The 288358-nt window shown below is 35.1% G+C and overlaps 1 protein-coding gene and 1 pseudogene across 2 annotated transcripts; both read right to left on the bottom strand.

The window, feature by feature from the left end:
• Nucleotides 1–88882: 88882 nt before the first annotated feature.
• ANTXR2 (ANTXR cell adhesion molecule 2) lies at nucleotides 88883–221148 on the bottom strand. Its single transcript, XM_081304724.1, has 17 exons — nucleotides 220274–221148; nucleotides 219522–219593; nucleotides 217383–217454; nucleotides 204765–204846; nucleotides 204205–204312; nucleotides 203979–204047; nucleotides 203115–203195; nucleotides 188207–188267; nucleotides 185683–185781; nucleotides 184032–184101; nucleotides 174788–174866; nucleotides 164252–164347; nucleotides 149444–149488; nucleotides 148494–148586; nucleotides 143685–143849; nucleotides 143310–143390; nucleotides 88883–90790 (listed from the first exon to the last, which is right to left on the bottom strand). The coding sequence occupies exons 1-17, from the start codon at nucleotides 220423–220425 to the stop codon at nucleotides 90752–90754; spliced, it is 1464 nt and encodes a 487-aa protein (XP_081160850.1). The 5' UTR covers nucleotides 220426–221148; the 3' UTR covers nucleotides 88883–90751.
• Nucleotides 221149–232391: 11243 nt separating this feature from the next.
• On the bottom strand, nucleotides 232392–233292 carry LOC308654774 (phosphatidylinositol N-acetylglucosaminyltransferase subunit C-like; annotated as a pseudogene). Its single transcript has one exon. The product of its transcript is annotated as a phosphatidylinositol N-acetylglucosaminyltransferase subunit C-like (transcript).
• Between the last annotated feature and the right edge of the window lie 55066 nt (nucleotides 233293–288358).

Here is a 288358-nt window from a genome sequence, read left to right on the forward strand (position 1 = left end):
TATTTTCATAGGAAAATAGCAATCAGTTATAAATTTTAAAAGTCAGTATAGTGTATATTTTATGTTCCAACTTTAAAAGTCTATACAATTTACATCTATATTAGTAAGCATATTTATTTTAGGTGATAATTTTCTCAAAGAATTTCCATGAAACTTTTGAAAGTGTGAGTATGGCTAAGGTCATAGAAAAGGGAAGGGAGAATATTTTTATGTTATAACCTCTTATATAATTTGAAATTTTTATCATGAGCCCGTGTTGTTTTCATAATAGAAATATTTAAAGCAAAATTATTTTGTTTATTTAAAATAAATTTTTTGGTAAAATATAAACAGAACTACACCTCAAAAAATATTTAACTGTTTAATGTAAGAGGTTACTTTATTTTGCAATCAAAATTGCCTGAAGATAGAACTGACCACCTCTTATCATTGTGTGAACTATGCTAACGGAGGCATTTGGTTTAGATTCACAGCACATAATAATCACAGGAAGAAACATTGCACATAGAAACTAATTGCTGGAAAAATTTAACTGGGTGATTTTGAGATCCCTTACCTCCTCAGTTTTCAGCAGTTGGTGTCTTTTCTTGAAGCACCCAAAGTAGAGTCATGCTTTATATGTCATGTATATTTGTATGGCACCATAATTTAAGGTGACACTTTCAATGTCTAAGGATTTTTGTAAATATATGAATAACAGAAAATTATTGTTATTAATACTTAAACTGGCATAGTCAGATGCCACAGATGTTTAATATTACAGAAGAGGAAGCAAATTAGAAAAATTTGGAAGTGAACAGCAACCAGTGATGCCAACATTCTTTTTCATTCAAATAAGAAAAGTTTAGGTGCATTCTTCAAATTCATATGCAGGACTTATTGTAAGTATAATGAGTACATTCAGTCTTTTGAAAGAAAAGAAAGCAACCTCTTCTACCTAGAAAGCAGAGCACAGATAAGTTTGGTCACCATAATTTTTTTTTAATTTTTTTTTAAATTTTTTTATTGTTGGTTGTTCAAAACATTACATAGTTCTTGACATATCATATTTCACACTTTGATTCAAGTGGGTTATGAACTCCTATTTTTACCCTGTATACAGATTGCAGAATCACATCAGTTACACTTCCATTGATTTACATATTGCCACCATAATTTAAGGCCGTGAACTTCAGATCCAATCTTAAAACAAAAGGTATTGAAATCAAGTTTCAATAACATTTAAAGGAAAGTCAAAATCAGTTTTCCATTGCTGTGACAAAATATTTGAGAACATTAACTTAAAGGAGCAATGATTCATTTTGATTCATGATTTCAAAGATTTCAGTTCATGGTTGCTTGGCTTCATTGTGTCTTGACCAGTGGTGAGGCAGAGCACCATGGCAGAAAAGCTATGTAGAACCAAGCTGTCTGCCTCATAACCAGGAGTCAAAGAGAGAGAACAGGAGTGAAAGGAGGTGGCCAAGGACAAAGCATACCCTTCAAACGCATGCCTTCTGTGACTTACTTTCTCCAACTAACACTACCTCCCATAAAGGTTGCACCACCTCCTAATAATGCCACAGGTTGGCAACACAGCCTTTAGCACATGGCCTTTAGGGGACACTTAAGATCTAAACCATAACATTATGTCCCTGGTCTGCAAAAGCTTACATCCATATAAAATGTATTTAGTCCATCTCCAAGAGTCCCTAGGTTGCAGTATTGCTCGAAAGTCCAAGTCCAAAGTCTCCTTTAAGAAGAATCTTAACTGAGAACCATCATAAAAACCAAAAAGAAGTTACACATTTCTAACATACAATGGCACAGAGTCAACATTTCCATTCCATAAGAAAGGAATAGAATACGCAAGAAGGATCAGACCAAAATATGACTAAAATCCAGAAGGGCAAACATTAAATCCTCTCTCTCCATGTCCAGTATCTGGGACATGTTGTCACAGGATGTGGGTCTGAAAGGGTTTGGGAAGCCCCGTCCCTATGGCCTTACCCAGCTGCAGTCCACATGGCTATTCCCTTGGGCTGTGCCTGCTGTCTGTGTACAGCTTTCCTCAGCAGATGTTCCACATTCCTGGAATTTCCAACTTCCTGGTTTCTCAACTGCAGCTTCATTTTCACATCTGCACACATCACCCTCTCAGGGACTGTATGCAGGAACCCCCTGACATGCCACATGCTGGCTGGCCTCAAGGACTCACTTTGAATCCTGAGTGGAAGCCTCCATGAGCCCTCAACTCTTGCATTCTGCATGTCTGCAAAACCAGCATCATACAGATGATACCAAGGTCTGCCTCCAGCTTAAGCCGTATCTCTTGTTTCTTTGGACCACAGCCATTGAGGCCTCCAAGTGCCTGGATGTCTGGGAATGGTGAAATGAACCCTGGGGAAACAACTTTCTAGGCAGCCCTATAAAAGGAGGGTACCCAGGCACTGATTTCTCAAAGCAAAGTCTTTCAAAAACTTTGCAATGAATAAGCTCTTCCCAATTTTGAGATGTCCTCAAGGTGTCTTTCCTACTATCATAGTGTGAAGTGTTTGTTTTTTGTTTCTTTTCCCCCAAAGGTGCTAATCTCTTCAGCAACCACACCTTCCTCAGCCCCAAACTTTGCAAGTGCTTCTTTTCTAGCCAAACTGAAACTTTAAAAAAATTTTGGTCTGTTCTTTACTCTTGATTCTTATAGTAAATCTGGATAACAGCAGCCAGCAATATCCATGCTGCCACCCAAATGCTGTGTTGCCTTAAAGTTTCCTCCACCAGATTAATTAGTCCATCACCTTTGTACTCAGCCTCACACAAATTCTCAGAGCATGGGTAAAATGAAGATAAGTTCTTTGTCAGAACATAATGCAAATAGCCTTTACTTTAATTCCCGATAGGGTCTTTATTCTCATCTAAAAACTTCATGAACACAGTCTTTACTGTCCACTTTCCTATTAGCCTTCTGGTCTTCCAAGCGTGCACCAGAATCATGAATTAAGCTCCAACCACAACATTCTAGGGCTTCTCTAGTCATAACCTCTAAACCTTTCCAAACTTCTGCCAACCACTTCCAAAGGCTTTTGAACCATATGGTCGGATACAGTAACTTCTGATGCCCATTTTATTTGTTAGTCAGCTTTCATTTGCTGTGACAAAATGCCTAAAATGTCAGCTTAAAGGAGAAAAGTTTTACTTTTGCTCATGGTATCAGAGACTTCAGTCCACAGTCACTAGGTTCATTGTCTCTGGGACTATGATGAGGCAGAGCATCATGGCAGAGAAGGTGTGGCAGAGGAAAGTTGTTCACCTCCCAGTAGCCTACTTATTCCAACGAGGCCACTCCTCCTACAGTTCCCACTACCTCCCAATCGTCCATTCAATTATAAACCTATCAGTGTTTAATCCACTGATGAGATTCAAACACTCAAGATCCAATCACTTCTCCAAAGCCCACCTCTGAACATTGCTGCATTTGAGGACCAACATTTCTAAACATTGGAGACACTGCAGATCCAAACTATCACAGCAAATATGAGTCATTCATTCCTTTGTCTACTAAAGTATTTCTTGAGCTCCTACTATATTTCAGATAATTTTCTATGCAGGGTAATAATAATAATAATAATAATAATAATAATAATAAATAAACCACAAATCCCTATCAAGTAAATTACATTCTAGTGGAAGAAATGTTTTAAAACACAAATAAAATAGTTCCATATAGTGTTACATGCTCTGTTGAAAATGAAACAGGGTACTAAGTTGAAGAGTAAAAGTAAAGAAAGGAAGAAAGGAAAAAAGAGGCCTCTTAAGGAGCAAATTTTGAATTGAGAAATTAGTCATACAAAAACTAGGGAATGAGCATTAAGAGAGGGATCAGTTAGTGAAAAGGATCCTAAAAATTAATAAAAGTGACCTAACTTGGCATGTTTGACACACAAGAAGGCCACTTTGACCTGAAGGAGGTGGAGGAAAATGGAATAAGGAAAAAGAAAAATTCAAATCCTATGTCCAGGTCACTTGTGTGTCTTAATTTTAATCATATTTGAATACAAATATTTTGTTGCTCTTTGAAAAATATAGAGCTTAAGTATCATGAATTTTCTGTTACATCTTTGGGATTTTATTCCCCCACATGTCACTTTGAATGGTGAATTTGAGTAATTACAATTCACCTCTATTCAGTCAGCAAGGAAAGTAGTTATAAAAATGTGTTATAGGATGGATGCAGTGGTACATGCCTGGAATCCCAGCATTTGGGGAGGCTGAGGCATGAGAATTGTAACTTCAAGGCCAGCCTCAATAACTTACAGAGGGCCTAAGCAATTTAGCAAGACTCTGTTTCAAAATTAAAAATTAAACATTCTGGGGATGTAGGTCAGTGGTAAAGTGTCCCTGGATTTAATCCCCAATATGAAGAGAAAAGAAATAAAAGAAAAATGTGTTCTAGGATTTGGGAAACTTTGATAGAACTGGTGGATTTCTTAGGAAGATGAACTGTTGGAGTCGGGAGGGTTCTGCTTTGATTATAGTTCTCTTCTTAAAGGGATGTTTTCTTATAAACTGTATTATCATGTGTCAACAAGGCTTTGGAGGCATCCATCTAAAAATTACATGTTTGAAAGAGGGCCTAGGAGTAATATCAACGTATGTGTAGCATTTGCCAACTTAAATCTCACCATTGAACAAACAGATGGAGAGAAAAATTATTGAATGGTATAAATGTCACCTTCCCTTTTTCAATACAAGCACAGAAATGTGTGTCTGCTTGCTTAGAAGGTTTTTGCTGGACAGATGTATGCTCAGATCCAGCCTATTTATTAGAGAACAGTCTCAGCTCTCATTTTCAATTTTAATTACTGTGTCAATTTTAAAAGGGCAGTTCTCATTACATAAACATTTGGAAGTTATAAAGCTGAAAGGTCAGAGTGTAGACAAGACAAAGATAACATGTCACCAGCTGGCATAAACTTCCACTGGCAAAACTCTCTATCCAAGAAGCCCGATCTTCAGACATCAACGTCCTAGCACATAGGAACTAGGGTTACCATTTTTCTGTTTCTCAAGCTAAATAATTTTATTTGTAAGGAGAGAGTTACACTTATCTTTCCACTCAAGGATGTCGAAAGGTAGAATTCTGCAATAAAACTTTATGACTCAAACTCAAATAAAACTTTTTGACTCAAACAAATATCTCTACCTAGATTAATAATCATTGTTGTTACTAGTTAAAAAACAATAACTAGATCCCAATTATTCTCCTTATGTTATCTCATTTAATTCTTACCAGATAGGTATTTTTATAACCAACACAGAGAAATGAAGATTAGGATTTAGGGAATTTAAAAATACTAAGACACCTGAAGAGCAGAGGAAGTATCATAAGGCTTTTAAATCATTTTATATCTATCACCATTATCTAGAAGGTAATGGAACTGGAAGCTTTATAAAGTACTTGCTATGCTCTCCCAGTTACTTATAAGGGGGACAAAGTCATTATTTTCATTCTTTTTCTTTGAAACTCATGGAGAGTTACATCTATAATTAAAGAGGTAGAAATCCTGAAACTCAAAAGCATACTTGCCCAATACTGTAAAATCTACACCAAAATTCAGAACAGTTGAGATCTGACCTACTTTTTCCTAATACTTTTCTGAAATTTAAGAGGCACTGTCTTAAATGACCTATACAGATATCCCTTGCTAAGCTATTTGAGGACTAAGGGTACATCCCTGTCACACAGGAGAATGAATAGGACTCTGATGGAGACCTCACTTGAGAACGTAGAATACAAAGAAGCTGAATGTGCAACTCTGCTGCTCAGGTTCTTGTATGAACATAATGCAAGCCTGGAAAGCCACCAGAGGATAAGACAGGATGGGGGAGGCTAATAAAGTGATTGATAATGACATAGAGAGCAATGGCTAAAAGTTGTCCTCCAAAAGCTATTTGAACACTACCAACAACAATAAAAATAACAAGAACAGAAAAGTTGTCTCCAGGGCAAAGAAAATAAATTTGTTTCAGCAATTACTCTAGACTTGTTTCTTTCACTATTCTTGTTTTTCCCTATGTAGTCCTTCAATAAATATCTTCACTAAAAGTAATAACAACAATGTAGTTAAGGATGAAATTCTTAAGTGGTACACAGGATAATTAAAGAATGATTAGGACACAGGAATAATGCAGGAGAAAGATAACACTAAAACAATAAATACAGAATAAAATGAGAAAGTCATAAAAAGAGATGTTGCATTTTGTAAAAACAAAACAGAAACTTCAATGCTTTCAAAGATGGAATTACACAAAATTAAGATATGAGGTCAAGTCAGCAAATAGCAAATTCATTTTTCTTTGTCTTCCTTTCTTTCCTCCCTGTTTCCTCCTCTTCCTCCTCCTCCTCCTCCTCCTCCTCCTCCTCCTCCTCCTCCTCCTCCTCCTCCTCCTCCTCCTCCTCCTCCTCCTCCTTCTTCTCTCTCTCTCTCTCTCTCTCTCTCTCTCTCTCTCTCTCTCTCTCTCTCTCTTCCAATGAGGTTTTTCTTTATTGTACAGGCTGGCCTCAAACTCCTGGGCTCAAGCCAACCTCTTGCCTCAGCCTCTCAAGTAGCTGGGACTACAGATGCATAGCACATCTGGCTAGTATGAGCAAACTTTTAAATTTTTAAAACAATGGCAAGAAAAAAAACCGTATGAAGAGAAGACAACTACATTAAAAGCAGCAGCACCAACTAAACATATGTGCTTTCAAAATATAGGAAATGATAGGTAAGTAGAGAAAATAACATAAAATGACATTCAAAGGGAGCTCATACAGGTGCCACTTAGAGATGACAAAACAACTGTATTGAATAAACTCTTCTCATATAACAGCTATAACAAAATATTTTAAAAAGAGCAAACAACCTCTTGGACTACTGGAAAGTGACTGGAAGCATGCAAAAATTAGAAGAAAATGGACCCTTAATGAAAAGGAGAGGTGGACTGCATGTATTTCTTTTTCAGGCTTTTTAACTGAGGTCACATTCCAGTTTTTAACAATATAAAGAATCTAAAACTCAAACTAAAAACTCAACCAAAACTCAACAAAAAGCTATATTCTTGGAAAATTAGAAGACAGTTCAGGGCAGAATAGGAAATCTAAAATTAGTGTATGAACTACAATCAAATCTTTGGCAAACCCCAAGTTGTAAATAAATAGACTGACTCTAAAGAGAGCATTAGGAAACAACTGTTAGAAAGTAGAGTGAACTATGTAGAATTTTGGTTGCTTCCCTGAAGGAAAGACAAAACTGAAAAATTTGAGTCAAGTTCATGGCCTACTAGAACACTCTTTAGAAGAATATAGCAGAATCTAGCATTTTTAATAATGTATTACCTAAAATTTCCAGTATAGAATAAGATATTATGAGACATTAAAAAAAGAAAATGTTTCTATGAGAAAGCAAAAAAAAAAAACCCCAACCAATCTAAAATAGATTCTTAGAGATAAATCAGTATACATGAGCTCATAATCATTATTATAAATACCCTATAAATTAGAGTAAAACAAATCATGATAAATTAGTAAAGATACCTCAACAGAAAAATTGATGCAATTTTTAAAAAGCAAATTAAAATTTAAAAATATAAACAAAGTATCTACAATGCTAAATTCACTGGATAGGTTTAACATCTGCTTAGAGACAACATTATAATATTTATGACAGATCAATAGAAATTAAAAGAAAGATTGAAAGAACAAAGAAGTAACCATAAATGACCCATGAGACAATATAAATAAAACTATTATAAACATAATGTAGTCTCAGAATATAAGAAAAAAATAATTATGAAAAAAATTACTGCTTAGAGATAACATTATTAATAATTAAATATTACTGGTAATATCTTTTTTTTCAAAATCTGGTGAAAAACTAATTTTAAGATATAAGAAGCTCAATGAAACCAAACAGATTGGTAAAAACTAAAGATGGTAAAAAACCAAAGGCCAAATGTTTTCTCTGATATGTGGATGCTGATCCATAATGAGGAAGATGGGGATAATGGAAGGAATGGAGGAACTTTGGATGGGGCAAAAGGCAGGAAAGGGAGCATGGGGGTAGGAAAGATGGTGGAATGAGATGAATATTATTACCCTAGGTACATGTTTGAAGACACAAATGGTGTGACTCCACTTCCTGTACAACTAGAGAATTGAAAAATCGTGCTCCATTTGTATACTATGAGTTGAAATGTGCTCTGCTGTCATGTGTAACAAATTAGAAAAAATAAATAATTTTTTTAAAAAATCAGGAATAAAAAATAAAAGTAAGCATATTAAAAGTAATCAGAAAAAAACAAAACACAGCATATATGGTTGTAATGATAACAGTCTTTCACCAGAAATAATGGAGCCAAGAGCGATGGCACATGCCTGTAATCCCAGTGGCTCTGGAGGCTAACACAGGAGGATAGTGAGCTCAAAGCCAGCCCCAGCAACTGATGTAGGACAGAGGTTAGACAAGGAGGAATTAGCAGGAAGCAGTTTTATTGGCTGCAGCCAGTCCAGAGTGAGGCTTTGCCTAAATCAATTCATCCCTCTGAACCCCCAGTCCAGAAATTTTTAAAACTTTATACCCAGTGTGTAGGAGGGGGTACTTAGAGCCTCACAATTTGCAGAAGTCTACATAAACTTTTTTTTTTTTTTTTTTTTTTTTACTGTAGTGGGTAACTAACCCAGGCCTGAATACAAAAATAAACTAAGGACAAACCAAGGACACTCTCTGGAAATTAGTGCTTGGGAAAGGAGGGTCCATGTCCATGTCTCCCCCTAAACCTCAACACCCTCCCCCCCAACCCACCCTGTGCCAGCTGGTTTTCAAAGGACCTAATTAACACCATTCACTCTTACATTTTTTATTGTAAGGGACATTCCCCAGAATCTAAATACTTTCCTTTGAAGTATAAAAGCCCCTATGAAAATTCCAGGCTCAAGCCTAAGATGGATCAGTCTTCCTACCTCACTCTGTTTTTATAAACACATTTCCCACCTAAAAACTCTCACAATTATATATAGGTGTTTTTTGAGACCTTGTGCACAACTAGTATCATTTTAGACTAGAAATTTATGACACTAGGTAGCCTATAAATGTTGTGAAAAAGTAGTAAGGGGTACTCAGAATCTAGAGTGTTGATCTTCTCCGGGTCTGTGGCCCAATTTAGTTACTGTAAAGATAGAGCAACAGGAAATAGGAAGCCTAACTCATTTGAACTCTTTTGCAGAAATTCCAGCTTATTGTCTGAGAACAATTATGATGAGGGTCTCTGAAGAAGCTTAATTAAGATTTTCTGTGGAGGAGGGGGTACTACCATACAACAGCGAGGCACTAGGCCACTCGGTGAGACCCTGTCTCTAAATAAAATGCAAAATAGGCTGTGGATGTGGCTCAGTCTTTGAGTACTTCTAAGTTAAAAAAAAGAAAAAAAGAGAGAGAGAGAGAAATAATGGACACCAGAAAACAATGAATCAGTGTTTTCCTTATAATTCTGTATCTAGTAAAGATGTTTGTTTTTTCTCATAAATGAATGCATTGATATTCTTAGAAAAATGAAAACTCTGAGCATTTTAGCAAGACATGCTAAAAAAAAGTTCTGTTGGCTAAAGGTACATGACACTAAATAAATCAGATTTAGGGAAGGGAATGAGGAACGCTGGGAATGATGAATATATGTATTTTTCTTCAATTTATCTAAAAGATATAGATGATTTAAAGTAAAAATTAAAACATCACACTTTGGGATTTATAACTATATAGATGTAAGATATTTCACAAGTGACACAAAGGATAGGGTAGTAAGTGAAATTCCACTAATGCAGAATTTGCATTTTATGCCACATGGTAAAATATTAACTGTGTTACTTATTCATAGTGAGTCCCTAGTTCAACTACTAAAAATATACTGCAAAATGGAAATTGAAAAGCCAATAGAGAAATAATTAAAATTCAATGCTACCAATGTCTGCTTGTCTCAACAACAACAAAAACAACAAAAGCAAAGGAGAAAAGGAACAAAATGTAAAGAAGTAATTAAATAGAAAAATGGCAGACTTAAATCTAACTATAGGAATTAATTGAATCATATGTAAAAAGATTAAATAGTCCATTAAAAAAATCAGAGACTATCAAGCTGGATTGTAAAAAGATTCAACTATAAGTTTACTATAGTGATGCATTTAAAGAGATACTCAGATATAAGTAAATACAAAAACATATACTATACCTCAAAGATAGTGAGCATGAAAAAAATATCAACTATCTCAATGCCAAAAAGCAGACTTTAAAGAATATCATCAGAGATGAAAAGAACATTTTATGGTGGAAGAATCAACTCATCAAGAGGATGTAAAATCACAAATGAATGTGCACCTAATAACAGAATTTTAAGTTACATAGAGGAAAAACAGAACTAAAGGCAGATTTAAAAGCAATTTCATAGCTGGAAGTTCTAACACCATTCCATCAGCAATCAATAAAACAAGAAGCCAAAAATTCAAGCAGCATAGGAAATATTTGAATACTACTACCAAACACCCTACTCTACTTGACATTAATTAGTATTTAATCCAATAGGGGAAGTATATTTGTATTTTCTCAGAGCATAATGTATCTTCACCAAGATACAACATATGCTGGGCCAAGAAAAAAGATTCAATAAATATTTTTAAAAAGTGAAATAGGGACTGTGGATATAGCTCAGTAATACAGTGGGTGCTGGACATACTCAAGGCCCTAGGTTCAATCCCCAGCACCAAAACTAAAACTAAAATAAAATAAATATAAACCCAAAATCTTTCAGATTTCATAATGAAATTAAATAAGAAAATACTTAGAAAAATATTCCAAGAAAAGCTGTAAATGCTTATAAACATGTACCTTAATAAACAAACGGTCAAAAAAGAAATTAGAGAGCTAGAAAATATTTGAATTAGAAAATAGTAGAAATCGTAGCTGTACCTAAAATCATGAAATGCTATTTTTAGAAGAGAAGAAAGCTCTAAGTCATTGACCTCATATTTCACCTTCTTAGAAAAGAACAAGTCAAATTTTTAAAGTAGAAGGGTGGAAAAATAAAATTAGAAATGCAGAAATCCATGAAAGAGAAAAAAATCAATACTTATGGTCCAGTTCTTAGAAAGGATTAAATGACAAAATGCTGGCAAGAATTCACAAAAAGAAAGGGGAAATTATAAACTGTATAGCTGGACAGGGTGGTGCATGCCTATAATCCCTGCAGCACTTGAGGCTAAGCCAGGAGGATCACAAGTTCTAGGCCAGCCTAGGCAACGTAACACGTCTCAAACTAAAAAAGAGAAAGGGCTGGGGATGGAGTTCAGTGGTTGGACACCTCTGAAGTTGAACACCTTAGTATTACAAAACACACACACACACACACACACACACACACACACTACTAACAACAGTGATGAAAGAATCTAAAACAAATGCTAGATATGATAAAAAACTGAGGGGCTATCATGCACCAACTGTACATCAACAAGTTTGATAGTCCTACAAAGAAATCACCAGATCCAGGTGGCTTATCTGGTAAATTTTCTCAATTTTTGTAAAAAAAAAAAAATGAATGTTCTAAATTTATTTTTATATGGTACTTAAAAATGATACATCTTTATAGGGTACTACAAGATATTCAAATACAATGTGCACGTTTGATAATGTTCAAATCAGGGTAAACATACCTATCTCTTCAAATATAGTGAAAACATCCAAAATCCTTTCTTCTGTTTTTAAAAAACATTCAGTGCACTGTTATTATCCATAGCCACCCTACTGGGCCACAGAACATCAGAACTCCTTTCTCTTGCCTTATTCTAACTTAGTATTCTTTTATCGACCTTCCATCCTGTAACCCTACCCCTCCTCTCTCTAGCACCTGGTAACCACCATCTTACCTCCTCCTGCTGTGACATCAACCTTTTCATTTCCCACATGTAAGTGAGATCATGTGGTTCCCCCAAATTTTAAGGAAAAAAATTACCAAAATTATTTCAAAAATTAGAAAAAAATAAGTTATTTTATGAATTCAAGATAACTATATGACAAAACTGACAAGGATACTAAAAGAAAAAAAAACACATTTTCATCATCATAGATGTAAAAATTCTAAGCAAATGTTCCTACAAATAACTTTTTAAAAAATCTTGTAACCTTTCTTAATTATATGACTTATATGAAATATAAACTATAATGTGCCAAAAATATAAATCTATGTTAAAAAACAAAATTTTAAGCAAATTGTATAGCTTTTTAATTCAGAATAAGTTACAGGCACACACACAGATACACATACACACAGAATTTAATGTGATACTCAGTTATTTTGCTGTTTGCTGCTTTTCTTAGTCTTGAAGATCCATAGAAACATACAAATATATCATGAAATATCATGGTGTGATTTATATGAAAAATGGTTCATCAAATGTTGGGTTTGGTGTGTGCCGCTTTCTCAGAAAAGAATAAGTAAAGAAAGAATCACAAAAATTCTGGAAGTTATTATAAATTTCAAATGCATATCTCACTTCAGAAAAAAATCTTTGTCATTGAAAGTCAGACATGACACTATATGATTCTTTCTTGCTAAAGAATCTTGAACCCTTTGAGTTCACAGAGGATCTTTGTGTTCCTGCTTAAAACAGCCACAAATATAAAAACTTTAATAAAGCCACAAGGAAAGGAACTTCTTTGTGACCTTTATGTGACCTTCACTTACATGCAAATTTATACATGATTTGAGGGAAATCTAATCCCTCAGTTCTCACTTCTCTTCCAGATCTCTTTTCTGTACAAAGAAAAGGACACATTGGAAAAAAAAAAAAAAAATCCATACACAGTCAAGATTTCATTGAAATCTTTTCTGCTTGTCCTTGAGAACAATAGTCATTAATACTTAGCCTCAACTTCTCTTTGGTGAAATAAAAAGTTTTAAGAGGTTTGTATTTGGTTTCTCTACCTATGTGACCAATACCACAAAATTATGAGCTTAAGAAAAGCATAAATTTAACACCTCCCTGTTTCTGTAAATCACAGATGGGGGACTGCATGATTGGATTCTCCACTACGGAGTCTCACAGACTGAAATCCAGGTGTCAGCTGGGTCTGTGGTTCTCATCTGTGGCTCCTGGGCCTCTTCAAAGTACACTGCTGGGAGAACAGCCTTATCTCTGTTTTCCGGTTGGCTGTTGGCTTAGAACCTCTCTTACCACCCACAATTTCCCTTTCTCCCTGGCCACCCGCCCCTCCTGTGGTGGTGCTGGGGATTGAACACATGGCCTTGTGCATGTGAGGCAAGCACTCTACAAACTGAGCTATATCCCCAGCCTGACAACTTCCCTTTCTTAAAGTTAATTGTGGCAAATAATATGATCTACTTACATAAGTAGTCTAGAGATTTACTGTCCCAGGAATAATGTACCAAAAGAATGTACCAGAGGGTGGACATCTGGGAGGCTATTTTAGAATTCTTTCTATGATGGGGTGGTTTTAAGAATTTGATAAAATGGCATGGGAAAAACTTAATTGAATACTTGTCCTTTAATAAGGGCCTTCAAAATTTTGATTTATTCTGAATATACTTGAAGGTAAGAAAGACAAATTACCAGATTGTCATATATTTAGTTGGACCATAAGATGATGGCATTTCTGCAGATCTACAATGGTTAAAATATTGACAGTTTCATACATTTGCTCAATATCATATTTTATTAAACACTGAAGAAACTTCTTTATGTTGATTTTTAGTAAGTAATTTATTTATTTTCTTCATTCATTCGTTCATTCACTGGTTCACAAGTCTGGATTGTGTGTAACACCTGGTATGTGCTCATCCCTGGGTGGAGCCATCGAGAGCATGCAGAAAGGAACAAGACATCATTAAGACTTTAGGATCTAATGGAATCTGAATCTAGATTTTTAACAGTGCGGTTGATATTAAACAAAGCTGCTTCTAACAAAGCTAAAAGATGCAACACATATAGCAATTTCATGTGTCTAACCTCACATTGTTTATAATTCTATGACAAAAACAAATGGAGAAGATAAATTTAGAAGAAACTGTACTACACAGGCTCTGTGACAAATGGAGTTTACAGTCTTGGCAAGCAACCGCCAAGGTTTTTCAGCGTTAGCTGGCATCCTACTTTGGAAATACCTTTCTTAGTTTCTCAGCAACAGTTCATGAAAAACAATTCTAGTGTCTCCTTTTTTGGTTTCAAAAAAAAAATAGCATAAGTATACTTGAACATCTATCTTCTTCTGGTGTTGAAAAATCTTCCTTCTCATGAGCACCTAATTCACAATTCTGTGAAACTTACTACTCTCCCAGGGAGAGTTTTCCAAGCTTTCCTGGATATTTAAAAGCTCCCTTTGTAACATGACTCAGAATTGCATCCTTTCCCAATTTGATATTTAATACTTCAAGGGTCAGAATGTGAACAATTTTTGTTGCAGATACAGCCTTGTGAACTCGGCAACTTTAATGGCAACTTGGTTAAATGATACTGTGATACAAAGACAACTTCCAAATCAGTGTTATCTTCATTGTGTTGACATAATCATAATAATAAAACAAACCATGGAAGATATCTTAGAAACTATCTGGTCTAAAATCTTTATGCTTTGAATTTTCATTGCAATACATTCATAAGCAATTGACCGTCTCTTCTTAAAAACTGGAATTGAAAGGAAACTCAACAGCAAAAAAAGCATTGGTCATACTTCTTGTTCTTAATTTTAAAGTTGTAAAATATGACACTGTGACATCAGAAACTACTTTTGTGTTAGTTGTGGATTGGCAAGAAGAGATTCCCCTACCTTCCCAAGATATACACAGAGTAGACTGGATTCCTGAATTAATTAGCCAAAGACATAAGTAATCAACAGAAGCAAGTTGGACCACGCAAGATAGAAACAGATGCAATTTCCCCTGATGAAACTGTTTCTAGGCCTCTAGTTCCCTAAAAAAAGGCAGAAAGTAACAGTTTGCACAAAGTAGGATAGTGCCTGATGTGAGAAAACAGTCTAATTTTTGTTACCACAATCTTTTATATTCAGGGTTCACCATCTGTTATAGGCAGAATTATGACCCCCCCCTTCCATGTCCATCTCCTAATCCCTAGAACCTGTGACTATGTTAGTTTCTAAGCAAAAGGGAGTTAAAGTTGCAGATAGAATTAATGTTGCTAATCGGCTGAATTTAAGATGAGGAGAGTGTCCTGTGTTATCCAGGTAGGCTCAATGTGGTCACAAGAGTCCGTCAAAGTAGACAGAGGGAGGTAGAAGAGGAGATGAGTGATGTCTTCTGAAAAGAAATCTACCAGCCTTTGCTGGCTTTACAGATAGAGAAAGAACACAGGGAGCCTGTAGAGGCTGGAAAAGGAAAAGAAGCAAATTTTTCCTGGGAACGCAGCCTGTGACACCTTGGTTTTAGTCTGGTGATTTGTTTTAAAAAATGACTTGCTTTTAACTCATGATGGGCCTCTGACAACTGTAAGATAATGAATCTGTGTTCTGTTAGGCCACTAAGTTTGAGGTTATTTATAAGCATCTACTAAGCAGGAGGCTAATGCATCATAGTTTGGTTTTGGTCTCTGAAGTGAGGATTCATGCAAAAGTGTCTTAATAGGAAGTGTTCCCACTTCTTAATACGTCTGTTATGACTTCAACTGAAAAATATATAGATATACAAAAAAACATCAGAACTAGATGGAACTTCTTTTTGATACCAATACATGAACACTCACAAATCCTCTGGGAAAAGGAGTGTAGAGGTAAAAATAATAGGAAATTCCAAGAACATGCTCATAATTTTGGAACCAGTACTTTCCTAGAAAATGAACATTGCATAAATTGAGAAAAAAACTATATTTTACACAGCAAGATGTACACAAATGTATAACATTCAAGATTGAAAAAAATGTATGTTTAATAAATGGTATTATATGATTTTACAATTAGAAGAGACACTGGAACACTTCGTCCTGAGGGTTTTTTTTTTCTTTTGAAAAAAATCATTCCCTTAGAATAAAGGGAAGGGGGAGAGTGAGAATAGGAAATATAGTAGAATGAACTGATCATAACTTTCCTGTGTTCATAGAAGAGTATGTGACCAGTGAAACTCCACATCATGTACAACCACAAAAATGGGATCCTAATTAGAATAAATTATACTCCATGTATGCACAATATGTCAAAATTCACTCTACTGTCATCTATACCTAAAAAGAACAAATTTTTAAAATTTCACACACGAGATGAAAAAAAAACTGCCTATATAAAGGTATGTCTTGAAAAAGCTTGGATATAGAAAAACTAATTGGCAATACATTAGAATGTCTAATGTGAACAATTTTTTAATTTATTTTATCTATCATAAATATTGTTCACAGATATTTAAAACCTTGTACTATTGTTAAAAGACATAGGCACAAGCAAAGAACAGTTCCTGGAAACAACTTATAATGCTGTTGATGATTCTGAACACTGTTTACCCATTTCCAGAATTCTTCATTTATTTTCATAGGTCGAAATTTCCATCTGGTAACACATTCATATTCTTTCTACTTAAAGAAGTTCCTTTAAGATTACCTACAGTACAGATCTGCTAGCAATGAAATCTAAAAAAAATCTAGAAATATCTTTTTAACTTTCCTTTTTTTAGAGTTTCAAGGGATATGGGAACTCTGGGTTAATAATTGTTTTTATCTTTCAGTACTTTAAAGATGTTACTCCACTGACTTATGGCTCTTGTAGTTTCTATAAAGAAAAGAATGGAAGTAGAAAGACCATGCTCACAATTGATGTGAATATACTTTGTATACAACCAGAGATATGAAAAATTTGTGTAATATGAATTGGAATGCATTCCACTGTCATATGTAAATTTTAAAAATTAATTAAAAAACAAACTAAAAGGATGCAAAGGCTATGTTGTCATGTTAATATACAGAAGAGACTTCAGAATAAGAATTAACAGAGATTTAGATTACTGTCCTATGAAAGGTTTCAATCATAAAAACAACATAATCCTAGAGATGTAGGCAACAAATAATAAAGTTTCAAATGAATGAATAAAAAATTGATAGAAAAGCAAAGAAAAAGAAACAAATTCACAGTTACACATATTTCAGTATTCCTGTCTCAATACTTGACAGAAAATATAGAAAAATTTTAAAGTTATGAAATACATACCTGTTATAAATACAGTAAATTGACTTGACCTAATTAAATTTATTAAAATACCACAAAAGAGCAGCAGAATACAACTTTTTTACAAGTACACATGGAACATTTACCAAGACAGACCACATTCCAGGCCACAAAGCCATTCTCCATGAATTTTAAATGATTCAAAGCACACAAAATGTATTCCCTGACCACATAAGAATTAGAAAATTCCAGAAAGGTTCCTGGAAATTTTCCAAAGTTGGAAATTAAATAGCATAATGTTTAATAATCCATGGTCAAAGAATAAATCAATGAGGAAGTTAGGAAATGTTTCAATTGAATGGAAATGAAAATACAACATTTAAATTTTGTAAGAAGCCACTTAAAGCATTACATATGAAGAAATTTATATAGAAGTAAACAAATATATAATAAAAAAGAATGATTTTTGATGGCATATTTCTACCTTAAAATATTTTTAAAGTGCAGAAAAAAAACACAAAGTAAACAAAATAATATTAAGAAAGGAACTGAAATTAACTAAATGGAAAACAAGAGCAATAGAGAAAATTAACAAAAAATGAAAAATATTTCTTTAAGAAGATCAATCAAATTGACAAACCTCTAACAATATGAACAAAAAACAAAGAGTTTACATATTAACAATATCAGGAATGTCTTTAGCTGATATGGCTAAAGATACTACATAAAGTAAAGAAATATAAATAACATTTGAAATAAATTTTATAATTTATATTAAAATAGACAATGTTTTGAAGAAATTACCAAAACTCATTCAAGAAAAGATAACCTAAATAGCCTTATATTTATTAAAGAAAATGAATTTATAATTTAAAACCTGCCCAGAAACAAAACTCAAAATCCAATCAAAATACAGTTATCCCATACTAGACAAAGGTACCATAAGCATACATTAAAGAAAAGAGCCTCTTCAACAAATGGTTTTGGTAAAGTGGAAAACCATATGTAGCAAAATGAAATTAGACCCCTATCTCTCACCTTGCACAAAACTCAACTCCAGGCATTAGACGGGAGACCCTGAGCCTAATAGAAGAAAAAGTAGGCCCAAATCTCCATCAGATCAGCTTAGAAAATGAATTTCTCAATGAGACTCCTAAAACACAAGAAGTAAAATCAAGAATCAATAAATGGAATCAAACTAAACATTGAAGATGGTATCTTCACAGTAAAGGAAAAAATCAAGAACATGAATAGAGAGCCTACAGAATGGGAGAAAATCTTTGCCAACTGCACCTCAGATAGAGCATTAATCTCCAGCATATATAAAGGACTCAAAAAACTTAACACCAGAGAAAAAAACAAATAACCCAATCAATAAGTGAATAGCCACTTCACAGAAGAAGAAATAGGATCAGCTAATAAACATATGAAAAAAGTGTTCAACATCTCTAGCAAATTGGAGAAATGCAAATTAAAACCACACTGTGATTTTCTTTCACTATAGTCAGAATGGCATTTATCAAGAATACAAGTAACAATAAATGTTGGTGAGGATGTAAGGAAAAAGGTACACTCATTCATTGCCAATGGTACTGCAAATGGGTACAACCACTTTGGAAATTATGGAGATTCATTAGAAAACTTGGAATAGAACCACCATTTGTCCCAGTTATCCCACTCCTCCCTATACTCAAATGACTTAAAATCAGCATACAATAGTGATGTAGCCACATCAATGTTTATAGCAACTCATTTCACAATAATTAAGCTATGGAACCAACCTAGTTGCTCTTCAACAGATTAATGGATAAAGAAAATGTGGTAATATACACAATGGAATATTAGTCAGCCATAAAGAAGAATGAAATAACGACCTTTGCCAGTAAATGGATGGAAGTATAGACTATCATGGTAAGTGAAATAAGCCAATCCTAAAACACCAAAGGTGGAATGTTCTCTCTGATATGTGGATGCTAACTCACAATAAGTAGGGGGAGGAGGATGGCAATTCACTGGATTAGACAAAGGGAAATGAATAGATGGGAGAGGGGATGGGACTAGGAAAGATAGTAGAATGAACAGGATGTTAATTTCCTATGTTCATATATGAGTACATGATCAGTGTAATTCCACATCATGTACTACCACAAAAATGGGAAGTTATATTCCATGTATATATGATATGTCAAAATATATTCTACTGCCATGTATAACTAAAAAGAACAAGCTAAATTTTTTTTTTAAAAACCAGTCAATATTATTGGTGGATGAATGAATGCCAATTCTACAAAAAACTTCCACAAAATATTGGAATATTCCAGAATTATTTTTTTAAAGGCTAGTATTACCCTGATATGAAAAGTGTTAGACTGTTAAGAGAAAGTGAAAGTTATACATCTCCTAAAGATCTTGACTTAAGAATATAGGAGAACTCTCAAAACTGTAATAAGAAAATAAGGAACAGATTAAAAATTGGTGAATTTAAACAGATACTAGTATAAATTCTCCTTCAAATATTTTATCAAATCCAAATGGTGGAGAAATTTGGGCCTAGACTTTTCTTTGTATGTAGTTTTGTTTTGTTTGGTTGGTTTTTGTTTTGGTTTGGCTTGTTTGTTTGTTTTTGTTGCTGTTTTGCTAATTCCATCTCTCGTAAATCCATTCAGATTGTCTGTATATTTTTTAGACAGTTTTAGTAGTTTTTGTCTTTCTGACATTTTATCCATTTCTTCTGTGGTGTTTATGACAAAATACCTGAGTCTGGGTACTTTATAAAATAGATGTTCGTCTCATGATTCTGGTAGCTGGAAAATCCAAATGGCACAGCACTAGCATCCTGGCAAAAGCTCTCTGACTGTTCCACAAAATAGTGAAGAAGCAAAAACAAAATTGATCAGGAGCACATTTATGAGCTAGGAAGCAAGAGACTAGAGAGAGACCAAGTTTGCTATTTTATAATAACTCACTCTTGTAGCAATCAATCAATTCCTACAAGACCTGACCCATTCCCATAAAACAGCATTAATCCATCCATGAGAACTGAGTTAACATAGGCTAACTACCTTCCAATAGGCCTGGCCTCTTTAAGGGTTCCTCCACTTCCACACCACCATGCTGAATACCAGGCTTCTACTACATGAACCTTTGTGGGATAAACTTTATCTAGACCATAGCATAGCTAAGTTGTCTAATTTATTGGCATGCCATTTCTCCATAATACTTTTTTCTTTTCATAGAGTTGATAGTAATGCCCCCTTTCTAAAATCTGATTCTAGTATTTGAGCCTTCTCTGTCTCTCTCTTTTTCCCTTTGTCAATTAAGATACATATTTTTTTGATACTTCCAAAGAATCAGCTTTTGGTTTTATTTATTTTCTATTACCTTTTTATTCTGTTTCATTAATTTCTGCTCTAATTATTATTATTTTCTTCCTTTTACTTTATTTAGGTTTAATTTGCTCTTCTTTTTCCATTGTCTGAAGTTTAAACTTTAAGTTATTGATTTGGTGTCTTTCTTCTCTTCTAACACAGACAGTTATAGCTGTAACTTTTCATTCAAGCACTGCCTCAGTGCATCCCACAGGTTTTGGTAGGTTGTAACTTTACTTATAGTCATTTCAAAGTATCATCTAATTTCCCTTATGATTTCTATTTTGACACATTAGCTATTAAGGGATGTATTCTTTAATATCCATATATATAAGAGTTTGCCTAATTTTTCTGTGGTTAGAGAAATACATTGAATTATTTCAACCTTTTTAAATTTCTTGAGTTTTGTGCTTTAGCATATGATCTACCTTTGAAAATGTTCTACATGTATTTATAAAGAATTTGTTTTCTGTTGTTGAAAGGAGTGCTCTAAGTCTCCTTAGCTTATATTACCATCTCACTATTTTATTTCCTTTTTGATTTTCTGCCTTACTTTTCTAACCACCACTGAAAGTAGTGCAATGAAATCTCCCTTCTTATTCAATACCTCTATTTTTGTCAGTTTTTGCTTTATATATTTTGATGCTTTATTATCTTGTGCATATGAGCTTATAATTACTATACTCTCTTGATGTACTGACACTTTTATTATAATGAAATCTTCCTCTTTATACCTAATAAGATTTTTTTCATTTAAAAATCTATTTTGTCTGATAATACTACAGTTACCATAGCTTTATTGGAGTTGCTCTCGGTATGATATGCTTTTCCATTCTTTCACTTTCAATGTATCTATCTCTTTGAATCTAAAGTGTACCTCAGTAGACAGACACAGTCGATTTTAATTTTTAATCCATCCCAGCAATGTCTGCTTTTTAATAAAAATATCTAACCCATTTATACTTAGTGTTATTATTGTTATTGTTGGAATTCTATTTTCCATTAAGTTTCTTATTGTCTATGTTTCATGTCTTTTCTGATCCTCTGTACCTGTTCACTGTGTTCTTTACATTAAGTGAATGTTTTAAAGCAGACTATTTTTAGTATTTGCTCTAAAGTTTACTACAAATATCTTAATTTATTAGAATCACCTTTAGATTTATATGAACTTGATTTTAATGAGAAGTTAAGCTCTATTCCCTTTTCCTACTTATGTGTAACATTGCTATACATATTTCATTCTATTAATGCTAACATCCAACATTTTGTCATTATAATTTTTACTAAAGTGGACTGAAGTTGTGGCCCAGTGGTAGAGTGCTTACTTAGGATATGTGAAACCCTGGGTTTGATACTCAGCACCACATATGAATAAACAAAGTAAAAAAAAATCCATTAAAAAATAATTGTTACTTTAGTAATTTTATACATTTTAAAGACATCAAAAAATAAAGACAAGCATATGTATACTTACAGCTCTTATTATATTAAACTTCTTTGCATTTCTAAATCTATTCAACTCTTTTTGTGGATTTGACTTACCATCTGGAATCATTTCCTTAACCCAGTTGAACTAGATTCCCTCCCTACCTGCTTTACTGTTATTGGTAAATATATTACATTCATTATCTATGTATTGTTTTGCCTTATGCAATTGCATTTTAAATTACTTAAGAGAAGCATACATTTATACTCCTATAGTTACATAATATCTTTATAGGTGGTATATGTGTATTCAACAAAATAGAGGGATATGCATTTAGCCTAAAAAAGCTTATTTTAGTATTTCTTGAAAAGTAAGTCTGTTAACATCAAATTATCCTACTTTTTACATTTTAATCTTGTTTTTTTTTCTATTTTCAACTTTGAAAGACAGATTTCCTAGAATCTCTTTGCATTTACAAACTACTTGGAGTTTGTTGAACTTCCAAAATATATAGGTTAATGCTTTCCAGTAAATTTGGAAACTTTTCAACTATTATTTTTTCACTTTTCAGCTCTTCAGATTGTATAATCTCATATGATTTATCTTCAAGTTAAATCCGACATGGTCATTCAAACAAGCAGTTTCTAGTGTCTGTTTTCTTGGGATCATATTCTCCTGTTATTTCCATGTCTCCTAAATTTTTGTTAGAAGTCACATTGTAGATAGGATAGTATAGCATATCTGGATATTGACCTCCCCCCAGGGCTTGTTATTGTTATTCCTTTTTACTTTTTTAGTAACTAACTGGCTTGTTTTAGTTTAAGTATAGCACCTACCACACCCCTGTCCATTCCTTTAGGAAGACTTTGATGCTGTTCTTGAGGGGACAAAGCCTTGGATAGCCCACAATCATACTGAGATGAGGGTGATCTTGGAAAATTTCTCTTAGCCTCTTTCCCACACCACACCCAGTTGTTAAACTAATAATTGCCAGATGATTGTTGCATTGTCTTCAACAGTGTCTTAGGGTCTGAACTACTTAGTAGACTGATCCAATCAAATTTGGGCATCTTTGATGAGAGAGCTCTTGAAGTCAAATTCTGTTTGAAATTTGTTCTTGCTCAAAGAGGAATCCATCTGGCTGTTTCTTTTCCTGGTTCTGTCTTATAAATTAGCCAATCAATAGTTTATCCTATATTCACAATGCATATAGCAATCCACCAATCTGTAGGGTAAAAAGCGCCCAATTGCCTCCTTGATACAATACTTTAGGCTTAAAATTCTACATATTCTGCTGCAAATAAAGTCAGTTCCTTGGGGGAGAGGTTCAGAGCTTTCTATTTTATAGCCTGACTCTCCCATTGGATAAAAATCTATGTGCCATGGCTCTGGAGCTGGAATAGGACAATGGTGTATTTCTTTCTCATGAACAAATAATCTGTTTGGGGAGCGTCTTCTCAGTTTGCCTGTCTCCACCTGGAACCTCCACTTTACAAGCCCAGTACTCTCAGCGATGCGACACCCAAAATGGTAGAGGGGAGGCTAGAGAGAAGGAAGGCGCTCCGACTTCTGAGTTATACTTACCTTCAACTTAAAACTTCAGAAAAGGTAACTGAGAGCAAGATGAGAAATGCTAATGTTCTGCCCATCCTTGGGAAATCACTCTCTGACTTGGAGCTAAGATGGGATGGAGCCCTTTTGTTTTTGGCTGCACAAGGTTGGAGCGGAGTTTTCATCTTGCTAAAATGTGAGGGCCAAGGAGGGGTGGATCTTGATTCACATACCACAAACTTTCACTGGTATTATTAAGTTTTAGTAGATTTTCTTGAATAAATATTACTTTATTTGATATATGCCATTAAGTTCATTTCCAAAGACTAAATACCTGTTATAAAGTATTTTTTACTTGTTTTGCTGGAAAGGAGGTCCAATGCTTACATTGTCATATTAGATATAGAACCTTCATATTATTTTATCTTTGAACAATTTTAAATGTTTTGACAAACTCTGTATTATGTATTATTATATTTTATAGATAAGTGATTTGTTGTTATTACATACCACAAATCATTGATGAAAATGTTTGAATAGAGTTCTTAAAAAGATTTCAGAGATCCTTCTTTTAGTATATTGTACTGATTTAGTACCAAAAATTGGATATAAGAGAGAAATGATTATTTCAGAAAAATACTGAAATAATTTACTTGTGATTCTGAAGTACAGAGGCCTATTTTAGAAAGTATCATAGAGAGCAGATGTTCTGTGGTATTTTGTACTTCGAGTACTGAGGGTGTGTCTGGTAATGGGGATTAGTTGATAGATTAGTTACTAAATCAATACAAATATGAATTCCATTGGGAGTGAATTGAATGTCTTTGTCCTTTCTAGTTTTAATTTCAGATAATACTTATTTTGAGAAAATACACAACTATTTTGTAGATTGTAATAGGAAAGTCTATGAACAAATTTTTCTGAAACATAAGAATATATAGGTAAAGATAAATCAAGTCCATGAGCAATTAAGTCAATGGGAGCCTCATTGGTTTTGTTTTGATCCTTGGTGTTTCAAGACAGTGGTGAACACAGAAATGATGAAACAACTGTATAACTGCTTACACCTTGGCTAATTTTAATATTTGCAAATTTTCATGCAAATTTTAATTATCTGTTTTGAGAAATTAAATTAAACATTTTTTTATTTAATATATACTTATAAAGTTGCTTTATTTTCTGTGTAATTATAACATCACATATAACATTTTGTATAACAAATATGTAATCATATGTAAGCATGGTCAGTATTATAAAATCAATACCTTGTGCTAAGGTTGTTATATATACATACACCTTTAAATCCTGCTAACATAGCACTCTAACCAATAATTCAAATACTTCTAATAATCATTTTGGTATGTATTTTAAGGGTTTCGTTTATTTTGAATAATGTTTTTTAAAGTGTAGATTGTTTTAACTTTTAAGAAATTATACAAATTTCTTAAATTATACAGAAGTGTATATAGTTAGTAATTTAAGGTAAATGATATACTATAATCTAGGAGTGACTCATAAAATTACTGGAAAAATACCGAGGACAGTGTTTGCCCACATGATGCTCAGCCCATATGCAAGAGAAGCTTGGAGAGTCCTCCTTACAAGTGGGCTCTGGTCTGCTCCAAAGTGCTCTTTGCAGTGTAGCCCAGGGATCAGTGTCTGTTATGTGTTCTCCACAAGATTCTTATACACACTAACATTTGAGAACCAGGGATCAGAAACTTCAAGTCCTAATACATGAACCCCATGTATTCAATCCATTTCCTGGATACCAGATATCACAGAGGAATGAAGCAAAGTACCTCTGGAGAAGATTCGAGAGGAATCAAGAAGTAACAGGGTAATCAGTGCTGAAGTTTCTTTGCCAGTATGTAGAGTTTATATGTAAAAAAACTGTATAAGTCAAGCTGAATAAAAGTGGGAAATGTTTTTTAATTGGTATAAATAAATTATAAACCACATACACAATCAGAACAAATAAAAAGTATTTCAGTCATGGGTGAACAGACATAATCACAATCCTCAATCAGTCTTGGAATATAATGCAGTAGTTTAAACTTGGCATTTCTGTTTTGACAGTAGACCTTTAAAGGGTATGAAAATCCAAGAAATTGATTTCTCTCTCTTTTTTTTTAATGTTAGGTTAAGTGGGTAATAGCATATTAAAGAACTAGAATTTCATCAAAGGTCATTTAAAGGAAAGCGCTATAATTACTCACTTTTTACAGATACTTATTATGTTTTCACTCAGGCTTTTCACTGTTTCGAAATGAAACTGCTCTTCGTTTTCATGCCAAAACATCTTTACAAAAGTTGCTACAGATTATTTCCAATACCTTTTGCTCAACAATTTGGCATCTGCACTGTTCAGGCAACAACATTCATATGGTAATAGTTAAATTTGTTTTTCACTAGGGCCCTCTTAGCCAAATTTTTCATCTCCAGGCTGCACATGCTGAACTCTAGGAAGTGCTTTAACTATTTTATTTAATATGGGTATTTCCAAATGAATTAATATTATATAAGTTGACAACATTTTTTTTCTACTTGAAAAGTGGGTATTACTCTACAAATTATTTCTTTTAATCTCATCTCTTAGGTTCCAATTAGGTAGACTTGGGTTTAAATTTCAACTCGCATCACAATTGGGAGAGAGTTAACCTTTTTAAAGCTCACCAAAATAAGCCAATCCCACAAAACCAAAGACCGAATGTTTTCTCTAATATGTGGATGCTAATTCACAATAAGGCGGAGGACGGGAGAGGGGCTGGGGTGGGGCACTAGGGAAGAATAGCATTACCTTAGATTAGGTAGAGAGAAGTGATGGGAGGGAAGAGGAGGGGATGTGGGGATAGGAAAGACAGTGAAATGAAACAGATATTATTACTTTATGTATATATGTGACCACATGACAAATATGATTCTGCAACATGTACACTCAGAAAAGTGAGAAATTATATCCAACCTATGTATGATATATCAAAGTGCATAAATGCATTCTACTGTCATGTCTAACTAATTAAACAAAATAAACTTTTTTTAAAATTGGTTGTTCACAACTTTACAAAGCTCTTGACATATCATACTTCATACATTAGATTGAAGTGGGTTATGAACCCCCAATTTTACCCCAAATGAAGATTGCAGAATCACGTCGGTTACACATCCATAATTTTACATACTGCCCTTTTAGTAATTGTTGTATTCTGCTACCTTTCCTATCCCCTACTATCCCCCCTCCCCTCCCCTCCCTTCTTCTCTCTCTACCCCATCTACTGAAATTCATTTCTCTCCTTGTTTATTTTCCCATTCCCTTCCCAACCTCTTATATGTAATTTTGTATAGCAATGAGGGTCTCCCTTCATTTCCATGCAATTTTCCTCATCTCTCCCTTTCCCTCCCATCTCATGTCACTGATTAATGTTACTCTTTTCTTCCTACTCTTCCTCCCTTCTCTGTTCATATTTGCTCTCATTATATCAAAGAAGACATTTGGCATTTGTTTTTTAGGGATTGGCTAGCTTCACTGAGCATAATCTGCTCTAGTGCTGTCCATTTCCCTGCAAATTCTATGATTTTGTCATTTTTTATTGCTGCATAGTACTCCATTGTGTATAGATGCCACATTTTTTTTATCCATTCATCTACTGAGGGGCATCTGGGTTGGTTCCACAGTCTAGCAATTGTGAATTGTGCTGCTATGAACATCGATGTGGCAGTATCCCTGTAGCATGCTCTTTTAAGGTCTTCAGGGAATAGTCCGAGAAGGGCAATAGCAGGGTCAAATGGTGGTTCCATTTCCATCTTTCCTAGGAATCTCCAAACTGCTTTCCAAATTGGCCGCACCAATTTGCAGTCCCACCAGCAATGTACAAGTGTACCCTTTTCTCCACATCCTTGCCAGCACTTGTTGTTGTTTGACTTCATAGTGGCTGCCAATCTTACTGGAGTGAGATGGTATCTTAGGGTGGTTTTGATTTGCATTTATCTGACTGCTAGAGATGGTGAGCATTTTTTCATGTACTTGTTGATTGATTGTATATCCTCCTCTGAGAAGTGTCTGTTCAGGTCCTTGGCCCATTTGTTGATTGGGTTATTTGTTATCTTATTGTCTATTTTTTTGAGTTCTTTGTATACTCTGGATATTAGGGCTCTATCTGAAGTGTGAGGAGTAAAAATTTGTTCCCAGGATGTAGGCTCCCTATTTACCTCTCTTATTGTTTCTCTTGCTGAGAAAAAACTTTTAAGTTTAATTAAGTCCCATTTGTTGATTCTTGTTAACTCTTGTGCTATGGGTGTCCTATTAAGGAAGTTGGAGCCCGACCCCACAATCTGTAGATCGGAGCCAACTTTTTCTTCTATCAGACGCAGTCTCTGGTTTGATATCAAGCTCCTTGATCCATTTTGAGTTAACTTTTGTGCATGGCGAGAGAAAGGGATTCAGTTTGATTTTGTTGCATATGGATTTCCAGTTTTCCCAACACCATTTATTGAAGATGCTATCCTTCCTCCATTGCATGCTTTTAGCCCCTTTATCAAATATAAGATAGTTGTAACTTTGTGGATTAGTCTCTGTGTCCTCTATTCTATACCATTGGTCCACCCGCCTGTTTTGGTACCAGTACCATGCTGTTTTTGTCACTATTGCTCTGTAATATAGTTTGAAATCTGGTATCGCTATACCGCCTGATTCACACTTCCTGTTTAGAATTGCTTTTGCTATTCTGGGTCTTTTATTTTTCCATATGAATTTCATGATTGCTTTGTCAATTTCTACAAGATATGTCGTTGGGATTTTGATTGGCATTGCATTAAACCTATAGAGAACTTTTGGTAATATCGCCATTTTGATGATGTTAGTTCTGCCTATCCATGAACAGGGTATGTTTTTCCATCTTCTAAGATCTTCATCAACTTCTCTCTTTAGGGTTCTGTAGTTTTCATTATATAAATCTTTCACCTCTTTTGTTAGGTTAATTCCCAAGTATTTTATTTTTTTTGAGGATATTGTGAATGGAGTATTTTTCCTCATTTCCGTTTCAGAAGTTTTGTCGCTGATATACAGAAATGCCTTTGATTTATGCGTGTTGATTTTATATCCTGCCACTTTGCTGAATTCATTTATTAGTTCTAGTAGTTTCTTTGTAGACCCTTTTGGGTCTTCTAGGTATAGAATCATGTCATCTGCAAATAGTGATAATTTAAGTTCTTCTTTTCCAATTTTTATGCCTTTAATTTCTTTCGTCTAATTGCTTTGGCCAGTGTTTCGAGAACTATATTGAATAGAAGTGAAGATAGAGGGCATCCCTGTCTTGTTCCGGATTTTAGAGGGAATGCCTTCAACTTTTGTCCATTCAGAATGATGCTAGCCTGAGGCTTAGCATAGATAGCTTTTACAATGTCAAGGTAAGTTCCTGTTATCCCTAATTTTTCTAATGTTTTGAACATAAAGGGATGCTGTACTTTGTCAAATGCTTTCTCTGCATCTATCGAGATGATCATATGGTTCTTATCTTTAAGTCTATTGATGTGGTGAATAACATTTATTGATTTCCGTATGTTGAACCATCCTTGCATCCCAGGGATGAATCCTACTTCATCATGGTGCACAATTTTTTTGATGTGTTTTTGTATTCGATTCGCCAGAATTTTATTGAGGATTTTTGCATCTAGGTTCATTAGAAATATTGGTCTGTAGTTTTCTTTCTTTGAGGTGTCTTTGTCTGGTTTCGGAATCAGGGTGATGTTGGCCTCATAGAATGAATTTGGAAGAGCTCCCTCTTTTTCTATTTCCTGAAATAACTTGAAAAGTATTGGTATTAATTCTTCTTTAAAGGTTTTGTAAAACTCCGCTGTATACCCATCCGGTCCTGGGCTTTTCTTGGTTGGTAGTCTTTTGATGGCTTCTTCAATTTCATCCATTGATATGGGTCTGTTCAAATTGTGTGTATCCTCCTGACTCAGTCTGGGTAAATCATATGACTTAAGAAATTTATCGATGTCTTCACTATCTTCTATTTTGTTGGAATATAGGTTTTCAAAATAATTTCTAATTGTCTTCTGTATTTCTGGAGCATCTGTTGTGATATTGCCTTTTTCATCCCGTATGTTAGTAATTTGAGTTCTCTCTCTTCTTCTCTTCGTTAGCATGGCTAAAGGTCTGTCGATCTTATTTATTTTTTGAAAGAACCAACTTTTAGTTTTGTTAATTTTTTCAATAGTTTCTTTTGTTTCAATTTCATTGATTTCCGCTCTGATTTAAATTGTTTCTAGCCTTCTGCTACATTTGCTGTTGTTTTGCTCTTCCTTTTCCAGGGCTTTGAGATGAAGTGTGAGCTCATTTATTTGTTGGTTTTTTCTTTTTTTGAGGAATGACCACCAGGCGATGAATTTTCCTCTTAAAACTGCTTTCATTGTGTCCCATAGATTCCGATATGTTGTGTCTGTATTTTCATTTATCTCTAAGAATTTTTTGATTTCCTCCTTTATGTCTTCTGTAACCCATTGATCATTCAGTAACATATTGTTCATTTTCCATGTGATGTAGGATTTTTCCTTCCTTCTTTTATCATTGATTTCCAGTTTCATTCCATTATGATCAGATAAAATGCATGGTATTATCTCCACCCCTTTATATTTACTGAGGGTTGCCCTATGGCATAATATATGGTCTATTTTTGAGAAGGATCCATGTGCTGCTGAGAAAAAAGTATATCCATTTGATGATGGTTGATATACTCTATATATGTCAGTTAAGTCTAGGTTATCGATTGTGATATTGAGTTCTATAGTTTCTTTATTCAACTTTTGTTTGGAGGATCCCATCTTTATCAGGAGATAGAGATTATAAAAAATAATCAAACAATAATTCTAGAAATGAAGGAAACGATAAACCAAATTAAAAACTCAATTGAGAGTATCACTAACAGAGTGGAGCAAGTAGAAACCAGAACGTCAGATAATGAAGACAAAATATACCATCTTGAAAAGAGTCTAGCCAACTCAGATAGGCTGGTAAAAAATCACGAGAAAAACATCCAAGAGTTATGGGATAACATAAAAAAACCAAACTTACGAGTCATGGGGATAGAAGAAGGTACAGAGATTCAAACCAAGGGAATGAGAAACCTGCTGAATGAAATAATTACAGAAAACTTTCCAGAAATAAAAAAGGAAACAGATATACAAATTGAAGATGCATACAGGACACCAAGCACACAAAATCATAGTAGACCAACGCCAAGACACATTGTTATGAAGATATCCAATATACAGAACAAAGAGAAAATATTAAAAGCTACAAGAGAAAGGAGACAGATTACATTTAGGGGTAAACCAATATGGTTAACAACGGATTTTTCATCACAGACACTGAAAGCAAGAAGGTCATGGAACAATGTATTTCAAACACTGAAAGACAATGGTTGCCAACCAAGAATTCTGTATCCAGCAAAATTAAGCTTCAGGTATGACAACGAAATAAAGATCTTTCATGATAAACAAAAGTTAAAAGAATTTTCAGCCAGAAAACCTGCACTGCAAAGCATTTTGAGCAAAACACTACATGAGGAAGAAATGAAAAACAATAACCAAAACCATCAGTGGGAAGTGCCTCAATAAAGACAGTGGGCGAGGGGAAAGATAATCACAGAGAAACAAACTAAATTTTTTTTTTTAAAAAAAGGATAAACAATCAAACATGGATGGAAGTTCAAACCATATATCAATAGTAACTCTGAATGTTAATGGCCTAAACTCTCCAATAAAGCGACATAGGCTGGTATCATGGATTAAAAAAACAAATCCAACAATATGCTGCCTCCAGGAGACACATCTGATTGGAAAAGACATACACAGGCTGAAGGTGAAAGGATGGGAAAAAATATACCACGCACACAGTTCTCGTAAGCAAGCAGGAGTGGCCATCCTCATATCGAATAAAATCGACTTCAAGACTAAGTTAATCAAAAGGGATAAAGAAGGTCATTATATACTGTTAAAAGGAACCATTCACCAACAAGACATAACAATTATCAATATTTATGCACCAAACAATGGTGCTGTGACATTCATAAAACAAATTCTCCTCAAGTTCAAGAATCAAATAGACCACAACACAATAATTATGGGTGACTTCAACACACCTCTCTCACCATTGGAAAAATAAACTTTTTTTAAAAAGCTCAGTTTCTTCATCTCTAAAGTGACTGTGCTGTCAGAGGTAAAGGTGTTGGCTGAGATAATGTGTGGAGGAAAGTACTTGGCACATAGTAATTAGTTCCAGTTGTTATTCCCACCTAAAAAATTAACCCCAAATTATCTGAGTAAACATTCTACTTTGATCTTCATTTAGGTTAGCAATTTGGGAGGGGAGTGGCTGTACCATCCACTCCAAGGGCCTCTGATCTGATTGTACTCATATGTGAAGCTGTAGTCACTTGAAAACACAAATCGTCAAAGATGACTCACTCAAATGCTGGCACTTGGAGGCGTATAAAGGCTCAGACTTCTTTTCTCAGTGCAGACATTGACCCCCTCTACCTGAAGGAACAATTTAAAAAAACGATCAGAGGTGTAACAAGTAGATGGAATAATGGAAATGAATAACAGAGTATGCTAATATTAATGTCTGATATTAGTAGCCATGGAAGGGCATCCACCACAGAAGAGGCATTTGACCAGTTGCTGTTATGCTATGGATGTTAGTCATCTTATTTACTTAACACAATGAATTATGAACAAAGTAGCCATTGTATCAAGGATAGAAACCATAAATGAACCAAAGAGCATGGGCTTTCTCTCACTAAGAATGAACTAAGCTACTGCCACTGCTAAATGTCATAAACTGGTGACAATGTGGCATTATCCTGGAGACTATCCAATCATCAATTTCAATTTCATTACATTGAATATCTTCCACTCAGTATCAACCTTACCAGAATTGAAACCTTGGTTTTCCATTCATATCTAATCTTTTCCAGAACTACACATACTTACCTAATGCCGGAATCATAGAGGTGGCACTACACACAATGCCTCATTGGATTGCTGCAGTGATTAGTTTTTTAGAAAATCTTGAATAATTTTCCAAAATTGCAACCTGACAGCACTTGACTCAGGCCTGGGCTAAGTATTTCTCAATTCCTACTTCCTTGTTTTTTTTTTTTTTTTTTTTTGTTATTTTGTTTTGTTTGTTGCACATGCATGAGAGTCTACAAGAACCTATGTGACATACAGAAGTGTGATGAAATAAATATTAGTGAGATTTTCTTTGACCAATGGGGGAAAAAAAGCTAAAGGATAGATGCTCACTCCTTTTACCATGCAGTTGGCCAATTCTCAAACACATACTGTAAGTCTCTTCAGAGGAAACCACAGAATTAGGGATTACTCGTATGGTCAATCCAGCAGTACTCCTCATCAAACCTTCACCACTTCTTGCTTTCTAGCATCACTTCATGAATAAACTATCTATACAGAAGACTTTATCTTAGAATCTGCCTTCGGATGTTTAAAATGAATCACGAGGAGGGAATATAAGGTCACAGCCAGAGTAGAAGAATTTCCAGAACAAGAAAGTGTTGACCACTTCAAAGCATTTTATTTCTACCTCGAGACCCAGAAAACTTCCCTTGTTTGCTAGATTAGAACTTGACCCAATTAAATGATACTTGAAACTTTTAGAAAAGTATTGGGGGCATTTAATTTTCATTCCTGCTGGTTCTAAGCCTGGAAACTATCATATTAGGTCAAAAGAATCTAGAACACGATGTATCCAAGTCTGGAAAGCTTTCAATCCGACACTCCCATTTATGTCACTGGGATGTGCACATGAAGATCCAAAGACAATGGCTGGCTGGCCTTTAAACAAAGGGGAGTCTCCATGCTGTGGCAGATGGGCCCTGACACAGTCTTCTTTTCTGATTTCAACACACTTTCCACTCATCTCTGAGTGTTTTTTCAATAATGCTCGAGAATCTGGTGCACTAAAACAGCAAACAAGATGAGTTTTAGGCTCACTGATATTGTTTCCGGCTTCCTCTGTTTTGCATAGGTGTTCTTTGAATAAACAAATTATAAAACTCCACAGGTTTTATGTTGGCATATAAGATTTAGAGAGTAGATAAATATATGCTGAATTTATGATTAACAACAAATTTAAATCATTGAAATTTTCTGATTTGTCACAATTCAAACATTGACATGATTGAGAATTAAACCCAGACGGTGTTTGAGATAATGTTTTAAAACTTCCTATGTATATAAGAACCTCTTATCAAGCAAATTTAGAGATGAAATTTTCTGTGCATTTTCTAATGTCACACTAGTGATAACTGCATAACTAATTAGAATTTATATGCTATCACTAATCATAAAACTTATTTTAAAATTGATAGATTCTTGAGCCACTACAAGACACCCGAATTTAAATGAACAATGGTAAGTAGAACAAAGATTATCATAGTTAGCACTGCTTCCTGTGTTACAGCATTTTGCTAAACACTTTATACATATTATTCTATTTAATTGTCAAACAACCATATCAGGTACATTCTGATATTATTTTCACTTTATAGCTGTAATTACTCAGGAACACAGAGATTCAAAACTTCCATTGTGATACCCAGCTTGTAAATCTTAGATCAGTAATGAAATTTATTCAAAGAACCAAAATAGAGAGAAGAACTTCATCACAGTTCTCTGAGAAATGTAGTATTACTTGAGTCTTTTCAATTTAAAGGAATAAGACTAAAGGCTAACAACTGATATTCTCTTAAAATGATTTCATTTCATAGTATGTATCTGTTAACAATTCTAAAGAGTCATTTTGGAAACTGAGATGTTTCTAATAAAAAAAAATGAACTAGAATGTGAGAAGTGACTCTGGACAATTGAAAGGACTCTTAAACTGTGTATATTCATTATTAAAATGCAGCAGGACGACATTTGTCTTCTCTGGACTATATGTCCTATTATGGTATCAAGAGAACTTGTTCTGGGCTTGAATAAACATGCCTATCATCATATTACTCAATACTAAAAAACACACAGAACCTTTAGTCTTGTTACAGATGTCTTTTGGCTTGTAATGTGGTCATGCCTCTCAAACTTGCATTCTTTCTCCTTTCTCCCCACACTTCCATTGTGTTTGGTAAAAGTGCCTTCAGGTTCCGAAAGCTGAAAAGAGGGATTTCTAGAAGCTTTGTAGTTCTCGGGGATTTTTACCAATGTCCCTTCCCAGCTGTTCTCTTTCCACCTGGCTGTGTTCCAAGGAGATGATGCAAGGCTGTGCAAGGGGACCCTGCTTAAGATCCAGCTGAGGGGAAAGCAGGCCTGAGAGGTCACAGCAACCTCCCTGTAAACAGAGCTGTGACTTGCTTGGCTCTGGGCTGGCAGGGTGAGAGGTTGTCCTCCACAGAGGAGGGCACACAGCAAACAGCTCTCAACATGCTCTATTCCAGATGTCCTTCCCATCATTTGTGGAACATTGGGAGGTGCCTTTGGCATTTTTCTCCCCTTTCTTGTTAATATGATTCCATAAACTTCACTGTAAATTATTTCACCCAGGGATGGATCTTGCATTATGATCAGAGCAGGCCCAGAGCATAGTGATGAACCAAGGCAGATTGAGCAATGGAAGCTTCCTCCCTTTTGACATCTTCAATCAGCACTGCCTTTTCTTTTTCCACTGGATATTGAATATCCTTAAATGGCACCCATTTGATGCTAAAATGTCACATTGTGTACAGTGTCTTGGCTGCTCTCCTTCATGACAGTGTTCTCAATCTTTCCCCAACAAAGTTTATGCAAGCACTGCTTTTTCTTGCTCTGTGGCCCCCAAATCAGTAGTTTTTAATTGGCATATAGTTCTCAATAGAAAAGGAATGGATGTGTTAATTAGGTTTGAATTTTGGAAAGAGCTTTTAGATGCAATATATTATGCCAAAAAGCAAAACTAAGAGAGAAAGTCAAGCCATGTGTGACACTGGAGAGGACTGAATTTGCAAATATTTCTAGTTTCTCATACTTCTAAGCCACCATGGCCTTCATTTTAGCTGTATAATAATATATATTTGTCACCCCTAGGGAAGTCTGAAAATAATTTTTTAAATTCTTTTTTTTTTCTTTTGATACCAGGAATTAAACTCAGCGGCATTCTACCACTGAGCCACATCTCCAGCCCTATTTTGTATTTTATTTAGAGAGAGGGTCTCATTGAGTGGCTTAGCACCTTGCTTTTGCTGAAGCTGGCTTTGAACTCACAATCCTCCTGCTTCAGCCTCCTGAGCCACTAGGATTATAGGCATAAGCCACCACACCTGGCTAATTTTTAAAATTCTTTAGTGTATTGTACACCTTATGATACAGTCATTTTGTTTATGGCTTGGAATTATACTGTGGAGAAATTCCTAGCACTTGGTAATACAAGTCTTAGCCTTTCAAATTTTTCCCAGTCTGTCCAGTTAGCTCAGGTCAACCCAGCTATAAGTCTTCCTCCAGCTTTCCCTTTTCCAAAATAAAATCCAAAGTAAGGAAAAGTAAGCATGAGGAAGCACACACAAACACACACAGAGATGAACACACACACACAAAAAAAAACCATACAAAATAAGCCTAACTTCCTCCAAAATTAACTCCCTTTTAAAAAGTATAATTTTTCAGGGCATGGTGAAGCATGCCTGTAATTCCAGAGGTTCAGGAGGCTGAGGCAGGAGTTCAAAGACAGCCTCACAACTTAGCAAGCTCCTATGCTACTTAGCAAGACCCTGTCTCAAATTAAAAAACAAAAAAATGGGCTGGAGATATGGCTCAGTTGTAAAGCACTTCTGAGTTCAATCTCCAGTACCAATAAATAAATAGTATAATTTTAATTAATCATTGGACTTACTCTAAGGAAATATCCAACATTAACAAGAAATAATCAGTTATTCTGAGAAAGGAAATGTTTGGCTCAGTATCTTATGCCCAGGGGAAAATGTATAGGACCTGGAGACAGAAAAAAGAATATTCAGGGGCTAGGATTGTAGCTCAGTGGTACAGCACTTGCCTAGCACATGTGAGGCACTGGGTTCGATCCTCAGCACCACATAAAAATAAATAAAATAAAAGTATTGTGTCCATCTACAACTAATGTGTGTGTGTGTGAGTGTGTGTGAGAGAGAGAGAGAGTGTGTGTGTGTGTGTGTGTGTGTAGAGAGAGGGGATGTTCAGCGCTCAGCTCTGCTACTTTCAGCTATGTGGGGCTTGATCAAATTACTTCCTAGGTTTCAGTTTTCTGAATAACCAAAAAGGATTGCTACAAGATTAATTAAATTCCATGATATAAAAGGATCTTTATCTTTATGTATAAATATCTTTGTTTAGTAGTATATACTTAATCTTAAAAAAAGCAATCAAGGAAAGACAAAATAAGCAATAATCACGCAGAAGTGAAAACATGTCTTAAAAGTTCTGTGGTGACTGCTTGCCCTGCAGTGTGTCCCCTGTAGGGCTGTATGATCGATTATGAAAAATGCACAGTCCAATCTGTCTTAATTCACCGAAACTTCTGCCATCAGTTTCATATCTGTTTCCAGCCTAGGCTTTTTCTTCCACTCTAATGTTGTACCTTTCATATCAAACTGCCTTGCCTTCCTCAATTCCCCCGACAAATCACTTCTCATTACTTCTGAATAAGCTATTGTTCTCACCTAGAAAATATTTTTTCAACTTAATCTCCTAAAAAAAAAAAGCTGATACAACTTCTTTGTGAAGCCTTACCTTTCTCCCTCCACACACGTACAGGCGTGCACACACATACACACTCAAGTACACACACGCCAGCTCACTCTTTCACTTGTGCTCAGGATATTCCACAAAGATTCTAAAACTAGGGTTAAGCCCTGTATAATTTTCTATGAGTGACCTACTAGAAATCAAAAGACTTTTGAAATTATATGTAATATTACCTTTGTCTTTGAACAAATTTTTTTCTAAAAATAATATTTTCAGTTTTGATCATATTCTCAGTTTTCTAAAATTAATATTTTCAGTTTTGATCATATTTGGGTCTGTGATCCAAAAAAGATTCTATTACAATTATTCTACACTGCCATGCACGATTGCACCTCCAGGGCAGAAATTATTATTGTATGGCAATTTTGTTTGCAGGGATCAGATGTTCTACATTTACTGAATACTCAAAAGGATATTTGATGAATGATCAATTGCATTTGCAAGAGAGCATTGTCAAGGTATTAGAAATTATGGTCACAATGCATGACATTGTGACATCCATGAAATGGAAAAGTCCATCCTTGTCCAGCTGCCACTTGTTAAAGCTTAGTTGGGGCCATTCACAACTTGCTAATAATTAGTGCTTTTTCTACATACAAAATTAATTATAGCATAATAAAATTTCAATAGCACTTGTTCTTAATTCTCTTCTGATCTGCATTCTGCTGTTTATTCTCATTTGTTCTGATAAGGTCCATCGTCTCTAATGTTGCTTCGTAAAGGGTAAGAAATAAATCAATGGCATTTAGCTTTGGTAACCATCTGGTCTGGCAAACATCCCAAAATTAATGTTTAAATCTGGATGCAGTTCATGTATTTTGTCTTGTCTTAGGAAACATCTCTGGAGGTAGGAAAAAGGGATAGGAATTGCCCTCTAATGTCACTGAAAATTTGATCTTTTTATAGATAGCATTCTATTTATGTTGAAGGTTTTCATTACACGTTATGTGGTTCGGCTATACAACAGGCCATAACATATCCCACTTAGGACATTTTTAAAAGAATGTTTTAGAGCAGGAGTTACCAAATTTTCCCATAAAGGGCCAGAGAATAAATTTTTAGACTTTGTATGACATACAGATTCTATTACAATTATTCCACAAACCATGAAAAAGCAGTCATAAATAATATGTAAATAAATGAGTATGGTGGTATTATCACAGATTTATTTACAAAAATGGGCAGGAGGCTGGAGTTTACTGACCTTCAGAGGAAGGACTGTTCCAAAAACATTAATGGAGTCCTTGATAATTTCCATGTCCCCCCTGTGTGATGTAAAGGGACCTGTGTAATGTTTTTGAGGCTCAGTTTCCTCATTTGTAACTCAATCATACAAACACCTCCCTGAAGGATTATGTTGAATATTGGGAATGTGCTTCAGCAAGTATAGAATCCTTACTCAGACTTAATTAATTATGGTGATAATAGTCCATCAGAGTCCCTCTGATTGAACCTATTTGACCATGCTCATCAAAAAATATAATAGCTCATGTATACTAAATGCTTACTACAAGAAGATATATACACTTACTGAAGACTGTCTTCACAACCACCATATGGGGTAGGCATTACAGTATACCCATTTTCTAGAGGAAAAAAAATGAAGCATAGATAACATTCTGTAACTTTTCAAAAGCCACACAGGTAGTAATTTGCTGAGCCAGGTTTTAAAGATTTTAACCTATAAGTATTTATTAGGCACAATTATTTAACTAAAAGTCACTTAGGGAAAAAGATAGCAAGATATACAGGTATAATAAGATATTCCTGTTTTAATTTTGAAGGGACATTTCTTTAAAATGGATGAAAATTCTCTGAAAAATCCAAGGGGAGAATCATCTATCCCCACCCCTTGAATCTGGAGGGCTTGCAACTGGTTTCACCAATAGAATGATGGAAGTGAGAATGTGTGACTTCTGGGGCCAGGAAACTATAACACTAGGAAGCTTCTCCCTGGTCACCTCAGGAGGTTTTCTCTGGGGAAGTCTTCTGCAATGGAGGAATCCCAACTACCTGAGAGTCATATGTAGGTACTATCGTTCATATTCCAGCCACCAGCCAGCATATGAGGGAACTGTTTATTACATCCAGCCCAATACAATCTTCAGGGGATTGCAGCCCTAGCCCTCACCTGACTGTAGCTTCATGAGAGACCCTACATCACTGCCCAACTAAGCCCTTCCAAAATCCCTGACCATGGATTCATGAGCAAAGTGTCGTGATGATGGTGAATATTTTTAACTTCTCCCCTCTCTGATACCCACATTCAATAGCTTGTCAAGTCTTTTATGTCTACAGTATCTAATCATCAGAGACCTTTTCTCCATCGCCAATGCTACTACTCTATTTACATCTAGTACTATCTTATTTTGGACAGATGCAAAGGCCTTCTACTTTATTTGTAGTTCTGCTCTCCCCCAATACAATTTAGTTTAGATATTAATTCTTCTAAAGTATATGTGTGATGCTAAGATTCACTTTATTGAAGAGCATCAATAGTTTCATGTATTATCAAGAACATTATCCTTTAGTACCTTATACTCTGGGTCACCTGATCACTTACCTACTCAAGGCTGGTGGTCCAGCAATTCTTCCTCTTCTCTTACATCATCAATTTCCCTTTTCTATTGAATGGTTTCTAATAGCTTGCTTGCACACTATTATCTCTGCCATATTAACAGAAGAATCCTTCCTTTGACCTCACAGACCCTTTCCGGCTCCTTCTCCACTCTGATCTTCCTTTTACATGTTATTTCCCTTGCTTTTGAACTCCTTCTGACTTCTTCCTCTACTATCTTCCTGAGTCTTGTCTTCTGAATTACCAATGACCTCCACATTGAGAAATCCAATGCCTAATTCTCAAAGCTCACCTCATTTTCTTCTGATCAGTGTTTGACACTGTTGAAGCTCTTTTACTTCTGGCTGCCAAGATTTTACATCCTCCCAGTTATCCTCTCTTTCAGTGTTCCCTTCTACTCTGGCTCTTTTTCAAGTTTCTCCTTTGCTCCTCAACCCCCACACAATAGGATGACCCAAAGTACAGACCTCAGACACTTATCTCCTTAGACTCTACTTCTTTGAGTATCAATTTTGTAACTTTGAATATTATTTATACAGTGATGACTCCCAAAATTACAATTCATCCCAAGAACTTTCCTAACTACCAGGCATGTATACTTAGGCTACTGCCCAATGTATATTTCTATATTGATGTCTCAGGTATCTCAAACTCAGTATATCTCCAAACCCATCAACTGTCAAAGTGTCCCCAGTCTTAGTTAATAGCAGCAACTTCTTTCCTGATCAACTAAAACTTTGAGGTTGTCCTTCACTCCTCTCTCAGTTATTTCACATCTCACCTATTAGCAGATCTACTGGTTCTGCCTTCCAAGTACATCAGAGTCTTAGTTCATCTTCCTGCATCTATTGCTTCCACCTTTTCAAAGTCCCTTAGCTCTTGACTGAATTATTTCAGTAGCTTTCCAACTGGTATCTGTTTCCACACTAGTTCACACACCCTCCAGTCTCATCTCACTACATCATGTCACTCTTCACAAGACTTTCCATAGAGTTCCTTTCTCATTAGAATCCAAGCCATGATCCTTAGAGAAGCCTGCATCCTGGCACCATCATCTCTCTCATCTCACTCCCCATTTCTGTCTCTGGCTAGCTCTCCTCCAGCAACACTGGCTCCCCTGGGGGCCATGAACATTCCAGCCATATTTATGCCTCAGAGCTTCTGCACTAGAAGACTGTCCCCCCAGAGAAGCTCCGTCTCTCACTCTCTTTGTGCAGCACTACATAGACATCCCCCAATTTACCATGTTCAACTTATAATTTTTCAACTTTACAATGTTGCAAAGTGATAGACACTCTGTAGAAACCATACTTTGGTTTTGCTCTCTCTCTGGGTTTATGTTATGTGGTTAAGTACTCTGTCCTGATGCTGGGTGGTGGCAGCAAGAAGCAGCTTTAAGCCCCATAATCACCCATGATAAACACCCATATTCTACAGAGTACTGAGTTTCCACACTACCCTGTGTAGCTTAGGTATACCAAATGCATTTTCAACTTAGAATAGGATTATCTGGATAAAACCCCATTGTAAATTGAAGAGCTTCTGTTTTCCCCGTGAGGTCTGCGTTGACAACTTCTTGAAAGATTGCAATTCCCACCTCTCCCCATTCTGGTGCTTTCCCCCACCACACACTTTTTTTGTTTGTTTGTTTTGCTTTCCCAAAGCACTTAGCATCAGCAGATATTTCATCATCTCCACCACTGCATGCAGGCAGGGGTATTACCATGCTTTGGTCTATAGTCTTCTCAGTGGTGTGCAACTGCATGCTGTTGGTTCCCAAAACAATTGCTAGAGTGAGAAGGTGACCCAAGAAGACGTGACATAGGACATACCCAGCACAGATGCCAATCAACTAGATCATACCAAAAAGCCAGCTTGGTTTTCACAACCTATCTTTTAATGTACTGCCTCTTATGTACCTCTTAGAAGCGATTGTGTGGAAACAGATTTGAAACAGATTTTCTTTTTTCTGTCTGCTTAACCCTTTTACTCAGCCCATTGATCTTTTATTCATCATTTCTTTTTAAAAAAATTTTATTATGCTTACTCTGCTGTACTTTCAGTACACAAGTAAAAAAAAAAAAGTATTTGACATTATTGATGTTTCTGCATACCCCAATCTGCCAGTTTGTTATGCCTCTGGAAAGGTGACTTTTCCTGTGAAGGAACAAGGTCATAAATAATTTTAGTAGTATGTTTAATTATTCTTTTGTTGGGATATCTTAACAAATGATTTTTTAAACTCCTATTTTAACAACTTAGTACTAAAAACTAAATACCAAAAATTATTTCTCAATATGTGCATTTGCATATGTACATGTTTTCAAAAATAAAGAGAAAATACATAATATTTGGGAATAAGATATGAAAATCATTTTCACAAGTTACAGATGTCCTGATAACTCATAAGTAGTGAAACTATATAAGGTCATCTCTAATGAGTGAAAACATTCTTCATTTCACACTTCTCACATTTTTTATTCTGTTTATAAAAATTGCTTAAGATGTTTTAACATTTTAAAAATTTTAAGTGGTGGTTTATTTAATTATCAAAACTGCATAAATATCTCTTTACACATTTTGGCATTGCTAAGCTTAGACTTAACAAAAAGGGCCTTTGGATTCTTTAAGTTCGTAGCTAAAACTCATTTCTAATAACTCAAAGCACGCATCACAAATTCTGATGTTCTGATTTTTAATTACTGTAAATAAGTCTACCTTATATTCTTCCATATAATGGAGATCTTTTGTGATTTTAATGATGTGATAAATCTCTGAATAAAAAATTATTTTCATGAAAGTACTCACTTTTTAAGGAAGAATTTCAGAGACAGAGTTCAGCAGTAGAAACATTATTTCAAAAATATGTTTATCCAACTTGCAAAATTCCAAAAATCAGTGGGAAAATATAAATCCAAAGTTCATAGCATTCACATTAATTATGTACACATTTAACAATGCCACCATGACCTCTGTGTCAATGTGCTTACCTTCTTCAAAGTCCTTCTGTAATACAAACATAACAAAAGAACAGAACCCAGATTTGTTAAGCAATCTACTATTTAACAGTACTCATTTAATCCTCACAACAGCTTCATGGTATGGGTATTATTAGTCCACTTTGTAGTTACTGAATTAAGTTTCAATAAACTTAAGACATGTTACTCGTTTTAAGGAAGAATCATAATAGAAAGAAAAGACATGGAAAAGCTAGATCCCCATTTCTTAAGAACTTCAGAAATAGGCGGGAATCCAAGATATCCTCCAAGGCATCTAGATAGGGACAGAAAAGGAAAAAAGAAATGAAGAAACTGGATAAGAATCCAGTTTTTGGAACATGGGTATGTTTCTATTCAATGGTCATCCTATGTATACACGGTCCCTACACCTCTCAAAATTTTCATGCAGATGTTTACAGGAATTATTTCATTTCTGTAGGGTCACTGAATTGGGATGATATGAACTGAAAGTGGTTAAGAACTGTATCACTTGCCATATTGAGAAGGCCTATCTGGAGCAGCAGAGCATGAAACCAACAGAGACAAGGACCAAGACAAGGAAATTTGGGTTACATTGCTTAAATCTTGTTGATTTTATCCTGGAGTCCTACTTGTGCAAAAAGTAACAATAATCCCTTTGTTTCTATGACAGCTAGAATCATGTTTGTGTCACTTTCAACTAAAAGAAGCTTGACTAAGAGACAATATAAGAAGTGAAGTGTGATTAGGAAAGACCTCTCCCCCACTAGGCATGTGAAAGGAATATGAGTCCCTTTTCACAATGCCAGGTCTTCCCAATGAGCCACACTTTATGTTCAACAACAAAGAGGATAAGGAGGATTCACAGGATTTAATAATCTCTTTTTGCCTACTGGGAAGATGCACTCTGTCATTAGTGACTGACATAACAACTGTCCTCTCTGTGTGATTAATTCTGGACACATATGGGTATTAACTGGTTATAACATAGTAATAATGCAATTGGGCCTTTAAGTGACAACTTCATTCCCGATGTTTCAGGAGTAGGGTCCCTCATGAAAGGCAAATGTACTTATAAGGTCATCCATAGTGGCTGTCAAATTCCTGAGGTTAGGGGACTGCTTCTTAAATATGTCATGGGGGAAAATTAAAATTATTCTGCATAGTCGTGAATGAAATTTACAGGAAATTCAATACAAGAATGCCTCTTTAATATTTATCACCACTACCAGTTTTAAAGTTAGGAAAATTTAGAAATAATTCCTCATTTGGACAGAAGCACAACACAAAGATGATTTAGGTGCAGTTTCATGAACTTCTTCAGTGGTTCCAATTCTGGATCTACACACAACTGTGCAATATGTTAATCATTGAATAGTAATATAAAACTCTGGATAATAATCATTGAATAGTAATATAAAACTCTGGATAATTAGCATTTTCTCCATTGTTTCATATTTGTATAAAGCATTCAGGTAGTATGAATAACTAGAATGTGTTAAAGAAATATGTTTTATTGCTTTATCTTCAAAGAAACCATGCTAAACATTTAAAATAAGTGGATGCTATCAAGAAGTGGATCTGAAGACAAAAGAAATAAATCTCAATGATGAATTCAGGTGGGAAAATTTTCACGTACATTAGAAAAGTAGGACCATGGAAAAGTATCTTGCAGAAATTTATATTTTCCCAAAGTTTATTTTAAATTTAAATAAATCAAACTATCTGACTCTGATTTCATGTGAAGAATCACAGAAGGCTCATTTTATCATAAATAAAACTTGTAGTCATTCAAACACTGATGACAAAGAATAAAACCACAAACCATGCTGAGCGAAAAACAGGAGCCAAATAGGGAGGAAGATTCCTTGTGTCACTCACAACTTAAAAATGTCCCCTCTTCTACCACATCACCCTGAAGCCGGGGGCGGGGGGGGGGGGCATTCCTACTTTTATGCACAAACTCTCTATTCTATCCCTTGCATGAATTGTGTGTCTTTGAAGCTTCGTTTCTTGTCTAAGTATCTAAAGAAACTTTATTTAAAGAGAAATATATTAAATATATTTTTTGAGCATTCAGGTGATGCTCAGGTTTGGGGTTCTCTCTGACCTCAATTAAGAGAACAGAGATGCTATGTGGACAAGGAGAGAGAGGGGAGCACATAACTGCCCTGCTGCCGTTGCTCTGTTCACAGTGAGGATTGAGCCATTTTAATCCCCTTGGATTTTTTATCTACCAAAACAGCTTGGGCCCATCAGCAAATTGCAGTGGCATATGGTCCAGGTTTACGAGTAATCTGGCACATGATTAAGGCAGGGGGGATGTCATCCTTCAGCAAATACTGAAAATATTGTAAAAGAATTTGGTGGGTTTTAGAAAGTCAATCTGATAAAAAAATTATAATTAAATACTTCCTAAAATCAACAATTTGCAATTTTTTCAAATTATAATTTTCTTTAGATATAGAAAGTTACCATGGAAAGATTTAAAAAAAAAAAAATCAATACCCAAGGTGTTAACAACTAGTTCTGCTTCTCAGCTTTAGAATCAGCAGCTGGCATGCCCAACATCCAGATCCCATGTGGCTGCACAGTAGGCCTGTATTTCAGGAAGGATCAAGTTTTTACTTTCTTCCAGTCAGGTTACTATTGTATACACAGATGTTTGCAGGTCCCATGGAAACAATTTAGACCTTTCAAAGAAAGATATGATGTGAATTCAAGAACGCTGGATAGTGTCTGAAATGACCTCAGCCCTGTTTCTCAAACTGGAGTGAGCATAAGGCACAGCAGTGGGGTTCATCCCTGCAGGAGCACTAAGTTATCTGGGGAGAGTAAAAGAAGTACTGCGGGGCTGGGGCTATGGCTAAGTGGTAGAGAACTTGCCTCGCATGTGGGAGGCACTGGGTTTGATTCTCAGCACCACATGCAAATGAATGAATAAAATAAAGGTCCATCAATAACTAAAAATACATGTCAAAATAACTTTAAAAAAAAGAAATAAAAGAAGTACTGCGGCTAAGAATCTACCTCTAGAGACTTGGATATAATTGTTCTTCAGTGAGACCCAGGCCTTAAAAAGTTTAAAAGTTGCCTAGCATAACCAATGGTAAGCCAGTCTCAACCCACTGAATTAGGGCAACACACTGGTGTGCCAGGTGGTACCCAAAATTATACAATTAAAAACAAACATCTTCTGAAAAATCCATCTTACTCAAAACTTGGGGAAGAAAACCTTTCATTATTTTCTATTCCGCTAAGACTAATATAAATATGAAGTAAAATGCAAAACTCACAAGAGATTTTCAGGTAATATTGCATCTCAGATGCTTATTGGAATATGTTTATTCATTCATCTTTTCCTTAATTTGTCAGCTATCTTCAAACAGCTAATATACATAAGATACTGTGCTTTGAGACTACTTTAATGCTCCAAACTGTTCCCATTTGTTTTTTCATATACAGGAATCTAAGAGCTACTTCCCTAAATATTCGTCTACTCATCAATTTAAGAATATGTATATGTATATGTTTGTGTGTGAGTTTATCCTATAACCAGTGAGAAAAAGAAATTAAAGATCTTTAATGCCAGCCAGCATCTATGCCCAAACAACCATGAAAGTTAGAGATATAGTCACATAAGCCTGATTTAAACTCTAATTTTCTTACCCACAATTTAACTTTTATGACTGTGAGGCCCCTGAGTAACAAGTCAAGTAGCAGAAATCAAAAAGGTAAATTGTTATCTTACTCTGCTTAATATCATAGTGGTATTCAGCCCCACAACATAGCACCAATAATTTTTCAGGTTTTCTGGACATTGTATTCCTCCTCTCTCAAGATGTTTCTCGTGGAATTAAAGCTGGTTAGTACTTTAAGTTTTCTTTAGTGCCAAAGAAATTTGTGACTAAATAATCTAATGTATGTGTAAAGGGGTTAAATTTTCCTAAACTCTTAGTACCTTCCATTTAAGAGACAGGCCAAGTTTAACTTCATTGTTCTCTAGTCTTTGACCCTGCAACAACACCAGTTAGATTCCAGAAGATATCAGCAACTTCCCCTACCAGACACTTTTCTCCCATTTTCTCTTCAGAGTTAATCCCAAAGTACATATTAATACACGTTTACTGTAGCTTTCAGGGGAGGAAAAATGGGTAGGGAAGGGGTCTTATTTTATTTTACTCTCAACAAAGTAATTTTTACAAATCTCCTGCCAGGTAAGTCAACCATTGACTAGTTGACCATCTGCAGAATCACCATAGCAACATAGTCACCTCAACATGTCTAGACCCTTGCACCACCTGGGCTTTTAGGAGGCCTACTGTACCCAGTGGTACAAACTGACACAGAGAAGCAGATATGATAGATTCATGGTCATGGCTGTTAGAAAAAAAAATGTCTCAAACCTCAATTTAAAATATTAATGTTGAATATTATTTGGAAAATCCCACAACTGTGACTCAATTGTAAGTTCTTTGCATTGGAGCAACTCTGAAGAATGGTCAAAAGTTCACTGATAGTTGGGTAGGGAGTGGGGGTAGGTGGGGGGATAAGAGAACTGGCAATATCAAGATGGTTTCCACATCCACAAGTGAATGGATTCAAGTTACCTCCTCGGTTTGGCAGGATCAGAGCAGATTCTGATGACTTGCATGGAAAATTGTTTAGGTGGGCAAGAGCTTCTTTGCAGTCTGGATATTTGAAGCAAGAAAGCAAAAATACCTTAGCATGAAGAAACTGTGGGCTAGGCCAGAATCAGTGTGAAAAGTCTGGGGAGTGATTTCTGGGCTTCCCCATGAGTCATGGACATGCTAAGGATATTAGAGCGAATTTTGGAGAAGGAGTGAACTACTTATTTCCAACAAAGATATTTTCAGGGCTGAAACACTGGGGCCAAAATTTCAAAGGAACTTAAACTTTTAGTTCAAGCGTAGAGCTAAGAAAGCCAAAAGGCCACGAAGACACAAGATCTCACAGCAAACCCAGAGAAGAAATAAAATATCTGATTTAGGTAAGCTAAATGGGTTTGCTAATAGAGATCAATTGTTCATAATACTCTGAGATCTTAAAATCCTATATCCACTCTCTGAACACAGTTTGCTTTATTTCTAGCTTTCTCTTCTGTACCATTAATAACTTTGTTTCCTAACTGCAGTGTGACTTGAAATTTATCGACTCGTCCTTTCTTAACTCACCCTTCAGCCTTCTCCTGACCCTGTTTCTCATGTGGACAATAATTGAGCACTGACTCACTCCTTTAACTCTTCCTCAATTCTTTAGCCTCCTGGCCTTGCATCTGCCTACCAGAACCTCAATCTGGCCAGTACCACTATCCCGGCCACCTTAAATGGACAGGTTGGGAATAAAACATAAAACTGTGTAGAGGTGTGTCACACCACCAGTTAATGGTGTCCAGTTGGCCCTTAACATTTCCTGAAAATTCTGTTGTGTGTTCCTAATCAGCTTTTCTCCCTCTCGCCAGATTAACCATTCTTATCTTAACTGCTTTTCACAAGCTCCCCTTCCTATAATCACATCCCAGCAAAATGCCTCCTCTCATTTTTTTCAGGGAAAATAGATAAAATCAGGTGAAAATGTGTCCAAGGTCACATTAACCCACCCACACACTTGCTATATTTCATTTGTTCTTATTTTCCTCCTGTCTTTCAAGAAAAACTATTTTGTTCTTTCTGAAGTGAATCCTGCCACCCCTTCCCACTCCCATCCAGAAGTCGTTCAGTCATGGATTCTCTTATGGTGAATTCTCTGACCTCTTCCTCTCCGCTGACATTTTCTCTTTAACGTACATTTTGACATACATGATTACTTAAGTCTCTGTCAAAGTGCTCTCCCTTAACTCTATCCATCTCTAACTACCACTCTTTAACAATATGGGAATTCCAAAAATTGTTCATGTGCAAGGACTTTAATTTCTTATCCCTAACTCTTGCTATCTATAGCTACCAGGTCACTGAAATGATTCTTTCAAATGTCAAATGACCATACTCCTCCTGGTTTGCCCGAAACACTTTGTACTTGTTGTTCTATCTTAATTATTAAAAAAACAACCTTCTTCATTCTCAAATCTATTCTATTTTAAATGATAATCAACTTTTCTGCTTCGAAATCCTTAATTTGCTTTACTGTGCTACATCAATTGCCTCTGTAACTTTTGAATTCTCTTTGACTCCAGAAGACCACTCTCTGCCTTCAACAGTAATTCCTTTTAGCTTCTTTTTAATCTCTGGTTTCTCTGAATTACCCTAAGGAATAGTCCAGCATTGCTATAGTCTTATACTCTGGCTAGTCCTCCTGAATAATATCCATACAAATGATGTCTACCTACTATTATTAGGCAGTAACTCTGAACTATACATCTCTGGCCCACATCTCCCTCCTGTTCTCTAGGTCTCTATATGAAGCTACCTGTAGTAACTTCTACTTGAATGCCTAAAAGGACACTGTAAATGAATTCTATCTCAAACTGGAAACGTTTGTTTCTCTTCCCAGACTACCCTATCCAGAGGAATGGTAGCATCCATACACATTGTTGAAATTAGAGAAATGAACGTCATCTTTGATCCTTAATTTTCCCCTTTTCCCCATCCTATGTCAAATCTGTCATCAATTTCAATTGATTCTCCTTTTTAAATATTTCTTAAATATTTGACACTTGCCTATGTCAAGTCTGATTACCTTGTTTTAGGACTTCATTAGTTTTTTTTTTTATTTTCTGTAACAGCCTTTTAATTAGTCTTTCCACATCCCCTTCCAGTCCCTTAAGCTATCTGCCACAATGCCACACATTTTTTTTTTTAGAGAGAGTGAGAGAGGAGAGAGAGAGAGAGAGAGAGAGAGAGAGAGAGAGAGAGAATTTTTTTTTAATATTTATTTTTTAGTTCTCGGCGGACACATCTTTGTTGGTATGTGGTGCTGAGGATCGAACCCGGGCCGCATGCATGCCAGGCGAGCGCGCTACCACTTGAGCCACATCCCCAGCCCACACATTTGATTTTTTAATACCCTACCATGGCTTCCTGGTGACTCAGGCACAGCTCTTCACAGTGCTGTTACCAAATCAGCCTGTCTGGTCCTTGAATCCATATGAAAAGCACTGGTTTGAGTCAAGTCTCTCATTGTCTTTTTTTGTGCTTCTTCCCCTCCCTAGAAGGACTCCCTTACCACATCCCCTTCTAAATTGGTCTCACTTGGCCTCAATCAGCTCACTCTGGAAGTCCTCCAGGATAGATTAGAAGGTTCTTCTTTCACAGCATCTTTTACTTCTTTTCATCATAGAACTCATATCATGCTGTCATGTGATTATAAAATTGCTCCCCATCTCCACTGCTAGGCTGTGAACTAGGGGCACAGCCTCACTTGGGGACTGGCACAGAATAGGCACTCAGTTAAAGTTAGTTAAGTAAAATAACTTAGGGGATCATCAACAGCCAATTAGAAATAATTTTTAACATAACAAGCAAATTCTATCTGAATAAAATATTTTTTTAAAAAGGAATAATGTTTCTTTTTGTTTCTTTTTTTTATTGGTTGTTCAAAACATTACATAGTTCTTGATATATCATATTTCACACTTTGATTCAAGTGGGTTATAACTCCCATTTTTACCCCGTATACAGATTGCAGAGTCACATCAGTTACACTTCCACTGATTTACTTATTGACATACTCATGTCTGTTGTATTCTGCTGGCTTTCCTATCCTCTACTATCCCCCCTCCCCTCCCCTCCCCTCCCCTCTTCTCTCTCTACCCCCTCTACTGTAATTCATTTCTCCCCCTTGTATTCTTTTTCTTAGAAAGATTTGAGTTCAGTTCAGAGATTTAAAAATCCTACAGAAATACTAGAGTTATTTGGCTAAGTTTGGGTCCATGGTTCCATTTTATGCTTTATCATTTAATACCTGTAACTTTGTTTTTTCTTTGTTATTTTATCATTTGATTGTTAAGTCCCATCACGCTGTCTGCAATGGACGTATTAGGGGCGTGTTTGTGCATACCAGCCACAAGTTTTCTTTTCTTGTACAACTGCCTTCCTGCTTAGAAGAAATATGTTTCTCTCTCTCTCCTAACATTTGTGTTTTTGAAATACTTTTAAGTTAGATGCTATAGACTCTCATCGTTATGACTGTTCCTTTACGCTCAAAGAATGAGCAATAATTTCTTTTTTTTAATTTCATTTCTGAAAAAAATACTTTAAATTTTGTTTACAAAAAAACATTAAAAGAGAAATTTAATAAGAATATATAATTAAGGTGGGGAAAAGAAATATTCCTGCTTTAGGCATGTCACCCCAATTTTAAGTAAACAAAGGCCAATTACTTAGAAAAGTCTAATTAAGCATCAACAAGATGATTTAATACAACACTGAATAAATGAGTGCCCTGTGATTATTACCTTATAATATTAACAACAAAAGAACACATTGAAACATGATATATTCAAGTTGAAAAGTGAGAGAAGCTCTCACTTATTGTTATGAACTGAATTTCTGTGGACCCCCAATTTCAAATGTTGAAACTCTAATCCTCAAAGTAAGGGTATTTGTAGGTGGGGTCTTCAGGAAGCAATTAGATGTAGGTAAGATTATCAAGGTGGGTTTCCCACAGTCAGATTAGTGTTCTAAAGAAGAGCTAGACTAGAACATTTGTGTGCTTGCTCACTCTCTTTCTCTTTCTCTTTCCCTCCTCCCACCCCTCTTTTCCCCCTCACAGTAAAAAGACTACCATCTTTAAGTCAGAAAGAGAAGCCTCACCAGAACAAACTAGCTGATGCCCTAATCTCAGATCTCCAGCCCGGAACTATAAGAAACACATTTCTATTTAAGGCTCCCAGTCTGTAGTGCTTTGTTACAGTAGCCTGAACTAACAAAACTTTATTCAGTTACCCTTAGTAAATTTTGGAGGGAAGGGAAGTAATAGAACCAATTTTCATTGTTATATTGTATGCATATATAAATATATAACAACAAACCTCATCATTATGTACAACTATAAAGCACCAATAAAGTATGTGGGGAAAAAAAGAAATATTTCTTGCTTTATTCAATTTTGTTGACAGGTAACAGAAAGTTTTCTCTTGCCATCACATAATAAGGATTTCCCAAGTCTGTTTACCAAGAGTTCTGATGATATCTGCCCTCTTCCACAACTTCTACTTTAACCATCTGCTTCTCATAGCTTTATAAACTCAATAATAATTTGAAGACAATATATTATGAACTATCAAATCCAATTTAAAACTGCGTGAGATGAGGTAAACCATTTTTTAAAGTATATCCAAATGCCTGGAAATAACCATTTGTTTGCAGGCTATCTGAATATTTCAAAATGAATTATGATTATATATGCAGGTATTAAGAAACTCAGTAAAAGCAGAACAAAACCTTTCCCCAAATGTGACCCCTAATGTAATTTCAACATAGGGTCTGATGCTTCAGATCCACTGTTACCACTCTAGCCTTTGCAGAGTAAAAGCCTAAGCCATATAGCACATTCATCTCTAATTACAAACATCAGCTGTTGGATTATGAAGGTGTGGTTTATGTCAGTCAACACAGCTGCCACAACAAGGTCATGGTCACCATTTGTTTTCTGAAGTCTGGTACCATCTGGTGAATTCCCAGGAATTCAGGAGCATTCCATTTCCACTCCAGGAGACTAGACACAGCAAACTATTCTTTTGTCTGAGGAGAGGATTCAGACTCCTCTGTCCCAAAGATTCAAACAATATTAAGTTATGTAAGAGTGAATCATTACCCAATTAACTGTCCTAAGGGTTGCTTTGCTTGTCAAATAAGTCCTCAGTGTGCTGATATGAATGATATTGCTACTACACCATGGATATAAAAACACATACACATGCACAGAGATTCCCAGTCAGAAAGTGGGACAAGGGAGAGAGAAAGAAGAAAAGAAGAGGAGAATCTCCCAACTTGATCTACAGATCCTAGCAAGTATTTTGTGAATATCAACAAACTGATTTATACAAAAAGGCAAAAGATCCATGCAGCCAGTATAATATTGAAGAAGAACAAAGTTGGAGCACTAGCACTACCCTATCTCAAGATTTACTATAAAGGTACAGTAATCAAGACTGTGATACTGGTGAAAGAATAGACAAACAGAACAATGCAACACAATAGAGAGCACAGAAATATACTCACATAAATATTGTCAACTGATCTTTGACAAAGAGTAAAGGCAATACAATGGAGTAAAAAGTGTTTTCAACAAATGGTGCTGGAACAACTCTACATCCTTATGCACAAAGGTGAGTTTAAATAAATACCTTTTGCTCTTCACAAAGATTAACTTAAACTAAATAATAGTCCTAAATGTAAAATACAAAACTATAAAACTCCTAGGAAAAAAAAACAAAGGAGAAAACTTATATGACCTTAGGTATGGTGATAACTATTTAAACAAAACACCAGAGGCAAGAGCCAGGAAAGAAATAATTGATAATCTGGACTTCATTAAGCTTAAAATTGCTCTGAGAATGACAATGTCAAGAGAATGAGAAGACAAACCACAGACTGGGAGAAAATATTTGTGAAAGACACCTCTGATAAAACTCAACAATGAGAAAACACATAACCTTATTTAAAAAATGTGCCAAAGATTTTAATAGATACCTCACCAAACATTAGGGTAAATAAACATATGTGAATTAAAAATATGCAATTAAAAATTAAAAGAAATGCAAATTTTAAAACAATAAGATACCACTATACAACTAGTAGAATGGGTAAAATCCAGAACCTTGGCAACAAATGCTAGTGAGGATGTGGAAAAACAGAGCTCTCTTTCATTGCTGGTGGGAATGCAAGCGGATATATCCTTTTGGAAGACAGTTTGACGTTTTTTACAAAATTAAATATATCCTTAACATATGATCCAGCAACCGTGCTCTCTGATATTTCCCCAAAGGAATTAAAAATCTATGTGTATGCAAAAACCTGGATACAGATGTCTATAGCAACTTTATTCACAATTGCCAAAGCTTGGAAACAACCAAGATATTCTTCAGCTGGTAAATGGATAAATAAAACTGTGGTATAGTCAAACAATGAAATTCTGTTCAGTGCTTTAAAAAAAAAAGCCACCATGCCACGAAAAAGAAAGAAAGAAAAGAAAGAAAGAAAGAAAGAAAGAAAGAAAGAAAGAAAGAAAGAAAGAAAACTTTAGTGCATGTTACTAAGTGAAATAAAACAATCTGAACATTACATGTTGTATAATTCCAACTGTATAACAATGAGGAAAAGACAAAACTATGGGAAAATGTGAAAAAATAAAATAAAGAAGGAGTTGCCAGGGGTCAGAGGTGGGGAGTGGGGATAATGAAAAGGCAGAGCACTGAAGACTTCTAGGGCCATGAAAAATACTCTAGACAATATTATAATGATGACACATATCATTGCATGTTTATGGAAACCCATAGGGTGTATAACACCTTGAGTGAGCTCTTGGACTTTGGGGGATTATGATGTGTCAAAAAAGTTTCCTCAGTTGTAACAATTGTACCACCCTTGCATGGGATGTTGACAGTGTGTGGGGGGGTGGCTATTCCTATATTTGTACAGGGGCATCTGGAAAATCTCTGTACTTTCTTTTTAATTTTGCTGTGAACCTAAAATGCTGTAAAAAATAAAATCTTAAATTTTTTTTTTATAAGAAAGTCCAAATTGATGATGTTTTACAAAAGGATTTTCATATGAATCAGTGACCAGCAGAGAATTCTCAAATTGACTATTAACTTTCCATGATTCATGGTGAAAAAAACACATAGGAACACTGTTAGCTTGGAAGCTACAATTTTTCTCATATGATATCATGAAAAACATGACTGATCATTTGACTTTTAAACATATTTTTGTATTGATTTATACTTTTTGAGTTAAGAAATGGCAAGGTAAATTGCTTGAAAGAAATGGATTACTTTCAGAAAATATTCCAAAGACAATGCCACAGCAAGCCACATTTTAATGTTTGATGCCCCAACCAAGCAAAATTCTCAAACTGACTATGAAAGTTAATAGTCACTTCTAGAAAAGACTGGACCAGAGATCAAAGGAAACTGAGAGAAGACTAGCATTCTAAAATCCTTATAACATTTAAAATCTATAAGAGATTTCTCATTGTCATTTATAAATTCACTGGCACCTGTGACTAACAGTTTGCTATAAAGCAAAATTCAGCATAAGGCAAGTCCATCTTGAACCCTATCCAAAGGGGTTTAATTACTGAATCACCAAAAAAAAATCTTTTTATAAAATGGATTTGCCCAAAAGGCAGCCAGATGGCCTAGTTCCAATGTATTAGAGAGGAGAAAAGGAACAAGAAACATGTTGCTCCCCTCCCAAGATGTCTGATGTATTGCTTAGAGGAGTCCAAACCCAGGTACTAAGAAGTTGGTTCCTGAGAAGGGAGATGGAATTTACTCCATGACACCTCTTAGCAACTGAGCAGAATACCTGAGGTATACTCAGGTACAAAGGGAAGCAACTTACTCTAGACCAAGTTCATTGTTTCCAAAAAACTGTGGGTGCTACTTGCCTCCATAAGCAACTGTATCTTAGGAACAGAAATTTTAATTGACTGAAACCCACTGTGTGAAACTTAGAATGGAAATTGGGTTCTCCACCTCCGCAGCACCTTTATTTTGGGCTATAAATCTTTGGAAGGACAGCAGGGAATATAAACTGGCTACTGGTTGTCTCCTGTATTATTCATTTATGTACCAAGACAATAAAAGTAAATCATCCTGGTTCTGAGGAAATCATACAAAATGTAAGGGGACTGCTGGAAAGGGGATGTGGACCTGGAGACTCAAGAGGCAAACGGTCCTGTAGTGTCTGCTGCAATGTAGGGAATATGACCTGTCACCTCTGGGAGGTTTGTCACCTGTGAGAATCTTATATGCCTTTTTTATAGCTTTATTCAATTCCACATATTCATCCCACTGAGAGTAGAGACCATGTCTTATTTATCCCCCAAACCTACGCAGTACCTGGAGTTTAACAGGTTCTTAATGATTATTTGTGGCATGAAAAAAAAAAAGAAACAGAAGAATAAATGAAATAGTGAGTATGTCCTGGTTATAGATCAATACATTTGAAAAACTCAAAATATGTAGCTACAGCATATTATAGCATAGAAAAGATGATTTTCAGGAAAAGATTTTAGAAGCCAAGAGTTTTAAAATCTTGATTTTTAAAGACAAGGAAAATAAGGCCAAGAGAATTTTAAAAATATTATATTGATTAGGAGTAAGGAAGGTCTCAAGATTTTGAATATCATATATATATATATGTGTGTGTGTGTGTATATATATATATATATATATATATATATATAATTGTGAATTTCATACTATTTCAATTATATCCTGTCTGTTCCTCTTAACCTCTAACTTTCTTCTAAATTTCCTTTATGTGTATTTGCCCAAAGAAATCAAATTATTCTAAAATTAACTTAAGTAAAATCTAATTAGGTAAATTATATACTAGAATGAATTCCAAAGACATATTAAAAATACCTTCCCCAAAGCAATTTCTGAAGACTATTCTTATTGTGGTAAATACATTTCTTCCTCCTCCTCCTCCTCCTCTTTCTCCTCCTTCTCTTCCTCCTCCTCCAATTATCCAAATCTAATTGAAGTAAGGACTTAATATAAAGGATTTCCAAATGGATTGAGTAGTAATGCTACAAGTTAGCCAGGGAATCAAATGTAAAATGCTAAGTTTAGACAGCAACCACTGTATGTCATCTAGAGAGTGGTTCCTGGGCATTATGCATAGGAGAATGCCAAGGTGGCAGTAGCTGCACCTCTGCATTGCTTAGACCCCAAGAGCACAGTACAAGCCTTACAAGAAGGTACAGATGGCCTCTGATGTGTCACTGGAGTAGCCTTCACCCTGAACTGTTGTCTTCCCGAATAACATCCTCAGATGGCTGACATTTCACAATTTGGGAACTACCAATTTATCTCAACACTAATTGGCCTGAAAGAAATTTTGCATGAAATGAAAGACTCACAGCTGGGGAGATAGATAGATCAGGTTGAGATTCAGGCATTATTACCAATTTCCAGCTGCACAATCCCAGGAAAATCAGCATTTTTGAATCTGAGAGTGTTTTAATATTTAAAATAAACATTTTAAGTCTTACTGTTCAAAGTCACTGCAAAGATTAAATTAGAGACTACACATAAAGGCTTAGTTGATGCTTGAGGAAAAGAAAGGCACAAAGAACAGGAAGAAATGACCATTAGTTTAGCTTGATAATTAAGCATCCTATCTCCATTAGAACTATTTTAGCTCAAATTTTGATAGTTGAGTTAATCAACTTTCTTTCCCTATAACAAATACCCAAGATAATCAACTTATAAAGACAAAAGGTTTATTTTGGCTCCTAGTTGGGGAAGTTAATTCATGATCAGCTGGCTTTGATGCTTTGGGGCCCTTGGAGAGGCAGCTTATCAAGCCAGAGCCTATGGCAGAACACACACACTCACTTCATAGCCAGATAGCACAAGAGAAGAGGAAGAAAAAGGGGTCCCATGATCCCCTTCAAGGGCATTTCTTGAATAACTCAAAGGTCTCCTAGTAGGTTCTACTTCTTAAAGATCCCACCAATCCTGATAGTGACCAGCTGCAAACCAAGACTTTAATACATGGAACTGTAGGGGGCATTCCAGATCAAACTATAGCAATACTCTTAACAGGTTTTATACTTTAAAGCCAACCATCTACTTCCTCTGTGCCTTTGTTTCCTCATTTGTAAATTAGAAACAAATAATAATAGTATATACCTCATAATTTATTGTATGGATGCAGCAGTTTCATAGAAGTTATATGCTAGTATTTGGACTCAGTAAATTAAGCCTTGCCTATAGAAAAGCAGCAGGCCTGAGTCCTTCAAGAAATGGCAGAATGAGAGAAAGATGTTGGGGAATCAGGGAGAGGTGAAAGGGCCTTAAAGGGGAATGTGAAGGGATATCAAGAAGAAAATACCTACTCTAGTGTTTATCCAGGTCTGTACAGCATTGATCTTTATTTTCCTACATCTCTCTAAAAAGTATTGAAAGCCTTCACATTCACTCTCTTGGACTTACTAATTTTTTAAAATTGATTTTGAAATTGAAGCTAGTGTGTAACCACTGGACTTCTGCATGCACTTAAAACTAAGAAGTAAAAGCAAAAAAAAAAACCAATAACAACAATAATTGCCTCCCCACCCTTCCCAGAGAGACTATAGCTGAGCCACCCTTCCTTTCGTAACAAGGCTGAACAGATGAGGCCTGCCCTGTGGCCTGAAGGTTAGCACTTCCAGGCTGCAACAGAAAAACAGCAGAAATGAGCTCCAAATGGAAGACTCTCCACCCCTCTAGCAGACGTCAAACTTTAGCGGAGGGATCTGAGGAAGAGAAGGCCTGAGGCCTCATCATAGAATTTAAGCTACATGCCTCTTAATGTCAGAATTTCCTGGTACTTGTTGGGTATATGTTTGGGCTTAAAAGGTAGGCAGTAAAGGGGCTGGGATTGTAGCTCAGTTGGTAGAGCATTCACCTAGTATGTGTGAGGCACTGGATTCGACCCTCAGCACTACATAAAAACATATAAAAATATTGTGTCTGTCTACAACTAAAAGAATTTTTTTAAAAGTGGATGTTTAAAAAAAAAAAAAAAAGTAAGCAGTAAAGGAAGAAAAGGAAAAGTATGCAGCCATTGACCTGGCTGTATGCTTCGTTTAGAGTGAAATACTGTTGCCAAGGGAGTCCCACCCTCTGTATCTTGCTCAACTGGGATTCCCACATGAGTCAGATTAAATCCCAGCCCTCACTCTTGACCTCCTTATATCCAGCCAGACTCTGAGGCATCATTATAATCCTTTTTGCATTTCCCTCTCTGTACTCATCACATTTTACTGTAAATTTACTTTTTCATTGTTCATATTTTACACATAGTAAATGTTCAGAGCTTCCATGTAGAATTGGAAGAAATGACACACTTACATAACAATTCAGTCTCAACCAAGATGCAGATTTCCTTTCCCCCTGGAAGTTCCCTTTCCAATCAGTGCCTACCTCCCAATGTTCTTCACTCCCTGGAACTTTATTGTTTTCTATTTATATTTTTTTCTTTTGGTTTGGTTTGGTTTGGTTTGGTTTGGTGTTGGGTATCAAATCCAAGATATTGCTCATGCTAAGTACCCACTGAGCTACAACTCCATCCCCTTGTCTAGATTTTTTTTTTTGGTTTCGCTCATAGGTGAACTTCTACAAATCTTAACACACTCAATATCTTTTTCTATCTGTTTTCTTCCTCTCAGAATAATATTTTTATAATATCATCCATAATATTGAATGTATCATTAGTTTTATTACTGAGTATTTTTTCTATCACATAAGCACAACCCAACTTTATAGCTCTTCTTCTGCATTAATGGACACTTAGCTGCTTCCAGTTATCTAGACTATTAGAAATAAAGTTATTATCATACAGAACAAGCTTTTAGTGGACACGTGTTTACATGTCTTGGGTAAATATTAAGAGTGAAATTGCTAGGTTTTGGTATATTTTATTTTTACTAGAAGATAATAAACTGTTTTTCAAAGCTTCTATGCCATTTACAATTTCACTAGAAATGTAAGAGTTACTGCCTTCCAAACCATTACAAACATTTGATTATTGACAGATCTTTTGTTTATATTGTATTTAGAAGAGTTATCTTGAGAGCTACCCTATTAACAATTTCTAAGTGGACAATATAGTATCACTGACTAAAGGAACAATGTTGTATAACAGATAGGTACAACATTTATTTTGCTTAACTGAAACTTTATACCCATTCATTAACACCTCCCCATTTCTCACCCCCCCAACCCCTGATAACTGCCAGGCCACTCTATGAATTTAACTATTTTGTATAAACCATTTTTAAACAAATTTTACTGCCGCAGTCTGGCTGGGCACAAATCACGAGCCACTGAAGCAGGAACAAACTTTATTTCTGAACTCCACCAGCACACTCCACACACGCTCCCGGACGCCATGCGGCTCCTCCAGGAACCAGCAACCGCAAATCCCTCCTCCGGCACTTCCCCAACCAATGAGAACTCTTCAGGCATCCCGGTGAGAGCTCAGCCTGAACTCAATGGGAACTCCACAAGAACTCCAAAGTAGCGTGAGAACTCCAAAGTAGCGGGGCCAAGGCTGACAGTAATGGCTTGCCTCTCAACCAATACTGTTGGCAAAATGCCAGGGGCCATTCTGACTCGGCTCTCAGCATTTTACAATTCTAGTTAGAGCCTTGTGGTATATCTAATGGTTTTAAGATTACCTTTCCCTGCCAAACACAGTGGTACATGCCTGTAATACCAGTTTCATAGGAGGCTGAAGCAGGAGGATTTCGAGTTCAAAGCCAGCCTCAGCAATTTAGCAAGGTACCAAGCAACTTAGCAAAACCCTGTCTCAAAATTTTAAAAAATAAATAAGAAAAAGTGGGGATGTAGATCAGTGGTTAATCACCCCTGGGCTTAATTCCTGGTACCCAAAAGATAAAAATTATAAATAAATAAATAACAAATAAATAAAATTGCATTTCCCTGTTGATTAATGATATTGAGCAACTTTTCATGTGTTTATTTACCAATCATATATCTTTTTTGTGAAGTGTCTATGTGCCCTTTTTATGGTTTGATTATCTTGTTATTTTTCAGCAATATTTTTCATATATGCAGGATACAAATCCTTTGTCAGATGGTGCATTGGGAATATCTTCTCCAAGTTTATAGCTTTATTTTTCATTTTCTGATTCTGCTTTTTCATTTTTTAACTATTATTGATTGATTGATTGATTGATTGATTGATTTATACATACATACGTACATACATACCGGGGATTGAACCCAAGGGCACTCAAACACTGAGCCAGATCCTCTGTCCTTTTTATATTTTGTTTAGAGACAGGGTCTTGATGAGTTTCTGAGGCTAGTTTAGAACTCAAGATCCTTCTACATCAGCCTCCTAAATCGCTGGGATTACAGGTTTGTGCCACCACACCGGGCTTAACTGTTTTTTAAAAAGCAAAAGTTTTCATTACTTTTTAATGATGACTAAATTTCAATTATTGTACTACATTGTATATATTATAATTGTGCTAAGTTATAGCATAATTATAAGGCACATTGTATTATATTTACATTGTGGTGTATTACACTTAATTAACAATTAATGCATTGAAATTCACATGCTTGAGTGGTCTACAAAGTTTTTATTTACCCTCAGCTCATAAAGATATTCTCCTATATTTACTTCTATAACTTTCATAATTTTACATTGAGGCCTATGATTAATTTCCAGTTCACTTTTCATAGCTCTGAGGTAAGAGTCAAAGTTATTTCCAAGTTTTTTGTTGAAATTATCAGCCTTTATTAAAAGTTTATTTTGTATCAGTGTACTTCCTAAATTGAAAGCTCCTTAGTGGACATTTTTATGACTAATTTGTCCTTATGATCCTAGGGCATAATGTCTATCTTATACAAGAGCTTAATAAATAAACTTTGAATGAATACATTCTAAGTATAATAGAAGTTAAAAGAAACCTGAGTTAATACATAATATTTCTTTATTTTTATATGTTATTTCTCTTTTCTTTAAATAAAACCAAAATGCTTTTCTAGATTCTGCATGGCATAGCCCACTCTTCTTCCTAACCTTATTTTATAATATACCCCCTACTATGAATGGAATTATGCCCCCAATTTACATATTGAAATTCTAGTCCCTGAAGAGTCTAATTTAGAGATAGGACTATAGGGAGAAAATCAAGTTTTAATGAGGTCATACAATGAATGGGACCCGATCCAATAGAATTGGTGACCTTATCCATAGCAGAAAAGAGAGAGGTCTCTCTTTTTTTTTTTCTCCCTCTACACACACTCACAAAGGAAAAGTCATGTGAGGATACAGAGAGAAATTTGCAATCTGCAAACCAGAAGACAACTATCACCAGATCCTGACCATGCTGGCACCTCATCTTGGAATTCCAGCCTCCAGAATTGTGAGAAAAGAAATTCCTACTGTTGAAGCCACCCAGTCTGTGGTATTTTGCTCTTGCAGCCTGAGCAAACTTAGTTCCCTGTCCCTTTCAGTATGCTGCACAGCCACACAGCCTCTCATTTGCCCCTGGAACTCCTCAAATCCCTCCTAATCTTAGAATGTTCTGTTCCTTCTGTCCACAATTCTGGAGCTCTTCTCATGCCTTGTGTCTTATCCTTGAGATCTCAATTCATACATCACCTCCTCTGGGAACTCACCTAACAGGGACCTCCCCAGTGACTCTCTACCTTGCCATGTAGTTTATGTTCTTCACACCACCTTTCACCATCTGTCACCCTTTTCTTTTTTTATTTATGTATTTATTGATTTACTGTCTGTTACTTTCCCCCAAAACACATGGACACAGTCAGCAATTGACTGCCAGTGCCTAGCATGCCTGCCTCATTATTGGGGCTCAATAAATATTTGCTGAATGAATTAATAGATGAACAGTTAATGGAGATTCTGTGATACAAGATTCTTAATGGAATAATTTGGTTTACTGATAGATTTTATTGTGTCAATATAACATTTAAAAAGGGTAATCATGAGAATTAGAATAACTAAAAAATGGGAGGGGCATTTACTAACCTGCCAATGTTTTCATGTGACTTTAAATAAGTCATTTAGTATCCTAGCTATTATATTTAAAAAATGGTTATAAGAATATTTATTCAGTCTATATCAAAGAGTGATTCTGAAACTTGTCTGTATTTTATGGCATTGATAAATTAATTATAAAACAATTTACAAAGCATTTTTTCCTGTTAGATACCAGATATGTTATTCAGGGATAATAATTTAAAATACACAGTCTCTGGCATTGAGAACTCCAGACAAGCTCTGGACACATATAGCTGTTTACATTTAAATTAAAATTTTCATTCCTCAGACCCTCTAGCCACTTTCCCAGTAATCAAGAGCTACATGTGTCTAGAGAGTATTCTGTTCACTAGCACAGATATAGAATATTTCCATCATAGCAGAGAGTCCTATGAGATAGCACCTCTCTAAATGGCTAAAAAGATACATTTTAAACCCTGATACCTGACAAGTATACAGGAATCTCAATGCAGCATGGCAAGTCTGCTGGTGACAGAAACATAGACGTTAGGAAGCATAAATAGGGGAGTACAGAGTTGAAACTTGAACACCAATGAAGGCAGCACTTAGGAAGTGAACAGACAGCTGATGTTGAAAAGATGAGCAGGGTTTTCACAGACAAAGGGTGAAAGAATAATATTCAAGCAAGGGCAAGACCATTTGCACAGACCCAAAATGAGAGAGGCATGTTGCATGAAAGCATAGCATTTCAGTTAGTTTGGAGCTTGGAGTTTAAGGCAGGCAGCAAGCTTGGAAATATTGGTCTAGAAAAGAAAACAAGAATCAGTTTATGAGAGCCATAGTAATCCACTTTCAATTGTTGAGTCAGAGAACATTTAAAGATATTTATCAAGGATGATTCTAAAAGAGATTTTGTTCCATTCCCTCACCCACCTTCCATTACTGCAGGGTGAATTGAGGAGAAAGAAAAAAAAGCAGAAGTCCAGCTGGGAGGCCTATTTGGATGAGAGGTGATCGTGGTCTGAATGCCAGTAGTCATTGTGGGAAAAGAGAAGAGAGAAACCAAGTTAAGAGACATTTAAACAGTAAAGTGTTGGGATTTGGTTAAAGATCAGATGGAGAGTTTGGAGAGTTTTTCTTGTTTTGTGGCTTGGATAAAATGTCCTAGGTTCAGTTATCAACATGCTGAGCCTGAAGGGCCTGTGAGCCATCCAAATGGGGTTCAAGGGCAGCTGGATCTTCAGGGGCTCTAGTCTGCACTAGAAGAGAGACCACACTGGAGGTAAAGCTTTAAAACTCTTTGGTACAAGGAATCTCCATACTGCTTTCCATGTTGGCTGCACCAATTTGCAGTCCCACCAGTAGTATGTGAGTGTACCTTTTTCCCCATATCCTTGTTAACACTTACTAATGTTTGTCTTCATAATAGCTGCCATTCTGACTGGAGTGAGATTATATCTCCGAGTAGTTTTGATTTGCATTTCTCTACTTGCTAGAGATATTGAACATTTTTCATATTTGTTGATTGACTGTATATCATCTTCTGAGAAATGTCTGTTCAGATCCTTGGCCCATTTATTGATTGGGTTATTTGCTGGTTTTTTTTTTGTTTGTTTGTTTTTTGTTTTTTGGTATTTAACTCTTTGAGTTCTTTATATACACTAGAGATTAGTGCTCTATCTGATGTGTGAGGGGTAAAAATTTGATCCCAGGATGTAGGCTCTCTATACACCTCACAGATTGTTTCTTTTGCTGAGAAGATACTTTTTAGTTTGGATCTGTCCAATTTATTAATTCTTGATTTTAATTCTTGCACTATAGGAGTCTTATTAAGGAAGTAGGGGCCTAATCTAACATAATGGAGATTTGGGCCTACTTTTTCTTTTATTTGACACAGGGTCTCTGGTTTAATTCCTAGGTCCTTGATCCACTTTGAGATGAGTTTTGTGGATGATGAGAGATAGGGGTTTAATTTCATTTTGTTGCATATGGACTTCCAGTTTTCCCAGCACCATTTGCTAAAGAGGCAATCTTTTCTCCAATGTTTTTGGTGCCTTTATCTAATATAAGGTAACTATAATTATGTGGGTTGTTCTCTGTGTCCTATATTCTGTACCATTGGTATACCACTCTATTTTGGTGCCAATACCATGCTGGTTTTGTTACTATTGCTCTATAGTGTAGTTTAAGGTCTGGTATAGTTATGCTACCTGTTTCTCTCTTCTTGCTAAGGATTGCTTTAGCTATTCTGGGTCTCTTATTTTTCCAGATGAATTTCATGACTGCTTTTTCTATTTCTATGAGGAATGTCATTGGAATTTTGATCAGAATTATATTAAGTCTGTATAGCACTTTTGGTATTATGGTCATTTTGACAATATTAATTCTACCTATCCAAGAGCAATGTAGATCTTTCCATCTTCTAAAGTCTTCTTTAATTTCTTTCTTTAGTATTCTGTAGTTTTCATTGAAGAGGTCTTTCACTTATTTCATTAGGTTAATTCCCAAGTTTGTTTGTTTGTTTGTTTGTGGCTGTAGTAAGTGGGGTAGTTTTTCCTCATTTCGCTTTCAGAGGATTTGACCCAGCTATTCCACTCCTTGGTCTATACCCAAAGGACTTAGAAACAGCATACTACAGGGACAAGGCCAGATCAATGTTTATAGCAGCACAATTCATAATAGCTAAACTATGGAACCAACTTAGATGCCCTTCAGTAGATGAATGGATAAAGAAAATGTGATACACACACACACACACACACACACACACACACAATGGAATACTATTCAACATTAAAAGAAAATAAAATCATGGCATTTGCAGGTAAATGGATGGGATTGGAGAAGATAATGCTAAGTGAAGTTAGTCAATGCAAAAAAAAAACAAATGCCAAATGTTTTCTCTGATACAAGGAGACTGATTTATAGTGAGATTGGGAGGGGAGCATGGGAGGATTAGAGGAACTCTAGATAGAGCAAAGGGGTGAGAGGAGAAGGAAGGGAACAAGGGGGTAGAAAAGATGGTGGAATGAGATGGACACCATTACCCTAAATACATGTATGAAGACACGAATGGAGTGAATATACTTTGTGTACAACCAGAGCTATGAAAAGTTGTGCTCTATATGTATAATATGAATTGTAATGCATTCTGTTGTTATATATAACAAATTAGAATAAAAAATAAAACAAAAATTCTTTAGTACATGGGTGGTATGGTAAGAACATCCAGGAAGAATGTGCTTTAAGTATTTTAATAAGTTTTATCTGTGTTTCTAATCGGATTAGTTTTTTAGATGGATCAATTCAAGTGTTTGGTATTTTGGCAATTTCCATGCCATTGCTTGAAGCAGTTTCTCTCTTGTCATCAGTCCTGCATAGAGAAAAAAATCTAAAATAATCTTCACATGAATACCTCAAAATTTGTACTGCAATCTCAGTCCTGCTGCTTAACTATGTAACTTCTCCATGGGTGTTTCTAGAAACCTTCACATTTTTCAATATTGAAGAGCCTTGATCTTAGGTTTGTAAAATAACCAAGCTTACAATTGAGGAGAATAAAGAATGTCAAATATCTGTTTTATGAAATAACCTATGAAAATGTTATTTTTTATGATTTGAATTATTTTCATGTGTGCAAGAAGAATTTCCTGTTCATGCTGCAATAAAGATCAGGAATCGACCAACAGCCATGACAAAATAGTATATGAATAGGAAAAAAAGTGGAAGTAAACATTCTAAAGTAGTAACATTCATATCTCTAAGATCATGAGGGGCATTTTTCTTCTTGACTTTTTTGAGGACATTAGTTTATCACAGAAAAAAGTATCAGTATAGAAATTTTACTCCAATGTTGCACTATATTTGTTCAAGATATTGGTAGCATTGGTATTGTTTTTAGTGCCTTGAATTGTATAATTCAAAATTACTTTTTAATGTCTTTATTGTTCACAGACTCATTTTAATTTTATTGTAAACAAAATGTAATCAGATACAGATGATTTAAAGATAACTTAATGAAGAGTAAAAAAATTAAAAAATCTTTAAGTAATCTGGTTCTGTATTCATAATGAGACTGTAGTATTAAAAAATGGTCTTTATTATATAGAGAGAGCTAAGAGAATTCATAGTATTACAAGCCATCAGATATAAGAAGTGAATGAAAACTTTTAAGCCTTTGCACAAAGGGCTAGGGGAAATTGTCATCATTTTTTTATATTTTAAGGAGTCAACGCAATTGGTCTTCCTATTTTCAGACTTAGAATAACTGGCAATTCATTATTATTATTATTATTATTATTATTATTATTGCATTATATTTGTACATAATAGTTGAATTCATTTTAACATAATCATACATGCATGGGATTTAACTTACTCCATTGGTGCTTTATAGATACATATAAAGATAGAATTCATTGTGGCATATTTATACATGCACATAACATAATTTTGTCAGATTTACTCTGCTTTTCCTCCCCTCATCTATCCTCTCTCCCCCTCAATCTTCCTCTTTTATTCTGCTAATTTTCTGTCTTTATGATATCTGATCCTCCATTTTCCCCTTTATTTTGCTCTAGCTTCCACAAATGAGAGAGAACATTCTCTTGATTTTCTGAGTCTGATTTATTTCACTTAACATGATGTTCTCCAGTTCCACCCTTTTACCAGCAAATGCCATAATTTTATTTTTTTTTCTTCATGGCTGAGCAATATTCCATTATATAAATATACCACATTTCTTAATCCATTCATCTGTTGATGGACACCTGGGCTGGTTCCTTATCTTGGTCATTGTGAGTTGTGCTGTTCTAAGTATATAGGTGGCTACATCCTTGTAGTATGCTAATTTTTGTTCTTTTGGATAAATACTAAGGAGTGGGATTGCTGGGTCAAATGGTGGCTCTATTCCTAGATTTTTGAGGAATCTCCAAACTGTTTTCCAGAGTGGTTGTACTAATTTGCATTCCCACCAACAATGTAAGAGTGTACCTTTTCTCCCACATCCTTGCCAACAGTTATTGTTTGTATTCTTGATAGGCAAGCCAGTATTATCAACAGTAATTAAAACTTTCAGCAATGGAAAGGAAATCCACCTGGTAAATTCTATACAATTAAACTCTTACTTAAATAGTTTTCTAAAATTATCACAAATGATGGAAAGAATGAGAACTTTTTGAATTTACACATGTACTCATCACCAGTAAGAATAAAAAATAAATTCTGAGAATTCTTTTCTTTGTCCCTCCCCAATAATATGCCGTATATTTGCCATTGATAAAGAATTAAAGGCTGGGGATTTAGCTCAGTTGTACCTCACATGCACAAGGCCCTGGATTCAATCCCCAGCACCACACACACACACACACACACACACACACACACACACACACACACACAGAATTAAAATGAAGTGTATCTTATCTTTTAAGTAAATCACCACATGCACATGAGTACAGACTACTTTTCACAGGAGCCAAAGATACTTTTTCATAAGAGTTATCTGTAACTGTTAAAGGAGCATAAAAAAATGAAAAGTCAGATTGGAAAAGAACATTTATTTTTAGTAACTCTTTTTAAGAAATATTTGGTGATGCTTTGGTTTATGATCTGAAAGAATGGGAAGAAATGTTGTAATTACTGTATGTAGTATGTAAAACAATCTCATTTCATCTTAAGCTTACTTGCCTTGTTTTATGTTTTGTTCTCTAATGTAACATAGTGTCAAATAACATAATTTCCTGTGTATTAGTCATAGCCTCCTTTTTTTTCCAAATAAAATGTTGGTGGTCAGATGCATAACCTGCCTGATTTTTTAATATCTTTGCCTTGGAATATTTTAGAGACAGATGCATTGGCTGATTTCCAGTTAACTTTATTATTTCCTTAAGGAGAAAATTATTCACTTAAAAATGAGTTAGAAGCAGTCCATTCACAGCACAAAAATAAAACTCATTTTAGTTCAAATACATCTCCAACTCTGAATCTAGACAGGGAACAATTGATTTTTTCACATGCAAATGTATCTAATACATTTCATCTCAAGCTTTAGATTATGATCAATAGAGATGCTATGTTTCTTAGTATTTAAAATTCTTTGGGTTTTTAAACTCATTTTGGCATTGCCTGCTAAAGAGTAAAATAAAAGGTTGAAGTTTGAAACACCCATAGTGAGGACTGAGTCTAAAAATCCTCTGAGGCCGGGTGTACCAGCCACGGTAAAGACGTCCTTTCTGACAGCAATGCCAGCTAGAACACTCTTGATCCACTATTTCCTCTTGAGCAAGTGATTAATGTTGTTAGTAGAAAGACATGATCACAACATATAGCTCAGCAACTCAGTCTGCTGTACCAAATTTATGAAGCCTGGGTCAATATAAATTGTTGTAGGAGACTCACAACCTTGTAATTCACTAGGGAACAATGATGGAAATGAAAACATGGCCTTGATGTTGTCTTTGCTCACTATTTCCATTGGCAGATGTATAATTGAATAAAAAACTATCTTGGCATTTAATGATCAGCTAAAGTATGAGAAATAGCCCTCCTTGAGCACTGTCTTCAATCTTCAGCGATGGCTCAGGCATTAGAAACAAAGGTGAGTTTTAAAGGGACAGTTGACTCCTCGTCATTCAATTAGGGACTCCTCCACCAACATCCCTGGTTGAATTAAGATATTTAATTTGTGTGTTTACGTTTTGAGTAAGAGAATTCTTTTATATATTGGGTAAATCATGTGCCTATGAAAGCTACGCCTTTCAAACGTACATGTTCAACAATTGGACATGATCAGTTCAGAAAGTTCTCTGACTTTGAAGTTTATTTTAAAGTCAAATGGAAACAACCATGTGTGCTATTATCTGCATATAATATATATCCATCTAGAAACTTAAAGGACCTTCCAGGCCATTAGGCTAAAATAGAAAAATAACTCATAAGTAAGGCATCTTATTATCACCCACTGTCATACAAAGGGCTCATTTCTCCTATTACATCTACTTCTTATGTTATCTTCTTTTAAAAAGCTTTCACGCTTTAGCAAAATTGTTCTCATCAATAAAAGTGTTGTTGGAATTACATGGTCCTTTGAATGTTGTGTTCACTCTTTTTAGTTATTCTATGAAGCTAATTCAGAAAGGGCAGGCACTCATTAGTTTTTCTGAGAAGCACATACTGGATCCTAAATGAAATAAACAGTATTTAGCTTCAACTGCAGTTATGGAAAAGCAAGACATAAATAAGTCATAAAGACTTCCATGTGAAAAGCCAAGTGGAAATTTAGCAGATGACTGTGGCCACATCAACATAGATTGGTTCACAACATTTCACATTCTCTTTCAATGTGCTGTTCTGTTTACCAAATGGACTTCTGAGAATAGGTTTAATTTTTTAATGACTATGTCTGTACAAATTAAAAGTAAAGTAAAAAATGCAAAATCAACATTTTGCATTGTTTTATGTTAGATGGAAAAGCTAAATATTTGAAAACATATGACTGAGAGAATTTATTTTTCACTTGCCATCTGAAATGAGACACAAGAGTATATAAACATTTTACAATTTGAGTGACATCAAAGAGATCCCTGTTTAACTATGTTTCCAAGCATGTATGGAATTTGTACTATGAAGGTATCAAAAATTCTTATTAAAGTAAGAAAGTAATTCATTGAACTAGTAATTAGCTAAATAGTAATTTCATAGTAATGATGTTAGCTAACACCAATGATGTTACTGTATGCCAGACATGGGCTTAAAAGCTGTATGTATATAAATTTAAATGATCTTTCCAACACCCCTCTAAGATAAGTACACAGATGGTACCCATTATTGCTATCTCCATTTAAAGGAAAACAGAGAGAGAAAGAGAGAGTATATGAAGCAATTTGTGTGAAGTGATACTAGTAGGAAATAGTAGACCTGGGATTTTGAAATACCCAGGGGTATGGATCTAGAATCTGCACTCTTAAAAAAAAGGAAAGAATATCATTATAATTGAGGATATGGAGTATAGCAGTTCTGGTGCACAAATAGGCTACTGCATAAAGTAGGGGAGAATCTTTGATTCTACACACACACACACACACACACACACACACACATATACACATATGATGGTGCATTAACATAAATGTAATTCCTCACAGATTTGCCCAAGATCAGGAATATATAGATCTCAAAGAAAAATATGTGTGTATGCATACATGAATACACATATGCACACATAAGTAACTACATGTACACTCAAGAATAATGAAAGTTTATACAAATACATGTGAATATACTTAAGATATTGGTAGCAGTATGAACTAAAAGAGAAAAATCCTAAAATCTAAGGCATGAAAAAGATATATCAAATTCATAAAACTCAAGTTCTAAGTATGTCTTTCACAAAAATTTTATTTAATTATGTACAAATATGTCTAATTTATAACCTTTTTCAAGTTTTGCATACTTTTTAGCCATTTCATGATCAACAATTATTCTTGAATACATAGATGATTATTTCCTAAAGGACTGAGTTAATTATTATTTATTGAGTGCTCATAATGTGCTACAGACCTCCAGCAGAACACAAAAGGAGATAGTTCTTGCCTTTGAAGAATTAACCTGATAAAGAGAAGGCAAATGCATTTGGCCTTAGCCTTTAAAGGAAGTTTATTGGTATTTATGTTACCCCAAGTGTGTCTGTGAGTTCATGAGTGTGTGTGTGTTACCAGCCCAATAGTTTGGAACTGACTTGACTATTTCACTTGGTAACCAAGTTGTAGGACTTTGCTTGCAGAAAGATGAAATTAAAATTACATTGTCATATAGGAAATTATTATTATCGACCTCATGTAATTAGAAAAGTGTCTCTGATGGACTTTAAAAAAAAACATTAGGTACAAATGCTTTCAAAAACAAGAAAATAACAAACACCCGCATATATATCAATAAGAATAAAGAACACACTTTATTATTAATCAACACCTACAGTGTTTATCATGTTTCAAGTTAGTTTTTACAAATTTGCTTCCCAAACCTATCATCCCTTCCTATTTCACACCTACCCGAGATAACCAAGTTTCCAGGTGTTATTCCTATGGATGTTTTTGTACTTTTACTTTCTCTATATCTACCTATAATATAAAATATTGGGTTTATTTTAAATTTTTTCATCAATTTTATCTTGTAGCAGATAACTTTTGGCAAGTCCTTTTTCCACTCACTGTTACATTCTGAGAATTTATCCAGATTATACATTTCTTCTTAACTACATGAATGAGCCACAGTTTGTTCATTCAGTGGCCCACAAGAAACCTTCAGGTGGTTTCCAGCCTTTCCCAGGTAGTGATCACCAATACACATAAACTCCATCTTAACCATCTGCTTCTGAGAAGCCCATTTGTGACTGCCTCACCTAGTTGAAGAGTTATAATCCTGGCCAGTTTCTGATTCCTGAAATAGACATCCAACTTTTTACCATTCATGAAGCTTCTTACTCATTCTCATCCCTCTCTTATCTCAGAAAATGACCTCTTTCTTCCTCTCCTCGTCCTCGTCCTTGTCCTTGTCCTCCTCCTCCTCCTCCTCTTCCTCCTCCTTCTTCTCCTTTTTTGTTAGATCTTTATGGTATCCATAGTAATTGGGTTCATCCTGACAAACTCAGACATGCTTGGAAATCAATTTCAGGTCATGATCCTACCTTTTCTCTCTGTCCTCTCCTTCCTCTACTCTACTAGACTTCCAATGAACTCTTTCTTTAGGGAAAGCTCTTTATTTTCCTGCTATCACAGGAACCTACTGCTTTTCCATCCTTTTAGGTTTTCCCCCAATGCACAGTGCCCCCCACCCGCACACACTCTGAAAACCCATGCCCACCCCCAACATGCACTGAAATTGAGTTCCATGCATGTTTTTCATGTCAAGGCATCCATCTGCTCTCTTGAGTCTTGTCCTGCTCCTTTCAGGGTCTCATTCTGGTATTGCATAGCTTCCCTCTCTGCTAGCTTCCTACCCCCCCCCAACTTAGACTATAAATAAATTAATTTAATTTATAAATAAATTTAAGTCACCTTGTTTTAAAATGAATCAGTAACAAAAGTATAACTCATTTTGATCCTCTGCAGTCCTATTTCTGACCTTTCCAGCCAGCCTTCCATTTAATTTCTTAGTTCATTGGAATTTGGCTTCTAACTGCCACTATTTCACTGAAATGGTTTCCATCAAGGTCCCTAGAGAACACATTATTATTAAATCCTGTGGACATTTTTCAGCCCTTATCCTACTTGGCCTTCTGCAGGATTTGACAAAGCTGATCAGTTCTTTGGATTATGTTAATATTGTAAGTATTTCCATTGCATGAACATACGTGTTTCAAGTACACAAATACATATAACAAATATGATAACAAAAAATAACAAAACCTACTATTCAGATTAAACAATAGAGAAATTTGCCATATTGGCTTGAACACTTATTAAAAAGTAATGAGACATAAAAGATACCTAAAAAAAAAAAAAATCTCGATTCTTCCCCAGTGTCTCCTCCCCATGAAAAAATTACAGCCTGAAGTCAGTACATATCATATCCACTTCTTCCTTTTTGAAAAACTCTGGTTCTTGGACTTATATGCATTGCTTTCTCTTGGTTCTCTGCACACATTTTGACTCATACAGTTTTGGAATCATTTTTGGGCTTCATTCTGTTTCTTAGTGAGTGTCTCCCTTCAGTTTCTGTCTTTGGCCCTTTTCTGTCTCCAACCCCAAACTTTCTTCATGTGATTTTATCCATCTTTGTGGTTTCAACCAACAAGTATTGTGATGTAAAAAACCATATACATAGCAAACAATGGGAAATTGCCATTAATATACTGATGACAATGGTACATTTCCAGTGAATGTTTTCTAAGTCATTGCTCACAGTTAATGACAAAAGCTGTTCCATACCTTACCTTTATATATCAAGAGACTTTTCTTCACAAATTGCTCTTGTTTCTCCTAGTATTTACTTTATAAAGAGAGAACCACTCTCTATGCCAAAATCTCATCGTTTTTATGCTAGTCCATATTTAGGATAAAAGAAGTTTGTGAACATCAGTTCTTTTTATTGACTTGTTTTCCCATTTCAAAGTATTTTCTCCTATGAGTTAGCATTGGGGGAAAATCGTAATGGTAATATACAGAGAAATGAATAGAAAGTTAAATATCCCATGAGGATACCAAAAGGATTTTTAAATTTCTTCCTAGAGTGATGAACTAGCTCTTACTCAGACAACACTTTTAAATGGCTTTTTAAATGCTACAACACATTCCTTTGAGGTCTGCTATGATTTTTTCTGTAAATAGGCATTTGGGGACTGATAGAAATATATATATTGCATACAATGGATTCCTTAGAGTTTATGCATTGTCTATATTGGAGTACAAATGTTTGCAGGATACTAAAGAAGCTTCTAATCTTTGACAGCTCAAGTTCTCTAAACTGCATTAAATATTATAGACAGTTCTGCCAATTCATTAACTAAAAACTGATAATTTTCCCATTTTTATATTAATCACATATCACATTTAATCTTGTGGGGTTTTTTTATAAAACTATGCTTTTTATTTTCATGTTTTGTGACATTTTATGTTGTTTGGTGAATTTTATTTTTATGCTATGTTCATCCCAAATTGTAAGCCACTAATTTTTTTGTGTGGTGAGTCTTTGTATGTATTTCTTTTTCTTCCAACTAAGTATAAAAATATAACATGAAATAAAGCATTTTCTAAATATTTCATTTTATTCATAATTTTTATACATGTGTGACTATCACCCAAACAAGGTACTGATGCTCAAGTATTAGCACATTTCAAGATCTCTGAGAGAGCTTATTAAAATACAGCATTCAGGACCACAACTTCAACTTCAGAATTTCTATTTCTGTTAGAGTGAGTACCAAGAATTTGTTTCACAAGTTTGTAGATAATGCTTAGGATGGTGGTCTCAGACCATTTATTTGTCACTGCAACAGTCCTTTTTTTCTTTTTTTTTCCAGAAAATTCAACACCCCTCACATCTCCACATTCATCAATCACTTCCTGATTTTTGTTTTCATAGTTTAATTTTGCCTGTTCTTGAGTATGATATAAGAGGAATCATTATTTTGTTCTCTTTCACTCAATATAAGCCATTAAATTTTCCTTTTTTAAAAATTTTGTATTTAGGTATGATTGGCATACAAAAAATAACACACATTTAATGTGTCCATTCTGATATATGAGTACACCTGTGAGAACATTACCACAAACAGGGTACAGAGCACTAAGTCCACCCATCGTCTCTCTGAATGCTTTTGTGTCTTTTTTTTTTTTTTTTCTGTATCAGGGATTGAACCCATGGGCACATAATCTCTGAGCCACATCCCAGCCTTTTTTATTTTTTATTGTGAGTTACGGGGTTTTGTTTTGTTTTGTTTTTTGTTTTGTTTTGTTTTTTGAGATAGGGGCTTGTTAAGAGCCTTGCTAAGTTGCTGAGTCTGGCTTTGAATTTGTGTTTTTGGACAGGCTGGGATTACAGACAGGCATGCTCCACCATGCCCAGCTTCTTGTGTTCTTTTATATATGCTTTGTTTATGTTTATGTGATAAAAATACTAAATATGAAATCTATCCTCTCTACATATTTTAAAGTACACACTAGTATAGCACTCGGCCCTACAGCAGATCTCAAGAACTTATTAACTTGCATAACAGAAATTTTATACATACTTTTAAAAATTCCATATCCCCTTCCCCCAGATCTTGGCAACCACCATTATATTTGCTGTTTCCATAAGTCTATTTCAGATAACTTATATAAGAGGATCATGAAGATTGATCTGCACGCCGTCTTCTGTGACTGGCTTATTTCAGTTAGCATAATCTCTATATTCATCTGATGTTGTAAATAGCAGAATTTCCCTCTTTTTAAGACTGAGCAATATTCCATTATATGTTTACACCACATTTCCTTTCTCCACCTATCCATCAGTGACGCTTCAGTTGAGAAAGGCAAATTTGTCAAAGAGATGCAAAGTGAGAAAGATATAACTAGCCATTGCTGACTTTGAAGACAGAGGAAAGGAGACACATGCCAAGGAATGTGGTGGCCTCTAGTAACTGGGAATGGTCTCAGATGATAGCCAGCAAGAAGAGAGCACCCTTGGTTTATAACTTCAGGAAAGCAGATTCTCCCAACGAGCTTTCATAAGGAATACAGTCAGACTTCCAACCCACAAAACTATAAAATAACAATTAACATTGTTTTTAAGGCACTAGAGTTATCATTGCTTATTACATAAGCAATTAAAACTATTTAGAAAGAAATTCTATAGTGGCAGGGATCATTTTTCTTTATTTTTCACTGCTATGAATAAGTGGCCAATAAAGTAGCTGGTACATATTCAGTAATTGACAAATGTCAATTAATTTAATTAGTTATCTAGCCGATTAATTAATTAAGTTCCATACATTATATTAACTTTACTCAGTGGGGGAATTGATCTCACTAGATACTAGTAGAGGAATAGAAAACACTGATTAGAGGAATAGAACACACTGATTAAATTCTGACTTCTAACTAGCCTAAAAGTGCAAACAAAACCCTGGGAAATAAATAATTTCTAATGTGATTAGCTAAATATAACTTTGTATGAATGAGAAGGTTGGACCGTCCAATATGATGTTTAATCTCATTTTATTTGATTAGGCAAATTATGGAACAACAGCATGAAATGCATTACTGCTACCAATGTTGCCTCCAAAATGTGAATCTCATTATAGCTCTGGCCTGAGGACTTTAAGTGTGGAATCAAACTAAAATAGTTCAAAAGAAGGTTGAGCACTCAACATTTGCTAATTATACTGTTTTACAGAAGAAAGCCTAACCCTTGTCCAGGTTTGAGGGGAGAAGGAAAACTCTACATGGCTACTAATTTGTAAAAAAATATTTAAAAAATAGTCAAGCCACTTGAAAGCTGTAGTAATTCCAAGCATGCTTAGTTGTGTGGTTTGGATTTAGATAGTTAGTGGCTATGTTTGTAGAGTGCTATGGTCTAGATCACAAAAAAAATCTATGCCTCAGTTGACACTTTGTCATACTTTGGGTTGTGAATGTCTGTACTCCACTCATAGGAATTTCATCTTGGCATAAATCTAGGGGGAAGGCCCAGACTACAAGTTTGGTTGCAGCAAAGTCTGCACCAAATTGGTCTTCTTATAAAATGTTTAGTTATAGCTCTGGCTCCAATTCTTTCCTACATATATGCTACTTATTCATCCTGGTACTTTACATCCCACACCATAGTGTTTCCTTCCTATCTGTACCTTCTGGTCCTTTCCTGTAACTTTGCTACAAACCTCATCTCTCACGCTAGAAAATCAGGCTCAGAAAGCAACAACTTGAAAGTTATTCTTCTAAATTCAGTTAATGCATTTCTATTCTTTCCTCTAAAAAAAACTTGACTGACACACCTGCCATGCTAAACCTTTTGAGCTTCTTAATTTATGGGCAAACTGGAGCCATTAAAGGGCTAAAGTTCAGAAATAAACAAAAATGTTGGAAATGTAAACTGCTACTATCCCTTTGAAGTGTGACAACCTGTTAAAAGTTAAACATAGACCTATCACTGACACATTCCTAATATTTACCCAAGGATGATGCATATGTTCATACAATGTAAACATCCAAAGACTTGGATACAGATGTGAATAGCAGCTCTTTGCAAAATTGCTAAAACCCAAAAACAACCCAAATGTCCATCTGCGAGGGAACAGATAAAACAAATTCTGGCATATTAATACAACAGAATACTTTTACTAAGTAATAAAAAATGAGCTATTTATATATGTTGTAACATGAATGAGTGAAAGAATCCATTCTCAAAACATTATATACTGTATGATTCCATTATTTTATTCTCAAAAAAAAGATAATACCATTATGATAGAAAGCTAGTATATGCTTGTTATGGGTGAAGTAGTGGATGGTATGATTACAAGGACATATTTTGAGGGAGTTTTTTGGGTGTGGTGGAACTGCTCTGTATTTTGACAGCGACATTGGTTACACAAATTTGCATATGTATTGTAATTCATAAAACTTTGCTCATGCACACACGTGCACATTCATATATTCACCAAAAATGTCAAAACGACTGTATAGTACATTTTAACACCAAAAATTTTAAAGTGACAGAAAGGCATAAAATTGAAAATAAAAAGTCATCTGATGAAATTTAATATTTTTTGTGGTTATTATTTTGGTTTTGATTTTGATAATAGTGATTAAACCCAGGGATGCTCTGCCAATGAGCTATATTCATATACTTTTATTTTTTATTTTGAGACAGGTTCTCTCTAAATTGCTCAGGCTGGCCTCAAACTTGTGATCCTGCTGCCTCAGCAGCTGTAAATATAGCCATGCCTAGGTGAATCTTTTTAAGTAATACATCTTTCAAACTGCACATAATGATGCTCATTTAATGTAAGAAAAAAATAGTTTCTTTAAACTTTTTATTTTTATATAATTGTAGATTCACAAGTAGGAAATAATATAGAGAGATCCCATAGACAAGTTCACCTAATGCAACATCTTGCAAAGCCATACTGTAGCCCAATAATATAATTAGGACATTGACACTGATACAGTCAAAATATTGAAAATTTTCATTGCCTCAAGGATATTGAAAATTTTCATTGCCTCAAGGATACCTCTTTTTGCCATTTTCTACCCATCCCCATCTTTTCCCCTTCACCTTCTTTTTAAAAATTGCTTTTATTTTTAAAATACATGACAGCAGAATGCATCACAATTCTTATTACACATATAGAACACAATTTTTTGTCTCTGTATATAAAGTATGTTCACACCAATTCATGTCTTCATACATGTACTTTGGATACTGATATCCATCACATTCCTCCATCATTGCTAACCCCCTGCCCCCTCCTTTCCCCTCCCAACTCTCTGCCCTATCTAGAGTTCATCTACTCCTCCCATGCTCCCTCCCCCTACCCCACTATGAGTCAGACACCTTATATCAGAGAAAACATTGACCGTTTTTTTTTTTTTTTGGGGGGGGGAGGGATTGGCCAACTTCACTTAGCATTATCTTCTCCAACTGCATCCATTTACCTACAAATGCCATGATTTTATTCTCTTTTATTGCTGAGTAATATTCTATTGTGTATATATGTCACATTTTTTTATCCATTCATCCACTGAAGGGCATCTAGGTTGGCTTCACTGTTTAGCTATTGTGAATTGTGCTGCTATAAACATTGATGTGGCTGTGTTCCTGTAGTGTGCTGTTTTAAAGTCCTTTGAGTATAGACTGAGGAGAGGGATAGCTGGGTCCAATGGTGGTTCCATTCCCAGATTTCCAAAGAATCTCCATACTGCCCTTCACCTTCTTTTTGTAAAACTGCAAAATGTTTTTCCAGAGTAGACATTAACCATGCTATGTTTATACCACACAATGTACGAGTGATTCAGTTTCTCTACATCTTTACCAGCATTCAATTTGCTACTATTTTTTATTGTAACTATTCTGATAGGTATATAATAATATCTCATTATACTTTTTTTTTGTACCAGGGATTGAACCCAGGGGTGCTTAACCACTGAGCCACATCCCCAGCCCGTTTTTGTATTTTATTTAGAGACAGAGTCTTGCTGAGTTTCTTAGGGCCTCACTAAATTGCTGAAGCCTGGTTTGGAACTCTCGATTCTCCTGCCTCAGCCTCCTAAACCGCTGGGATTACAGGCATGTACTACCATGCCTGGCCCATTATAATTTTACTTTGCATTTTCATAATAACTAATGGTGTTGAACCTCTTTTCACGGGCTTATTTGCAGTCCACATTTCCTCTTCACTGAATTTTTTAATTTTTATTTTATTTTTAATTTTTGCTCATTTTCTAGTTAAGTAGTTTCTGTTTTGATTTTTTACTGGTAGATTTTGAAAAAAATATTTTTGTATTCTAGATAATAACCCTTTGACAGATGTGTGTTTGGAAATATTTTATTCCAGTCTATAGCTTTCCTTTTCTTCTTACTACCAAGGTCTTTCACACTGTAAAACGTCAATTGCTCTGTTCCATTTGTGGCAAAGAATATCCCTCCTCTATTTCATTGCCTTTGTACCTTTGTTACAAATTGGCTGGTCATATATTTATGTCTACTTCTGGATTCTTCATTGATCTTTCTTTCTGCCAATATCACATTGTCTTGATCACTGCTGGTAGTAGGGCTTCATATGAAACAGAATGACTGCTCTCACGTTACTCTTCTTTTTCAGGATTGTTTCAGTTATTCTACAACCTGTGTTTTTGCATATAATTTTAGAAAAGGCTTTTCTATGTCATAAAACCTTTATCAGGATTGTAATAACAATTGCATTAAACCTACAGGTCAGTTTGGGGAAAACTGACATCTTCACTATGTCAATTAGTCTTCAAATCCAGTAATATGATATGTCTATTTATTTAAATCTTTGATTTATTTCAAAGCATTATGTAATTTTTAGTCCACAGAATATGTGCATATCTGGTTAATTTCATACCAAAATATATCATTTAATTGGAAATATTGTAAATAACATAGTTATTTTAATTCCACTTTCCACAATTTTATTGTTAATATATATGTATGCAATTTTTATTCATCTTATATTTTGTGAACTTGTTAATTTCACTTATTAGTTGTAGTTTTATAGACTCCTTAAGACTTTCTATCTATGTAATCTGTCTTCTGTGGGTTGAGAAACTTTTATTTCCTGCCTTTCCCATCTGTATGCCTTTAATTTTTTTTCTTGAATCATTGCTGCATGTAAAGTTCTGGGAAAAAGTAGTGTTGAATAAGGCATATGAGATTAGACTCTGCCTTTTCTCTGATTTTAGGGAGACATTCCATTTTGTACCACAAAGTACAATGTCAGCTGTATATTTTTGATGGTGTTCCTTTATCAAATGAAGAGTTACCCTTTACTCTGAAGCTGCTGAAAGTTATTTTTATCAGAAATAGATATAAAATTTTGCCAAGTGTCTCATTTGCATCAACTAACATGAGCATGTTATTTTTCTTCATTAGCTTATTGATATGGATAATTGCATATATTTATAAAAATACTGAACTGCCCCATTCACATCTGAAATTAATACGACTTTGCATGGTGGATAATTCTTTTTATACATTTCTGGGTATCATTTGCCTATTTTCTTGGGGATTTATATGTAAGTTTATGAGAGATTGTAGTTTATCATTTATTTTAATTTTTGTACTTTTTGTTTGGTTTTACAGCAGACTAACCTTAACCTTATAAAATGAATTGAGAAGTGAGTTCCATCCTTTTATTTTTTTCCTTGGGGGGTATTTTGAAATAAATTTTCTTTTTAATTGTTTCATAAAATTCTCCATTGAAATAACCTGGGTCTGGATTTCTTTGAGCAGAAGCCTTTTAAATTAAAAGTCAATTTCTTTAATGGCTAATGATTATTCAGAATTTCTGTTTCATCTTAATTGAGTTTTGATAGTTTCTGGGTTTTTTTTTAATAATTAGTCCACTTCTTTTCATTTTACAGTAGGTAAAGTAGTTCATTATGTTTCCTTATTGTCTTCTCAATGACTGCAGGACCTACAGTGACATCTCCTGTATTTTTGTTTCTGACATTGATTATTCTTTTTTTCCTACTTTCTGTTTATATGTCTGGCTAGGGGTTTATCAATTTTATTGATTTTTTTTGAAAACTAGCTTTTCCTTCATTGATTTTATTTATTATTCTGTTTTCAAGTCCATTGGTTTCTGTTATCTTTATTACTTTCTTCTGCTTGGCTTTGACTTTATTTTACTCTTCATTCTCTAGTTTCTGAAGGTGACTTTAATCACAAATTTGAGATGATAATTTTCCTCTTAGCATTGCTTTGTCTTTATCATCTCACACATTTTGATATGTTCTATTTTCATTTTTCTATAAATTTTGATTTTTCTTTGAGATTCCATTTTGACCCATCATTTACTTATAAGTATAATGTATACTTGCCAAGTGTTAAGAGAATCTCCTTTTGTATTATTATTAGTTATTTCTAATTTTATCCTATTTGATCAAAGAACATACTTTGCATGATTTAAATACTTGTGAATCTGTCAAGGATGGTTTAATAGTCTAAAGATATGATTTATGCTATAAAATGTTCCATGGGAATGTGAAAAAAAAATGTGCATTTTATTGTTTGGTAGCTATTGCTCCCTATGTGTCAATTATAACCTCTTGGTTAATTATGTTATTCAATTCTTCTACATCCTTTGTGAATTTCTGTCTTGCAGTTCTACCAGTTGTTGAAAAAGGGTTACTTGAGTTCCTGACTATAACTGAGGATTTGTTTCTATTTTTCTTCTATCAGCTTTAAGCTTATGCTTTATATATTTTAAGGATATACAAATTTTTGCTTGTTTTGGGCATGTGCATGTTTATGGTGTTATGACTTTGGGGAAGATTGATAACTTTATTGTTATATAAAGTCTCCATTTGCATCTAGAAGTTATTTTTTGCCCTGAACATACCTTATCTGATATTGACGTATCCCCTCTCACTTTTTAAAACATTTATATTTACATTGTGTATCTTTTTTCATCCTTTTACTCACAATCTATGTCATTATTTGAGGTAAGTTTCTTATAGATAGCATGTTGTTATGGAATCTTTTTTTTTTAATTTCACTCTTCCAATCTCTGTTTAATTACTGTTTCAAGGAGGATACTAAGTGATAAAATCCACCTAGTTGATTTTATATGTCCACACAGGCTCTGTTTCAAAGAGGATATCAGGTAATTGTACCCTGTCTGGTATCTGTGGGAAGCAATAAGAAAACCCAGGGGACTCACCTCCATGTTGTTCCTCAATCTGAGGGCCTTTAGCAGTCTGCAACTTTTTTCCACCTTTCAGACACTTCCTATTTGTTGTTGTTGTTTTCTGTTATGTTCAGAAATTTTTATTTATAAAATGTAAACTTTTTACTTGGAAGAATTAGGTGGAACAGGACTACTCAGTCTTGAAGGAACTGAAAGTCTAAATAATTATTCTTAACTCATTAGCAAATAAACTTTGAGAGCCCACTAGGTGCCAGTCATTCTGCTGATGTGCTGCTAAGTGAATAGCGTTGAAGGAGGAAGAGAAGAAGTAGGAGAGAGAGGAGGAAAACATTTACTAATCCCCCCAGTTTCAACCAACATTTCACTGCCTTCTCTAAAGACTCAGGCTAGGTTAGCCTCTTCCCATTGCACGCTCTTGTCACACTTTAAATGTCCCCTTTATAGAACTTATAATACTTGCATTTTCTTGTTTTCTGTCCTCACTTGGTCAGTAGAGTTTCTGAAACCTGTTTGTCTTTCCCACTGCAGTCTCCTATGGTTAGTGCAGGGACTGGCACAAGACAAGCATCTGCCCACATTCACCAATGAAGTTCTTGAGTGCTCCACTTCAGGGCATTTCTTTACTCTTTGGCTTTTCTTCCACTATTGCCCAGTACATTTGCTGCATGACTTTGACCTTCTCGAACAGTTTTTAGCTGCTCTCTCTCATCAGTAGAACCAAACTCCCTGACCTTTCATCCTTTATTCATTTGGAAGGGTCTTTTCACTTTAGGATAGGAAGTTCAATGGAAATCCCATATTCCCAGGACTACCCCTGTACATCATCCCTGCTGGCCTCAGTGGGCTGTTACATAATCAGAATGTTGTGGATGGCTGAAAGGTTGCAGTGCCTGGCTTTACTGAAGCATCCCTGTTTTTACCTGTTCTGTGTGGGTCAGTTGGTAAAACAGGGAAATATGATGTCAGAATAGAATAAATGCCTGGAACAGGTTATTATTACGAGAGCAAAATATAAATCCAGTTGTTCAGTTTTCCATGGAACAAGGGTCACTTCACCATTTAATCCCTGGTAATTAAAACTATAATTCTGAATTAATTGTCCTTTCAATGTTGGATTTTCTTTCTTTTCTTGTTCAACATTACTGCCTTGACAGTATATGAAAGCAATTGATCTTCTTAATGGCCTTTAGCTGGTCCAAAAAACAATCTTCCTGAGAAACTTTTCTTTTCCCTGCCATCAGGTTAACTCTCTTAACCTCATCATTTTTATGGCATCTTGTTTTGTTTTGTTTACCCTTAGAGGATATTAAATTTTTATGTGGCTTAACTTATCTGTGAGTTAGGCCAAAGTAATGTTTTGTAACAAATAGAATGATTTAAAAGCATTCTGATTCCTCAGGAAGACTGTTAATATAAACCGAAAATTGTGTGGTAACAAAATGAGATACTCTCAGTGGTGCAGAGTTTATCTAGGGTTGCCCATATAAAATGGGACTCACTTAGCATTAAATCTCATTTTATGTGATCAGGTTTTATTTTAAATGGGCCACTCAGGATTCATGCTATAAGACTTTCTTAGTGAATATCATCAGAAATCCCTTCCACCCTCCACCCATACCTTAGAATAATTAACACAAAATTTTCCTAGGTTTTGGCTAAATTAGCACAGTATATATGTAGTATGTGTGTATTATATATATTTACTAAATAACAATGACTATGCAGGACTTTGGGAACTTTTAAACTAATATAAAGATAAAATGTTATCATGTAATTTGACTGGCTTTTAAACATGTTGAGAACTCATTATTTAGAGATGGAAAATTGATTCACATGAATTATCAGGGACAGCACGAGGATCCCAAAGTACATAAAAGTTCATATTGAAATATGAACTTTAGTGTTTGAACATATAAATGTACTTCCCAAAAAAGAGTATGTATAGGAAGGCTACAGAATATCTAAGAAATGTGAGAGATGTGAAAACTACTTCTATTGTGTGTATATCATTTAATAATCTATTGTTAGTAACTCAAGGTACATAGAACACATGCTTTTGTGTGTGTGTGTGTGTGTGTGTGTGTGTGTGTGTGTGTGTGTGGTGCTGGGGTTTGAACGCAGGGTCTTGTGCACACGAAGCAAACACTCTACCAACTGAGCTATATTCCAGCCTGAACATATGTTTTTACTTGAGAAAAATTTACCTGATCCCTTTGAATTTCATTATTTTAGTGCTTATCCATTTCGTTGATGTTTTGCTCACAGTCACTGCTTGAACAGTGTTTGATGTAGATGTTAGTTTTATTAGAATTTAAAATCACTCTTCTTTCAAAAACATTTTTAATTCTGGAAGAAAATAGTTAACAGGTGGAGAAAACTTTTGTTTAATATCCATGTCAATTGCTATATTAGGTTATTAACTTACTTTTGTTCTTAGTCTCTGATAATATTTCAATACCTTCCTAAAAGATTTTCAGAATGACAGAAGAAAGTATAGTATCACAGGGACTAATTCTAGGTTAACTTCTTTTAATCTTAGTACAGTTTTTCATCTGCCAGAAATCTTCCAAGAATTTGTTCCCTGGGATTTTTCCTTTGGAGAAATCTCAAGTAAAATATAAAGCTGTAGATAGGGGACAAATAGAATTGCCCCCAACCTTAAAAAAAGGAAGAAAGAGAAAATGTAAAAGAAATCAACACTGGGATGACAAGATTACAGATTTGGGCAGGTAAGGATCTTAAGTAGAAATTTAAACTCGTCATTTTCTTATAGTGTCAGATACAAGGAAAATGTTACACTAAAGGAAAATTATTCCAAGCTTTGTGATGGACTGAATAATGGTCCTTTCAGATATCCATGTCCTCATACCCAGAACCTGACTGTCACTTTGTACAACATAAGGGTCTATGCAGATATGATCATGTTAAAGATTTTGACAGAAGGAAGTTATCCAGGATTATATAGGTGGGTGTGTTATAGTCACAGTGGTACTTATAGAAAAGGAGGCAAAAGATTGGAGAGACAAGTGGTGTGGTAACTGAAGCAGAAGTTGGAGTTATACAGTTTGAAGATGGATGAAGAGGCCACAAGCCAAGAAATATAGGTGAGAAAGAAGAAGAAATGAAGTGTCTTTTTAGAGCTTCTAGAAGGAATGAACCCAGCTACAGGCTTGTCTTTAGCTCATTGGAACTGATTTTGGACCTCTGGACTCAGAAACATTAGGAAATAAATTAGTGTTTTAGCCACTAAGTTTGTGGAACTTTGTTATAGCAGCAATGGGAAACTAATACAATCCCTTCCTTCTCTATTTAAATGACATTTAAAATGTTTTTAAAAGTTACAAATTATAAACATATGCAGTAATACCATTGGGTTGAGATTTGTCAGACTGATGTTTGAAGAGTTAAGGGAAATACTTTTTAAAAGAAAGGAATACCCACCATGTAATAATTGAAGAAATATATTATTTTTAATTCTACTATCTCGATACATAATTTTAAAATCACTTATGAATTGGCCTTCATCTCATTTTGAATTAGAAGCTTTAAAATCATTTATTTCACCTTATAAATGCATTATCTCAGTACTTTTTTGGGCAATGAAAGGTATACAGAGATGCTGAACAACCATTATTGTCGTTATAATTTTCTATTTTTAGCATTGTGCTACAATACATTAATCATATCAATATCCCTCAGAATAATACACTGACTAGTCCAGATCATAATGTAGTATTATATATCCTCTTTAAAAATTCTTTAAATTCTTTCGAACTTTATGAATAGCTCCTTATTAAGAATCCCAAGATGTTAATTTTAAGTCTTGAAAATTTCCCCCATTTTTAAAAACATTCAGAATTTGTTGAAGATTTTTACACTTGAACATATTGTTTAAAATATAATCTTTCTTTCCGTGTGACAGCCTCACACAAACAAAGTATTTAAAGAAGATGAGGGTCTGTCATTGCTCTGTTTAATTAACAGAAACTTTTAGAATTGGAAGATGTTATAAAAAGAACTCAAAAGAAAACTTTAGTATGATCATGATAATAGTTTCATTTCACATCAAAATTTCAACTGGTAAATTTCATTTACAGGTGTCATCTGCTAGAAGTAGTCAGTTTTGTTTTATATTATGAGTTTTTCTTCCCCCAATTACTTATACAAATCAGATGGTGGAGTACATAAGCATGCCAAGAGGTTTAGATTTGCTTCTAATTTAGCATACGATGAAACAATTTTCTTTCTCCATCATCTATGCTTTTGGAAGCTCCCTGTTCCTTTTGTTTTGAATCTAAACTGTTTAAAATCATGTTGCCTTTTAGTTCATGGAGGCAATGTATAGCTTGTTAAGAGTTTACACTCTAGAAATTAATTCTTGTCCAATGTTTCTAGTCAAATGGAATCTACATAAATGTGTATTTTAATAACTGTCACAAATTCCTTTGTCTTGCCCTTAACGTTTACAACCCACAAATATAATTAATCTAAGATAAAAAACTTATAGTAATTAGGATACAATGTTTGGGGTCCACCTTTTTACATTTTGAATTCTTACTTTCACAGTATTCTTCTATATTAAGACTATGAAAGTCTTACGAATGGTTAGCAATTCTAATATGCTACAGATTCTAAGCTGTATCAATTTATTCCTTAAAATATTTTCCACTGAACACTTTCTGTGGGCATCACAAGCATAGTTATGTTTGATTAAGTGGAGTTTTTGTTTCCCAACTTGACTAAGGGAAAAGAAGTTTAATAATTTATATTTCTACAATGTACAAAGTATTCCAGTCCATCAAGTTGTTTAGTGCCTCAATAAGTTGCTGAGGCTGGCTTTAAACTCACAATCCTCCTGCCTCAGCCTCCCAAGCCACTGGGATTATAGGCATACCCACCACACCTGGCTATATTATTCCTTCTTGAACTTAAAAAAATTAATATAGTTAAGATAACCAATCAAAAATGTTTTGAACAACTTTGTTAGCCATAATATAGATTTTGTTTGAATTTTAAAGAAAATAAATCCACCTCTGAGCAGTAAACAATGATTAGTGACACTCAGATAATAAAATGAAGTTCACAGGGACTCCTAGATCTTTCTTATATCCAGTGAGAATTTATTATAAAAACAAATAGTGTGTCATTTATTATCTAAATGGCCAAAATAAGGTTCAATGGAAATATAAGTAAATCAGCTCTTTCCTTAACTATTTGAAATATAGGGGGTTTAAATCTTATATATTTTTGTCAAAATAGTAATTAACCATAGATGACAGATGCTGCTCCCTAGTCAATGGAAAGTCTCAAATTTTACTCTGCATCTCATTGGGAAGGAAATACAAATTTTTAAAATAGAATTAACTTGGGGAAAGGCATCAGTGCTGCAACTCTTAGCACCAAATGTTTTTTCTTGGAGCACCAAATGCTTTAAGGAAAACATTCCAAGTATCAAAGTTTTCAGATAGATAAATATTTATGGATCAAATCCATAAAGAACAGACATTGTTATGAAATATATATAGATGCCTTCAAAACTTTCTTTCCAGGCAGAGTAGACACATAAGTTAGGAGTCATTTCCCACTTAATTGTTTTTGCAACCTTATGCAACACAAATGGATGATGGATAAGACTTATTCATTTGTACAAGAAAGGACATCTTGACTGACATCATGTCCAGAAAATTACACTGGAGCTGTTTCTCTCTATATATAAAGTGTCACAAAACTTATAGAAGAGGTTTTATTCTAACCTATTGAGAAGTGTAGGGATTTTTGATGGAGTTCTTTGGTGAAAAAACTACACTTTTAAACAAATTATTCTCATTTGCTGGTTAAAATAATCAGAGAAATGCATAACACAGATCTGGTTCATATTTTTAAGAACAATGCAATTCAGTCTGTATTGGAACTTTATGAATGGTATGTTTTTCTTCAATCTACATATAGACCAATGCCCCTCCCTCTCCACGGGGAACTCTTCATATTATTGGCATTACAAATCTCCAGAAAGCTATTTTGCCACTTAAAGGCAGAGGTTTATTTTATATTGCTCCTGTAGCAAAATACAAGTATGCTATATGGTACTAGCAAAATTTAAAATAATTATTAGAAAACCCATAATCTTAGCTTCTACTGTGGTATCCTTGATGCTCTTAAAATAGCATTGATGGCTAAGCACTGATCAGAAATGAAGGGCGTATTTAAGAAAGTAGCAATAGGTCCTGTTTTAGATGCAAACATAGAACAAGGGTGTACAAGAACTCATGAAGAAAGGGTTGAAAACCCGATGTCAGGCTTCCATATTGCACTGGTACCCATGGATTCTGCCAATAGTATCATCTCTAAACATACTGGATATTTTACAACTGAATACAATTCCATTCCTGAAACAAACTAGAACAATTTTATATTCAACCAAAGAAGGCATGAGCTTCATGTGGACTTAAAGAAAAGAATAACAAAGGCACAGATAAAAATTTTATTTATGAATATGTGGACACATGACTTTGGATCCAGCCAGCCAGTGACATAAATAAACTTGAGCAAAAGATTCAAGCCAGAGAATACATAAGTGTGGGGTGTATGTGTGTGTGTGTGTGCGTGTGTGTGTGTACATATACATATATTTGTGTGTGTACATAAGGTTTCTTGGAGCTGTGCCAAAAACCTGGACACCAACCAACAGAATCATCCCCCATCCTCTGAAATTTCCATTAAAAGCACAATGGGGGTAATTATACCAGGATGCTCCAAATCGTTCATTCCATCTTGTGCACTCATATGCCCGCCAAACATGAAATGTTCGCCTTCTCCCTTCCAATGTGATGGTTGTTGAACTTATTTTTAGTGTCATTTGATAAGCCTTTGTGCTCACAGAGAGACATCCCACTGACCCGGCCACTGGTCATTGTCTATACCAGTTCACATCAAAGCCGGCGCGCTTTGTCAGGTTTCGAGTCGAATATCCATTTCGCATCTGAAGTACAGTATCGAAAGTGACTAGATCATTTGAGCTGTTTTCTTCAGCTGCTGCCTTCTTCCTCCCCCATAGTGTTTCTGCTCACGCTAACATAATCTGGCATCGTCGACGTGACACGATGGTGGTTTTTCTAAAAAATTATAATACATACATTGTCAATGTTTTTTGATGGCGATCCTCCTGAAAATTTAATTTATAAACTGCAGAAAGGAGGTCTTTTTCCTCTACTGAATCATAACCAAAGTAGAGTGCTCCTCAAAATCCAAGTAATGCGCATACAGTAATAGGTCATTCAATGTCAAAAGGCATAAAAAAGATGAGCAAAATCTTCACAGGCTGCTGCTTGCTGTTGCCTTTAATTATATTAATTAAACTTTGAAATTTTCATGCAAAGAGAGTTGCTGGCTTGTGACGCTGAAGAGCCCTTGGAGACTTGAAGGAAGAAAAAACCCTGAGCAGAAGCTTTGTGGTTACTGCTTCCTTTAAATTAAAAGCAAAACAAACTCCTAGGTATGTTTACAGATATTAATGCTTTATGCACTAGTACTCCTAAACACAGGAAAAGGAGGAAATCTACCAGTCTCAGGGACAAAGTCTCAAATCACGAGTCCTTTAAACTCCACTCCAGATCTTTGGTGAGAGGCTGTCTTCCAGTGGAATAAAGCTCTATTAATTTTCTTGTCCCAAGTGCATAATGAAAGAAAGGTGTCTTCAAAAACTAAAGGGCAAAATCTTGCTTGCTACCAATACCTTGAGGCATCTTGTCTATCTTTTGTCATGCGTGTGCACTTTTCAGTGTTAGAATGACAAGATTTTCTAGTCAGAAACTTCCCGTAAGGCACACTGTGATAGGGGACTTGGAAGGATTTTGTGATCTGACATAGCTATAAGGCAATAGACTCCAATATTTGCTTAGCCTGGTGGGAAATTTCAAACTCTGCCTGTAGCTACAGATTTTGTCATACAAAAACACAAGCGCCATGTTTGCATGTTAAAAAGTCCTATCTCCATGAAAGACCCATCATGGCTTCTGGTTTTGTGGTCTGTTTTGATATCACCTTTACATTGTGGCTGTTTTTGCTTTTGCCTCTTCAACACACTCAAATAAAGTTTCTTATATAAACCACAGTGTGCAGATTAACATTCTTCTTTATATCAATCTCATCCTTGTAGATAGTCAAGTGAGTGTTTGAAAATATTTGGTGCAAAAAAAGCAGAAGGCTGAGAAAGCATTTCCTGACGGAGAGAAATTAAGCTGCTCTTCCAAAGGTTTCTGAAATGCACTTGACTTTTTTCATCTGGGTGGATGTGAAAATGTGCCATCTTTGTACCTTCTTGGTCTTCTTGCTTTCCTTTACTGAAATGGAACTCTGGAGAAGTTTATGCACCGGCCCTGAAGAAAAAAAGAAATACTTATTGAAATATTGAAGCAATTATAAAGAAGTTTAAGAACATCTAGGTTTTCATCCATAGTAAAACAAATAATTACCCAAGGAAAGATCAATGTTCACATGAGACACAAAGTCATACATTCTTTTCTTTGGGTCAAAGCATGATGGTTCATTAATCTTTTCCACAGTAACTTTACCTACCTGATGCTATGATAAAATTTGTATGGAAAAACATTTCAGAACTTTAACTTTGTTACTGACATCTGAAGTACAACACCATACAATGGCAATCATAATATCAAAGCTGCCACCCTACAGGCTTCTAATAATGAATTAAAATTAAAATGCTTTCTTATGTAACTTGATCTTCTAAAATGTATACACAAGGAGCACATTTTAGCACAAGAGACAGAGATTAAGGAATCATGAGAATAGGAAGAGGTGCTGTCTTTATGACAGCCTTTGCAATAGACTTATTCTTGATCACCACCATTTTTGTTGACCAAATTTTGTTGACCACAGCTGCACACTGCCATGATGTGTTCTCTCCAAATAGTAACTATTTATTTGGATTATTCAAAAGAGAATTTGCCAGTCCAACTTTTTAACTTTTCGATGAAGGTTGTGTAGACATATTGTTCCATACATAATTGTAAAGAATCTGAGAATTATCTGAAAACAAATTTTCAAATCAGTGATGAAGGGTCCGTTTCCTTTGCTCTCTTTTAGTTTGACATTGCTGATCCACGGCACTCCATGAACCATGTTCTGGTTCTTCAAAATGGGCTAAAAGCCAGGATAACATTTTCCAGTTTAGGACCAGGGTTATCAACCTGTTGAGATTTTTTCTCTTTCTTATAACATCTGTTCATAAGCCATTTCAGATTTTAGACCTTCTATTTCTTCCCCTCTAAATGTAAGTTTGTTTTAAGTATCCATAGCATGGCAAAATTCAAAAAGAACAAAAAAATACTGTTGAAGAAGAAAGCTTGAAATGTAAAAGTGTGTTTTTTGTCCATCTTGCTTTCAAACATGACTGCTCCATAAATTTTGAAATTTCAGAAACTTATGGAGAAACAGAAAAGCATAAAGGAAAAATGGAGTTAGAAATTTCTATCAGCTTTTGCTAAAAGGCAAGCAGCCATGAAATTATCTGTCTCTAAATAACTTTGGAGGCAACATTATTACTATAATTGCCAATTTTATTACTTACTTTCCCCTTACTGTCTCTGAATTTAGGTGGCTTAGTGTTCAGGGAATAATATAACATGTAACATATTATAAATCACAACTATAATTCTTTACATTATTAATATGAAAAATAATATCAATTTAATTTTCTCTTTTTAAATTTTGAATACAGTATATTTTCTAAATAATATTGCTAACTTAAAATCGTGCATCTAAATTATGAGTAAAATCCAAATATATTGTGATACATTAAGCAGCACCCCTACTACTTATTCAATTAGGCCATCAATACAACCCCTCTGAATCTGGAATCATGACTTATAAGTCATTAAGTCATAAACTTAGAACAACATTTTGTCAATATAAAATTGAATTAAATTAATGTCTTAAGACTTTGCTAGTTTAAAATGAACTATAAATATATTCCATTCTTTTGCTTCAGGAATGTAGCACTCCTAGAAACAATGAAATCATTGTTAAATTGCATAATATAATTATTACAAGCAGATTTTTTTAAATATTTAAAGAAATTAAAGGTAGGCACAACAAATAGAATTTTACTACAAGTTTAGGTTATAATCAAATGCATTTAAAGTGCATTAGTTCAGAAATTGTGATAATTCAGATATTAACTGATTAAGCTGTTGATCTTTCTCAATATATTAAAAATAAATTAGGCAAATTAATACTAATCAATATTATTATGGGCAAGTTTACCAACTTAAATGTTTGATAGCATATAAAAAGCATTTATATATTAATAATTTACATTGTATTATGATCTTGCTATGGCACTGTTTTATTTATCTAATAAAAATTATGGCTTAAAAAGAATAAAACTGCCTCCCTTTTAAAGCACATTACCTAGTTAGAAAAGAAGCTTCATGCCTTGCTAGTGGAAGCACAAATTGGCAAAAACTATAGGATGAACAAAGTATGTAAAAGTGGCCTTAAAAAGCTTACATTCTTTGACTCAGTAATTACATTTTGGGAACTTTTCCCAATAAAATGGCTAGACAAGATTTAAAAAATCCTCCCTGGGATTTTTATAAAAGTGAAAAATATATTCTGCCAATTTGTATTTCTTTCTGCCCAACAATTCAATGAATAAGTTATGAGTCATCTATCTGACTCAATGTTTTGCAGCCATTAAAGTAGAAAACTTTGTAAAGATGTAGGAAAATGGTAAATGAAAAGAAAAATCATGCATATGTACATGATTATAATTATTCAATATACATCTAAAAAGTAGAAGACAACAGAGAACACACAGCATGCTGTGGTTAGTGGGACTACAGGATTCTTACTCTCTATATCTTTTCTATAAATTCACATAGTTGCTAATTTTAAAAAATCATAAGTTTTCAAAGAATAAATTCAATGAGCAAAAATGAATTCCTTTCCAAACATTTATGTTTTTTCAAAAGTCAGCCCAAGACCTATTGACTACTCTTAGGATTGTCACCAACTGTTAATGGCATCAAAGCTTTTCAGCACTCAGTGTCCCAGGGGTGGACCCGTTTATCTGTCTCTGGGTTGTACTTAACAGTTCATGTCCTGGTTGACCCATCTCAGTAAAGTTCAACTCAAGCGTGCACGTGTATGGCAACAGTAGATTTACTAATAAATATAACCCACACAGCATTTTATATAAATATATAATCTATAGTTGGCATTAAAAATTCTGTGATATGAACCAACATTTTTATTTTTGTGGTACAAAATTTAGGAGCTTCCATGAAATGGCTGTTCAACCATCTGGCAAGATCACCATTGCCTGATTTTTAAAAATATGTTTGTGTATATGTGTGTAAGGACAGGTAAGCACACATGCACAGCATACTGTATGCCTTGTGCATACTGGAGTTCATTACATTTAAATACGGATATAAGGGAAGATCTTCAATTTTCATACCACATCAAACTTTCTAACTAAATAGCTAATATCTAGGGCATATATTTCTCCATTTAATTAATGGCACAGATATTCATACTTCAGAGACTTATTAATGATAATTTTAGAATTACTTCTCTACATCATCAATACTAGTGAGCTCATATGCTTCCTTTTTATTATATAAAAAAATTGAAGAGCTTTCCTTATATTTGTGCTATATAAAGGCAAATATATAGCACAATCTTTTTGTCTTTTAGCTTTGGCTTTCAGAAGATCATCTTTATAGCATATTTTAATATTACTTGTTATCCTTATAGGATATTTTCTGGTATGGCTATACCCTGACTTTAGCCCATGATTATTACTATTTTTACTCTTATGAGGTTTTGTTATATTTTTTTCCTCTCAATAGTTTTTTAGAAGTAGCCTTGTTATAGGTAAATATAAACTAATATGAATTTCTTACTTAATTCTCAACTTTCCCAGCCACAAAAACTATGCAAAATCATCTTAACATCAAAAACCTCTAGCAAAATATTGCCTCAACTTCTGCCTTATTTAAAAATAAATAAATAAAAGACCCAATGATTTATTTTCTACATAACCTTTTCTTATTCTGGTAGGACATAAAGAGGTACTCTGTAGATGTCAAACACAGTAATTCATGATTTGTTTGAACTTAATCTGAATTAAGCTTACACAAATAATACAAACTTAATGTTTAAAAATGTCAATGTTGAAACTATACTATTCTTCATGCAATCCCCAAAGTTCTTCTAAAGCATAAATCCTGTGAGTCTAAATACATAAAACTTAGCTTCATTTTGTTTGCATTCTAGGAAAAAGTAAGCACAAGGTGATTCTTTACAAACTGGAAATGTATTTACATTCACAATTCATCTCGTAGAGCAGAGGTATGTGTGGAAGTCTTACTCTATTACAAACTTTCACTCCTCATGAGAAGGGACAGAATGTACCAGGCACGGATCACAAATAAAATACTGACCATATAACAAGGTGAAACTCAGAATCAGAATCTGTCAGCTTTTACTACATTTAAGAGATTTTTCAAGCAATAACTAATATCTTACTAGTTATACATTATTACTCTGCAGTTAACTAAACCAAGAGATTAAAACAAGACAACAGTAGAAACTGGTGTCTGCTGTTGGTTAAGTATACAGACCCGACTGTGCTACAGTATTTAAAACTGATTTTATTCCCTCATTTTTACTGTGGTCAGTAAGAACAGCACTAACCAGAGAAAGTGCCATGTTTCCCATCTCTGGGGCATTAAAATTCCACTGGCATTAATGCCTGTGAGCTCCTTTACTAGCTATCTGCACAGGATGTATTTCACTGCTATAACCGTTATAGGATTATGCTCACATCATAAATATCCATTGACAAGCTGAAGCAAACAACTGCACTTTAGTTTAGACTTTTCAAACACAGAGAGCTGATTTATTTGTATCTCTACTTATAAGAGGAGGTTACTAAACCTTCATGTTCTGTACAACAGTAAACAGTGTTTCAAATTTTAAATTGTACACAAAAGCAATGATACATATAGACCTAGCCACAACGGTCCTGGAAATCACTATTATAAAGACACACTTGAGGGATTGCGGTTGTCGCTCAGTGGTAGAACACTTGCCTCACACGTGTGAGGAACTGGGTTTAATCCTCAGCACCACACAAAAATAAACAAACAAAATGAAGGTATTGTGACCATCTACAACAGACAAAAATAAATTTTTTAAAAGAGGCGCTTGAGAACACAACAGGCTTTTGAGATTGCTGAAGCAACATATGTGCAAGACTTACAAGAAGACACATACTATCCCTTCTCTTCCTTTTTATTTATAGAGTCTGTGATAGTCTTTGCTTTAAGTCAACTGACAAGATTTTGAGCTGAAATAGAAATTCATAAATAATTTCCAAAGGAAGCTCAACCTGTAAGTGTCTCATGTCATAGAACAGATCATGCACCTGAGGGATATTTAGCAAATTTCATGAAGGGAACTGCTGAGTTTGCCTAAAATATCTATCTATCTATCTATCTATCTATCTATCTATCTATCTATCATCTATTTATTTATCTATTTATTTATTATATCTTCATTGTTTCATGGCACCTGCAAACTTTTAGTGACTCTACACATATTGTAAATATTAATATTGCAAATATCTATGACTTCAGTATTTATTGAAATTTAAGCATATAGTTGGTAATGAACTAAATACTTAAGCTATAACTTATAATGATACTTGAAATTAATCCTTCTAAATTATTAACTACAGAGAAGGTGTCTAGATATTTCTAGATGCAGATAAAGATGTAATTTTGACAGTTCTCTGGAAATCATTGTTGGCAAAACATTCTTTTGAGTTTCATCTTAAGTCAGACTAAAGAGTTGATGCCCAAAGGATAGATGAGATTTAGATATATGAGATACAATCAAAATAATTCATATTGGCTACTTCACATTTATTTCATTAAACAAATCCTAGGTAGTATAGGAATGATTTACTTCCTTCCAATCTAATTAGGATGCAAATATCTCCTAAATCTTAAAACAGGAGTCAAAAAATTACTTAGAAATACAACTTCAAAGCAACAGGAAAAGAAAAATAATTTATACACATTGTAGCATTACTAGTAATGCTAAGTTTAGAAGCAACCCAAATGTTCATCAGTAAGGGACAAAATGAATGAATTAAGATCCAGATAGATAAAGGAATACTATAACTAATATGAGGCTATTAGAAAGAATGTGGAAGATCTCTATACAGCTTTATAAAATAATGGTCAATATTTAGTAGAGGAATCATTTATCAAGGTGCACATAGTATACACATTATACTATCTTTTATATTATAAAATATATACTGGTTTAATAGCAATTATGCATATGCAACATTTTATGTATATATTTAATTTTAACTTGCATGTGTGTGAGGGGGGGTACTAGAGATCAAACACAAGAGCCTCATGCATGCTAGGCAAGCACTCTACCACTGAGCAATATCCCTAGCCCAATAATGCTTATATTAAAAAGAAAAGAAAAATGTAATAATTGCCTTGAAAACAAAACTGATTGACAAAAATGGAGAGAGATGGCACAAAGTGGAACAAATAAGGATATAAGTGAGGTAACTTCAGTATGTTTTGTTATATGCTACCAAATGCAAATACATAAATATTTTACTTTTTTGGGGGGAGTTATCTAATTAAAATAAATGCCTACAACTGTTTACTTAGCATAAAGTAGAAGCCTACCAAAAGCAGGATTTAGCAGAAAAGGCGATGAGAGAGATCCCACCATGGTGTGAGGCTTTTCTTGAGAGAAAAGAAGTACTCAGTTGAAAGCTAGGAGTTGAGATATAATTCCACATAATTACGAGGCCAGAGGAGAGAAAATTGTTTCCTTCTCCAAAGCAAATGGGGATCTTCCTAAAGGGAAAAGAAGCAGACCACTGAAGGTTTGGGACATAGCAAGAGGAATGAGAAAAACAATCCAGTGAGAACCAAGTCCTGCCACAAGTAGCAGAAGAACTGAGAAGGATCCCTTTGCAGCTCATAGAGTCTTCTCAGAGTGCAAGGCATTGGTCAGTCTGTTGTGTGCAGGGGATCAATATGGAAACAAGATCTCCAAGTTACTGAAAGTTTATTTGTGGGGGTGGGGAGATTGTGGTAGTTATAGAACAAAGAAACTCCCTGAAATTAAAAAAAAAAAAAATCTCACAAAATAGTTGAAAAGCAAGGAGAGAAAAGGGTTTGCTAACAAAAATTTTTGATCCTGCCCTCAAAATTATTGAAGCCAGTAATGATTAAAAGTAAGACCACAACAATTCCCAGATGCAGTTCAACTACAGATTATCAACATGACAAAGAAAGTGGAATATGCTTTTCTGGAGGTAAATATTATATAGGTTAGTTTCTCCATTTTAGTTTTAAATTCACAATGTGCAGCCTAAAATCATAAATTAAGGCACACACAAAGAAGTAAGAAAATATCTATCATGATCAACAGAAAAAACAGTGAATAAAGATGGCCTAGTTTTTACAGTTAATAGACAAAGACTTTTAAATAACTATGTTAAAACTATTTAAAAATCTCGTAAGAAAGAGGGGTAAAATGCATAAAGATATTGGAAATTTCAGTGAAAATATAGAAACCAAATAAGAAACTAAGTAAGAATGAAAAAGGAAAAACTAAAAGGAAAAATGTAATATTGGATATATTGGTATATAAAGTAGGCAGAGTAGAATAAATATTTACTGAACTTGCAGTTTCAGAAATTTTTCAAATTGAAAAATTAAAATTAAAAAAATCCTGTGACTTGTGGACAATATCTAATAGCCTGCCATGTGAATAATCAGTGTTTCATATAGAAAGTAAAGGAAAGAATAAATTGTTGAAAATGATGGTTATGAACTTACTAGATAGTTGGAAGACATAAATTTACAGATCAAAGAATCTTGCTGAACCACAAGCAGGATAAATATATAGAAAATGAGAAAATAGATAATAAAACTTCTGGAAACCAGAAGATATCATAAAACCATGCATGTCTTCTGGTTCCTTTCCCCCACAGCCACCAAAATACAGAGGAACAGCAATAAGATAACAGCTGACTTTTTATCAGAAACAATGGATAAACCTGACAATGGAACTTTCTAAAATGCTCAATGAAAAAAATAATAATAACTAAAATTTACAAATCAAAAAAAAATCTTAAAAACATGGAGACAAAATGCAGACATTTTCAGGAAAAGAAAAGCTTAGATAATTTATTTTCAATAAGAATTTAACAACAACTTGTACTAAAAGTTATTGAGACTGAAGAAAAAACCACAAATTGGAAGCCCAGATTGTGGAAATTAATTAAAACAGGACAGTAAACATGTGACTAATAAACATTACATATGAATATATAAAAGAAATAAAATGTCTTTATTGTACCATAATTTAAAATAAAAAATTACTTAATTCAAAACATGTAGAACATGTAGAAGTAAAAATATATGTCAAGAGCACAAAGCAGGAAAAAGAAAAATGGAAATTATACCACAGTGTTTATATATTGTTCTTGAACCACTATAATATTATTTGATAGAACATTGTGAAAAGTTAAAACATATTGTCACCTCTAGAGCCACCAATAAAAAGCAGCATAGAAATACATTTTAAAAGATAATACAGGCAACAGAATGGATAATAAAAAATATTGTACTTGACAGCACAGGAAAGAAAGAAGAATGAATTTGGAAAATATAAATCAATTCCAGTAGATTTAGAAACTAATTTGGATTTTAAAAAATACTTAAAATGAACATTTCAAGTGATTTAACGTAGTATTTTGTATATATAGAATTTAAAAAATAAAATCCAAAGATAAATATAGCAGTAATGTCATTTCATTTATCAGTCTAATTTTACTAATAATTTATTATTAATTTAAAGCTATATATAAAATAAGATAGGGAATTAATATCAAGATACAAATTTTTCTTGATAAATAAAAGAGATATAAGCATAAATTCAAAGATATTCAACAAAATCTTTTAACTTAAACTGGAATTGAAAATATACCATAAATGTTATTGTTTTTCTAAACCTGTATTTCCTAGCTCTGCCTGATGAAAATGCTTAAGAGCAATGACAACCCAGTAACAATTAGTACCTCTAGAATCCACAATGTATTCTCTAAATATATGCATCTACTAATGGTATCTCGGGATCCTTGGATTTGAATGATTGATTCCAGTTTTGAAGCAGAAAATGTAAAAGATAAATCTAGGGTATACTATACCCAAATAAAAATAATTTACTAAAGAATAAAGACATGATGTCAAAAATACGTAGAAATCAATATGATGGATCAGCCTTTTATCATCTGCCTTGTCTGATCTACAGTGACATCATTAATAGTGAAATAATTTATGTGATGCATTGTGAAGTATACACCAAAACTTATGAATAAGCCACACCAAAATCAAACTGAATCTGAATCAGAGAAATGGTAACAGAGTATCAGTATACATAACTGTCTAGTGGGAATCCACCCAAGAGAAACTGTAATTTTATAACTATAAAGCTGGCATTTGAGCAGAAATTTAAAAACTGTCAATGAAACTAACTATCCTTGAAAGTAGGAAAGCTAGCAAATGCAAAGGCCCTGGGGCAAAAACACCTTTTCCATATCTGTAGGAAAATAGTACAGGCAGTAAGGCAGGAACAGAATGAGTGATGAAAGAGTTGGAAGATAGGTCAGAGAGGAAAGACACTATCATGCAAAGAAGCAGGGACCCTATCATGCAGAGCCTTATAGCAGTAACTTCCATAAATCTTCTTTTTGAAAAGCACAGTCACTAATTATACAATTAGTAACATCTGCATCCCCCCCTGATTTTTTCACAGTGTATTGATCTAATATGTTAAGTAGCTTACATTTCAAATTTTTAAGATTCACATGTGCAAAAGATAAAAAAACAAAAACATTGTATGCTCCATATTAAACAAAACAAGCCAAACTCCAACCATTCTGTCAAATAGTGGCTACTTGAAAACTCAACCAATGTTTAAAATTTGCGTTTAAAATAGTTATAAAAATCCAAATGAATGGCACATTACATCACTACTGTTCAATTAAGTTGGAAATACAACAAATTAATTTGCTCAGTATGGAAGAATGCTGGCATGAAAATACTTTTGCTAGTGACTTTCCTGACTTACATTCTTAACCTCAGTTGTTAACATCACAGAGCAAAAATTTAACATGCAATACATATTTTTTCCTAGAAAATTAGGTATTGAGAGAATTCATTTGATTTACCAAACTGCTTTCAACACATTTAAAGAGAAATATTGAATGATTACACATCATTAACATGGAAAATTATTTGTTTGAGTAATACAATGATTTAGCCCTAGCTAAGTTATGTCTAAGAATGAAACCCTCACTTTGGGGACCCTTAAACAATGCATGTTGTCCCTATCAAAAAGTTAAGTAAAATATGTTGATAGATTCAGTCTGTACTTAATGTACACAGATTTTCATCAACTATTTCTTTTTAAAAATTTTTATTATTATTTTGTATTTATATATGACAGCAGAATGCATTACAATTCTTATTACATATATAGAGCACAATTTTTCATATCTTTGGTTGTATACATAGTATACTCACACCAATTTGTGTCTTCATACCTGTACTTTGGATAGTAATGATCATCATATTCCACCATCATTATTCATCACCTATTTCCTACTTAAAAGTAGCCTTCTTTCTTTGAATCATTTTTCAAATAGCTAAATTTCCTGCTAATATGAGATGAATTATGATTATTTATCAGTATCTTCCCTCAAAAGGGCAAATGTTAAAAACTTTCCTCTAGTTTTCAAATTGATACCTTATGGATAATATTAACTAAAATACTTTGTAGAAATGTAAAATTTTTAAAGCTTCACTGTGAAAGACAATTATAGATTAATTTCTGAAATAATTAGAAATAAACAATTTTTATGAAAAAACATTCCTACATTTTAATTGGCAAATTAATTCCTGTGAATCTCTTTTCTTTCATCATAGCAAGTCTTTAGCCAACACTTCCAGACATGTAGTCTTAGTAGAAGGTGTATGTATAACATACAGTCAGTTTGGGGAGAACAAATTTAGGCTTTGGTATTTTTATCACACTTAGGAAAACCTATTTTAAATAATTACTGAAGTCATTTTATATATTTAATAAAAGACATTTAAATCCCCAAAGTTAGGATTTAATTTTCAATATTTATCACAGACTAATGCTTACATGTATGATATAAAGTGACAATAAGCTTTTTTTATAACATAAGTAATGTGAATTAAGACTCTTCACATTATACTTCTATATCCTAAACTGCTACAGCAGCAGCCAAATGACTACACTTACTGCTAAATTTATATCACAGAGAACAAAACTTCAAGTATCATTTATCTATACTAAACTTAGGCCAGTAATGGCATGAAGACTATCCTGCTGTTATGTATATATGTGAGTCTGAACAAACCTGCATACATAGCTTACAGATATTTATATTGCAAGGATAGATGCCTCTGTGACCCACATGTCATTTTGCTGATTAATGGCTACATTTAATGGGGATTCCTTGTTCACAACTTTAGAATAAACTAAGTGTGCATTAATTTTGCCCTTTGTCAATATAGGCATTCCTAGTCTAAGTTGAAAATACAACAAATTAATTTGCTCAGTATGGAAGAATGCTGGCATGAAAATACTTTTGCTAGTGACTTTCTTGACTTAAATTCTTAATCTGTTGTTAACATCACAGAGCAAAAATTTAACATGCAATACATATTTTTTTCCTATAAAATTAGGTATTAAAAGAATTCATGTGATTTACCAAACTTACATCTCTAGAAATGGTTTAATATTTCCATAATTATTTTAAAACTTAAGATATGACCAATTGCAACAAAATAAAAATTGGTAACTTTCAAACTAAAAATATTTTTACCCATACAAGCATTCAGCTATTTTTATATAAGTAGAGATTTAATGGTGATACTTCTCCAAATACTAATGGATTAAAACTTAACCTGTATTAAGTTTTCTTTTTAAAAAAAAATATTTATTATTTAGTTGTAGTTGGACACAATACCTTTATTTCACTTAGTTATTTTTATGTGGTGCTGAGGATCGAACCCAGTGTCTCTAACATACGAGGCGAGTGCTCTACCGCTGAGCCCTAGCCCTAGCCCTTAAGTTGTCTTTATGTACAAAGAATAGTCTGGTGGTTGATTCATGAAAATCAAAAATGCCACAGACATACACATTTTAGAGCCAAACAACAAAAAATGATGGCTGATTTTTTAACCCCTATATATTCATTTTATGTTTCTATGTAATTGCTCCATATAAGTTATAGAACCAGAAAAAGGAATTTAGATTTATGTACAAATCAACTATTGGGTACAAAATAGAAAATAGATAGATAGGAGGTAGGTAGATAGACAGATACATAGTCTTGCATGCATATGAGTTACATAGGTATGGATATAAACTTAGCTTAGATAAATTCTGATTTTCTATGCCAGTAATTTTCCAAATCAAAAATAATATAATTATTCTAATACAAATGATATAGTCTGACATTATATTGAAGTTAGTTCAGCATCAGAACTCCAATTTTATTTTTAACAAGAAAGTCTATTTGTTTAAAGTCAATCTGTTTCCTAGACTTATATTTGACATCAAGTCTTATATTTGACTTGATGTCAAATATAAGATATATTTGACTTGATGTCAAATATAAGATAGTTGTAGTTTTGTGGATTGGTTTCTGTGTCCTCTATTCTGTACCATTGGTCCACCCGCCTATCTATGGTAGCTTTCCTTGATTACCATTTTACATATGCTGGAGACAGCACTCATCCTACAGTATAAGTGCTAACATCCTGCTGAATGAACGATTGAAATATCAAATTTGAACTATGCAGCCAATATTGACCTGGAACTTATTACTGATATTATCTTTTTTTGTGAATCTTGGAAGTTTCTATTTAATAACAATGGTGAACAAGCTGCGAAATAAAATGCAATGGTTGGCTTATCCAAAATTATCAACACAAAACTTTGAATCTACACTTCAGTTTTTGCTAACTGACTTGTAATTAAGCAATAGCAGTGATCATTCCATAGGCAAATGTCTTCCTGGCTTACTTTGTCACATGAATATTCAAGCAGGCCTTCAGGTCCTGCTTCCTATGTGTGGCCCAAGGGCTGGCAAAGTAGGGAAGAGGCAGAGCTGCAAGATGGCTGCAAGATGGACGAGTTCTAAACTGGGAAACAAGTGGGCATCAGAGAGGAACTGAACTTGATGTCAATCCTAAACAGACAGCAGATGGTAGAAAGTGGGGTCTGTTTTATGCTGGAAGTCACCAACAAACAGAGTAGGCAGAAATGAAAGTAGATATGCTAGGTCCATTGTCATTCTTAAGTCTAAATACAGCACAAGTTTTGACAAGCAGGAAGTGGTTTTTATGAGCAGCCCAACCACATGGACACATATCATGAAGTGGAAAATGTTAAATTGATGCCCAGTTAACTGATTTTGCAGGCATTTATTTCCTTCTATGCTTCTGTTATTCCTTGTCAAAGAAATCAATATTTGAAAAAATGTGATCTTTCTTCACATAAATTAGCTCAGTAGTCCCTCTCTTTCTCCATATGTTGATGAAATTCCAGAGATCAAGTAATGCATCAAGGAAGAATCATTCTATATTTATTGATTGACATATATTTATATATATGTATATAAAATAAATATATGTATATATATAAACTGGTATATGTATGTATGTGTTTGTGTGTATATATATATATATATTTTTTATGCAGATTTCCCCAAACAAATATCTGTTAAATGCTCTCAAGATTGATGGCATTTACTAACAAATGTAAAATTTTGTCCAGGTGCTGGACCCTTCCTCAAAAAGTAAAAATTTGGGATTTCTAAAAATAATGAAACTTTCTTTCAAATAATAAAACATACTTGACGGACTAATTTCAATTCTGTATCTTATTAAAATTAATTGAAAAAGTCCTTAATCTACAATGTGTCAACAGAGTCATTCTTCCTTTGGTGAGAAACTATCAGAAAAATTAGAAATTCTCCAGCAGGGATCGAAGGCAGACATTCTTTAAGGTTAGGAACATGAAAGAATAGAAAACTACAAGTGGGAAAACAAATCTACTGTTCATAAACCTGCTTCCTTTGAATTCAATCTCTGGCACTCCTTTTAAGTGAAACAATGGAAAATCAATTTTAAAACCTTGTCACTTGAAAATATCTCTTTGGTGACTGAAACAATCAAACAAAAGGTCCTAGTAGTCATGAATCAGTGCAATGCCATAATAAAAGCCATGCTGAACTGTCACACTTAACCTAACACCCTACCATCACAGATAGAATGGCTATGTGAGATGACAATGTAACGTTTTGTTCTGATGGTATCCCTGAGAAAAATCCAACTCCAGCAGCACTTTTTTAAGATTTAAATGTGAAAGATCAGTCATTCTAAATTATATCATTATTTTTCCATCAAAGTCAACACCAATCTTTGCAACTTGGAGAAGGCTGAATGAATAAAACATTCTCATGTTGGCAAACCCCAAACATGGACAATTGTATCAGCATTTTTATTTAGTCTCTTCTGACAACATCAATGCACCTTGCAAAAAGAAAGCCAGCTGTTCATTCTATTTGGTGCTATTAAAAGTCTGTTTTACAGACTTAACTTACATTCACTCTACTCTCTTCCCCCACCTGCCCCCGCTCAATGATGATGGCACTGAAGACTTTGATAATGAAGAAAACATATTTTTATGTGGGTTTTTTTGGTATGTCTAGTTTTAAATATACAACTTAACATATGTTTAAAACAGAGCATATGGAAATAAGAAAAAGCAAATCTGAATTCCAGGCACAAATATTGGTTAAAAAGATAACACCATAAAAATGCATTACTTTATAGTAATTTCAAATGATGCAGGCTAACAAGATTAAAAACTAATAGGAACAGAATCTTTCTGCTATAAGAATGCCAACTTATAAGACTTAAAATTTCTACAGTTGATATTTCATTCTTTAAGTTCTCCAAAATTCATTCCCAGATATAAAAGGATTATATTGAGTCCTTCATTTTGTGTGACCAGAGTCACTTCTGATTGATATTAAAAATAATACCTTTAAAAATGAGTCGGTGAATAAATTCATTAGCAGTAGCACAAAGTACTATCAGTGGAACAACTTTCCTCTACATATTTAAATGATCACATAGGTGGTGTTCATGATTGCAAAAGCTTTGAGACTGACAAAAAGTAACATGATTCAGCTGTTCTCCAGACAAGAATTTGTAAAGTTTTTTTTTCTTTTATTAATTTTCACTTTTATGAGAAAAGAGAAATTTTACCTTTAAAAATGGACTAGGCAGAGGAGAGTGAAGGGAGGTGAGGGGGCATGGGGTAGAAAGGATAATAGAATGAATTGGACATTATTACCCTATGTGCATATATGACTACATGACTGGTGTGCTTCTACATCAGGTACAACCAGAAAATGATAAGTTATACTCCATTTATGTATGATGTGTCAAAATGCATTCTATTGTCATGTATAACTAATTAGAACAAATTTTTAAGAAGTGAAAAATAAATGGACTTGGGAAATACTACCAATCAGCATGTCCTTAAACAATTATTTCAATGTCCTATGCTCTTTGCCTTGGGAGAATTGTATATTAAACTTGATATTAAAAATGAAAACTATGGCCAACATTCAATATTACCAAGGGTCTGCTGAATTTATAGTGATTAATCTTTTCTCAATAAATCAAATACTCTTGAATGAAAATCTGTATCTTCAAGAATCAATAATCCATATATGGTTCATATGTTCTTGTGTATGTTTTTGAGGAAATTTAGTTAATGAGGATTTTCAATTTACCTAAAAATAGCAGTCCCAACCACTTCTATTTTTATAAATTTATTATACAGTGTTACCAATGAAATAGAAAATGTGCCTAACTTAATGTCAGGAAGTCTGAGTTCTACCTCTACCATTTTATAAACCTGATGGCAACTCACAATTTAGAAGGTTATGTTAGCTAACATGGTAGGCAGAAGAGGGGGGATTGCCATATTGAGGCAAGTGAAGAGATTTGATTTTAAGCCTAGAAAGGAAAATGAAAATTTATAAAGATCTGTAAAGACTTGCATGTTAAAGTATCTATTTTATTGTAAAAATAAATCAATTTCATCAAATGTGGAGACAGCTGAACATAACAAGTCTGTAGATATTTTTAAATGAACTAAGAAGTCCAACTACATTTCTTATATAGGAAATCTGTTTGAGGTTACCATATCTTATCACAGAAGTCTTTTATCTTTTATTTTTATGTCAAGCAGAATGCCTGAGCGGAAAGCACTCCCATGTACATTGCATTATCTGAAATGCCCAAGATATGGAAAAAACCTAAGTGTCTATCAATGGATGAACAGATGAGGAAAATATAGTATATGTAGAAAGGAATACTATCCAGCCCTTCAGAAGGAGATCCTGCCATTTACAACAACATGGATGAATGTGTAAGACATTATATTAAGGGAAATAAGGAAGAAGTTAAAAAATACTGTATGATCTCACCTATATGCAGAATCTTTTTTAGAAAATTCAAATAAATAGAAACAGAGTAGTGGGTAGTTGCCAGGATCAGGGAAGAGGAAGATATATGAAGAAGTAGATCAAAAATTACAAATTTACAGGGAGAATAAGTCTCAAGATGTACAGCATGAGGACTACAGTTAATAATATTTATTGTATGGAAAAAATAGCTAAGAGATTTTAGGTACTGGCAACACACACACACACACACACACACACACGTACTGAAAGGTACCTGTGGAAGATAATGAATATGTTTATTTGATTGTAGCATTCATTTCACTGTGTATAGGTAGATAAGGTATCATGCTGTATATCTTAAATATATGATTAAATTTAAAAAGAAGTGTATATTACCTGTTTAAAATGGGGGAGTGCAGTAAGAAGAAAAGAAGAAATTTTAAAAAGTTTCCACCCCATTTCACACCATCAATATGGCTATTATTTCAAGAAAAGAAAGAAAAACAAAAGAACAAGTGTTGGAGAATATGTAAAGAAACTGAAATCTTTGTGTATTGCTGATGGAAATGTAAAATGAAGTACTCGAGTGACGGGTCCTCAAAAAATTAAATACAGAATTACCAACAATTCCCCAAAAGAAGGCAAATCAGGGATCCCAACAAATATGTGTACCTCCGTTCTTACCACTACATTGCTTACAATAGCCAAAGGTGGAAACAATTCAAATATATGAGAATAAATGATTAAACAAAAGGTGACACATGAACACAATGGACAATTAGTCATCCTTTAAAAAGGAATGAAATTCTGATATATGTTACAACATGGGAACACTCTGAAAACATCATGTTAGATGTAACAACGAGGCACAAAAGGGAAAATACTACACAACTCCACCTACATGTGAAACCCAAAACAGTCAGATTCATAGACAGATAATGAAATAATGGTTACTAGGCTTTGGGGAGGAAAAGTGAGCAAGTATTCTTTAATGGGCATGGAGTTTCATTTTGAGATAATGATAAAGGTCTGGATTTCGGTGGTGATAATAATTATACAACAATGTGAATGCACTCAATGCTATGGGGTGATGCATTTCAAAATGGTTAACATGGCAAACCTTATGTTATGTATATTTTACCCCATCAAAAACATTGTCATTATTTATAGGATTTTAAAAGCAATTGAAAACCTGAAATATTATTACAATTTACAGAATTGAATGATGAGGTAAATTTAAGATACACATATATAAAAAAAAACCCATATACCAGTAATAATTAACGTAAGTAAGGAATATTATAAAAGATTTGTGTTGAAATGAATATTTAATTAATTTTAAAAGATACGATAACCTTTTATCACCAATTACTAACCCATGGTCATCTATAAATATATTTATCACGAGTATTTTATTCATCATGCAGCAAGCAACTCATTTTAAAACTAATGATGACATGTAAAAAATATTGCTTAATATATATTTTTGCAAAGCTTATAGCCAAGAAAACACATCATATCAAAAGTTAACTGAATTATATTTTTAAAATATTACTATCCTAATCCCAGCAGAATGCTCATCATAACTGAAAAATACGTAATCCAGAATGGAACATTTATCCTAATAGTTGAGATTGGGAGGCAAAGGAGGTGCTGGTTTTTTACTGGCTCTGTTCCCTCAGTCATTTAAGTTGGCCTTCGTGGGGGTCTTCTTCCCTACTGCCTACCATCTGGTGAATATAGATGACCACTACTGGGCTCACAGACTTGGCCACCAGAGACAAAAAAAATGTGAAGATTCCAAATGTTGTTAGTGAAAAAACAAAGATGTGGTTAGCTGTTCATAATGTTGCTATAACCACTAATTTCTCCATCAGAGAAAGGCCCCGCCACCTAGAGAGCAATACTAAGGCATTTCCCTAGGCTAACAGAACAATACCTCTATGCTACTGGAGACCTTTCCAAACTGATATATATCTAAATACATATAAAAGAGCAAAGCAGAAAAGCGAGTTGCAATCATTTTTGAAAAATACAATTTGAACTATAGCCAACTATATTACACATTAATATAATCCATAGTTTTCCAACACTAATAATAATATTAATGACTAACGATCATATGATTTATTCCTTATAAAATATCAAGTGTTTTTCTAGGGGCTTTATAAGTGCTGGAATTACTCAGTCTTCACAATGGTCTTGTGGCATGTATTATTATACCAAATTTATAGATAAAGAAATGGCTGCTCAGAGAGGGTAAGTTGTTAACTTAAATTTCCACAGCAAATAAATGGCAGATCCAGGATTTGGACCAGAAGATTAAACCTTTATGACCTATTATCATAACCAATAAAATTCTGTATCTTGGATATTTATATAGATATTGTAAAATTATACACAGATAATGAAATATAACTTGATGGAATTGCAGAAAAAATACCTACATTTATGAAACTTAAAATCCCGTAGGAATAGAGGAACTAAACACATTATAAATTAAATATGAGGACTATTAAGAAAATGAATATAAATATTTATGTGTTGTTGACCTTACCTATTTAAGACTCTAGAAAGTGAACGCTGATCTCCGGAACCAAAAGTTCAATACAAGTTAGCACACAAGGATAGCCATGGATTAACTACATTAAAACCTAAAACATTATGTATTTTCGTGTTGCAGGAAACTCTTTTCAAGAATGTATTCACATTTCCCTCTTCCTAAAATGAGTTGCCTGCATATGTTCTCATATTGAAGACAAAGCTTTGTAATTATGAATATTGATTATTATACAAGGATGCAGTCCAACAGTGTCCTTGGGGCATATTGGGGAATATGAAGCTGTTTCTCCTTGCACGAAATAACTCCATATTGTGATGCCTGGCTGAGTCATATGTCTGTTTTCTCATTTTCTCCTTTTCCTCACTATTGTGTTGTATCTATTTTTAGGAGCCCCTCTGCCCCAATTTTATTTCACTGCCTTTAATTTACCAATAGTATGGAAACCAGATAATCAAGCACACTAAAAATAGGTATAAGATTAAAAATAAATATAGTATAAATGCGGTGAAACTGATCAGCATCTATTTTTCACTGATCACAGAATTATTTATCTATTTCCATTTATAGTTCTATAGCTTGTTGAAGGTATGGGAGTTGCTGATCTATTTAGTAATACCATATGGTTTAAATAACATAATCTCAGAAAGAGTCTACAGAATAATTCAGTATCCTGATTTTATGTTGAATATAGAGCCATAATTTTCCTAAATATAATTGTAAAATTAAGTCTACATTTCAACACATTGATCAAAATAGACCTTTCCTTCAAGTGATCTACCAAATCTAACCAACTAAACTAAACTACGCATTATGTATATCCACTGTCACATGAGAAGTACACACATATTCAAATTGTACATAATTTTTCTCAACTCGAAATTCTTGCAAATGTGCTTTGTTGTATTTCCTTATTTAAATGCTTGATTTTAACTTTGTTTGCATTTTCACAGGCTAAAAATAAATAGCTATTATATTTTATTTGTAAGAGAGAACAAATGAATAGAGATAGCTTTATAAGGGTTGAAGTCAGGGACACCAGCTGCAAATCTTTTATGCTTACCAATGTGTCTCCTTTCCTAAATTCCACTTGTGCCAACAGTGAGTCAGATGCTCTAGGATCTCCCCTCCCCTCCCCTCCCTTCTCTCTCTCTTCTCTTTCTCTCTCTCTCTCTCCTCTCTTTCTCTCTCTCCCCCTCCACTTCCAGATAAATGCCAGTCATTTGGCCAGGGCTAACTCACAGAAGGTGCAGCAGGCACAGATGGCACTAATGCATAAATGTAATCTAGCAAAAGAATGCCAATGCCAACCCAGAAAAGGTTCCAAATAACTGCAGTGCACTTACAGGAAGTCTGTGATTGGCAAGGTTAAAGCTGCAACTGAAAGAGCTCATTGTTTGTTCCCAAATCAACAATAGAAATTCTCAAGTAAATGAGCATATTTAATTTATTTGCCACAAATGCATTAATTTAGATGGCATTTTGATAAATGATATATCCTTAGAAATTGTATTACTTGAGGATAATGTAGTTTGTGTACTACATTCAAGTATTCATGTATATCTGAATATCTGTAAACTCTTCCCAGCCATTCTCTACTTCTTTACTATATATTTTTGTTTATATCACATGCTATGTGAAGTTACCATCATTCACTAGTGAATACAACAAAATATCCCTTGCTCCAGTTATTCTCATTCATATCATTCTTCCTATGACTTCACATTCCATATGTATTTCGAATATTTGTTTACTGTTTGTCTCCTGAGCTAAACTCCACAAGAACAGAGACAGGATCACTTCCTTGTTCGCTAATTTCTCTCAGTGTCTGAAAATAAATTGTCAAGTGAAAGAATATTAAAGAAAACAAAGGCCCTCATATATAGCCTATTCTCACTTAATTAACACTATTCTGATGCACATTTGAATTTACTGTGAACTAAAGATAAATGCTATTTTAACTAATATTTTCTCTTTTTCTTTTTAATCATGTCATATCACTGTACTCTAAAGATGGAATGCCCACCAAATATCTATTATACAGATTAATGCAACTAAGCCCTTTAACATTTATATTTTGTTAAATTTTAAATATAAGCCAAAAAAGAATAAAACTAAATTTGTTTAATAGTCTTTTCTTTGTCTATCCTACAGTTAAGTTTGTTTCCTGAAGAGTAACACCAAGAAGAGAGAAGTGTTAGAAATCTATCACATGCTTTGGTCTTAAGAGAGCAAGAAGTTTAGTTAAGGAGATGTTCCAGGAGGGTAACAATAGTAGTACAGAAAGGATTCCCTTGCAGTTATTTAAACAGTTCTCAACAACCTTAATTGCTTAAGGACTAATGTATTCTCTTTGGGGATTGTGATAATTCTTCATCATAAACCTATTTATTTTCTCCTTGAAAATATCCAATTTGGAATAAGTACAGTAGTTCTTCTTCTGCTAGGGATATGTTCCAAGACCCCCAGAGGATGCCTAAGACTGTGAGTAGTACCAAATCTTATTACACTGTGTTTTTTCAATACATATATGCACAATTAAATGCATTTTCCATCTGATCTAAACCCTACTCATACAATATGGCTATAAATTTTGCAGGAAGCACTCTAGGGATTCCTTTTGTCATATCTGAATTTCCAGCATCACTACTCTGTGCTTTAGGGCATTATGAAATAAAATAGGGATTACTTGAACACAAGCACAGGGACAGTTGATCTGATACCTGAGAAGGCCACCAAGTGACTAACAGGGAGGTTGCATCTACAGCATGGACATGCTGAAAAGGAGGATTCATGTCCAAAGAGCACAGGGTAGGACAATGCTTGATTTCATCACACTACTCAGAAAGACATAAAATTTGAAACATCAATTGTTAATTGCTGAAGGTCTTCATTTAATATTTTCAGACTGTGGTTGGCCACAGGAAACTGAAAAAATGAAAACAAAACTTCAGATATAAAGGAATTACTGTACTCCTGGCTTCATTCAATGTTAGTTTTCTTCCCATGGTGGAAAATCATTAAATATCCAAATGATAGCTAACTCCAATCTACTTATAAACCTACTTGGTAAAATGTCACTTGAGTATTTGAAAAATACAATAATATTTTAAAAAAGATAACTTAAATGCAAGACAGAAATTAGTAAAAATGCATAGTTTCAACTGTATTTTAAAAATTGACTCAGAGAAAAATTGGGGAGCTAATGCTTTCTTTAATAATTTTTGCTTATATGATGTTATAAGATACTTTTTTCTTCTTTGACCTTCTGAAGCTTTTGTAATTTTCTTTAATAAGTACATATGTTTTATAATAAGAAAAAGTTAGAAAAATATTTACCTCTTTAGTTATTTATGTATTTTATCTTACCGCATTCCACACACACACGTACAAAATTACTATTTTCAATTGTAATCTTACCATTGAATCAAATTGTTGGAAGTAATTAACCATTAACAATTTTGAATTTTTTCTCAGATATGAACTTCAGTATATTAAAAAAAATGTGCATGGGAAAAGCAACAGAATAAAGTTTCCGTGAAGAGAGTGTCAGTGAGTGACTTTGGATGCTTTAGAATAAGATGACAGCACTATAGGCTCCTTCTCTATAAAAAACAAATCTCTCATTAAACAGGCATTTGACCTAGAAGAATATATTATTTTCACTTTAGTTTTCCTCATTTTTAAGTAGGTAATATTATACCACCTGCCTCATAGGGTGACTGTTTCAAATTTGCAAATTCACTTAAAACTCAAAGCCTGGCTCAGGATAAACATTAAATAAATGCCATATGTCATGACTACTATTTCCTTCTAATAGAACTAAACTAGCAAATAGTTCAACCTACAGAATTGTTTTAAGTAAAACTTCAAAAACAGATATTAGAATAAACACAATCCCCCCAAAAAAACTCAATGAATCAAGTTTTAAACCAAAGAAACATCTGACTACCCAGCAGTTCTTTTATAGATCTTGTCTACTTTTAGAGAAGTGACCTTGGTCTTTCTTTAAGAACACTACTGAAAAGAACTGGCTATCGCCAAGTAATTTACAACAATCCCCTAAAGCTAAAGCACATGCCCTCTACTTACTAATACATACAATTTGAAAATTATATGCTCCCTTTACAAAAATTTTAAAAATAAATAAAACACCATCCTGGTCATTAGAAAAAAAAAAAAAAAAAAAATATATATATATATATATATATATATATATATATATATATATATCTCCTCTCCTCTAGGCTGCCCAAGTCAGGTGGATTTCAGTAGTGCCCCCCACAGCCAGTCCCCCTCCCCACATTACTCTCTCTGCTTCCACATCTACATAGGACACAATGTGCTCAATAACACAGTGTTCCTGAAATCATACATAGCCTGTAGTGGGATATCACAGATCACAAATATGAAAATGAAGTAGTGTCAAAGAGTAGGGGCCGACTAGCTGGAGAGAAATCCTGAACCTAAAGAAGAGAAACTCACAGGCCACGTGGACTGGAGAAAAGGGACCTAAAACTGGGTACAATGCCAGAAGGAGAAGTAGTTAGGGTTAAGGCTTGGTCAGAACATTAATATGAGGAAGCAAAATCAAAACCAAAGTGTAAGTACATTGATGTTTTAATCACATGGATAAGGTATGTAAGATAAAGTGGGAAGGAAGTTTTATTTATTTGGGCTATAAACAATGTAATGTGAAGAAATTTTAAAACATTTTTATACTACATCAAAGGACTTGGGAATTGATAAAATGTGACTGAGTGATGGTTCGGCTATGGCCATTCATGTGTAAGTTGGCCAAAAGTAACATTTTGATATTTCACATTAAGTACAATAAAATGGAGTGTATTTGAGGTACAGTCCAGATGTTGTACAGCCACAGGAAGGAGTAACCCTTGAACTAATGAGCTCTCAGGAGAAGACTTAGCTCCCACTAGAATCTTTCATAACTGGTGAATGCCTATTCCAAAATAAAAGCATCAAAACTATGAACCCTGTTGGAAGTTGTAAGAAAATAAAATTAATTAGGATTTGACAAGTGTACAGCCTGATTAGAGGTCACAAAATCTAAATCTGAGATATTTTTCATAGTTCTAAATGCAAGGAGCAAATAAATACACATCATTATGATGCTGCTTTTGAAAGGAGTTCAAATGTGTCCGCTGTCAGTGTTAGATAAGTACTACAAATGATATCATTCTTTAGTCTATGGGCATTTTTTCTGCTGACTTTTAATCAATCTCCATATCTCCATTCAGAAAAAAATTTAAATGACACAATGATATTTAACTGCCTTATTTTCAGCCCTGCTATCAGGATTTGGCTATTCTCTTCCTAAACTCTGACCATTCTCTTGCATAAAAATCTCAGCACTAAAATTGATCAGATTGTTTGAGAATTCAGCTTAGATACAAGTTTTTCCTTTGCTTTCACATCCAAACCAAAATGTTTCCTTTTTCTAATTCTAGAAAAGTTCCTTTTCCTTTGAAGCTAATTTATTTCTTCATTAAAGTTCAGATATCACTGTTGACGGAAGACATTAGTGAAATATTACAACAGAATTCAAGTTGATCTTGAGAACTAGGAAAAGACATTAAACCAAAAAGATAAAGAAGAGGAAAAAACTAACATAACATAATCAGAAAGCAATTAATTTTAAATTCTGATATGATATTAAACTAATTCACTTTAAGCACTGGTTATTTATTATACTATGAATTATAAAGACCTTTTTGCACTTATAGTCATGCCTACCTAGTACTATGCATGAGTAAGAACTATACTCATATTTTTATATTTTCTTTCTCTTTGTATAATGCTAGGCACAAAGTCAGTGAATAATTTGATTATCAATTTGTTCCACTGTTTAAAGACATTTCTCATTTTAATCTTTGTTACAAAGGAGGAAAATGTATTAATAATTTTCTGCTTTACTCTTAATTAATAAAAAAAAGTTTTAAAGAAAGATAAACTTAATTAAGCATTTAATTCAGTTATGAAGACTAGGACTCAATCACTACAGCCTCAACAGTGGCATTAAGAAAGCAAGGTACCCATTTCACATTCTTAATGAAGCAATTACTAGTAAGAGGAAACCTCCAAAGATTCGGATTTGGCTCAAGTAAGATCCTTGAAAACCAATCGGATATAATGATCTAATTCGGAACAAAATTGGGCAGAAGAAATTCTCTGGAAGATTGTTTGCAATATCCATAAATATTTAGGCTAGTGTAGCTCGTTTCTAATTAACTGCATTTGGGCACATCTTCCTTGAAAGTCTCACTGTAGAACATCCATAGAAAACTGTATCCGGAAGCAACTTTTTCTGCCACTCACTTGGGCCATTTTTTCCAGCTCTAATTTGTAAATTGTATCTACCCTGATAGAAAAACTGCCTCAGTTATGCCATTCTCCCACAACTGAATTGTTTCATTATCTAAACTAAAAACAAATCATAAAATGCTATCTGTTTCTAAGCAATAACCTGAGTGATTAAGTGCATACTGAGCATCAATTAAGTACTCAACATTGTGCTAGTGCATCTTAAATAGTACAATATATTGATTCAAAGTAAGAATAAGAAATGATATTTTGATATTTGTTTGCTATTTTATCTAGTTTTTACTCAGAAATGATTGCTCTAGCCATTACTCATTTCCAGGAATTTGGTATTTCAATTCTTTGTAAAAGTCATCATGAGGTACATTATAAGCATTATTATCCACTATTTAGACAGAGATGGTCAAAAAGAAAGAACACTGAAATAAACCAATCACTTCTCTTGCTAACTCTGAAGGCAAAGTGCCATTCATTTCTTAGTTTGAATCAGGCTAATTAGAATCTACCAGAGGCTCTGCAAACTTAATATCACTGGTAGTGCTGCTTATAAAAATTACAAAGTATTATCCTCTAGATGATATCTTTGTGAACCACAGAACAGTGGCAATCTAGCAGAAAAAGGACAGGGCTCTAGAATTCAAGCCCATTAAATGTATCCAAAATACTTCTGCATTTTCATGCCAAACTCTCTATATCCAATTTGGTCCCTACAGAAAAATTTAAATAATGCTGAAAAAGTAGCATTACCTTGAGTATTGCTACTTTGTTATCCATGGTGGCTAATATATTGCATTATATATAGGAATAATTACTAGTGCTATACTCATTAAAAACCATTAAATCACAAGACCATTTTAAACTGCTGTAGTAGGAGAAAAATGTTCAGATTTTTACAGCATCACACTCTGGCACTGTACCAAAAGAATGGTGTACTGCACTGCTTGGGGTGGGTGGGGGGGGAATGAACACAAGTTCCTGTACTTAAGTGCCTATTTCTAGTTTTGTGACAAATAAAATATTTTTTCAGCCTTCACAATTTTAAAAAAAAATAGCCTACACTACAACTCTTAAAATGCAGAATCCAGCTATTGACTTAAGCCATAGACCCATATGGTTGATACACACAAATTTGTGAGTTTGGTATCACATGCTTTATGGTGGCAATTTTAATTTCAATAGTCTGTTAATCTTTTAACTACATTAAGCATGTCCACCACTGTTGGCAGACTCTTCTGCCCCTTTGGTTCTCCTTTCCAGCTCAATGTTCTCTCCCTAGAGCTTGAGGTTACCATGAAACAGTGACTAACTCCTGCCAACAAGTAGATAAAGAAGTTTAGTTAAAATTACAAAGTTGTTTTGTCATTGCCTGATGATGACACAAGTTTCTATCCTTATGTGTTCTAAAAATCAAGCATAAATGTATTAAGAAACAGATACATTTTGGTTTTTAAAACATTATCTGTGTGACCCATGTATCTAGGCTTAATTTCAAGCAGCTTTCCTGGAAATAGACTCTTCCTCACCACAGTTACCTAGGAAGAAGCATGAAGTTCTTTCAGCTTTCTGCCCCATTTCTTCTACAGACTATTGACCACTAAAGGCAACGTTGAGGAAGCACATATGCAGAGATTTTCTTGTTCAATTAAAGACTACTTAGCAGGCTAAGCTAAATGTACAAAATTCAACATGAAAATTTCATTTTGGGGAATATGCCCCATGGTTTATGTAGCAGTAGCTGGTCCAACCACGGAATAATCTCATGCGTCAAATATTCATAATCTCAGCTTCCAGATTTTCATGTAAACCATCATTCATCTTACATCATTTTATTGAATGAAATGCACTGATTGCTAATGTATTGTTATTAAGGACATAACAGTTGTTAGCATTTATTGGATATTTACTTTAAGCCAGGCAATGTTCTCAGTATTTCACATTTATTAACTAATTGATTTAATCCTAACAAAAAAGTAAAGTAGAGTATAATGTGACATAAAATAAAGCTGAGAGGCGGGGGCAGTGGCTCATACCCGTAATCCCAGCGGCTAGGAAAGCTGAGGCAGGAGGATCATGAGTTCAAAGCCAGTCTCAGTAAAAGTGAGGTACTAAGCAACTCAGTGAGACCCTGTCTCTAAATAAATGCTCCCGAGTTCAATCTGTCCTTTTTTAATACTTGTTCCTACACCTACACATTATTCAGTAGACTGAATAATATCCTAAAATCTTTTTTAAAAGACAAAAGAAAAAAGAAATAAAGATAAAATAGAAGAAGCTCTTCCATAGTAGAGTGGGTAAAGTGGTAATATGTAGGGTGTGACATTGAGAAACATGGATGCCAATTTTGGAAATATGATAATAAGCATGATAAACCTTTATCATTTGTAATTTAAAAAAACAAGAGTATATGTTTAAAACCTTTTGAGTCAGTTTCCCAGGGTATGGTTTACTATATTATTTAATTTTCAAATGATTCTGTGAGGTAAAGGACATAATATAGAATTCCTCATTTTAAATATTTAAAAAAAAATAAATTTTAGATTAATAATTTGCCCTTGGCCACTGAGTAAACAGTAAAATCAGGAATGGAACCCAGATATGACGAGATAGTAATGTGGGTTACAAGTTAGGTTATGTATCTCTGCAAGCAGACTTTAAGACAAAGATTTATATGTGAGAAGTCTTTCGGGGAGAGCTTCACCCCCAGTTCTGTGAAGGAAGTAGGACAGCCAGAGGGAGAATCTGTACTGTGTTGCAAGTTGTAATGGTGGTCTTAGCCAATCCTATGGGAGAGCTGAGGCTGGAGTGGCCTTTTGAGTTGTTCACAATTAATCAGGGGGCTAAGTCTTTGCAACCAGTCATTGAATGTGGGAAGCCCAGGTGAGGGGTATGATCTCACTGGGGGCATTTCTCAGAGAGGGAACTGAAAATGGTCAGCAGCCAAGCCTTTTGGCAGTGAAGATAAATGAGTATCCTCCATCCTGAAGGGGAATCTGGTAGTATATCACAGGAACCACTATAGTTATATTGTGTTGACATGGGAAAATCAAATATCTTAATAGAACATCAAAACCATCATGGAAAAATATTCTAGATATCTCAAATCTGTTTATTTGTTCCTGCTAAGCCATCAGAGGAAATTCAGTTTTCCTGTAGTTCTTATGAACTGTCCAAACTACCAAAAAAAAAAAAAAACAGGCAGTAAATTACAAATCCCTCTCTGATCTATTCTTATTTTTTAATTGAAGACATTTATTTGTTTGGGATAGTTACTGCTATGTAAAGATAGAGAAAGAACACACAGTTTATATTCTATAGGCTAACCATATAATTTAAAAATTTAGAATCAGATTCCATACAAAATAAAAGGACACAATTCCTAATCTCTTACTTAAGACATATACGTATAGATAATATTCCAAGTTGCTATGAATCTCTAATTCCCTCTCTCCTTCGAATTTCAGGCTAAATTAATTATCCACATTATCTTCTTTTAAACCAACTCATGAAAACAAAGAAGAAAGTTGTTATAAGCAAAATAAGAACTGAAGGACAAAAGTCATTATGCTCCTCTGTATGTTGTTACCTCCTCTTATAACTGAATCTGCTCTTGCATATTAGTTCAATTAGGCTAATCTGATGATTTGGAAGCAAGATCCTATTTATAACAAGGATTGGTTCAGCATGGCCATCATTCATGTTTTAAGTGCCATAAAGACTAAACAGCAAGACAACTCAATATGAACAACAAAATGAGAATGTTTATTATTTTGCCCCAGCAGAATACTTTCTAACCTATAGCTTCCAGTCAACCTTTACTGCAGTAATGTCAAAAACACTTACTGCACAAGCAGAGATCTGTGTTTCCTTTGCCACAGACAATAAATCTTTAGTGTCTTCTCCTGATACGCATCACTCCACTTGCTCTCAAGAGGCACTATACGTCTCTCTTGCCTTCCCCCTCACCTAACAAGGTCATTCTTGAGTGATGATACAATTTATGGAAAAAAATGGAGAGCATGCACAATAATTAGTATCTGCTTTTAAGTACCTTATCAGTAAATATTACAAAATTCTAAATAAAGGTTTCTTTCTAAACATATGATTTCATAAACTTATTTTCACAAATAGAGATTTAAATAAGTCCAAGTGATAACATATCTCTGTCCTCTGTATTCATTATTGTTATAAAAGTATGCTTTATTCAGAAGTATGTATCTGAGAAATTAATTTTAGGTCTAGGAAATCATCTTTTCATTAATGAAATATATGGAGACTAAAGGTAAAAAATTATTAGTTGACTATACTCATTTCTATCTTGCAAAACAAAATGTTTTCTCAATTGATGAGAGAAATAGTAGCAAAAAGATGTAATGTTGGACATTTGTTTTATCTCCATTGGCCTTTCTTAACCAGGGTTCCATGAACACATTAAGACCTAATGCTCAAAGATGTCTATTACATATGATAATGTCTCAGCCAACCATTATGCTACTTAAATGGCATCCTTCAGAAAATTAGGAAAACAATTTCTCAAAATTATTTTCTCTGTTTTGTGGTTCACATAAGAAGCCTCAATTGAAAATAAATCTGCTGAAAATAAAACAGAAAAGGCTCAGAGAGGTTATATAACTTTGCTCAAGACAAATCAACTAATAAATTTAAAAAGCAACATTTAAACCTGGACTTTTGACAATAAAACTGGAGTATGTCACATAATACATACAAAGCATGTGCTATGCCAAATTTCAGGCATGACTTATTTTGTTTTCTTAAAGTGTCAAATTAAGATACACAGAAATTCAGAAGCACATTTTAGATTAACTCCCCTAAGTAAAATAAACCATAACAGATGCCTATGAATAGGGTCTTAAGCAAAACAAAGATTATACAAGTCTAAAAAAAAGTTGAAATCTTCAATCTCTGGGACAAAGGAATTTCTAAACCCATTCAATAAATATACATTATGATGGATTTAATTCATGACTAAAAGCAGAAAGGTTTCTTCCATTTCCATTTCAGTAATTTAGTGAATCCCCCACTCTTCGTTCAAAGTAAACGAGGGGGGAGTGGTAGGAGTAAAGGCCTCTGAAAGTAACCCAGATCTTTGAATTGAAGCAGTTTTTAGTAGACTTTATAATACTCTGCATACATGATTTCTACCCTTTGGACTTTATCCTTTCCTGGAGTAAACATTATCATTACTTTCTCTGATTTCTTCTTTAATGCTCCAATACTTTTCTTAGCAGAATGAAAACAAACTCTGAATTCATTGGCTATGCTTTATGTTTAGCAAATATTATCCCTTAATAAACTCTGGCTATTACTTTAAAAATAAGAAGAATCTTTTCAATATTAATAACAGAAAGAAAATTAATCAATTTGGCTATAAAATGCACTTAAACATTCTGAAAAATATAGGAAAATAGAGGACACACATATCCACAGACAAGAGAAGCTGGGAGGTAACGTGGGTTTGGTACATTATCATGTAATGCTTTTGTGTCGATATCTGTTAAATAGAGTGTGATAGGCAGTACTTATTCTAATGCCGTACATATACTTTAAACAAGGATGACTGGGATAGAGTCTAGCTCAGGTCATCAATGATGACAAGAGCTGGATTCAGCTGCAGCCTGTGTTCCCACTCCAGGTGGGTTACCACTATCCATACTCCTTACAGAGGTCTGGGAAAGAAGACCAACACAGTAGACTAAAAACGTATAAATGATACTGTGTGCAGAAAAGTATAAATGGTATCACATACAGAAACAGACACGCAAAATTTCACTGTCTTTGACACCTTCCAGAATTTGTTACTTGGTAGAGTTTACTTTTATAAATTACTAACTCCACTGTAAATGAAAGCTGTGTTGTTAAGAAATTTTGAGTTTCAACTTCAGCACTTTAACCCTTGTTAACCTCCCATGTGTATAATAGAGAAGTTCCTTTTTATGAGGATTAAGAAAAGGAATGTGAGATAGCTGGCACATACATGGTATGCAGTAAATATAAATTCTCTCATAAGCCAACTTGTCTCCCTAACAAATCAGTCAAAAACTAGATTAAAATAGCTTTCTCTTAGTAAACAGGAGTCATTCCTACAAAGTTTTGTGGAAAATGTATTACAATAATTTATAAATTATCATCAAATATTTTTTTTAAATAAGATGCACAAATGATCATACTCAAAATTTTATGATTAAGGGGCTGGGATTGTGGCTCAGCAGTAAAGCATTCGCCTAGCACGGGCAGGACCCAGGTTCGATCCTCAGCACTACATAAAAATAAAGGCATTGTGTTGTGTCCATCTACACCAAAATATAAATATTTAAAATAATTATGATTAAGAAGGGACAAAAATAACTCTCATATCAATCCAATCCTCTTTGAACATTCATGTTCCACTTAAGCCTATAAACTCCCATTCTTAAAATTTCTATTTCATTACTTTGTCTAATATCCATTTATATTCTTTTTAACTAAACTGTCATTCTAAGACCCATGGGTTTTCAGTCTTGGAAATAGCTATAGAAGCAAAGCTCAAAATTCCTTTATTATACCTTTATTTATACTTTTTCCCAGTATGTTTATGATTCCAATAGTTCTTATTTGTACTATTCTCTAAAAATTTCAAATATCACTCGTTAACACATATTTTTCAGATGCAAATGCTCAGAAGACGCTATAAATCCTCATCTGTCAGTAATGACCTTTTCAAATTATAAAGACTCTACTGTTTTAGAAGGAAAAGGAGGCCACATCTCCAGTAGCTATGTATCTACATCTCTTTGAAGCTGCTGAAAATTGTTGTAGCAAGTTAATAGTTTAAAAATTTCCATACCAAATCTATTGCTTCTATCCCTCCCTTATTTTCTTCTTTCCCCTACTCCCATTGTGAGTGACTGAATACTTCAGGGTTTTTTTTTTTAATGTTTTATGTTATCAAATATGGCAAAGAACTGGGAAATAAAAACATTATGCCAAAAGAGTTTGAGATGCTATTTCTAAATTTTAAAAATGTTAACATAGATGTTGCTTTTGACCCACAATAGAGAAACTATCTAATATTAAAGAAAAGTAGAAATGATCTTTAATTCCTAAAACAATTCCACAGTTTCAATGATCTAAGGAGCCTCTCTCATCTGCACTCAAGGTCTGATTTTTCTGCCATCTCTGATGTTTCTAACATCCTATGAAGCACTTTCAAATTTTTCTTTCCAGCTCAACTGTAACCTCACTTAAGTTGTGCTTCCTGGGTTTTGGATTATATGTGAACTTTGACTTCTCTGCCTATGGATTATATATGCATTTTCTGTGCTGCTTTGGAACATAAGTGAACTTTCCTACCTTTTTAAGGCTTAACCCTGCTTCATCTGGGTAGTGCCTGCACCAGCCCAGATATCTTGTGCTCTTTCCTTCAAATTTCCGAAGGCATACCACCTGCCACCAAAATAATACTTAAAAGCAAAGCAAAGCAAATCAAACAAAACAAAAACCTGTTTCCATGAAGTCCTAACACAAAATTAGGGGAAAAACGTTTTTTAATAAGATCTTTTTGCCTGGTAGGACACCAAGTTTTATTTTATTTTTAAATTTAAGCTGGAGAAACACTACAGTAAATATGAGTTCAATATTCATTAATTAGTGTAACATACTAGTACATTAGATCCCCCAAAACTTAAAAAGCACTTAAATTTATTCCTTTTCTCTTTACCCCATATAGCTCAAAAGTTACTTAAGAAAATAAATTAATCACTTCCTAGAACAGATGTGAACTTTCTTGCCTTCTCTATCTATGCGAATCATTCAAGATTAACTCAATTCTCTCCCCTGCAAACTCTCACCTCACCTCTTGGTCTGAGTCCTTTTCCTTAATAACTCAAATGACAACTAAAGTCTAGATCATTCATTTGGAAATTAATTAGGCAACACCTTCCTGACATCTCTGCTGTTACTGCCTTGCATTGATATTTTAATAGTTCATCATCTTATCTTCTATGTGTGGAATCCATTGAGTACATTATAAACTTTTTGATATTATGTGTTAAATATTTGGGGGACTCAAAGACTGCCTGAAAAAGAGTGGGTGCTCAAGAAGAAAATTATTAAGTTTATTTTTATGCTTCTCATGTTCTAATTCTAGCACATTTTTAAAAACCACCAATTATTTGATGTGGAATTATGGAGCTTTCAAATATATATGTATACTGACATACACATAAATATTTTATACCATACTTCACTATATAGTATATATTATTAGGACCTATAATCCGTTCTGCATGTATTCCTAACAATTAATGTAAAGCAAAACTATTTTATTTCCTAAAAACATAGTATTTATCATTAGCAGTATTATTACACATTTCTAGGCTATAAAGTAGTGAAGAATTGAATTAGAAATTAGAATCCATCTTGAATGTGTAATTGGCTTTATTTTTTGCTTTTATTTACTAATTCAGTTTTGCATGCTTTTCTTTGGATTATAATTTTTGTGGCTTTACTTTATCCCCCAAACCAAATAGATCATAATAAATTTCTACCAAGCAAGGTTATCTAGTTATGATTAAATTTTTTAAAAAGTCTGTTAAGTAAGAGTCAACTGCAATTTGTATTTCATTCTGCTAACTTTGCTGAAATATGTTTTACCAAAAATTAAGAAATGAAGAAATGACAGTTCAGAAATGTGTTTGAATGCTTAAGCCCTCCAAGATGCAAAAAGAAAATTCAAGCATTCATAGTTTTGAAATTCTAATAGTAACCTGTAATCTTACAGTTCATTAGACCTTATATTGCATGTTCATTAATACTATTAACTCAAAGTTTTATTTCTTATTTCTGAAACGAATGCAGACACAAAGCAGTGTTTACAAATGATTATAAAATGTTATCTATTATAAATTACTTAAGTTTTAAAATATAGTTTATATGAATATTGTTCTTATGTCTTCAACTACACAAATTGTCTTATCATTACTCTTAATAACACCAACACTATGTTCTCACACAAGAGGAAATATACAGAATAATACCCTGGAAATAGGGAGGTCCATTATTTCTTCTAATTTTGTAAAGAGGTATTTTCTCAGCAAAATAATAACAATGGCAACAATGATTTCAGTATGTCATGTCATGAAAGTCTTTTAAAATAACCAGTTCTAAGACTCTGTATCATAAAGAAACTGCTAGCCTCCCCATGTGAAATGTGAGGGATGCAGGACTGAGATCTGTACCACAGGACACAGCATTGACAGCAGCAGGCTGAAGTGGGGGCCAACCTTTAGTTCCCACAATGCACATTCCAGGGATCTCTCTTAGAAAAAAATGGCTGGCAGCCTGTTTGCCTCAACCTTTCAATAACATAGCTGAAGAAATACTTTAAAAAACATTGCAGGGTTGTATTTTTGTAGGATGATGTTGGGCAGGCTATTTTCAGATAGATCAAGGGATAAATTTGACAAGTGGAATCAGTCGCTCCATAGATCAAAATGAGACCTCACGCTCTTGGAGAGAATGATCTGGGAAATAAACAGTAAATTCAATATAAATTTAACTGAAGTCTAAAATGATGATGAAATATTCTGAAAAGTAGATTTTTAAGGGGGAATTATAGGCAATAAATTATATTACTGTGCTAACAGTATCCTAAATTTAAAATTATGGCTTTTCTATAGTGAATCTGAGAGTTTTGATATTTGGAAAACATAATTTGACGTTGTGTTATAAACTTAGCCTTTAGATAGAACTCTTCCTTTTGGTTTGTTTTCTAGATTAGGACCAACACCAATTTTAATAGATTAATTTTAAGAGTAAACCATTGATTTGTGTTCTACCATCAATTATATTAAATTCCTCTACTTAAGAAAAGTATATAAGCTTTATAATTGTTCCTAAGCCTTGGTCCCAACCAATACTATAAGTGCCCCCCAAAAATCTGCAAGTAATTTTCTGACCCAAATATTTGCAACAATGTGATTGATTAAAGTAGTAAACATTTTTAAGTGTCAGATATTTTGTATTTATACAGTCACTAGGGATTGCTATATTATTTAAATAGTTCACTAGTATTTCCCCTTTATAAGTTGGCCTTTTCCATTTAATTTCGCTGTCATAATTTTCTCAATTCAATGCATGAGCCTATATAAATTTCAAATAAAACACTGAATTGTGAACAGCTGTGATTTTCTGTATTAATTTATCAACAAATTTTGAAATATAAATTAAAGCAGAATTTACATGGTGAACTTCATTTTTCAATAGCCAATGCCACTTACTATCTACCTATCAGCATGGCTACTTACATGACCCTCCTCAGCCTCAGTTTCCTTATCTGGACCATGGGGGCAAAAAAAACTTTGCAGGGAGTTGTTTTGAGAATCAGAGAACAATCATAAAAGATCCCTGGAACAGCGCCCAGTACAGAGCTGCTGTGCTACCAGTTATACTCATTTTTTTTTCACTGATGATGAGATTAATAACGATGGGAATGTGTGCTGACTTCATTAGAACTATATGCTTAAACAACCTGTTTGATAAGTAACCATCAAGCTTTGCCTTCAGATCTCAGCCTTCACAGCTTAGGATATCGGCACCACCTCAATACCCGTACAATTATCTAAGGTACATTTGAGTTACATTTAAGTCTTTTTTGATATAAAAAAAAATGTTTTTTCCTGTTTTAAAAATACAGCTAAAGTCTTCTGTGTTTCTGTCTTGGTAAATCCTTCTATTTCCCCCAATAAAATTTTACTATTAAATTCACATTCTAAAGAAGTATTTCTGACATATGTTTGAAATATTAAGGACCTAAGAATTTGAGGGTTAAAATTACATTAATTCAGAATTTTTTTTTCTATTTATAAACAATATCCTAAATATATTTTCATCTAATTGATCAAGAGTTAGGGAAGTCTGATGTAATAAAAAAATTATGATCAAATCATACTCCTTAGAGTTTTGTTAAAAGCAGTCAGAGGCTGGAGGTCAGAAGCTAGACAAATGGTATTTGCCATCTAGTTAGATGTAGGAGAAAAGATCACTTAATAAGAAGAGTGTATTTAGCTGATTTAAATCAAAATGATTGATTTTCATTTAACATTTGTCCACTATTGTTAGCCCAAGTTAGAAAATCAATTTCAGTGTGACCCAATGGGAGAATAGGTCCATGTATCTCTATATATTTAATGACAGGAACACATTAGTACTCCTCTTCTTATAATGGTATTCAATAAAAGGAAAGCTTGTGTTTAAATGATTTTGCAGTTATGGCACAAGGCAGCATAATCTAAAGTATCCAAATGACAATGAAGATAATATAGTGTTACATGTCAATATTTTTTTTCTTAAAAGAAGAAAATCACCAAAAAAGGGGAGGATTTACAAAGAAAGAACTTTAACACAGAATTTAAATATTCTGATCTCTTAAATATTTACCCTCTGTACTCTTTCTTTTATCTTAAGGCATAACAGTAGCAAAATATGCATTATGGATCTAAAAACAATGTATTGTTAGAGTCATTCAAACATGTTCAGAAAACAGTGAGGAATATATACCATATTTTTAGTTTTATAATAACTTGTAAAATGTATATATGTATTATGTAAGGCCTTAAGAAATGTCTAAGTACTACAGTGTGAATTAATTCAAACATACTTAGAAATAATAAACTATATTTTTTAACAGTATGATTTCTTTCACTCATCAAAAACTTTGAATACCACTCTCCAAGAGGTGATGTGCAGATTGAAGGATACCCTTTTGAGTGTTGGGCAGGGTTCTATCTTTATAGAGTTGTCTTGGTTGGAATTTGAAAAACAAAAAACAAGACTAGTAGAATTTAAAAGTACTTTTGTGATGGTTTATGTTTCTATACACAAGTGAGAAAACTGAGGACCAGAAGGATTAGGAAATTTGTGTCAGGTTGAAGCTAATCAATGACAGTAATAGAGATCCCAAATCCCCCAACTCCCAGTCCAGTGTCCTTTCCAATATGTCACCAGGGGCTCTAGAAATTGCTTTAATTCCACCTTCCTCCTATAATTTACCTCCCAACTCCTAACCACTTGCCGCTGCCTAGAAAACAACCTTCAATTCCTGGAATATAGAAATTATTTCATATCTCTGTGCCTTTTAATATTCTTTCCTTCTAGGAGACAGAATTCAAGTGGAGGTGGAAGTTGCATAGGAAGGGGTTAAATTATACAACTTCTAAGGTCTGTTTTGGTACCAAAAAACAAAATCCTTGTTCTATGCAGTCTAAGAACATTCTGTGGAGTTTGCTACCACTTCTAAATATCAAATTTTATGTATAGATGCATGGAAAATTAAATATGTATATTATAGAATAAAATGCATGCATTTTGAATACATAATAAAATAATTAAGCCATAAGTTCAAAAGGGAAAACTTAAAAGCACTTCCCCCACCTGTAAAAGTGCCTTAATTCATCAAATTACACACAAGAATAAAGTGTTAGGCTGTGAAATGACCAGTGGAATAGAGCAACACTCACTGTACTAGAAATCAAAAAAAAAAAAATCTGAGTTTGAATCTAGGCTCTGGCACTTTTCAGCAATGCCAACTTGAGGAATCCACTAAGCATCTCTGGGTCTCATAGTCTTCATCTGTAAAAGGGGAATGATATGATACTTAACTCTTCGACTGTTAAGACAAAAAGGAGACAACATCATTGAACATACTTAAGACACAGCTATGTTTAATGACTGTCAGCTGAATTTGAGTTCTGAATCTTCCTGATGAAAAGACTCTCCCTTTCCTGAAATTATAAATTCCTTCAACATCTACAGTTCCCTGCCACCATCACCTCCCATTAGACATAAATTCTCCTACACACACACACACGCGCGCGCGTGCATCCAAAGTATTAGAATTTTGAGCCTCCATGATCTACCTAAATATTACTGAGAAGCAAGAAAAAAGACCCTTGACGATTCAAGAAAAATACCTGAAGCCATGAATCTCTGATTTTTCTGTAGTTAATGAACCTAAATTAGTCTTAAAAGAATAGAAGTGTTGACATAGGCTTAAACTATCATCCTCACATCTTAAACATCATCTTCACTCCTGTTACACGTTTATTTGAGAACTTTCCAAGAGTCAAATTCTATTTCTTTGGGAGAAAAAAAATTTACTGGCAATCCACAGCCTATAAATTAAAATCTCAACTCTTGATATCTTGCATCTTCAATAATTAGTTACTATGTGCAAAAATAAATATGTGGAGAAATAAAACAAATACTACATTGTTTTTATGTTTTTCTATTTACCTTTAAAACAAATCCTAAAAGAAAACACTGTTGCAACAAAGAAACACGTTTCTCAAAACCAAATTTGTGAATTTTAATTTGCAGACAATTTAATCATATCCAAGCCATTGTCTATACCTTGCCCTGAGATTCAGTTCACTATCATCAGAGGTAAGATATCTGTAAAAAAAAAAAAAAAAAAAAAAACTAAAATAATTTGGTGTTCTGTATATTTTCATTACAGAATTCTTGTGGGCTCATTTTGTCCAAATATATGGAGAACACGAGATGTAATCCTAAAAACATATTTCTGAAGTTTTGAGCCTTATCTGTTTTTTTAAAGATTTCCCCTGAACAACTACAAGCCATTTTGGTTACCAAAGTACTCATGTTTTAAATAATTAGTGACAATTTCACATTGAACAGTAGAGTAGGCTACTACCATAGACTTAACAGAAAAGGGAGATGAATGACAAACAGGAGTGGAACAGCCAAGGCAGGGGTGGGAAGATTTTAAGCAAAGACTCCTTAATTTTTTCACTTCCAAGTGATCAGCGTGTAACAGTGCATATGCAACCTGAAGAACACACCATTTGTAAATTATTATTTAAGCACTCACTTGGTTTTCCTATTGTCTGCAATTTTTCAGAGAAATAATATCCTTCCCACTCTCATCACTCTATCCCTTTTTTCTCTTCTTTTCCTTTTTCTAGCAACTGACTCTCCGTCTTTTCTTTCACCCCTAATGTCTAATCTTACATTTCCTCTTCAGTGAAGTGTTTTGTATGCTGGTAAACATGAAAGTAATATTATTCAGATTTACTGCTGTTGGTCTACCTAGGGATTTTATTTGGATTTATTGTTACTTGTCTATCACTCCTAACTGCCCTACAGTAACTGTCAAAAGGCGAAGGCCTGAATATTAACTCAGGGAAAGGTTTGAAAGATGTAAATGAAAATATTTATATAAGATACACACACACACACACACACACGTGCACACACACACACACACACACACACACACTTCTCTGCCTCCTAAAAATTCTTATCTCATAAAAGACCATCTAAAGCCAAAACACGAACAGAGTATTAAGGGCTTAACTTCAGTATTAATAATAACTCAAATTTTAAAAATCTTGGCAATTAGTTAAGATTAATGACAGAAGTCTTTCCTTTTCCCCAATGCTCACATCTCTTCAACACCCCCATTCTGTCAACCCTTTCATGCTCATTTCAAGTTGTGAAAACTGTGGACTTGAAACTTTGAACCCGTTATCTGCTGCTTTCTGCATCTGAGATTAATGACAGAGACCTTAGCAAATTTATAACCAACCACTCAGACAGCTGCCCTACTGTAGGCAGTTAATGTAAAAGGAACTAATCTAGTTAGGAGCATAGGACTGGTTCATAAATAAACTAAGAGGACAGGTAAAGCCATAATGCCTCTTCTGGAGAGTAGGCTCTGAATTAAACTACCAGCCTTCTTACTGATGCCTCTTCTTACTGATGCCTCTTACATAATGCTTCTTCTGGAGACTAGGCTCTGAATTAAACTACCAGCCACTCTTCTGTAACCAGAGGAATGAATGAGACACTTGGAGCTAACATAAGCATAATCAGGCCAGCACAGGAGATTAAGCAAGAGACTGACTGACTCTTAAAAGAGGGGGGAAAGGAATAGGAAAGACAGTGGAATTAATCAGTCATATCTTTCCTAGCCTTGTATTTGAATACATGACCAGGGTAACTCTACATAACGTACAACCACATGAGTGGGATCTTAAATAGAATAAGTTATACTCTATGTATGTAAAATCTGCCAAAATACATTCTACTGTCATGTACAATTGTATGGTTTACCTGGAACAAATAGTTTTCACAATTCTAGTCACTGAAAACTTACTTTCCTTGGATAAAATATGAAACAAAGATCAAATATAGGGCTGGGGATGTGGCTCAAGCGGTAGCGCGCTCGCCTGGCATGCGTGCGGCCCGGGTTCGATCCTCAGCACCACATACCAACAAAGATGTTGTGTCCGCCGAGAACTAAAAAATAAATATTAAAAAAATTCTCTCTCTCTCTCTCTCTCTCTCTCTCTCTCTCTCTCTCTCTCTCTCTCCCCCTCTCTCACTCTCTCTTTAAACAACAACAAAAATATATATATGTAAAAAAAAAAAAGATCAAATATATTTCAGAAAAAAAATGCAGCTTCAAGCCAAAATAATAACAAACATATCCTAACAAAGAGAGTTAAAAAAATTATAAGCCTTATCTATTCAGAATTCAACCTAAAGGAAAATGATTGTGTCATGCTTTTATAATTCAGAAGAATGCTTAATAGATTTAATTATAACTTAAAAAATAATCACCATCCCAAAACGACAAATTTTAGCTCAATAGAGATAACATTTTTATGTGTCAGCATTCTCTGCCATATTTAATAGGAAATAATCCAAAACTTGTTAAATTTTAGAATTGTTCTGTCTTAATTTTCTCAGTAGCTTAGTTTTAAGAAAGAGTCATAAAAGTACCAATAACAGAAACTTTTAAATTCTACAAAGTCAAAATATGTATCTCTTACAAATCACCAGCATCTAATGCATATATTCAATAATAGCTCATTTTTATTCTTAATCATAATAAAACTGAAAGGGACATTAATAAACATAATTCTGTTGCTTGAATCAATGACCTCTGCATATCAGAAAGTAATGATGTTATTTGGTGGCATAGGGCACTGTACCCAGAATTAGAAAGTTAAAATCTTGACCTTATTCTCAGAGTTGTGGGATCCACATTGGTGTGCTTCTGTCCATTGGACCTCAGTTTAGATTAATCAGGTAAAGGACAGAACAAATGACTGAAAGAAGAGTTTCATAACTAGCTTGAAAGCCATCCATGAGGAATATGGTTAGGTCCAGTTAAATACAGATAATGTCGTGACAACAGGGCATCCAAGTGGAAAACTCATATAAACTCTCAGAGACATGCAAGTGGAAGTCAGGAGGGAGGATGGGGCTGTCTAAGATGACAAGCTTAATGCCAATAACAAAGCAGGGGAAGTCTCTGTGCTTGCTAGAGAAAAGTTAGACAGATCAAGTAGGTTAGACCTTAGGAACTGATCAGGAGAAAAGAAAGATTCCTAGACAGTAAATCTCTCTTTACTCTAGAAATTTTATCTGTATCTATGTACATAAATATACCATCAAACTTTTTTCCTAAAATATGTTCTACAGACTTACTAACTCTGTTAGGCAACTAGATACGAGGGGTATGTGTTTGTGTGTCCAATCTTCACTATACTAGGCCTTGGAGCTATGTGATTAAAAGGCACGGAATCCCTAATTAACTGTTAAATTAATAGTCCCAGGATATGGCTTTAGTAGAAAACATTTTTAAGCCGGAAATAGTGCTTGATTTAAAAAATTATTTGAATTTTCTAATTTTGATCCAAAATAAAATATTTTAGTATTAGACCAAGTTATTAAGTATGCACTTCTTTATGAAATATTTATATATTTCATGTGCCTACATATATGAGGAATATGTATGTGAGTGTGTATGTGTGGGTGTGTGGTTGTATATGTATACACACATACATGTACACATATACACAATTTTCAGTACAGGACCAGCTAAGAATCATTATGGGAATCTAAAGTTTAAGAAATTTCAAGAAACATTTTTCACAAATTTTCAAGCAAAAGGAGCTTTTTGAGGAGATATGAGGTATATCAGAGAATAAAATTATTTTGAAATGAGAAAAAGTTTGCAAAAACTATCCCAATTTCATTATGCTTTAAAAAGAATAAGGAAAAAAAACAGGGGATTTCTTATAATCCTTTGAAACAACAACAACAACAAAATGTTAATTTGTAACCCCAAATTAGAAAAAATAAAATGGCAGACAAATGAATATTCACTGGTGTGTTTGTCAATGTGTATCTGCATATGTATACATAAATATTGTTGGCTATTTGCAAAGTTTGAATACACTGTTTTTATTTTATACCTCAAAATTTTATGTTTCAAAATTGTCAAATAAGAGATTGCAATTTGATTAAAAAACTAAATAGTAGAAAATATAAATAATAGGTAAAGCAACTTGAAAGGAAATTACTTAAGAATTTTAAATATGTATTATACAACTCCTGGTGTTTTGTTTATAAATTAAAACATTTTTAAAACTTTAGCAGAATAAAAATGCACTCTTCCTAGAACATATATATTTTTATAATGTGTTAATATATTTTTAAGAATAAGAGGATAATAAAAACTTCCCACTCAAGCCAATATCACTGAGTTATGGAACTTTCCTTACAGTAAACTTGTAAAAAGGTGTTTAGCAAATAAAAGGCACCATCATAATATGTTCTGTTTAATAAATTGTCCACCAAAAAAATGAATATTTTTTCTTCTTAGGCTGGGTCTTCTGAGCTCCAAATTTAAAACTGAATATTTAACATATCTACAAAGTAATTCATTATTATTAGAAATTATAAAGTGATTGATTTAAATCTGTCTCATCCTTTCTAATAAAAATTATTAAGACTATATATAAAGTACTCAAAAATGGGAAAAGAAGCTTAAAATTGTATCTTCTGCTCCCAACAGCATGATTCAATTGATGTCTTTAAGGTGTACATTTGATGTCAAAACTGTATGCTGAGCCTAAGAAAACAATGTACCCAGTCCCAGACAAGTAATATTTCTTCTTAGTATATTTAAGTTATTCTTCCAGTATGCCAAAGCACACTGGTGTTTAAAAAACTGTTACATTTCTAAAATCAGTGCCTTCATTTAAGAAGAGGTAATTACTCTAATGGAATTTTGTCTCTTGATCATTAAAATGTTGCTGATCAATTTTAACCAGGCTGCTTTTCTACCAAACCTATAAGTTAACATGTGAAATGGTATGTGATGCTACTAAATAACAAATAATGCCTAGACAGGGGGATAAGCCAATTATCTCCGAGTTCTATTTATAGGTTCTTATTAGATGTTAACACTTGTAATACCATCTACTCAGGGGGCTGAGACAGGAGGATCACAAGCTCCAGGCCAGCCTGGCAATGTAGCAAGACACTGTCTTAAGATAAAATAAACAAATAAACAAATAGGACTGTAAATGTAGCTGAGATTTAGAGTGCCCCTGGGTGAGATAGATAGATAGATAGATAGATAGATAGATAGATAGATAGATATTTAAATTTTGCATATTTTTCATTTCATTTCAGGGAACCAGATTGAATTAACACCTTTCCCCCCATTCATAATTAAGAAATAGTTTTATTTAAGCTAAGAAATGCTATAAAAAAAGCACTCTATTTCATGAATTTTCTATTTTCCTCTGAAATAGACATTAGTTGATGACATACACACTAAGAAAATATGTTCAATATTACATATATTTACATTAAACATTTTATGTGTATATATATACACATACATATACATATAATGTTTACATATACACATATTCCTAAATCAGTCTGTAGGACAGTAGTAAAAATGACATGCTTATGACAGGGGTTATTTCAGTATAAATTTTGTATTTCAAATATGTGCAAACCAAAGTTAACTCTTTCTATTAATTTAAACAGGATATAATGATATTTTAAGGATAACCTGAATTGTGAAGGCAAAAGACAAAAATGAAAGATACTAGAGGTAATATAAAGAGTAGAAAAGTCTAGTCGTATTATTTCCTAATGTTGTCACATTAAAATTGGCCTCAAGGGCCATAATAAATTTCAGATTTCACAGAAATAAAAGATAAATAATCAGTTTTAAAGTATTTTTATATTTTGCTCTACTCTTGCATTTTAGTATAAAAGGAAGCAGGGTATGAAAGTACCAAGTATATTTTATATACAACAAGACTGACAGGCTAATAAAGCAGGTTTTCTTAGAGTCCCTAAAATCAGTTATAAAGTTCATTATATGACACAAAAATTTAGATTGAATCAAAAGATTAAGTGTAAGAATGTAGTTTTTTTTTTTAAGTTACTTTTGGAATGCTATTGAACACCCAGACTATCAATGAAAATAACATTTCAAAAAATATTTTTAAAAAGGAATGTAATCATTAATGGGATAATTCCAGGTATTAAAAACATTTCTAATATCAAATCGCTTGAATGAAGCTTTCAATTTGCTCTGAAAGACCGACAAGTGGTTAACATTTTGCAAACGCAGGAGGGAACATAAAAGTATGATACAAAATTTCTGCTACCTAGTGGCTTATTCAATTTTAAAAAGAAACAGTTTAGCAATGCTGAGCAACTGGTGATTTGTAAGCATAAAGGAGTTCTAAGTGATCTGTAGGAAGACTGGAATCACTTAAGAAGAAGTTGCCATTAAAGTGGGTAAGGCCAAGAGTGTTTTTGAGCCTGAGAATTCAGAAATAGGACTGACTGACAGAGGCATAAACATAAATCTGGAGATATAAACCAAAAAAAGGCTAAATCATTTGCCTTTCAGGTTAACAGACTTCCCTGGTGCCTTTTAAATGATCAGGTGTTACCTGTGTTCTCAGATTTATTCTGGTTTGCTACAATTTTAAAAATTGAAAGACTAAGATTGGGTTGTCAGAATGGGCATTTTTTTAAAAAAAAGTGGACATCAGTCTTTATTTATTTATTAATGTATTTATTTATTTTGGCACAGGGGCTCTTTACCACTGAGCTATATCCCCAGACCCTTTAAAATACATACATACATATATATATATATATATATATATATATATATATATTTTTTTTTTTTTTTTTTTTTTTTGAGACATAGTCTCACTAAATTGCTTAGGGCCTCAATAAGTTGCTGAAGCTGACCTCAAACTTGTGATCCTCCTGCCTCAGCCTGCCAAGTCTAGGATTACGGGAGTGCACCACCACAGTAAATGGCTTGGGCCGTCAGTCATTTTGAAGAATTGAAAACTCATCTGCATAATTAACCATAGTCCGAAACATAATACAGGTAGCATAATTGAAAACTCCCTGTGTATTTATGTTGCTTATTTCACTACTGACTGATGAAAACTTTGCCACACACTAGCATCTATCCCCAGGCCATTGCTCCCTGGCTACTATCCTGCTCCAAAGGATATCTTTGAGTCACCAGCTCTCCTTTGTCTCACAGTGGTCATGCAGTTATTTCATTGGATGAGGGAGCCTAAACTTTATGAATGATAGTAATTCACATTACTACAGAATTTTTATTATCTTACCATACCCTGCAGATTTTACTTGCTAAGCTAGTATTTTAACCAACTGTATTGTCATATATACGTATGCAAATTAAGGGTTTTTGCAACATCCTCAATGAAAATCAGTTTTTTTTTTTCTGGCTGAATGTAGGGAGTAGGGCAGGAACCACCACCCTGCCAAAAGAAAAATGTTTGCTTACTTGGACTTATGACTTTATTTTTTATATATCCAATTGTAAAAATGAAGTCTTTATAAACAGGAAACAAAGTGAATGCAATTTTCTAGATTTTTGTTTTACTAAAAAAATTCCATCCACCTGGAAAAACATCTATTATTCAATTTCATCTCCCCTGAAATAAGAAACCCTATAACCCTGTTTAAAACAGACGAATGGTATATTATTTCACCCGGAGTACTAGGATTCTTCTATGAGTGTACAAATTTATGTAGGCTTCCTGGTGAAAGAGGAACTGGCTTCTGAAGGTTAACATAACCTCCATTAGAGCCAAGAAGCTCCTTGGAGATTTAATTGGTTTGTGGAACAACTCCAAAACTAGTGCTGTGCTTTCTTCTTTCTTTGCCTTTCTGCTTCTCTAACATTCTCTTTTCAAATTGAAAAAAAAAAAAAAAAAAAAAGGAGAATGCATGGTAATGCATCATTTATAAATTACCTTGTTATTGAAAACACACACACACACACACACACACACTGCTTTGAAACCCAAACAAACTCCTGCTGCGGACTCCAGCATGTTTGATGGAGGCCCTTCAAAAGAGTCCATGGCTTAATGGAGGTTGTTTATGTGGAGACTTCGATCTGTACCTGCTGTCCCCTGTCACTCCCTGGAAACTTGGCGGCAGATGTTGCAGCGTTAAGTTGTCTCTGAAGTGGCTTTCTGTCCTCATCTCCCCACCGCAACGGAGTCAAACTGCATTAGATCTCTTATTTGTGCCTAAGGCAAGTTTGGGAGCGCAGCTGTGTCCACCCCCACTCCTACCTTTGGTGTTTCAGGCCTCCAGGCAGCGAGTGTGAGACCAAAACGGTTCTGCCGCTCTCAACTACCTACGCTGACAATCGGGCCGCTCGCTGCGGGCTGGGGAGGCCGCTGCCGCTGCTGCAAACAGATGTCGGCGACAACCTGCTAGCTTACACCTGGACGCGCGGCCCTAACCTCGCGCGCCACGTGCTGAAACATTCATGACTCCGAGGAGTTACAGACACAATCAAAGCCTGCGCCGGCTCCGAGTGAGCCCGCGGACCCCTCCACCTCGGCGGGAGCTGGCGCGAGGAGAGGTAGCGGGAGCAGGCGCGGGGCGAGAGATTGCTCGCGCCGCTTTGATACTTTATGCCTAAACTTCAATTACTTGATCAAGGACTTCAATTCAGCAGTGGATTCTTCCGCAAATGAGCCCGGTGCGGCCTCTGAGTCATAAAAGGAGAGCATTTGGCTTGAAATGCACCGTGACGGGACTTCCTAGACAATGTGCATGACTCCAGGTCTGATTCTATGTACACTGATTTGTTTATTAAACGAAATTCTCAAAAGGCAGAATCTCCAGTAAACAATTTATAAATCAGCGACAAGATTGCTTTCCAAAGTAGAAAACATACTGTTGATGAAGTGTGTTATTTGCAACCATTATCCACAACCTGAAACAATTCTGTTTTATTGTCTCTCAGGCAGCATAAAGTTTTTGTCTTTCCTAGTTTCTTGTTTTTTAAAAAAGAATGTGACTATTACTTACTCAAAATTAAGAGATGAGATAGTATTATCTTTTATTTCTTGACAATGTAAAATAAGCTGCATTCCTATCTAGCAACTAGAAAGTTTCCAAAAGTCTTTTTTTAAAATTTTTATAGTGTACAAATTGTTTTGTAATAAGCACACAACTCCTAAATCTGCACAAACACTTCATGAGAGGCATAATTCAAGATTAACATTATACATGTATATACGGACACACCAAATCCTTTATGAGCACAAGAAACAGGAAAAAATATTTGCAAAATATATTCATCAGTTTATGTTGATAATAAAGTTTCTTTTTAAAAAGAATTGGCTTTAATAGCTCATCACATTTGTTCCAATGAAATACTTGATGCATAGACAAACCTGTTCTAAGGGATTCAATGTATGTAATCTAAGATGACACAATGCTATTTACAAATTCCCTAATCATTAATAGGCTAATTTACAGGGAAATCAGTTTGTTAATACAAATTAATAAGCAAAAGACAAGGAGCATCTCATATATAAGAAATCTTTCATCAATAAGTCTGAGTTTGTCTTCTAACTTGGTTTCATCAAGTATTGAGAGGTAGATCAGTTTGCAAATAGCAGGATTATGGAGCCCATTCACAGATAAGTATGGTTATCTAAAGGTAACAAAAGAACTCCAAGCCTAATTTTTCTCATTCAGTGATTATGTCTTGGCATACTTACACACACACACACATACACACACACACACACACACACACACACACACACAATTTTGAACTCAATTAATTTTTTCCTTTCTTCAAGCAAATATAAAGGTAGATGGATATATGGTTAAAGAACAGCCAAAGATGTAAGTATGATACTACTAGTTGGACATCTTAGTGCCCTAATTTTTACTTTTCTCAGCTTCGTGTAATCCTATGAAATAAATTATGTCTATATAAACTAAAATTGGTAAAAAAAAAAAAACATAAGGTTTTATAAAGGCCTTTTGGGAATTTAACCATAATAATTAGAAGGCAACAGTGAGCCATTTCTTTTCATGTATAGATAAAGCATTATTAAAATGAATTATCTGGCGTTGGGGCTGGGGCTCAACGGTAGAGCCTTGCACACATGAGGCACTGGGTTAGATCCGCAGCACCACATAAAAATAAATGAAGATATTTTAAAAAATGAATTATCACATTTTAGTATCATGCATCAAAATTAGCTGTCCTAAATATATTCTAAATCCCTAGTACTCTTCCAGGCTCTGGGGCATCATTTTCTTCCTAGGTAAATTAAGTTCCCCAAACAAAAGCTTCTTTAAAGTTAAAAAAAACTGGAATTTAAGCAATATTATATGTTTTTTTAATATAAAATAAAAATAAAATTTGGGCTGGAGTGTACATCAGTGGTAGAGCACTTGTCTATCATGTTAAAGGCCCTGGGTTCAATTCCTAGGACCACAAGGGGAAAAACAAAAAGGAAATAAAAACAAACCAGGTGGGGTGTTAGATTCTCAGGTAGAGATTATGTCACTGCACCATACACTATGATTTTATTTAAACAAATAATTAAATATAACCTTCTGGGATAAAAATAATATATTGTATTTCTGTTATTATACAGACTTTTAAATAAAATCCACTGAAATATTACCATGATTAAGTGACCTGATTGGTAAAGATTCTCTTTGGAACCATATTATAGTCACTTGGTGGCCTTTGTCCATAAAGGTATTCACTTGTGCTCATCAGCATAAGAACAGGACAATTAAAGGCTCCATTCATTCAAAGAAGTTGACTGAAAATTAGTGTAATATTTAAGAATATTATAAACTGCTAGAACAAACTAGCAAAATTGAAAATGAAAAGATTGTAAATATAAATGTATTCAGGAAGAAACAGAGGGGGGAAAAAGAAGGGAAGAAGAAAGAGAAGGGAGGGAAGAAACCATTCCAGATTCCAGGAGAAGAAAAGAGTATGATGACTTCCTAACACTTAATGTAAACATATGTAAAATGTTGGAATCCTTCAGTATTCCTAATAATGTATAGAAAGGGACTCCACTGAAGCACTAAACTGACCCTTAGTGTGTTACTCTATGGCTTACTCTTTGGAAAAATACAGGTTATAGTTATGTATGTATGTGGGATAGGTGATTTGAAATTACCTATCAAACAAAGAAGACTGGATTGATGATGTGGAGTTGACATAAATTCAGATAGTCTTAATAATTTTTTGAAACATAGAAAGTGAAAATATGGAAAATAAAAAAGAGAGGGGCAAAATTTTCTCAAGTTGTTTAAAAGGTAACAATTATATACTCATAACTATACATTTGACACAAAACCTCAGACTAAATAAGTAAATGTTATAAAGGAGCACAAGAACAAATCATGCCAAGCTCACCAGATGTTCTGAACAAATCATGTTGTATTATCAGTTAGATTATATGGGGGAGTAGATAAATATACCTTATAGTCAGCAAGGAATTTAAAAATACATATTAAATATCTTGTGAATAATGTAGTTAACTGAGGTTGTACTGTTGGATGGTTTTTCAGCTTTACCATAATGTCAATTAACTGTGGTGTGCCTCACTTGGGGGGAAAAGACTCTAAAAGTGCCACACTGCAGTTTTAACAGTGGCTCAATATAAGTGACAAAAATTTTCAGGTGACAAAATACTGGAACCAGTAAAGCTAAAATGAAGAGGTATGATGATAAAAAGTTAAGTCAAACTGCATCAGGCACACTTAGAATCATAATACGTATTTGATAAAGAAAATGAGTTCATTAATTAAACCAATAATTGAGGTTTACTGCGGTTATTGTCCCACATTTTAAGTAAAAAAAAAAAAAAAAACAGAAAACATAAATAGCATACTGGTAGTGAGATTTTAATTTCATCTCACATATTGAGATCTTCTCTCTTTTAATTAAAATTTTGAAATTCAAACTCTTTGAAAACTGAGAGTTTTGTCCTAAGTTTCTCACCAAAATACACTTCAAAGCAAAACCTGAGAAAAACTGTAGTCTTTATTTTTTCCACTTGTAATAACTAATATAATTAATATATTATAGCAAAATGCCTAAATAATGTGATTATGAAATGTTGTTTTATATATGATATAGACTATATCAGACTCCTAAAATCTAAAAATTTTTGAATTTGAAATAATTTGACCTCAATATTTAGAATAAAAGTCTTTGAAATCATCATAAATAAAAAGCACAAACAAAATGCTGAAAAACAAAAGAAAGAAATATTTAAAATAATAGAAATGGAAGCATGACTCATCAATTATAGAAAAATAAATAGCAACATGCTGGGGCAACATGTGGAATATTCTATAAGAAGAATGCTAAATTCATCTTGTGTCTAACAAAGTGCCTGGTACATGTTAGGCACAGGATAAATATTTATTGAATGAATGAATGATTATAGTGCATGATTTTAAAAAGCAAATATGCCATTTTATCCAAATTCAAAACTTTCCTGTATTTCCAACTAATCTTTCTGATTTTAACCTCCAACCCTGAGACTATCTAGCAAGCCACCACTCCCTAGATACTTAGCTGCCTCAGTGACCAATCTCTACCTGTTGAAAACTACCTATTTTCTAAGACAGGAAACCTATATTTATAAAGAAGCTTTATCTAATCTTTCCAGGAGAGTTAATCTCTTCTACTACAGTATGTCCAATATACTTAAATATAAATCCAATATAAATATAAATTCCAATGTAAATCTTATTTTTGTGCATGTCTTGTTTTCCAAACAAATTTTAGATTTCTTAAGAGCAAAGGCGATTCCGCACCACGCCCCTCATTTTTTATCTAATGCCATTATTTATGCCTATTTATAACTCAAAAATTATCAAAACTAAAAATTATCAAAATTTATAAAAAATGTATAAAAAATTATCAAAATTAGTATGAATGATGAAAGACTAACTAAATTTTACTCATGATAGTTAAAAGAACATATAAAGTTCTGGCAAGATAGTTGGGAGGGCTACTAGTTTTATCTCCAGGGCTAGCTCAACATAGGCTAGCACTTCATAGGGTGAAAATCACTGAACAAATGAAACAGTTTCTAATTCCAGGAAAGAAAACTAAGATGATGCATAAACAATATTTAAAGCAAAATATTTAAAGTAAAAGTCTAACATGTTATAGAGGAAGAGAAATTATTATGTGTTGCTCCAAAGCATGACTCCAGATCACACACGAATTTAAACGAAGGCATGAAATCTCATTATATAAAAAGTTTCTATTAAGAATCATAGTGAATTGGGCTGGGGATATGGCTTAAGCAGTAATGTGCTCGCTTGGCATGCACGGGGTGCTAGGTTCGATCCTCAGCACCACATAAAAAATAAAATAAAGATGTTGTGTCCACCGAAAACTGAAAAATAAATATTAAAAAATTCTCTCTCTCTCTCTCTCTCTCTCTCTCTCTCTCTCTCTCTCTCTCTCTCTTTAAAAAAAAGTATGAACATTATTGTGTTTCTCAAAGAAACCCAACCATTATTATATATGAAGAAGTTGGGGAGAAATTTTCTTACATTGATACAATAGGGAATAGTGTAAATTATTAAAGAAATTCTAAAACTAGGGTAATTCTAGCTAAATTTTCAATATTAAAAAAAGACTTAAAAAATACATATGTATATATACCTGTGTGTGTCTGTACCCATGTATCACTAGTACAGATTTTTACACTGCTTTAGAGATACTCTCCCTTACAAAGAACTTATTTATTAAAGCAACTGTGGTTGAGATATTTTCTGTAGGTCTCATTGCTACTACATGCTAAAGAAAATGCTCAGCTACTCATTCCCAGTCTGTTGTTCCCACCAGATAAAAAACTCAGAAATGATGTCTTCAAAGGCATAAGTATGCATTCAAATGATCACAGTTATTGTGAATTACTTGAAAAGGGACTGGTTTGAGCCTGTAGATGGGAGATGCGCTCTAACAGTTACCTGGTAAGCAGCCTATATAAAGGAAATCTGTTCTAGGCAATGCTAACCCCTTCCTTGCATGGGATAAGGGCTTTAACATTAATTCTGCAGAATTCCAGTACTTCCATTATCCTGGTACAGCAGTCAACTGTTTCCCAGCACATTCCCCTATACAAACCTCATCTCCTTCCTGAGGTCGCATCAAGGAAACCCGGTCATACTGCCGCCGCAACAAAGCCCAGAGTGCATCAAGAGGACCCTAAAGAAAATGCGATTTGTTATTCTATTTACTGAAAAAGTGAAAAAGTAAAGCAAAGAAGGTAAAGTCTTATTCTCTACTTTCATTTTTTTCTCAAAAATTAAACAAACAAAATCTCGGAGGTTCTTATGCTGAGAAAGTGTTTAGTTGTTAGAGTGTAAAATGAATACTCATTTTACAATGATCAAGCTGCTACTTGATCCACCATAGGCCTTCTTCAAATGATGGGGGACTGTAAAAGCTTTAGTTTTTCTAGGAGACTTAAGTTCAATTACACAAAATTAGGATACATACCTTAATTGGCGCGTACCACTTTGTCTGTGGTGGCTGGTAAGTGGGTTTGGGCCTAGGTGGCCTAGGCCTGACAGGTTCCTCTTCTTCAGGAATCTTCACCACAGCATTTTTGGCTTTCTCTAACCTTGCACCTTCCTCAGTAGATCCTTTATCACCCCAGCGAACCTTTAAAACAAAGGGGACACTGCTGTCAGAGAGAAAGTGGCCTAAAGGAACAAGCTCTTCTGTAGCCCATGATCCTCTGGTTCACTAGCTCAGAGTAAAAAGATGAATCAGTACATCAATTCCTAATGTCTACTCTTCCAAGACTTAATAGATTTCTTGACACTCCCAATTATATTGATTATTAAGATCCTAGACAAAAAGATTCTTTTAAAAATCTAAAGTCAATTAAATTTGAAATAACCTTTCTCCACAGTTTCAAAAAAGGACCCAATTTCAGGTTTACATAAAATGCACGACAGTGTGTATTTCTGTTTTATAATTAGGTAAGTTAAACTGATAATGATGACAGCATTTACTGAGTTACTGCTATGTGTCAGTCTGCATTTAATTAACACAAAAATGCAATGAGGGCTGGGGTTCTGGCTCAGAGGTAGAGCGCTCACCTAGCATGTGTGAGGCCCTGGGTTTGAGCCTCAGTACCACATAAGAATAAAATAAAGATATTGTGTCCACGTATAACTAAAAACTAAATATAAAAAAAATGCAATGAGACAGATACTATTTGCTTCCAGATGAGGTTAAGAGATGTGTCCCAAACCATACAACTAGTACATGGCAGGGCAAGGATTTAAACATAGGCAATCTGAAATGGGTTAAATTTCAAATAAACCTGAATTTTATAAATGTATTTTAAAAGAAGGAGCTATTTATTCAGATTTTTTCATCAAGTTAAATAAAGGCAAAATTTTTTATTTAAACATTTAGCTTTTGAAAATAAAGTAAGTATGTGTGAGATTACTTCTGTAAATTTTTACTTGGTAGAATAGCTTTTAGTCTTTAGATGAGCATAAGCTCATCTCAGTATGATTATTGTACAAGCAAATTTTTCATTAACAAAGATGAATTGGAAAAATCTCTGCTTTGAAGAGAATATTTCAAAGACACCAAGTAATTCCACAAATTTCAGGGAATTTCCTTCTCTGAAATCTCTTGACTTTGAAAAACCACCAGATCAAATTATTGTTTTCTTTATTTTTTCAGTGAACAGAAATTAAGAGATAAACCTGAATCAAACTAGGCATATGAATAGGATGTGGCCCCTGGGGAAGGACTTTGTCCAAAAGGAAGTAGAGAGAAGTCTTACAAAAACATTACCAAAGTCAATGAAGATAAGAAAAGTCAATTTCTAAAAAGAAATACAAACACCTATCCAGAGCACAGTATGACATACCACAGCTAAGTGATTTCTATAAAGGAAAAAAACATTAAAGTCTTTTAAAGCATTTTAATGACCTGAATTAATGGGTAGGGATACAGATGATTATTGTTCATAGAAAGAACTATTCAGAGCTTTTTGGTAAGGCTTACAGAGATGTTTTTACTTTTTTTTAACTACAATTTTAGAATGGGCTTTCAATTCAAGTGGACCCTGTTCAGTCATTAAAATGTATCTGTATCTTTCAGTGTGATCAATGGTACTAGAATGTTCTTTATGAGGTTGTTAAAATTGTTTTAAACACCATTAAACTTATTGAGCTAGATAGCTGGCTTTCTTTCCAGAGAAATGACCTTCTCTTTCAAATCACAGTGTCTTCACCTAGATAAACTAACACTTATAAAATCTTTGGACATGAATAAAACCAGAACACATTCCCCACAGATATAAAGTTGCAATTTTGAGGAAGAAACAAAAGCAAAAATAAAAACTCAAAGCAGATATACAGTTAACATAAGAATGTCATAACTCAGGGAAGTAATTCAGAGTAGAAATGTAAGTAGATAAAATGCAGATTCACTCATAAATGATAGATTTTAACATATACAGTTCCCTAGCCTATGCTTCATAGTTGATAATCATAAAGGTCAACTATTAGTAGAACCGTTCTCAAATTAAAATGTGAAACTAGTTGAACTAGCGTTCTGAACCAATGTGGCACTTCCAAGGTCTCATTATCAAAGGACTATACATAGGACACAGAGCTGATGAGGTCTAAAGAGATGAATCAGATAAATTCATTAGCTTTAGTTCACAAGGGAGCTGTGCTTCACCATCACCATCAGCACAAACATCACCACAAACAAATATCACTCAGTCTCAAAGGCTAAAACTAGGAAATACTTGTAGAGGTTTCCTACAACTCCTAAAATTAAGAATCTATACACATATGTATATGTGTAAATATTAATGTTTTAGTTTGATCACATTGCGATAGTTTAAAAATATATAAGAATAATAGGAGTAGGTTGCTAGAGTGAGCCTGAGAAGAATTAAAGATATTTAGGGTTTTTAATATGGAAAAAAATAGCTTGCTACTTAAATTCACCTGTTGAGCATAAGTTAATTGCTATAGTTTGTATGTGCAATGTCCCCTAAAGGCCCAGGTGTTAAAGGGTTCATCCTCAGCTTAGGGCTGTTGGAAGGTTGGAGGGACCCTTAGGTCAGAAGAAGTGTGCCCTCCAAGGGGAATATGGGACATTCATCTCTTCCTCTCTCTTTTTACTACTTGGCAGCTTTCTCTACAATACACTCCCTACCTGGATGTTCTGCCTCAACACTGACCCAAAAGTAACAGAGGGTACTGACCATGGACTGAAACTGTGAGCCAAAATAAACCTTCCCCCTTTTAAGTTAATTTACCTTGGCTATTTCTTATGTTAATAGAAATCTAACAGAAACTATTCTTCCATTTCACTAAGGTTCTATTCAGGGATTCATGCATATTATTTTCTTTAGAACACTGGAATACTGGACTAACAAAAATCTGATATTTCTAATAGCTTCAGCAAGAACACTACTTATTGAATTAAGGCCCACTTAATAATATACCCCTCATTCTCATGTAGTATGCTACATATTTGGATTTCATATGGATGAAATTTATTATTATGAATAGAAAAGAATAAATGAGCATTACAAAATACAGAGAAGTATATACCACACATCAAAAATTACTCCATTTGGAGACTCCTACTCACATTTTTTACTGTATCTATCCTATTCCCCCAAACCCCCATATCTTGGGATGCAGATAAATAAGCTAAAAGCAGTTCTGTGGTGGGTCATCATTGGGCATTCATTTGTGAGGACTGTATCTATAAATGCATATTTTACACACATAGGAACATCAGTCCACTCTTGCCCTACTTCCCCAACCCTAGGATGACACCAGACCAAGGCAAAGGAAAATAATCCTCCTCTGTGTCAAACAAAAACTAGTGTGACTATGTCCTCTTGGACTGCTGAAATTCCCAATCACCAACATGCAAATATATCTGCAGTATCTTCTCCCAAATTCCAACTTAATATCTTCTAGCACCCGCCTTTATTGACAACCATGTACCCATCTCAAAGGATATTTCAGCAATGAGTGGCAAGTTCCTAGGGAAAACATGCATTGTTTTAACACCTAATGGGACTGAGAAATTGAGAATTACTGCCAGTTGACTTGAATAAACACTTTGATAACTATGAAAAGGGAAAACTTTCTTTGGAAATATGAATTTTATAGAAATTTATAAAAAGTGATCATTGCAGCACATGTGGAGTTGTTAATTAGCTTACGATTTTTGTTGGTAGTAATGGGAAAAAGCAGATATGACAATAGGAGACATGAATAATGGAGGAAAAAATATAAATACACCTTCTCATCAAGTAAAATTGGATTATAATTAATAAGCAGGAAATACAAGGATCAGCCTTTAATATTAAAGTCAATGTGTCTATGAGAAAATTCCTCAAATTGTTCCTTCGGATGGGTTGCTGATCTGTCTACTCTGTTGTGCCAGGCATAGCACTGGCAATGATTGCTTCTTATTAACTAATCTATCATTGTGATAAATATTTCATGGTAATAATAAAACCTCATTTTTGAGGGGTAGGTGGATAACTCAGAGGCTCTGGACCACTGAGCCACATCCCCAGCCCTATTTTGTATTTTATTTAGAAACAGGGCCTCTCACTGTGTTGCTTAGCTCCTCACTGTTGCTGAGGTTGGCTTTGAACTCACAATCCTCCTGCCTCAGCCTTCTGAGCAGCAGGGATTGCAGGCATGCGCCGCCATGCCCCACCTCATTTGATTTTTAAAATGCAATATTAAAGTTCGACTTTAATCCACACTTTGAGCCATTCTGAAAGTTCACACATTCTCTAAAAGGTATGTAATATTAATTAGAATAGTTTGTAAGCAATAATTAAATGCTGTTGTAAGTTTTCTATATTTGGGATAAAGTCATATCCATGCTGGTGAATATTTTAACATTTTCTCCACAAATAGTACGTAACTATTGGACCTTTTCAAAGAAGAGTACTGTTACAACTTTAAGTGATTTCCTTCTTCAAAGTTGATGTTCCATGCAGCAATTTTTTCCAAAACAGTGAGAAAAACCCTAGCATTTTTTGCCTTTTAGAATCCAGCGATCTTATCAATGCAAGCCTTTGACTAGGGAAACCAGTTCTCAAATGGGTTTGAAATGGCTAGGGTGATTTCATAGGGTAAAAAAAAAATGTATTCAGAAAAGACCCAGTATTAAGAAAAAAATGAATGATATTCTGAATACTGAAATGTGAAAAGTATTTCCCTGGCTTAATAGTTTTAGAAATACATATTTTATATTATCAACTTCTATTTTTTAAAATATACTAACCTCCATTCTCTTAATTCCTCCAACCCCTCGACCACCATAATAAGAAGCATCCACAGTTGGCCATTTCTTGTTAGGTAGAGGTTCTTCTTCTTCCTATAAAAATATATTTTTTAATATAAGCTTAATTAATTTTATAAAATAGTGTTTAGTCAGAAGTGGCTCATATTTAAACATTTTAAAAATAATGCCATCATTATGGAAAATGAATAAAAATTATATAGAGAACATCTATGTGTATTTATGTTTACAAATATAAAATTCAAGTGGAATTCTAAAAGGTATGAAGACTCCTTCCCTTCCTCAAACTTTAAGTACCTCCCCACATCCCTCCTAGGTTATCAGAAGTTGTTTTTTTTTTTTAAACTCTGAGCATCACTTGTTTATTGCAAATCTATTCGTCAATTCATACTTAAAAATATAAAACATTAAATTTAGGACAGCATTTCAATAATCACTTCAAGCATCAATGTGTATATATAGTTTGAGTTCTGTAGAACTTTTAGTAGAAAGATAGACAGTTGAGAAACTTTGCAAATGCAACCAGTACCTTCCTTAACCTATGTTGCTAATATGATTTTCACTAACAAAGTATTATTAAAGCAATAATCTGCCTGAAGAAGGTAATAACGTCCTCACACTGCCATCTTGGATTGTCCAACATTTTATAAATAAGTGACATTAGGTCTATTACTATATTGCTATAAAAAGTATATATAGTCTCTACATACTACTGATCCTGATGACCAGTCTGTGTCTATCAATGTATGAGGACCTCATTCCTCCAGCACATAAAGGAAGTCATGAGACGAAAAATAACAGTTGATTTTCATAAAGTAAAGAGTCAATACTTAGATGTCAGAGCTTTTTAAAAACAAATGGAATTGATTATATTTGGGGATGGTATCTATGGAAAAAGACCACATATATCTTTTTCCTAGGCATTCATTTACCTCTTTTGGTGCAGGTGGTGGTGGTGGAGGAGGATCCTTGATAACCTGTATACAATATAAAATGTAAATGTGTTATGACACAGGCATGAGAAAGTAAGAATGTATAAAAATAAATAGATTGGTAAAATACTTCAAAGATGTCCCCAAAGAACCTTGCCTCATAATATTTAAGTCCTTCCTCTTAAATCTGGGCATGCCTATAACTAGCTTTTGACCATCAGAATGAGGTAGAAATGGTCATGATAACTGAGGCTAAGTCAAAAGGTTTTTCACCTTTCTGCACATCATTGGAACACACACTCAGAAGGCTACCCTGAGACCATCAAGCTGTAAAGAAGACCACTGGAATCTTAAAGAAAGGTCAGGTGGTGATGGAGAGATACTAGCTGCCTCCAGCTGTTTTAGCCACCCTAAAGGATGAGCCAATTATAAGAGAGAAGAGTTGATCTTGGACACAGTCACACTGAGCTTTCATATGACATGGGCTTAACTGACAGCTGACTGCAATTGCATGAGATTCCAAGCAATCGTCTCCTTGCTGAGCCAGTTTTATCCAGAGAATTGTGACAAAACTAAATTGCTGCTAGAATTCAGCTGCTTTTTACAAATTGACATTTTAGCCAAGGCTCCATTCCTATAAATCATTGTCATCAAATTTTATTTGAATTATAGTTAATGCTTCTTGTGAGAGGAATAGACCCTCCACCTAATTGAAAATGAACTTCACTGGTCCTGGGATATCTGGACTTTCACTTCATCGTGATAGAAAGTCTTGATCAAATGCCAATGGCTTTTGATAATTCAGAACCATAACCAAGTCTCTATTCTAAGAGGAAAAACTAAAAATGTAAATATTTGTCTTCATCTAATGCCAAATATTTCAGTGACATCATTAAATTTTTAAAAACTTAAAACTACTATAACTTTGAAGATGAGGTATTACTGAATATATTACTATTTATCATGGCTATGTTTTTTAAAGACTTTTTAAAATCTTTTAAAGGTATACATAAATATTTTCAGAAGAAAATAGTATAATTCTGATTTAAAAATAATAGTTTGGAATGGGGAAGTGGTAGGGGTATGGATGGAATAAAACTCACAATAAACTTGCAACTGAGTGACATTATATTAGTCTATCTCTTTGCAAATGCTTGAAATTTTCCATAATGAAAGGGGTTTAAAACTTTAATTTTATTGATAATATTTAGAGAATTGGTCCATAATTTTCAGTGTATATAATTTTTCATTATTCAAATTTTAGATTAGCTCTAAACCTCAGGAGAAATACCCAGAGAGTAACAATTATATAAATATAACAGGACAGTAATTTAATTGGACCAAGTCTCCTTTTGAATCCTACAAGAAATTCTGTTATTTCTATTTAACCCTTTTATTTAGTTCCATTTTATTTTATCAATAAACATAAAATTATATTATTATATGTATATTAAATATTATATAATATATTTATATTATTCTTCTTAATAATATTGAAAGTTAAAAATCTCTGTTTTTTTTTTTAGTTATCTCAGAAATAAATGCCTGCAGAGGATTCAGATTTAAAATAATACTGCAGTTAAATTTAAGGTTATCAAGCTATAGGTATTTTTCCTTTGTTAAAAGAGGAAGTCCCTTCATATCATTACAAACTTGCATTCCCAGAGCATGTGATGTGTCAGCACTTCAGCAAGATCCAAACCAACTCCCTCATCTTCATTTAAAAGCCAACTCTCCCTCCCTACCCTCCTGTGTCTTTCAAGTTGGTCACTCTTTCCAATTAGAATCTCAAAATGTTAGCATAATCTCTCTCTCACTTTTGAAGGACTCCACCAAATCAATTCTATGTCCAATAGATTCCTTAAAATTCATTCTCTCTCTCTCTCTCTCTCTCTCTCTCTCTCTCTCTCTCTCTCTCTCTCTCCCTTTCTCCCTCCCTCTCCCTCTCCCTTTCCCCTTCCCTGTCTCCTCTCTCCCCATGAATTCCTTATTTTCCCAAAGTAGCTAAGATTTCCTTGATATGGACAGAAAACTCTCTTCTCTTCCCCAACATTTATCAGCATTCATAATGTTATTTAGCTTCAAAAACCTGAAGTTCCATAAGAACCAGTTTTATTTCTGCCTTGTTTCTCACTGCCTTCCCAATAATTCAGTAGATGCCTGGCACAAATTAGACTTTCAAGAAAATAAGAAAGAAGGAAAAAAGAAAAGTTAGGAAGAGAAAAATGAAGGAATTGAAAAAGGGATTAAAATGAGAGAAAAATAAAAGGGAAGAAGGAAGGAAAGAGAGGAACAGCAGAGAGAGGAAGGACAAGGAAATTTCTACTCCATTCCCACTGTCACTACTTAAAATCATGAACTCAAGATTTTCTGGATCTGAAAAATAGTGAGTACATTTTTCAACTACTCCAATACACAAGCAAAACTTCAGTATTCTAAAAAATTCCCACCAAATTATAGTCCAACTATGTCTGGACTGCTGCAACAAAGAGAAATTCACTACCTCACAAAGCAATTCATTCCACTGGCAAGAATTCATCATTTGAAAGTTTTTCCCCCAAATGAAGCCAAAGCTTCTCTCTGCATTTTCCACTCTTAAGCCCTGGTCCTAGAGTCTGGAAACGGACATACACAGACACATATAGACAACACACAAACACACACACACACACACACACACACACACACACAATTTTTCTTACAGAGAAGAGAAATTCCTACTTTTGAATACTAGGGTAATTACCTAATTCTGTTGAGTCTATCCATTTTGGAAGCTAAACATATCAAACATTTCTCATGAAATGATTCTGAGTTATAGGTCATCTTGTTCAGTTTCTTCAATTTACATTAGTCAGTGTCTTAACTGTGGTTCTCAAAACTGATCATTGCATTCTTTAAACATAGGTGAGCCATGATAAATAAATGAATGGTACTCAGACAAAACAGATGCATCTCATCATTCCTCACCTCCCTCTTCTAAGCATCTTAATTAATAATATTGATTAAATTGATTAATAATCTATAATCACTAAAGGCTTCTGGGAGCATTAATGCCTACATGCTGTACATGTAGTTAAATTAAACTTCTAGCTTGTTTCTTTATCACTAACCCAACCCTCATTTTAATCTATGTAACCAGGTCAATATTCTTCTAACAGATGTCTAATCAATCATTTCTTTCATTAAAATGAATTAATAGTTCTAATCCCCATGATTCAAATCCATGAATTACTAAATTTTATTGAAACAAATTTACAAAACATGCTTCCCCTTAGGTTTACAAATCATCATAAAGTGCTCTCTGGACTTTTCTCACTAAAGAAAGATTAATGTATATTCTTCCATTCCACTAAGAGTGAGAATAATATATCTGAACTCATTCTCATTTCATTGTGAGGATTTCAAATCTACTGGCTTATTACCTATATGTCTTGCACAGATATATAAATTTCTGAAGAAACAAATAGTATCCCCAACCCTGATGTATCTTATATCCTCCTAATAATTACTGAAAATCCCCTTCCATAATTTTTCCTTTTTGTGTGTGTCATTATCCTATATAGCATCTAGTTTGGTACTGGTATGAGAAAATTAAGTTTCAATTTAAAACCCTCACATGACCACTTTGCTTCTGTCAAACTTACAACAGGATCATGAGAGACATCTTTGCAATCCTTCGCTTTACTGGAAATTTTAAGGTAGACAAAAACCAAAGCCCCTTTTTGTGTACATGTACATGATCCAGTATTTCTGTTCTCATTGTTCTAATGTCTCAGCATATACCAGCTGCTCCACAGTTCAGCCCTAACATCCTATCTACAAGCCTTTCTTTACATACACCTTTAGTCTAACCAGACTTATGATCCCTCTGCTCCCCTCAAATATAATAAACCATTTCCTAACATGGAGACCTAATGTGGTCTCATCCAGCCTTCCTAGACCAGTCTAACAACTTTCTATTACTTTATCTAAAAGACTTAGACTTCTCAAAATATATATTCATGCACAGTTGAGCCATTCATACTTTATTAGTTTGGATTTTAGTGCTTATTTTGTGATTTTTAAATTATTCCTTTAAAAGCATAGATTTTTTCCTTTCCTTTTTTTTCCCCCCCTAAGGATCCACTCATGATAGACAAGAGCTCTTCCACTGAGCTACAACCCTAGCCTTCTAAATTATAGATTTCGTAAGGGCAATGCTCATTTCTCCTCCTTTATTATAAACACCTTGAGTACCTAACAAAGTGCTTTTCAGAGAGCAGATACTGAAAATATGATTCAAAGTGAAACAAAAAGAACTAGGAAAGTTCACAAAGGATCACAGTCAATCTCCAAATTTATAAGTAAAATATTAAGTGAATATGTATATAAATGAGGGATAGATGTCCCTGAAACTAAAATATTGCTAGTTCCAAAAAAAAAAAAAATTAAGCATTAAGAGCTGGGGCGGTAGCGCAGTGGCAGAGTCCTTGCCTAGCGCGTGAGGCACTGGGTTTGATCCTTAACACTGCATAAAAATAAAACTAATAAAAAAAAGAAAAGAAAAGAAAATGAAGCATCATTTTTTTTTTCCTCTCAACCAGGGAAATGAGAGAATTAATGAACTCAATGGCACCTGGGAAGACATAAGATCATCCCAATTTCTTCACCTGGGAAATAAACAAAATTAATTATAGGTCCTTTCTAACAAGAAGATTCTAATAAAATAAAAATATGTACCACAATGTTTCCATCAGGTCTCTTGAGTCTATGCCTTTCCATAACTAAGTTGGGCCATATGTTCCTGTGCATTGTACTCATCTTATTCCAGAAAAGAAACTTAGGATTTGTGTTTTCTAATAACACGTAATTAATCTGATAAATGACTGATTGCATGAAGTTATAAATTTAAAGTGATTTTGAAGTCCAGGAAAGTATATTTTCTACATTGTTAATAATGGAAATAAAGCTCTTAAAGCTCTACCTCAATGAAATTTCAATATAAAAAATTAAAAGATATCCCAATGACTTGGGAGGCTGAGGCAGAAGGATTGTGAGTTCAAAACCAGCCTCAGCAACTCAACAAGCCCTAAGCAACTCAGGGACAACCTACCTCTAAATAAACTATAAAAATGGGCTGAGGATGTGGCTTGTTGGTTAAGTGCCCCTGGGTTCAATCCCTGATACAAAAAAAATTAAAAATAAATCAAAAGAGACAACCACAATCATAACAAATAACAGAACTTTCAGGAACTAAACCAGAGCTAAAGCTCAACTGTGTACTATTCTTACTATTAAAGATAACTATTCTTTGTTGTGACTGCCATATGGCCCATACTCTGTATTTCTCCTATTCTTAAAATAACCCTGTGCTTGTCCCCATTTTAAATATAAAAAAAAGGAAGGCACTAATTTCAATAATTTTCCCCAAGTATATATGAGGAGAAAACATAGAATTAGATCTCCAATCCAGGATCCAGGTCCATCTACCTTCAAACTCAGTTCAACTTCTGTCATGTGACATTTTAAAATAAGATTTGGACTGCAAATTAAAAGTATGCAGAAGAAAAGGCCTAAGCTATTTGGAGCAGTTTTACTTACTAGGATAGATGGATGAATAATACATAGATGATAGTTAGATCATCTATGTATAGAATTATATTTAATGTTTGTGATAACTGCATAAGTTTATCGCCATTTTACAGAAACATACCATATTAACTAACATTCACAATATCACTCACCTATAAAATGGTTTTCGTGATGTTTCAAAATGCTCCCTCTCTCCACTCTACCACACAGCCTCATAAGTAACAACAGAGGGTGAAAATGATCTGAAGTCATTTGGCCCAAAAGCCAAAAATGGCAAACATCTATGCCCAACTGACACCCTACATTTCAGTGAAACTAGTTCAGGAGAAAAGGAAAACTAACTGTTGTCCAAATACATTTAAAATAACAGTCATGAGAATCCCATTCTTATATTAAATAGTGCAAGAACACATTCACTTCAGAAAAGGATGTATTCATATGCACCATATTTTATGAGAATTTGCAGATTTTAAAAGGCATAATATTGCCTAGTTGCCAGGATTTTTTCCACTTAGCATCCTTCAGCTCTGTATTGAAAATTCTGGAAAACACTTTCACCACTTTATGAACCATATGCAGAGTTTGATTCTTCTCCAATTTTTTTTTCATTTGTTATTATCATCATCAGGGAGGATTACATCTCATCTACTTAGCTGCTAGAATGAGAATTTCAGTTTGGAGGAAAGCCGATTTCTTAAAAAGAAAAAAAAAAGTTAGCTGCTTCAGGCAACAGTCCTTTTGATCCGCTCATTAACACTTTTCAAATGTTCGAGTGATGTGGGCATTCTCTGCGCTAGAAAATGTCAGCCCTGGAGCCTGCAGCCAGCTTGATGCAATCATATGTTCCGATATTCAGAAAAGAGTGAAAAGAACTGTCAACATTAAACTGCTTTGAATAAAAAAAAAGGAAAAAAAAAAGCAGATACTGTACAATGACTGTAGATTGAGTAGTATTTGAGAACTAATTCTTGCTGGTCACAAAAAAGAAATGCCCAATCCATCAACAATGTCATTTAAGTGCCTAAGAGCCCACAGACAATATAGAAAACATTCTTAGTGTTTACAAGAATTTGTTTAAGATATATGTGGATCTTCTTCTCACACTCCCTTTTCTTGTTGATAAGATCAGAGGGCGAGTATAGCACCTTTCTTCTCAAGTCCATAAACAAAAAGTTCTCTTTTATTAGTATTTGGGAAGTCCTTTTATAATTCCACAAAGATGGATGGTTTCAACATCCAGACCAAAATAATGGTCTGGGTTATCTCATCCTACTTGGCAAACGATCAATGTTCAAAGAATCTTACTTTGAACAAATAACTAAGTGGCCAGAAATCTAGGCAATAAATACAATCTAAAATGCCAAATGAGACCTGGGAAGAACAGTGTGAGAGTATATTCTGCCAGGAAGTTAAGTAAAGGTGTTGCTGTCAAAGCAAATAAACTCAGACCCAGAAGAATTTGATACCCTGTTTCATAAATGATGCTCTGTTGGAAAACATTACCATGGAAGCAATACGTCCTAACATCACACTGTATTTCAAGGAGGCAACCAAACATAAATCATTTTAATTAATGGTGCAAGGAAGGCATATTAAAATTTAAATTACTTATGTTTTATTGTGCATTCAAAAAAAAAATCAGGCTCCTCTGAAAGTAACTCAATAAAGGCACCATGAGCCCTCCTCAACAATAAAAAACAAGTGCAATGTAGAAGCATTATTACTATTTAGAAAGAACAGCACAGCTGTTGCTGGCTAAGAAAATGATTCTATAGAGCTTTAGTCAGATACATCCTCATCATGAAAGCTCAACTTACTTATAAGCAAATTAAGGTTTAAAAAGAGAACATTTAAAATTGTTTTCTAAATTCAAGATTCATGAGATTTTTTCTGTAATGTCCTAAATACACTAAGGGAAAAAAATGAGTTTGTAGTTTTCCCTGGCCAAGGTCACTAAAGCAAAGTGAACATTTATCATTTCCGGCATATTCAAGTATTTATTTGCAGCTGAATAATATACTCATTGACAACACTCCAAAAAGCCTTTGTTTGCTACCTCATTAGCCTTACATCTGTAATTCTGGTTTTCCCAAATGATGCAACTATACAACTGTCATTTCTGCTATCCTTATTAGTAAAACAAATCTGCCCCAAACTCAACATATCCTCAAAGATTTAACAAAAGGATGAAAACATATATATTTTCTAATATCTGACTTATATAATTCAGTTCATGGTAAGTTTTGTTCTTACCTACTGCCCCATCCCCTTTTTTAATCCAAGGAAAAAGAAAGGATACTGCAGATGTCTTTGGTTAAAAAAAAAAAAATAGCAACTGTAGAGGGTGGGTGTGAGCATACTTCATGAGAGTAATAAGTGGGGAGACATAACACCATGCAAAAATGAGAACTTTCCCCCCTATGGAACGGTTTACAAATTTAACACAGCCTATAATTTATTAATGGTAATGCCTGAAAATTCAACTGTTCATAAGAGTTCTGTTATTAAAAATATTACTACATGAAATGTTCCAGGGCTCATTGGTTTCAATTTCTATTTCTGCATTAAAAAGAAAGCAGAGGACACAATTCACAATGCCTTAAATAATTCTCTCTTTCTCACATCTTGAAAAATACTCATCAAATGAATTGAAGGATTTAAAAATTATTTTTTTAATTTCATATTAAAAGCATCTTGGACATAAGGCGCTGTGGTTCATGCCTGTAATACCAGTGGCTCTGGACGCTCAGGCAGGAGGATAGAGAGTTCAAGCCAGCCTCAGCAAAAGCAAGGAACTAAGCAACTCAATGAGACCCTATCTCTAAATAAAATACAAAATACGGCTGGGGATGTGGCTCACTGTTCAAGTCCCCAGAGTTCAATCCCTGGTACTCCCCAAAATAAAAAAAATAAATCTAAAAACTTCTTGGGTGAGCAGACATTCCACAACAGAAACTTTCCCTTTAACTTTGATCTATGTCCCTCTTTGGCAGTCTTTATCATGAACTCCTTCCCATGACAATTAAGGTATATCGAATCTATAGCATTTAAGGGACTTCAATTATATTAACATATAATGATCTAATCTGTAAAAAAACAGTTCTATAAAAATATATATGCTTATTCATTAACTTATTAAATAATGAGATCTAGTTACTACCATAATTTTGAAGTAGTAATGCATATAAAATGTTTGACAAGTATTTGAACTATAAATGTGATACAGGATATATATCTGTGATTACTATGGCCAACACAGTATTCAGAATAGATAATACTTTTGTAGGCAGTGGATTACATTCATGAATGAAAGAAATGATAAGTTTCAGTTAGAAGTAAAAATAAAGATGTATTTATTTCCATACAAATTAATAGTCCTCGGGTTAGAAATCCCTGTGGGGTATTGTTAGCAGCAACTAGACAAAAGTTGTTTCTACTTCCAAGTTTTATATCATCAATAAATTCTTATGCAAATGTACCTTGGTTCTTACCATATAAGATTATATAGGCCTTATTTCCTATTGTATGTATGAGTAACAAATTTAAACAAAATAATGGAAAATTAGGGCTGGGCTCAATTCCCAGCACACACCACACACACACACACACACACACACACACACACAAAGTGAAAATTATACAAAGAACAATTTTACATCATAAATTCCTTTAAACACAATATTTCTCCATAGTGAGAAGAATTTTTATTATAAATAACAACAAATCACCCTATTGTGTACCTGACTTTCAGGTAAAGAGATATCAAGTTTCTCAATTCTAAGAATTGATACAGTTCAAGAAGATGTATCTGTACAGATACGAAAACTTGTGCTCTTTATGTGTAATAAGGATTGTAATGCAAAAAAAATTAAAAATTAATAAAATGTATCCAATAACAATTATATACTGTGCAACATGTAACATAAACACAGGTTTACAATGATGAATAAAACACACAGTACTCTGCCTTCATGAAATTATTAATCTAAAGAGGAAATAGTTTTAAACAAATATAATGTTAATTCATCATCTAATTATACTTTTACTTAAGTAGTGCCAAAAATGTACTACCTTATACTAGGCAATTTTGCTAAAATTTCACTATAAAATATTCAAGAAGGAATGTTTCTGACTTTCGTCTTTTTCTTGTTTCATGGTCTCAAAGTGCTTCAGCTAACCAGGTACATATTGTGGTTTCATAGATACAGTATTTAGTTAAATGTCAGAGTGCTTCATTTTTCTCTGTGGGGTAAGAATGTCAATTTCTAGCTTTCAAGAGATTCAATGGTTCCATACCTAAATCTGAATGAAATTGTACTGGCTCCTTCTTACAAGTACTATCACCCGGAGAAACCTCTGCACAGATCCCTGTTGTCAAATGAGTCTATGCCAAATGTCACATATGCCTTGGACACTTCTGAAAATTGTAAAGATGTTTCATTCAAAAATTCCTGGTCACTTTGGAAACGTGAGTGAATTCTTCTCAGTATATAAAGCATTATGTGTACTTATTTGACAATTACCCAAAAACATCAAAAAGAGCTATTCTATTTCCAAAACTTATAGGCCTAAGTAGCGATTTCCCAACTCTAGAGAATAGCAGAAACATTCATTTGTTGCTGCTATAACAATTTATCACTAACCTGGTGGCTTCAAATAACAGAAATTTGTTTTCTTCCAGTTATGGAAATCAGGAGTCTGAACTGAGTCTTACAGGGCTGAAATCAGCTATTGGCAGAGCTGGTCCTTCTAAAGACTCCCAGGGTAGAATAATCTGCCCTGCCTCTTCCAGATTCTGCTCATGCTGGCATCCCCTGACTGGTGGCTGCATCACTCCCAAGGCCACCTCCACAGACACACTGCCTCCTCCCCTCTGTTGTCCTCTTTCCCTCTGTATCCCTCTTACAAGACTTGTGATTGCATTTAGTCCCCGCTCTCAGGTAATCTCTCCATCTCAAAACAATTTAGTCACCCTTTGGCCACACAAGTGACAAGCACAGGTTTCAGGGGTTAAGACGTGAGTATCTTCATTCTTCTTATCCCCTCTTTTTCAAACTCCAGTGACTTATGGAGATGCCTCACCCTACTCACCCCTTCCTCTCAGGGAGAGCCACCATCATTGGAAAACTGCCCACCACTGCTCAGACACCTTTCCATTGTTGAGGCAGAAAGAAAACCCAAAAAACCAAAACCCTGAAAATCACTGTCTAAAAGGCAATAGCATTGATGCCACTGAGCCATTGATTAAAACCTGTGAAAATGTAATATCCAAGCAATGAAAAGTCCAATCATTTCATAAAATATGACTTAACGTTTCTTGTCTCAGTATTTGATAAAATATAAAATAAAGGAATAAAGAACATGGGATAGACATTGAGGCCTCTTTCTTCAGGTTCTCCATCTTGGTCAGAGCTCCTGGGCTCATGATGCCCACAGAGGTGGGGAGCTGATACTTTCCAAATATGCCCAAGAACAAATTCTTTCAGCTGTTCAGTCCCACTGAATCCCCTCAGTAGAAAAATTTGATTCACATATTTGCTGCTATTACTTAAAATATATTCAGATAAAAAGAAATCTGTATAACAACAAGCTGAAGTAAATGCATTTCATTTCCCATTAAAAAGTTATTTTTCTGGGACTGGGGTTGTGACTCAGGGGTAAAGCACTTGCCTAGGATGTGTCAGGCACTGAGTTTGATCCTCAGCACCTCATAAAAAATAAGAGATAAAATAAAGGCACTGTGTCAATCTATAACTAAAAATATTTTTAAAAAATGTTATTTTTCTGGTAATGATAGACAAGTCAAATTAATCCATAATAATGTCAAATTAATCCATAATAATTTAATACTACTAAGGATTACTTAAATGACCACATTCTAATTTGAGCATTGCACAAATATATTCTCTAAAAGGAACAAAATAAATAACCTTTAATTGTACTACATCTTTTGAAATACTCAAGATTTTTTTTTCACAAAATTATGATCTCACTTCCCACTTCTTTTCTAAAGGCCTCTTCATTCTTCTCTAGTCTAGTTCCCTTCCAGTTTAAGATTCCAACTATAGGCGCTTTGTTAGATACTTTACTTTGGACTGGGGACATGGTTTAGTAGTAGAGGTATTAGCAAGGGCCTGGATTAGATCCCCAATAGAAGGTAAGGATAGGGGAGGAGAGAAGAAAAGAAGAAGGGAGGAAGGAACAGAGAGAGAGAGAGAGAGAGAGAGAAAGGGAGGGAGAGGGAGAGAAAGCAGACTCTGGCCACATCTAAGGTGCACTATCTGTTACTGGCTTTCCACTTCCATTTTTGATAGAACTCAGTTGGGCAGTCTTAATCTTCACCAGGACCAGAGCTCAACATTGCTGTAGGCACAGCTCCTTTCAGATGATTCTACTGAGCAGATCTCCCTGGTGGTTTCTTATCATCCCTGGGATGAGTTCAGACCTACAAGAAACAGGAAGCCCTCCCTTTGGGTTCTTCTCAAAACCAAAACTACCTACCTTTTATACAAGATCTCAGCCAAGCCCTTTTTGAAGCATGCCAAAATAACTCATACTTTTCACACATACTTCATCAAAATGTCCCTCATCCACTTGCACTGTCTCAGTCATCAAAACTCAGTTTGGGGTCATCCACTCAGTCCTGTTTTTCTGAAACAGTCCCTCTGTGTTCTTACTGCTCTTTACACATCTTGTGATCAGGCACTTGTGACCCTCCCTTAATACTTACTTGCCTACATTTCTGTGTTTCCACATGAAATGTGAATTTCCATACCATATCGCAGGCATTTGTGTATGTGTATGTGGTACTTGGGATGGAACCCAGAAGCATTCTGACTCTGAGCTACATCCCCAGCATTTTTATTTTTTATTTTGAGATAGGTTCTCCTTAAGTTGCCCATGTTGGTCTCAAACTTTCTATTTTCCTGCCTCAACCTCCCAAGTAGCTGGGATTACAGTCAGGTGCTACCACACTTGGCTCATATGCATTTTTGTATCCCCAATTCCTAGCATAGTATCTGGCACTAACAGATGATTAATACATATTTGCCAAGGGCTAAATGTAGAACTTTGCCTCTACTTTCTCCCTGCTTTGAAACCTACTTAAGAAAACATTCGCTATGATTCATTTGCACCTAGGTATGAATACTAAGTGTAAATAAGCTTATATTCAGGACTGGCTACTTTTAAATCGACATTCCTAGGTACAAAATAAAGGTAGTTCTCTCAAATAAGTTCAAAATTAAAAAGCACTAATTCATGATGTTTCTGATGATAGGAAGCCTTGCTGACATCTTATACACAATTAACAGGACCTCTCTATGCATTTCATAAAGACACTCCAAGATTTATAATCTGCAAGGCCTCAGGGTTAGAAGGAACATAATCTTTCTGATGATGGAGTGCTCTCCATAATATCCAAAATTATGGGCAAAATCTGTATACAAGAACATCTAAGTTCCTCCCAAAAAAAGCCCATTTCCGTTTTTGCATGTATTTAAAAAAAAAAAGTGTCATACAACTTGATAACTTCTGAGTCCTCTAGTCAATAGTAAATGAAATTGCAAAGTAATAAAGGGAGGAAACCAACACTGTAAAGTTTAAATTAAAAAACCAAGGAGCACAAATCACATTAGGGCACCTTTTTGCTTTTTAATTTGAGATTCAAGAATGGTAGCCCCCCTAAAATAGCCATATCTCGGATAATCAAGATTATAACAGGAAACTGTCTGTGCATAAATTGCTCTGGCAGGAAACTGATTAGTTCAGCAAAGAGACAGGATGCTTCTTGTCTCTGATGTTGTCTGAGTTAATTCTATGCCTCCTCCATGGGCCAACTGCTCTGAGATAAAGAATTATAAAGTTGCCTCATGAAAGCAGACTGAAGTACAATTAATAATAAATGCAGGGGTGATACAAAGCACTGCCTCAAATTGCAAAGAAGCTGAAATCAGCAAAGGTGGGCGGGGCGGGGAGGGCAGACTAGAAACATCATGTAAAACACTACCATGATCTACATACTATCAAGTTCTATATCATGTGCTCATATAAAAAGGAGCACTCTCAAAATAAGTAGGAGGCATGCTTTGAAAGAAGGCCTCCTTGGGATAATCTTTTCTATGGAACTTGAATAGTGTAAATTGGATTGCTTGAAATGTATTACGTAACATATTACCCTGGGATAGGCAGAATAATGCTGCCACAAAGATGTCCAAAACTGAATTCCATGGTCCTGTGAATAAATTACCTTACAAGGTAAAAGGGATTTTGCAGATATGGTTAAGAACCATGAGATGGGAAATGATCCTGGATTATCCAAGTGTGTCCAACCTAATCACCTGTTTCCTTAAACACGGAGGGCCTTTGCCAGCTGGGTTCAGTCAGAGGGAAATGTGAATACAAAAGAATCATCAAGGAGATAAACATGGTTGGTTTTGAAGATGGAGAAAATAGTCTAAGAGGCAAGAAATGTGGATGGCCTCTTGAAGCTGGAGAATGGAGTGTGAATGGACTCTACCCTAGGGGTGCAGAAAGGAATGCAGCCCTGTTGACACCTTTCAGCCCAGTGAGACCCACATCAGAGCTGTGATTACACAACTGCTAGATAATGAATTTGAGTTATTTTAAGTCACCAAGCATGCAGCAATAGAGGGTGAAGACAAGCCCACACTCCTTCACAGGTTTTATGCAAACCTGAAAAATGACACAAATTGAAACTACCTGTCATTACTCCAAAAGTGACTGTTTAACAGATACCTCAACATCTGCACTTGACTTATTTCTAATATGTTTTTCAGAGGGAAAACAAAAAAAAAAATCTTGAAAGAGTACAGCCTTCAAAAAGGAAACAAAAGATTCATAAGCACTTAGGAAATAAAAAACAAAACCCTGACATTATCAACTGCTTTCAATGAATTCAACAGAAAACAAATAATCCCATTTACTGGAATTTTTCTTGTACTTGAGTGGAAATGCTTTTATTCCTACTACTTTCCTACATTTCTCAATGCTTTTTTCTATTAACCTGATTTTTAAGACACTTTTTTAGGTGATATTTTATAATAGATGTTGACACGCATGCATTCCCAAATCTATTATAGCAGTAAAATGATTAAAATTCAAATAACTAATTGAAACTTGGCTGTCACTGAACAATGAGGCATTCATTCATATTTACAACTTACTGAATAAAAAAATAAATTAAAAAGGGTAGAGTTGCAAATCCTTTTTACTCACCACTTTGCAGCAAAGGGGCCAAAACCACCACATCAAACCCATGCCCAAGAGTAACAATAACACCAAAATAGCAATGATGGCTGCAATCCCGTTAGACTAAAGTAGAGAAAAGACAAAAACAAAGCTTAGGTCAGCAAAGACAAAGCCAGCAAAAATTAGGGTCAAATACCACATGCATTTTTTTTTTAAGGAAATGCTAGAAAGTAATACAGAAAGCATAATAATGCCCAATCAGATTTCAGGTATGTTCCTTTAAATTCTATAAATTCCTTTATATTTTATTTAATATATGTTAGGTTATGTTATGATAGGTAATAATAAATATAAAATCTTCCAAATTGCTTCAGACAGTTTTAAAATGTCATAAAAGAATGTAGGGGGAAAAATCACTATTTGGGGTTAGACAATGGTACCTATCTTTTGTGTCTAGGTAAGGATTATTTCGGTTCAAGCATGATTACCCTTAGACAGGATTTCCCCAGACTATATAATGATGTAACACCGTTTACTTGGTACATTTACATGGTAAGACAACATGCATATTTAAAAATCTAAGTAGATGACAAGTGAAGAATAGCAGCTATTGCTGGCAAATGGCCGATATATATCAAGGCAGATCAGATGATCTCTGATTGCAGTTCATAAGAACCACACAAGTGTTCTTTCACTTCCTGACTGCCACGCACCTCTGAAGTCAAGACACCTGCTTTAGGCTCTGCCTCTAACCCTTTCATCCTAACCACCACCTATTCATCCTACAGGGTCCAGGGGAAGTCACTTCTTCAGGAGGCCTTCCTTAGATCCTCTGGCTAGAAAGTACCCCTTCTAATTCTGCAGCTCATATTTATCAATATTTTAATCCTTAGCACTTTTCACAATATAATTATGAGATTTATGACTTTTTTTTTTCATTTCTTTTTTCTGCAAGATTCATTGCGAGTGCTAGAAAATCACAGGCTATGTCTAATCAACTTGCTACCGTATACTCCAGGCCTGGCATTTAAAAACTATTAACAGTGAGAATGAATCCCAAAGAAATAAGACTCCAAATGCAAAAAAAAAAAAAAAAGTGCAAATGCATTTACTTTTGATAGAGAGAGTTCACAAGAGAAGAACAGCATCTCTTTCCCACTCTCTGGAATTCCCAGTAATCCTATTGTGCTTTAGTTCAGTTTTGGTTTTCAGGGTTTTTTGTTGGTCTTGTTGCTTTGTTTGGTTTTAAGAGAAAGGATTCAGGGAAGAACAAAACGAAAGGGAGAGAAAAAGAGTAATATTTTTATAGATAATTTCAGGAAAATATCTAAGTGTTCTGGTCTTAAAGCCAAAGAAAACAGTCCAGAGCATATATCAGGCTGCTTAGGGAAATACCCACAGTGCATTCTTCAACACATAATTCTAAATATTCATGAAAAAATCAAGCCATTCTCCACAGGCTTAATTATATTAAGGTTTAAAATCTAGACAAACAGAAAAGAATGACATAGAAGCAGATGGAAAACTGCGGCATGCCATAGATAAATGTGTAAATTCTTGACCTCATCTTCAAATACCAGGTCTTATGAAGATGCCTCCAATCCATGACTGTTCACAAGCAGAAGGAACTAAGCATTCCCCACCAGCCTTTTCCCACCTGAGAACCCAGGTTATTTGCTGTGCTGCACAACTTTCAAAAGAGTTCTGAACATTTGGTTCCTCCTTTCTTAGAATTTGCACTTTTTCAGAAATAAGGACATGCAACTATAGGACATGAATCTGCTAAAATTTAGCAGTTAGCTCATTTTTTTCAGATGTCATGAACAAGATAGAAAATTGTGCCACCAGTTGGAATACTAAGTAACTGGGCTGACCCTGAGAGGTACGTAAAATTGTTTATTTTCCCTCAAAATAAAATGCCTTTATTATAGCATTGACAAAACACTATGCCCCTCCAGATAAAAATATACATTTATTATGACAATACTATCATCTCTACTTATTCCAAAGCCTTATATAAAAAAACTAAAATTAAAATATGCACATTCAAGACCTACAGATCTTATTTTAAGTTGGAGCATGATAGAAAATAAAGCAAGAGGAAGCACATAATTTAATGATACCCAACTTTGTCATATATGTCTGAGACACACCTCCTGATTGTACCCGTCCCAGACATTAGCTCAATTGATTGGATACAAATTCCAGCTTTCCCATTTCCTTTGTTTTGATTGCCAGAGCCATTATCAAAGCAAGGATATGTCAGATATGAAAGGGAAATAATTTCATTGTTCACATAACTTCATAAACGAATTAAGAAAGGTCAAACATGTCAAATTTAGGCCTGTGAACAGATACAATGCTACAAACCCTGGACTAAGAAGCCTGATGAAGAGTATGGAGCTGGATAAGATTATACCCAGATCTGTGTCATGGGCAGAAACTAGAAACTTCTCACTTTTACTGAAACATGTTTCTCTTTTGATAGAACTCAGGTCAAAACATAATCCTAATAAATATTCAGCACAATAATATCATTTTTTCTGAACTTAATAGAATATATGTTACTGGAAGTTAAAAATATTTTTCATTCATTCAAATAATATTTGATGAGCCCTCATTACATACCAGGCAGTTAAACAAGTGCTGGGGAAAAATCCTCACAAAGCCTACTGGAGAGAGAGAAACCTGCAGCAAAAGTGTGAGCAGTGTGAAAACCTGTAAAAATGGAAACTAACCTAGCAGGTTAGGCTCTGAGAGGATCTCTTAAAGATGTGTGAAGGGATGGGGAGGAGTGGAGGCAGAATCAGTAGCTCTTGTAAAAATAAGAGAAAGCCCGTTCTGACTGGAGCCTGGAGTCAGAGGAAACTGGGTGACAGCCGAGGAGATTGAAGAAAAGAAGTCAAACATAAACCTCTGAAAAGCTGTCGTTCAGTACAGAGAACTGGCCAGTGTTAAATTAAAAGTCATTCGTTAGATGACCTTCCAATGGATCATTTGTTGCATTCTTACAAAAAAGGAGTTCTGAACAAGTAACATTTTCAGATGTCTATGAAGACTTGGGTATGAAAGTTAGCTGAGAAGTCCAGTATGAGACTCAGCAGGTAGATGCCAGTCAAAGCTTTGATTCAAAACTCCTCTAAGGATTATATAGGGACAAAGCCGAACCTCAAGCCTTGATGTTAGGATAGAAGGAACCAATTTCCTATTCAATCAAACACAAAAATTTAACTTTATCTGCATCTTATTTCTTTTCCTTTTTGTATTGAAAGAAAGTTATAATATACAATCAAAAACTTTCCCAACACAACTGAAATTCTCCCAAGACAATTATAGAAGTATAAAAACAAATCAGGGCCACTACTGTATTTGCAAAGTAATGATAGAAAAGAGGAATCACTCAAAGTTTCAAAATTGCATGAATGTTGTGATGGATCTAGAAAATAATTTAGTCACAGTAGCCACATTAGAATAAAACAGACATAGAAGAGGAGAAATTGGTGCCTACAATTTTGTCATGGACTAGATGATAGAGCTATTTACTGGATTCTTTGGAATATTCTATATCAGGAGTAGTACACTATAGCTCAAGGGCTAAATCAAGTTCATTTATTTTTTAAGACCTCTCCCAGCTAAGATTTTTTTTGCATTATTACATAGATGAAAAAAAATCAAAAGAGGAATATGCCACATGAAATTCAAATTTTGGTATACACAGCTTTATTGAACACAGCCACAGCTGTTTATTTACATAATGTCTATGACTGCTTTTGTACTATATGGTAGAGTTGAGTTGGTTGTGACAGAGACCAGACACCCAGCAAAGCCTGCAGTATTTACTCTCTGGCCTTTTACAGGAAAAGTTTGTTGACCCCTGTGCTAGACAAATCAATTTTGGATCTGGTAAAAATGGCAGATTGTTCAAGTGTTTGTTCAAGGGGAAAAAAAACAGATTTGGGTTCAATTTTCAATTTAAGAACTTACTAGATTGTGAAACTGGGCAAGAAATTTAACCTTTCAGAGTCTCCAAGCTCCAAGTGAATAGTAAGAGCTACAATCAGCATAAGCTATGTTCATCAAGCCATGCATCCTGCGGAGGGGTTGGTCCACCTAACAGCAGCACCTTCTAATGTGTTTGCGTAAATGTGCCCTAAGGATTGGAATAGCTCTCTGATCTCTGTTCCTCAGTTTTCTCATCTGTAAAATCAACATATTAGTAACAGCTTCCTCTTCAATTGTGAGTATTAAATGAAGCCAGAAAGTGCTTAGCACATGTGCAATAGAGTTTAGCACACTGTCCAGTACCCAATCTGTGCTCAGAGAATGGGTTCTTGATATTATTATTCTAAAAGGGCCATAAAAGATCAATAGTTCCAAGAGGGAAAAAAAGACATTTTTACTATTTTTACTGTGTCTTTTTTAAAGCAGAGATACACCTAAGAGACTGATAAGACCAGGTGTGGTGGCACACACCTGATCCCCGTGGGTTGGGAGACTGAGGCAAATGGATCACAAGTTCAAAGCCAGCCTCAGCAACTTAGCAAGACCCTGTCTCAAAAATAAAATATAAAAGGGATAAAAATGTGGCTTAGTGGGTTAAATTCCTCAGACCAAAAACAAAAACAACAAAAAGAAAAAACAAAGAGAGACTGGAAGAGATAAAGGGAAAGGACTATTTAGAAACGAACCCTCCTCAGACTCCAGTCTTCAATCTCTTAACCTAAACTTTAGTTCACCCACTTTTTTTTTCTTTTTTTATTGATTATTTAAAGCATTACATAGCTCATGATATATCATCTTTCATACAAATTTTTATTATTTATTTTTTAAAATTTATTTTTTAGTTTCTCCACATTTAAACTACACATACTACAAATTTCATTCACTCATTTAGCAAATAATTTTGGGACACATGCCCTGAATAAAGCCCACATATAAAAAGAAGCAAAAATAAGTAGCAGGTTCTACCATCAGCATCTCAGGGAAGAAAATAAAGTGGAGCCCAGAGCCCTGTTTGCCTATTTAACAGGACTACACCACAGGTGCTCTTGGAACATATAAAGGATCTTTTTTGTTTGTGGGATTTTCACAATAACTAATTAATTACTAGACCAAAGGTGTTTAATTTTGTTTGGTTTTTGAATACCTGTAAAAATCAAAAGCATCATCCTCATGAGAAGCAATATTGCTAACTGCATTTTACCTGATTTCTATATCTGAATATGCCTGAAAGTCTGAACATCATTTAAACCCAGTGCCCAGTATTTATCATACTATTACCCACTATCTCTTCTATTGTGACTAGAAATTTAATGTACGAATCAGCAGGTTCACTACATCAGCTTGAGTCTCACTTTCCATGTCTATAAAATGGTAATATTACTGCCACATACCAGAGGTATTTGAGGCTGAATACAAAATATGGTTAAATCTAATGAGAAAAAAAATGTTCTATAACTATCATCAATATGATGAAGTGAATTACAATATTTATTATCTGAAATCATTAGTATAATCATAAAAATCACAAAAAAGGTAGGCTTTAGGTCCTCAGGTGAAGGTGGAGGGAGGTCCCTGGTGACCCCTCAGATTTCTCAGTCCTGGTCTTGGTGACCTTACACAGGCACCTACTGCTGGCTTCTCTTTATGTTGGGATACTATCTTCCTTGTTCTTCTCTATTTGATACACGTTCTGATTTTCCCATATCTTGATGTCCTGCATTGTACCTTCTCTGTCACATCTTCATTTATTCTACCAACCAAGATGAACTTACCTGTCACCTCAGCCTGATTAATCTTTAAAGTTTAATCTGATCCAATTTGTTCCTGACTGTGGGCCTGTGATCTCCCTTTTCTGAAAGAATCTTACTTTAGAAAATTTGTATTTTCAAGTTTGAAATGCTTATGGATCTCATTAAGAGCCTCTGGAAATCTGGGCACAGTGGTGCACACCTGTAATCCCAGTGACTCAGGAAGCTGAGATAGGAGGATTTCAAGTTCGAGGTCAGCCTCAGCAACATAGAGTGGCCCTCAGCAACTTAGTGAAACCCTGCCTCAAAATAAAAAAGTAAAAGAAGCTGTGGGATGGAGCTCAGTGGCAAAGTACCCCTGAGTTAAATTACCAGTACCAAAAAAAAAAAAAAAAAAAAGCCTCTTGCCAGTTTTAGACCCTGGAGGGATGTCTTTTTTGGGACCTGGAAGCCATTCTTTTGAAAAGTCATCAAGGAAGATACCACCTCAGAGGAGGAAGAAGGTAGGAATCTATAACATCAGTAGGCACCTTGCTCTACATTTCAGCACTACTTCCTGCCAGGAAGGCAGGAGAAAACTTATTTTTTCTTTAAGTAAGACAAATTAGCCCAGAGGTAGCCCACAATTTCCCCCACTAGAGCTCTTAAAAATTCTCCAGCCGTTGGCTTCAACAGAGTTCTATTTAATCTCTCTTTCCTCTTCCAGTAGTCTTGAACAATATCTTCCTCATTTGCTTCCTTTTGTCCAGTACAATTTGTGTTTGTACATATTCCTCCTATTTCAAAATTCCATTAACCCTAATTTCTCCCATCTTTCTTCCTTTTCCTGTCCTCAACAACAGTGAAACCTAAATGCTGATCTCCAGTCCTGATGCTTCTCAGAGAACTTGAGGTTATATCTACAATTACCCATTGGACATTGCCAACCTTCCTAATCCAGCATTACCTACAATAAAAATTATCTTCATCTCAAGATCAGCTGGTTTTAGATGTTTCCAAAGGTAGTATTATTCTTTCACACCATAAGATTCAATATTTTGGAATGAGTCATTCCATTCCAAACCCGTAAGACACTTTATAATATGTATTTCTTCATTAACACAACTTCTATTATTGTTTCTAGTACTGTTTCTACCACCATAAGTAAACTCAGAACCCAAAGTTTTATGCCTAAATTCCAGCACTTGTCTCCTGAAAGCTTTTTTCTGTGCCTGTTTTCTTTCCATTCTAACTTTCTTGCAGGCCACTACTAATGGAATCTTCCCAAAATAGAATGCTGCCATCACATTCATGTCTGAAACCTTTTAAAAAGACACTGTTATCTACTGAGGTCAGATTTTATGATTTTTCAAGACAGTAAACCTAAAAAAAAATTAATGGAGCTCCTCATACAGTCTTACTGGCTCAGCATTCTGCCAAATATACAGGAGGAAGAGGAAGAGGAATATGAGGAAAAGAAGGAGAAGATAGAATGAAGAAAGAGAGGGAAGGAAAAAAGGATAAAGGGGAGGAAAGAAGAAAGGGAAGTTGATACTTACAAATCACTATGGTTGTTACCCAAATCAAACGATTTTTTTAAATTAGAGGAAGAAAATTTTCAGAATAAAGAATTCCTTCACATTGAGTAAATCCAGCTTTATGAAAAAAAAAAACTTTTTTTTTTTAATTTCAGCATTGACATTTCTGTACAGTAGATTCTGGGTACTATAGGCCTGTAGGATTCCGTCCAAACTCTGTGTGGTGTTTTAGGTTACTGATGATCTAGACTAAATTTCCCATTTCCAATTTTTCCTTCCACTTATTTCCATTCTGACTAAATATCTCTGTTCTCAATGGAAACACATACCCTGTTTATTCTTTCTCTGTAACGTGCTTCCTGTCCTTTCTTCTTTCTTATATCCTGTCCTTTTATGAACCAGTTTGTCTTGCTTCCTCCATAAAACCAAAATCTTTCTCTGGTACTCTTCCTTCTCCTGCTCTAACCTCCTGAAAGCCACTTGTTTCCCCCAATAAGTATTATGTGAAATGTTGTTACCTATTTCATTCCATCCACTGTCTCTAACTCCCAAGATCATACCACCAATCCAGACCCTTCTCTAAAGCATGTGACTTATGTATTCAGAGGTCTTTCTCACATATATACTTAGCTATCTCATACATATCTGTCACTCAACAGTACCAAAATGGAACTCCGCATCTTCCAGAAACTGCCTCTTTCTGATGGCAATGCATCCTTCTGGCTGCAGGCAAAAAAGCTTAGTGTTATTCTTAATGTGTTTTTTTTTTTTTTTTTTTGCTTTCACACCCCACATCTAACCTGTCTAGGCATTCCAAAAGATCTACCTTTAAAATACATTCAAGTTTGGAGCTGGAGATATAGTTCAGTTGGTAAAGTGCTTGCCTCACATGCACAAGGCCCTGGGTTCAATCCCTGGCACCACCAAAAAAAAAAAAAAAAAAAAAAAATCCCAAATTCAACTACTTCTCCCTACCTCCACTGTTTTCATTCCAATGGGGCCATCTACCTCTCTTCCCAGCTCCTGGATTACTAAAACAGCCACAGAGTTGAGCTCAATGTTTCCATTTTGTCCCCACCAGTAAAGCCCATTTTCACACAGCAGCCAGAGTGATCTTTTTACAGTGTTAATTCAAATCCTATTAAATCATGCCTCCCTGTTTTCCTGGAGAAAGTTCAACTCCTTTTAATGACTCATTCTCCCACCTGCTTTACACCCTCCCATCTCTCTCTCCTCATCCTGAGATTCTTACTCTCTTCCTTTCACCTCCACTCCACCACACTGATTGCCTAGCTATTTTTTAAACTTCCAGATATTGTCCCATGTCAGACATGGTTCTAAGTGCTCTGTCTGTGGAACACTTGTCCATCAGATGGTCTTTGGGGCTCACTTCCTTTCCTTCCTCAAGTCTTGGCTCAAATCTTACCTTCTCAGTGAGAATCACCTTGACCCCTATTTAATATGGCAACTTGCCCCTTCACTTTCTCCCTATCTCTGACACAACCAAGCTTCCTTCTTCTGAAACAAAGACAACCTCATGTCATAATACCCTCCTGAGACCTAGCAAGACCTGGATACACTTTTCTTATTATCAACCAATAAATTTCAATGAATCATTCTGCTTCAGCATCCCTGCACATGGAACTAGTAAAGCAGGAGCATAAACCCATTTCCCTAAAATAGCTGGAGGTGCAGAATAAGAAGATGGATAGAGAAAGAATGCCATTTCTGAAGCTAAGCACTGAGAAACTACACAGTACAAATATTTGTAACCTCAACCAACCACATCCTGAAAAGCCAGAAAACCTAAAAATTGCAACATCCACAAAACTTACAAATTGCAAAACACATTACAGATGAAGGGGGGAAAAAACTTTAAACAAATCTAATATTTTCAAAACAGAAAAAAAAAGTCAACAAAGCCATTCAGGGAGTTCCAAAGTGGCCCAAGTTTCCAACTACATGATAGTTTTTTCCTGAAATGCTGTTGTACAATGAGAAGCACAACCACCTCTACACAGATAGCATTCAATTGTTTTACTGTGTTCCTAGAGGAAGGATATCTCCTGAGTTACTATATAAAAATATAAGGCCACAAAACCATAATATCTATAAGAAAATTTTAAATTTGGGATTGTAGTCTTTCGGAGGGCAGAAAATTTTCATTTTTTTTTCATACACACACACACACATTGTTGTTGTTATTGTTTTTGGATGTACATAACAGTAGAGTATATTTTGACATACATACTTGGAGTATAACCCATTCCAATTAGGATCCCATTCTTGTGGATGTATATAATGTAGAGTTACACTGGTCATGTATTCATATATGAGTAAAGGAGAGTTAGGACCTATTCATTCTACTGTTTTTCCTATTCCCATCCCCCCTCCTTTTCCTTCACTCCCCTTTGTATAATCCAATGAACTTCTATTCTTCCCCTCCCCATCCTCCTTTGCTGTGGGTTAGCATCTATGTATCAGAACATTTAGACCTTGGATTTGATTTATATTTTTTACAAAGAAAAAATACTCTTAAAAATAATAGCCAGGGAGTCAGTCTAATTTAGAGCTTTCTATTTTCATGTTCAACAATATAATGTCAAATCTTTCTATAAATGCACAAAATTAACTACTATGTTTGCATTTCAACATAAATTCATAATCTCAATGATAGTTTCAAACAGATATTATCAAGCTACCATATTAGATAACACGAGCTTTTAAGATGGATAAAATAATGAAGTCGGGCTGGGATTGTGGCTCCATGGTAGAGTGCTTGCCTGCCATGTGTGAGGTATTGGGTTTGATTCTCAGCACCACTTATAAATAAATAGATTAAATAAAGTTCCATTGACAACTAAAATAATAATAATAATAAAGTCACCCATTAAGTGCACTAAGGATTTTAAAACATGATAAACAGCTACTAAATTCTAACCTCAAACAGAAAAACTGTCAATTCCTTTTTTAATTTTCTAAGGAAAAAATGCTTCATTTTTTTATTCTCTTATCTTAATTTTAAATGACTTTTGAATTATATATATATATATATATATATATATATATATATATATATATATATATATATCAATTCAAATGTATAATCTCTTAAAATTCCCTTAAAGGGAATCAAACAGAAATTCTAAACAACCTAAAATAAATTTTATGTCAATTTCATGGTCTTCCAATGTACTTGTCTGTGCCTTCTATATTGTAGTGTACAACAATGCTCAGGCTCCATAAATTATTTCTGGATAAGAGTATTTTTAAAAAACAACTAGCTTTTTACTTACACATTCTGTGGCTGTGACTATTAGTGTGCTTGAAATGATAGATTTCCCTCCATTAAAGCTTACTGAAACATCAAGAGTTCTGAAAGAAAAATAAAATAATAATTAAAAATAAATTAGAAACTGAAGAATTTCTGAAAATTTTTATGTCCTTATATAATTTAAAACTGACCAGAATATGCTTAAGGAGTAAAGACCACAGCTTTTAATCAATTATTCTAATATTTTACATCCTGAATTCTAGTCCTTATACATTAGCCAGAGGAAAATTCCTTAAGTGATCTAATTGTTCCTTTAAAAATATTAGTATAAATAACAACATTTAGAAATTTCCTAATTCAGAGAAATGTTGAATTTATTTCAGGCCCACAAAAAAACTTAAAAGGGAAAAATTCTTAGATTAGTTTTAATCTATTTTTCTGTCTCTATAGATACTACTGTCTTCACAAGATCACTGTTTAAGAAGATAGGATCAGAAGTAATATACCATTTAAAGATGAAAAGAAAAAGTGAACATGAAAGGAAAAAAGGAAAGAAAAAATAGAAAAAGAGACATGTTTCTAGACATTCATTGTAGATGTTCCCAGGATACTAACATATTCTAGAAAGGAAGAAAAGAGAAAATAATTTGGGTCCCTGGCTAAAAATATATCATAGCTAAAATACAACTTTCATTTTGAAACAATGATTTCAAATTATAAAACAAATAATAATTTAAAAAAATTTTAATTCAGATTCTAGTAATTCATTAGTTGGAATCAGTTAGCTGGAATTAAGATCTTTTTTAAAAATAGCTGTAGTGAGATATTGAAGGGAAAAATGATAAGGAGGTAAGGAAACAGCTCTATTTCAAAATAATTTGTGAACTATATTAACATACAATAATCAGTAATCAAAGCTACCCATTCATTAAAGCAGAAAGTAGTACATGACATCTTCTACAGTTTCTATGCACTACTATACTTTTTAACACTTTAAATTCCAATTCTCATAAAACATTCTAAACTCCAAGAATTAACAGCCAAAAACAAATAGCCCTAATTATTCTAATTTAGTAGGATTTTGTTGTGGTAGTATAGAACTTTGCTATTGTAATAGTTGTAGTAGAGATATAGATTTCTTCTCTATACCCTTCAATGCCAACTACTACTTATTATAGACAGGATAAAACAGAAGAAACCTCAAGTTGCTGGCAGGATTTTCAATAAAAATACCAAAGAGATGAGAAGTGTCATTTAGTCCTTGCTGGCATTTAACAGGGATTATCTCATTTAAGCCTCACAATAAATGGCCTTTGAAATAAGTAGGACTTTACAGATGGGGTGCAGGAGACCCAAAAATGTTAATAACCTTGCTCTGAGTAATTAAGTCACAATTCTAACTATGAGTTTTCTCCATCATACCACTGTGGCTTGATGTAATGATGAAAGTCCTTAATGTATTTCTCCTCTCAATGTGATATTTAGTTGGGATTCATACAGGAATATAACCACAGGAAAAGATGTTATTGGTGAAGTTGAAGCAAATTTCTTATGCAAGATTCAGAAATATCCCTATTACAAAGTATTTCTTGTAACACATTCACTTAAAACCATTTTGTTTATAAAAAGAGTTCAGCTAAATTCAGAAAAGAATGAGAATTTTGAGTACTGAAATCAAATTAACTGAATTTCTGAACTACTCTGATATAGAATGCCAAGAGGCCTATTAAACAAAGAAAATGTAAATCTACTTGCTCATTCTGAAAAACTGAGTGCTTTGTTTTTGTTTTAATGACTAAGCTTAACAGAATCCAAAAATAATCATTCCTACTTCCTAATTCCCTTACTTTAAAACATGTTCCAGGAATCATATAACACAGTAAACATGATTTTATTTGGGGGAAAGATTATTTTGATTCATAGTAGTATGTGCTTGTTACAGGCAATTTTATTGATTCCATTTTAAGGGATCGTTGATATTGACTGAAGTTGTTTTATAATCTGACACTTAGAATTCAACAGAAACAAATCAGTTCTCTAAGCAGGGAAGCATTTATAGATTTCTCTGCTTACCAAAATGGAATCAGAACACATGATATAATTTTGAAGTAAATTCACTCCTTCTTACAGTGGAAATGCATGCTGATGAAACCCTATAGCCAACCCAAATGACTGCTATCCCCAAATCTCAGTCTGGGCTAAAGTGGCTGGTTTCAAATAAAATGGAGTTAAAACTCCACAGATATGGAAATCTACCTTATGATGCTTCCAGACATGCAGACTTCTTTGAAAACATATAATCTTCATGTTTCGGGAGGTAGTAGTACCATGATCAAAACATTACCATGAACACCACCACTACCAGTTACAGGCTTTGATGGATTTCTTACTAAAAGCTAGACATGAATTCATTTTCTCATTTAATTCTCACAGTAGCCCACTTGGGTAGACACAGGCATTCATCCCATCTTCTAGACAAAGAATATGAAGCTTGAACAGGTAACTTGTCCAAATATTGAGTATCACTGACTCTATAGTCAAAACACTTTTACTTCTGCACCATTCTACCTCAATCCTTCACCCATATTTTAGGATCTTATATTTAAATTCCTCTCATCAACATCAGTTTAGTATAAGTCTTCTGTTCTTCTATTGTATTCCCTTATCTTTCATGGTTAACTAGAACAGCATTTACTGTATGCTAAAACAAGATATTTATTTGTGAACATATATTTAAGAATATATGTGTATTTTTCTTGAAAAAAAACTCTGCAGTTTGGCAAACATGAAATACATAGTTACTTCTGCTTTTGAGTTTGGTTGTTTCTTTAGAAAATTTTTTTAAAATTAGTTGTATATATTGGCACTATCATGAATCTGGTGCCATTTGAAAGCTGTGTTACTACTTTGATGGCATGGAATACTAAAGCTGCTTCACTCTATAACTTAAACCCAGTATCTTTACATTCTTTGTCCCAAGCCTGTGACATATACATGAAATGTTTTCTGTCATGTTTTATGTAATTTTGATCAGTACTGTTAGAATTGTTCATCCCTATCCCTCCATAACCTCCACTTCTGCTTATTACACTTCTGACCATGGAATTTATTATCTCAGTTATAGAAATTTTATTATGGGCACAGTATACTAACACAATATTGTGTTTACTTAAGTGCAGACATCAGTGGTAAGCAAGGGAAGACTTTACCTTTATTTTTCCCAAGTATCAAATAAAATTGAAAAAGGGAATAGATTAAGCCCACATGGGGAAACCAGAGCCCTGAGTTTGAACCCACATCACTCTGCTTCCTCAATCTGTAAAATGGGAGAATTATATCTATTTCAGATTTTCTGGGTAAGGGAGTTTAATACAATTATATACATTAAAAGTCCAACACAGTGTCTGGAACACAGCAGGTAGTCTGTAAATCACTGTAACACTGAGTACTTATCTAATGTATTACTCAGAATATCAAGGTATTCTAAAAAACATTTTAGATCTAAACCAACAACAACAAAAATAATAATATAAAAGAATATACAGTGGCAATTAAGTATACATCAACACTTTTTTATTTAAAGAATTTCTATTCTAGTTATTGTCATATAAAAATAAAGACAATATGGAAGGCTAACTTGTTAAAAAATGCTTACTACATAATGTCATGTAGATTTACATTTAAAAAAAATATCAGTGCTGTTTCCTTCCTGTTATAAAACATTATCCTGATGAAACATAACATTATAGCTGTGTTGAGCTGTGTGCTTAAACCTCAAACCTAAAACGACACTTCAAATTGGTTTGTGAATGTTTGCCAATGAATTCATTCAATCACTCATTCTATTACTATTTAGTTAAACAAATATTTCTTAGTTGCCTATAATAGCAGTAATAATTTGTAAAAATCACACAAACTACTCTATGCTTGGTAATGGGGCTGCAATAAATAAAACAAATTACAATGTAACTGAAGGGAAGCCACATATACAAACAATTATAACAGAATGATGTTAAATAAAACAGGTATAAACACAGGTGAACTAGGGGACCATGTGAGAGACACAATCATCTCAGCCTTGAAATGAGGACACCAACAAAGGTTTCCTGTGGTAGTTCACATATAAAGACAAGTTCTAAAGTATGATTAGGAGTTAGGAAATGAGATTAAAAAGGAACCCAAGCAGATGAAGTCCCTGACAGGGTGGAAAGAGAGAGGCACAAAATAGTCAAGGAACTAAACTATTCATTATGCCAGCTGCACTTCTGTGTAAGAGTAAAAAAAATAATGCCTTTAGCCTGGAAAGGAAAGGAGAGAAAGGATCATTCAGCATCCAGGATACCATCTCCAGACATCTGGAACTAGTCTTAAGAACTTTAAAGCTTGGTAGAAATATGGTCTAAATTGGCTATACCAATATCACTCTTTTTTTGAAGTGTAAAGTATGAGTCTGAAGAATACAATGCTAGAATAGAAAGACTGTTTTAAAAAGTCTCAGTATATTTCAAGTAAGAACCAAAGCAGAATTGAACTAAAATAGTGGCAATGAGTGTCGTGTGAAAACAAAAACTGAGAGATATTAAGAATTGGAATAAAGAGGACTAGGACATTTATTGGGTGTAAGAAGTGAGGAAGAAGGAATAAAGATGACTTCAAAGTTTCTGTCTTAGAAGTCAGTGAGAAGTCTTGCATTGAGAAGGCAGGAGAAGGAGCAAGTCTGAACAGGACATGAGTTTACTCTGTAACCTCAAGTTCAAGATCCCTATGGGAGATTTAAGTGACTTAGTAGACATTGGGATAGTGGACAACTGGACAGGACTTGAAGGTAAAAAAAAAGATCTTGCCTAAGGAGTTGGAGATCATGCAAAAAAAAAAAACAGACAGTTAAGGAACAGTTAAGGAACTCTAAGAAAAAAAGGGACTCTAAGAAAAGACAAAAGAAGAGTTTGAAGTGACATCTGAGAAAAAACCATGAGGATGAGAACATGAAGTTCAAATGACAAGATGACCTTCCCAAACAGGAGGAGGGGCCCAGGATGTAGATGATATAGGGAGGTAAAGGACGGCCAAGCTGACATTGCCAGCTCTTTCCACTTCTCTTTCTATAAATCAGTTCTACATTATTTCTTACAAATATTTTACTCTACATATTGTTTCATCTTTAGAAATTTTTTTTGAAAGCAATTGGATAAATCTTAACTTACCATAACAAAAAGACTGAAGTGTATTTTTATGTCATCTTGTACTTAATTAATAGTGATAAAGCTAAATTCAAGTATACTAAATTTGCTGTGTATTAAATTCAACTACAAGAGAATTATTAAATAGTCTTGTAATAGATAATCGAGTAAATAAAATTCAATAAATTGTAATAGTCACAATATTTTTGTTTAATACCTAGATATGTATGACTATTCCAAAACAGAATGGCTCAGTGCCATATGTCAGAGCTACTGTGATCTGAGAAATTTCATCCTCCATGAAATATGGTTGACATTTCAATTCACCATAACCTATTTGCAAAGTATTCATTTGCTTCTGACTTTATGCATGTCCAATAAAAGATTTCCATTTTATGATCCATTTAAAAAGATGAAAAAATTAAATAAAATTGTGAAAGACATTTGCTGGAAGTAATAAATAATTTGACTCCAATTTGCACATACTGAAAATTAAACTGGTAACTACTCAAAAAGTTATTAAAATTATGGTGACTTAAGATATTTTGAAATCAAGTGCTACTATTTAATACTCTGCAGAGCTTTTAAAAAGTTAGCCTTATGAATAATAAAGATTTTTAACTTGAAAAAGGAGGTCTCATATTTGTGAATAGTTTAAAGATTCCACTTCTAGTTAATAATAAAGTTGTGGTTGTATTACTTGCTGCTAACACAAAGGAATTAGGAACTGCAGAGATAAGTATACACATACATATATAGGTATATTTTTGAAAAAGAAGACACTATGTTAAACGTAGATTTAGCAAACCAAGAAAGATAAATAAAATTCATCAATTTGATTTCAACCAAATAGACTAGGCTTCATATTAAAAAAAAAATAACAATGCAGAAGAAAATTAAAAGATTCTATTACTAAGTCAGGCTCTAACCCCAAGTCAGCCACACTGTTCATCTCAGTGAACCTTTGGTATCAGATGCTTGGAATTTTCCACATGCACTGATGTTCCACCACTTCTTACTTAAAACACTCTGTCAAGTGTCTTCCCACACTGCCTTTTAAGAGAACTAATACTATCACTTTCATCTGATTTAGATATTTATTTCATATTTGCCAGAAGATTCTGGCCAATGTTTTTGAAAGCACATTTAACTATACCATATGCCTCCTTAAATCATCTTTATCAAACAAGCTGTAGGATAAGACTCTGGTTCATTCTGTTCTGTTTTTCTTTCTTCACAATGTGTTTATGTATATTTACCCAATTTGTTCTGTTATCTTTGCCAAATTACAGGTTTGAGATCTCAACGATTACAGAGCAGCTGTGCTATTGTTGATGTCTCACACACACACAAAAAGGGTCAGGGAGGGCTGGGGATGTGGCTCAAGTGGTAGTGCGCTTGCCTGGCATGCCTGCGGCCTGGGTTAGATCCTCAGCACCACATACAAACAAAGATGTTGTGTCCCCGGAGAACTAAAATAAATAAATAAATAAATTCTCTCTCTCTCCCCCTCTCCTCTCTCTTAAAAAAAAAGGGGGGGTCAGGGAATAAGCCTACATCACAAGTCCGTGTGATACCTGCCTGTGCATTAAATTGGGGCTTCAGCCCTGAAATGGGGAAGAATCAAAGAAATTTAAAAGAGATCATCCTATTCAAACCTAAAAAAAGGTGGTTTGGTAAAAGTGCACCACTGGCATAAATAAATTTCTAAATAATCCACAGATTCTTCTGGGTAAGACAATTTGTTTAATCACATGGCTTTTTAAAAGCAAAGTATGTCTTATGAAAGAATTAGAAAAGAACAACCACTCTTCTACCACCTTTACCTTCTTTCTGTTTAAGTTCTAAGAATTTGTTCATCCTAGCCTAAACATCTCTATCAAATGAAGAAATGGAACAAGCATAGATCTCTCTCAAAGAAAGTTCTTCAAAGCCCTATTCCAGGTATGCTCAGCAATGATATTCCTGGATAGCAGAGTCCCAGATATCTTTCATTTTCGTTTACTATACAAAATCCATTTCTGAATGCAGGCCTTGGTATGTCTTTGCTACTGTGAAACATTCTTAGCCCTCATCGCCAAGTGAACCACTTCATGTTAGCTGTCTTATAATCTCAAAATCCACAAGCACTAAGTTTTTAAAGCAATAATCCTAAAATAAAAAAGCAATTCAGGATGTAGCATAAAGATAAGAAAGCAACTGATAGAACAGGCTAATGAGATGAGGCACATGTCCACGAAGCTAGCTCTGAGACCATGCATCTGGCTTTGAGGCTGTCTGTCTAGGGTTACTTTACCAGTGTGCTGTTAATTATTTAAGTGACAGAACAGGGGGAACCATCACCACATCTGTCACCCTCACACAGGAAAAACCTTCACTCATTGTTGGGCCAGATGTGTTTATTTGAAACATAGACTAACTAGCTATTTAATGGGTTTGAATCCTTAGCCAAAAGCTAATTAGGCAAACATATTAAGTATCAGTCACCTTACAAGGCTAAACTGTTTCAGTTTGTGTTGATTTTAATCCAATCTCACAAGAGTTTATCACCTACAAAAATGTCTGAAGAAAATACAAGACAAAGGGAAAGATCTAAATTACTTGCAGTATACTAAACAGGACAAGAAATGATGTTCCCAAATACCCAATACATGAACAAATAAAACCTTCCAAGATTGCCCCAGTGGTATCCTGTGCTTGATACCCACCCCCCAAAAAGTGGAAAAGTAATTCTTTTAGATGGATTTCTGTCCCAAAACATTCTTAGGTGAAATATTATATCATAAGCTAAACAAATGTTGATTTCTCATATCTGATATTTATTGTGCTGTATGTGATTTTTTAAAATTATATCTCCAGTGTATTTAGCCTCTTTACAAATCATTAAGGAATATCAGTAGCCTCTTTTGGCACTCTATTCAAAAGGAGACTGTCCCCCAAGGCAAATTCTAGGGAAAAAAAATTCAATGCCTGGGATAGAACAAGCATATTGCATTTTATAACTTCTTGGGAGAAGAAATTGAGCTGCCTTCCTTGAATATTCATTATTATTAAAATGAGAGTGTTCTGCTCTTTTAAATGGTATGTCCTACCTTCAAAACTAGAATTTTTATCATTTTTCTCCTACTTGATATAGGCTGTTTCCCCAGTAATCAAATGACCTCTTTTAGATATTTGTATTTATTGTAAACCAAAATATTTGAGAAAAAAATCATTCATCTTTCATCCAACTAAAGCTTGCTGATTCTACTCTGTGTCAGGTATCAGGTAAGGTGCTAGGGTAAAACAAGATCACTCTCTGAACAATAATCCAGACTTTAGGTTGTGGCCTTGTATAATTATTCGCTGCTCTCAGTAAAAGATCAGTATAAATTAATCCTAGAAAACTGTATCCTAATCACTACCCTAAACAATTATATCCACTGCTATTAGACTAGAAGACATCTGAACTATTTGTACTCACAAACAGATAAACTAAGTCTCTACTTAATTTTTTTGTAAATAGATGACTCAAATAAAAACCCTTCTTGCAAACTAAATATTCCTTTAAAACAGCTATCATTTTGGTTTACTGCCACTTGAAGAGATATGCGTATAGATCTTACCAGAAATAAGACACAAACTAAAGCACAAATTAATAAAAAAGTACAAATATTGCCTAGTTCTGGATGCACCATAATAATTATGGTCCAATTGCTCTTTAACTGTAATATTTATTAAATTGTATAATAAGCACTCAAAATCTTACTTTGGACATCTGTAACAGTGGATGTGTGTTAAATTAAATATCCTAAAATTCAAAATAATTGTTGTGGCTCTGATTATCTACAGACTCTGACAATAATTTTCAAGCCCATTCAGAAAAATATTTATAGAACCTTTTAGTCAATATTAGAAACAAGATAAAACAAGCATTAGCATTTTCAAGTATTAAAAGTACAGCAGAAGTACTAAAGAGTAGATAGTTTAGGGTTACTGTTTAATGCTCACTCTGTGCATTAAAAAGATACAATAAACTACTAATGCATACTTGTCATTATTTTATACAATCAGTTGCTATTTTTTTTTAATTAATGAAGTACTTACTCTCCAGCTTTATTCAGGATAGGTGCAGGACAAAGCATAGAATTAAGCTGCACACTTACTGGTTTTACACCTGAAAAATAAAATGTCATTGAATTAATAGTTTTCTGCATCTCACATAGTTTCATTAACAAAATAAAGAGTATTTCAAAATTAAGAGTTTAGGTGTGAATATGAGGGATAGTAGCATTAAAAACTAATGAAAGGAGAAAAGAGATTAGAAATGGAAAAAGATTATATACCTCATTGATACAGAGTTTTGATAACTCATAAATAGACTTTTACTTAGACTAAAAAATACAATTGTAACTCACATACAATTACAGATACTATAAAAAATTATCTTTCCTGCTTCACATATTAGATTTTTAAGAATGTGGTTTTTTGAAAGCAGAATTCAGAAAGATGGGGAAAGGAAAATAAATGTCTAGTGGAAAATGAATTTATTCCATAAGTTTAACAAAATAGCTACATTTAATATTTTACTAAGCAATGTGTTTAAACTGCCCTTGTAATTTTAATAATATATGAGAAAATGATCTGCACTAGAAATATTCAGAGAAGTTACATATTCAAATGGATCTTCTAGAATGTGAATGATGAAAATAAAATTTCAACTCCACCTTGTCTGATTGAGAATCAAATAAACTAAATCTTATGTAGATAAGTGAAAAATAAGTTTATAATATAATCATCTCAAATATACAAACAGAACATAAAGCTACCACTTATATACAAATAACTACAGAATTTATTGGATCCTATTATGAAGAGTTTGTTATGAGCACTGTTGTGCCTTACCAGAATCATGATATTAATAGGAAAGAGAGGAATTAATTATGGCATGTACCATACTGAGATCCTCACCACTTTAATTCAACAAACACTACTGAACAATTACTGTGTGTGTGGCCAAAGCCGTACTAATTAGTGTTTAACACTATCAGCTAAACAGCAAAATTGTGGATGAATCTTTCAAAAATAACTCTACCAGGGTTTAGAATTATAGAGTTACAGAGTCTGCCTCCCAACATAAATTTTTGGAAGACAATATAATCATCAATGAGGAAATACGTTTTCCTAGAGGCCAAAAACTGCTCAAAAAACTGAGATCCATTTAATACAGTAATCACTGACAAATGATGCTGGGTGAGCATTGGAGATAAAAATATCTATAAGGTGAAATATCTATCTTCAAGAAATTGACAAATTTATGGAAAGTTAGATAAAGAAAAAAAGTGACAAAAAATTTTTTAAAGGCATAGAGTAGTAGTCAGGTAACGAGATAATTACATTTTTAGGTAAGAGTGTCCAATGTCTAGGAAAAGAAGCAATTCAATCAGATGGTCTTGTGGTTAGTCCCTAGAGACTAGTGATGAAAACTGGGTTCAGATGTTAGCTCTGCTCATTATTGGTTATTTCACTATAGGTAAGTTATTTTAATCCTCATCTGAATAATGAGGCTACTTAGGACAGTGCCCAGCATTTACTGAATTATGAACATATTATCTATATTATTATAGAGATTTCATTTCTTTTCTGTCTGGTTAAAAACTATAGCATAGCTGATTTTAGTCTGAAGAAAAGAGGGAAACACTCAAAGTGCATGTGCTGTGCAGAAGTTAAAGTCACATTGTGATTTCTGAAGACCTACTCATGGTGTATGTCTCATTGACAGTGTAGGTACAGAGGACACTGCCATTCCGACTCCCCAACATGAAGCCTCTTCCATTCAGAACAATCTGAAATTCCTCTAGAAGTAAAAGGAAAAATGAACATTTTAATCATTGCTTTAAATTAAAGATTTTACTTTAAATAAATCAAGGTGCATAGATAAATTTCTTCATACCCTTCAGTTAACTTATAATAATGAAGACATAAAACCTTATCCTTCCAACTGCACTTTCTTTCTTTGGCCCTCTAGGTAAATCTACAGAAGACACTGCTCACCACCACTTAGGAATGTATTATTTTATTTTTCTAAATAAAGTATTTTCAAATAGTGACCAAAGTATTAGTATTAAATTATAACATTCATTCCCGAATACCAGACAAAATTTCCCCATCTGTATTCTTATAAAAATACAAGAAAGAAGCCTCCTTATTTTTCTCCACTTTTAGGTATTAAGGTTTGGATCTGTAGAGAAAACTAATTAATTGTTCATGTTCTATGGTTCTTAGAAAAGTCATGTGTACTATTTTCTTTAATCTGCCTCTCTCATACAGAGCTTTTCTTTAACAGCTTCTTTACCTCACTAATCCTGGTTTCATTTTCTATTGCTTACATATTTATAATTCCTCAGAAGTTATGTATTTTTAGGTTACTAATAATCTAGGCCAGGGACTATGAGTTGATTTAACTTCTTGTACCCTTTCTCTATAGCGGGAGCAGGAAATAAATGTTACAGCGTGAAAGACTATACTAAAAGAAAAGCTCAAAGACCAAATATATTGCTAGGCAATAAATGTTTGCTGATAGACTACAAGAAGGTGATTAACTATTTTAACATGACTAACTCTAATTAAAAAGGCACGATAAAATGTTAAAGGGTTTATCTGAGCAAACTACAATAAACTGCAATTCCAAGTCAGAAGTGGTTTGGGAACTTCATTAAAAGACCAAAAGGGGAAGTTTATATAGGCTGGACACAGAGCAAAGAAAACATCTGGTTGGTTGCAGTTATACAGTGCCTTATTTGGTCTATCCCAGTGGAAAGTCCCTACTTATATAATTATAAATTTGTTGGTTGCTTTTGACTGGTTGAGCCTAGCTTCTGTTTTTCATTAGTACATGCACTTACAAGAAAGAGCTCAAGTTAAGTCTTGCTTAAATTTGCAAATCAAGTTAAGTTTACTTGGGAGTCCTGTCTGTTTTAGGGATTCTTCAGGCTTCATCTCCATTTTAATTCACTTTACAGTCTCAGTCTTCCCAAATTTTTCTATCATAATCCAATGCACATATAGTTATTAAATATGGAAGCAAAATCTGCCAGATCATTCTTCATTCAGTGTGTTATGAAGAAATTTTACTGATAAGTTACAATGAGAAACAGGTATCTGGGCATACTGGCAAGTGTATATAATTCCAGCTACTTGGGAGCCTGAGGCAGGAGAATTGCAAAGTTGAGGCCAGCCTAGGCAACATAGTGAGGCCCTGTCTCAAAAAATTAATAAATAGATAAAGTACAGGTAAAACTTAAAATGTGACTCAGTAATAGTCTGGGCATTGTCAAATAAGGATTTAGTAGAATGTTTACTAATGGTAAATACTGGACCTGTCTCTGCTCAGTTTCTCCATTTGCAAATCATGGATTATAAAACTGTTAAAATTGTACTTAAGGGAATTAGGCAAAATTGTACATCCAAAGAACATTGAACCCAGCAAAAAGTAGGAGAGCAATAAAGAACAGTTATCATTTCAATATTACTTTTTCATTAATTTTCCTATGTTATCTCTAGGAATTTATTAATCTATAACCTTAGAAAAGATATACCTGCTTTGGGGAATTTGGATGCACTATTCATATCAAACATCTCAATGATCATTCATTAGGAATTCTAGAGATGCAGAGTTTAATTATGACCATGCCCAGTGAACTGGGAGGTTCTGTGGTAAATTACTTGATATATTTCTCAATCCCAGCACCAGCCTCAATATATTTCCTCTTCTAGAATCAGACCTTCTCCAGGCCAAAAAGACTGAGAGATGTGAAACCTGAGTGTGCTCAGAGTACCAGCTGATGAAACCACCTGCTTCCTTCCTTCCCCTCACAAGTCACTTCCTTATGTGCCTTGAGATGGCAGACACTGTACTTTGGCCAGGTCATCAAAGCAGAGAGCTCAAAGTCTACAGGGAGTGTTTGTATAATCAGATAAAAGAAAAGATTTCATATTTTATTTTATTTGCCATAGAAAAGGTCTCAACGTGAACTAAATATACAGAAGATTCTAAAAGCCTGTCACACAATATGCTCATTATTTAAAATAACACTCCAATCTTAAAAATTTGAATTTAAAATAGAAATATTTCAAGGAATTATTTAAAAATTCTTACACAAAAAAGATGCCAAAAAAGTTAATTTTGCCATTCTCTTCCAACAAGAGTTTCAAATCATATATTTTAGCTAGAAAAAAAATACAATTTCTTAACATGGTATTTTTAAATTCCAAACACTTACCCCCCACACAGACACTTGAGGGCCTCAATTCCAGGATTTCAGTACATGACTGAGCTAGTATCTAAAGAAGAAGAAAAGAAAACCAAACTGTAGAACTAAATAATAACATGCAGAGTGAATTATAAGATTACTAAGGATTTTGAGATCCTCTCCTTAATTCAATAGGTGAAAATCAATTAACTATTACATTCACAGCCACCAAAGCTCCTGGGAAACTTCTGCGTTGTCTCTCCAGGTATATTCTATAATCATGTATTGCAAGATCCTTATTTGATTAAAATAAAACCAGACGAGCACAAGTAAAGTAGGTGCTGCCTTTAATTTCCTTTTACCATAAAATCAATACTGATTCCCCATCAGGCAAAAACAAGATGGCAAATCACATCTCCTGCTTAATAATGTTGACATGTTTTCTATTTATAAGTTCAATGTAACATCAATAAATAAGCACTGCTTTATTTGACAGTAGCATTTCTAGTCCATTTCTCTAGCTCAATTCCGACGGGTGCTAATTCTCCTCATGTGCAACAAACATTACACTTGCAGAACACAGACTCCTTGTATGAGCCAGACATTGTTCTCAAAAACACAGGCTCTGTAAGGCTCTGAATTAAAGCATTCCCAAACCACTGGAATAGAATGGCTCTCTCAGCTTGTAGAAATAGAAACTACCATACAAGGCACAAGGCTACAACTGAAAAACAATGATGAAATAAGCTGCTCCTAATGGTCACCACAATCCTGCCTTTATTTTTAGAACCACTCTGCACTTCATTATCAAAGTCAGATGAATTCCAGATGATCTTTGAGTGGCATTCCTTTCTCGATGCAAGTTGAAGGCAGATGATGTGCAGTGGGTTTTAGCATTGCATGCTCATAACTAGAACAGGAAGGAAGGACTGCAGCAGGAAATGAAAATGCTTTCCGTGCTTTCATTAATAAGCAAATAAATACAGATTTTCAGCACCTAAAATCCACTGTTAAAGAATGGAATTCTCATTGCTGAAGATGCATCTCTGAGAAAGGAGCAACGTTTGTACATGTAATGATCACTTTGCGATCCAGGCCTTAGTGATAAGGAAACACACCTAAGTAAGTGTGTATATGTGAGAAATACATCCAACACGCTTGTGGATTCAAGATTTGAGGACTACTAAAGGTTAATGTGTTGTATAAAATTTCAATGCATTATTTGTACAATTCAATAATCAGAATATTCTCAATAGTTCAGTGAGCATTATAAATACTAACTTCGTAGAATTTTTTCATTTGGCAAGAGAGAAGGGGTAGAATAAAATAATAAAATAGAAAACATGTCAACATTATTAAGCAGGAGATGTGATTTGCCATCTTGTTTTTGCCTGATGGGGGGTCAGTATTGATTTTATGGTATCAGAAAATTAATAGGCAGCACCTACTTTACTCGTGCTCATCTGGTTTTATTTTAATCAAATAACGATCCTACAATACACAATTATAGAATATAATGTATATTATGTTTATGCCTCCCCTATGGGTTAGTTTTTGGTTAGCAGCAAGGCCGGATGCAGCATTAGGAGCTAGATGTGATGGCTCTGCCTACTGGCCTGTGAGATTACACGTTTGGCAGGAGATCAAAGGAGAGCCCACTGCTCTCCCTTCTCTGAAGCCCAACTCAAATGAAGTATCAGAATGGTGTTTCACTCTGCATAATCCAAGCATGTTCCAAATTAATTTGGATTGACTGGACCACTATTATAATGCGGTCAGGTTTCAGGGGTTCACCATAGGCCAAACTTCTATATTAGACAAGTGGCAGACAAGAACTGGCAAGTCTGTGGGGGATTGGAGAACCGTGCCTAAGTCACAGGCCCAGTTCTGAGAATTCCACTAATTACAAAGAATTTTCTTATCTTATTTCTCCATTGGATCACAATCAGGTCTTTATGATTACTGATTAATAACCAGAGAAAGTGATGTTACTGTCAAGGAACTATCCATAGCATAAAAAAAATAATAATCTGACAACATGAGATGGTCTGAGTTTTGTGAGAACCTTGACTGATTTCTTCTTTCTTAAAGATTTTAAAATATATAGAGAGCCATATTTGATAGAAATTTTCTATGTTCCTGAACAAGCTTACATAATGAACACATTCTATAATAACAAATGTGGGCATACAAGAAGCAAAAGCCATACTATTATGACATAAAAGTATACACAATTGATATACTATAGCTCTTTTGATCTGGCATTTAGGATAACATGGGTTTTCACTGCAAACACTTATAGTTGGGCTATATCTGAGATAAAAAAGTTAACAAGGAATAAATAAAGATATGGTAATGGAATCAAGATATTATTAAGGACCTATGGTATCCTTGAAGTTTATGCTCAACTTGGAAGAAATATGTAGAAGCCAGACCTCATGATCTGAAGATCAAGTATCCAGTTTAGAAAAACAAAACAAAGAAACAAACAAAAAACTATCTACAACCAACATAAGCCAAGACAGATTTAAAACTTCCTATTTTTTCCTGGTTTTTAAATGGCAATGGGAAGGACCCTATATGAAAACTTATTCCAGAAAAAAATAAATAAATACTTTCTTAATGAATAGTATTAGCACATATTTAAAAATCAGTCTGATATAAAATGTATAGAAAACATATGTTATAAATACCAACTGCTCAGTTAACATTTATTGAATTTGATTGAAAAGTAAGTGTGGAACTAGGAATAAAGTTCACGGGTGAAGTGTTTGCCTTGCATGCTCAATTAAGGTCCTTTTTTCCATCTAGTACCAGGAAGGAAGAAGAGAGAGAAAGATGTAAAGCTGTCTTAATAAAAAGTGTGAGCACTTTGACTATAAGAAAAACAAAATGGAATGTCTAACACTGAACAGTCAAGCATGTAAAAAACAAAAACAAAAACAAAAATGCAGAGCTTAATGAAGGGCTCCTTGAATTAATTGAACCACTTTTTCAATTACACACAATGAAAAGAAAACTGATTCTAATGATTTCAAATTTTGTTAATCCATAGTACCCATAAGGCATTGAACCAGATGCAAAAGCAGTAAACAAAACAGAAAAAGAAATAATATAAACAACATGAAAAAAGCATAAATTAAAGTTCTTTATTGTGTAAAAAAAGAAAAAAGAAAAAGAAAAAGGGGGGGGGGCTTGTCTTAGATAGGATAAATAAGAAGGGAGAAAGGTGGATCTACCTCCACCTTTGGGTGAATGGGCTCCAGGACCCAGAATGAGAATCAACCTGAGAGCACAGCTGAACAGAGACAGCCCCTAGCATCTTTTTGACATGACCATGAACCACATTACTGTTTATCTTGTGTTAAAAACAAATCTGTCTTTAACCAACACACTGCTTGGGAGAGCGCATTCACTCATCTGACTTCATAGTGACCCCAAAAATCTTTATTTCTGACACAGAAATCTCTCTTCTGAGCTGTCCATTCTCTATCCAACAACTCCTTTCAATAGTGAGCTGGATGTCACTCACTCAGAATTATTTATTGCATGTTTATGTGTCCAGCATCCGTTTTGGTGCTATGGCTGCAGTAGCAAAGGACATAGGTACCGTGTTTTCCATCCCTGCTTTCCATCTTGAGAATCAAGCCCAGAGCTTTGTACATTCTAGGCAAGCACTTTACACTGAATTACATCCCTAGCATTCACCATGTCTTTAGGGTACTCACAGTATATCGGGAAGAAAAACTGTAATCAAATAAACACCTTCATCATACTCATAAGGTGAAATCTCAAACCAAAAGAAAGACTTTGAAGTGATAATATACTTCAATAAGAAAAGAGGGAGCCGGGAATGTAGCTCGGAGCTAGAGTACATGCCAAGCATCTGCAAGGCCCTGGGTTTAGTCCCCAGCTCTGCAAACAAACAAACCTGACTGAATTTGCTGGACTCTAAAGCCTAAGTAGAGTGAACTGGGAGGATATGAGAAGAGCATTCCGGTGACAGCAAAAGGTGCAAACAAGCTGAGGTACCAAGGGAAGAAAGTGGAAGTTGAGGAACACAGGGCTTGCTAAGAGATGAAGCTAGAGAGATGCCCAGGAGCCAAGCCATGCCTTGTAAACCAGGCAAGCCTTTCAGTGTCTAGGAACACTACTGCTTGACTGCTTGACTGCTTGATGCTATGGAAGGTAGGGGTAGAACTGTGCTTTAGCTCAGAGGTAGAGCACTTGCCTAGCATGTGCAAAGTCCTGATTCAATCCCCAGAACCACAGACAAAAAATAAAAATTAAAAAAAAAAAAAAGGTGGGGGATAATGGTATTATATTCCATTGAATGGTTTCCTCTGTTATTTTTTAACATCAATTATAAATAATAAGGATTTTCCCCAAAACAGATTATTTCCTTACATATAAATACACATATACTACCCAAGCTTCTTCAAAATTTTTACAACTCTATGAAAATTCTAAATAGTCATCTAATACTAACTTTGGGTATACAACACTATCAACAAAGGATCATTACAGAAATATACCAACATCCTAGGTATGTCCTTAACAGATAGAAACTGCTTATTTTTAAGACATAGAGTGTATCAGAAAATATCAGCAAGGATAATAATGAAGTCTAAAAAAGCAAGCATTTCATTCTTCTGACTCATTTAGTAGCTATAAGCACTACAAGAGTGCATCCCAAGTCTAAAAGATTCCAAGTTTATCTCATAAGGAAAAATCACTGAGCAGCACTGGTTTTAAAGGTCCCAATAAAATTAAACTTTAGTAATTGGCCATCCATGTGCATAAAATAAGTAGCTATTACATTTGGAAAAGATGTTTCTCATATTTTTTCTTATATTTCTTTTAGCTCTTGATATTCAGACATGTGATTTATATTTTCTCTATGGCTGCCAAACTTCCCATCCAAATATATTTTTCTCTAAGAGGTAATACTTCAACTAAAAACAACTGTTAGCTACAAGCATGTGTTTTGGTTGAGTTCATCCTTTAAAAATGCCTGAAGCTGGGGCTGGGGATGTGGCTCAAGCGGTAGCGCGCTCGCCTGGCATGCGTGCGGCCTGGGTTCGATCCTCAGCACCACATACAAACAAAGATGTTGTGTCCGCCGAGAACTGAAAAAAAAATAAATATTAAAATTCTCTCTCTCTCTCTCTCTCCTCTCTCACTCTCTCTTTAAAAAAAAAAAATGCCTGAAGCTTCAAAATATGGTTGCTCAACACAGCATACAACACTCAGACCCACTTCTAAATAAGGATTCTCTCTTCCTTTGCAAGTAAGCAAGTAATAAAAGCACGAGTGACAAACTTCTAAACCAACTTTGCTCCAGGAAGTCTGGAGAAGAACTCTAAATGTAAGCAATTGTGTTTTACTCTTCTGAACTCAAAACAAAACACATGCTTAGTTCTAATTATAGTGTTGGTGAATATATGCCCATATTAAACAAACAAACAAAGCCAAATGACATTTAAGTTCCTCTGCATCTCACAACTGCAGTTCTTATAACAAATCACTTTAGCAGGTCCTCCTTTTTCACTACAACATGGACAATGCCAAAAATTGATTGTGATCTAAAATAACAGTTTATCTGTTGATACTTTTTCTTTTCATTTGGTTAATACATTGAAATACTCATTTAATGGTAGCTTAATGAATGAATAGGCTTTCTACAAAAAGTGCTTTGAAATTATGAGATAAAGTAAGAATAAATGCACTGTTTGTTTAGGATCCTAAAGAAATTCATAACATTTTTTTCCTGCAGTGTATATATTATTTCATATTACTCATAATTGCCCACTCTCTTGTTTTATTAACTAAAACACAAGCATTCTGGCAAGAATTCTGTCTATATTTGTTTCATTTCATTTTTCAGAAATCCAAATTAAATGGCGAATAAAATATTTTGACAAAAATAAAAGTTTAATCAGTTCTTCTATTAATTATAGAAGCATATATGCCTAAAATTTATAAAGTCAGAAAACTCTAGGGACCATGTCCATCTTTGTAGCCCAGCCAAAGGGTATTAAACCTAGTCAGTGCTCAATAAATGCCTTTGCAAGAAATTAGAAATCATCATCTTTGGGGGAAAAGTGAGAAATCATACATTTTCTCATTATAATTTATGCTTTATGGTACATTTGGTCATAAATTTTAACCATTTGTCTCTCCTTTCCATTTTTTCCTTGTCCTTCTATTCAACTGACTCTGCTTTCAAGATCTGCTGAGCTTCTATAAGGTTGTTGCCTTGTAGCACAACAGTTTATTGTTCACAAATAAAAATTTGGCATTTAATTAGGTCTACATAACATCAGTTTAGTTTTCTCACAAAATATCACAAAACTATAACAATTTATTCAAAGTGGATTTGATTTCCTTCAACTATAATTCCAACCAAATAAAAAAAAGAAAAGAATACTGTTATTAAATAATACTTTCATGCAAATGCAAATAGAGTATTGGACAATGAATGTCAAGACAAAATTATAAAAGATCAGTCAATAAAATGAACGATTTAAAGAAAATTGATCATTTTTATTTTTTAGATAAACGGAATCTAGAAGGAATGGGGTGTCCTAGAATATAGTGGAAAATATTTGAAATGTGTTTGAATGTTATGGTGAAATGTAATAGCTACTAATTTTTTTTTCCTACCCAGAACAATTTTATCCTCGGTCTTCCATGAACACTGCCTCCTCTATTGGAGAAGCTGTTCCTCACTCCAAGAGAGGCTATCAATCATGATGCTTTCCTCTATTTTTCTATCTTTTCTCCTTTGTCATTGGGTGGGAATATTACTCAAACCAATCCAGATAATGTTGACATGATTGGTGGAAGAATGAGCACATGGCACAACTGAGGTACTCACGGTGCTTATCTGGGACTTTAGATACTAATGCAATGAGTCAACAGCACTCACTTTTCAAAGGGCTTACTGACTGGGGACCATATAAGTCTGAAGCCTTTTGCAGTTTTCATTCTCTAGTACACCTCTAAATAGAAGAGAATCAAGCAAATAGAATCATAGTCAAAATTTACTAAGAGAAAAGATCCTATGAACATGGTTGCTTCCCTGGATCCAGCTATCCCTCAGGCAGTTTCCCTCCCTGGACTACCCAGTTGAAGAGGTCAGTCCCTTTCTTTCTTTAGTTTTATTTTCCTTAAACCGTAGTAACTGTGCTTCTGTGACTTGTAATTAAAAAAAAAAAAACTAATATAGTGGTAATGCTCAAATATTCCATAATTTTATTATAAAAAATTATTTTCAAAAATGTGCTTGGTTTTTATTTATTCATTCACTGATAAATATGAATTAAGCAATGGCTACTTACCCAATATTAGGAATTAGAGGGGTAAGAATATCAGGGATGGGGTAAATACAGTTCCAACCCTCATCTTATTAATCTGGAAGGTGTTATGATGATGTTTCCACATTTAGTACTAAAGATCCTTAGAAAAGAGAAGTTAGAATAATCTAATTTGAAGTGGGATCTTCATATTTTAGATTTTTTTTAACAAGAGTTCTGGAAATTGATTTCCAATTTTGATTAAGTATTATCAGTTTTGGTTTCTTTTCTTCCTGTGATACACCTTTACTTTGTTTTTGTTTTGTTTTGTTTTATCTTGGAAAAAGCTTTATTTTCATTTGGTTCAACGCTTGGGAAGGGCTCCGAGGAAGTTAAAAAGCTTCCCAGGACTGGAATGAATGGCTCAGGCCAAAGCCCTCATGCCAGGAGATGCAGAGGACACCTCAAGGGACGATGGGCCCCAGCTTCCTAATCCTATTGAGGATGAAGCTTCCAAAGACACATTCTCTGCCTGGTCCGTCACGCAGTGGAAGTTACTCAGGTGGTCGCCCATTTTCTGGAGGAGCTTCGCCTCCTCGTCCAGGAAGTGGTTCTCCAGGATGTCACAGCGATGGGAGTCTGTGCCGGCAGAAATGAAAGCACAAAGATCCAACCAAACAGGCACGGTTCAGGTTCTTCCCCAGCTGCACCACGGCTTCCAAGGTGTCTAGGTTTCACCCAGTCATCCTGAGAAGGCTTCTGCACCTCCTGGAAGGTGGAGCATCTTCAGAGACCCTTGAGCCCAGGTGCTTCTCCTGGGCTAACTCGCAGAAGCAGAGGCCCACACCCTCCAGAGCCACAAGTTCGGTGAGATAGCTGTCAGAGATGTAGGTGGGGAGGACCGCAGATGCAAATTGACCATGCAGGTGACCACAGCCTCCACCTTGCTGAAATAAGTGTAATAATTCTGACAAATCTGCGAAGTGGTGGTTGGCCCAAAATCAGGTGCTAACCACTTTAAAAAACAAACAGGAAATTGGCTGGTCCTGGAAGCAGAATGTGGGCAAGAAGATGGTCCCAGAGGTTGTGAATGGGGAGGAGATGGGAAGGCGATTGGAAGCTGGGAGAGAAGTCCCAGGTTCCTTCTAGGATGGCTCCTGCCACACACCGCTGTAGCAAGAGACGGATCTCCCAACCTCCAAGCCTGCTGCTGTGACTGTATCTTTACAGTTGCTCAGGCTTTAGGTTTTTCATGAAACTATGATTTTATCAAGAGAGGTTTCCATAACTAAGCAGTCAACAATTTTAGCCTGCTAAAATCACTTAAGCTAAGTATTTATTAGGTACCCTCTTCTATGAAAATGATTTGCCAGTAGAGAAAAGGAGGTTGGAGTAATTCTCATTCCATATAACATAGTTTTAGACACCTTTCTTAGTGCTTTTCAAACAAAACCATAACAAAAACAATGGACTTCACTGAGAAAAACAATTATATCCAAATGTTAAAGGGAGCTTATATTTCTAACACTGTGAATGAAGTTATTTTTTGAAATATACATTGCACATTTTCCCTTAAAAAAAACACATCTAATACATTGCTATTTAAATGTCCTACATGTGATCATTCTCTTCCTGTTCGTGCTTGTATACTTTCCCATTATGAACTTAGAAACTCTGGCATTAACTGCCTTCCCTTAGAATCTAGTGTACTTAATTCTCTTGGACCAGGGTTGTTTATAAAGCCAGCTTCACAACAGATTCATCTCTTTCTTTTTAATATTTTCTGAGGGACTCTTATTAAAAGCAAAAATTGTGAAGGTAATTCCATGTAGTGAAACATCCCATGGTCCTGCTTTTAGAAAATAAAAGAGAAGGAGTCTCCTCAGAGCATTTTGATTTTTACTCTTTCCATATTATTCACCCATCTGTGGATTTTTTTTAACGTTTTCTTTCATAGCACTACAGTATAAAACACTGAACTAGATCCCATGGGGTATCCACATGTTAGTCTGACCTTTACTAGTGCAAATAAAATTTTATTCTATATTTATATATTATATATTTAAAATGTAAGTCCTGCAATTATCTTCCCAAGAAATCAAAAGGACTTTAAGAAAACATAGATAATTCTGAAGAGAAAAACAGAAAATTCTGTGTTTGTGTTTGTGGGCAAAGGGAGGGGAGAAAGGACAAGAGATGGCGCAATGACTTCTAACCTTGATAGTTCACTGGTTCTCCAATTACCTACATCCCCCACTGGGATTTTTTTTTCTCAAGCTCAATTTGACTTCTCTCTCTGCCCACTGACCTCTTCCATTTTGCCAGTGACATCCCTGCCCCCTCTGTAAAAATAGCTTTCACTCTAGTTATTCACAGGCACACAATGCTCTTACATTTGACTCCCTGCTCTGTCTCTTTAATCCTATAATCCAGTGCACTCTCAGGTTTTAATTTTTAATGCTTCCCCAAATTTATTGTTTTATTTTCAGTGTCACTGCCATCATAATAATCATTAACAAAAACTAATAAGTGTCAGCTAATATTTGCCATGTGCCTGAGCCTGGTTCAGCATGAGACAGAGATTTTTTATACATGCAGGTTCAGCCCCACCCTGTTCCTGACATATTTTTGATATGGGCAGAGAGTTTATTAAGTATTTCCATAATTAGCTCTTTGACCTAGTTTCCTTTTTGAAAGACCTGGAATCCCAGTGCCTAGGATAAGCTCTCAGGAACTATAATTTACTGGGAATACTGTTTCCCCTTTAACAACAGGGTTTCTACACTGAATTCTAACTAGCACACACTGCCTCCCCCATGAACTGTGGATCTTTTTTGAATATGAGGTCCTACAATTATACATAACTTTGTTATAGGAATACTGAATCATGTTCCCCTGATTGATGGGGTCCTGATCCCATAGCCTAAGGACACTGGGTACCTACACCATCTAGAAAGCCTTGTTATGACCCACCCTCTGAAACTGAGCATCTTACATTCTACCATCATATCCTTTTATACCCATGACATTGATCATATAGATTGCTGGCCATCTCTCCCAGTGGATTGTCCTACAGAAGGACCAATAGCCCCAGGTTACATGATCCTGGCTTCCTGCCATTCTTAGCTTCCTACCAAATATTTTAAAGTCCAGCTCTTCTTATCTAGGTCATTCTTAATCATTATTTCATTCAATTAAAATAATTTAATTAAAATAATTTAATTAAAATCAGTGAAATAGAACTCATTATTCCCATTTGCTGAGAATTTTAGAACTCAGGAAGTACATTGTAGGACCTATTCCATGTCACAGGGCTATGCAGTGACAGAGATTCATACCCAGAGCTTCTTATTTCCAACCTCATATTATGTGCACATGAGGTTATTATCTTTTTCTGTGTTTTATAAGGACAAATGCAAGAGATTTATAACTATAGGATGCAAACCATCCCATACATTATTATAAGAATATTCTTCCTAAATCCTCATGGACATCATATAAATCCCAGGCTCTTGTCTTCCATGTTTTCCTGATTATTTTTAAAATGAGTGCTAATTCCCCATTCAAAGATGTGAAGGTCTCTGTAATCTGAGTCCAGACTACCTGTCGACATGTATCCTTCAAACCCCTCAGCACAGGTTGTTCTTGAAGTTCCTTTTTTTAAATTATATCTACTCCAATTAGTAAAGTCCAGTTCAAATCCCATGAAAAGGTTTCTATAACTTTATGTAACCAAACCAATCCTCTTTACGTCAATTTACATGCCACATTGACATTTAACACAATTCCATTCTAAGATGGTTTTTTATCCCATGGGGTGACTCACTAAAATTTCCCTCCTCTAAATCCCCATATTACCTAATAAATTTTGCAGGGGATATTCCAAACATCTCATCATCACTATTTTAAACCCTGGTGCAGTCTTTTCCTCATGCTCTTTCTTCCTGTTCTGTTCTTAGTTTTTCTCTTTATATCAAAGCAGACATTTGGCATTTGTTTTTTAGGGCTTTGGCTAGCTTCGCTTAGCATAATCTGCTCTAATGCCATCCATTTCCCCGCAAATTCTATGATTTTGTCATTTCTTAGTGCTGCATAATACTCCATTGTGTATAGATGCCACATTTTTTTTATCCATTCGAATGGGGGGAGAGAAACGGAGAGAGAAGGGAAAGCATATGGAAATGGTAGGAGACCTTCAAGGATACATAAAATTATAAGAGGTTATGAGGGGCAAGGGGGAGGGAAAAAAAAAAAAAAGGGAGAGAATTGAACAACAGCAGGGGAGGTAGAGAGGGAAGATGGGAGGGGAGGGGAGGGGAGGGGGGATAGTAGGGGATAGGAAAGGTAGCAGAATACAACAGTCACTAATATGGCATTATGTAAAAATGCGAATATGTAACAGATGTGATTCTGCAATCTGTATTTGGGGTGAAAATGGGAGTTCAAAGCACAATTTGAGTCTAATGTATGAAAGATGATATATCATGAACTATGTAATGCGATAAATAATCAATAAAAAAAAAAAAACCCTGGTGCAGTATAGTTTGACTTATTTAAGTATGTGTTCTTTCTTCCATGCCTAACACAGTGCCTTAAGTAAAAGGAGGGTTTATTAATTTATTAATTTATTAAATGAGTTCAATGAAAAAACTAAGTTGAGCAAAGAAGGGAGAAATAAAATATATATTCTTAATAGTATCTACTTCAGATGGTAATGAATTATAAACCTTCATAGAGCTAGTTATAATAAAAAATTATACCAATATTCCAAAGAATGTTACATATCATGTCTGCCTGAAGAGCAATCTAAAAATGTTGAAACAGTACACTTTCTAAAAAATTAAAATAGAATGCTTAAATGATTTTTTGAATCAATTAAATTTTAAAAAAGATATTAAATTGTTAATATGCAGCATATTCATAACAAAGGTCTTTTTCAGTCTCTTGATTTTTAAGTTGTGAAAGAACTACTACAGTGTTTATTCCTTTTAACTGCATTGAAGAAAGTCTTCAAAACTGAAACTACTGTCTTTGCTGATTAAAAATTAATTCTTGACACACAATATCTTAACAATATATGACGTCTTGGTCTTTAAGGGCACAAGTCCATCCAAGTCACTGGATTTGGGGGGATCAGAACAAAAAACAAAGAAAACTTGTATGAATTTTTTTCAAAGATCAACTTCAAGTAAGTTAACATTCTGACAGTAAAGGAGATCAGATGTATTTAAATAATATCCAGCAGGAAAGAGATTTTGTCCATGAATTTAGCTAATATTCTGCCTTCATAGTGACATCTGAAAAACCTAAGTTTTATGATTTTTTTCCATTTGTTTAGCTTTATGTAAATATATTTCATAGTACAATTTTGTCTATTATCTTGGTAAGTCATAAAGAATAAAGGGATATCTTCTTTTCTTTGTCCTTATCCTGTGATAAATGTGCTATATTATTCTAAATATCAAATAAATATTTTTAAATAATATGTGAGTATAAAATATAATTCAAATTTAGGCAGAATTCCACTTTTTTATATTATTAAAGGTGAACCAATCTCTTCTCTTGAAAAGAGATTAAGTATTTGAATTGCTTCAAATTTCTACATAGTGGATGAAAATCCCAAGGTTTCACAACACTAATTAAAAAAAATATATCAACCATTGCTGAGATCTAGGTTGGTTATAAAAGTTATAATGACTCCTTTTTCCACCTGCCACCTTTGCCAGGTATTGCCAGCAATTTCCCCAGAGGCAGGCTGTCCTATGGACAAGGTATTCCTCTTTGGGGGACAAAATAGCTAGTGTTTAACTATGTTAACATGAAACTTTGTTGGCAGTGTACCTAGAATAATGCAAATCTTTCTAGTTTCCTGCTAATTATTTTAGCACAACTTATTCAAGCTAATGTCTATCAAGAACTTCAATCCAGCAGGACTGTATTATACTTAGAAATTACCTTCTGAAGTTTCCTCAATACAAACAGAAAAACACAATTTAACAAATAAGCATTTTGTTTATTTTTATTTTTTATTTGGTACTGGGGATTGAACACAGGAGTGCTTAATCAGTCACTGAGCCACATCCCCAGCCTTTGTTATTTTTATTTTGGGATGGGATCTAGCTAAATTGCTTAGGGCCTCCCTAAATTGTTGAGGATGCCTTTGAACTCACAATCCTCCTGCCTTGGCCTCCAGAGCTGCTGGGATTACAGGCTTGCACCTCCTTGCCCAGCACAAATAGACAAAAAAAAGAAAATTATTTCCTCTGGTAGTCAACTATTAATTTCTTAAAGGGAAAAATCTATAGTTATAACCCATAAAAGTAGGGTTTGGAAAAGCTAGTCAGTCATCTGGAGAATTCTAAATTAAACCTTTTATGTAGAGAAAAAAAGATTTCAAAGGGAATAACCCAGAGAAATCTTTTTTCTTTCCCAGTATACTTATAAAAATAACTGCAAATCCTCAAGTACAATAAAATTCTATTAAACATACAACCCACTGACCTTTTTGTTGAGGGGGTCAAATTATCCTCCCTTTTTGCATTATCTCTTTTCCTGCATTTATATTGCTTCTGTTGGTATTTATCCTGAATGCAACTATGAAATTATTTACTAATTTTTTCTACAAACCAAACATAATATTATATAAATAAACTCCTAAACTAACTATATCTCTGTTCCATTCTGCATTTACATTTGGTTTGTCCACTGACATGAGATTGAACCAAATTCTGTTTCCTCTAAAAAGGTCCATTTATTTAAAAAAAAATACATGCTACTAAAACAAAAACCAATAAATCTCTGTGTTTCTAAAAAACATGATCTTTGAAGAGAAATTTTAAATGCCAGAACCAAATGTTAGACACTTTTTTTTTCTTTTACAAATGCCTAAAGATTAAAGGAAAAGCTTTTGCTTAGAGAATATATATTATTCACTTCCATTTTAGGATGGTGTTTACCAAAATATCATAAATACTTAATAGCAACTATCCCTAGTGCTTCTAGCAAAAGGCAGTAAAACGAAACATAAACCTCAGCTGTGAAAACCCAGGAGCTTCGTGGTGCATTTCATCACTCCCTTCCCATACGCTGTCGAGGAGAGCCCGGATCCTAACCACCACCAGAGCAGCTCAACTGAATCCCAAACAGAAATATTATGTGCTCTAGGGAGACGATTCATCATTTAAATGGAAAGAACAACAACTGCAGTCAAATACTCAGCCGCTGGTTCAAGATGCCTGACATACAGCTAAGAAATGCCATAGTTGGAAGGCAAAGTAATCACACATTCCAATACAAATTTTTCATTTTACATTTGTCCTATAAAGTCTATGTAAAAGAGAGAAAGAAAGAAACCTCCAGATAGCAACTCCATGCTTAAAAATGGTAGAAGTATCTAAAACAGAGATCACAGGCTGGGGTTCTCAGAGCCCAACCATGCAAGAATTAGTGTCAAATCTCACTTGCAAACAAATCCAGATTTTTAGAATTACACTGTGGAAGAGCAAGCAAATCTCTTTCTTATGCTCTTTCTTCTCCATAATGGCCACCTGCACTAGACACTAAGATTATTTCTATTAGTTTAAAATGTATGTACAATGATCAGTCCCTTCCTGCCCATCTCCCTCCAGAGATAGACTCACAGAATTGATGATTCCTTTAAGAGCCTGAAATCCACCTTTGACAGGGAAAACTTGTTCCTTGGAATCAGCAATTCTTTCAAGCTTTAGAAAAAAAGAGAAAAGCTTACTTAAGAGATGGTTGAGACAGACAATTCTTTATAAACTTATGTTAAACTTACATGTAAATTTAAGTTTTAGTTACGTATGTCTGAAAAGTTACTCTGCAGGATTCATTCACCAGTGTGGCCTGTAAACTGAAGGTGATAAGATTTGTGTTCCTCCAAATGTATCACCATAGAATAACTGAGGTCAGTCTTAGCCCCATGACACAGCCTCAAGTTGCAATTTTGCAACAACACAGACTTCTAACAGCTGTTAATGGCAGAAGACTCAGGAATCTAAGCTATACTCAAGCAAGAATTTGAACGTAAAATGATTTTGTGAGGAAAAAAAAATGTGGTACCTAAACCTTCAAAAAAAAAAAACTCCATGGGAAAAATTTATTTTTTAATAAAAATTATTAAAGATTTTCAAATGGACTTTCCAAATTCCTGCACCCCTAAGAGTCAAAATTTAAATCAAAATAATAATTATAAATAAGACTAATAATCTTGTCATTTTAATTGAAGGGATATTCACATAATTTTAGTACAAATGTTTGTCTTGTATTACTTCCTCCAACCAAATAAATGTTCAAATACTTATTTATTTAGAGTTTTGTTTTAAGTAACAAAACCTATCAAAATTCTGACATTATGAAGGCAGCACTCAAGACATAAACCATTTTATAAAAAACCTTTGTAAGAAGTCATTAGTGAAAAGAATTTGTTCCCCTATCCTTAAGACATTATGGGATTTAAATTTTGCAGAACTGTCTTAACTCACCTGAGCTTGTTCAAAATCAAGGACACCAACGCAATAAACATTAGCACCAAGTGACCTGGATATCTTTGCCTAAGGAGGAAAAAAAGGAGGAATAGAGAGGAGGGGAAAGAGGGACGGGGAGAGACAGAGAGAGATACAGAGTTACTCAATATCCATCTACACATGCAGAAACACACAGCCAGGCACAGCAGTAGAGTGTAAAGAACAGTTTCAGTTCAATACTCACCTCTTTCTCCGCATATGATGGCACCAGACCGTCCAACTTACCATCTGTCAGAGCAATTATGATACTGGAGGTTTTTGAGCCTCCTGCTTTCTGAATTTGTTCATTCGCCTGAAAATGAAGAATAATTATCCAACTCACATTTTAATTTTAACTTTTAACCAGCATGTTCCATCAAGCTAAATTTGTAAGTCTGACAAAGTAAAAATATTACTGACTAGCGCATAAAGGAGGATATTGTAACTATTTTATTTGAAATATATACATATTCACATTAAAGAGTAGTTAGTATTGGGTTTAAATGACAAAGGTTTTTAGTTATAGGTGAATAATCTGAATTATGACCACAAAAGAAAATGGAAAATTCCTTAATAGAAAAAATGCATACAAACTTTTCTTATCACTACAGTAAATAATGCTTTCTACCAGATTCATCTCTAGAATAACTAAAAGCATTTTAAAGATAAGTATGTAACAGTTTTTTGAGCCTTGCTAGATAATTGTATTTCATTACAGAATAAGAAAGCATTCTCTTCCATACTTTCAAGTGTGAAGTGACTTACTAGCTTTAGTCCTTCATGGATGTATGTCTCTCCCACAGGACTAACACTTTTTAAATCTTCCAAACCTTTATTGATTTTGTCTCTGGAAAAAAATGTATTATAATATTAAACAATGCAAAAATGAGCAAACGCCACAATAAATACTTCTTGAATAAGATGAAAGTATTGCAACTAGGCTTCTACAGTAAGAAGTAGAGGAATGGACATGGGCTTTGCAAACAGAGAGCACTTCATGCTGTCATTTCAGTAAGTACTTAATAATTTTCATTTTTTAACCATGAAAAGTTAAAGTACTAAAAATATCCTGAAAATATCTAAGTATATCTTGGGCATTTTGAGCTAAGAACAGATATCTTCAATCATGTTTGTTTTATTAAATGCTAAGGAGTAAAACATGCTTTCTATTACCCACAAAAATACAAGGATTAAATAGTTCAACTTCAGTGGAAAAAAATATTTCTGAAACACTCACCCCACTTCCCTGAAAGTGGGGAAACCTCTTTATTATCTGAAAATTCCTAAAGCACATTACTTAGCCCTTACATATGGAAATTAACATTTTTCTACTTCAATGTCCCAGTCTTAAGTCTCATAATTTATTAGCTTTTCTGGCATCTTTTTGCACATTCAGATACCAACACATTCTCTTGGATACAATAAGTATGTAATATATACTTGTTGAATGAATGAATGAATGAATGGGAAGGTAATGGATTCTTGAGAGAGGCAATATGAATGAAAAAGATGAAAAAACAAAGAATAACCTTTTTATTCATGACTAATTCACTGTCTCAATGGAGTATGTCGAAACAAGTATGACTACAATATTATTAAGAACTATCTCATATACATGAGTAAAAGAAAACCCAATTTGGGTTTTTTTCAAATATAAATTTTAAACTCCTTTAAAAACAGATAAAACCACAAGAAGAGATAAATAAATGATGATGTAAAAACTATCCAAACTAAATTTAAAACTTCTTTTTCAAGTTTAAATTCAAAAGATCAGAAGAGCACTTACGATACCATTCTAAGAATTTTAGTTTTCCAATAGAAGCAAGAAAAAAAGAATTCCTTTTAAATTCTTTAATTGGTATACCCAATTTCATCTCATTAAATATAATATGAATAGTTTTCACTTTACTGAGGATGATACAGAGGGAGATTAATATAAAACAAAATTATTTTATCATCAAAGAATGACTGGAGTCAAGGAATGGAACTACTATATAACCCAGCTTTATCACTCCTCAGTATTTATCCTAAAGAATTAAAGTCACCACACTATAGCAATACATGCAAACCCATGTTTACAGCAACACAATCCACAATAGCAAAATTATAGAACTAGCCACGGTATCCATCAACAGATGAATGTATGAAGAAAATGTGGTATTTATACACAATAGAGTTCTATTCAGTCATAAAGAAAAATGAAATTATGTCATTTGTAAGAAAATGAATGGAACTTGAGACTATTATGTTGAGTAAAATAAGCCAAACTTAGAGGTCAGGGTCATGTGTTTTCTCTCATATGTGGAAGTTAGAGAGGCAGGGTAAAAATCAAAGGGAGATCCTTTGAATAAAGGAACCAGGGGGAGGGAGAAGGGAAGGGATACGGGAAACACTGGGGAATGATACTGGCCAAATTATATTGTTATATTGCATGCATGTATGAGTATGTAACAATAAATCCCTCCATTATGTACAATTATAATGCACCAATAAAAAAATATGGGAAAAAAGAATGACTGGAGTCAGACACACAAATGGTCTCTTTAAAACATTGTACTTTAAAATAATTTAACTAATTGCATTAATTAAAATTAATTTAATGTTTTCACTTTTCAGCTAGAAAAAGAGTTTACAATGTTCCATCCCCATGTCTTTTATTTATGATGTATTTTTCTGCTTTCCACACATTACTTATTATAATGTTTTTTGTAAAGTCCATGCTCAATAAATTTTTCAATCAACCACTGAAAAAAATTAGTGATTCCACAGATAATAGAGTAAACTGCATAATGGATAAGCTTGTTTTATCTAAATATTTATGTTTGGTATATATGGAAACAACTCGAAACTGATTTTGTCTAAATGCAGATAAATACCAAATATTTGGTGCTTCCCAGAAATAAGTGGCAGTGTGTCCTCAAGCATTGATGTTTGCTGCCAAAAGGGAAATGAAAAAGACAACTGAAATACAAGTTTACACAAACAGAATGTACATGGTGAAAATAGCCTTCTCCATTCAGTTCAGATCAGCTCAAGATTGTAAGGACCAGCATAAGACTCTTGAGAGGGTAGAACTTGCTGAATATGGTCTTCAGAGACTTTTGGATAGGTAGACTACACTGCAGTGGTCTAGGACTCTTAATCTCGTTAACTAGAGAAAAGCAAATTGATGTAATAGTTTAAAACAAAACTCATCCATCCACATTATAATGTTAAAGAAGACTCCAAAGAAGAGCAAAGAAAAAATAAAGGAGGAGGAAGAGGGAGGAGGGAGAATGGGGAAAGGAAGGAAGGGGGAGAAGGAGGGGAAAGGAAGGAAGGGGGAGAAGGAGGGGAAAGGAAGGAAGGGGGAGAAGGAGGGGAAAGGAAGAAGTGGTTATGTTACAAAGATAAGATCAAGTTCAGCATCATCTTAGAAGATCTGCTTCACTAAGTTTTGCTTTAACGTTAGGTCTTCACCCTCCAGGGATAGCAATATTGAAACTACTTCAGTATTTGTTGTGAAACTGTTGTCAAGGATGCTGCTATCATGATGTGTAACTGTCCCCTATGAGGACTCACAGCAGAAGCTTCTTTGTCACCCCTCAGTAATTGCTGCACACTTCCTCCTTTCTGCTATTTACAGCTATGTAAATGTTTCTCTTGCCCTGACTACAGGAAAGCCCACAGTGAGTTTCTTATTCACAAAATTCTAAGTTCTAATAGTTATCAAATTGCTTCAGCTTTTTTTCCAAGAACTTTTCTTTTAATAATTAATTAATTTTCTGTATATTATTGCTCTATGCAGCATCAAATGCTTTTTGTAAACAGGTAGAATTTAAACAAATAAAATCTTTTTAAGTTGAGAATTAGAGAACCAAACTCTATAATCCACTGGAGAAGGAGGGAGTTGCAGGGGAGTGAGAGAGGGAGGGCAACCACACAACGCCTGGTTTTTCATTCGTGAAACTTTCAGCTTTGTATCTCTCAAATTTCTCTGCTGAGATGGAGGGGAGGGGAGGTGAGAGATGGGGAGGTAAGGGTCCTCAGAATATTCTAATGTATAGCAAGAATTAAGAACCTCTGATGTGCTAGTGTGGTGCCGCATGCCTGTAATCCCAGCAACTTGGAAGGCTGAGGCAGGAGGATCTCAATTTTGAGACCAGCCTCAGTTACTTAGAAAGACCCTGCCTCAAAAAAAGGGGGAGGGGGGTAGTGGCTGGAGATGTCAGGGATGTGGCTCACTTTACTGGTTAAGTGCTGTTGGGTTTAATCACTGGTACACCCCCCTCAAAAAAGAACCTCTGATCTAATCTAATTGGAAAGGCTTCCCATGTGGTTGGGATATTTGTTCTCTTGCCTATTTTAACAGTCAGTTCTATTCAAGGGGTTTGGGGTAAACATGATGATCTTTTAAACTATAAATACCCTGGGATGATACGAATCAAGAGGAGCACAGTCTGGTAGAACATGTGTTAATTCTAAGATCAACTTTGTTTCTTCAGCTATAAAATAGGGACTAAAAATACCTTCCCCATGGGAACACTGTGAGAAGTAATGGCATATAATAAGCACTAAGCTGTAGCTACTAGTGTTATTGTTGATGTTGGGCATTCCTCTGTCAATATGATTTTGTTCATTCAGTTGACTTTCTTCCTGATTCCAAGCAAAGATAATACGGCAAACTGACAGTCAAAGTTTTATCATGCAGGAATCAAAAAAAAAAAAAAAGGAAAGGAAAGAAAAAATTAAGAGAGGAAAGAAAAAGCTTTGGTGAGAGGAAGAGCTTGAAAAGGAATTCCAGTCAGCCCTCCATATCCACAGGTATCAACAGATTTAATCAACTGCAGACCAAAACATTTTTTAATTCATCTTCACTAAACTTTTTCTTCTAATTATTCCCAAACAACTTTTACATTATAACAACAATTTACATAGTGCAATAATGTATCCAATTGTGTAAGTAATCTAGAGGTGATTGAAGTCATATGGGAGGATACAAATAGGTTATTTGCAAATACTACAGTGTTATATAAGAGATTTGAGTATCCATAGATTTTTTGGTATCTGTGGTAGTCCTGGAACCAAGTCTTCACAGATACTAAGGGATGACTATATGTGGAAAGCTATATAGTGAGATAGGAACACTTGGGGATTGAAGTAAAGAGAGAGACTTGTAACCATATGTACTTGTAACCATAAACAGTTATTAAATTTCTCTGATCTTGGTTTGTCTCTATGAAATGTAAATAACAATGCCTGTCCAGATATTGTTTCACTAATTCTATAGATATCTGTTACATGTTCACTATGATATTTATAATATAATGCCATCTGGCATCTTTGAGGATTTGGAAGGTTGTGTGCACCTAGACAAAGAGTATTAGGACAGAGGGAAGAGGAGAGAAGAGTAAGTAGTAACAGGAACACACCCTTTTCATCTGCATTTCTCCTTCACAATACCATTCTGCTCCCCTAGAAAGCCTGTAAACAGAGGCAGGCTGGATTTGAGGTGACAAGTCAGTACAACGGACAAGATCTCAGGTCCTAGAAGCAGACTGCTTGGTTTCAAAATCCAGCTCCTCCACTTACAAGAATATGTGAGCCTGGGCATCTTATCCAAACTTTATTTTTCAGTTGCCTCATTGATAAGAAAAGGCAAAGCTGTACTGAATCCACGGAGCTATTGTGAAAATCAAATAAATTCATACATGTAAGGTGTCTGGCACAAAGTCAGTGCTCACACATAGTAGTTACTATTCTCTTATCATATGGTGTATCAGGGACAGAGTGAAATCATCTTCCATCTGACCCTAATGCTTCCTTATGCTACTACTCTGCATTAAACAACAAACACATCACACAGGTCAAGCCTGGGAACTTGGCCTCAGTTCACAGTTCTGGCACTTAACTTACTCATCTTGTGACTTTGGAAAACTTTGCAGTCTCTCTGGCCCTCCATTCCCCACAAGTAAAAAAAGTGGAGATAATAATACTACTTGCATAATGAAGTTGTTACAAAGATTAACAGAGCTATTACATGCCAAACATTTGGTACCTTTCACAGCACCTAAGGGATTGATAACTGATAGAAATAGTTTGCATTTATTCACTATAGCCCTGATCTTTATCCATAGAAGATAACTTGAATATGAACTATCAGCCTAATCAGTTACAGTTTGCACACCTCATCTGAGGACTACCCCTTTATTAGTCCTTCATAAAACACCTAGAATTTTAAAGCCTTTAAGTACTGCAAACTATAAATCATATGCATAGTAAGTGTTCAATATTGGTCTTGAATAAATCCTTGAATATAAACAATCTCAAAATGTACATTTATACTACAAGTGTGAACATATTCCTCTTTAATTTTTTTTTAGTTGTAGATGGACACAATACTTTTACTTTATTTATTTATGTTTTTTGTGGTGGTGAGGATAGAATCCAGTGCCTCCCACATGCTAAGCAAGTGCTCTACCACTGAGGTACCACCCAACCCCACAAATGTGAAAATTTTCTAAATTAGGAAATAAACATATCTTAATATTCTGCTAGCAAAGTATTACTGCATATTATTAATTCTTAAGTCCTTGAAAGTTTGAATTTAACAATACTATTCAAAACTGTAAAAGAAAAGGGAGATGTGCCAATCTATTCTAATCTGGCTCAAGAAATAGTGGCAATCTTTAAATAATAGAAGTAAAGGAGAACATGCTACTATTATTAAGAAACAAATATTACTTTATGAAAAGGAGGATGATAAGAAGTTAATAACAAATAATAAAAGTAAAAGACTTTTATTATTCAAAATTTGCTGTTAGTTTATTTGATTGCAGTAGAATCAAGGCCAGTGTCAACATTGCCAATCTAATTTGTTGTTTTGATTTATTTTCACTCTAAACTGACATATTTAGCTCATGAAGAGATACATCTTACAAATTTTGCTGTTTCTTTTCATATAAACTATGGTAAATAATTTCTAAATATAACTTCTATCAATTCTTTCCAGTCTATATGTGTCTATTCTCTGACCAGGAGATAGTATTTATCTCTCCTCCTCTTAAAACTGGCTACCCCTATTATGGCTTGTCACAAGAATAAGGTAGAAGGTATGTTCCTTACCATCTGACTCCAAACCCTAAGAACAAGATATTTTGCTTTCTTCATCTTGGAAGACTTGCTTTTGGAATACCCTTCCTTGGAACCCAGGCACCAAGATGTAAGAAGCCTAAGCCACGTGTGGAGGACACAGGGAGGAGACCACAGGTGCTCTACCAAACAGCCCTACCCAGGGTCCTGAACCAAAAACCAGCATCTGTGACTGCAGCTCCAAGTAGAATTACATTGGACAGAAAAAGCTCCCAGTGAGCCCAGTCAACTCACAGAACTGTGTGAGAACAAAATTGTTGTTGTGTAAGCCATTACATATGAGGATGTTTTTTCATGTGTCATTGAATAACCAAAAAAGGAACTAGTCACCTAGTACCAGAAGTGTCAGCTGTCTCATCACTACATATTTTCCATTCTTTAAGTACAGCTCAGTCCTATATCTTGGGAATCCATCTATGTTTCTATATATGCTTTTCGTATATGCTCCTGGGTCCACCCTCTGGGCTTTGATTGCACTTTGAGTCATCCTTTCTTTTTGTTAAGGCAGGGCCTCACTAAGTTGCTGAGAATCTTGCCAAGTTGTTAGTGCTGACCATGAAATCCTCCTGTCTGGGTCTCCTGAGTTGCACACCATTACAGCCACTAAGTTCATCCTTCCTTTTTCATAAGAAATAGATCCCTTTTTAACTCCTTCCTGTCCATAGGAAGTTGAGGGACCAGAAGTCTCTGGTAAATAATTTCTAAATAAACTATGATAAATAATTTCTAAATATAGTTTCTAAATATCAATTCAAAATGAGACCAGAAGTCTCATTTTCAAGTATATCTGTCTCTTTTAATCCAATTGACATAATTCCTTTAGAAATTTTATGATACTTATGTATGGGATTATGATCCATTCTATTAGACAAAACCTACAAGCACAAAATTCTTCAAAAGAGGCTCCTTTTTACTTTAGATTTTCAATCAGGTGAGCAACATAACCAAAAGACTCTTAGAAACCTTATTGTTTGCCTGAAAAATCTATAAAGTATACTTGTCAGATTCTTATAAGCCCTCTTGTGTAGATGAGAGGATCTATAAGGCCTCATCTTTGATCTTCCTGAAATCTTAACAGAGTATCTTTCAGCTGTACCATCAACCTGATTTTTCTGATTCCACATTTTACAAACCGAAATCTGGTTCTGATTATTGACCTCAGTAAGGCCATTTCCTAGATTTAGGGAACATTTTGATAAGAGAGACAGAATGCAAAAGAGCTTTATTCTTAAATGCATGAAGTTTGGGCTTTTTATACTTTCTCTAAATCCTGCTTGAAAACAGGAGTTCCTTCTTCCACCCATTTTGCTCCTCTCATGTCATCACAGGTAGCTGAAAGAAGCTACCTGACACCTTGAAAGTCCTCCTGGGGGGCTCCTGAGCCACATCCACTAGTTGATTGTACACATTTTTAACTTTCCACGTTCTCAGCAGACTTTCTACCACTACACACAAAGGCTATCTCTGCTTATGCCTCCAGTAACAATTTATGCACTGTTCTTCCAGTGTTCCCATCAATTTCTTCAAGATTCTTCAGCTACTGATGAAGTCACAATTTCTATGTTGGTTTCATAATGCTACATAATAAATTACCAAAAACAATAGTGTAAATAGCTGTAAAGACAATTGACTGTTTCTCAGGATACCATACATAGAATTGGTAGTCCTGATGCTTCACATGCTGCCCACTGGGAAGTAGGAATGAGTAGCCAAAACTTCATGCAAATAATAGAAATGTGTATCTTGTCTGAACTTAATTGACTTTTTAATGATTTTCTACAAGTTTGCCTAAGGACTATTTTTTTCCCTAAGTAATTGACTATTGTGCTCAAGTCAAACAATTATGACTCAATTAAAATGCAAGTACATATATAGAAAAGGAAGTTTGAGATGTTTATCACTGAAATATGTAAGTAGGATTAAGGAAAGTAGGAAATCTAAGTCACCATTAATTAAACAGTACAACTATAAAGAGAAAATCTTTATAGACAGCAATTAATAATTCAGGTTCTAGAGTCAGAAGAACTTAATCATTCATTCAACGAATAATTATTGAGCTCCCACTATGTCTCAGGACCTGTTCTAGGTGTTGGGCAATATGAATGAACAAAAAAAAAAAATTAAGGTTCCCTACTTTCATAATTAATAATATGGTCTTAGAGATACAAATAAAATGATTAAGAGAAAAATTTCAAAAAGTAACAATCAAATAGAGTGTTATAAGAGATAATATGCAAGAGTAGTGGGGTTCCTTTAGACGTGGTGACCGGGAAAGGCTTCTTAGAAGAGGCGACATGGGAGGTGAGATATGACAAGAACGAGCTACCCAGGAGAAGATCTGGGGCAGAGAAAGAGTGAAGAGCCTAATGCACAAACAAGCTTGGCTCATGCAGGCACTGGAAAAAAAGGATGGCTGGGCTAGACTGCAGGATGGAGTGTTGTAGCAGAGATGAGGTGGGGCAGTCAGGTAGAGCTCTGAGGCCATCAGAAGGCACTTATTTTCTATTCTAAGCCATTAGACCAATTTAAGCATAAGAGTAGCATGATCTGTTTCAAATTTTAAAAGATCTTCTAGCTAACATACTGTTTTTTAACTGTGTGTCCTTAGAAAAGCTACATTATTTTTCTTGGCTTCAGTTTTCTCATTTATAAAATGGAGACAATAACATTATCTATTACATGGAATTGACAGGATTAACTGAGGCTATGCATACAAAGCACTTTACACACTGCCTGGCACACAAAAATTGTCTAACAAATGTTTTAACCTAAATCACTATTACCACATTAAGATAATACTGAACAGAACTAAGCATAATTCACTGTCTGTATTTATGCCACATAATGACGAATTCTTTAAAAATCCATCCTGATTCCATATTCTCTAATATCGAAAAGCTGGATATCTCCATATTTAATCAAGACTTGGCACTTTTCTCTTACATGAGCCTATAATGCAACCCCAGACTATTTATGTATATGGTCATGTCCCTACTCACCACACTAGATCATTCATCTTTATGTTATCCCCAGATCCTGTATATAAGGTAGGTAGGCAAATAGGTAGGTAGGTGGAAGGTTGAACTAACAAACACATGGAAGATAAAAACCAGGGGGTAAGAGAAAAGGTGGGACTAATTCAAATTGAAATATTTAAAAGAATTTTTTAAAATAATGATCATATAAATATGTAATGAAATATCTTGCCATGTTTATTATTTATTTGTACACTTATTTATTGAACACCATCCTGAAGCCATAACAGAAGACATGGCCCTACATAAGCACTTACTGTCCTCCAAACTTGCCTCACCTCTCCTGAAAACCTTTAGCAACATTCTGAGAAACATGAAAGAGGTACTTCTCATATTTACTGAGGTACTTAAGAATTATGGGTAACTGAACCAAAATTATGAAACCACTATACTTTTCTTAATCTTTGCTTTCTGAATTATGTACTTAGACCTATTTGTGAGCATGCTTCAAGACAGCAGAAAAGTTTGCATGTAGGATTCCGATTTCTAGGTTTACAAACAAAGGTCCCCAAGAGTTGTGGAAACATTTCCTCAACCATAAAATATGTAAATTGTTTCTTCATACTTAAAATTGTTCAATGGAAGAAAAGTGACCCCATTCCCAAATATAGAGGACCATAGAAATTTGAAAAATTGCTGATTCAACTGATAAAATTAGTAAAAGAACAATTTATACAAAAACAAAATCCTTTATTGGAAATTGTTCTATGATATACAATATGCATCACCTTATTTTGATCTTCACAACAACGCTCTAAGAAAATATGACAGATTTTATGTCTCTATTTTATAGACAGAAAAACAGACACACTAAGTAGATGATTTGTCTCAAGTCTCCAAATCATTAAGAGGCAAAGCTAGAGTGATTACCCAGGTTTCTCAGTATATCTTCTGTCATCCCAAACTATTTCAATACACCACAAATAGTGAAATTCATGAAAACAAAAAGCATTTTTACTTGGAAAAAAAAGAGTCAGCTATGTATAAAATAAATTGCAAGTCATAATATTAGAATTACTCATGGAATAGTATCAATCTCTTTAAGTAGGACAATATTCCCTTTTTTCATGAATAGTATAATTTATTTAAAAATCAGGAGAGGAATTTCTGGTTATTCTGCAACATTACAGATGATTTCAAAATATTATTCAATATTTACCCTCTTACAGTTTGTCTTGTCTCTCTCTCAAGAGAGAAGTGATATATGATGGTTATACTCTTTCTTATTCCTCATTTCCTTATCCCTACACACTCAAATTTCTACTCATCAAAAATATACATATAGCTGAAATGAAACATATAACAATATTTCCTTTATATAAGCATAATTCTTCTGTGATCATTAAAACACTGCATACTCCCTAGCTCTAGATAATAATAATAAATTTTTTATCTCTTGAATACTTGTGTTCTAGACTCTGTCCTACATTCTCCACACTATCAATTCAATTCTTGCAAAAAACTTTATGAAGTAGGCATTATCATCATCATCATTGTCATTATCATTATATAGGCGGAAAAATGGAAGCAGAAAGAGGTTAAGCAACTTATTCTTGACTTTGACTAGAAAACTGGAGAACAAATTTAAACTGCAACATTAAAGTACAACAATAACATAGCCTCTTGAAAGAGAAACCTCTTCTCGCACCCATTTCAACCTTTCCTCTACTGGATTCAACCACCCATAAAGAAAGAATCTCCAACTAAAAGATTTCAACCCCTTCCATGCTTGTCTAAGGAATACCAATCTGGGCAACCAGTGACTACACTTCATCTCCAAAGTGCTGGAGGACCCTTATGCAAAGTGCCTAGAGAAGCTGGCACAATGTATGTAGCTGTCAATTACTGAGTCTTCTATGTGTCTGGCATTATGCTAAGTGCTTTTCTATATATATGCATGACATAAATGTTAAAACTGTTCTTTTTTTCCCTTGATATGCTAGACCCAAACCTGTTTCTTTGGAAATTAAGTTGGGCAATGGAGAAAATTTCTTTTTACAAAGTCAAGAACTGTTATATCACTGGGCATAGAAAACTGCTGTACAGAGGTTGTAAGGAATGACTATTACCCTAATTCCTGATGAGAACCACATACACACAAGAAAGTAAGAAAGCAAAATATTGATTGGAAGACTGAAGTGGTCTCACCACCTAGATTTCCTCTCAAGAAAAAGGAAAGTTAATGAACAAAGTTAGAAGCTTATATATAAATGTTTCCAAATCAATTCAGTGAATTATAAAGAAATTCTCTCCTTGAGCCCTTTCAAATGTTATACTTTCTTGACCTTTTCATAGAAATAGATGGTCAAGAAGCAAATGACAATCAATTGTTTACATTAAATTTTACAAGGTAAAAAAAAAACTGTTCACATATACCATTTCAGAAATCCATATATCATGCAAAAGAAAGTGTATTAGTTTCCATTGTTAAAACTACCAGATTGGAGAAATCTGATCTCAAAATAATGCTGATTCATTTGTTCATTAAATAAGAATTCATTGGGCAAAATCTTATATACTTTGAGTTAGACAAAGTAAAAATAAAAATGAATAAAACCTCCTTCTAGCTATGGTGCTTACAGTCTACTAAGCAAAACTGATCTCCTTGAAAGCAGCCTTTCTTTAAATATGTCAATGACTTCTTCCAGCCTGCCATGATAAGATCAAGTGACAGAAATGCATGACATTAGCCTGAGAAAAGCCACATCTCTTAAAAGCACTAAGGAGATTTTGTGTGTGTGATATGTGTTCCTTCATAAACTTGAATATATTCAGTATCAGTGGACCTCAAAGGAGAGAAAATCTGGGATTTCTACTGAATCTACTAAATTATCCAAATAGATTCCATATCTTTCTCCTTTCCAATCATCTTTCAAATCCTTGTTGATTAATACATTACATCCAAACAAAAAAAAAATGTAGAGCTACTCACAGTAATAGAGAGGGGGAAAGGTAGAAAATTATGAATCTACAACTAAGGCAAGGTTCTGGGCTTCCTTGTACATTCCACAGCCAACATAAAAGATATAGATTTTCAGATTATCTGCTCTTTTCCATTGCTCATACCTCCTTTCCCTTCTATTAGCATAGAGAACTGAATTGTCTGCACATTTGCTTGATTCCACTGAGAGGCCTGAATTACTACTTGGAAATATCAATCATGCCTTTAAGATTCATCTCTACTAAAAAGCCTGCTGTGAAATGATAATGCACTAACCTGTCTCCAGTTAATGGCAAAATGATGGTTGCTTGAGAAGAAAACACAATGAAAGATAATCTCATTTCAGGGCTGCAAAATAAGAAAAGAGGCATTTAAAACATTTTAAAAGAAATATTGATATAATACAGATGTATAGCTAAGTCCCATTTAAAATTGGTCTCACTGATGGTCCAGACTTCTTTTAAATGGAACTTCCTAAGTAGCTACAGTGAGTTTGCTTAACATTATTGCATAAGTCATTTTGTATTTAGTCAATGCTTATTGATGCCCCAATGCCCCTCCAGGGCTCATAGGGGTTTGCATTTAGAAAGAGATTAACTGGAAAGATAAATTTGGGGCTGATGTAAAATATTTCCTTAGTGTTAGACTTCATCTCCTTGAAGGAGACCAGACCCTTCAGAGTGATTATCCTTAACATAAGTAGGGCTAGAAAGCAGCCAGTTTGATCTAATGACCACAATTATGATAAGGGTCCACATACAATTCATCCCAAAGTGAGAATATTTAAAGAGTGTCTTGGAAATTGTAATAAAACGAAAAACTAACACATCACTTTTTCATGAAGTATTTTGACATCTCAAATATTATATTTCCAATCAGCAGTAATTGTTCCAATCAGCTACATCTTTCAGGTCATAGGCAGCTATCTTAAAGAATGGTTCTTGTTTCTAGTATTCAGTGTATTAGAAACTGTTAATAAGATCCGAAACTATTATTAAGATCTGAAACTGAAGATATGAAACTAAGGTCTACAAACTGAAGATCAGAATTGTCTCAAAGGCTCATACATACTTTAAACATCACTCTCTTCAGTAGTCATCTGGTATTCACTTCCTACAATAAGCAAATAAGCTTCCACCAGAGAACTGTATGTTATAGAATTCCAGTTTGCAAACCAGACTAAATGAATATGAGCCTCACTTTCTTCAACTGTTGCACTGAAATAATTCATTGCTTTTGATCAAAACTATGTGACGCTCTCTGCACACCATAGGATTAAATCAGAAAATTTATAAACAACTGTCTGTTTTGTTTTGACATGTAAGGACATAAGAGGGTCTTATTTCTTTTTCTTCCCTAGGCAATTTTACCTCAGACCTTGTCCAGAAATGAGAGTGCTATACTTGGCTTCTTAAGCAGGGGACTGATGATTGAACATGGACAGGCATACATTTTTATAGGGATAACTTTACTGCTGCCAATAACTGAAAGCAAGGATTGCCTAGGCCTCTACAGATTGTTTGAAGTTACTTGCAACATGACTTTCAAAATGTTTTGATCATCCAAGCCTGTTTTACAGAAAACATTTGGGCTAACAAGACTGAAAGAAGCAATATTTAATGATACAGTTCCTATTCATGTCCTTTCCATTATCTTGATAAACTTGCATTTGCTCATTGCATTTCTTTTCCTAAAAAAAAAAAGAGAGAGAGAGAGAGGGGGGAAAAAAGCCTACTATTTCAGGGTTATTTTTAAATAAGAGATGCCACTAATTCCTGGTTACCTCTAAATAAGAGAGTAAGCTGGATTTCATAGCAGTAATGCTTTTTATAGGAAAAGAAACCAGTCTTTCCTAGTGAAGCTCATTGCATATATAGAACAGTTAAATTTTAAACCAGCCACACACCCACACATTGTGTAAACACAAGTCATTTCTTTAAACACACACACAAGTGCTTTTTCTGGTAGTGGGTTATTAACACATGTTCACTTGAAGTTTTCCAACACTTTTTTTTTCCTCTTAAATGAGGACCTCTACAATAGTAAGAATTGTGTGAAATGGAAAATATATTATGGATACTATTAGCATAAAATTAATTTTTTAATGTGATAAATTATGAGAAAGCATAACTGAAATTCAAAACAGATGAAAATTCAAAAAGGAAAAGACATTTGGAATAGTATTTGAAGATGCTTCCCCAGAGTCTGAGCCAAGTTTTGGGGATCCAGATAAAATAAGCCCTCAAGGACTGAACAGCTGTCCTAATAACATGTGTGCAATAACCTCCTTGAGGCACTTAAAAAATCAACATTTCAGAAAAAGGTTTTTTCCTGCAAAAGGTTTTGTAAAGGAGAAATTCTACATTTTGATCTACTTCCTCTCCATTTCCAAGAAAAGTAAAGTGGGAAAAATACCTCACAAATCTCTCAGTAAGTTGCTGGACAAAATTATAAATTTCAATCCAGTTATTTGCCACACTCCCAGACCTGAAAAAAAGAAATTAAACTGATCAGAAAAACAAAACTAAAATACAAACATTTATTTAGTACTACCAAGACCAATCCTGGCTGCCCTCCTTTTCAAGCAAAGTGAGGATACCCTCCCCCAGTAACTTTGGTGCTACCAGAGCCAAGGACATCAGCCAATCTGGGGGACTCTCCCCCTGCTAATTGTTTGGAGCAGGACTCAGCTTTTCACAATAAACACAAAAGGCTTTTTCGCACAAAATGCAAACCATATTGGGCATGTTAAGGCTTTTCCTTGCTCCAATGAAAGCAATGTGATCAGGATAAAACTAAGGAAACTTCAGACAGCTTGTGTGTGCCGGGTGGGTTAGGATCAAGGGACAGAGAGTCCCTGGGACAAGAATGCCACCCCAGGTGGTCGCACTCACATTTCCCAAGAGGCCCCCAAACTAGCAAGCAGTGAATATACTCCACCTTCCCAGAGGGCCCAGTAGCCTTGGGTTCCCATCACCACCACTCCATCCCTCTCCAGCCTACATAGATCCAAAAGCGCTTGCAGTGGAAAGGAGATAGCAACAGGGCACCCATCCGCGGGTTTCCAACACCCCTCCCCAGGGCGCACATGCTCATCTCCACCTCCCTAGCTGCCTCTGATCCAGTGCCGCCCTCACCAGGAGACCCTGGCCTCCCTCCGCACTCACTTGTCCAAGACGAAGTAGAGATCAAAGGCTCTTCTGCAAGACGGCTGCTCCTGCGCGTGCAGCAGCCCCCCAGGACCGCTGAGCACCACAATCCACAGCCCTGGGAACAGCCAGCTCCCGGAGCTGCGGGCCGCAGACCGTCGGGTCACCATCCTGTGGCCGGGGGGCCTTAGACTCCCTCCTTCCCTTAGCCCCCTTTGCTCGGCAGGGTAGATAAGCAACGGAGGCTGGAGTCACCAAGGACTGGCTCTGGGATGGGAGCGCTGCGAGCAGCTGGGGCGCCGGCGCCCGGGTCAGCTGGACCCACCAACTGATAGAGGGAGGGAGAGAGGGAGAGAGGGAGGTCCTGAGAGGACAAAGGGAGTCTCCGCTGCAACCACAGCTGCCGCCGGAACTCTGGACGAATCCCAGTGGAAGCGCGATCCAGTCCTCCCCCTCTCGATTCCGGAGAGTTCCTGCAGACAATAAAGGCCCACAGCGACAGCTCGCAAGACAAGTTCCTCCCGGGCCCCTGACAGCCTCTAGCGCCGGTCTCGGACCCGAACAGAGAGTCCCATCCGCCCGGAAGGCTGAAGTCTGGCCGCTACAGTGAGCTGCGGGACAGGCGCCCCACGATCGCAGCGACCGCCAAACAAACTTGGAGTGGAGACCCTCCTCTTTGGGTTTCCTTCCTCCCGCGGCCCAACTCCCCTCCGCGCTGCAAAACTTTCTTCCCTGTGCTCGGCTCGGATCCCTCACAGCTGGGCCAGGCCGTCCCCTTAAGCTGAGGAGGCGGAGCGTGCCCTGGGGCCAGCGGCTTGACAGAAGCCCCGCCAAGACCCAGAGCCCGCTGGGGCCAGCTCCGGGCTAATGTGTCAGTGTGCGCCGGAGGCGGGCGGGGCCGGGTCTGAAGCCCGCAGAGCTACGCGCTCACACTTGTGGGTTCGTGCCGAGCTGGAGATGACTAACGCTTGCCAGATTTTGAAAGGGGGAGAGGAGTTGAGAAAAACAAATGTCCTCTAGAAATTAAACATGCCCACAGATCCTGCAGGCCTGGCCTATTTCCCCCAGCTGTGCTGGAACAGCCCTCTGAGAGGTCGGAAGACCTAAGGCCAGCAATTCCCTGGGAGGTGGTAACCTGCTCAGACCACACTCAGCCCCTCCCCACCCCCACACACGCACTTCTACCTTCCATGCCTGTGTTTGAGAAAGCAAACTTCCTCTTCCTTTTTTTTTTTTTTTTTTTTTTTTTTTCAATTTTATAGCAGCATCTCACCTAGCCAAGAAAGGGTGGGAAGGGGAGAGGAGAAGGAGGGAGCGACTTCTTTAGGAATAAAAAGTTATACCTCAAAATACTTTGACCTGTCATTCACCCCAAGCTCCAGATTTGAGAATTTCATCTTGGAAATGATAATTGATTAAGGAGATGGACATGTGTAACCTGATTTTAAGCATTACACAATGCATACGTATATGGAAACAACGACATTATTATGAACCATTTTTATGTTTTATAGATCACTTAAAAATAAATTTAACTAATTATAAATTAATTTGATCTTAGTGCAAGCTAGTTTACCCTACACAAACTCCTGCAGAAATTTGAAGTCTGTGTGCAATTTCTCTTTTTATTCATTCTGCACCTCCCTTGGTTAAGACTAATTTCAGAACTTGCAGCTCCATAGGCATGATTGACAGTAATATGAGGTGCTACCTCATAGTTTTTATTTTAAAAGTCAATGCTTTATGATAAAAAGTTCACATCCTACTTACACACTGCCTTTTAGTAATTCTTCTGTTTGTTGCTATGTGTTTTTAACTTTACATTATCTTGATATGCAATCAGGTCTTTCATCTCTGTGAGGATAGAAACCAGTCATTTAACAAATATATTTTAGTACCTGCTATGTGCCGGACGCTGTTCTAGAAGTGACAGTGCACAGGGCAAGAGGACAAGATCACTCATTCATGAAGCGACAGCGTGGTCTCCATTTTCAATTGCAGTAGTAATCTAAACAGAATCCAAGATATTATATACCTTTAGCAAGTAATGCCATATCAATATATGACTGAATAAAATCTGTGAAAAAGATGTCTGCCAAAAATTGTGACAGCAGGTTTCAAGTAAAACAGTGAAGAAATACAAGATGTGAGACTAACCATGTACTCTATCCTCATGATGAAGTATTTTAAACACATATTTATTGGCTTCCTTTTTCCTTGATTCATTGACACCTTGTCTTCTGGACTCCACAAATTGGTCTAAGAATCTATCTTCTAGGCCTAAACTAAAGCAAAATACCTTTTTTTCTTCAAACTCTCAGAGTTTCTTAGAATTTTCTGTTCTTGGTCCACCAAGTTCTTTCCTGATGACACATCCAGCTGAGGTGGTGGCTGACATATAAAGTATATTACCTTTTTTTATTTTTATTTTTGGCCTGAGTAATGAATTCAGCCCAGTTCTAGAGCTTTTTGCATTTCACTCACTTGTTCATGTAAGATCTGTAGCAAAGGAGGACATGTCCTCACCTAGCACAGACAAAGGATTAACCAAATTACTTCCATCTAATAAATGTTTGTGGGAAGGCCCTTATTTACTAGGGCAACTAGATGTCCAGATTTGTTGCAGGCTGTGGGGTGTCTAAGGACAGGGGACTTTTAGTACTAAAACTGGGACAATTTCCGGGATAGTCCCTGGCAAATAAGACTGCTGTTCAGGCTTTTTGCAAGCAATAGTGAGTAAAGATAAAAGCCAGATCAGCCTCAGGGGTTTCTCCAAGCCTTGAAGGAGTGACAGCTGCAGCACTTCCCCTTCTCTTCCATGTGTGAGCAGAGGAAAGGACATGGGGCCCTGTGTTAGCCAGAGACTAGCCAAACAAGGTTTCAAAATGACTTTTGTACCATGATAGGCATCTTGGGACCCTGTTTAACCTTAAATTTTAAGTAAAAAATGGGAAAAGAAACACAAATTTTTAAGGATGGGGGAGAGAGAAAGAGAATGAAACTTTAGACTGAATTGTTTAGATAAATAAAACAAAAATATTTTTGTATCAAATTGTATGGGTGTCTGCTAAAGTATTTTGCTTCACAATCCATTCATGCCTTCGATCTTTGAAAATTATTCTTGGTATCAAATCACATTTTTAAGTCAATGTTAGAGTATAACACTTTATTACCAAAAAAAAAAAAAAATCCTAAAAACCCCAAGACATTTTAAACTCAGGTGAATGCGGCTAGAATAGCAAGAAACTGACACTTGATGACTACTAGTTGTAAACTATCGTTGTTAAATTCTTCTACTTGAAGAGCTCCTGTGGACTTGTATTCAATTTTATATAATTATTTATTAAGTGATTTTTTATTTAACAGATGTTTATTTATACATACTGTATATCTGGTAATATTCTAAGCACAAATGTTAGACTCTCTCAAGAAGTATACATTTCCAATCTATCATTAATTTATTTCTATTGTCTCCAACCCAATAAACAACAAAATTGAAAATAAACAACAACAATAAAGAAATTTAAAATGTATCCTTGAGTTTTAAAAAATGATAATCTATATCATTTCAAGTATGATTGTATGGCCTCCGTGATGATAGACATGAGTCTTCTAGAAGTCAAGAGCCACACTGGAAGTGATTCACAGTCACATCATATGGGAAGTGACTCATTACATTATATCTACAGTGATTCAGAGGAAGAAAACAAATCTTTACTACCTATAGGATACAAAGCTTATTTCAACTTTTATCAGGTATAGTTATTAAAGAACTAAATTTCCCCTATGTCTGAACTAGTTTCTGAGAGTGAATAAAATGCCTTTGGAAAATGCAATTCCTTCTAAATTAACAACTCTATGTATAACAACAAGGAATGTTAACCAAGCTCAGAGAGAATGATTACCAACACATGCCTCAATTTGTTTTAAATCCAGTTTATCAGACCAAACTTGAGACTGAGAGTGCATGTAAGAGGTGTATTGGGCCGTACCCTCAGAAGCAAAACCTATGAAGGATGAGGGGTACAGGAATGGTCAGGGGGAAAGTAGAACCATGATATAATTGCATATTAGACTTCAGCCAACCTCAAGGTGAGGACATCTGAAGCTAGGATGTTCTCTCATAGTTGTCCTAAATTGAGTGAGGCAAGGGGATTGGGATTTTGTGTCCTCTCATTGACAAGTCATTAAATGTGGGCTGTATCTTTATGAGGAACATAAGCAGCTTCCTTTGACTTAAGGGCAATTTTGAAGAGGGACTTAGCTGTGAGCTCTCAGTGGGAAAATCCTGGGGTGGGGAAATTAGTATGTCCTGAAGGAAGAATCTAAGTGATACAACTATAGCATCTACAAAACTACAACATCCAGAGCACCACAAAATCCAAGGTACCTGGAAGTTAGCTTGATGAAAGTCCTCTCTCACATATAAGGTCAGGCCTTCACAAGACAGCTCAAGCTTGGCTTGGCATTCTGAAATGATAAAGTTATGCAGTGGTATCCCTTCTCTCATGCCTTCTATTGTAGCCCTGATTCAAGTCATTTTGTACTTTTCAATGCAATTAGTTTAATAGTGTTTTGTCTCCCCATATCTCCTACATACTTCAATGTGAATTTTTTGAAGTGCAAACTGATCACATGTTCACACACCTAGTTATTGCCAATGCAATATCATTTCCTAACAATTTAAGGACCTCAACAATAGCACCATAACTCTATATCCTCACCTTTAACAAGTCTAGTCCTCTCAAGTACTCTATGATCCAGAAACCATGATAATCACTGTTCCCCTCAAATGAACAATTTACACCTTTGAATCTTACCTCATTTTGTATTCCAATTTCCCTAACACCATGTTCCAGGTATCAAGTGTTACCTCCTCTTTTTCTTCCTTTCAATTCCCTTACTGAACAATTCAGGTCAAAAGCCACTAGGCAGGGCCAACCAAATGGCTATCAGGGTAGAGAGAATCTATATTTATGCAGAGCAGGGTATCAGAAGATGAGCACAGTGAGGAAACTGTCCCCATGGTGTAGGGAGAGGTAACCTGGGATGGGATATTGGAACCTGAGAAGGGTGAGGAAGATGTCCGCATGGCAAGGTGGTGGGCCAAAATGAAGAGTCAAAAAACAAACCAGCTGAGAAGGTTACCTTGCAAGGGGGTAATAGGGAGACACTGAAGTTTGTGAACCTAAGCAAGATGAGGAGTGCTTCCCTGGGGGAAAGCTCATTGTGGAGTGCTTGGAGCCCAAGCATAGACTCATGCAAACTTGAAGACAGCAACTTACCTCAACGTCAGAGCATGAGGGAAGAAAGCAGAGTGAGGGCAACAAAATGAAGTGTATAAGAGCCTAGGCATTTGAAGAGGAATTCTGGACAAGGGACACAGCCCAGAGTGGGGTGAAGAGAGTCAGGAAAGCTTCAGAACAAGGTCATGAAAGTGAGGGACACCGGCATAGGAGATCAAGATTATTTATGAAACCTTACCTAACTGCTTCAGTTTCTCCTTTATATCTCAACAGATCTTATTCTTCTCATAGGTCCTCAGTGCAGCCTGACATGACTTGACTCATAACTCATTTTTCAAATTCTAGTCATTTTATTGCTTATCAGTGAAGGGAGGTTGGGTACCAGAAAAAAAAGAAATCAGAAACTGTGGATACCAAGAATGAATTCATTCACTACTCACACATTTCCATTCGAACACATCTCTCCACCTACCAGAAAAAGCTGAAAAAAAAAAAAAAAAAAAGACATTTCCTAGACTCCTGTACAGGCAAGTTTTCTCATGGCTCAGGGTCCACCCATATACACTTACGCGAGACTTTGACTCAGAACTGGGTTACCAAAAAAAAAAAAAAAAAAAAAAAAGAACTGGGTCACAAGACGTTTTAGTGGGCTGGGGATGTGGCTCAAGCGGTAGCGCGCTCGCCTGGCATGCGTGCGGCCCGGGTTCGATCCTCAGCACCACATACAAACAAAGATGTTGTGTCCGCCGAGAACTAAACAAATAAATAAATAAATAAATATTAAAAATTCTCTCTCTCCTCTCTCACTCTCTCTTAAAAAAAAAAAAAAAAAAAAGACGTTTTAGTTAGCTTTCTTGTCATTGTGACCAAAAGACCTGACAAGAACAACTTTAGAGAAGAAAAAGTTTATTTGGGGCCTACAGTTTCAGAGGTCTCAGTCCACAGATGGCTGAATTTGTTGCTCTGGCTCTTAGGTGAGGCAGAACAATATGGTGGAAGGGTGGAAAAGAAAAAAAACAGCTCAGGATATGGCACCAGAAAGCAGAGAAAACTCTGCTCACCAGGGACAAATTATAAACCCCAAAGGCATACCCTCGGTACCTCACCTCATCCAGCCATAACCCTACTTGCCTACAGTTATCTCTCATTCAATGCATTCAAGTGGACTAACGCACCAATTGGGTTAAGGCACCCATAATCTAATTGTTTCACCTCCAAATTTTATTGCTTTGTTTTGTACCGAGCTTTGTGGGGACACCACATACCCAAATCATAACACATGAGGAGAGAGGGAGGACATGGTGTGGTTCTTGCTGGTTCAGGTCATAACACAGGCAGTCTCGGGACAGTGGGCAGCTCCCTTGCAGCCTAATGTTGGAATGCAATTTGGGGAGCTTTTCTTCAGCAATGCACAAAAGCCTGTGAGTTATTTATTCCTCTTAATATATTATTTTTATTGAATGTAATGACAGTAGATTCTGGTTTCAAAGACATTAACATAATCTTATAAAACTTTAGTCAGGTCTGTCATTTTTAATTCTGATGAAAATATGATAAATAAAAAGATAACAAATTGTGAATTTTTCAATTATCCATTGCTTTCATTTGATACTATTCCATGGAAGAAAAAACAAAGTTAGATTTGAGCTGGCCTAGCAAGTGGGAGGTACTGGGTTCGATCCCCAGCACCACATTAAAGATATATCGTGTCAAAAAAGAAAAAAAAAAGTTAGATTTGAGGAGGAGGAATAGGTAGAGGAGGTGATCCAACATGCTGCATAGAGAAGTTTACCACATGAGTAAAAATCTCTTAAACTACCTAAACACAAAACACAAAAGCAGGGATTTTACTTAACAGAAGTCAAAGAATGAGATTGATAGATATAGATAGAAGCAGCTCACAAGGAAGACAAAGCAAGTTAAGGAATGCTTAAAATGACCAAGGACATAAATAATCTTTCAATCTGCTACTCCCTGATTAAACAAATTCCATATTTCTTTCTACTTCTAAGAGGTTACAATATAGAATAACTTAGAAGAATTTAAATTATAATAGTAATATTTATTTATGTTATGATAATGATATGGTACTTGCAAAATAATAATAGAAACAAATTTGATAACCATTTACAGTTTTAAGGTGCTTCTACATACATTGTCTTTTTCAGAAACACATTTCCAATTTCAAACCAGCTGACTTTTGAGACATTAAAAATTAACATTGTTAGGCCAGGAACAGCAGTGTGCACCTGTTATCCCAGCAATTCAGGAGACTGAGGCAGAAAAACTGCAAGTTCAAGGTCAGCCTCAGTAATTTAGTGAGGCCCTATCTCAAAATAAATAAATAAATAAATAAATAAATAGGAGCTAAGGATGTAGGTCAGTAGGATAGCACTCTAGGTTTAGTCCCTGGTACCAAAAGAAAAAAAAAATCAATCTTAATTTCTCCTTATCCAATACCTTCCTCAAAAGAAAGGAACAAAAAAGACTGGATAATCCTGATGATGGAACTTAAAAGAAGATGCGTTCAACCAATGCACTCAGCTAAAGGAATTCAAGCTGGGCTCTCCTGTTCCCTTGCCTACAATGTACCATGATTAAGGGGTACCTTGTAACTAAGTCCCCACCATTTGCATAGAGAGAAAAAAATATCTCTTTCAGGATAAGCACTAATTTAAAGACTTTATAGGCAACATGAAAGAAAAAAAATTTTACTTGTTTATATAACATTTTTAACAGTCACAGTGTTTCTGCTCCAAGATATTTCAGCTTTGGATATTTAACTACTTTTTTAAGATAAAAAAAATTAAAATGTAATTTTGCTCTTTGGAGTGACTACCATAAGCACTACAATTAAAAAGATTTTTTTTTCATATTTTGGAGGCCTTGTGTTTCTCATGGAAACCACTTGATTAGTGCATATCCAACTTTATCTTAACAGCACATATGGCACATAGATTATCTATCCCAGTTTTCTTGGGAAGTTCTTTGTAAGGAGTGGTAGAAAAGTTGTCAATCCCCAAATGGCCAATGGATTGCATATGTAGCAAACTTGGCTAGCAAAAATATCAAAGTGAATTCAATAATACTGGACCACAAGTGATGATATTTTTTAAAGATTAGTATTTCAGAAGTTTGCTTTTAACACTGATCTTCATACAGAGTTAACACTTCTTCATCAAATAAAGGGAGAATTTGAAGAAATCCATGTACATAAATGTATTAATCAAATAATTATTTAACGCCTACTCTCTGCAAAGCAGAGATCTGTGCCTTTTGGAATATATAAGATCTATTAAAATTGATATCCTAGTTGGATATTCTACTTATTGAGCTAAGGGCTCAGGGCTTCACTACTTACCCAGGATGACCTTGAAGTCCTGCCCCGAAGTGATCCTCTTGCCTCAGCTTTCTGAGTACTTGGAACTCTAAGCATGCACCACCACTCTGAACTAAAATTGTTTCAACCATTCATCTTATACTGTGTCCAGTATATTCTCTTAACCAGCCATATGACAACAAATTACATTAAAGTTGATATAAAGGTAGCTTTTATAGGATTTGCTTGAGAAAAAAAACAGCAATCACCCTAAGCCCTACCCCAGCCCTCATTCAAAAGAGTGGAAACATAGAGATGTGAATGTAGAGTATCTATGGGAAATGGGCAGGGGTGGGGTGGGCATTTACTTTTATTGGAGCTCTGGGTATATATAAAGAGATGGAAAAGAAAGTAAAATTACAAATATGGTCTAATCCAGATCTTGTAGGAGGCATTCAGTCAATATTACCTATTTTTGTCAATAAAGTTTTATTGGATCCAGTCATACCCATTTGCTTATATATTGTGACTACTTTTTTGCTACATTAGCAATATTGAATAGTTGAGGTAGAGACCATATGGCTTACATGCCTAAAATATTTACTATTTGGCCTGTAATAATAATAAAAAATTTACCAAATTTTGCTTTGATAAAAACCTTTAATTATATGAACATTTTTTTTGTGTAGACAAAATAGAGACAATAACAAATTTTCAACATCAGAAAGGTTAGACCAGAGCCATTAAAAAAAAAAAAAACAGGAATAGTCAGATCGACATCACAAGACAAATTAGAGAAGAAAGACAAGAAGGAGCTGAGAATTCTTAAAACTATATTTGAAACATAAAATTTAGTAGTTTATTTTTATTTGTGTTCAATGAAATATGAAAGCCCACATTGTCTCAAAACTATAAATTTCAAAGTAAAATTGGAAGAACTTTTAAGAGTGGTGAGGCAAGGATATTTCTATGCCTGGGAGAGAAACGTACAGTCTCGGGTAAGCTCTGTCTGGAAAAAAGCCAGAGATGGGGAAGTTGTGCGTGAGTTGTGTGTGGGAAGGCTGAGAGGAAACAGCACATGGGAAATTTCACTGTTGGAATGGTATCTCATAAGGTCTTGGCAGTAAATAGTGAGCCAACCTTTCCAACTCAATTCATAAGGTTCACCCCCAAACTAAAAATAAATTTGATTTCTGTAATAGATACCAATGTGAACAAAGTAAGGGTGCAAGAAAACATACTAGTAAGCCATAAAGTGTCCCATGAAAACTAAGGACAAAAACACAATGGCACTTACAAATGGGTCTAGACTCCAATTTTTAAAGCTAATATCTCAAATAAAAATTACAGGGAAGATTTTATAGTGAAGGCAGCAGAGGCATGACCACATGCTATATCATCACAATATGGCAGACAGGGCTCAAGGAGGTAAAAGGACATTTCCTAAACATGGTGAGCTAGAAAGAGACCTCAAAAGGTGTTCTCCATAAGAAGTATATGCCCTTTTTCATAAAAAGAGACATTGGGGAAGCTTAATTTATTTTATAAACATTCTACTTACAACCAAGTTCTTTGGAACACCTTGGTTCCATAGAATAATGTATTTATATTGTTTCTACTGATATATTTCCATCTCCTCTCTGCCCAAAAGATTTTTTCTCTCACATTAAGCTCAATTAGACAAAGACTGAAAGATGACTTTTATAATTCATAAAAAATTACAGTCAACATTTTGATTAATAATCTAACAAACTGTTAAAGAGAAATAAAATGCAGTGCAAGTTCAATCAACAAGCTTCTGTTTTTGAAATTCTGACCTTGACAAATTTGCATTTTAAAGTCATTCGTTAATGATTTCCCTTCTGTGGCACAAATACTGAATACAAACCAAGGGAGCCAAGTAAGCATAAGCATCAATATGTAAAGGATATTGCAGATAAATCCAGTACACCTTGAGGTGATTAGTCTAAAACTCACTGAATTTCTGGTCTTTGAATTAATGCCTTTTTTGTTCAATCATGATACAGTACAAAAAGAATCATGTGGCAGTCAAAAAAACAAAAAAGCTAACCAAGTTGATATCTTCCCCATTCATCATTTCATTGACATGTCTATCAAAATGGTTTTCCACCTTCAATTGACAGTCAAAACAATCAAAAATTCATGTAGAATTTTAAACTGCATTTGAGTTAAATGGTATCACAACACAATACCAAACTCCTGAGATCAAACACATAATTTCTCTTTCCCTGATGCAGACTTAAGATATGTATCATTCCTTTTAACTAGTAATTTTTCTTATAAGAGATCTTGTAGTAGATAAAGTGCATTGACATTCTTCATATATCACTATATGCTGAAATTTAAACTAAAAACTAGCTCCGTAGGGAAATAAGAAAAACATAGTGTTTTAAATCTTCTTGTTGTGGCTCAGGAAGACATTTAACAGGGAAAACTAAAACTGTATGTGTGAGTCTGAAATAAATTTCTGAAGAAAAATTACAAAATATTTGTATTCATCTCCTTGCTAAAATTTATGAGCTACTCTGTCCACAGTATATGCAGTGGATGGCTTTGGTGATTGTGTCTGCATTTAATGTTCTGTATCCTAAAGATTTAGGAAAAAGTTTTGGGTATTTTGTTTTTTTTTGGGGGGGTCCTTTCCTTCTCTGTCCTCCTTTCTTCCTTACCTTGCTGATTTATTGATGCCAGATGTATACATGCATGTCTCTAAAACATCTGTGAGCACTATTAAATTAATCACCTCTTGTGCATGACTTGCCTCAAGAAAATAAGATTTTCCTTTCTCTTTACCTGCCTTGAATTTTTGCAGCACTTTCATATTGAACATTTCTTCAGACTTTCTTCTCTCTGGGGCTCTGTGTTTTGGGCTTTTACGTAAGTTATGTCATCTGGTTCTCAAAATTACTTTTTTGGGGAAAAAAGTATTGTCAGACTATCTTGGGATCCTTCTTCAGGGTCCTTAATCTGTGCTCAGGAAGTCCACGTGGTTGTGCTAAAGCATCTGTCATCCTTTGACCTGCAGTTGCTGGGAGATCCATAGAGAGGATATCAGACATCCTGTAAGCCAGGAAATGCTTCCTTGGAATGTGAACTATGTGGCATGCATTGAGGAACTATTACCCCCAAGAAAAAGATGTTCTTCTTCTTCTTTATTTATTTATTTATTTATTTTGGATGTGAAGATGTGATGTATTGTTACTTTTTTAATAGAGACCACATCACTTTATCTGACAAAGATGGCCATGTTCAAGGACAGTGTGTGGGATACAATGGCTGCACTGGCCCCCTAGTCAAAGAGATGAGAGTCATCAGTCAACAGATGAGAGGCAATAACTCATGAGGGCACCAGAAAGCTTTTTCATCATAAAATAGCAGAAAGGGTAAACACCTTCACCACCCAAGTCTTTGTTATTGTTTTCTTCTGATCTCTGTTCTCTCATCCACATTAGCCTGCTGCTTCCAGAATGGGCTCTGTCTTCTGACTTTATGCTCGTTAGGATGCTAGTCTATCAGTTTGTGTTAATAAGGTAATGGGGTGGTCCCTAACTTAGCTGAGGAACCTGCTTAAGTCTTCTTTGATTTCAGCTTCATCCCAAGGCCCAAGAATGCTTTCTTTAAAAAGCTGCAGGTGAATGAGCTAGAAAGGGCAGAGACACAAGGTGGAAACCAACACAAGAGCAAAGAGTATGACTCCCACCACACTGACGGACAGCAGGTGTCCCAAGGCTGAAAACGTAAAAAGCAATGTGACCCCCACCTAGTTGCAGGGAGTACCGGCCTTTCGTTTCTTCTGTAACATGGGCCACAGTGCAAAGCCCTGGATGGCAAATGTCACCATGATGAAGGCATGCAGGAACCGGGGAAGATGTGAGGCCAGGCAGACAGAAGCAAAGATGGCCATGTTCAAGGACAGTGTGCTGGATACAATAGCAGCATTGGCCCCATAGTCAAAGAAGATAAGGTGGCCCAATAGCATGAAGACTGACATGACACAGATGTTGTCAGTGCTAACGGACTCTGTCAGAGTATTCAGCACTGGTGAGAAACCACCGTTAAGTGAAAATGCTGAAGACCAAGACACTCTTCAGGTCAGCCCACCGCATCTTCTTGCTCTTCTTCTGCCCTTTACCTCCATCAGGGAGATCAAACAAAACTTAATCCATTAATGAATATGCCAGGCCAGTTCCAAAGAGCTGGGGGTCAGGGGGGAGCAATAGATCTTCATCCATATATCACCAAATGACCACAAAAACACAGACACTGCATAGTTGTTGTATCACTAGACTGGACTCAAATACCACAGCTCAATATTGGTATTTTCAGGCATAGATGTTTTTCCGGAGCTCTTCCAGGTACTGCTGGTCCACATCAGGGAAGGACTGCTGCTCATATAAGACCTTCTGCCACTTGGCCTCCGTGGTGTTAATTACAGGTTAGGCACACATCATCTTATCCTTTCCCTTAAACTCAGACTAGTTCAATTTCCCTTGAAGAAGTCCATGTGGTTTACTCATTCTTTATGAAATTTTAAAATAATACTTCTCTGGAAATTCCATGTTGTTATCTACCGACCTTTCCTTGTTTTCAAAGGCAGCAACTTAGGCCAGGCCCATAATAGATGAGTTTGTTCTCTGAGGCAAGAAAACACAGCCAAATTCCTGCCATAAGTTCCTAGGGATGCACAGCAGGATCGGGCAGCTGCCCACCCAAAGATGTTCTTTTTGCTTTAGAGTACTTCCAAAGGGGCAAGATGACTGGATAGAAGCATCCAACATGTACTTGGTCCTCCACAAGGAAGGAGCCCTAAGGCAGGGTGACAACCAGAGCCATATCATTATTGAAGACCTTCCTAGCCCCTCTCTGTGATCAGGGCACATTAGAATCATAGAATTCTTTCTTTGCCTTGTAGTGACAGGTGCCCATGGGCAGTGCTAGGAGAGGGGTGGCAGGAACTAGGTTGGTAACTTCCTTCAGTTCTGGCAGTCTTGTGAAACAGCATGCCCACATCCTATGTCTGAATGACAGGCCTCCCTCGGTTCTCAAGAGCAGGACACTGCACCCTGTTGCTCTGTGTGCCACAACACCTGTTCCCTAAAGTGCAGTGCTCTCCAAGGATTTGTACTGGAATCACTCTACTGAGGCCGATACTTGCTAAATTGGTGCAAAGGAATGTCTTTGGGGTCCCAGAGATAATAAAGGAAGAGATTTCTTACTGTTGGAGCAGTTCAAATTCAGACAATAAATCCTTTCTAAAGATGGCTCCTGGCTACAGCACCCTGGGGGTTCTCCAGGAGATAAAGTAAATTCCTTTTCCAAAGTCAGGCCTCTGTGCAGTTAGATTGAAAGTCTGGAAGGATTGTGAAACTTTTCAGTAACTAGGATTACCAGACTCCATGATGATAGTTTTCTGGATGGGATTCTTCTTTACCTTTACTCCCAAGGAGGGAAGACTCCTTCTCTCCCAGGTGTTAGGATAGGGTAGGGGCAGGGACTGAGATATTTTGTTTCTCTTGCTATGCTGCTATCCAAGATCTCTTAATTTAAGGATTCTGGGGGGTTTTGTTTTGGGGCGGTTCTTTTTCCTATTGCTTTTTACTGCTCTTTCACAATCACTTATCTCAATATGCAGCCATGCAACATTTCCTGGGAAAGTACACGCCCAGTAACATAGAGGGAAAAAACACAATACCTGCTGCCACCCCACCTGTGCAAGTCTTGTCAGTCACCCCTGCATCTTTTCTTGATCACACATTACTGACAAGATTGGGTGTAAGCCTCACAATGCTATGGTTCCCGACCCCACCTCTGCCTGTGAAGCACATAGACCCACACCAGTGTCTAGTCAGAGGACAAGTACCTCAAGCCCTGTTATGGTTTAGATGTGATCTCCCTCAAAATCTCACATGTGAGACTGTTGAGAGCCACAGCCGAAGGGGCCCCAGCAAACTTTCAGACTGCCAGCTGATGTTTGGCTCACAGCGGCCCCAGCAACATCTAGCTGATTGGCTCCTCTGCGGTGATGCTCATTGGGCTGTTTCCCTGCACTTTCAGACCACGGAGCTGCTCATTGGGGGAATTTTTTGGCTCCGCCCACGCGACCCAGCCAATCCGCCTGAAGAGCAGGAGGATTGTGGGAGGTGGAGAGGCCTGTGGTTGTGAGAGAGGCTTGTGGGAAGCCGGTGGTGGCAGTTGGGCTCTGAAGGTTTTCCTGAGGAGCTGTTTTGTTTGGCATGTGTGGTTCTAAAAATAAAGTTCGTTTCTTTTGGCAAGTGGCTCCTGAATTGTGCCCAGCCAGACTGTGGCATGAGACAATGCAAGAAGGTTCAGAAGAGAAGTGATTGAATTGTGAGAGTCTTAACCCAATCAGTAAGTTAATCTCCTGAGAAGGATTAACCCCACACACTCTGCTGTCTACACCACACCTGCCTGAACTGATAAAGGGGCCCCACTCTCACATGATCCACATAGACAGTGGGTCTCTGATTATCAGGTAAGATGCATTGTGCCCAAACTCACTAATCACAGCCTAACAAGGAACAGGGAAGATATATGAAGTAAACTCAATATTGCAAAACAAACCAATACCCCATGAAACATCTTTGAGAGAAAGGCACTAAGAATGCCATCCCATAACAGTGGTAGAAACATCCATTCCACCACATGCATAAACCTTGACATAGTAACAAAAGAAATATAAAGTAAAACGAACAGTTAATATGATACCTCCTAAAATTCAGAACTATCTTGTACCAGATTCCAAAGATATAAAAGTGGTTAAAATGCCTGATAAATAATTCAAAAGAATAATTTTAAAAAATCTCAGTAAAGTCCAAGAAAATACAGATAAAGTTAAATGAAATTAGAAAGACAATGAAGAATCTGAACAAAAAAAATTCAGCAGAGAAAGAAACTTTGAAAAAAAATCAGAAATCTTTCAAATAAAGAGTTCTATAAATCAAATTTTAAAAATTAGTTAAACCAGGCATAGTGGCACACACCTGTAATCCCAGCCACTCAGGCTGAGGCAAGAGGATCACAAATTCAATGTCAGACTCAACAACTTAGAAAGACACTAAGCAACTTAAGGAGATCCTATCTCAATATAAAATGTAAAACGGGATGAGGGGGTGGCTCAGTGGTTGAGTGCCTCTGAATTCAATCCCTGGAACAAAAAACTAAAAGAAAAAAGAAAAAAATCAGTTGAAAGTCTCAACAACAAACTAGATCAAGCCGACTAAAAGATAAAGAATATCAGAACAGCAACATGGCGGTGGGCGCAGAGAGATCAAGTCTCTGACCTCTTCAGCTGTGCAGGCATAGGGAGTCGTAAACAACCTAAATCTGTTTGCTCAGGATCACTAGGCAATGCTGAGCTGACGTGGATCTGGGGCGAACAGTCTGGGCCTCTCAGAACACACACTGAGCCCGGATCGGCTGAATTCAAGCTCCCGTTCGCCTGCTTCCTACAGACAAACAGCTGTGACTCAGCACTAATCCATCCTGCTGAAACAACTGGTCAGCCCTTCTCATCCTACGGAGGTAAATGCCTACCGAGCCTTCGTAGGTAGTGGCCACAGGTTTGAAACGGGGCTTGGGAGAGACAGTAAGGACCCACCCGTTGCATTGGTCGCCCGGCAAAGGGAAACGAACTGTCGCCATTTGCAAGAGATACCACCATGGCAGAGAACTGACATCATCAGACTGCGGCGGAGGAGATAACTTCATTGAAACCTGCGGCTACAGATGTGTAATTCCCTAGCCTTCCCTCTCCACACATCAGGGAAACCTTAAGGGCCCCTCCCAGCTCTCCTATAATGGCCCCTCCCAGCTCTCCCGTGAGCACCATAGCCAGACCGAGGGAATCAGAGGTGGTGCGGGACCCACGGTACGGGACCCGCGGCGCGGAACTACCGCTCCCACCAGTGCTGACAGCTGAGGTCTCTTGCACCAGCTACCGGGGGCGTGGCTACCGGAGGGCAAGTAAAATTCGCTGAGGATTCTCAGCCCCAAGCTCTACAAACTTAGGGTCTGAGGGAATGGCAAACTGGAAGAGTGTGCCCAGTCGTTCATGAAAACAGGGCTCCCGGGAGCAGCAGACCTGGCGTGTAGCCAGTATGGTGGTGAGCAGCACCCGTGAGAGGGGCCTGGCTAGAGGAAAAGTGGGAAGTGACTAGACACAAGAGGAGGCCCTAGGCACTCAGGATTGGAGACTCGCCCAGTCTGGGAGGAGCTGCTGCACAGTGATTGGTTCCCGCGTATTGACAGGAGAAACTTGGCCTGGTGGGCACAGCGCCACCTACTGGAAGAGAAGTTAATCAAACTCTAAGACGGCATTTATTAATTTTTTTTTCTTTTCTCTTTTTTTTTGATTTGGGTTTTTATTTCATTTTCATTTTTATTTCTTGTTTTTTTAAATTTTTTTACAATCTTTTTAAATTTTTTTTTCTTCTAATTTTAATTTTAATTTTTTAAATTATTTTTTAAAAATTTTTTTTCTTGTTTTATTTCCTATATTTTTTCTTCTTTTGTCTTTTCATTTCTTTTCAATTATCTTATCCCCCCTTCCTTGAATTCTACCTGCTTACTCTCATTCTCTTTAGTGACTTCTTCCCTTCCCTTCTAATACCTTTCCTCCCAAGCATCTAATAAATTTATAGGAGTAAACAGTAATTCATCAGTCAAACAGAACAAGAAGTAACATGAGCAGCTTCAAAAAGCAAGGAAGAAAAGGAGTACAAACAATGCAGGACAGACTAAATATTCAGGAGGACCTAGAGTCATCAGAAAAATGGTCATATAAAGAGCTCAAGGAACACCTTAGACAGATGGAATGGAACCTTAAAGAGGATACAAGACAGCAAATTCAAGCAGCGAAAGAACACATTGAGAATGAATTACATAAACAGATAAAAGAAGAAGTTAAGCACCTCTATCAGGAGATAGAGATTATAAAAAATAATCAAACAATAATTCTAGAAATGAAGGAAAGGATAAACCAAATTAAAAACTCAATTGAGAGTATCACTAACAGAGTGGAGCAAGTAGAAGCCAGAACGTCAGATAATGAAGACAAAATATATCATCTTGAAAAGAGTCTAGCCAACTCAGAAAGGCTGGTAAAAAATCACGAGAAAAACATCCAAGAGTTATGGGATAACATAAAAAAACCAAATCTATGAGTCATCGGGATAGAAGAAGGTACAGAGATTCAAACCAAGGGAATGAGTAACCTGCTGAATGAAATAATTACAGAAAACTTTCCAGAAATAAAAAAGGAAACAGATATACAAATTGAAGATGCATACAGGACACCGAGCGCACAAAACCACAGTAGACCAACGCCAAGACACATTGTTATGAAAATATCCAATATACAGAACAAAGAGAAAATATTAAAAGCTACAAGAGAAAGGAGACAGATTACATTCAGGGGTAAACCAATAAGGTTAACAACGGATTTTTCATCACAGACACTGAAAGCAAGAAGGTCATGGAACAATGTATTTCAAACACTGAAAGACTGGATGCCAACCAAGAATTCTGTATCCAGCAAAATTAAGCTTCAGGTATCACAACAAAATAAAAATCTTTCATGATAAACAAAAGTTAAAAGAATTTGCAGCCAGAAAACCAGCATTGCAAAGCATTTTGAGCAAAACACTACACGAGGAAGAAATGAAAAACAATAACCAAAACCATCAGTAGGAAGTGCCTCGGTAAAGACAGAGGGCGAGGGGAAAGATAATCATGGAGAAACAAACTAAATTTTTTTAAAAAAAGGATAAATAATCAAGCATGGATGAAGTACAAACCATATATCAATAGTAACTCTGAATGTTAAACTCTCCAATAAACCGACATAGGCTGGTATCATGGATTAAAAAAACAAATCCAACAATATGCTGCCTCCAGGAGACACATCTGATTGGAAAAGACATACACAGGCTGAAGGTGAAAGGATGGGAAAAAATATACCATGCACACGGTCCTCGTAAGCAAGAAGGGGTGGCCATCCTCATATCGAATAAAATCGACTTCAAGACTAAGTTAATCAAAAGGGATAAAGAAGGACATTATATACTGATAAAAGGAACCATTCACCAACAAGACATAACAATTATCAATATTTATGCACCAAATAATGGTGCTGCGACATTCATAAAACAAATTCTCCTCAAGTTCAAGAATCAAATAGACCACAACACAATAATTATGGGTGACTTCAACACACCTCTCTCACCATTGGACAGATCCTCCAAACAAAAGTTGAATAAAGAAACTATGGAACTCAATATCACAATCAATAACCTAGACTTAACTGACATATATAGAATATATCAACCATCATCAAATGGATATACTTTTTTCTCAGCAGCACATGGATCCTTCTCAAAAATAGACCATATATTATGCCATAGGGCAACCCTTGCTGAGGGTTATATATTTAATAATTCTGTTCAGGATAATGTCTCTTTAGCATCATTGCCAGAATTTCCATCTCCATCCCAGTGCCGGTGAAGACTAAGATAAAACCAAACTACAGCTTCTATGATAGCCATCACAGTAAACTGTATAAACTGATGCATCAATGAATATAACTCAACAAGTAATGCTCAATCAAGGACTCGATTTACTTTGGGAGGAAATGGACATATTGATAGACTCCTCCGATTTGAACTGCTTGCAGAACTTGCCTGGACTATATATCAGTTGCATGCATTGTGAAATATCGTCTGATGCAGCGAATTATGGTACTGCTGGCATATCTTTGCTGATGGTGTCACCAGTGATGCAATTTCCTTGCCAGCGCACCCCATGTTAATTGTGGTAATGCTGGCATATCTTTGCTGATGGTGTCACCAGTGACGCAATTTTTCCAAAGGAGCCGTCAATTGGCTTGGTGTCGTGGCATTTCTGTATCTTCCTCCCTTCTACTAGTGATGGTCTAGAATTTTGGGGGCCAACAGAGGTGAGGCAAAGAACCTCACCTCCCCCACTGGCACCAAGGCTATTTGGGGGCCAACAGAGGTGAGGCAAGAACCTCACCCCCCCACTGGTGCATAGGCCTATCCACAAGCATGGCTGAATGCTGGACCGGTAGTCAGTGACGGGTTGATCTGATTGCAGTGGATTCAACCTAAGACAGGAGGCTGACGCCTAAAGGTCAGTTTTCCCATGACGGGTAAGAACCATATGTTGAATTGGACAACCTACCAGGCACGGTCCTTAAGCCACATTGCTTGTTGTTTAATTAATCAGAAGGGGGGAGATGCTGAGGGCCATTACCAAGTAGAAATGACGCATCAAAATTTCCTTGCTAGCGTACCCCATGTTAATGATTTCGCTGTTGACATTGCATGTAAGGTGACCTTGCTCAAAGACCAAGGCGGATCCGGGTTTAGAGCTGATCAGATTTGAGGAAGTATCCCGGTCCTTGGGTTAAGGGCGTTCCCAGTTTAAGACCTTGGATTTTAGGGAAGTTCGATGTTGAGGATTATTGCTGCTGGAATTAGGGCGTTCCTGCTGCCTGAGCTCCCATTGAGTTCTCATGAGATTCAGAGAGCATTTTTGGGAAGAAAGCCTCGTGGAGGAGGTGAATTGGGTGGCAGCAGAACTGGGATTGCCCCAGTACGTGTGTGGAGGCCGGTGTGAGTTCGGGAATAAAGATTTGCTGTTTGAATCTACAAAGCTGTGTGGTGGCTCGTGATTCTGTGCTCAGCCAAGACTGCGGCAAACCCTCAGTAAATATAAGGGATGGAGATAATACCTTGCATTTTATCTGATCATAATGGAATGAAACTGGAAATCAATGATAAACGAAGGAAGGAAAAATCCTACATCACATGGAAAATGAACAATATGTTACTGAATGATCAATGGGTTACAGAAGACATAAAGGAGGAAATAAAAAAATTCTTAGAGATAAATGAAAATACAGACACAACATATCGGAATCTATGGGACACAATGAAAGCAGTTTTAAGAGGAAAATTCATCGCCTGGTGGACATTCCTCAAAAAAAGAAAAAACCAAGAAATAAATGAGCTCACACTTCATCTCAAAGCCCTAGAAAAGGAAGAGCAAAACAACAGCAAATGTAGCAGAAGGCAAGAAATAATTAAAATCAGAGCGGAAATCAATGAAATTGAAACAAAAGAAACTATTGAAAAAATTAACAAAACTAAAAGTTGGTTCTTCGAAAAAATAAATAAGATCGACAGACCTTTAGCCATGCTAATGAAGAGAAGAAGAGTGAGAACTCAAATTACTAACATACGGGATGAAAAAGGCAATATCACAACAGATGCTACAGAAATACAGAAGACAATTAGAAATTATTTTGAAAACATATATTCCAATAAAATAGAAGATAGTGAAGACATCCATAAATTTCTTAAGTCATATGATTTGCCCAGACTGTCAGGAGGATACACACAATTTGAACAGACCAATATCAATGGATGAAATTGAAGAAGCCATCAAAAGACTACCAACCAAGAAAAGCCCAGGACCGGATGGGTATACAGCGGAGTTTTACAAAACCTTTAAAGAAGAATTAATACCAATACTTTTCAAGTTATTTCAGGAAATAGAAAAAGAGGGAGCTCTTCCAAATTCATTCTATGAGGCCAACATCATCCTGATTCCGAAACCAGACAAAGACACCTCAAAGAAAGAAAACTACAGACCAATATCTCTAATGAACCTAGATGCAAAAATCCTCAATAAAATTCTGGCGAATCGAATACAAAAACACATCAAAAAAATTGTGCACCATGATCAAGTAGGATTCATCCCTGGGATGCAAGGATGGTTCAATATACGAAAATCAATAAATGTTATTCACCACATCAATAGACTTAAAGATAAGAACCATATGATCATCTCGATAGACGCAGAGAAAGCATTCGACAAAGTACAGCATCCCTTTATGTTCAAAACTCTAGAAAAACTAGGGATAACAGAAACTTACCTTGACATTGTAAAAGCTATCTATGCTAAGCCTCAGGCTAGCATCATTCTGAATGGACAAAAGTTAAAGGTATTCCCTCTAAAATCTGGAACAAGACAGGGATGCCCTCTCTCACCACTTCTGTTCAACATAGTTCTCCAAACACTGGCCAGAGCAATTAGACAGACGAAAGAAATTAAAGGCATAAAAATAGGAAAAGAAGAACTTAAATTATCACTATTTGCAGATGACATGATTCTATACCTAGAAGACCCAAAAGGGTCTACAAAGAAACTACTAGAACTAATAAATGAATTCAGCAAAGTGGCAGGATATAAAATCAACATGCATAAATCAAAGGCATTTCTGTATATCAGTGACAAAACTTCTGAAATGGAAATGAGGAAAAACACTCCATTCACAATATCCTCAAAAAAAATAAGATACTTGGGAATCAACCTAACAAAAGAGGTGAAAGATTTAGAGAGAAGTAGAAGAAGATCTTAGAAGATGGAAAAATATACTCTGTTCATGGATAGGCAGAACTAACATCATCAAAATGGCGACATTACCAAAAGTTCTCTATAGGTTTAATGCAATGCCAATCAAAATCCCAACGGCATTTCTTGTAGAAATAGATAAAGCAATCATGAAATTCATATGGAAAAATAAAAGACCCAGAATAGCAAAAGCAATTCTAAACAGGAAGTGTGAATCAGGCAGTATAGCGATACCAGATTTCAAACTATATTACAGAGCAATAGTGACAAAAACAGCATGGTACTGGTACCAAAACAGGCGAGTGGACCAATGGTACAGAATAGAAGACACAGTAACCAATCCACAAAACTACAACTATCTTATATTTGATAAAGGGGCTAAAAGCATGCAATGGAGGAAGGATAGCATCTTCAACAAATGGTGTTGGGAAAACTGGAAATCCATATGCAACAAAATGAAACTGAATCCCTTTCTCTCGCCATGCACAAAAGTTAACTCAAAATGGATCAAGGAGCTTGATATCAAATCAGAGACTCTGCGTCTGATAGAAGAAAAAGTTGGCTCCGATCTACATATTGTGGGGTCGGGCTCCAAATTCCTTAATAGGACACCCATAGCACAAGAGTTAATAACAAGAATCAACAAATGGGACTTACTTAAACTAAAAAGTTTTTTCTCAGCAAGAGAAATAATAAGAGAGGTAAATAGGGAGCCTACATCCTGGGAACAAATTTTTACTCCACACACTTCAGATAGAGCCCTAATATCCAGAGTATACAAAGAACTCAAAAAATTAGACAATAAGATAACAAATAACCCAATCAACAAATGGGCCAAGGACCTGAGCAGACACTTCTCAGAGGAGGATATACAATCAATCAAGAAGTACATGAAAAAATGCTCACCATCTCTAGCAGTCAGAGAAATGCAAATCAAAACCACCCTAAGATACCATCTCACTCCAGTAAGATTGGCAGCCACTATGAAGTCAAACAACAACAAGTGCTGGCGAGGATGTGGAGAAAAGGGTACACTTGTACATTGCTGGTGGGACTGCAAATTGGTGCGGCCAATTTGGAAAGCAGTTTGGAGATTCCTGGGAAAGATGGGAATGGAACCACCATTTGACCCTGCTATTGCCCTTCTCGGACTATTCCCTGAAGACCTTAAAAGAGCATGCTACAGGGATACTGCCACATCGATGTTCATAGCAGCACAATTCACAATAGCTATACTGTGGAACCAACCCAGATGCCCTTCAAAGATGAATGGATAAAAAAATGTGGCATCTATACACAATGGAGTACTATGCAGCAATAAAAAATGACAAAATCATAGAATTTGCAGGGAAATGGATGACACTAGAGCAGATTATGCTTAGTGAAGCTAGCCAATCCCTAAGAAACAAATACCAAATGTCTTCTTTGATATAATGAGAGCAACTATGAACAGAGCAGGGAGGAAGAGCAGGAAGAAAAGAGTAACATTAAACAGAGACATGAGATGGGAGGGAAAGGGAGAGAAAAGGGAAATTGCATGGAAATGAAGGGAGAACCTCATTGCTATACAAAATTACATATAAGAGGTTGTGAGGGGAATGGGAAAATAAACAAGGAGAGAAATTAATTTCAGTAGATGGGGTAGAGAGAGAAGATGGGAGGGGAGGGGGGATAGTAGGGGATAGGAAAGGTAGCAGAATACAACAATTACTAATAGGGCATTATGTAAAAATGTGGATGTGTAACCGATGTGATTCTGCAATCTGCATTTGGGGTAAAATTGGGGGTTCATAACCCACTTCAATCTAATGTATGAAATATGATATGTCAAGAGCTTTGTAATGTTGTGAACAACCAATAAAACAAACAAACAAACAAAAAAGAATATCAGAACATAAAGAATATCAGAACATAAAGACCTATCTTTCATAATATCATATTCAGACCAAAAGAAATTTTAAAGAAGAAATATTGGAGGGCACTTTTCTTTGGGACATCACCAAAAGATAAAATGTCCCCACCATTGGCATATCTGAAGAGCAAGAAATAAAAGTTAAGGGTATAGAAAATCTATTCAATAAAATAATAGCAAAAACTTCCTTACTCCTGGGAAAGACCTGGACATTCAGGTACAGGAGGATTATAGAATCCCAAATAGATCTGACCAGAAAAAACCGAGACTACATTTGATAATCAATGTGTCAAAAGCATGAAATAAAGAAAGACTTTTAAAATCTGCAAATTCTAAGTCATATTTAAGGGCAAACTAATTAGACTAATAGTAGATTTCTCAGGATAAATCCAATGGGTCAATGCAAGAAATGGTGCATTTCAAATCCTGAAAGAAAATACATGCCAACCAAGATTACCATACCCACCAAGTTACCCTTCAGAAGTAAAAAAGAAATAAATACTCTCTAAGATAAAGAAAATCTGAGAGTATTTGACTGCCAGACCAGCCTTACAAGAGATACTTAAGGTAGTCCTACACCCAGAAGTAGAAAAATGATAATTGTCATCATGATAGCATATGAAAGTATTAATCCCACTAGAAGAGTTGGTGCACAAAAGACAAATAGAAAATAATTTAACAGCAACATTTCTATACCCCAATAATGAATTTTCTGAGAAAGAAATCAGAAAACAAACTCATTCACAATACACACACACACACACACACACACACACACACACAACACCTAGGGAAAAAAGTTAAGCAAGGAAGTGAAAGATTTCAACAATAAAAATTACAAAACACTGAAAAAGAAAACTGAAGAAGATATTAAAAATTAGCTAGGCTTCCCATGTTCATGGATAAGAAGAACTAACGTTGTTAAAATGTCTATACTACTCAGAGTGATCTCCAGATTCAATGCAATCTCCATCAAAATACCAATGACATTCTTCACAGAAGCAGGAAAAAAAATTCTAAAGTTCATATGGAATCACAAATAGCTAAAACAATCCTGAACAAAAATAACAAAGCTGAAGGCATCACAATACTAGATTTCAAGACATACTACAGAGCCATAGTAAAAAATACAGCATGATATTGGCATAAAAACAGACAAATGCACCAGTGGAACAAAACAGAAAACCAAAAAGAAACCCAAGATCTAAGAAACCCAAAACATACATTGGAAAAAGGACAGCCTCTTTAATAAATGGTGCTGGGAATACTGGATATCCACATACATAAAATTGAAACTTGACATCTATCTCTCATCCTGTGCAAGAAATCAGCTCAGAATGGATTGAACACCTTAATCCTAAAACTCTGAAACTACCCAAGGAAAATATAGGGCAATCATTACAAGATATTGGTACAAGCAATGTTTTTCTCCAAAAGCACTGGAAACAAAAGCAAAAAAGAGAAATGAGATTACATCAAAATAAAAAGTTTCTGTACAGTGAAAGAGAAAACTTACAGAATGGGAGAAAATATTTTGTAATTATTCATCTGATAGAGTGTTAACATCTGGAATACATAAAGAACCCAAAAGATCTAACAAAAAAATATCCAATTTAAAAAATGAGTAAATGATTTGAATAGACTTTTCCAAAAAGAATAAAAACAAATTAATGGTAAATACTTGAAAAAATGTTCAATATCATCAGTAACAAGAGAAGTGCAAATCAAATTTACAATGAGATGCCATCTCACTCCAGTTAGAATGGCTACCATATATATTTAAAAAAAAAAAAAACCTAAAACTAACAAAGCTGTAAAAGATGTGAATAAAAATAAGTCCTACTACACTGTTGGTGGGAATGTAAATTAGTACAGCCACTATGGAAAACAGTAAAGCAGATCCTCAAAAAACTAAAACTAGAATGACAATATGATCCAGCTATCCCACTCCTAGGTCTGTATCCAAAAGAAATGAAGTCAGCAAATAAAAGAAATACCTGCATATCCAGATTTATTGTGGCACTGTTCACAATAGTTAAGATATTGTTATGACTAAGATCTGAAATGTCTCCTCCAAAACTCATGTATTCAAAGCATGGTCCCCAATGTAGCAAGGCTCAGAGGTGAGATGGGACTTTTAAGTAGTGATTGGATCATGAGAGGTCTGAGACCATTAGTGGATTAATCCAATTAGTTCATCATGTGAGTTAATTCATTGATAGTTGATTGGACTGCTAGGAGGTGGGACTCAGTTGGAGAAAGTGGGTCAAGTTTTCCTCATAATGAGAAAACAATCTTATTTAAAAAAAAAAACTCAGGCTGTGGTTGTGGCTCAGAGGTAGAATGCTCACATACCATGTGTGAGGCACTGGGTTAGATCCTCAGCACCACATAAAAATAAAATAAAGATATTGCATCAACCTATAATTTAAAAATAAATATATATATATGTACACAATCACATAAGGTGTAGTGGTGCACACCTGCAATCCCAGTGACACAGAATGACACAGGAGGATTCCAAGTTTGAAGCCAGCCTAAGCAATTTAGTGAAACTCTCAGAAACTTAATGAGATCCCATCTCAAAATTTAAAAGAGGGCAGGGGGCAGAGGACATAGCTCAATGGTAAACCATCCCTAGGTTCAGTCCCCAGTGTTAAAAAAAAAATCACACTAATATAGGCATGATGTGCTTAATTTACTACCATTCTTTCTACTCCTTTCCTGAATAATCAACAGTATTTGTGTTTGCATTAATCCCAAAGAATAAATATCTAATGGCAGAAAGCCAGCCCATTGCCTGGGGAGGTTTAGGGTCAGATATTTTTGGCCATGTGGGATCAAAGGTCTGTAGTTAAGGGGAGGAATTGTTGGCTATAGCTAAATTTCAAAGCTATTTTATGGCACCTAACTCATTCTCTTTTCTAATTGAATTTTGTAGGTGATAAAAGCATTTAATAAAAGGATAGATGATATATCAATACTAAACCTGAATAGAAGAGTGTGGTTTTTATTGTTATTTTATGCTGTACATGATAGTAGAATATATTTTGACATATCATACATACATAGAGTACAATTTCCCATTCTTCTAGTTGCACATGACAGAGAATTACATTGGTAGTGTATTCAGATATTAACCTAAGAAAGTCATGTCCAATTCATTCTACTATCTTTCCTAGTCTCATTCCCACTCCCTTCCCTTCATCCCTTTTGTCTAATCCAAAGTATTTCTATTCTCCCCTATCTACCCCTTATTGTGAGTTAGCATTTGCATATCAGAGAGGATATTCAGTCTTTGGTTTGGGGGGATTGACTTATTTCACTTAGCAAGGTAGTCTCTACATCCATTACATCCATTCAACCAGCAAATGACATAATTTCATGTCTCTATGGCTGAGTTAAATATTCCATTGTGTATATATACCTAATTTTCTTTATTCATTCATCTGTTGAAGGACACCTAGGCTAATTCCACAGTTTAGCTATTGTGATTTGAGCTGCTGTGAACATTGATGTGGCCATGTCGCTATAGTATGCTGACTTTAAGTCCTTTAGGCATAAACCAAGGAGTGGGATAACTGCATCAAATGGTGGTTCACTTCCAAGTTTACTGAGAAATCTTCATACTGCTTTCCAGAGTGGTTGCATGAATTTTCAGACCCACCAGCAATGCACGAGTGTGCCCTTTTCCCACATCCTCATCAACATTTATTGTTGCTTGTATTCTTTTTTTTTTTCTTGGTACTGGGGATTGAACTCAGAGGCACTTGACCACTGATCCACACCCCCAGCTCTATTTTATATTTTATTTAGAGACGGGGTCTCACTGAGTTGCTTAGTGTCTTGCTTTTACTGAGACTGGCTTTGAACTCTCCATCCTCTTGCCTCAGCCTCCTGAGCCACTGGGATGACAGTGAGATTACAGGAGGGCGCCTGTGTGTCCAGCCTAATTGCTTGTATTCTTGATTGTTGCCATTCTGATGGGAGTGACATGAAATCTCAGTGGAGATTTAATTTGCATTTCTCTGATTGCTAAGGATGTTGAAACTTTTTTTTGTATACTTGTTGATCAATCATATTTCTTCTTCTGTGAAGTGCACATTCAGTTCCTTTGCCCATGTATTGATTGGGTTGTTTGTTTTTTTAAAATATAGTGCACCAGGATCAAGTGGGGTTCATCCCAGGGATGCCAGGTTTATTCAACATATGGAAATCAATAAACATAATTCATCACATCTATAGTCTTGAAGACAAGAATCATATGATAATCTCAATAGGTGCAGAAAAAGCATTTGACAAAATTCTGCATCCATTCATGTTCAAAACATTAGAAAAACTAGGATAGCAGGAACATACCTCAACATTGTAAAAGCTATCTATGGTATGCCCCAGGCCAACATCATTCTAAGTGGAGAAAAAATAAAAGCATTCCCTCTAAAAGATGAAACAAGACAAGGATGCCCTCTTTCACCACTTCTTTTTAACATAGTTCTTGAAACTCTAGACAGAGAAATCAGATAGAAGAGAGAAATTAAAGGGAGACAAATAGGAAAAGAAAAACTCATACTATCACTATTTGCTGATGATATGATTCTATGTTTAGAAGACCCAAAAAACTCCACCAGAAAACTTATAAATGTCATAAATGAATTCAGCAAAGTATCAGGATATAAAATTAACACACATAAATCAATTGCATTCTGATGTATCAGTGATGAATCAACTGAAAGATAAATTAAGAAAACTACCCCATTACAGTAGCAAAAAAAAAATCAAATATTTGGGAATCAATCTAACAAAAGAGATGAAAGACCTCTACAATGAAAACTACAGAACACTAAAGATAGAAATTGAAGAAGACTTTAAAAGATGGAAAATTCCTGGATAGGCAGAATTAATATTGTCCAAAAGGCCTTACTACCAAAAGTGTTATACAGATTTAATGCAACACCTACTAAAATTCCAATGACATTCTTCATAGAAATAGAAAAAGCAGTCATGAAATTCATTTAGAAATATAAGAGACCCAAAATAGCCAAAGCAATGCTTAGCAAGAAAAGTGAAGCAGGAGGCATCACAATACAGACTTTAAATTATACTTCAGAGCTATACTAACAAAAACAGTACCAAATTGGCACCAAAACAGACCTGCAAGCCAACAGAAGAGAAGACAGAGAAAAACCCACATAAATACAGTTATCTCATGCTAGACAAAAAAGGCACCAAAAACATATATTGGAAAAAAAGTAACTTCTTCAACAAATGGTGTTGGTAAAACTGGAAATCATTATATAGCAAAATGAAATTAAACTCCTCTCTCTCACCCTGCACAAAACTCAGTATTCTAAGTGGATTAAAGACTTAGGCACTGGAACAGAGACCCCGAACCTAAATAGAAGAAAAAGTATGCCCAAGTCTACACCATGTCAGCTAAGGATCTGACTTCCTTAACAAGATTCCTCAAGCGCAAGAAGTAAAATCAAGATTTAACAAATGGGATGGTAACAAACTAAAAAGCTTCTTCACAGCAAAGGAAACAATCAAGAATGTGATGTGAGAGCCTAGAAAATGGGAGAAAAATCTTTGCCACCTACAACTCAGAGAATTAATCTCCGGTATATATAAAGAACTCAAAAAACTTAACACCAAAAAAAAAAAAAAAAAAAAAAAGATGGAATGCTTCAGAAAAAAAGAACATCCTATATAGAATGCTTTTGTAAGGTCTCCAACCCTAAGCTCATGGGAAATTTGCTTAAAAAAAATTCAGTGAGATACTGTGGCCATATTTTTCAGTAAACTTATTCTCTGTTACTCCATGTAACTCTTCATTCTTTTCTTATTTAATATGCATGAGGCCTTATTTCAACTAAATAAAATAGGAATTTAAAAATACAACAGTATAAAATTTTTCTATGAACTTTTTTTTTAAGTAGACACATTAGAGGACTGAAGACTGGGTTGTCTGTACATTATCAAATAATAACCCAAATAAAAATATGCTTCCAGACATGTACAGATGGCTGTTTTATAATCACTGAAACTTAAGAAACGATGAAATATGGCTGGCCTTTAGGTTTCCTGGATGAAGTCTATTACAGAATAATTTAGCATCTGAGGATCCAGAGGATGTATAACAAGTGTTATCACCAAAATAATGTTGGATAAAGTCTTCAGCCAAGCAGAAGTAAGAAAGCAGCCTGGGGCCTTGGGAACCTTCTGTCTGGACTGTGGCACCGTTATCTGCCACAGTATCTAGTCTGTACAGAAACCTTATTTTAATTTCACTTGGGATCCATATGTTTCTGCTGACCTTTCCTTGCAGAGATGACTCTTTTCCCACATTTTGCTATTTTCTGCTTTCTAAGCATGTGGATTTTTTTTAATTCTTTTGGTTTTGTTGAAGTGACATTTCACTAGCTAAGACAAACAAAGCTTCTAACATAAGGGTAGTGATTAAAAGAGTTTGATATCATCTTAAATGTGCCCACAACATCATAAAGAACACCACAGACTGTGCATTCTATATTCTGACACTAGCACCTATGCTGCTAATTGCCATATTTGTTTAATCCAATAGATTAATCATTTTTAGCTTTGTTCTTATCAAAATGTAGTCAAGTTCATCTTAGTCAATTATTGGAGGTTTTTAAAATGTACTTCTAAGTATATTAGAAAACCATATGGATACATTACTCACTTTTAATCCCTGCAGAAATTGAGTTTTCAGATTTTCATATAAAATATGTAATAGTCATCAAGAAGGCATGCCTGGAATGTGATATAAGAGAAGGCTTTAACCCAACCACTTGTATTGAAATATAGCTGAAGAATAAGTATCAGCAGATGGTCTGTATGAAGCCGAAGAACAGATTTCTGTCAGTGCAGCTTCAGCACCACCCAGGGATAAAGGTGTCTCACCCAGCTGACCTGGGCATTCTGGCTGGTTGGCGAGGACAGCTTTAGAGTGTGTTGAGGAACATTGTGTGCCATAATTGGATGATATCAGCCATTAAGTTCATCCCATAACTGTTTTCTGATTGCATTTCTACTAACCAATTTTAATTTCCCTGGAAACTTTTTAAATTCTTCTTTTACAGTGGAGACAATGTGTACAGTAGGTGATGTCAGTATTTTCGTTGACTTGGCACTTAGACTTCTCACTGAGAATGAACAAAACAGTCTCACACTGATCATGAGAATAGTCACCTATAACCATCTCTGCCTTGCTTTTGTAGCTATGCCAATGCTGAAGCAACTTTCATTGTTTCCTTTTCTCTCTGTTTTGTTTGTTTGTTTGTTTTGTGGTATCAGGGATCAAATCCAGGGCCTCCATATCCTAGGCAAACACCTTCCACCTAGCCACATCCCCAGCTCTTTCTTCCTTTTCTTTCTGCCACTCTTACTCATTTCTTACTCCTAACAAAACCCAATATCAAATGTAATCCTACCTATTTTTCAGGGCAATTATGAAAACCATATGGAAGAACACATGTGAATGTGCTTTCACTATATATAACAATCATGTAATTTTATAATCAAACCTAGTATCTAGCTAAGGCTAGATACCCAGTGGATGCTTTGGATTTATTTATATGATTTCTTGTTTCACAGAGGAGTTAAAGTGAGACTACAAAAGATTATTTAGTAAATGTATGTCTTCTCTCTCCCTAGAATTGTCATGCTTTCTTTTGAGTTGTTTCCTTTGACTTAAAGGACATAAATATAACTGTGTTTTAGAAACTTTACTGCACCTCCTCCTCACTTACCTCCCCTTCTGTCTTTGTGCTGTGCATGTGTGTATCTGCTCAGAGCCAAATATCTATTCCACTCCTTGATCCAAGTTGATTTTATTTCCCAATTATTCTAAAAGTATTAGCATATTAGGGGTTAGAATGCAGTTCAGTGGTCGGGCACTTGCCTGGCATGTGCAAGGCTGTGGTTTCAAACTTCAGCACAAGGGAGAAAAGAAGGAAAAGAAGAGGAGAGGAGGGGAATGAGAAGAGGAGGGAGAAAGGCAAAAGAAAAGAAGGAAGAAAGGAAAGTTTTGCCATAGTCATCAAAAGTGTTCCTTAAGCTGTATTGAATACTATACTGTGTTAGCCTCTGTTCTGCTGTTATAACAAATACCTAAGATAATAAACTCATGAAGAAAAAGCGTTTATCTTCGCTTGTAATTTTGAAGTTTCCAGTCCATGGTCAGGTAGGCTACTGCTTTTAGACCTCTGGTGGTAGGAGGAACACACCATGGCAGGAGCATTTGGCAGAGCAAAATGACTCATCACACGAAAGGAAATAAAAGAGAAGTAAAGGAAGGGGATGGATCCACTATCCCCTCCAAGGGCATGCTCCCAATGACCTCAAGACCTCCTACTAGGCCCTATCTCTTAAAGGTTTCACCACTTCCCATAGCACCACACCGGGGACCAGGCCTTTGCTACATGGCACCTTTAGGGGCTCCTTAAGATTCAAACTATAAACCAAGCATGGTGTTGCATGCCTGTAATTCCAGTCATTTGGGAAGCTGAAGCAGGAGGATCACAAGTTCAAAGTCAGCATCGGCAACTTAGCAAGGCACTAAGCAATTTAGTGAGACACTGTGTCAAAATAAAAAAAAAATAACAATAATAATAAATAAAAAGGGCTGGTGATGTTGCTCAGTGGTTAAGTAACCCTGAGTTCAATCCCTGGTATAAAAAAAAATCGAAACTATAGCATATACTAAGTACCTAAATACATTATCTCATTTAATAATAAAAATAACCTTAAGCCCAAAGACTTTGGGGACTTTTGAAGACGAACTGAATATACTTTACACTGTGAGATGGACATGAGGATGTAGATGTGCTTGGTTTCTCCAGGAATAGGACTTTTTGGGTTCAAGCATAAACTCCAGGCTTTTGCTTGAGAAGGAGGATAAGGAGGAATTGGAATTCTTCCTTATAACAACACTATCCTGCTTTTGACCTGCTTTCACACCTTCAGAAGCACTCCATTCTCTCAATTCCTGAGCATTTCTAAAGATCAGCAGTTTTATTAAGTTTATTGGTTGCTGAAGGTTTCAGCTTTCCTAGATCTGCTAAGAAAGTTACCATTTATCCATCTGCTTGACAGCTTCCAAAATTATCAGTTGTTCCCAAAATGTACTGGAATGTTAAGTAAGTAATTGAGAGGTGAGGTCTTACACTTTGAATTAGCAAGCCAGATCAACTGATACGAACACACTTGCTCACAGTCTTCTCAATATGCTGGCCCTCTTCAAAGCTATTTAGGGAATGAAACTGTTGGTTGAATAAAGAAGTTACAGATTATCCCATTTCCACATAAATCTATAGTTAAATAACTTCAAGGCAAAACCTTGAAAACCTATTATAGTTAAAAAAAACTTCAAGGAAATTACAGATTATCCTATTTCCACATAAATCTATAGTTAAATAACTTCAAGGAAAAAACACCTTTAGAACTACTCTCCCATCACATTAATCTACATAGAACCTTAACTTGCTCTGACAAACCATCTTCTGTCTCCCTGGCTCATATGTTGTCTGTAAGTATACTCCCATGCCAGGCCCATAATTGGTGCTCAGTAAATGTTTATTGAAAGAATGAGCACAAGATGTATCCCTCAGTGAGAGGCTTAGTTCAGTTCAACAAGAAAAATCAAAGTTTATTTTCATTGCTATTTTTAAATGCAGTTGTGTTGCACCAATATTGGCACAACAATTATAAAGAACAGCAACAAAATCCTCGTGAGAAATTACCTTGTACTTCTTTTTTCACAAGTATCACAAAATATGAATCTTTCTTAAGATAGTCTATCTAAAACTATTGCCTCAGTTCACTTAAGAAAGTCTATGATATAACAGAATATCATAGACTGACGAACTTGCAAACATCTGGAACTCATTTCTTACCCTTCTGGAGGTTGGAGAATCCAAAATTAAGGCACTAGCCAATTGGGTGTCTTCCTGGTTCTGCCTTTACACAGGGAAGAAGAGAAAATAGGACTCTGTACAGGGGACTGGTTCTATCCATGATGGCTTCTCCTCAGAATCTAACCACTCCAGAGGTCCCACCTCCTAATATCATTTTGGGGGTTACCATTTCAACGTATGAATTTTAGAGGAATACAAACATTCAGTCTATTGCAGATAAAATCTGAAAATTCAAGATAAAGTAAAGATATATGTAATTAGTTTCATATTTAAATCTCGTCTTCAAACTCATTTAATATTTAATATTAATTTAATATTATGTGTATCTTCACTCAATTTCTACTGAGGTTGAAAGTCCCTGGAGTCAGAATAACAATTCCAGTCCATCCTGTGACTATCCATTCCTGTTTTTAGTATGCATCTACAATTAGAGGCCCCCTTCGATGACAAGATGTGTATGTATATTTGGGGAAGCAGTGGAGGGAAGACAGGTGGAATTTGGTCTTCAGTGTCATCTGTCCTTGTGGCATGTGCCAACCGGCTTAAGTCTGCCAGGGGTAAGTGGTGGAAGGTAAAATTATGAGGAAGGACTGTGGGAACAGAAAAGCTTGATTAATATCTCAAAAATATGAGCCTGTGTTTTCTAATTGGAAACTTATATTCAAGTTTTCATTTGATCAAATCCTGACCCAAACTTCTTTTCTCTGTCTTTTCACAAGCTCTCTGTTCCCCCTTCCGGTATCCCCTGGGGGCTTACTTTGCCTGGCCCAGGCTGTTTGTTTGTGTCTCACAGTTGTCTTGCTGCCAATAGGGTGGGATGACCAGGCTGAGCCAAGCATCCAGATAATGTCATTCCTGGCAGGAAGAGAGATTTGCAACAGTAACACACATTGGACCTTCCTCACATTCCGGACACTCCCAGGAATCATGTGGGGCCCACTTATACAAAATTGGCTCTCTGCTTCATTCATCTGGCAGCCAAGACCCATAAACTCAACCTGGTTTCCAGCAACAGTGGTGGTAACATCAATATCAGAACTGTTTTGTTCCATTCTACAAATGTAAACATTTTGCTTTTATTTGCTTTGACAAGTACCCCTGCAAGCAGTGTTTCTGGAGACCACTCCAACCATAATTTTTACTGAGAATCTAACTTTTTATGAGTCATAATAATAATAACTGACATATAGTAAGCACTTTTCTGGGCTTAGGCTAAACATTCTACATGCAGTGTCACTGTAAATCCTCATTACAAACTTATCTCCATTTTACCAAATAGGAATAGGATTAGAGAAAGTAGATGTATTACTTGGCTAAGGTTGCATAAGGTATTTAATAATAAAGTTGCACAAGTTATTTTTATATTATTTATAATTTTCTTCTGCTGGCTCTTGGATATGTAGTGTAATGGAAATGTACATTTATTTATCCTCATGTTATGAAAAAAACAGCCTGATATAATTGAACCACCACAAAATCAACCACTAAACAGCTGTGAGAACTTAATAGATGAATTGCTTAATGTCCCATAATCATAAAAGCATCTTGCAAAATAAAATAACTGGACTTAAGAAACTTGCAAGTTATTTCCAGCTAGAAAATTCTGTTACTTCAGTTATGGAACTCAAATTGCCAGTACTCCTATTCTGAACTAACAGTTCTGGAGGAAGCTCTTGAAAAAGAAAACAGTACCAGGAAATTCAAAATTAATTAGGAACCTATCATTACAGACACAGGCCAAAGTTTGACATTTCTAAGAGAGAAGTAATCCTACTCTCTCAATTGTTTATATCATATAACAGTAGTTGAAAATAACCATAAGAGAAGTTTTATAAGGGAATTTTTATCTTAAATACTTCTCCATCTTTCTTTCTTTATACTTATTATTCTCTGCTCTCATCTTAAATTCAATTTACTCCTCAAAGTTTTTTTCTGATTTCCTCAGAAAGCATCTGGTATGCATTCAATATATTACTCTATTCATTTCTTTCCTAATAAAGATTTTTATCATTTATTATAATTTATTATGAATTGACTCTTCTTCCAATGATTCCAACTGAGATTCTATTTCTTTTTCTTCCTAGCACCTTCAAACAGTTCCTGGAACATGATAATTGCTCAATAAATGTTGACTTAAGTATTCTCTAATCCAGTTTCCTTGATTTACATGTAAGAATCTGGACCCCTAGACACACAATGTTAAACACCCAGTAAAGAGTTCTTTCCAACACACAACACCTCAAACATTGAAGTGTTATGTTGTATATTTTCAGAGTAACTTTAAGTAGAGCTAAGGATGATAATAATTATAAGATACAAATATGATAAGGGGCATGGAGTTTAAAATAGTCTTGCCCTAGTTAAATGCAAGCAGAAAAATTAATTGCTGACTGATTGTGAGATGGATATGATCAAAGAAGTTGCTGACTGTTGCTCAGTTTTTAAATTAGATCACAGCTGTGAGCCAAAAGGACATAATATAGGTGTTTATTCCCAGGACATAGGGGAAAAAAAGAAAGAAAGAAAAGAAAAAGAAAGAAAGAAAGAAAAAATGAGGGAAAACTTAATTATCACACGGATAAGGAAAGAGAAAATATAAAACTTTTTACATCTGGTTGATAGATCGATACAAATGATTTGTAAACACACATGACACCACACACAACTATGTACGTATTTTATAAATATCCACAGTTGTATAGGTGCTTCATACAAAAATATTCTGTCTAAATAAAATCTAAAGCTATAAAATTATCATTGAATGATTCTTCAGAACAGCATGGCTCTGAATCAAACATGGTATGCATGATTTTATTCTCAAATGATTCTGACTCCTTGGATCATTTGGAGTCCTTAACTTCCCAAACTCCTCGGCAGGCATAATAAAAGAATCCACTGATCCATTTATTGACATGAAGTCATGATTAGCTCACCTGAAAACTGAAGAGAGAAGAAGCCTGGAGTTGAATTGAGGAAGTAAGACAGATACCAAGGGGAAGAAGAGTTCAAGAAAGCAGAAATGGGTCTTCAACATAGGGGGCCACCAAACGGCCCAATTCTCCTGCTTTACCTTGGATGCTGTAATTTAGCAACCATGCAGCCCCAAGAGTCCATAAGGATATAGCATGAGAACAAAAGCCAATTCTCTAAGGATATCAAAATGAAAACAGGAAATGGGGTCTCTCTTATATATTCTTAGAAGAGATTCTTATCATTCATTATGGTTTACATAACAAAAGAATTCATTGAAAAGAAGTGATATCATACTGTGAAGTTAAACTATGTAAAGTCCACTAAAACATTATAGCACCTTGCACAGGCATCCCACTTACAATCTAGCATTCACATATATGTAAAATTAATAACATACAATTGACAACTACCAATAATCTATATTAATAATTTCTATATTAATGAAAGTCAGGATGGAGGCTATGATCAAAGGAGATTTCTCATCTGTTTCTTTTTTAGACTCCCTTCTCTTTCCTTATGTGCAAATCATTGACAAATTGCCTCTTTCTAATGATTTTGGAAAGAAAATGAACATACTTACTATCAAATTATTTGGTTATGACAATGTATCCCACACCAGTCTCAAGATACACATGTCCCAAGGATATATCACCAAAAGTCAACACCAAAAGCACATAGTTCATATTCAAATAGAAAAAAAATATGCCTTCCACATTGGATATTTCCCTTATAAATATTTAGAATAGTATCAAATATTTTATCTATTGTGATTTACATGTTAGTCAAACCTATAATCCTAAAAATAGTACACATGGGCACATTCATAAGCAAAACAGTGTTTTGAAAATGGAGAAGATGCATGTTTTTATTAGATTGAATTTTTAATGTAAAATATGCATCATTTTAAAATACATTGTAGTTTCAATGATGTAAAATACAACATCAAAACTGAAAAAAAAAAGATCTTTAGATCATTTTAAGAAAAGGGAGTCTAACAAAATCATTATGACTAAAAGTAAAAGAACACCTCAACCACTGATTTTGTAAAAGACTTTTTAATCTTTAATAAGTAACAGATATGTGCATAACCACTTCTTTAAGCACCTACTGCTCCTTCTCACCTAATTTGACTTTCTGTGTTTATCAATCTCAAAACCTGAGTGGATTCCCTCTCTGACTTCTCTCTTTTTGTCTGCTTTGCCTTACCCACAGCTGGGTTTGCCGTAACATTTTTTTTCTTTTTTTTTATTTTGGAAAACATACCAAAGAGTATAATGGAAAAATACTGCTTCCATCTCATTGCCATTTTATAAAACTCTCAGGTTCCCAGACTTTCCTCTATACATCTCTTAAAGAAAGAGAAATCCTTAGAATACAAGTGATCATTCCTTCACCAGGAGTATGGATGGGAAGAAATAATAACCCAAGGGAGAAAAAGTGATAAAAAACAACTGCTTATAGTGGTGTTTGGAGAAAATTATGTAAATATTTATGCAAAGACAGCTTTGCAGAACACATCAAGCTGCATCAGAACTGCTCCTGCCAGTGTGCACAGGCAGCCTCACAGTTGGATCAACAGCCTGAAAAGCAGATGTGCCAATTTCCTGTATTTGATTATGATGATTCCTAATTATGCCAAAGCTGTGGCAATGTCCTTCCCTAGAATGACTCTTAATTTTGTTTTACTAAACCACACACACAACCTGTTTTGGACGTGTAATTCATTGTCATGTTAAGTCTATGAAATACTCATTTGTTTGCTTAATAGTTTTGAGGACAATGGCTCACATGGATGCTGTTTTCTTTTTTAATTTGATATCTCAAGCACACAGGGGGAAAAAAGAAAGAAAATACACACAGTGGTATTGCCATGCTGTCTGACGTCCATGAGACATAGGTTTTCCTACCACTGTCTACAAATGGAAAGAATACAGTTAAATCGATTCTCTTGAAAGGCCCACTTTCTTGTTTTACGTGTGTTTACATTTACAGTCTCATTAACCAAAAGCTCGCCACCATTTATGATTAATTATAGACTGCAAGCTATAGAACATCTATAAGACCCACATTGGATGTTAAAATTGACAAAATATTTCATGATTTGGGTACTTGTACCTTAACTGTATGATAGCTGGATCAGGGGAAGCAAAATCTGATGGACTCAATTCAGTCATAAACCTCCATATAAATCTTGCACACGCCTGAAAGATAACGTTCTAACCAGAACTTTAACTGATACCCTCTGCATCCCTTCAGACCCACTACTGAAATTCATATTTGCTTTACAGTTTAAAATGTGCCTTTCACTTATAATTCCTCATTTTTACTGCACAGTCATCCTAGGAGACAAATGTTGTTATTTTCCTCATGTAGAGATATAGAAATGAATATAAAGATGCTAAATTACATGCTGAAATAAAGCAAAAGAATCAGGACTTGAACTCCAACCTGTCCATAAATCAACAATTATTTATTAAGTACCTATTTATTAAGTAGGCTTGATCTTTATGAAAAATAATTACATAGGTCAAGCTTGAGCTTGACCCCTCCAAGCATCAACTCTTTTTTATTTATTTTTTTATTTAATTGGACACATTTATGGAGTACATTGTCATAATTCAATACTTACATACAGGAATAATGAAGAAATCAGGGTAGCTAACATTTCCCTCTCCTTAAACATTGATCTGATTAAGAGATAATAATTGTACTTATTTATGCAGTACCATCTCCAGCTTTTGACATACTGTAACTATGTCTCTTCCTTCCTGGCTTCCTGCTGCTCTTCATATGAGGAACCAAGGCAGGCCCTTCTACCTCACCAAGTGACCCATGCTCTAGCTCTGTCTCTCTAGTCTTTTTTCTAATCCCAGCTACTCTGCCTATTCACAAGCTAACACATAGTGAGCTTCCCTCACTATGGAAAATGTCGAGGACTTCATTGTGACTTGAAAATATCGTAAGCTTCACAAGGGAAAACTCTGCTTATTTCCTCCATTCTTAAATTTTTAGCACAACTTCAAATATAGGCCTGTAGATATGGTAGGCTGAGTAAATGTTTCCTACATCAATTTAGTTGTTCATCTTAAACTCAAAAAACAGGTACCTACTTGTCTTCATTTGGATCTCTAAAAAGCAGAGCCTGAGATAAGGACTTAATTGAGGTGGTTTAGATGGAAGATGATCTCTGGAAGAAGGAATGAAAAAGTGTGAGGAGAAGAAAAGGCCTATATAAGGTATCATAATCTAGGGTGCTGATGTAGCTAATAGGAGCTCAGCTCCCCATCAGTTCTTAGCAGTGTGCATCACCACATCCTGAAGCACAGGAGAATGGAGAATTGATCTGTGAGATCCCTGACTGAGGCTCCCCTTGGAGGTACAAACACCTTCACACTTCGAAGAAGCCCACAAGTAGGTTCCCATAGCTTTCTAGAAAGACCCGAGGAAGAAAGCAGAAAGACATAGGGCAGTGAATGCTATTAACATGAGATAAGCCCAAACTTACATGGTAGCAACAGCTGAAGTTAGAGGTAGGTGAAGAGAATGTGACAAAAACCAATGATATCAACTCCACCATCACAAAGAAAATCAAGAGATATTAGTGTTTTGATCCTTCTAATTACTAAACATCCTTGCCAGCATTTGATGTTGTCAGTGTTCCAGATTTGGGGCACTCTAATAGGTGTGTAGTGGTATCTCATTGTTCTTTTCATTCACATTTCCCTGATGACATATGATGTGGAGCATCTGTTCCTATGCTTATGTGCCATCTGCATCTTTTCTTTGGTGATATGTCTGTTAAGGTGTATGGCCTATTTTTCAAATTTTCCTGATTTCTTATTGCTGTTTTAAGAGTTATTTGTATATTTTGGATGATAGTCCTTTATTAGATATGCCTTTTACAAATCCCAGTCTGTGGTTTTTCCATTCACATTCTTGATGGTGTCTTTTTCAGGGCAGAATTTTTTTTTTAAGAGCATCTCAGCTTTTCAATTCTTCCTTTTCATGGGTCATCCCTTTGGTATTGTATTTTTTAAAAGTTACTGTCATATCAAGGACATCTATGTTTTCTCCCATGTTATCTTATAGGAGTTTGCAGTTTTTTGAGTTTTACGTTTCAGTCTGGGATCCACTTTGAGTCAATTTTTTACAAAGGGTGTATGAAGTATGTCTGGATTCATTTTTTTACATGTAGATATTCAGTTATGTTAACACTTTGTGTTGAATAGCTTCATATTCATTTTCCTTCCCCCATAACCTCTTTTTTGGGGGGCAATATTTGGGGAAGAAAGGAAAGGTCCAAGATGGATACAAGTCATTCTTTATGAGGTATAAAGTTCTAGGTAGAGGAAAATGGGAAATGATAGTGACTAAACCACACCATCAATTCTTTTGGAAAAAAATGAATTCCAAAAAAAAATATTTTAAAAACCCATGGCAATAATAATAATTTTTAACTGATTTATAAAGAAAATGGGGTATTATGGAAGTAGTTCATTGGAAACATTTGTCCAGTCTTTTTGAATTGGACAAAATAAAGACATATATTATGTGGAAACATGATGGTAAGGTAATCAGAAAAGCCTATTTCCTAGACATGTATTGAATTAGTTCACTTTTCTCCATCTTGGTCCAAGCCACCATAATCTCTCATCTGGAAAATTAAATAGCTTCTTGATTTCTCCCTTTCTATTCTTGGCAGTTTTTAAAGCTCATTTAACATGGCAGTTAGATTAATTTTATAAGCCACAAACCTAATAATGTCACTCCCTTGCCTAAAACTCTTCAGTGGTTTCTTATTCCATTTGGAATGAAATCCACATCCTTGATGTGATGGCACTTCCCACAACCCCAACCACATCTTGGGCCACTCTCTCTTATATTTTTATATTTTATGCTCTGGTCATATTGGCCTCCTTCCCACTTTTCCCCTCCTCAAGCTCTTTGAACATGATACCAAGCAATTCTTTCTGAAATATGCTTTGCCCCTGCCCACCCTCACCTGGTTAATTCTTAAATATCACTCAGAATAGACTCCACTCCACAAATCTTCATCAAGTCTATGCAGTTTGAATTCTGTGAGACTCAGATGTGGAAGTGAAGTTAGTAGTCCAGTTGTTTGTTTAGGAGACAACATATGTGCAGAAGTCAAGGAAGCAGGACCGGTCAGGGCCATCTTCAGATCATGATGCTGACTTGACCAAGACTCTGCCAACCCAATCAAGAGACTAGAACAAAGATTGCCCATTAGAGTATCCTCAATTATATAGCAATGGCCAGGTCCTTGTACTACTGCCTTTCTCAATCATTATCTGTAGTCCATCTATTTAAAGCTAAGGGTAACCATGTAGCCAACTGCCTTGACCATGAGCAGCGAGTTCTTTCTAAGATGATCTGAGGAGCTCATCTTCTTGTCTAGCACAATATCTCACTCTCTTCTCCTTAAAGTACATGTTGCTTTCCCTTCATTTCTCTATAATTTTAAACTCCTCCTTATGTGCATTTGTCTGTTCAATTGTTACCTCCTCCTTCAGATAGCAAACTCCATGAGAGTAGGGTTATATTTAATTTTCTACTCACCATATTTCCAGAACCTAGCACAATGGTTGACACATTCCAAGAGCACACATGTTGAAGAATGAGTGAATGAATATTGTTGACTCTTTAGGATATCTCACCTAATTTAGGTTATTTGTAATTGGAATCCTGAACAGTCAACATATTCAAACCACCCCATATAATCCAAGCCTCTGCAAGGATTCAGAGAATTCTGTTGTCTCTGCCAGAGCCACTGCTTTTTTCAATGGATAAGCCTTAGTCTAGAGTGTCAAGTTTAAATTCTGACTCTTCTGCTCTGACCCACCTTGTTTCCACAGCCAGCTCAGCATAACATATTGCCTTTCACCTTTACTCTGCTGGGCCTTTGGGAATTTAAGGTCTTAATCCTTTGCACTGAGTAAAGCCATGGAGATCTAACTTAGGTGGAAGTCATGGTGACGTCATAACAATATCCATTACCAGCTACTGTTTACCACACCCTAAAGTCTAGGTTTTCTTCTCTCTTGATTTTTGAAACTTATATTTTTAACATCTTTTCTTTCCAAACAATGCCTCAGAATTCTGTTATATTTCACTGGGTCATTTTGCCTACTCTCCAGCTAAGAAATTGTCCTGACCCTTAGCTCAAAGTCCTCATTCAGGCATTGAAAATACATGTCCATAAAGTAGGAGGGAGGGGTGACAGCCATTAGGGCTGTTAAAATATTACAAATTTTAATGTCTCACTGTTGGGAAATTTTGACATAGCTAATCTCTGACCTAGGCTTAACTTCATAAAATTCATATGCACAATAGAAAAAGCAAAACCTTCCTCTACTTATTAAAACAATTTCTTTAAAAATAATCTTGTTCTGTTACATTCTCTTCCTTTTTTGTTTTCAAACAATTTTGGGGAGAGATCCAGATCATTTAGATGATAGTTGTTAAATGGCAAGTAAAAGTTTGGAGATCCAAGATATGATCAGTTGATGCCTTGACAGAGGGATGGCCTCACTTCGAATGATTATTAGGAAGGTTTCTTCAATCTCCTCAGCCAGGTGGTTGAAGAGAGGATCTCTGGTTCAAACCTGGCTCTGTCATGGACTAGCTGCACCATGCTGAGACTGATTGACTTCTCCATGCCTACTTTTTCACAGACAAAGAGATAAAACAAAAGCATCCACCTACAGGGCATTCATGAGGATTTAATAAGATAGTATATGCCAATTGTCTACAAACATTTTGGCACAGAAAAGAATGCTCAAGACATGTTTTTATCAATTATTGTCATTTTTAAAAGAATATTTTTTTGTTCAATTGTCATTATTTCTCCTCTTCTTTTCCTTTCTACTCATGCTAACTCTCTCATTTTTTCTCAGAGCTCTTCCATGAGCAGGAAATAGAAGGTCCTTATTTATTCATACCTTCCCTGAGACATTAGTCATTTATTGACAGTGAGAGGTGACATTGCAAAGTGGCTGGGCTGTGGGGCTTTGGAGGCTGATGGCTCTGTCACATCTTTGTTGTGTGTTCCTTGGCAGGATATGAAACTTCTTAGTTTTCATAGGTAAAAAATGCAGGTAATATTTGTGTCTGCTTCATGGGGTTATCATGAAGAGAAAGTATATAAAGTACCTGGTGCATAGATGTTCTGGGTGAATATTAGCTGTGGAAATTTTTGTTTGTTTGTTTTTTGTTATTTTAAAATAGGGAAGAGAATTGCTAACAAACGTCTGGCATAAATAGGAAAGCTGTTTGGAGGCAGATGGACTCTCTGTGTCATGACTACATCAAACCTCCAAGGTGCCCTGTCTTTTGAAGACCTTGCTTTAATGACTCTCCTAGTAGCCAACTGTCTTTCAACGGGTTTTTTTGTTTTTGTTTTTCCTTCGTTCATGGGAAATTTTCCCCAGGTTGCCAGTCAGTGAGTCACTTCTTACTCCCAGTTTTGTTCACATTTTTAACCTCCTGACAGTTGGTGAATCACCTCTCTAGTCTGCCTTATCATTTGCTTCCCTGCCCCCAGTTTCCCTAAAGAAACAAAATAGGGAAGAGAAAGACATCTGTGACCAAAATACTGAATACCCATGGAAACTCAATACCTTAAGTTCCTTTGGATAAAGCCTTAATGCAAATGCCAGTAAAATAATCTTTCTCATTTCTTCCAATGTTAGAACTTATAATTCTAAACCGGTGCTCTTCTTCAAAGTCTCTAATTAAAAACTTGGATACAGCCTGGCATGGTAGCACATGCCTGTAACCCCAGCCATTTGGAAAGCTGAGGCCAGAGGATCACAAGTTTAAGGCCAATCTGGGCAATTTAGGAGATACTTTTTCAAAATAAAAATAGAAAGGTCTGGAGATATAGTCCAGTGGTAGAACACTCCTAGATTAAATCTCCAGTAACAGGAAAACAACAACAAAGAGAAAAAAAAAAAAACACCACCTTGGGTACAAACACTCAGGTTTGTTAATGAGACATTTTCCACATTGAGAAGACATTTGGAAAAAGTGATTCTAAACAGAAGAGGTAGGTGAAGAGAAAACCAGAGAGAAAAAGAAGGTGAGGATGAAAAGCAAGGGATACCAGTAAAAAGAAGGAAAAGGGATAGAGATAGCATAGTTTAGAAAGAGGAAGAAACAGAAAGGATTTGAGGAGACTGATGAAAAAGAAAAACAAAAAAATAAAGACTAAAGAAAATGGAATAGAATTACTCCAGTGTTTAGAATACTGATTGGAGAGAGAGAGAGAGTGATACAGCTCACGTTACGGCTTTACCATGCACTATGTAACCTAGAGAAAGGTAGTTCCTCAGTCTCCTCATCTTCAAAATCAGAGTAATAATATTACCTACTGCACAAAGTTGTTGAGTTGAGTGAGGTAATGCATACAAAGCACTCTGAACCATTTCTGGAACATAAGTGCTCAATGAGTGTAGCTATAGTCATTATTAGCTGGAATATTTCTTCTTAAAATTGGGGTAATTTAAAAACTTATTGCCTTCCTTCAATTATCAGTATTTACAGTTTCTGTCAATTTCTGAATATATACAGATCCAATAATTAGAAAAAAAATTCTTACTAGAGATGTCCAATAGATTTGTCAGTGATACTGAATGTTACTATCTCACTAAGAATGTGCTAAAGAAAATTCAGCTAAACAAGTTTTTTAACAACTTGCACAAATGTGCTGCAAACACCCAGAGGGGGAAAAACTGAAATGCATTTTGTACTGGATGTAGTGTATCTATTTTAGAATATCTAGGTACCATCCAAGAGGCAGGACCTACCGTTTTAAATACTGGTGTCTAAAAGAGAAGCCTGTGCCTTAAATGTGTTTTCCTACATTTCACAGGGAGCTCACCCCACATCTCAGCATGTGTGTGTGACTGTCTCAGCTACCTGATGGTAAACAAAGTGGATAACTAGTCCTGACTATTGAACCAACAAAAAAGTTCTAATCAAAAGGATCTTCTCATCAGATGTTCACATATTTAAAAGTTTACGGCATCCCATAATGTGTTGACATGTTTACCGTGGTTCGCTAAGAGGCAGGAGAGACTTTCTTCCACTTAACAGGAGGCTTCTACAATCAGGCTCCTGGAGGGTTTTAGCAGTTCAAGCAGGTGAATGACAGACGTGATTACAATCCACAAGAAATGGAAGCTAGATCGTCTGCATCTTCTCTTTCCACCCCTCCCCTATAAAATATCTCACATTAAACTGACAAAATAATAAACTTCAGAAAATACTCACAGCTCAGTGACACTCACATATTCAAGCTGTTATTAACAACTAGTCAGACACCTAATATTGCCTTGCTTCATGTGACTTGAAGACTGATGATCCTTTCCACCATCATCTGATACTGTCATTTTATAACAGAGCAGGACAGAAGAAGAAAAGACATGAACTGCAGTTTAGAGGCCTTGGTTAACCAGTAGTCATGGGTTTGCCAATGATAAAATGAAAATAATGGTCTTACATATGATTAGTATTTTCCAGGAATTTTTCATATGCATGACCTCTTCAATTTTCTCAATGATCTTTTTTTTTTTTTAAAGAGAGAGTGAGAGAGGAGAGAGAGAGAGAGAATTTTTAATATTTATTTTTTAGTTCTTGGCGGACACAACATCTTTGTTGGTATGTGGTGCTGAGGATCGAACCCGGGCCGCACGCATGCCAGGCGAGCGCGCTACCGCTTGAGCCACATCCCCAGCCCCTCTCAATGATCTTAAAGACATTTAATCTCTAAGATTTAAGTTCTATGAAATAATCTAGAGCTTACATTCTTGATGCTAACAACAAAGATTCTAAAAGCTTGTGGAAAAATATTTGTGGCAAAATACATAGACTTTAGCAAGCCTGGTAACTGCATTACCTTTGTTATTGTGTCTTTCTTTTCCTTCTCTTTCCCTAAGGAGTAGGAAGCTTTCAGGCAACAAAAGTCACCTTTGTTAAAACACAGCTATTTTGTTTTTCTCTATATGATTTTCTCTTGGTTCTCATGTTATTCTAATGGAAAACTTGATCTTGCTAATTCAAGGTATCTCAGGCAGATCTAGATATACCTCATTTTCTCCAGTTTTAAAACTCCATTATGATGTTCTTTTTCCTTTTCCTCTCTCCCTAAGGATAATCCAGATTCTGGGAGGCTCAGTCACTGGCACCAGTCAGGCCACAGTTCTGTATGAAGTATGTCATTGTTCATCTGCAGTGGTCAATCTGAGTGTTTTGTTCACTTGACCTTGCGGTACCATCTGTCTCTTGATACCTGTCCTTACCCGGAGGCCATATCCCCTCATGGTCTGCAGTATCCAGCAGTATAAATCACTAAACCTCCTTTGGGCAGGCCTACATTTAACCCTTGCTGCTAGGGTTCATGAGGCTTTGAGAGTCTTTCCTTATATCTGTTCCCAGAAACCTCCTTCTGTCATAGTCTGTCTCCAGCTCAGCCATAATGAAGGGCTTAGGACTTCTCTGCGGTTAGAATGTAGCAGGCATGGAGCTCCACCATGGCTCCACCAGCTCAGGGATCCCCAGCACTTAAACAGGCTTTCCTTTGCCCTCTCACTGGGGTTTATATGCCAAGGATTGGAGGAAAGACCCTTTCTGGTGTCCACTAAAGTCCAGTCGGTCCCTCTCAGATTTTTTCTTCCTGCAAACTGATCAGATTTTCATGTCCTTTAAGTAACAAAAAAGATCCTGATTGTAAATCATCTTGCATTTTTGCCAACTCTATAACTGATAGGATAAATCACATATTCTTCACCCTCTTTACATTCAAAACCCAACTTTTAAAATTTCAAGAAGAAACTATAGTCTTTCAAAAAAGCTCAGACAAATAAAAACACTGACTTTTGAATTACTTATGGTTTCTGGTTCAGATTAGTAATAGTCTCCTTAGTCTCTCTTAGAATTAGTAATATATAATGGTTAGACACTTGGTCTCAAGAGCCGGAATACTTAGATTCAAATATTTTACCAATTATCTGACATTACTTGTATCAATCTCTCTGTAGTATATTTTTTCATCTAGAAATATAGGCATAACAAAGGTTCCTGCCTCAAAGGGTTCCTGTGATTAAATAAATTAAGCCCTTAGAACAGTGTTTGGCATTTAGTAAGCAGTTATCTTTACTGTTAAAGTGCATCTGGAAAAAATCATAAGCACTTATATTTACCATTAAAATTCTTATTACTTAAGATCTAAAATATCAATAATTTGACTTAGGTCCTATTAGGTTCTCTTGTGTTTCTTATATTAAGGCAGTAATCTCAGCCTACTTAAAGAAACATTCAAGCATATTATCCAGCTGTAATGAATAAAATCAAGTACCTTTTTAACCAAAATTATATACCACTTAGATATGCAGAACATAATTCATGTTGTTTTATGGATAAGATGAACCCAGTAATAGAGAACAGGCTACACTTTTTTCAAATGTACCTAGATTTATCTACATTTACATTCGGTGAATCTAAAAGAATTCATCTCAAAGCTCAATCTACTCCATGAGGTCTTCTCTGATTAATACCTTGTACCTTCCTGTAGATTTCTAATACCCTTCCACCACACCTCCAAATTAAAAAAAAAAAAAGAACATGATCTCTCTTCTTTGAATTCCTCACAACTGTTTCTATCCCTATGTGGTACTTAACTTATTGCATATTGCATAATTATGATCTTTTTATTTGTGTATTCTTCCCAACTGGATTATTTACCCCCATTGCTTTTTCTTTTCTTATAATGTCTACTGTAATATTTCATAATAAGGAGATTATAAATAAATGCAATTGAATTCAATTTAGAAAACCATCTCTCAGAGAGGTAGCTAAGTTGCAGAGAAAAGATTGTTAAGAAATGCTGGATGAAATAAATGTAATGTAGCATCTTGGTTAACAGCATCTACATCAGGTAAAACTGCAACAGGTTTAAATCATAGTCCCAAATAGTTATGGGGATTAAAGATGTGTGCAAAGTGCTTAGCACAGCATCTGGCACAAAGTTACTCCTAATTAATTGCAGCTACTAAGTCTAGGGAGGTGATGCAAAATATCCTGCATGAACCTCAGAATTCCAGCTAAATTCTGATTAAAATTGAGTAGAAGTTTAGAAGCTGTGATAGGCTAAAAAATGGCCAGTCTAGATATCTATGTCCTAATTTCCAAAACTTGTGACTATTACCTTATATGTCAAAATGGACTCTATAGATAGGATTAAGATAAGGATCTTGACATAAGAGATGCTATTTTTAGATCAGAAAAGTCCCCCAAAACGTGTGTGTTGACAGCTTGGTCCCTGAGGTAGCTGTGTACAGTGGTGAGGTTTGGGGAAGTGATTAGGTGAGAAGGGCTCTGACCTCATCAATGAATTAATGCATTGATAAATTTATAATTTAATGGGCTATTGGGGGTGGAAACTTAAGGAGTTGATGCCTAGTTGGAGGAAGTAGGTCATAGGGAACATGACCTTAAAGGGGATATTGGAACCCTGTGCCCTTCTTTTTTCTTTCTGCTTCCTAGCCATCATGAGGTGAGCAGCCTTGTTCTGCCATTTGCTCCCCACCATTTGCCTTGCTATGGGCCCATAGCAATGGAGCCAAGTGCCCATGGACTAAAACCTCTGGACCCATGGACCAAAATAAGTCTTTTCTCCTTTTAAGTTGTTTTTTCTCAAATATTTTGTCATGAAGATAGAAAGGTGACTAACAAAAGAGACTTTCTTGGATTAAGCATATAATCATAGGGGTCTCAGGTAATCATAAGAAGGAGGTAGGAGAGGAAAGAGACAATAGGCAATATAAAGTCAGAAGCAACTAATTGTGATCATGAACCAAAGGATACGGGCAGCCATTAGAAACTGGAAAAGGTAAGATTTGTCCCTCATAGACTCCATAGGAACCAGACCTTATTGGCACCTTGAATTCAGCCTCAGAAGACTCCTTTTGTATTTCTGACCTCCAGATGATAAGTGTGTATTATTTTAAACCACTGAATGTATAGTAGTTTGTGTAGTGATGTTAATACAGAGGACATAAAACAAAAATCAGGATATAACTACTTCAAAAAATGATTTGGGAATTTATTATAAACACACATTTACTACATGACCAAACAATTGCATTCCTAAGTACGTCCCCAGGAAAAATGGAGTTTTATATTAAAGTATTCATAGTAGTTTTATTCATAATAACTCGAAATTTGTAACAACATATATGTCCAATAGATAAATGAACAAACAGAATTTTATATATTGGAATACAAAAACATAGCAATAGAAAGAAGCTATGATGTAATAACATGGACATACTACAAAATATTATGCTAGCTGAAGTCAGGAACAAAAATGTACACATTGTGTCATTCCATTTTACAAGTTCTAAAAAGACAAAATTAATCTATCCTGACAGAAACCAGGTTAGTGATTACCTAGAAATATGGAAACTTTGGTTTTAGGGAGCAAAATATAGGATAAAGGAAACATTTTACATTTTAATTATGGTACTAAATATGTGCAAATATAACAAAACTCATTAAATTGTCCTGGCATTATTAAAGACCTTAGAGATGTTGAGGACAGAAGCCTACACTAGACTCTTAAATTCATGTGAAATCCAAATTTTCCACCTATTTCCAGAAAGCAGTACTGGGAAATTGTATGAACAAATATTTATTTGTATAATTGAAAATCTTAAAATGCTATTCCAAATATAGAAAACTTAAAGAATTGATATTTTTTTATTTTTTAGGGTATCCTTTAGGGGGGACATGTTGTCCCTCTGAGTAAGCCATATGATTTAAATTGAACCACATTAAATTACCCTCTGTGTAGGTCAAAAAAATCACATATCAGCAATTCTATATGATTAGAAATAGTGAAAAATCAATTTTCAACTAGTTCCAAGTATTTAAACATAAGTGATTTACTCTTACAAAGTAAAAAAATTGGTGCTGGGGATGTGGCTCAAGCGGTAGCGCGTTCGCCTGGCATGCGTGCGGCCCGGGTTCGATCCTCAGCACCACATACCAACAAAGATGTTGTGTCCGCCGAAAACTAAAAAATAAATATTAAAAATTCTCTCTCTCTCTCTCTCTCTCTCTCTCTCTTTAAAAAAAAACAAAGTAAAAAAAATTAATATATCATTGAATGAAAATTCTTTTCCTATGTATGTGAGTATCCTTTTCCAATCTACACTTTAAAATTTAGAGTAAAATTATTGTTATTATTTTATTCCATCAATTGAATTTCAAAGAGACTATATATTTTTAAAGTATTTTTACATACAAAATGCTGTCGGTTTAAAACACCCTGCATATATTTACATTCTAAATCAGTGTCACTTTCATCATATGTTACCATAGTAGAGTGTTTCTTCTGTAGTGAATTTAAAAAAAGAGCAAAAACAGGGTATTCTTAAGCAAGCAGACTTTGACAAGCTGCTCTGCACAGCTTAAGTGCATGTTTTTGATTAATTCAGGTATCTATAATTATCTAAAAAGCAATCTAGATATAACCAATTTCAATCCAATTCAGGTCATTCCTTCAATCTTCATGCCGCTAGTTACCGGTTAAAATGATGGTTTGGGCATGTTTGGAAACCACTGCTTCTCTGTGGACTGGGATAACTGATGAGGGCCTACTATAAAAATAAAATTAAAAGGTCAAAGCATCTACCTATTCTATTTCTATTTGGTGGTATCAGCTGTAATTGATCTGGGGAAAAGAAAGTCCTGGAGGCAACCTATAACACTTATGTTTCTTTCTTGGTTCATCTCAATTGGGTTAAAAATAAAGGCATTTAGATGGACTATTTTAGCCCTTATGAAAGTAGGCATACTGAAGGCATAGTCCTAGAAATCTTGTTTCTTTGGCTAGAAGGGACTTTAATTAAGTTTGGATTCAGAAAAGGAAAGATAATTCCGTAAAAGAAGAATACATAGCAATTTTTCTTATTAAGATGAGAGATTTGGGGCCTGGAAGAAGTGCTTCATAAATCCTACTTTTAATTATGAAATAATACCTAAATTATTGAAAATAAAGCAAAAAGAGATAGTTCTACCACCATAACATTAGTTTTCTCCTTCCCAGGTTTTTAGAAAGTATCAAAAACACATTCTTTCTATTCTTTTTTTTATATTTTTTATTAATTGTTGATGAACCTTTATTTTATTTACTTATTTATATGTGGTGCTGGTAACTGAACTCAGTGCCTCACACATGCTAGGGAAGCACTCTACCACTGAGCCCAGCTCCACATTCTTTCTATTCTTAAAATAATAAAGTAATATAGATTAAAATGGGGCTGGGGCTCAGTGGTAGAGCGCTTTCTCTAGCATGTGCAAGGTGCTGGGTTCAATTCTCAACACCACATAAAAATAAATAAATAAATAAAGATATCGTGTCCAGCTATAACTAAATTAAAAAAAAACACATTAAAATGTCATTAATGTTTTGTTCTTAATATTTTCAGAAAATATGTTCTCCTTTTTTGAATTGTAGAACATATTTCATAGAATTTTCAAAATGATTCGTGTCAAAGCAATAAATACCTTTCTCCTATCAGACTACAGCAGTTCTACTTGTTCCCAGGATCTAATTGTCCTTCCTTTCTGAGTGGGTCCAATCTTCAGAATCCACTAAAATTGCAAATTAGCAAAGAAGATAATTCTTAAGCATGGTTTTATACTTTTGCTGGCATAGCCACGTCTACATAAACTCCAGTGACTGAAAATAACTATGTTTGGGGGTAGGAAGACATATTTTAAATACCTTCTTTTTGAGATGAAAATAAAACTCCCTTGTTTGTTTCTCCTTCGACAGTCCTACTTTTAACCTTCTGTTTGTCAGATGGTGGAACTGAATATCCTTAACATGAATGTGGTACCTGGGTAGGATAGTATGAGTCATAACAGGAAGAAAAATAGGAATGCATTTTCTCTATATTTTTTTTAAGTATGCTTTTTATTTTCTCCTCATTTGTCTGACTCTGAGGCAATGAATACTGATTATAAAAGACACATTGGTGCACCCAACTTCAGTCCGTTTTATCCATCTGGGTAGAGAAAGTTTGACAGGCTTGCGTGGGTGTGCATGTGTGTTGTGAGAATGTATAAGCAGGAACACAGGCTTGAGAGAGCGAGAAAGTGAGAGCGAGAAAATGGACTGTGAAAATGTAAGTCTACCCCAAATCCTGATTAACAAGTCTGTTATTATCTTAACTCATTTTGTAATCAGGGCACACGGGCATCATTTTTTCAAGGAAGCTTTCTCTGATTAGAAATGCAGAACCAATAGAACCGAGGGCTATTATCTGAAATGCTTCCCTCGACCTTGTCTTCAGATGTCTGTAAGTGAGGACAGATACAATTGGTAAGCTCTCAAGTGGAATAACTAAAGAAAATTATAGGAGGTTAAAGTGGTCCCCACAGTAATGGAGACAGACAAACCCAGACCTGCAAATTTCCTATTACCGATTTGCCTGTAGGCCCCAATACCTTAAACTAGACCTACTTTCATTAATTTGGCTTTGTTGTTTGTCCTCCTAAACTACCATTGTTGGTTCTATTTTAGTTTTGTTCTTGGATTTATCTTTCATCTTCCATTCTTTTAATTTCTCATTCTTTTCTTCTTGAATTCCTGTTATCATTTATATCAGCTACTGCAACTTCTCTTATTTTCTTCTTTTTATCTATTTTAGGATTTCTTTTCCTCTATAAATGTGCATTTCTTAAAACCTTATGATTAATGAGTAATTTAATTCTTTTAGTGAAGTAGATTGTACTGCCAGATCCTAGTTGGATTAATTTTCTTCTCATTTAGGGAAAGAGCACTGATCTAATTAGCCTGTGAAGATGTTCATGGAGAAGATGGCACATGTCAACAATTGACCCAGAATAGTGATAGCATGGGTGATATTTACAAAATTCTTCTTACTGATATTCTTTAATTTTCACAACTAATTATTATTTATGTTCTATTTATGAAGAAAGAAACACGACTTAGAATAAATTAAGCCCGTTGCTCAAGGTCACACAGCAAATGGAAGAACAGAACAGAAGCTCAGGTCAACTGACTACAAAGATCATTATCTTTTTAATATGTAACCTTGGGCAGAGAAGAATATCTTAAAAGTAAAAGCCTATCTTAAAACTATAGAGGATTTTTATGAAATATAAGCTTGAATTTAATGTCTTTACTTTGGAAAGCTTATGTAAACTAAGTCTGATTCCTATCAGTCTCCTTTAGATTAGATGTTGGCTAATTTTATAAATTAGTGTCTGTTTTTGTAAAAAAAAAAAAAAAAAAAGTTTTATTGAGACAAACAGCCACACCTAGTTGCTTATGTATTCTATCTGGCTGCTTTCACACTGTAATGGCAGAGCTATGTAGTTATAACAGGGATCATAGATTGCTGAAAGCTGAAAATATTTATTATTTGGATCAACCTTGCATCATCCTTGCCTTAAATAATTTTTCAGGGGAGGGGGGCGGTGGTGGGGGCAATTGTCCATCCTTAAACATCCACTGAGACTAGATTGTAACTAGAAAAGTATAATTTCCTTAGAAGTGAACTGTGTCTGTGCATGGTTACCAAATTAACCATTTTCAGTTTATTTTTTAATAACATTACATTCCAGTCACTCTATGGTTGACAGATTCTACTCCAGGTATTTATTATTGAAAATCAGTACTACTGATTTTCAATTGTGGTTCAATACTTTTAAACACATAAACTCAAATTATAAAAAAAAGTCTGAGTTTCCAGGTTGTTCTCAGCAGGGCTTTTGCTGATATTGGCTAGTCTCCCCTAGACAAGAATTAATTGATTTGCTTAAGAAAGAAAAATATTGAGAAATGTTTCTGTGTTTTGCAGAGATTAAATCTGTTGGATGTTCACTGCCTTGTCTCAATAGTCACTAAACAATATGATGTGACAGATGTTTGAGAAACTTCATGTACTAATTATACATCTCCATTTTTAACTTCTCAACTAATGAGAGTATTGGTCTCATAGAGTTGTTTGGTTTTTTTTTTTTCCTATCTCTAATGAAAACCAAAGGATAAGTAATAAGAGTGCACATATAATATATATTTTATTCATCGATACGATGGTTTGAATGTATTCCCCACAAAGTTCATGTGTTGGAAACTCAGTCTCCAATGCAAAAAGGTTGGGAGATGAGAACTTTCAAGAGATGATGAGGTCATGAGGCACGGCCCTCATCAAGATTCATGTCCTAATTTCAGCAGCAGTTTGGTTATTTCAAAAGCAGACTTGTGATAAAAGCAAGTTCAGCTCCCTCTTGCTTGCTGCCTCTTGTCTCTCCACCTTCTTTCATGAGATGACACAGTAAAAAGACCTTGCCGGATGCTGGTACCTTGATATTCTGGCCTCCTGAACTATGAAAAGCAAGCTTCTCTCTTATAAATTAGTCTGTGGTATTCTGTTGTAGCAATACAAAATGGACTAAGACAACTGATATCCAGTCCCAAAGGCTAAAAGTAAATGTACAAACATTATTTTCCCCTTAAATAAAAATTTAAATGCATACTACAGAATTCATAAAATTTTCTGGAAATTCTACTTTCCTCAGGAACTATCCGTCTAAAAAATGAATTTCATAAAGCCACTCTATGCCACATTAAAATTTCCTTTCGTTTTGTCTTTGTTTTACTTCTTTTAAAATAATTTCTTAGTTTTGTATACAAAACAAAATCTTCATTGCTTTTGAAGGCTGGAGTTCTATTTCTTCTCAACCTTTGTCATTCCATATTGGACTTTAAATCTTCTTAGTCTAAATGTATGTATGTGGCAATATTGCCATTTTTCTTGGTTGTTTCAGATTTTTTACTCTTCATTTTCATTGTGTTTTTTGTACATTACAATTATATATAATAGTGGAATTCAGTGGGCCATATTCATACACACATATAGCATAATTATTAACTATAATGATCAGTCTATAATTATACCATGATTTTCTATAAAAGGAAATTCTGTTTCTTTCTTTCTTTTTTTTTTTTTTTTTTTTTTTTTTTTTTTTAGTTCTAGATGGACAGAAGGCCTTTATTTTATTTTTATGTGGTGCTGAGGATCGAACCCAGTGCCTCATGCATGCTTGGCAAGTGCTTTGCACTGAGCTACAGCTCCAAAATTCTGTTTCTATTTTGCTTCCTGATGATTTGTCAGAATTTCATCAGCATTGAATGTATGCAGCATTCTCCTCAGAGAAGAGTCCACAATGATCCTGAATTGTAATGAAGAGTGTTGTAGTCAATTTTTTCACTGCTGTGACCACAAGACCTGACAAGAACAGTCAGAGTAGGAAGTTTATCTGGGGGGTCTCACTGTTTCAGAGGGCTCAGTCCATAGACAGCCAGCTTCATTGCTCTAAGAAAAACACCATGGCAAAGCGTGTAACAAAGGAAAACAACTCAGGACATTACAATCAGGAAGTAGAAAGCACCCCTCACCATGGACAAAATGTAAACCCCTAGAGCATGCCCTGGGCAACCTACCTCCTCCAGCCACACCTACCTGCCTACAGTTACTTCCTATCAATGGATTAATGCAGAGTTTAGGTTAAGAGTCTCATAACTCAATCATTTCACTTCTAAACTTTCTTGCATTTTCTCATGAATGAGCTTCTTAGGGACACTTCATATCTACACCATACCAGATAGTTCCAAGTCCATTACACTACAGGTATAGTTTGGATTATTTTCCTTCTAAATGCATTGGCTCACAATCTTATCTTTGTCCTTCTAAGGCTCATTTTTTTTTTCCATTAATGCAGTTCCATGAGGTCTTCCTACAGTCTATCTCCATCAGATTGGCATTTCTTCAGCCAAAAATCTTAGCATCATTGGCAAACTTGGGAGTTTGATTGTGACCACTTTCTTTTCCACATAGTTAATAAGATCAGCCTCTGAAACAATCCCTGATACTAAATAATTGGATAGATCACTAAAATAAAACAATTTATGAACAATAATTAAATCTTACATTTTTATGTCCATGCCTAAGAATTTTGAATCAAATTTGGAAAATAGATGAATTCATTCAGTTGTTGTAGAAGGTAAAGCAATAGTTAAATGGACCCTTGAATATTCAGTGAGTGTAGGGAAGTACTATCATTCTTAACAAAAGGCAAAGAATAAATATCTCTACAGTGTGAATTTGAGATTCCTCTTGAAAAATTCCCTTACTTAGAAGCCACTTCCAGGATAGACCTTGTATGTGCTATTGTCCTTTAATACTAAGGACCAATTATGAACAAGTCTTTCACTTCATATCCATGAGTGTGACAGAGAATAAACTAGACCATGCCAACAAAATTTTATTTACTGCACAAGGGGATGGAGATATATATATATATATATATATATATATATATATATATATATATATATATCTTTGAATCTATAGAATCTAATCTGTAAATCATGACTTTTTCTGAAGCTTCAATTACTCATTCTAATCCCAGAAAGTTTCTCTTCAGCTTCTACCATTTTATGACCTAGGCTTTCACACTTAGCTTCCTTCTTAGGGTTTCCACTCAAAGTCAGTGTACTACAAAGGAAATCTTGACTGGATCAGTAAAAAGTACAGACACAGATGTACAGATATGTTAGACAGTGCTGAAATTTGAAAGATGCCCAGTAATTTAACTTTGCTTTGTGAAAAAGCAAACAATTATTAAGCCATACAGGTCAACAGGTAAAGCAATTATTAATTGTGTGAATGTAGCAAGTGGTTGTTCTCTTTTTTCTGGATAATACTTGTAGCAGATGTTTTTTGAGGCCTAAGCCACATCTTCTCAGTTCCTCTTGTGTTTCAGCTGCAGCTGTGGGATAAATCCTGTGTCAGCTGCAGGCATCCCCACACCCCTCAAGCTTCTGCTCTAACACCCCATCTTTCTTTATTCTGTTTCCACAAAGAGCAATCCAGTCAACTCTCCCAAAGACAACCCTCCTCAAGTTGAGGAGAATCAGTAGCAAATGACTGGACTCTTGGCCTTCCAGTGTCCTAGTACTTTGGTGGGGAGGATCATTCTGAGTGCATTCTATTTAGTTTCTAAGAGGGTCAGCATATGTAGTGGCACAGCAATGAATTTCATGTGTATATACCAACTCACTAACACAATTTATTGACTTTCTATTCTTCCTTGTTTCACCTTCCTCATTTCTAGCCAACTTAAGGGAGAAAGGATTTATTTTGGCTGTTTTAGAGGTTTTAGTCCATAATCAGCTGGCTCCATTGCTTTGGTCCCGAGGTGAGGCAGGGATGAGACAAAGCAAACCTGTTTACCTGATGGCAGGACACGGAGGGAGAGAGAGAGGAAGGAGTCAAGGACAAGATACAGTCCTCAAGAGCACCCCCACAAGGACCCACTCTCTTCAACTAGGTCCCACTTCCTATGTTTCACCACCTCCCAATAGTTCACTCAAATTATTAATCCATCAACAAATTAATCCACTGATGAGGTTAGAACCCTCATGACCCAATCATTTCCTAAAAGCTCCACATCTGAAAATTTCTCCATTAGGGACCAAGCCTTCAACACATGAAACTTTGGGGAACATTCCAGATCCAAAAATAACATCAGGCATTCTATTTTACTACTTGAAAAAAAATGGCAAATTATAGTAACAGTATTTAGCAATGGTAACTATGGGCATCATGAATGCTATTAACAAATATGATAAAGACAATTTTTGCTCATGAAGAATGATTTGATGAGGAAGTAAAATCATGGAAGAATGATGAAAAGCACATCATATTTCTATGAACGTTGTGGAAATTTACACCAGTGTGGTAAAAAAAAAAAAAATGCAAACTCTAACTCTAGATGTGAATTTTGTGGAAGAGGAACTATATTCCTGAAAAGAAGTCACATAACATTATAATTGTCATTTGTAACTGTATTCAAAACATAAAAGTATGTCAGTAAATTTTCTTTATATGATATAAAGGTAGAGCAATGTTAGGGTTGAAATAATAAATAACATCTTCCCTTCATAACCTCATATTGGACTAATTAAGAGGAAAACAGGAAGCTGAGCATGGTGGCACATGCATATAATCCCAGTGGCTGGGAGGCTAAGACAGGAGGATTGTGAGTTCAAAGCCAGCCTCAGCAAAAGCAATACACTAAGCAACTCAGTGAGACCCTGTCTCTAAATAAAATACAAAATAGGGGTGGGGTAGGGGTGTGTGTGGCTCAGTGGTTGAGTGCCTCTGAATTCATTCCCTGGCATCAAAAGAAAACAAAGGGGGGGGGGAATTAAAGAGACAGATACAAACACTGGTTACTGGTTATGGGTTAGACTGGCTTACAGACCAGGACCTTTCTCATGCTTGTTCATTCAGTCACAGGAAACAATGTCCCCTCCCCCCACCACCAGGCATTCCTGAGTGGAGGGCCTCTTCCCGAAAAACTTAAAAGAGGAGAAGCCAACCTGTGTGTCTGCGTGTACTTTTTCTGCATGGCTAGATCCCAAGAAAAATCAAAGTTGAGAGGACTGTAATATACCTGCCCAGTTTCTCCTTCCAAACTCCATGATCAAATATAACTCTTTACTCTGTAGGAAAAGAATATGGACATGGAGACCATAAATGTTACACTAGTTAAACATACTATGTGGAATGAGACTCAGGACTGGGGAAAAACAAGACACATATGTACTCCCAACAGATTGAGCACAAGTTGCTGAACACAAGTTGCTGAGGATCTGTCATCATCTGAAATATCACAGTCTCCTACAACTCTTGCCATTTTCTGCTTCTAGTTTCTATTAGATAATCAAATATTTGTTTGTTAAGGTTCATTTGAGAATGACATGACTAGATTCCAAAATAAGTACAGACCATTATTAGCTATTTAAAATGTACTCAAGAATCAATTATTCTGAATTCTTTCATTCATATTAGAGTTCTTGTGCACAGGGAAGCCAGCTGAGAAATACAAGGATGCTGTAAGGCAACCGTCAACCAATAAGAAAGAATCATGAAATAAAAGCTTTGGCTTCTTCTACTTTGGACAGAAAAGTTCAAGTGCATTCTACATCAGTCTGCAAATGATCTCCAGTGGGTTTGAGTTCAGTCACCCATAGCAGTAATCAGTTCAAAAATACAATCAATATAAGAAACTCACCTTTGGGCTGGGGCTGTGGCTCAGCGGTAGAGCACTTGCCTAGCATGTGTGAGGCACTGGGTTCGCTTCTCAGCACCACATATAAATAAAGTCCATTGACAATTAAATTTTTTTAAAAAAAAAAAAGAAACTCACCTTTGACTTTTGTTTGTTTGTTTTAATGCTGGGGATTGAAACCAGAGTGCTTTACCACTGACCTCCATCCCAAGCCCCATTTATTTTTTGTTTTTGAGACAGGGTCTCACTAACTTTCTTAAGGACCTCACAAGGTGGCTAAGGTTGGCCTCAGATTTGCAATCCTCCAGCCTCAGTGTTCAAGTCACTGGGACTACAGGCATGTGCCACCAGGCCCATTTCACCATTGATTTTTAACCAGTATTTAATATTATCTAGTTTCAATAGTTGCTATTAAAAGATAATCCAGTGTCACGTTTTTCTGTCTTCCTCTCTCTCTCTCTCTCTCTAACACACACACACACACACACACACACACACACACACACAGGAAAGTCATTAGAAATCAATCTAATGACTTTACAAGTTACAAGAGGCCTGGACAGTTTAGATGCATTTAAAATTTTAGAAGTCCCTCATAGTTAATAGCCAATGTTGATAGGCTCTTTAATGTGCAAGAAGCTTTAGTGTGTCAAGAATATTATCCCTAATGCCTAATTTATTTACCTAATAAAATCATTAAATATATAATAGTACTTCAAGCATTAAAAGTTAACATTCCTATAAATATCTACACTGTACCTCATAATTAAGAAATCAATATTTCTCTAAACATTTGAACATTGACTACAAACTTATTTATTTGAATTACCCTACAATTCAATTTAAATCACAAACCTGCTATTTCATAATCTAATGTTCTAAAGCTTTAAACTCTTTAAGTAGTAGGACAAACACATGGATTAAATGATAATAATATGAATTTATTATTGCACTTTCAGTGAAATCAGTTAAATTTTTCTGGAATTTAAAACCATATATTTATATTCTTTTCTTTATTAACTTCCTTCATAACCTGTGGCATGTTCTTATTCTTTTATATGAGTTACAGTGAGTTTAGCATAGATATCTTCCTAGCAACAACCTTGACAGTCAAAAATGAAAAAGTTTCATTTCTAGTTTAGGAGGTAGGTTATGGATTATCTGGCACAGATTCCTGATTGGGATGTGGGACAAAGATGTACCTGCACTTTATGTTCTCAACAATCATTATTGATGTATTATTATTATTACTTCTGCTTAAAAAATTATTCTGAAACAATAGCTTAAAACAAAACTATCCATTACCTCATCACTTCTGTGGGTCAGAATCTGGGCACTGCTCATTCCGAGGCTCAGGGCTTCTCTCAAGTCTACTATCAAGATGACATTCAGAGATGCAAATCAAAACCACTTTAAGATTTCATCTGACTCCAGTCAGAATGGCAGCTATTATGCATACAAACAACAGTAAATGTTGGCGAGGATGTGGGGGAAAAGGTGCACTCAGCTGGTGGGACTGCAAATTGGTGCAGCCAATATGGAAAGCAGTATGGAGATTTCTCGTAAAATTGGGACTAGAACCACCATTTAACCCAGCTATCTCACTTCTCAGTCTATACCCAAAGGATTTAAAAACAGCATACTACAGGGATACAGCCACATCAGCGTTCATAGCTGCACAATTCACAATAGCTAAACTGTGGAACCAACCTAGATGCCCTTCGATAGATGAATGGATTAAAAAATGTAGCATGTATACATAATGGAATATTACTCAGCAACAAAAGAAAATAAAATCATGGTATTTGCAGGTAAATGGATGGAGTTAGAGAAGATAATGCCTAGTGAAGTTAGCCAATCCCAAAAAACTAAATGCCGAATGTTTTCTTTGCTAAAAGGAGGCTGATTCATAGTGGGATATGGAGAGGGAGCATGGGAGGAATAGACAAACTCTAGACAGGGCAGGGGTATTGGCGGGGAAGGGAGGGGCCTGGGGTAATTAATGATGGTGGAATATGATGGGCATCATTGTCCAAAGTACATGTATGAAGACACAAATTGGTGTGAATATACTATGTATACATCCAGAGATACGAAAAATTGTGCTCTGTATATATAATAAGAATTGTAATGCATTCTGCTGTCATATATAAATAAAAAAAAATTTTAAATGTTTTTGAGGAAAAAAAAACAAAAGATGGCATTCAGAGATAAGCCATTTACAAGGCTCAACTGAATGAGTTTCCAAGCTTATTCATTTGGCTGTGTGCAAAATTCAATTCCTCCTGGGCATTTCTTCACTTCCTGTTGACTAGAACTACCCTCAGTTCCTTGTTGCTTGGGCTTCTCCATAGCACAGCTCACAACATGGCAGTTGGCTCCACCAGAGCAAAAGAACCAACAAAGCTCAAGAGACAGTCAAGGATGACTGTGGTGCAGATGATGGGCAATCATCCATACTGATCAGTGCTTTGGTATATTTCTACTTTTTCATGAAGCTTTTGTTTTAGTCACTCTTCTCTGTGTTACTCCTCTATATTTAACCAGAGAGAAACAAACAAACATACAAACAAAAACTATAACTTGTCAAGTTCATATGCACAAGGAGCAAAACTTTGTCTATTTATTAGAATTATTTATTTAAAAGTAATCCTATTCTATTATATGCTCTTCCTTTATTATGTTCAAACTTTTCACACTTATAAATTTTTTCTCTTTCATGTGTCATTCTGAATTCATGGACTTTCACACATTCAGTTATGTCAAATTAACAACAATTATCATTGTTTTAATGCTCAAATTTTCATAACTTGAACAGTTGATCTTTCCTTAGATGGGTCCTTTATCTTTTCAGGTCTTTACTCAACACTGTCAAAAACATCTTTCCTCTCTTGTTGAAAACTGCATGTTTCAGATCTATTGCTTTAAATCTTAACTTTTTCCTGCTTTAAAACAATGAAACCATTACCCTCTAATAAGTCATGATTCTCTTTAGTGGAAAATGGTATATCAGGAAGGGTAAAAAAAACCTCTGGGTATTAGGAGTACACATATTTGCACTGTTGTAAGAGAGTGCTAATATTTGCTAAATTGTAGAAAAAGATATGGAATAATTTTTTCTTCTTAAGGTCAAGTTTGATTTTTCTAATCTAACATTATATTTAGCATTCTGTTGTTTGTCCTATGTATTTAAAAAAATTTACAAACTACTAACAATTTTTACTACTCAAAATGCAAATCTGGTGAGTAAGATTCACAGTACGTAGTTTCCCAACAAGGAAGTAAAGAACTTCCTGAATTAGTCCAAGCAACTCACGTCAACCGAACCCTAAAACTCACTTCAAGTTAATAACCATTATTGAGCAATCTTTTTACTCACCCTCTCAGTTTCTCATAATGTTGTGTATTCATTCCTGTGACTTCTTTTTCTCTGTGATTTAACAGCTTCTCAGTGATCAACTATGCAAAGTCTTTGCACTTATTCAAATAGAACTGCTTTTAAGTGAAGAAAGAAAGGTCTATATGGAACTTGTGCAACCCCATGAACAAATGTTAATATTGGAAAGTATACCACCAACTCCAAATCTTCTCCTAAATATAGACAAATATTCCAATTTTCATAACTTTACCATCTCCTTCAACAACCACCCTTCCATCCATTACTACTTCTGTACTTGAAAAGGTGACCATTATTATATTTACAGAAACTAAAATAAAATGCACATGCACACAATGAAGGTAATTTTTTTACTAGTACATAATAATTACACAGAATACTGGACTTCATTATGGTATTTTCATGCGTATAGCATAATCTGATCAATTTCAATCTCTAATTTTTTTACATACTTTCTGCAGCAAACATTGCTGTTTGATTGAGCTAATATTCCCCTCTGTCCCACTCCTTTCTTGCTGTCTCCAATTATAGCAGGTAAGAAACTAAGTTCTCACTTGAATGGTCAACAATGCAATTACCATGTGACTATTCCAAGGAATGGGATAGGAGCTGTTAAATCTACCTGCAATTTAATCCTTATGTCACAGTATTCTTCTAGAGAAACCCAAACTAAGACAGCATTGGGAGGAGTAATTCTTATAATACTATAGCAACCCAATGTCTTACCACTGGTGAACTGAGTCAGACTACAAGGGGAAGAGGATAAACAGCATATACAACATCTCTCAGATTTGAGAGACAGAAGGACTGTAAAGATAATAAGACCTGGGAGGTATTTGGGTGTTGTGCAATTGATATGATAAAGGAAGAAAATTGAAAAGTCAGATCAAGCAACCACCAACTCAGAAAAGAATGAGAAAGTAATTGGTCTGTGATGTCAGTATTTAAAGAGATCCTAAGCACAGGACAGACTGTGTTAAAACCAGTATATGTGGTATTTACTATGTTCCACTAACTCTCTTTCATTAAATGGTTTATTTAGAGTCTTATAATTACTTTGTTTCTCCAAAGCTGAGACCACAATTTTGAAGAATCAGTAATATTACAGAGTAAACTCATCACAGGTCATGAGTGCATCTAAATGGTGCCAGGAGTAGACTGTGGCAGACGCTGTTGATGCTCCAGCCATATCCCCTCAGCCCTGACCATCTGTTCATGCCAGCCTGGCTCCCCACTGAAGCACCTTCATCTCTTTGCCTGATGGCTTTCTCTGGTCACTAAAGTCTGCTCTGCCTCTACACAGAATAGACAGGGAGTTCTTGAAAACAAACGCCTTACAAGATCAACCCTCAACCCAGGACCACTGGGCATGGTATATAAACAGTCCATCTCTCTCCTACTTTGGGCAGGATAACCCCAAGGCTTTGGCTCTACTGCATTTCATTCCACATTACAAGTTACTCGATAATACACTGTTTATTGGTTTTCTTCCCTTTCATTTCTCACTTCCCTACTCTTCCACTAGCATTTCCACAGATTCTTTCCCAGATATGCTATTTGTATTCAAATGTTCGTTTGTGGGGAGGAATGCACATTCAGCTCTATAAGTAAGCAGAAAAGGAAACACAAGATTTCTTCCCTTTCATATTTAGGATTCTGGAAGATCACCTCAGTTTCACATCATAACCAAGGATGTCTGATGATATTAACATTTATCATATGTTCTTTAGACACAAAGCCTATAAGAGATTTAGATATCCTCATGTGGAAATGAGTCAAAAACCAAAAGGCTGGCTAGGAATGATAAGTGAGGTGACATCATTATTGAAGCTGCTGAGGATCAGCAGTAATGCCAAGATTTAAAATGGGGCCAGTTCTGTAAGTGAAGGATCACTGTGATCCTTAGCTCAGTGTTTCCCAGTCTCCCTACTATGTATACTTTGGGTCATGTAATTCTTTTTTTGTGGGGAGCTGTTCTGTGTATTGTAGGATGGTTAGCAGCATCTCTGGCTTTTAACCATTAAGTGACAATTGTACCTCCCCATTTCAACCAATCAAATTGTCTCCAGACATTTGCAAATGTTCTTTGGGGGGTCGGGGGGATGCAAAATAATTTCTTTTGAGAATTACTGCTTTAGTATTGTGAACTTAATATTTTTGTTTGTATTTCTGAGCTCTGTTGTGTTTCACTGATCTATATCTTTACCATTACCCCTGTATTAGTATAATTTTATATACAATTTTGAAGTTGGTTATGATTTTGAAAGAATTGCTAGCTTTAAATTATTTTTTGGGGGGGTTATTCTAAGTCCTTTGTATGGTCACATAAATATTAGAATAGAAATGATCAATTTAAACAGAGAAGACTGCTAGGACATTTGTTGAGCTTGAATTGTATACATAGATCAATTTGTGAAGAATTGACAAATGAACATTACTTAAATGTCTAGTCCACAATTAAGATATATCCCGTCAATTATTTAAGTATTGAACATTCAGAAATGTTTTGTGTTTTCTGTGTATTAAACACACACACACACACACACACACACACACAAATATATATATTTGTGTGTGTGTGCGTGCCAGGGTTTAAATTCAGGGGCATTCAACCACTTAGCCATATCCTCAGCCCTATTTTGTATTTTACTTAGAGACAGGGTCTCACTTAGTTGCTCAGCACCTTGCTATTGCTAAGGTTGGCTTTGAACTTGTCATCCTTTGGTCTCAACCTCCCGAGCTGCTGGGATTACAGGCATGCACCTCCATGCCTGGTTTACATATTGTTTTGATCAGATCTAACTCTGAGTATTTCTTATTTCTGGATGTGAATGTAAATCATATCTTTTTTAAAATTTCAATTTCTAAAAATTTTTGTTGCTAGAATATAGAAATAGAATTGATATTTGTCTATTAACCTTGAATCCTGTGACTTTGCCTCGCTCAGCTCACTTGGCAGTACTAGTAGATTTTCTGTAGATTCCTTGAAATTTCCTATATGAGCTATGTATCCTCTATGAAAAAAAAAAAGAAAAAAAGAAACTTAAAAATTCTTTTCCTTTCCAAACCACATGATTTTATTGATTTTTGTTGCCTTAGATTACAGGCTAAGATCATCAGGACAATGTTGAGGAAAGAGTGCTGAGATGTTCTTTTTTATTTTATTCTAAATCCACAGTAAATGTGACCTTGGTGATAGGTTTTTCATAGATATTCTTTTCAGGCTAATGTCTCTATTTGTGGATTATTGAAAGCTTTTTCTTAAAGGGGTATTGAATTGATCAAACAATTTTTTTGGTACCAATTAAAACAATCATTTCAGTAATTTGATTTTTATGTGCCTTGCCATGAATTGCCTCAAGTTTGTCCTATTTTGGGTCATTGAGTTAGATGGATATTTGGACTTAAGAATTTTCATCTAATTTGAGGATTTTGTTATTTTTTCAAATTGTTTTCTTTCTCTACTCCCTTACTTCTTTCTCAATCTCCAATCACTTCTGTGTTAGACCGGAGTACTGAGGTTCTTCTCAGTTGTCTTTCAGTATATTGTTCCTTTATTTTTTTTTAACATTTTCAGAATTTTATATTGTTTTGTCTTCTTCAAGTTCACTAATACTTTCTTCTCCAACAACTAGTTTTTGTTGACCATATTTTATTTATTTTCTTTTTCATTTCAGATTTAGTACTTTTTCATCTCTGGAAGTATATTTTAAAAAATATATTTTCCACTTTTCTTTTTATCATGGTTATGTGTTCCTCCACTCTTTTAAATATATGGATTCTTTTACATGAACTGTTTGAACATCCTTTTCTGCTAGTTTTATTTTTATGCCTTTCTGCATATATTTCTAAAGTATGATTTTTTTCATGGCTATGTTCACATTATCTTGTTTAAGTGTATGCCTTGTAATTTTTATCAGATATCATATATTGTGAATTTATGTTGTTGACTTATAGATTTTGACTTAGTGTTTTAAGTAGTGCTGGATTTTGTCTAGGAACAGTTAATTAGTTGCAACCTTTCACAGTTTTAAGCTTTGTAGGTGTAGAGAACCCTTTGGTGTAGGAATAATTTAGTCCCATTACTAACATGATGCACATTTGAGATGTTTGATGATCATGTATTTTCAGCTCTTTCCACCATAGCTGGTGGGAGGACAAACTATTTCCAGCCTTCTATGAGTCTAGAATTATTTTGCTGATTCCTTTTTGGTGTACTATTCCCTAATTCTACACACTTTCTCCTTATATATTTATAAATCAGTGTTCAGCCAAAGACTCAATAGGATTAATCTACACACCTATGATGTTCTCTATGGAGCTTCTTTCTTTTCATTACTTAGCCCTCTGTATTACAGCTGCTTTGAATTCCAATCTGTATCTCCTCAAGAAAGTTATAAGATGGTCTATGTTTGGGTTCTTCCTTCCTCTCCTGGTGACAGGAAACTGTCTCCAAGCAGTAAGCTTTTGCAAGTGTAGGTCTCAACTGGTTTGTTTTCCATCTCTCAGAGGTCACAGTCCTGCTCTGCCTGTTGTCCCATGTTTGAACATTGTTTCTTCATATATTTATTCATGTTTGTAGTTGTTTAAAGTGAGAGGATAAACCCAGTTTATTTCACTTGGTCAGAATTTGAAGTCTATAATATTAT

Source organism: Spermophilus citellus, assembly GCF_964194105.1.
Source record: "Spermophilus citellus genome assembly, chromosome: 8".
Lineage (NCBI taxonomy): Eukaryota > Metazoa > Chordata > Mammalia > Rodentia > Sciuridae > Spermophilus > Spermophilus citellus.

Bases quoted from the DNA above. Each gene is read 5' to 3' on its own strand.
- ANTXR2 (XM_081304724.1), bottom strand. From the start codon at position 220,425: ATGGTGACCCGACGGTCTGCGGCCCGCAGCTCCGGGAGCTGGCTGTTC. The intron at 204,048-204,204 runs GTGAGTATTGAA...TTTCCTCCTTAG, and splicing joins CATCATATGCGGAGAAAGAG to GCAAAGATATCCAGGTCACT. The intron at 148,587-149,443 runs GTAAATGAATGC...ATATTTTTATAG, and splicing joins CACCACCTGCACCAAAAGAG to GAAGAAGAAGAACCTCTACC.